The sequence below is a fragment of the Salmo trutta genome, chromosome 16, assembly GCF_901001165.1.
Source record: "Salmo trutta chromosome 16, fSalTru1.1, whole genome shotgun sequence".
Classification (NCBI taxonomy): domain Eukaryota; kingdom Metazoa; phylum Chordata; class Actinopteri; order Salmoniformes; family Salmonidae; genus Salmo; species Salmo trutta.
The window spans coordinates 58,621,824-58,910,181 of NC_042972.1; the positions used below are offsets into that span (position 1 = coordinate 58,621,824).

The following is a 288,358-nucleotide window of genomic DNA, read 5'->3' on the forward strand; positions in this document are numbered from 1 at the left end:
GCAAGCAATGCATGTGAAAGAAGCACGGGGGCTAGGAAAAACTCCCTAGGAAAAACTCCCTAGAAAGGCAAAAAACCTAGGAAGAAACCTAGAGAGGAACGAGGCTATGAGGGGTGGCCAGTCCTCTTCTGGCTGTGCCGGGTGGATATTATAACAGAACATGGTCAAGATGTTAAAATGTTCATAAATGACCAGCATGGTCAAATAATAATAATCATAGTAGTTGTCGAGGGTGCAACAAGCACGTCCGGTGAACAGGTCAGGGTTCCATAGCCGCAGGCAGAACAGTTGAAACTGGAGCAGCAGCATGGCCAGGTGGACTGGGGACAGCAAGGAGTCATCATGCCAGGTAGTCCTGAGGCATGGTCCTAGGGCTCAGGTCCTCCGAGAGAAAGAAAGAAAGAGAGAATTAGAGAGAGCATATATAAATTCACATAGGACACCGGATAAGACAAGAGAAATACTCCAGATGTAACAGACTGACCCTAGCCCCCCGACACATAAACTACTGCAGCATAAATACTGGAGGCTGAGACAGGAAGGATCAGAAGACACTGTGGCACCATCCGATGATACCCCCGGACAGGGCCAAACAGGCAGGATATAACCCCACCCACTTTGCCAAAGCACAGCCCCCACACCACTAGAGGGATGTCTACAACCACCAACTTACTGTCCTAAGACAAGGCCGAGTATAGCCCACAAAGATCTCCGCCATGGCACAACCCAAGGGGGGGGGGCGCCAACCCAGACAGGAAGACCACGTCAGTGACTCAACCCACTCAAGTGACGCACCCCTCCCATGGACGGCATGGAAGAACACCAGTAAGCCAGTGACTCAGCCCCTGTAATAGGGTTAGAGGCAGAGAATCCCAGTGGAAAGAGGGGAACCAGCAAGGCAGAGACAGCAAGGGCGGTTCGTTGCTCCAGCCTTTCCGTTCACCTTCACACTCCTGGGCCAGACTATACTTAATCATAGGACCTACTGAAGAGATAAGTCTTCAGTAAAGACTTAAAGGTTGAGACTGAGTCTGTGTCTCTCACATGGGTAGGCAGACCATTCCATAAAAATGGAGCTCTATAGGAGAAAGCCCTACCTCCAGCCGTTTGCTTAGAAATTCTAGGGACAATTAGGAGGCCTGCGTCTTGTGACCGTAGCGTACGTGTAGGTATGTACGGCAGGACCAAATCGGAAAGATAGGTAGGAGCAAGCCCATGTAATGCTTTGTAGGTTAGCAGTAAAACCTTGAAATCAGCCCTTGCCTTAACAGGAAGCCAGTGTAGGGAGGCTAGCACTGGAGTAATATGATCAAATATTTTGGTTCTAGTCAGGATTCTAGCAGCCGTATTTAGCACTAACTGAAGTTTGTTTAGTGCTTTATCCGGGTAGCCGGAAAGTAGAGCATTGCAGTAGTCCAGCCTAGAAGTAACAAAAGCATGGATTAATTTTTCTGCGTCATTTTTGGACAGAAAGTTTCTGATTTTTGCAATGTTACGTAGATGGAAAAAAGCTGTCCTTGAAACAGTCTTGATATGTTCTTCAAAAGAGAGATCAGGGTCCAGAGTAACGCCGAGGTCCTTCACAGTTTTATTTGAGATGACTGTACAACCATCCAGATTAATTGTCAGATTCAACAGAAGATCTCTTTGTTTCTTGGGACCTAGAACAAGCATCTCTGTTTTGTCCGAGTTTAAAAGTAGAAAGTTTGCAGCCATCCACTTCCTTATGTCTGAAACACAGGCTTCTAGCGAGGGCAATTTTGGGGCTTCAGCATGTTTCATTGAAATGTACAGCTGTGTGTCGTCCGCATAGCAGTGAAATTTAACATTATGTTTTCGAATGACATCCCCAAGAGGTAAAATATATAGTGAAAACAATAGTGGTCCTAAAATGGAACCATGAGGAACACCGAAATTTACAATTGATTTGTCAGAGGACAAACCATTCACAGAGACAAACTGATATCTTTCCGACAGATAAGATCTAAACCAGGCCAGAACTTGTCCATGTAGACCAATTTGGGTTTCCAATCTCTCCAAAAGAATGTGGTGATCGATGGTATCAAAGCGGCACTAAGATCTAGGAGCACGAGGACAGATGCAGAGCCTCGGTCTGACGTCATTAGAAGGTAATTTACCACCTTCACAAGTGCAGTCTCAGTGCTATGATGGGGTCTAAAACCAGACTGAAGCATTTCGTATACATTGTTTGTCTTCAGGAAGGCAGTGAGTTGCTGTGCAACAGCTTTTTCTAAAATTTTTGAGAGGAATGGAAGATTCGATATAGGCCAATAGTTTTTTATAATTTCTGGGTCAAGATTCGGCTTTTTCAAGAGAGGCTTTATTACTGCCACTTTTAGTGAGCTTGGTACACATCCGGTGGATAGAGAGCCGTTTATTATGTTCAACATAGGAGGGCCAAGCACAGGAAGCAGCTCTTTCAGTAGTTTAGTTGGAATAGGGTCCAGTATGCTGCTTGAGGGTTTGGAGGCCATGATTATTTTCATCATTGTGTCAAGAGATATAGTACTAAAACACTTTAGTATCTCCCTTGATCCTAGGTCCTGGCAGAGTTGTGCAGACTCAGGACAATGGAGCTTTGGAGGAATACCCAGATTTAAAGAGGAGTCCGTAATTTGCTTTCTAATGATCATGATCTTTTCCTCAAAGAAGTTCATAAATTTATTACTGCTGAAGTGAAAGCCATCCTGTTCTTATTTTCCTCAATTAAGTTGGAAAAATAGGATGATCGAGCAGCAGTGAGGGCTCTTCGATACTGCACGGTACTGTCTTTCCAAGCTAGTCGGAAGACTTCCAGTTTGGTGTGGCGCCATTTCCGTTCCAATTTTCTGGAAGCTTGCTTCAGAGCTCGTGTATTTTCTGTATACCAGGGAGCTAGTTTCTTATGACAGATGTTTTTAATTTTTAGGGGTGCAACTGCATCTAGGGTATTGCGCAAGGTTAAATTGAGTTCCTCGGTTAGGTGGTTAACTGATTTTTGTCCTCTGACGTCCTTGGGTAGGCAGAGGGAGTCTGGAAGGGCATCAAGGAATCTTTGGGTTGTCTGAGAATTTATAGCACGACTTTTAATGCTCCTTGGTTGGGGTCTGAGCAGATTATTTGTTGCAATTGCAAACAAAATAAAATGGTGGTTCGATAATCCAGGATTATGAGGAAAAACATTAAGATCCACAACATTTATTCCATGGGACAAAACTAGGTCCAGAGTATGACTGTGGCAGTGAGTAGGTCCAGAGACATGTTGGACAAAACCCACTGAGTCGATGATGGCTCCGAAAGCCTTTTGGAGTGGGTCTGTGGACTTTTCCATGTGAATGTTAAAGTCACCAAAAATTTGAATATTATCTGCTATGACTACAAGATCTGATAGGAATTCAGGGAACTCAGTGAGGAACACTGCATATGGCCCAGGAGGCCTGTAAACAGTAGCTATATAAAGTGAGTGAGTAGGCTGCATAGATTTCATGACTAGAAGCTCAAAAGACGAAAACGTCATTGTTTTTTTTTTTGTAAATTGAAATTTGCTATAGTAAATGTTAGCAACACCTCCGCCTTTGCCGGAAGCACGGGGGGTATGGTCACTAGTGTAACCAGGGGGTGAGGCCTCATTTAACACAGTAAATTCATCAGGCTTAAGCCATGTTTCAGTCAGGCCAATCACATCAAGATTATGATCAGTGATTAGTTCATTGACTATAACTGCCTTGGAAGTGAGGGATCTAACATTAAGTAACCCAATTTTGAGATGTGAAGCATCACAATCTCTTTCAATAATGGCAGGAATGGAGGAGGTCTTTATACTAGTGAGATTACTAAAGCGAACACCGCCATTTTTAATTTTGCCCAACCTAGATCGAGGCACAGACACGGTCTCAATGGGGAAAGCTGAGCTGACTACGCTGACTGTGCTAGTGGCAGACTCCACTAAGCTGGCAGGCTGGCTAACAGCCTGCTGCCTGGCCTGCACCCTATTTCATTGTGGAGCTAGAGGAGTTAGAGCCCTGTCTCCTCAACAGTCCGTCACTCCTCAACAGGCCAGGCTTGGTCCTGTTTGTGGGTGAGTCCCAGAAAGAGGGCCAATTATCTACAAATTCTATCTTTTGGGAGGGGCAGAACACAGTTTTCAACCAGTGATTGAGTTGTGAGACTGCTGTAGAGCTCATCCTATCCCAACTCCCTCCATTGCCGCTTCCTGATGTCTTTAGTACTGACATGCTCAACCACCTTGTGCAGCTCCAGGTTTCAGTCTAGGATGACCGACCGACCGTAAGCTCCCGGGTAATGTCATGCACCCTGGCTCCACGGAATCAGAAAGTCTTTGCCCTCACAACCACCACATTCCGGACAATGGAACACCCGACGATGGCTACCGAGGAAGAAGGGGGTCATGGATTCCCAGGTTGCACGGAGTTAGAGACCCTGGTTTCCTGAGGTAGCCTAGGCTATGTGAGAGGTTGTAGATCTACAGTCAGTATCCAGATTTCAGTTAGGTTAAGTGGAATAGTAGCCTATCTGAACTCCGACATTGTCCTTTTTGTTTCAGTGGATCGACGTTAACTTCTTCTGCCCAAGTTCCCAAAAGCATTTGGCGAGTGTCATGTATTTGGCGCTCACAGTTACAGTATGCCCTGAAGTTTAGGCTTACGCACTAATTGAGAAAAACCTCAATGTAGCCTATACATATAAAGGGGAAAACACAAAACCTTAGATCGGTGACTAGGGGCAACTTCACGTTAGTCTACTCCATTGGACATTTATTGATATGATTGGAGTTGCTACTCACTTGAGGCCTTTCTGTAAGGCCTGGAAGATACTGTCCACCTGCTCAGGTTGCTGTCCCCAAAAACTGACGCCCATCCGACTGGGAAGGGATGGAACATAGGAGATTTCCCTGACAGGGCCTTGGATCTGAGAGAGTTCCGCACAGAGGAGACCCTGTATGGAGGCGAGGATGAAGAAGGCAAGAATTTACACACAGTGATGGTTGTGTGCCACATGCACCCTATTCCCCATATGGGGCACTACTTTTAACCAGGGCCTATATTCCCTATATAGTGTACTACTTTTGACCAGAGCCCTATGGGCCCTGGTTTAAAGTAGTGCATCATATAGCGAATAGGGTGCCATTTGGGACGCACACAATGTCTTCTAATTACTGAAGTATTTATGATATGTCCATGTACTGTATGTTATAGCTTAGTTTACACATCCTGGTTGACAAAAATCAACATATATACCGTTAAGTTAGACATGCAGAGGGTTGGGAATGAGACTGGTGGACACTTTAACGATCCCTAAAGTGCCCACCAGTCACAAGATTCTGTCTAAATGACATAATCTGCTGTATTTTTCTCTCACTCTTCTTCATTGGTCTCTGTTGTCATATCACCATGAAAGCTTTATAATGAGAATGTTTGAGGGCCACCATCAGACGCTGTTTGTCCGAGGACAATTAACATACTGGGGCCATCAATACAAAAATGTATGCACTCGCTACTGTATGTCACTTTGGATAAAAGCATCTGGCATATATTCAATTTTTTATTTTGTTACCTTATGTTTGGTCCCATATTCATGACATTAAAGTGAAACTAACTTGTCTTTATTAAGTAATCAGTTCACTGAAATAAGAGCTAGTTATGTCACACAAAGGTAAACTTAGAATGAAGTGTAGCCTGTGTTGTGTTAACATAAGGGCCATGTCCCATGTGCTGTGTTTGTATAATTGTTCAGTAAATCTAACACTGTAAGATTGTTCACTTAAACCTAAAGGCACAGTGGGCCATAACCTACAGTGTCACAAGAAAATCTCCCCTCTCCAACTTGCAGCTGTGTCTTACCCTAGTGATATGATACACACAGTGCATAGCAAACTAAGGGCTTTGGGTTGGAATCAATCTTTATTAAGACTGCATTTTTTTCTGCTGGCTCACCTCTTGAGTTCTTCTTGTCTCACTATTCTGTATTGATAACGTAAGTAAGTCTAGCATAAGTCAAGCATTGGGGTAATGTCCTAGATAGACAGATATAAATACTTAATTAAGCAAGTCAGTCACACAGACACCATATTTATATCTGTATCTTTCTATCTAGAATATGAGATGGTTGATTGGCAGGCAAGACTGAGATAGTGGGAGGGGATTGACTGTCTCTTATACTGGATAGTGATTGACTATCTCTAACACTGCTCAAGTGTAGTGATTGGCAGTCTTGCAGAGTAACATTTATTCCTGAGGCAATCCACTTTGTCAGCGGAGACATCCATACACAGTAATGGAGAGTGAGTGTGTGGGGATTGATAGGGTGGTTATGTATTTTAGCCTGCAGGGAACAAGCTCCTGTTGAGCTGGTCTGGATTATCATGGTTCCATAGCCTTCTGAAATTTCAGTTGATTGGACCATGGTGTGTGACCATGTTATATGTGACCAATGACCATATTATATGATAGTTGTTTATCACCCTAGTGGTCAGCTAAGGACGTCACTCACCGGCGGCGTCCTCTCACGGTGCTGAAGCCCGTGAAGGAGCGGCTCCACTGGACCGCGTGGTCCGCCTGACACTCGAACCGCAGCTTCAACGACATCCCCCGCTGCCTGCCACACACACACACACATTGATTTAGAAACATAGTCTACAGTGAACAGATTGTGGACCTTATTCTAAAAAAATTGTAATCAGGTTTTTCTAGGATTCCAGATTTTCTAAGATCCCTATTGCACTGTGAGAAAGAATGTTAAAATGTATTTATTTAGTTGAATAGTTTTGTTTCCAACAGTAAACATTGTTACATTGATAATGAAATCAAATGCCCAACCTCAGAATATTGACACTAACTTGATTATTGACACTAACCTGATTAAATAAAAATGGTTTTGGCCTGAAAACCTGGTTACTTGTTATGGCAGAGGACTTTTCTCCAATCCAGATAAACAGGATAGGGAGCATGTTTTCTACCATAACATAAAAACAGTATCACCGCTTTCCCCCCCATCCATCCCCCCTTCACGCACGCTCTTGTGAAGCCACAAAGACACAGAGGTCATCATCAAAGCGTTCCTCCCTTCTCACCCCTCACTCTAAACTAGGGACGCAGTGACGTTCTGTGTGGTGAAGAATGGCTTCCGTTTTGTCCTTTTCTTTATTATATGTCTCAGTTTTTTGTCATCCACTTCATTTGTATATTCTTGCAGTGTCAGATGGCTTCTTACTCTCTCTCCCAGCCCACCAACGTCCTCTCTGTCTCTGTGTTAGTTAGTCTCAGAGGGCCACTGCTGTTAACAGTGAAGCCGATCTAGGTGAGGGCCATGGAGAGATACTGAGATTGAGAACCAAGACCCTCACATCCTCCCTCAGGTTGTAACTCATAGAAATTTGCATAGAGCTAAGCAATAGTTTGGACAGGCAAACCATTTTGGCTGCTCCTCACTAATAAAAGCAACTTAATGCAACCAGACATATAGTATGCCAACTCTTTGAACAACAGGACACAACTTCTAAAATATATTGTAATTGTCCTTGAAGACAGCGTATTCTCCAACAGCCCTAGAGAGGAATTCAATTTGAAGAGGTAAACATCTAAACATTCTGTGTTCCCTGTGTTTGATGTGGGTAAGAGCATCTACATCTAAAACTAAAAAGTATGCACTTGAGAGGCCATTAGTACAACGCTTTATGAAAACTGCTGAGTGACGATTAAAGAGTCTTTCTAAATGTATCTACTCAATGATGCAATGCAATGTTATCCAGTTTACGGATAGTCCTTTCTGCTTTGCTTGATAATGCTTTATGAATAAAGTGAGTCGAGGCAAAGAGGGAAATCAGAATATTATACTACTTTATGTCTTTGTCATAGGTGTTTGCATGTTTAATCTAACAATCATTTATATTTGCTAATTGACTGGTCATGTGCCGTCCACAGGAAGTGAACGCAGTCCGGAGGCATAGTGGATCCTTAGGAGAATCTGAATTGCATACTCTCGGCTCTCTCCTCGCCTCCTTTTCAAAACCCATTGGAGGCCAGAGGGGAGGACCTCAAATCAAAATCATACACATCAAACACTAGAAGAAATTGAGGATTCCATAGATCAAAATGATTTCTGGGCTTGAACAAGCGCTACCTCATTACCATGCTAAGGACTCTGGGACTTATCACCTCCCTCTGTAACTGGATCCTGGACTTCCTGACTGGCCGCCCCAAGGTGGTAAGGGTAGGTAACAACATGTCTGCCATGCTGATCCTCAACACTGGGGCCCCTCAAGGGTGTGTACTTAGTCCCCTCCTGTACTCCCTGTTCACCCACGACTGCGTGGCCAAACATGATTCCAACGCCATCATTAGGTTTGCTGACGACACAACAGTGGTAGGCCTGATCACCGACAACGAAGAGACAGCCTATAGGGAGGAGGTCAGAGAACTGGCAGTGTGGTGCCAGGACAACAACCTCTCCTTCAATGTGAGCAAGACAAAGGAGCTGATCGTGGACTACAAGAAAAGGCGGGCTGAACAGGCCCCAATTAACATTAATGGAGCTGTAGTTGAGCGGATCGAGAGTTTCAAGTTCCTTGGTGTCGACATCACCAACAATCTATTATGGTCCAAACACACCAAGACAGCTGTGAAGAGGGCACGACAAAACCTTTTCCACCTCAGGAGACTGAAAAGATTTGGAATGGGTCCCCAGATTCTCAAAAAGTTCTACAGCTGCATCATCAAGAGCATCCTGACCAGTTGCATCACCGCCTGGTATGGCAACTGCTCGGCATCTGGCCGTAAGGCGGTACAGAGCGCAGTGTGTACGGCCCAGTACATCACTGGGGCCAAGCTTCCTGCCATCCAGGACCAACAGTTGAAGACGGAAGTTTACATACACCTTAGCCAAATACATTTAAACTCAGTTTTTCACAATTTCTGATATTTAATCCTAGTAAAAAGTCCTGTCTTAGGTCAGTCAGGATCACCACTTTATTTTAAGAATGTAAAATGTCAGAATAATAGTAGAGAGAATGATTTATTTCAGCATTTATTTCTTTCAACACATTCCCAGTGGGTCAGAAGTTTACATACACTAAATTAGTATTTGGTAGCATTGCCATTAAATTGTTTAACTTGGGTCAAACGTTTCGGGTAGCCTTCCACAAGCTTCCCACAATAAGTTGGGTGAATTTTGGCCCATTCCTCCTTACAGAGCTGGTGTAACTGAGTCAAGTTTGTAGGCCTCCTTGCTCGCAGAAGCTTTTTCAGTTCTGCCCACAAATTTTCTATGGGATTGAGGCCTTTGTGATGGCCACTCCAATACCTTAACTTTGTTGTCCTTAAGCCATTTGGCCACAATTTTGGAAGTATGCTCGGGGTCACTGTCCATTTGGAAGACAGATTTGCGACCAAGCTTTAACTTCCTGACTGATGTCTTGAGATGATGCTTCAATATATCCACATACATTTCCTGCCTCATGATGCCATCTATTTTGTGAAGTGCACCAGTCCCTTTTGCAGCAAAGCACCCCCACAACATGATACTGCCAACCCTGTGCTTCACGGTTGGGATGGTGTTCTTCGGCTTGCAAGCATCCCCCTTTTTCTGGCAAACAAAACGATGGTCATTATGGCCAAACAGTTCTATTTTTGTTTCATCAGACCAGATGACATTTCTCCAAAAAGTACGATCTTTGTCCCCATGTGCAGTTGCAAACCGTAGTCTGGCTTTTTTATGGCGGTTTTGGAGCAGCGGCTTCTTCCTTGCTGAGCGGCCCTTCAGGTTATGTCGATATAAGACTCGTTTAACTGTGGACATAGATACTTTTTTTTTTACCTGTTTCCTCCAGCATCTTCACAAGGTCCTTTGCTGTTGTTCTGGGATTGATTTGCACTTTTCGCACCAAAGTACGTTCATCTCTAGGAGACAGAACGCGTCTCCTTCCTGAGCGGTATGACGGCTGTGTGGTCCCATGGTGTTTATACTTGCGTACTATTGTTTGTACAGATGAACGTGGTACCTTCAGGGTTTTGGAAATTGCTCCCAAGGATGAACCAAACTTGTGGAGGTCTACAATTTTTTTTCTGAGGTCTTGGCTGATTTCTTTTGATGTTGTCACGCCCTGACCTGAGAGAACCATTTTTCTCTGTTTAGTTAGGTCAGGGTGTGATATGGGGTGGGCATTCTATGTATTTTATTTCTATGTTTTGGCCGGGTATGGTTTCCAATCAGAGGCAGCTGTCTATCGTTGTCTCTGATTGGGAGCCATACTTAGGCAGCCTTTTCCCACCTGGGGTTTTGTGGGTAGTTATTTTCTGTTTTGTTATTCTGTGACCTGACGGAACTGTTTGGCTGTTTTTGGTTTGTTTCTTTGTTATAGTGTTTTCATTTCGACAGCCGTAACAGAACTACTCACCAGAACTACTCACCACCAACAGCTCAACCACAAGTGGTAGGCCGCACAAGCTCACAGAATGGGGAAAATCGTCTGGCCTCGTTTGCAACACTCACTATCGAGTTCCAAACTGCCTTTGGAAGCAATGTCAGCACAAGAACTGTTCATCTGGAGCTTCATGAAATAGGTTTCCATGGCCGAACAGCCGCACACAAGCCTAAGATCACCATGCACAATGCCAAGCATTGGCCGGAGTGGTGTAAAGCTCGCCGTTACTGGACTCTGGAGCAGTGGCAACGTGTTCTCTGGAGGGATGAATAACGCTTCACCATTTGGCAGTCCGTCGGATGAATCTGGGTTTGCGCACATCTGTGTGTGCGTATGTGTGTGCAGAGTGCAAGTGTGCAGAGCACAGAGGGAATACATTCTAATTGACTATCCTGATGATTCTGTGAGTTGAGTGCACACAAACCTGGAAAAGATGTCTGACTCTGTTATGCGTTGCTTGGATACATTGCTTGGCTTTGCATAGGGAGAGAGAGGCAGTGGGACTATGTCTGGCTATTCACTAGCCAGCAGGTAGGACATTGTAGAAACAGATGATTGTCTTCAATATTTTATATGAAGAAAGGTTTATGTGCATTTTGACTTCATATTCACGTCTTTACAATGCATCATTCTCCATGATCACCATATTGTTTAAAAACCACTGTTGTTGTCCCAAAGAATGTGCCAATGACAAGTGGAGTGAGGAGACTGGCTGAAGAGTCAATATTTCAGGAAAAGAAACAATTGTTTTTAATAATTCCCTTGAGAAAACAAAGAGGGTCACATGCACTCACACATGATTAAAATACAATTTCCACAGTGTCAACAAAAACAAAGGCTGGGGTTTTTGGTTCAAACTGAGCACAAACTCTCTTCCCTTTGGTATTTGAGGAGAACCACTTGAAAGCCCGAGAGGGGACAGTGCAGACAGAGACAGAACCACAAGTAGTTCAATGAAGGCTTCTTTCAAGTTAATATTTTTTCTGTTTTTTTTTGTTTTAATGGATCCCGTAGCTACTGATGCCCAGCATCCTGTTTGTGTGGAATGCCATATGGGTTGTAGTAGAACTGAGTCCCAAATTGCACCCTATATGTGCAGTAGATTTGACCTGGAGCCCTAGGCTCCCGAGTGGCGCAGCGGTCTAAGGTACTGCATCTCAGTGCTAGAGGCGTCACTACAGACACCCTGGTTTGATTCCAGGCTGTATCACAACCGGCTGTGATTGGGAGTCATAGGGCGGCGCACAATTGGCCCAGCGTCGTCCGGGTTTGGCCGGTGTAGGCCGTCATTGTAAATAAGAATTTGTTCTTAACTGACTTGCCTAGATAAATAAAGGTATAATAATTAAAAGTAGTGCACGACTTACTGAATAGGCCATTTTGGACGCTGCCTTGATTTGAGGGTTGTCGTCTGCTATGGGAGGCCATGGGAATGCCTGCTACAGCACAACAAGCTTCCCACCATGACACCCCATGACAAGGCTCCTGGGATCATGGCTCATGTACGGTGGCCCTGTCGGGACATTTCACAACTGGGCCTTATTTGCTTTACACTGTAATGGATCCAACAGAGGACACAATGGACAGTACATACTGTACAGTACGTGTTTTTTTAGCTTGCTCACTGTCCGAATCTTTCTCTTTGTTTCTTTCTTTTTTCTTTCTCTCTCTCTTTTGCTCTATCTCTCAATATCTCTCCTCTCTCTTTCTCCACACACCTCTGTCAGAGATGTTGGCTCTAGTTTTAAATGCAAAACACTCACAGGCCTGCATCTCACCTTCCATCCTTCATTTATGACTCAATCACCTGTTTCATTACCTCCCCTATATCTGTCTGTTCCCCAGCTCTGTTCCCCGGCTTCAGCATATTTTTTGTTTGCCGTTTTGTTACCCGGTTCTGACGCTGTTCCTGTCCTGTTCCATGTCTGTGCAAAATTAAATGTTCACATTCCGTACCTGCTTCTCTCCTTCAGCATCAGTCCTTACAGAATGGTGAAGCCATCAAATGAAGCATCGGGGAGTGCTGGCTTTTCAGTTGGTGGTGACGTCGGGTCCAGGGGCCGCCGCTGATGGAACCGGGGGCGCCTCAGCTGGCTTGTTGGGCTTCCACATCCTAGCTGGCTCGAGAGGTTTCCTTTGCCCGGTTGGCTCGGCAGGCGCCCATCCCACGTCAGGCCTCAGCAGGATTGTCAGGTTTTAGGTCTCAAACGGCTTGCCAGGCGTCTAGGCCTCAGCCGGCTCATCAGGCTCCCACGTCCAAGTGGGATCATCAGGCCGTCATGCCTCAACCGGATCGTCAGGCTCCTATGCTGAAGCCGGTTTGCCAGGCTCCTACGCCTCTGCCGGTTCATCGTGCTTCTATGCCCCAGCCGGCTGGTCCAGCACCCATGCCTTGGCCGGCACGTCAGGCTCGTCCAGGTGGGACGCCAGGTGGTGCCCCTAGAGGGGGTGGTACTGTCACGCCTGCTCCCGCTCTCCCTCCCTGGCACTCGAGGGCGCCAGGCTGCCCAGCACTACGCACTCCTGCCACCATCATTACGCACACCTGCTTCCCTCGTCACACGCATCAGTGATCCATTACACTCACCTGGACTCAATCACCTGTGTCATTACCGCCCCTATATTTGTCTGTTCCCCAGCTCTGTTCCCCGGCTTTAGCATAATTGTCGGTTCAAACGCGGTTCCTGTCCTGTTCCATGACTGTGCAAAATTAAATGTTCACTCTCAGTACTTGCTTCTCTACTCCAGCGTTGGTCCTTACACCCAAATGGGACAGTTTTTTCTCTACATTTAAAGACTCAATCATGGACACTCTTACTGACACTTATGGCTGCTTCACATGATGTATTGTTGTCTCTAACTTTTTGCCCTTCGTGCTGTTGTCTGTGCCGAACAATGTTTGTACCATGTTTGTGCTGCTACCATGTTGTGCTGCTGCCATGTTTTGTTGCTGCCATGCTGTGTTGTTGTCTTAGGTCTCTCTTTATGTAGTGTTGTGGTGTCTCTCTTGTCTGGATGTATGTTATGTCCTACATTTTATTTTTAATCCCAGCCCCTGTCCCCGCAGGAGGCCTTTTGCATCTTGGTAGGCCGTCATTGTAAATAAGAACGTGTTCTTAATTTACTTGCCTAGTTAAATCAAGGTAAATCATACATATATATATATAATTCTGACTGGCTGCCAATGCCTCCATACAATACTAATTTAAACTGTCATCTGGAAAGTGAACCCTGATATCTGACTGCAGCGGATGTGTTGTTGCATCGAATTTTCCTGTGTGTGCCATGGCATAGTTCCACAAATACCTCCCTGTAGCAGATGTCATTGCTCTCCAAAGCAAAATAAAGTGACACAACCTTAATAATGGACATAGATGACATCAGCTTCTCCCATTCTGTCTCTGTCAATCTCATCCCATATCTTTATGGGGTATGGACAGCCTAACTCTATCAATGTGCAGTTCATCATTGTAACTCAGTAGGCCTACTGTAAAAAGGGAGAATGTTTCTAAAGTCTCTCTTTGCTCTTCAGAGTTACACATTTTTCCTCTTATCAATGGACATCACCATGAAACTTTAACTTCTCTGTCTCAAGATACTTAAAACTTTAATGCAGAGCAAGCCTATAGGTTGTCTTTGGCAAAGACATGATGACAATGACCAAGCTTCTATATTGTACCAATTACTGTAATGTGAAGTACACCACTGACCCATTTCAGAACCTGGTTTGAGTTTAGCTTATAATCAAGTGGGGAATTCAATGCGATGCATGTGGGTGCGTCCCAAATGGCACCCTATCCCCTATATAGTGCACTACTTTTTACCAGAGCACTATGGGCTCTATGAGTAGTCTGTGCATCTGCTATCTCAGAGAAACAAGCTAGGAGGCTCCCTCCCTGTGTGTTGAGGAGGGCACGTGGGGATACAAAGGCCAAATGTCAGTCTGGGCTCTGCAGCCAGCCAATCAATACCAGATGGGAGTTCAACAAGGGAAATACTTGGCGAACTTTAGCTAACATTAGCTAACACACTCCAGTTGTTTTGTGTTAGGCGTGATCATTTTATACCAAGTGTACTAATCAATATAACTTCACATGCCCTTCTTATATGAGCTATTATCTAATAGGTAATTCATTTATTATTAATAGCTATCTTTTTCTCAGTAAATCAATACAGTTCTGTACAGTAGGGACTACTCCATGTCATAAAGAGGAATATAAAGATGATTTACAAAGAAAAATATTTTACTATTTATTACCTAATTGAACAACCATTTGGTGTTGTTTCTTTCCGGATGGTTAATTTCTTTACATAAGATATCTGATTTGTTTGGGATTGAAATTAAAATAGCCATTTTGGAATATGGCTAGCTGCCAAAGAGTTTATTATATGTCAAACAGAGATATCTTAAATTCAGTTAGGTGCATTTTATGCAGAAAACTAAATAATTAGGAGATTGTTCAGTTACATGGTGTGGTATCTGACACTTTGGTATATATACACTACCGGTCGAAAGTTTGGGGTCACTTAGAAATGTCCTTGTTAAAATAACATCAAATTGATCAGAAATACATACAGACATTGTTAATATTGTAAATGACTATTGCAGCTGGAAACGGCTGATTTTTTATGGAATATCTACATAGGCATACAGAGGTCCATTATGAGCAACCATCACTCCTGTGTTCAAATGGCACATTGTGTTAGCTAATCCAAGTTTATCATTTTAAAAGGCTAATTGATCATTTGAAAACCCTTTTGCAATTATGTTAGCACAGCTGAAAACTGTTGTTTTAATTAAAGAAGCAATAAAACTGGCCTTCTTTAGACTAGTTGAGTATCTGAAGCATCAGAATTTGTGGGTTCGATTACAGGCTCAAAATAGCCAGAAACAAAAAACGTTCTTCTGAAACTCATCAGTCTACTCTTGTTCTGAAAAATTAAAGCTATTCCATGCGAGAAATTGCCAAGAAACTGAATATCTCGTACAACGCTGTCTACTACGCCCTTCACAGAACAGCGCAAACTGGCTCTAACCAGAATAGCAAGAGGATTGGGAGGCCCCGGTGCACAACTGAGAAAGAGCACAAGTACATTAGAGTGTCTAGTTTGAGAAACAGGCGCCTCACGTCCTCAACTGGAAGCTTCATTAAATAGTACCCGCAAAACACCAGTCTCAACGTCAACAGCGAAGAGGCGACTCCGGGATGCTGGCCTTCTAGGCAGAGTTCCTCTGTCCAGTGTCTGTGTTCTTTTGTCCATCTTAATCTTTTATTTTTATTGACCAGTCTGAGATATGGCTTTTTCTTTGCCACACATTATGCATTACACGTCACCCACTCTACTAGAAGACACTACTGCAGTTCATCACATATCACTGGGTCTACTAGAAGACACTACTGCAGTTCATCACATATCACTGAGTCTACTAGAAGCCCCTACTGCAGTTCATTACATATCACTGGGTCTACTAGAAGCCCCTACTACAGTTCATTACATATCACTGGGTCTACTAGAAGACACTACTGCAGTTCATCACATATCACTGGGTCTACTAGAAGACACTACAGCAGTTCATCACATATCACTGGGTCTACTAGAAGACTACTGCAGTTCATCACATATCACTGGGTCTACTAGAAGACACTACAGCAGTTCATCACATATCACTGGGTCTACTAGAAGACACTACAGCAGTTCATCACATATCACTGGGTCTACTAGAAGAAACTACTGCAGTTCATTACATATCACTTAGTCTACTAGAAGACACTACTGCAGTTCATTACATTATGCATTTGGGTCCCAAGATTTTTATATGGCCTATCATATCGAGTGGTTCCAATGACGAATTTGACGCGAGCCACCCGTCCCTGGTGACTTTCTACAGCAAAGATGGCTGACAAAAGCAAATGTAAGTCATTATAATGTCATAACGAGTCAAGCAAAAAAAATTACAATTGAGAGGAATATGTTAGTTAAACGATTGTGCATATTTTTTTGTCATAAAGTTAATTTACGAAAATTGCTATTTAGCAAGTTAGCTGGCTAGCTAACATTAGCCAGCTAGCTAGCTGGTGTTATGACAAGAGTATGACATTGTAATTAATGTTGTTTAATGTTTTAGGGACTCCTGAGAAAACCAGCAAACCAGGCTGTTGTCTTGGGAAACAGTGGATTATAGAATCTAGCTAGCTAAAGCATTTACTGCAAATTGAATGTACAATTAAGTAAGCTGGCCTTGCCGTGCAATGCAGCTGAAGTAACATAGCTAGCTAATTATTTACTTGCTTATTGTGTAGTGGAGGATAAAATGACTGTATGCCTATGGATGTATAGCTAGCTACAGTATGTAGCCAATCTGTTTATGGACCCTAAAACGTTAGGTTCTGAACTAATATTCATACCAATCGATGAACCTCAGCTATCATAATTGTTGTATCAACTTCAACTCTGAATGGCATCCTATGGATTAAGTTGATATAATAACTTTATTGTGCCAAGGATGCAAGTCCTATATACATGTACTGTAGCAATTACCACAAATTATTACCCCACATTGTAGCCTGTACATTGATCATGTACTCTTCCTTGGCAAATAAAGGTACGGTTCAGGTATGAATCTCTGTGAGACATTCTTTTTCAGTCATATCCAATACCAGGTGTATCAAACTCCATTCCTTGAATGATGCTGTGTCTGCATGTATGTATTACAATAATACACTTCAACAGTGTTTACCACTCCTGTTCCTGGGACATCAATGATCACACATTGTAACTATGCAATAGACTAGAAACATGATTGAAGTACAGGCTGATTTGTAACTCATCTATATAGAAATACACCTATGCATATCTAACTCCCTTCATTTGCATTGATCTGAGGACACAGGATAGGTGTAATATTTCAATGAGGTACTTAATTTCAACCAGTGGAGAATGTGAAACGCTTTATTGAAAGTTCATTATCCAGGTGTTATAAATACATAATATAATACATGCATTATAAATATTATAATTGTAATATTATATCATAAATACAAGTTCAATCTGTACTTCAATGCACATATGGTGTGCATTATAAAAAAAGAGGAAGAAAGAGGAGATGGGGAGAGAGGTGGAAAAGACAGAAAAGGACGAGGTAAAAACAAAGGAGCAGGGAAGACGCATATGATTAATGAATTACAGTGCTACCCTAATATTCTCTCAGTTCATCACAATTGCATAGTGTCTCTGAGGCAAAAACAAAAATGTGCACCCCTTTGAGTCCCCAGGACCAGGACTGAGAACCGCTGCTCTTCATTGGGACCTCTTAATCTGCAGACAGGCTTTCACAGCTCTCTGTATCTGAGGACAGAAAACCCCACAAGAAATAGACTACACAAAAGTACCTGTCTATCCAGAATAGCATACTCTCTCACTGGGCCTGCTATCCTTTCACCCGCCTCCAAAAAATACAAATGTTTGCCATCATCAAGAGTGGTTATCAGCTGACATCTTAAGGGTTTTTTGATTAGTAATTAAGACAGGTTCCATGTACAACAAGACAGGCAGAGAGGAAGTGACAAAAAGAACACAGTACAATTTAATTACCTCTGGTTATGGACACTATTGCCAGCGATAAAGCTTCCACGGCCTGTTCCTCGGACAGTGAACATACATCTGGCAATATCTACATTTTCGACCCCTTGATCAGCTCGCACTCTGAAAGTAAAGAAATAGCTTATTTTTTGTAGATATGAAAACAATAACTGAGATATGACCGTTCAATCTAAAGCAGCAGATGTCATTTTCAGGATACGTCAATACAGCACAGAAGCTTAACACCAGACTGGTATTGTGGTTGTTCATTAGGTGATGGGAAATATGCAATACGCATACAAAATAATATACAGTGGGAGCAGGTACAGAGTATTTTTGCTGAGCAATGCAACAAAGAGGGACCATTCTGGCAATGATACCTGCACCATCTACACGCTGCAAAGACTCCCTAACTCTTTGCCATTGTCACAGAAATTGTCGTGTTGAAGGGAGGACCAATACGCAGCAGGAATGTGGATGCTCATATTTTAATTAGATAAAAAGCAGCATACACAAAAAAACAAGAAAGAACAACGAATGACAGTTTCGCAGGCTATAACTAACAGTGCAAAATACAACTGCCCACAAAACACAAAGACAAACACACCCTATTATATAGGACTCCCAATCAAAGGCAACTCAACACACCTGCCTTCAATCGGGAGTCCAACCCCAATTAACTATACATAGAAAAACAAACCTAGAACCTATACCAACAACTAACACCCCACTACACCACACACAAAACCCCAAAAAACAAAACAAATATACCTCTGCCACGTCCTGACCAAAATATAATACAAATAATACCTAAATATTGGTCAGGACGTGACAGCCATTGTACACGATGGCCCATTGCTTGGAGACTTCCTTTGACCATTCTAAAGCCCGCATGGGTCAACCTTGCCTTAATGGCCCAGACTTTCTGGTCTAACTCTTCATCTGACATATCAGAATAGCATTCCCTGACAGACATATTGTATTCTTTCATCCTTCTGTAAAAAAAGCTAACCGTTACACTGTCATGAAATATGATTATATATCGACTATGAAACAAATAGGACATGGCCTGCTTATGAGTTGCCATGAAAGAAAGTTAGATGAATTCAACTGAAAATGGCGAGAACAAAGTTCGTAGCTAAATGTTTTTGGTTAGCTTGAGAATAATAATTGCATTATTTATCATTCTACGGTATGTATGTATAATATAGTAGAATGTTATGAACCAACACTGAATCGTAGGAGCTAACTACAAGGTCCTAAAGCGCCTTATGGCCAGAGGACAAGCAGTTGCCATACCAGGCGGTGATGCAACCTGTCATGATGCTCTCGATGGTGTAGCTGTAGAACTTTTGACGATCTGGGAACCCATGCCATATCTTTTCAGTCTCCTGAGGGGAAAAGGTTTTGTCGTGCCCTATTCACAACTATCTTGGTTTGTTTGGACCATGATAGATTGTTGGTGACGTGGACACCAAGGAACTTGAAACTCTCGACCCGCTTCACTGCAGCCCCGCTGATGTTAATGACAATCTCCTTTGTCTTGATCACGTTGAGGGAAAGGTTGTTGTCTTGGCACCACATGGCCAGGTCTCTGACCTCCTCCCTATAGGCTGTCTCTTCGTTGTCGGTGATCAGACTGTTATGTCATCAGCAAACTTAATGATGGTGTTGGAGCCGTGCCTGGCCGTGCAGTCATGAGTGAACAGGGAGCACCGGAGGGGACTGAGCACGCACCTCTGAGGGGCCACTGTGTTGAGGATCAGCATGACGGATGTGTTGTTACCTACCCTTACCACCTGGGGTCGGCCAGTCAGGAAGTCCAGGATCCAGTTGCAGAAGGAGGTGTTTAGTCCCAGGATCCTTAGCTTATTGATGAGCATTGAGGGCGCTGTGGTGTTGAACGCTGAGCTGTAGTCAGTGAATAGCATTCGCACATAGGTGTTCCTTTTTCCAAGGTGGGAACGGGCAGCGTGGAGTGCAATAGAGATTGCATCATGTGTGGATCTGTTGGGGCGGTATGCAAATTGGAGTGGGTCTAGGGTTTCTGGGATAATGGTGTTGATGTGAGCCATGACCAGACTTTCAAAGCACTTCATGGCTACAGACGTGAGTGCTACGGGTCGGTAGTCATTTAGGCAGGTTACCTTAGTGTTCTTGGGGACAGGCACTATGGTGGTCTGCTTAAAACATGTTGGTATTACAGACTTGGACAAGGAGAGGTTGAAAATGTCAGTGAAGACATTTGCCAGTTGGTCAGCGCATGCTCGCAGTGCATGTCCTGGTAATCTATCTGGCACTGCGGCCTTGTGAATGTTGACCTGTTTAAAGGTCTTACTCACATCGGCTGCGGAGAGGGTGATCACACAGTCGTCCGGAACAGCTGGTGCTCTCATGCATGTTTCAGTGTTATTTGCCTCGAAGCAAGGATAGAAGTAGTTTAGTTTGTCTGGTAGGCTCATATCACTGGGCAGCTCTTGACTGTGCTTCCCTTTGTTGTCTGTAATCCTTTGCAAGCCCTGCCACATACAACGATCATCAGAGCCGGTGTAGCACGATTCGATCTTAGTCCTGCATTGATGCTTTGCCTGTTTGATGGTTTGTCGGAGGGCATAGCAGGATTTTTTATTAGCTTCTGGGTTAGAGTCCCGCTCCTTGAAAGCGGCAGCTCAAGCCTTTAGCTCAGTGCGGGTGTTGCCTGGAATCCATGGCTTCTGGTTGGGGTATGTATGTACGGTCACTGTGTAGACAAAGTCATCGATGCACTTATTGATGAAGCCAATGACTGATGTGGTGTACTCCTCAATGCAATCGGAGGAATCCCGGAACATATTCCAGTCTGTGCTAACAAAACAGTCCTGTACAACAGCATCTGCTTCATCTGACCAGTTTTTTATTGATCTAGTGACTGGTGCTTCCTGCTTTAATTTTTGCTTGTTAGCAGGAATCAGGAGGATAGAATTATGGTCAGATTTGCCAAATGGACGGAGAGGGAGAGCTTTGTATGCGTCTCTGTGTGTGGAGTAAATGTGGTCCAGAGTTTTTTTTCCCTCTGGTTGCACTTTTAACATGCTGATAGAAATTTGGTAAAACAGATTAAAGTTTCCCTGCATTGAAGTCCCCGGCTACTAGGACCACCGCCTCTGGGTGAGCGTTTCCTTGTTTGCTTATGGTGGAATACAGCTCATTCAATGCTGTCTTAGTGCCAGCCTCAGTCTGTAAACAGCTACGAAAAATACAGATGAAAACTCTCTAGGTAGATAGTGTGGTCTTCAGCTTATCATGAGATACTCTACCTCAAGCGAGCAATAGCTCGAGACTTCCTTCGATATCGTGCACCACCTGTTATTTACAAAAATACATAGTCCGCTGCCCCTTGTCTTACCAGACGCCGCTGTTCTATCCTGCCGGTACAGCGTATAACTAGCCAGCTGTATGTTGATAGTATCGTCGTTCAGCCACGACTCCGTGAAGCATAAGAAATTATCGTTTTTAATGTCCCATTGGAAGTTTAATCTTCCGCGTAGGTCATCGATTTTTTTCTCCAAAGATTGCATGTTTGCTAGCAGAATGGAAGGAAGTGGTGGTTTATTCGATCGTCTACGAATTCTCAGAAGGCAGCCTGCCTTCTGGCCCCTTTTTCTCCGCTTCCTCTTCACGCAAATGACAGGGACCTGGGCCTGTTCCCGAGAAAGCAATATATCAATTGAGTCTGGGCCATCAGATCTTTTAAAAGAAAAAAAGGAATCTGCCAGTCCATGGTGAGTAATCGCAGACCTGATGTCCAGAAGTTCTTTTAAGAGACGGTAGCAGCAACATTATGTACAAAATAAGTTACAACAACGCAAATAAACGAAGAAAAAACCCACAATCGGTTGGGGACAAATAAAACGTCAGCCTTCTTCTCCGGCGCCATTATACAAAAAAACGTTGACGCTCCAGAAAGCAATACTGGGTGATTTGAAAAGTTATAGTCAATCGATCAATAGTATTATAATACTTTTAGCAAAAATGCTTATCTTAAATTTGCAATCTGTAGAAACTATGAGAATAGAAAGATTCAGAACTTTTGTGAAGCATCACAGCACAGTTGAAAAATATATGGCAAATAGAAATCCAATATGGATGGTGTTAAAACCTGTTGGGGATAGGGGGCAGTATTTGCACGGCCGGATAAAAAACGTACCCGATTTAATCTGGTTACTACTCCTGCCCAGTAACTAGAATATGCATATAATTGTTTGATTTGGATAGAAAACACCCTAAAGTTTCTAAAACTGTTTGAATGGTGTCTGTGAGTATAACAGAACTCATATGGCAGGCCAAAACCTGAGAAGATTCCATACAGGAACTGCCCTGTCTGACAATTTGTTGTCCTTCTGTTGCATCTCTATCGACATTACAGCATCTGTGCTGTAACGTGACACTTTCTAAGGCTTCCATTGGCTCTCTAAAGCTGCCAGAAAGTGGAATGGGGTGTCTGCTGTCTCTGGGCAAAGCACAGCAGGAGAGCTTGTAAGTGGTCAGCCTGGGGACAGTGAGACTGGAGATGCGCATGCACGAGACTTCTCCATTTTTTTCCTGTGGCGCGTTATTCAAATACCTTAGAAATGCTATTACTTCAATTTCTCAAACATATGACTATTTTACAGCATTTTAAAGACAAGACTGTCGTTAATCTAACCACACTGTCCGATTTCAAAAAGGTTTTACAACGAAAGCAAAACATTAGATTATGTCAGCAGAGTACCCAGCCAGAAATAATCAGACACCCATTTTTCAAGCTAGCATATAATGTCACAAAAACCCAGAAGACAGCTAAATGCAGCACTAACCTTTGATGATCTTCATCAGATGACAACCCTAGGACATTATGTTATACAATACATACATGTTTTGTTCAATCAAGTTCATATTTATATCAAAAAACAGCTTTTTACATTAGCATGTGACGTTCAGAACTAGCATACCCCCCGCAAACTTCCGGCGAATTTACTAACAATTTACTAAATTACTCACGATAAACGTTCACAAAAAGCATAACAATTATTTTAAGAATTATAGATACAGAACTCCTCTATGCACTCGATATGTCCGATTTTAAAATAGCTTTTTGGTGAAAGCACATTTTGCAATATCCTCAGTAGATAGCCCGGCATCACAGGGCTAGCTATTTAGACACCCAGCAAGTTTAGCCTTCATCAAACTCCGATTTACTATTAGAAAAGTTTGATTACCTTTGTTGTTCTTCATCAGAATGCACTCCCAGGACTTCTACTTCAATAACAAATGTTGGTTTGGTCCCAAATAATCCATAGTTATGGCGTTTTGTTTGTGCGTTCAAGACACTATCCGAATGGTAAATAAGGGTCACGCGCAAGGCGCATTTCGTGACAAAAGATTTCTAAATATTTCATTACCGTACTTCGAACCATGTCAACCCCTGTTTAAAATCAATTTTTATGCCATTTTTCTCGTAAAAAAGCGATAATATTCCGACCGGGAATCTGCAATTAGGTAAACAGACGAAAGAAAATAAAGCATGGGGTCGACTCGGGCACGCGCCTAAGCCCTTTGTCCTCTGATCGGCCACTTGTCAAAGGCGATAATGTGTTTCAGCCAGAGGCTGCCTCGATATCGTTCAGCTTTTTCCCGGGCTCTGAGAGCCTATGGGAGCCGTAGGAAGTGTCACGTTACAGCAAAGATCCTCAGTCTTCAATTAACAGAGGCAAGAAGAACAACACCTTGTCAGACAGGCCACTTCCTGTATGGAATCTTCTCAGGTTTTGGCCTGCCATATGAGTTCTGTTATACTCACAGACACCATTCAAACAGTTTTAGAAACTTTAGGGTGTTTTCTATCCAAAGCCAATAATTATATGCATATTCTATTTACTGGGCAGGAGTAGTAACCAGATTAAATCGGGTACGTTTTTTATCCGGCCGTGTAAATACTGCCCCCTAGCCCTAACAGGTTATTAAGAGATAGATGGGAGGGGTTGAATGGAGCTAAAGGGTGGGACTAATAACATCAAGATAACTAATGTAAAATATACTGTGTCTGTAAATGGATTTAGGTTCAGAACTTTTGTGAAATAGCACAGTTAAAAATATATGGCAAATAGAAATCAAACTGGATGGACATCAGAAATAGAGGAAGGCCAGGACTAAAAGCAAACAAAATAATACTATTCTAAAATATATTGTGTCTGTAAAATCTATATAGTATGTATAAGCTGGAAGTAGAAGTCCAAGTGTTATTGTTTATTACTTAAGTCCAATTAGGGGAGGGGTGGTAGAGATTGCAGGAAATAATAAAGAAAAATATATTTTAAAAAGATAGGTATATAAAGTCAGAAAAAAAAGAAATGTCCTCTCACTGTCAACTGCGTTTATTTTCAACAAACTTAATGTGTAAATATTTGTATGAAGGTAACAAGATTCAACAACTGAACAAGTTCCACAGACTAACAGAAATGGAATAATGTGTCCCTGAACAAAGGGGTCAAAATCAAAAGTAACATTCAGTATCTGGTGTGGCCACCAGCTGCATCCTTTCTGGCGCAGGCGTTCCACTAGCGACCCACCTCGAACACATCCGGTGAAATTGCAGAGCGCCAAATTCAAAATACAGAAATAGTCATAATAAACATTAATAAAAAATACAAGTGTTATACATCGGCTTAAAGATTAACTTCTTGTTAATCCAGCCGCTTTGTCAAATTTCAAAAAGGCTTTACGGCGAAAGCATACCATGTGATTATCTGAGGATAACATCCCTCTTGCAAAAGCATACAAACATTTTACAACCAAGTAGAGGAGTCATGAAAGTCAGAAATAGCGCTAAAATTTATGACTTACCTTTGAAGATCTTCATATGGTTGCAGTCACAAGAGTCCCAGCTACACAATAAATGTTTATTTTGTTCGATCAAGTCCCTCTTTATATCCCAAAAACTCAGTTTGTTGGTGCGTTTTTTTCAGTAATCCACTGGCTCAAAGACGGTCAAAACATGCAGACGAATACATCCTAATAGTACCGGTAAAGTTTGCCGAAACATGTCAAACGATGTTTATAATTAATCCTGGATGGATTTTCCTCAGGTTTTTGCCCGCCATATCAGTTCTGTTATACTCACAGACATTATTTTAACAGTTTTGGAAACTTTAGAGTGTGTTCTATCCACATCTACCAATTATATGCATATCCTTGCTTCTGAGCCTGAGTAACAGGCAGTTTACTTTGGGCACACTTCTCATCCAGATGTTGAAATGTTGCCCCCAAGCCAAAATAAGTTTTAAGAACTGCAGTGCATCTCCTCCTCATGGGCTGCACCAGATTTGCCAGTTCTTGCTGTGAGACGTTACCCCACTCTTCCACCAGGCACCTGCAAGTTCCCGGACATTTCTGGGGGGAATTGCCCTAGCCCTCACCCTCCAATCCAACAGGTCCCAGACGTGCTCAATGGGATTGAGGTCCGGAATCTTCGCTGGCCATGGCAGAACACTGACATTCCGGTCTTGCAGGAAATCACGCACAGAACAAGGCAGAATGGCTTGTGGCTTTGTCATGCTGGAGGGTCAGGTCAGGAGGAGCCTGCAGGAAGGGTACCACATGAGGGAGGAGGATGTCTTCCCTTTAACTCACAGCGTTGAGATTGCCTGCAATGACAACAAGCTCAGTCCGATGATGTTGTGACACACCGCCCCAGACCATGACGGACCCTCCCCCTCCAAATCGATCCCGCTCCAGAGTACAGACCTCGGTGTAATGCTCATTCCTTCAACAATAAACCTGAATCCAACCATCACCCCCGGTGAGACAAAACCGCGACTCATCAGTGAAGAACACTTTTCGCCAGTCCTGTCTGGTCCCGCAACGATGGGTTTGTGCCCATAGGCGACGTTGTTGCCGGTGATGTCTGGTGAGGACCTGTCTTACAACAGGCCTACAAGCCCTCAGTCCAGCCTATTGCGGACAGTCTGAGCACTGATGGAGGGATTGTGCGTTTCTGGTGTAACTCGGGCAGTTGTTGTTGCCATCCTGCACCTGTCCCGCAGGTGTGATGTTCAGATGTACCAATCCTGTGCAGGTGTTGGTACACGTGGTTTGCCACTGCGAGGAAGATCAGCTGTCCGTCCTGTCTCCCTGTAGTGCTGTCTTAGGCGTCTCACAGTGCGGACATTGCAATTTATTGCCCTGGCCACATCTGCAGTACTCATGCCCCCTTGCAGCATGCCTAAGGCACGTTCACGCAGATGAGCAGGGACCCTGGGCATCTTTCTTTTGGTGTTTTTCAGAGTCAGTAGAAAGGCCTCTTTTAGTGTCCTAAGTTTTCATAACTGTGACCTTAATTGCCTACTGTCTGTAAGCTGTTAGTGTCTTAATGACCATTCCACAGCTGCATGTTCATTACTTGTTTATGGTTCATTGAACAAGCATGGGAAACAGTGTTTAAACCCTTTACAATGAAGATCTGTGAAGTTATTTGGATTTTTTACGAATTATCTTTGAAAGACAGGGTCTTGAAAAACGGACGTTTCATTTTTTGCTGAATTTATTTGTGGGTATGTGTATGTACATATGTATAAATATATATATTTACCATAAAAATATATGGGGGATTGGAAATTATTCCATATGTGTTATTTCATAGTTTTGATGTCTTCACTATTATTCTACAATGTAGAAAATAGTAAAAATAAAGATAAACTCTTGAATGAGTAGGTGTTCTAAAACTTTTGACCGGTAGTGTATATATTTCAAATGCTGTTAATATTAAGAAAAACATTTTTCGAAAAGTTGGGTTGTCCCGACTTTCAGGAATCCCTGAGTATCATCACAGAGATAGGCTCACACTATGAGAGAACATTTTTGGCACTGTGAGTACTGTACACAAAAGGAAAATTCACAACAATCTCATGTTAATAGCTTTTCTGTGTAACGTAATAGATCCTGACAGGGGTATGATGGAGTGGACGAGGGGGGAGGAGATGGGGAGTTATGATGACAGTACACTACTAAGTGGGATTGTACCAATGGAAACATGTCAAAGGCATAGTTCAGCCATTTTTTGTAATTTAGTCATATTTTAGTCCCTGTCACCCAACGCTTTAAGCCTGCATGGGATCTGTCTGACTCTTCCTTGGATGCTGCTTTCGATTAGCGCATGTCAAAGCTCTTCGTTAGGCATCCAAATGCATGTTTTACTTAAAAAAATACGTAATCTGCTTTTCAACCTCTGGGAGAAACCCCAAGCTAAGAGCACCCTCGTGTACAATAAACATAGCCACAAGTTCTATACAACCTCCCTGCAATGTCACTGCAACATTATACAGTATTTAACTCTAAGCTAGAGGTTCCCCCACCTGTGGGAAGCACAGCTTGAAAGACCTCTGTCCCCTCCCGTTTCCCAATCAGATCGATTTTCCATAAGCATGAGCAAGAGTTTAAAAAATAAACACAGAGGCTGCAGACTTGTGAGAAGGCCTGAGGCTTACTTGTTTTAAAATATGTAAAATCCTGCTCCAGACCCACTGACTCACTGAGTAGGAGTGAGGACAAGCCTCATTGTTTATGTTTGATCTGGCAAGCAACAGCATAAGGGGTTCATGAGAAACTATGGCCAAGATGACACTGTAAACAACTTTATCAACTGTATAGGCACTCAGCAAATGCATACATGCATTTGTGCTAAAAGTATCCTTTTCATCCCCTGAAAACACAATTGCATGTATGTCATCTTGATGAGCAATTGCCTTGGAATGTAAACGCGGACACTGAATGAACACAGCCCAAGCAAAGAGGCAGGAAGTACAGTAGTAGTGGTACTGACATCAAATGTTTGACCTTACCACACTCCTATCCCAGGGTGACTGTGTATCCGACTGCCTCTTGAAGTGCCTTTGTGCTGCTCCTCTCCAGCGCTGTTGGAGTGTGTGTGTGTGTGTGTGTGTGTGTGTGTGTGTGTGTGTGTGTGTGTGTGTGTGTGTGTGTGTGTGTGTGTGTGTGTGTGTGTGTGTGTGTGTGTGTGTGTGTGTGTGTGTGTACATGTGACAGTAGGCTGGGCAGCTGCCTGCTAACTCCTGATAGCGGAGAGATGGCTCAGCTGAGAGGCTCCAGGAGGTAGAAGTGACACTTAATTCCAAGAAGTTGCTTAGAAGAGAGGCTAGACACATCAAATACTACTCACACTCAGCAAACTCTCTCTCACTCTCTCTGCTCCCACTCTCTCCTCTGTAACTCCTCTCTCTCTCCTGCTCCGTTTCATTCCCCCTCGTACTCCATCTCACATCCAAGTTATTGGTCTCCCCTGCACTCTCTCTTTTCCCAAACCCCATATGCTTTATTGCTCTATCTCTCTTCCCCTCTCCCACTGTTTTCAGTGTCATTTCTCTTCTTTGTCTTGCTGGCCCAGAGTTAACACAAATACTGCCCCCATCAAAGCAAGCGATCATACATTCAGCTGTACTGATATCTTGTTCTGTATGTAGCCAGTGATCTGGATATGACCTGTCTGTGCATTTGGCTATTGTGACATAATAGCTCCCTCTGTTGTTAAATGTGTAACTTGCTAAATAAATTAGACATCTCTCCATTGCAGTACCCCAGAGATCCCGCCAAACCTTACGTTGACTGATAGTACATCAGCTTTGATCTTTCAGAGGGGTCTGATTGTGTTATCATTTGATTCCTACTGTGACATGCACGTTAAACTTTCTCATCTGCAGGGTTTGGTAATCTTCAAATGTATTTATAACACTGTCTTTTGTGTGTATATGTATTTCTGTAACATTTTATGTACATGCTGCTATTTCTCTGTTTTGCCTTCTTGCCAGGTCACCCTCGCAAAACAGGTTTCAAACAATGGGTCTTACCTGGATAAATAATGGTTAAATGAATAAAAATATATACTTATGTTCCATGGATGAGGCAAGATAGTATGATTGACATGCAATAGCACATTAGCCATACTGCGTATCTGTTGGGGTAAAGATGCATGACATTCACACAGGGATGTACTGGGACCAGAAATCGGCACAGCATTTCTAACAGACTGGCCCATTTTTTTCCCTTGAAAAAAGTTTAAGGTCTAAATCTTAGGGGGAAAAATATTGGACTTTCCAGCTCTCTCTGGGCTGAGGGCCAAGCGAATGAGGAGAGGAGTGAGGAGGGGCAGCACAGGGAAACCAGACGAGTGCCAGGGATTGCAGGGGTGCATGGAACATATGGCTAACTCCTTTAACCCTTAAGGAACCAAAGTCGCACGCCCAAGTCGCATTTTCTACCTGAAACATTGTAGCAACTTGCATTAAAGCTTTCAGTCCCAATTTGCACAAACTATACACTTAAAGAAGCTTTTTCAAAACTAAGGCTTAACTAAATGCTAAAGAAACCATTCAATAACTAATGTCATGCTATTTAAATGGTGGCAAAATGATTTGTGAACTATTGATACGAGTGCTTGTGAAGACTTTATGAATGCCCTATCAAATTATAGCTGTTTAATAACATCCTGACCAAGAAGAAGCACTGGTTAAGAGTGTCCAAAGTTTTCAATGCAACATTTTTTCAACATGAAAAATATGAAATGTTTTTGTAACATTGTTACCAGTTGTTTAACAAAGCTTATTGTGACATGATGAAAAGTGATAACAACGTTACAATAATAATGCATCGAACTTGGCCTTCCTTAGCCAATACAAAGTGTCGTGATAAGCATTACTCATTGGCTTAATCTATCAACCAATGACTTCATATAACACCTTCCCCACGTGTCGTGTGCATCTCTGTCGTATCGGTCCTACGTCTTGATAATAAAGGGTTTGTGTTTGTAACTTTTATTGGTGTTGTTTTCCCCACAAGCATTTTACACGTTGACCACAGATTTTAAGGGTGTAGTCTTTCTTCTTCTCGGTGAAACCATTAGCTAGCTAGCTATGTTCTTTGCTAATTAGCTAGCTGGAAGGTACGGCCTGTTGTTTCTCCTTTAAGGCCAGAGGGAATTGCTTACACTAGATAGCACAGCCACAAAGTCAAAATTGGCTATATCATAAAAATGGATGAAAACAAAAATGTGCTATTTGGTCTTAATTTAAGATTTAGACATAAGGATATCAGTGTGGTTAAGGTTAGGGTTAGGTTTAGATTTGCTGTGTGCGCAATAGCCTGGGTACGACGTTACACCAAGAAACACTTACCTTGATCAATTCAAATTGTATTTGTCACATGCACCGACTAGACCTTACAGTGAAATGCTTACTTACAAGCCTTTAACCAGCAATGCAGTTTTAAGAAAAAAAAGTGTTAAGGAAAAAATAGAGTAAAACATTAAAATAAAAAATAATTAAAGAGCAGCAGTAAAATAACAGTAGCGAGGAGTCAATGTGCGGGGGCACCGGTTAGTCGAGGTAATTGAGGTAATATGTACACTACCGTTCAAAAGTTTGGGTTCACTTAGAAATGTCCTTGTTTTTGAAAGAAAATCACAATTTTTGTCCATTAAAATAAAATAAAATTGACCAGAAATACAGTGTAGACATTGTTAATGTTGTAAATGACTATTGTAGCTGGAAACGGCAGATTTCTTATGGAATAAAAAAACAGAATAGAAAGAGGAGTGGGAGGCCCCGGTGCACAACTGAGCAAGAAGACAAGTACATTAGAGTGTCTAGTTTGAGAAACGCCTCACAAGTCCTCAACTGGCAGCTTCATTAAATAGTACCCGCAAAACACCAGTCTCAACGTCAACAGTGAAGAGGCGAATCCAGGCGATTCCATCTAGGCCAGCATCACCCTGACCAAGGCCCTTCTCCCCCGATTTCTCAGTTTGATCGGCCGGCCAGCTCTAGGCAGAGTCTTGGTGTATCCAAAGTTCTTCCATTTAAGAATGATGGAGGTCATTGTGTTCTTGGGGACCTTCAATGCTGCAGACATTTTTTGGTACCCTCCGAGGTAGGAGCTCTACGTACAATTCGTTCGACCTCATGGCTTGGTTTTTAATCTGACATGCACTGTCAACTGTGGGACCTTTCATAGACAGGTGTGTGCCTTTCCAAATCATGTCCAATTGAATTTACCACAGGTGGACCAATCAAGTTGGAGAACCTCAAGGATGATCAATCTCAAGGGTGAACAATGGAAACAGGATGCACCTGAGCCCAATTTCGAGTCTCATAGCAAAGGGTCTGAATACTTATGTAAATAAGCAATTTTATTTTTTATTTTTAATACATTTGCAAAAATTTCTAAAAGCCTGTTTTCGCTTTGTCATTATGGGCATTGTGTGTAGATTGATGTGGAAAAAAGTATTGAACCCATTTTAGAATAAGGCTGTAACGTAAGAAAGTGTGGAAAAAGGGAAGCAGTCTGAATACTTTCCGAATGCACTGTATGCTGCAGCTACTCATATTACTTCAATTAACTCAAGTACCCCTGCACATTGACTTGGTACTGATACTCCTTGTATATAGCCTCCTTATTGTTATTTTATTGTGTTACTATTGCCCTTATTTTATTTAGCAAATGTTTTCTTTATATACAGGGCTCATAAGTAAGCATTTCATGGTAAAGTCTGCACCTGTTGTATTCAGCACATTCATAACACATCCAAAAAGACTCTATATCGCATGACGCTGTACTTACTTAAAAGTAAGAGCCCTTTGGTAATTTATAACACATACATAAATACCTTGTATCTTATGATGCTGTACTTACTATAAAGTCAGACACTTTTGGCCATTCAAAAGCTTAGACACATCAACTCATTCCTGTTTTTTTTTGTACAATATTATACATTGAGGAATAATAGTGAAGACATCAAAACTATGAAATAACACATATGGAATCATGTAGAAACCAAAACAGTCTTAAGTTAGGGACAGACGTTCAGCTAGCGGAACGCCTCACCAATATCCAATGGTATAGCGTGGCGCGAAATACCTCAAAAATGCTATAACTTCAATTTCTCAAACATATGACTATTTTACACCATTTTAAAGACATTCATCAGACCAGAGAATCTTGTTTCTCATGGTCTGAGAGTCCTTTAGGTGCCTTTTGGCAAACTCCAAACGGGCTGTCATGTGCCTTTAACTGAGGAGTGGCTTCTGTCTGGTCACTCCACCATAAAGGCCTGATTGGTGGTGTGCTGCAGAGATGGTTCCCATCTCAACAGAGGAACTGGAGCTCTGTCAGAGTGACCATTGGGATATTGGTCACCTCCCTGAACAAGGCCCTTCTTCCCCGAATGCTAAGTTTGGCCTGGTGGCCAGCTCTAGGAAGAGTCTTGGTGGTTCCAAATGTATTCCTTTAAAAATGATGGAGGCCACTGTGATCTTGGTGTCCTTTAATGCTGCAGAAATGTTTTGGTACCCTTCCCCAGATCTGTGCCTCGACACAATCCTGTCTCAGAACATCCTCGTGGCTTGGTTTTTGCTCTAACATGCACTGCCAATGTAACAGCATAGCTTCCGTCCCTCTCCTTGCCCCAACCTGGGCTTGAACCAGGGAATCTCTGCGCACATCAACAACTGACACCCACGAAGCATCGTTACCCATTGAAACGCTTTTAGCGCGCACCACCGCTAACTAATTAGCCATTTCACATCAGTTACACTCACTTTGACCTCCTCCTTTTTCCGCAGCAACCAATGATCTGGGTCAACAGCATCAATGTAACAATATAGCTTCCGTCCCTCTCCTCGCCCCAACCTGGGCTTGAACCAGGGACCCTCTGCGCACATCAACAACTGACACCCACGAAGCATCGTTACCCATTGCACCACAAAAGCCACGGCCCTTGCAGCGCAAAGTGAACAACTAAAGGTCGCAGAGCGAGTGATGTCACCACCGCTAACTAACTAGCCATTTCACATCGGTTACACCAACTGTGGGACCTTATATAGTGTGTGCATTTCCGAATCATGTCCAATCAATAGAATTTACCATAGGTGGACTCCAATCAAGTTGTAGAAACATCTCAAAGATGATCAGTGGATGCAGGATACACCTGAGCTCAATTTCGAGTATCATAGCAAAGGGTTTGAATACTTATTTAATAAGGTATTTCTGTTTTTTATGTTTAATACATTTGCAGAAATGTCTAAAAACCTGTTTTCACTTTGTCATTTTGGGATATTGTGTGTAGATTGATGAGGAAAAAAAGTAATTTATTCCAGTTTAGAATAAGGCTGTAACGTAACAAAATGTGGGAAAATCAAGGGGTCTGACTACTTTCAAATGCACTGTATACTGTACCTAAGAAAGTAATACTAAGTGTACATTGTGTAGTAAGCTGTTAGAAGTTGGTGGTGCACATGTAGCTTATAGCCTGTTTTAGAGAAATGTAATCATTGAATATTGTAAGAGCTTTCATTGTCTTCTTATATGCCCCCTTTATTTATCCTAGTTATGTACAGTGTACAGGGAGAATACTGTAAGAATGGCCCATGGTCTGAATTCTGTTGCTGTCAATTTCAAAAGTGCTGAACAAATAGTTATATTGACTACTTCAGTCCTAGCTCCCTCATTAATGTTTCAATCGAAATTTTGGATGGCCTCTTATCCACTCATCGTCCAATTATGCCATAGTTTGTATATCTCAATTGTCAGTTGAAACTACATTGGTTTAAGCAAGTCAGCCGTATCAGCAATGTTTTTTTTAAAGGCAGAAATTGAGGCTGAATGAACCGTTTTGCTGCAAGACAAGGCTCCGGATAGCCGGGTGTAGCAGTGGTAAGGATTCACAGCTTTATGTCAGCCCTAACAGTTTGTGGGCACCGTTATAGTCCAATTAATGTATTGTTTAGTGTTGTTTTGTGTTGGAGTTTTACATTTTAAAAACGCCACTGCTCTACCAGTGCCTTGGCATAACCTTAACGTTTTGAATTGAGGAACCACTGTATCTCTAAATGTAGTAATAGTATGTAAAAAATTTCAAGATATGTTAAAATTCTGACTAACGTATCTCTAAAAAATGTTAGATAGTATGTCAAAAATGTGAGATACTATCTAAAAAATGCAGAGATACGTTAGTCAGAATTTCAAGATAGTATGAATAGAATTTGAGACACTATCTAAAAAAATGTCAAGATACTATCTTGAAATTGTGACCAACATATCTCAACATTTTTAGATAGTACTGATTTTAATTTATTTATTGTGTGGCAGGAATGGGCTTCCATATAAAAGTCATCAGGATTGGAAGATGCAAGTGTAACCTGTGTGAAATGGCTAGCTAGTTAGCAGGGTGCGCGCTAATAGCGTTTCAATCTGTGACGTCACTCGCTCTGAGACCTTGAAGTAGTTGTTCCCCTTGCTCTGCATCGGCCGCGGTTTTGTGGAGCGATGTGTAACGATCTCTATGTGTGCAGAGGGTCCCTGGTTCGAGCCCAGGTAGGGGAAAAGAGGAGAGAGACGGAAGCTATACTGTTACACAAGGAAGAAGAAATATAAAACCACTAGATCTGTACAGAATTGAGACCAAGAATAAAACAAATGCGTATTAAACTACACGGCCAAAGAGCAAAACCGAGGAACTCTCATGACCGAAAAATTAGGTTTTCGTGCGGTTTTATGGTAAGCAAAGTAGTAGGATACAACCAATCACAATAAGGTTCACATCAACGATAACTAAATGTGCCCAATGGTGTTTGCAATATGTAGCTCTCAGACAAACTTAGAACGGCACTCCTTGTTTGACAGCTGGAGGACCAATGGAAATATCCATCGACCCAGCTGCACTATGGTGCAGCCAATGAAAAATAGAATGTTACGGGTCCAATATTTTTGGCTGTTGTAGCAGGCGGCCAGCGCTAAACTTCACCAAATAATAGCTGTTTGTATTTTGTCTGCTGCAGTAGCCATTTTAGGTAAGTAGGTATTTTAACTGTTTTTATTCTGTGTTGTATTGCAGGGTCCTGTGTTGTGGTGCGGTGGTTGGTGAGTCTCAAACTTGTGCATCCCTCATGAATGAACTCATCTGCTCTTGTGCTTTATGAGGATTAAGACATTGCACGGAGGCCCCCTCCCCATCTCACACCCCGTCTAATTTTTTGTAATGCATTTTTCTAAACTGTCATGGCGTTTTTGTGTCCTTGGAAATAAATGCAGGGAGAAAGCGCAGTGTTCGGCAACTGATGCTCTGACCGGTGAGTGTTGCCCAGGTAGGTGAAGCCATATTGAGGGGTAGCGGCGATGTCTCTGCGAGGATTTTAAGGGGGTGTTCACACGTGTAAGGACTGGAATATATAACATCATTGCAGTGACATTAGTTAGCAGGTTGGCTAGCTCGATACCTTGCTAATATAAATAGGACACGGTGCCGCCGACGTAACGATTAGTGTTGTTTTTGGTAGCTGAATTGATAACGCGTTCTTAATCATATAAGTTAGCTAAGAACTTCAATTTGCCAGGCAACTTGTAGCAGTTAAGTTCTACAGTCCACTAGCTACTTCATGATAGCCAGCTCAAGTCTTTGCCATGAAACTAAGACACGTTCCCGCAGGTAGGTCGATTATTCCTATGGAATTTTGGTGGAGCCAATATGCCGCACAGCTACAGCAGGTCTAACAGAAAAGACCCTGGTCGCACAGGTAATATAGGCAACTCCCCAAGCCACCTGCAGTTTATTTGGATCCATATTAGCTGTTGCATAAGTCACAGCTATTTTTCCTGGGGTCCGCAAAAATAAAAGCACAAATGATACACTACAAAATAAACATAATAAAAGTGAATACAACAAACAATTACATATTATACAAATCCAAAACCACCCGAGGTTCGTTTGTAAACAAACAATGTGTCCCAAATTAAGTTTGCTATGAAAGAACACCTTCGTGTCTGATTTTGTTGGCTAAACAATGGTGCATTTAGGGGTGAGTTTAGTCTGTAACAGGAGACACAGGAAGGAGTAGGCTAGTTTTGCTCATCACTTTCAAGGTAACTTGCAAATGTCTAACTTTTAAGTTGCACATTTTGTTTTATTTCACATATAGCTGAGACTAATTGTCACCTGACAATCATAAGTGCCGTAGATACATTGTAATTGCTCATGGTGCTTAATCATGTAGGCCTAGATGGAATGTGTCATAAAAGAGCCTTGGTTTATTGTAACAATTCTATCAATGGAGAAAGGTGACTAACCAATTATCTCCTGATTTTTTTTATTTTTTTAATTTTTTTAACTAGTAACTCTTTCCCCCCTTGCAAATAATTTGACCAGGTCCTACTGAGGTTAGTGTATTTTTTTTTTAAATTTCTTACTTCAATAAAATTATTTATTTCTGTGTCATAGATGCAGTGACGGTGAAGAGAAATATGAAAATACAAAAGAAGGACAAACAGGTTTGTATCTTTTTGACTTGCATGCTTGTCTACGTACATGCACTACCACTCAAAAGTTTGGGGTCACTTAGAAATGTCCTTGTTTTTGAAAGATTTTTTTTTTTTTTGTACATTTAAAATTACATCAAATTGATCAGAAATGCAGTGTAGCCATTGTTCATGTTGTAAATGACTATTGTAGCTGGAAACGGCAAATTTATGGAATATCTACATAGATATGATGATCAAAATGATCAATTTTGCTTAGCTAACACAATGTGCCATTGGAACACAGGAGTGATGTTTGTTGATAATGAGCCTCTGTACGCCTATGTAGATATTCCATAAATTAGCAGTTTCCAGCTACAATAGTAATTTACAACATTAACAATGTCTACACTATATTTCTGACCAATTTGTTATTTTAATGGACAAAAACAAGGGAATTTCTAAGTGACCCCAAACTTTTGAACGGTAGTGTGCATGCATGCATATTAGAACAGAATACATTGTTAACAAATGTCTTCAGCAACCTTGAAATATGAAAGTAGATAAGTAAATCAAGAGTAACACTGTCACTCATCCTTGAGTTGCCGAGGTGTGTGGCTTTATATTTATGATCCCGAGTTCCATTGCAAATGGAATTGAATGATGAGTCAGACCTATGATTCTGACTCATCACACATGTTACCCATACAATAAGAGCACAGTCTCTCTGCTCATCTTTTGTTGAGTTGATGTTGAACGCAGGCCATACACATGACTCTGTAAGTCTTGGAGTCCTCTTGGAGTGCTGGTTCGTGAGATTCTTGTTAATGGCAGTATTTCATTCTAAACCACTGTGATAGGCTTAATTTTGAAGGCTCATTCTGTAATGACTAAAGTTATTTGTGTAAAAGCCACTGTTTGCAGGATTTCCTGTTCAATGGTCATTATAATTAATGATATACACATAGTTTCTTGAATGATAACTTAACTCTTACTCCTACCCAAAAAGGTTGCATTTAATTACAAACCTGATTGCACTCAATTGTTTTTTTTCTTCATTTGAGTCTTTCTAAACCAACTTTGAATAGCTTTAATTTATGCTTAAATTAAAGTTATTCAATGTTTGTTTAGACTCAAATGACAAAAAAACAAACAATGGAGTGCAATCAGGTTAGAGAAGGCTTAAGAGCTCTTTGGCCACACACCAGTGGTGATTTTGGTGTCAATTAAAAACATACACAAAAGCTTAATTCTCTAATCTTGTGCACAAATTTGTTTACATCGCTGTTAGTGATCATTTTTCCTTTGCCAAAATATGCCACACCTGTTAGGTGGCTGGATTATCAAGAAGTTGATTTAAACTGGATGATCATTACACGGGTGCACCTTATGTTGGGGACAATAAAGGCCTCTCTAAAATGTGCAGTTTTGTCACAAATGTCAAGTTTTGAAGAAGTGTGCAATTGGCGTACCAACATCAGGAATGTCCACCAGAGCTGTTGGTAGAGAAATTGCCAGAAAATGTAATGTTAATGTCGTTTTACGTCAACTGGCCTTGCAACCGCAGACCACGTGTAACCACGCCAGCCCAGGACCTCCATATCCGGCTTCTTCCCCTGCAGGATTGTCTGATACCAGCCACCCGGACAGCTGAAACTGTGTTTGCACAACCGAAGAACTTCTGCACAAACTGTCAGAAACCGTCTCAGGGAAGCTCATCTGCGTGCTCGTCGTCGTTACCAGAGTCTTGACCTGACTGCAGTTCGGCGTCGTAACCGACTTCAATTGGCAAATGCTCACCTTCAATGGCCACCAGGCACACGGATGAATCCCGGTTTCAACTGTACTGGGAAGATTGCAGACAGCGTGTGGGCGAGTGGTTTTCTGCTGTCAATGTTGTGAAGACTGAATCGTGGGGTTATGGTATGGGCAAGCATAAGCTATGGATAACTAACATAAATGCATTTTATCGATGGCAATTTGAATGCACAGCAATACCGTGATGAGATCCTGAGGCCCATTGTCGTGGCATTCATCCACCGCCACATGTTTCAGCATGATAATGCACGGCACAAGGATCTGTACTCAATTCCACGGCCTGCATACTCACCAGACATGTCACCCATTGAGCATGTTTGGGATGATCTAGATCGACGTGCACAACAGCGCGTTCCAGTTCCCGCCAATATCCAGCAACTTCGCACAGCCATTGAAGAGTGGGACAACATTCCACAGGCCCCAATCAACAGCCTGATCAAGGAAATGTTGAAGGCGATGTCGCACTGTATGAGGCAGATGGTGGTTTCCAGATACTGACTGGTTTTCTGGCTGTCATTTCTTATTTTAAGGTATCTGTGTCTGTGTGTGTGTAGTCTTTTGAATTTGTTGCATGTTTCCTTTTTTAATATTTTTGTTCAGTGTAGCATAAAATATAATTTCCCAAAATTTGAGCATGCAGTATAGCTCAGTATTTTAATGATACATTTTTGCTCATCTTTTTCAAGTGTGTCAATGTTAGTACCCGCTGTATGTGTAGTATACTTTTTGTAATATTAGGCTACATTTATTTATTTTACCTTTACTTAACTAGGCAAGTCAGTTAAGAACAAATTCTTATTTTCAGTGACGGCCTAGGAACAGTGGGTTAACTGCCTTGTTCAGGGGCAGAACGACAGATTTGTACCTTGTCAGCTCAGGGATTCGATCTTGCAACCTTTCGGTTACTAGTCCACACTAACCACTAGGCTACGCTACATCCCGATTTCCCCACCCTTTTCCAAAAGTGTGCACTTGCATGTTCCCTGTTATGGGTTAGGATTGTTTTTAATCATGGCTGAAGTGTATTTCCACTATTGAAAAATCATTGCAGGAAAGACCCAATCACAAATGGACTTGTAAACCATACGCCATATGCATTTGTGGAGATCTGAGATGATTTGACAGGTGTAAGCAATAGTGGTAATAGTGCCACCCTGCCCACTGAGGCTAGGTGGAAGTTTCTCCATATTGCTTATACCTGTCAAATCCTCTCAGATCTCCACAAGTGCATAGGGCAGGGTTTCCCAAACTCTGTCCTCAGGACCCCAAGGGGTGCATGTTTTGGTTTTTGCCCTAGCACTGCATAGCTGATTCAAATAATCAACTAATTGTCCAGCTTTGAAAACTTGAATCAGCCGTGTAGTGTTAGGGCAAAAACAAAATTGTGCCCCCCCCCCGGTCCCGAGGATCAGTTTGGGTAACCCTTGCGTAGGGCTTAGTGCTCCATTTGGGATTGGGCAGAAGTCTGCAAGTACACATTTCTTCCCTTCAAGGTGTGTTTTAGGGCCTCATTCATACTAAAAATATGTCTATGACAACATTAAAAATAGCAAAAGCTAGGGATGCACGATATATCGGAATCAGCCGATATTAGTTAAAAATGCCAACATCGGTATCGGCCTACTGTCTAGTTTAACACCGATGTGAAAAACCGATGTCATAGCTGAAGTGCATACCTAATAGGACGTAATGACGCCACGTAAAATTTTGTGCTACACGTGCAACACAGCATTCCTAACCAGCCCACAATGTCTGCTGTGTGTCTCGAGCAGTCATTTGAAAGCATAAGAACATTTCAGTGAGACAACTCAAAGGCGAAATCCATTAATGCCAAGATAATGGAATTCATTGCCCTTGACAATCAACCGTTCTCTGTCGTGGGTGATGTTGGCTTTTGCGACTGGTCGAGCACCGGTACACACTAACGTAACCAAGTGCGCCATTCAGATGTTGCACAGTAATAGCTTCACGCCATACTATGGAATGCAGTTTGGATCTTTGCGTGTCAAAGATACACGTCAAATAACATGGTTCTATTATAGAATGTTGTGTGTTCTGAATTTGCACGTGCAAGCCAAGCGCCACCTACTATCAGTAGCACTGTCAAAGCTGTACAAAAAAATCTGCAAACACCAGCCACGAACGATGCGTTTACAATTCTGCGTTGGTAATAAAGCATTTTGTTCAACCGCATCTTCTGGGGTTAGCTTGGTACCAAGATAGCACCAATACAACCAGCCTGAAAACACTGACCAGTAGAAACTGCAGTCATTTTCACTATTAGCAATGATTTAGGAATTCTTGTAAGTATTAGTTAGGTAGCGACTTGTTGTTCGCCTATTGAAATTGAACTTCAGTTCATGAAAATAAATAGCTAGCCAGCTACTTAATCCTGTTGCCCATAGCTAACGTTATAAGCAGCCAGCTAGCTTCATCTGGCTAGTGAGGCTCGACCTGACCGGGTTATGCGTTGTGTAGCTTGCCACAATAAGTATTAGGCACAATAGTGGAATTTGCGGTTTGCCTTCAAAATAAAGTACCTCTTTGAAAGTGATGCAGGTTACAATTGGTGGAATCATGCCATATTTAGACTAGATAATGTTAAACAAGGTTGAAATGTGAAGCAATGAAATGGGGTATCAGTCTACTTGGTGACACCCACAGAACACAACTGTGAAGAGTTTACGCAAATATTAGCGTTGTAGCTCTTATCGCGGGACTGTGAATGTGACATCCCCTCCCCAGTCAGCGTATTGACATTCATATTGCACTGTACAGCTTTACCTAAGTATTGGGGATCAATGAAATGGGCTAACGGTCTACTCAATACCAATATTTTTTTCCCCGAACGTCCTCCTCAGAGTTATCAGACTCCAAAACATCCAGAGTATTGTTCTTCCTATGGAATAGTGTTCAATACATACAGGTTGACAATAAAAGTAGCTCAATTCAGTTGTTTGAGTCCCACAATAAGAGCTACGATGCTAATGTTCTCTGGGTGTCACTGAGTAGACTGATGCCCCATGTCATTGATCCACAAGCCATAGGTAAGGCTGTACAGTGAAATAAGTATGCCCCCAATGCAATTCTAAAGTATAATACATCCAGTGTGATTTCAACAGATTTTTGTCAAATTAACAATTTGTCTTTTGTTGATTTAAAAAAAAATATATATATACTGCTCAAAAAAATAAAGGGAACACTAAAATAACACATCCTAGATCTGAATGAATGAAATAATCTTATTAAATACTTTTTTCTTTACATAGTTGAATGTGCTGACAACAAAATCACACAAATAATCAATGGAAATCCAATTTATCAACCCATGGAGGTCTAGATTTGGAGTCACACTCAAATTAAAGTGGAAAACCACACTACAGGCTGATCCAACTTTGATGTAATGTCCTTAAAACAAGTCAAAATGAGGCTCAGTAGTGTGTGTGGCCTCCCTACAACGCCTGGGCATGCTCCTGATGAGGTGGCGGATGGTCTCCTGAGGGATCTCCTCCCAGACCTGGACTAAAGCATCCGCCAACTCCTGGACAGTCTGTGGTGCAACGTGGCGTTGGTGGATGGAGCGAGACATGATGTCCCAGATGTGCTCAATTGGATTCAGGTCTGGGGAACGGGCAGGCCAGTCCATAGCATCAATGCCTTCCTCTTGCAGGAACTGCTGACACACTCCAGCCACATGAGGTCTAGCATTGTCTTGCATTAGGAGGAACCCAGGGCCAACCGCACCAGCATATGGTCTCACAAGGGGTCTGAGGATCTCATCTCGGTACCTAATGGCAGTCAGGCTACCTCTGGAGAGCACATGGAGGGCTGTGCGGCCCCCCCAAAGAAATGCCACCCCACACCATGACTGACCCACCGCCAAACCGGTCATGCTGGAGGATGTTGCAGGCAGCAGAACGTTCTCCACGGCGTCTCCAGACTCTGTCACGTCTGTCACGTGCTCAGTGTGAACCTGCTTTCATCTGTGAAGAGCACAGGGCGCCAGTGGCGAATTTGCCAATCTTGGTGTTCTCTGGCAAATGCCAAACGTCCTGCACGGTGTTGGGCTGTAAGCACAACCCCCACCTGTGGACGTCGGGCCCTCATACCACCCTCATGGAGTCTGTTTCTGACTGTTTGAGCAGACACATGCACATTTGTGGCCTGCTGGAGGTCATTTTGCAGGGCTCTGGCAGTGCTCCTCCTTGCACAAAGGCAGAGGTAGCGGTCCTGCTGCTGGGTTGTTGCCCTCCTACGGCCTCCTCCACGTCTCCTGATGTACTGGCCTGTCTCCTGGTAGCGCCTCCATGCTCTGGACACTACGCTGACAGACACAGCAAACCTTCTTGCCACAGCTCGCATTGATGTGCCATCCTGGATGAGCTGCACTACCTGAGCCACTTGTGTGGGTTGTAGACTCCGTCTCATGCTACCACTAGAGTGAAAGCACTGCCAGCATTCAAAAGTGACCAAAACATCAGCCAGGAAGCATAGGAACTGAGAAGTGGTCTGTGGTCCCCACCTGCAGAACCACTCCTTTATTGGGGGTGTCTATAATTTCCACCTGTTATCTATTTCATTTGCACAACAGCATGTGAAATGTATTGTCAATCAGTGTTGCTTCCTAAGTGGACAGTTTGATTTCACAGAAGTGTGATTGACTTGGAGTTACATTGTGTTGTTTAAGTGTTCCCTTTTATTTTTTTTGAGCAGTGTATGTATCCAATTTTATTTGTCACATACACATGGTTAGCAGATGTTAATGCGAATGTAGCAAAATGCTTGTGCTTCTAGTTCCGACCATGCACTAATATCTAACAAGTAACCTAACCATTTCACAACAACTACCTTATACACAGAGGTGTAAAGGAATGAATAAGACTATATACATACAAATATAGGAATGAGTGATGGCTGAACGGCATAGGCAAGATGCAGTAGATAGTATAGAGTACAGTATATAGATATGAGATGAGTAATGTAGGGTATGTAAACATTATATAAAGTGGCATTGTTTAAAGTGGCTAGTGATACATTTATTACATCAATTTTTCCATTTATTAAAGTGGCTAGAGTTGAGTCAGTATGTTGGCAGCAGCCACTCAATGTTAGTGATGGCTGTTTAACAGTCTGATGGCCTTGAGATTGAAAAACAGCTTCTGTCTCTCGGTCCCCGCTTTGATGCACCTGTTCTGACCTCGCCTTCTGGATGATAGCGGGGTGAACAGGCAGTGGCTCGGGTAGTTGTTGTCCTTGATGATCTTTTTGGCCTTCCTGTGACATGTGACATTGGGTGGTGTATGTGTCCTGGAGGGCAGGTAGTTTGCCCCCGGCGATGCGTTGTGCAGACCTCACTACCCTCTGGAGAGCCTTACGGTTGTGGGTGGAGCAGTTTCTGTACCAGGCGGTGATACAGCCCGACAGGATGCTCTCGATTGTGACAAGCCTTCTTCACCACACGGTCTGTGTGGGTGGACCATTTCAGTTTGTCCGTGATGTGTACGCCGAGGAACTTAACTTTCCACCTTCTCCACTATTGTCCCGTCTATGTGGATAAGGGGCTGCTCCCTCTGCTGTTTCCTGAAGTCCACGATTATCTCCTTTGTTTTGTTGACGTTGAGTGTGAGGTTATTTTCCTGACAACACACATCGAGGGCCCTCACCTCCAACCTGTAGGCTGTCTCGTCGTTGTTGTTGGTAATCAAGCCTACCACTGTAGTTTCGTCTGCAAACTTGATGATTGAGTTGGAGGCGTGCATGGCCACGCAGTCATGGGTGAACAGGGAGTACAGGAGAGGGCTGAGAACGCACCCTTGTGGGGCCCCAGTGTTGAGGATCAGTGGGGTGGAGATGTTGTTGCCTACCCTCATCACCTGGGGGCGGCCCATCAGGAAGTCCAGGACCCAGTTGCACAGGGGGCGGGGTCGAGACCCAGGGTCTCGAGCTTAATGACGAGTTTGGAGGGTACTATGGTGTTAAATGCTGAGCTGTAGTCAATGAACAGCATTCTTACGTAGGTACTCCTCTTGTCCAGATGGGTTAGGGCAGTGTGCAGTGTGATTGCGTCGTCTGTGGACCTATTGGGGCGGTAAGCAAATTGGAGTGGGTCTAGGGTGTCGGGTAGGGTGGAGGTGATATGATCCTTGACTAGTCTCTCAAAGCACTACATGATGATGGAAGTGAGTGCTACGGGGCGGTAGTCATTTAGCTCAGTTACCTTAGCTTTCTTGGGAACAGGAACAATGGTGGCCCTCTTGAAGCATGTGGGAACAGCAGACTGGGATAAGGATTGATTATGTCTGTAAACGTGTGTGTGTGTGTGTGTGTGTGTGTGTGTGTGTGTGTGTGTGTGTGTGTTTACGGACATAATCAATCAATCAATCAATCAATCAATCAATCAATCCTTATCCCAGTCTGCTGTTCCCACATGCTTATACGTTCCATGTACGTTCCAACCTTGTTTAGCATGATCTATTAGAATATGGCATAATTCTACTATTTGTATTCATTCATTGTCACTGTCAATGACATACATTTTATTTTGAAGGCTAACCGCAGTGTCTACTATTGTGGCTAATCCTTGTGGCTAGCTTCACATAGATGGCTCCTACCACCATTAATCAAATAAGAACTGTCTCATAATTTAGGGTTATTTTAGATGACACCTAGCTGTATAGTTAGCTAGCTAATGGTCGTTTTGATGGTCGTTTTGCTATGTTTTTGGGGAAGAACATTGTTTGCATCCATGAGCTAGCTACCTTTTAAAAAAAAGTTGACCAGGACTGTAGGTGCACGAAACTACTTTACCAGCATCATAGCATATGTATTGATGAATCATTGTGACATGAAATACGAGTGGCAGTCTAATCAATGTGTAATAGCTACGTAAATTAATGATCACGTAAAATTATGTGACGTGCATTCATATTCAGGTCCTGATTGGTCAACAAGCTTATTTGATATGTCAAATAGTGTTATTTAATGCTTATCTCTTTTGACATGCAAAGACCCAAATGGCGTTCCATAGAAATCCTAGTTAAGAATGAAACGACTGAACAAATGAACAACGAAACATTACTGCAAGTGAAAGAAATAGGTTTTGACTGTTTTACTGGTAATGGGGACTTTTTTTTAAAAAATTTTTTTAAAAAATCTTTATTTTAACAGGGAAAACAGACTGAGACCTGGATCTCTTTTACGGCTGTGCCCTGTGTAAACATGTTGACATGTACAGTTTTAGGCATACAGACAAGAACATTTCAAACATACAAAACAAAGACACAATTCAACAGAAACAATCACAGATAACATCATATTGATCCTCCATAACATTTTTAAAATGGGCAAGGGACACCAGAGTGTCTAACTTAAGTTGGATCTGCAGTTTGTTCCATAAATAAGGCGCAAAGGAACTAAAGGCAGTCCTACCCAACTCTGTGGAGACCGCACGAGTCTCTAATGTAATCCACATCTGTGATCTGGTTTTAAAATTTGTATATCTAGTGGAAATTAATGATGATATATATATGGAGGTAGTTTTAAAAGAAGCGCTTTATAAATAAACAAGAGCATGTTGCTCTCGCCTCACAGATAGAGAGGCCCAAACCACATGTTGATAAAGGATACAGTGATGAGTTTTGTAACTATCACCTGTGATAAACCTGCGTGCACAATGGTAAATAGCATTCAGTGGTTTTAATGTGTTTGCCGATGCATGCATATAGATAATATCACCATAATCTAAAACGGACATAAAAGTAGCCTGCACAATTTGTTTTCTATTTACAAAGGACAGACAAGCACTGTTTCTATAAAGGAACCCTATCTTGAATTTGAGCTTTTTTCCCAATTCAGTAACATGTTTTTTAAAAGAAAGCCTATCATCTAACCATACCCCTAAATATTTATGCAGAGACCTGTTTGATTTGAGTACCATCCAAGCTAGTGATTACAAAAGTGTTTCTAACTGAGAGTTTAGACCTAGAAAAAAACATGACATTTGTTTTCTTAGCGTTTAAAACAAGTTTAAGCTGTAAAAGAGACCCCTGTAGTATCCTAAAATCAGACTCCAACTGCATTAAAGCTTGGTCCGCTGTTGGAGCAATAGAGTGCGTACATACACACCAAAAAGTAATTTTGTTGGCGTGTGTGTAACCTTTATTTAACTAAGCAAGTCAGTTAAGAACAAATTCTTATTTACATTAACCGCCTACCTGCACGACGCTGGGCCAATTGTGCGCAGCCCTATGGGACTGACGTGATACAGCCTGGATTTGAACCATGGACTGTAGTTACGCCTCTTGCACTGAGATGCAGTTCCTTAGACCCCTGTGTGTGTAACTATTTAACAATACTAAAATACTTAAGGCCGCTAAAATGTTAAATATCGATATCGTTTATTATTTTTTGCAAGGAAAATATCGTTATGGGCCAGAAATGTCATTGGTACACTACCTGAAGCGAAAAACACTGTCGGTAAGCGACTACAGCCAAGTTTAAGTGCAAAAATCATGTCAAGTTGTGTCCCTTTTTAAAGACACATAACCTTTGCCTCAGGGGGCCAAAAGCAGTCCCCTAAATGGACTAACATTGCCCAGAAATGACCTCCCTCTGAAATGTATCAGATGCATTGGTATTGTTAGCCTGTGTATGAACCATACAAGTAACACTTAAGCTTTGTGTACATGGAACATCTGCAGTTTCAACTGTGTTTCACTTGTCCATCTCACTTAGTCTCTTTTGTTTCTCATGTATTTCTTGCTCAGAAACTGCCTCAACCCATGCCCACCACTTTATGCCCTCCCCTTTCACATGAGAAGAAAAATGTTGCTCTCCCATGAGCTTGAATTCCTTCTGGCACTCCTCTCTGGATTTCCCTACCCAAACCACCCTGCGGCCCCATGCTTTTCCTGAGAGGTTACATTTGAATGAAGCCCAGTCCCGAAGCGTCCTGTGGCAGTAGCCTTACCATTTCTGCTGGATAGGTGTCAGTGTTTTTAGGGAGAAGGCACAGGGAAGCATTGACCTGACTGCATCTGTGGTGTTCAGCAGCTCGGAAGGCTGTATTGATTCATAGGGAATTTGATTGCAGGCAGCTTGTTTGTGGTTGACCGAGGTGGCTGGATAGCGTGTACACTGCAGCACGTCACTGGGCGCTGTGCGTGCAGTCGCAAATGAAGGTGCATGGGAAATGTAGAGCCATGAAGCCTCAGGACAATGTGCCAGCAGCTCTGTGGTTCTGGAGATGGGAACCTGGATGAGGGTTACACTGTGGACTACTACACTAGGATTTGACAGGGATGGTGACAGACAGAAGGCATGAAAGGAGGCGGTATGGATCAAGGTGAGAAGGAATGTTCCTGTGATTTTGGAGTAAGACATGTCCATGGCTTTTCTTATCTTATTCAATCTTTGCGCTACCAGTTTGTCTGTTTGCAGCCTTGTCCTGTCCATTGTTTGCAAGCTGGTGAACGTTGTATGAGTGTGTTAGGTCGGTTCACTTGGAGAGGTGTTGTTTACATCATACATACCGTGGTCTGTTTTTATGTTCTATTCATGTAAAAAACAAAAGCATTCTTTCTATAGGCAAGATGAATGCTGAACTTGTTTAAGGTCACAAACCTAATTAAGAGCTCTATTTGTGAGAGACTGACTGTCATATTTTGTGGTTGACCTTCTCCCTTTTGATTGTTCATCCCAGCCTGAAGACTGGGGAAAGCAGCTGTTGACCAAAGCAGGGGGGCAGGCTATAGGTAGCATCTGTCTGATCAAGTGCAAAATGGATGGCAACGAAAGGGTTACCATAGAGACGGCGTGTTTACGTTGCTGCTTGATACAGAGCCTGTTTCCATGGCGATGGCCCTGATTCCCGGCGCTGGGAGTCTGATTCATTGACATTATCCTCCTGTGCATGAGATGTCCCATATACCCCTCCACATGTCCTCAGCCTTGGTTTATAAATAACATGTTGCTCAAAATGGGCCTGCACCAATATAGCCCTTATCACATGAAGTGTGCCATATCTGCTTTTACACATAATTCTCTACTGGGATGTGATACGCTGCTAATTCTCATGGATACAATTAGTGTTGCTATATTAAATCAAGGGCTTTTCTCGAACAGTAGGTGTTTACATATATATATTTTTTTTAATGCTTTCTGGGACTACTTTTGTCTTTGTTACTGTGTAGCTGTAAGTGTACATCTTAGAATGAGTCTTGATTATGGTTACATGATGTGCTTATCATTTTGTAGCACAATATGAACACAAAAGCATAGAGGAACAGATTGGGTCAGACTCAGACATCCTGGCGATGGATGCCAAGCTTTTCTGTGTATGACCTTCACTAATGGCTTGATTTAGCTCTTGTTTATACTTGCGTAAAAATGTCATGGCTCAAATAATGGCCCACCCATCAGAATTAAAATATACATCTGGGCCCCAAACCTTTACCACAATACATACCTTGACAGTTTAACAAACCTGGTCCTTGTCACGCACTAAGTATCTGCGAGCACAAGTTCTACTACTACACATTAATTCATGCCGGTCAATTTGATAATCCAGACAACCAAATGATTAGCCTACACAACTCATTACAGTATAGTTGCCAATGGAGTTTAACCAGCATTCCCTCAATATCAAGCCTATAGTCCAGTGGTTCCCAAACCTTTTATAGTTCCATACCCCTTCAAACATTTAACCTTCGGCTGCGTACCACCTCTAGCACCAGGGTCAGCGCACTCTCAATTTTTTTTTTGTTTTTTTGCCATTGTAAGCCTGCCACACACACTATATTTCTTAAACATAAGAATTGACTGTGAGTTTGTCACAACAGGGCACAAATAGGACCAGGGCGCAAATAATAATAATCACAAATTTTACTCTTTATTTAGCCATCTTACATAGAAAACTTTATTTGTTCATTGAAAATTGTGAATAACTCACCACAGAGAAGGGTGTGCTTGAAAGGATGCACATAACTCTGCAATGTTGTATTGGAGAGAGTCTCGGACTTAAATCATTTCCCACACACAGTCTGTGCCTGTATTTAGTTTTCATGCTAGTGAGGGCCGAGAATCCACTCACATAGGTACGTGGTTGCAAAGGGCTTCAGTGTCTTAACAGCGTGATTTGCCAAGGCAGGATACTCTGAGCGCAGCCCAATCTAAATCTCGCAGTGGCTTCTGTTTTTAAATACAATTTTCACAGAACCGCTTGTTGCCATTTTGATGAGGCTCTCTTGTTCAGATATCGGTAAGTGGATTGGAGGCAGGGCATGAAAGGGATAACGAATCCAGTTGTTTGTGTCATCCGTTTTGGAATGTAACTGCGTAATTCACCACCCAACTCACTCACGTGCTTCGCTATATCATATTTGACATTGTCCATAAGCTAGAGTTCATTTGCAAACAAAAAAATCATACAATGATAGAAAGACCTGTGTGTTGTCCTTGTTAATGCAGACAGAGAAGAGCTCCAACTTAATCAATTTTGTCCCGCACATTGAATATAGTTGCTGAGAGTCCCTGCAATCCTAGATTCAGATCATTCAGGTGAGAAAAAACATCATCCACACAGGCCAGTTGTGTGAGAAACTCATCATTATGCATGTGGTCAGACAAGTGATAATTATGGTGAGTAAAGAACTTTAAGCTCATCTCTCAATAAAAATGTTTTTAAATGTCAATACTTTGCTCCTTGATAACCAGCGCACTTCTGTATGTTGTAAAAGCGTTACATGGTCGCTGCCCATATTGCATAGTGCTGAAAACACACGAGAATTCAGGGGCCATGCTTTAACAAAGTTAACCATTTTCACTATAGTGTCCAAAATGTCTTAAAAGCTGTCAGGCATTCCCTTGGCAGCAAGAGCCTCTCGGTGGATGCTGCAGTGTACCCAAGTGGCGTAAGGAGCAACTGCTTGCACGCGCGTCACCACTCCACTAAGTCTCCCTGTCATGGCTTTTGCGCCATCAGTACAGATACCAACACATCTTGACCACCAAAGTACATTTGATGTCACAAAGCTGTCCAGTACTTTAAAAATATCCTCTCCTGGTTTCCAGTGGTTTGCAGAAGATGTCTTCCTTAATTGACCCATTGTAAAAGTAATGGACATATACCAGGAGCTGTGCCAGGCCCGCCACGTCTGTTGACTCATCCAGCTGTAACGCATAGAATTCACTGGCTTGTATGCAAAGCAGTAATTGTTTCAAAAATCTCCTGCCATGTCACTGATGCATCATAAAACAGTGTTGTTTGATGAAGGCATTGTCCTGTACATTTTTTACATTTTTTTTTTTTAATAAAAAAATAATAAAAAGACTGTGGGGCCTTTTCCCCCTGCCATATCTGCGGCAGCAGGAAGAATTAATTCCTCCACAATAGCATGCCTGTCCTAGCCACTCGGTAGCTCACCATATAAGACACTTCTAGCCCCTTATTAATGGTATCTGTTGCTTTTATACATGTATTACTACTCGAAAGTCGTCTTAATTCTCTATTAAACTCTAGTGGCTTATTTTTTAAATTAACATGTTTTTTGTTTCTAAATGTCTGCGCAAGAGTGAAGGTTTCATCGAGTTGTGAGTACTTTTGCACATAAACTCAGCAAAAAAGAAACGGCCCTTTTTTCAGGACCCAGTCTTTCAAAGATAATTTGTAAAAATCCAAATAACTTCTCAGATCTTCATTGTAAAGGGTTTATACAGTTTCCCATGCTTGTTCAATGAACAATAAACAATTCATGAACATGCACCTGTAGAACGGTTGTTAAGACACTAACAGCTTCCAGACGGTAGGCAATTAAGGTCACAGTTATGAAAACTTAGGACACTAAAGAGGCCTTTCTACTGACTCAGGAAAGATGCCCAGGGTTCCTGCTCATCTGCTTGAACGTGCCTTAGGCATGCTGCAAGGAGGCATGAGGACTGCAGATGTGGCCAGGGCAAGAAATTGCAATGTCCGTACTGTGAGACGCCTACGACGGCTCTACAGGACAGACAGCTGATCGTTCTCACAGTGGCAGACCACGTGTACCAACACCTGCACAGGATCGGTACATCCGAACATCACACCTGCGGGACAGGTACAAGATGGCAACAACAACTGCCCGAGTTACACCAGGAATGCACAATCCCTCCATCAGTGCTCAGACTGTCCGCAATAGGCTGAGAGAGGCTGGACTGAGGGCTTGTAGGCCTGTTGTAAGACAGGTCCTCACCAGACATCACCGGCAACAACGTTGCCTATGGGCACAAACCCACTGTCGCTGGACCAGACAGGACTGGCAAGAAGTGCTCTTCACTGACGAGTCGTATTTTTTTTGTCTCACCAGGGGTGATGGTTGGATTTGCGTTTATCATCGAAGAAATGAGCGTTACACCAAGGCCTGTACTCTTGACCATTTTCAAGCAAATGGAATGAGCAGCAGCTACGTTTGGCTACATACGGAATTCCCGTGAGAGAGTAACGGTCGATGTGATTGGATGTTAATTATTTGACTAGGCTACCTGTTTTTGACATTGTTATTTCACTGAACACTAGATGGTTTAATGTTATTTTTGGCAGTGAAACTAGGCTACTTTTTAAAAAAATGTATGTGGAGTACCCTGACGGCATTGCGTTGGTACGCTTACCCCAGTTTGGGAATACCTGATGTAGTCAACTTCAGATCATCGAGTAGGTTCTTTGACACATGCTCAGAAATATGAGTGAATGACACACTGCTTAGCACACACAGCCAATTTTTCATAAACCCTACCATATTTTGGTATAAACCGACAGCTCTTAGAATATCATGTTCATTACATGCGATTTAGGGGTTAGGGCCAAAGTTACCATAAACATACCAGAGTTCAAATACATGCGTACTTAAAGGGTTGCTTCGGAATTTTGTCAATGAGACCATTTATCTACTTCCCCAGAGTCTGACGAACTGCCATTTTTATGTCTCTGTCCAGTTTGAATGAAGAGGTAGTTTCGCGAGCCAATGCTTACTAGCGTTACCCGTAGACTTCGTCATTGCGCTATCTGCTAGATTGCTTCCTTAAGTATTTGTATTTTAAATGGGCGTACTTATTTTTGGAGATTTTCAAATTGTGTGGCCAAATCAACTACTTCTATGTGAAACTATTTTCAAATACTAGTTTCCAAATGCGTAATTTCAAATAACCCTAGGACCAAACAGACCTGGGTTCTAATGCATGGAGTATTTAAATGTGTTTTGAAACTACACTGGTCTATTAGTATTTTGAAATGCATGCCAATATGTTTCGAAGACGAGATATCCAAATAATGTTATTGAAATGTCCTAAATAGTATTTGAGTGTAAAATTAATTAGATCACTATTATTTCACAATAGTTGCTGGTTCAGTGTTTACCCTACATTGATTTTGGCAGCGGGAGCCTTTTTAAAAAATATGCTTTCAAAAAAATCTAATATTTGCTTAAATATATATTTCTGCCAAGATGCGCTTTTGAAGGGATGGTGTGAAATGTCATCAGTTAACGCCCTAGAGTCGGCGTCTACTGACGCCTCTAGGATGCCCACAAGACTTGTCTGAAGGTAGCCCAAGACCAGTAAAAAAAAAAAAAAATGAATGGAAGTGTATATATGGAGTTAGTTCCAATTTTTTTTATTTAATGTGGGTAAAAAATATAGGAAAGGTCCTGAACTTTCATATCGCTCAGATATAGGACTGAGACTTCCTTATGATACATAATTTCTATGGGCTAATAGCAGTAAGGACAAATTCAATGTTTCATCAAATATATATATATATATTTTTTTTACCTAAAAAGAGGTCCTAAAATTCTAAATCAAAAAGCTAAATGATCCTTGGTATGACTCTTAAACAATTCCATATGTTAGCTTAGTAGAACCCCCAGCCCTTTTTCTACTTTACTCATGGATACCGTTTTTATGTCTATGCATGCAGTTTGAAGTGCAATTGCTTACTGCCGTTAGCGCAATGACTGAAAGTCTATTGGAACAGCTACATGACCTTTTTTCAGCAAGTTTTGCATTGTTGGAGTCTTGTTCCTCAAGTGATCACATGAAAGAATAATATAATAGACCAATAACACAATTTCAAATGTCTCTGCCAACTTGTTTTCAGCTTAGAGATCTCTCATTTTGCACTGATTTGATGCAACATGCTCCACAGTGTGGATTGGGTATTAATATTCCATTGTAACTATTGGGCCGGTCCCCTCCCCCGCTCTGCGTCTTAGGCCACTCCCAGACAGACCTGGCAAAATGCTTGCTTGAGAAATTGGGGGGGTGGGCGATTTAAAAAAAAAAAAAAAAAAGATATAATAATAATAATTTAAATTTGAGTAATTTTACCATTTGGATCTTTTTTTATTTATCGTTACCCAGAAATGATTTATGGATTTCAAAACAGCTGTATGGGGACTTTAATTCATATTTCTAGATTATAATCTTCATTTATGCCCAGTTTGCCATGCTAATAAAATCGGTTTCATACAGACTTTCATCCTCCACCTAACTGCGTCTTTTTTTTAACCAAACTGCACTCACTTGATTACAAAATATGTCAGATGGAAACTTACCGTTCAAATGATGCATCCTCACCGAAATCTATAATTTTGTTGTCACTGTTGGGAGAGGTCTAGACCTATTGCACTGCTCTCATCAGGTGTAGGTTCTGGGGTCCTATGAATCTGCATTGGCTTATTAGTATTGTGCACAACTTCGCTGTATCGGTAAACCAGCACATGCCCTCTTTGACTGCTTGCATTTCAAGGAGTGGTCATAATGCGTCATGGGGAAGTTTTATTGTGGAGTTGGTTTCTCCATATAATTAACTGCATTATGACAGCCCAGCTGTGCATTTTGAGGAAGGGATCGAGGACATGGAGACCCTTAATGGAATTCTGAGCATGCTGTTAAATATCGGAGGATTTGCAGGCTTTGGGTTTACCCTCTAATTTGACGCGGAAAGATTTGTCACTATATTAGGGTCTCTGAATATGTGGAGAATTTTACTGAGACTTCACTCAAAGAAAGCCCAAGTTTTGTTGCCATTGTGTAATGTGATTCTGAACACTTGCAAACATTGTTTACATTTGCAGAAGTACGCCCTGTGACGACCATTCACTCTCATTATGACTGCAAGATAGAGGCATGACCTGTATTTTTTTTCTATCCCTTTATCTTTCTGTATCATCATTGCACCACTCTTGTTCTTTTCCAGATGTCCACCACCCACTTACAAAAGTACACTCCAGCTACAGCAGCCTCTAATGCAACTGCCCAAAATGCACAAACTCCATTTCCCAGGGGAACCCTGGGCTCTAAGGACCAGATCAGGGACCTTGGTGGTGGTCAGACCAATCACTGCATGGCCAACTCCAAGCACCCCAGGATGGGCGAGGCGGGCACCAGCTCGGCCAGCCTCAGCCCCTGCGCCCCCGCATCACCCCTCAACAGCGAGGAGGATGATGGAGGGGGCGGGCGGTGGGCGAAGAAGAAACAAAAGAAAAAAGACAAGAGGGGTGAGCCTGGCAGTGCCTGGCAGCACAAGGGCTTGGAGAGAGACATGAAACCAAATAAAAAGAGGGAGCAGAAAGAAGGGAAGGAGCTGCTACTGCGCAGTTTCAAGGAGCCCAGGAAGGTGAAGGCACCAAAAGAGGTGAAGAGAGGGAGAAAACCCAAGGTGCAGGCCCTGCCCCATCCTCCTTCAGAATGCAAGAGCGCCCCCTCTCCTCCCAGACAGAGGGGCCGCAAACCCAGGTGAGGGGCTTTTGATCAATAGTGCATTCACTGTTTTTCGAATGGTGTGTCGCAACCAGGTTCTCTTGGGCGGTTAGCGGGTGAAATCTTGGTTGTATTTAGAGACATGGTTGTGTTTGTCTAGTGCGGAATAATACCATGAAATTAATTTAGGTGGGCTACAAGTCAGAACCCCTGCTGTTACTCTGCTTTAACTCTTCTCCTTAGGCCCAACAAAGTTGATTTTACTGTTTAATGGATCCCCGCTTCACATTTCTCATAGCCTGGTTCCTCTCTGGGTTTCTTCCTAGGTTTTTGCCTTTCTAGGGAGTTTTTCCTAGGGAGTTTTTCCTAGCCACCGTGCTTCTTTCACATGCATTGCTTGCTGTTTGGGGTTTTAGGCTGGGTTTCTGTACAGCACTTTGAGATATCAGCTGATGTACGAAGGGCTATATAAATAAATTTGATTTGATTTCTCCCCATCATTTCGAATAAAAAATACATAATCAGTGATTCATATGAAACTATTTTTAAACAAAATTAATGATTCATTGTAGTAGTTGGAATTTGGTTCAATCATGATGAATAGAATCATGTGACTCAAATCATTTGTAAATCTCAAATGTAAGTTTTATTTTTTTCTATACCCTTTTGGATTATGTAGCTGCAAAACTTGTTTTGTAGATATTTCAAGTTGATTTGGGTATTGAATTTGTGGGACATTGCAACTCCATATGACTAAACTAGGAAAAGTACATTTCCTGAAGAAAATGTGTGTGCTTGCTTAATCTGTCTAAAAATATTTTTATTTAACTAGGTAAGTCAGTTAAGAACAAATTCTTATTTACAATGGCGGCCTACCCCAGCCAAAACCGGACAACGCTGGGGCAATTGTGCGCCACCCTACTCCCAATCACAGCCGGATGTGATGCAGCCTGGATTCAAACCAGGTACTGCAGTGACGCCTCTTGCACTGAGATGCAGTGTCTTAGACCACTGTGCCACTTTACCAACAAAACAGACGCGTGCGCAACTATGGGGCAAAACAGACTTTGTTTATAGTTTACATGTCAACAATGTTTATTAAGAACATATACATTTTATACAATGAGCACTTGTCTCTCAAATACATTGTTAGTTGTTGGTTAACTAGCTAGTGAATTTTAGCCATATTAGCATTGACATGAAATCTGCCAAAACACAAAACAAGACATGGTATCAAGAACAAGATGAAACTATCTGAAACGAGTCATTTACGATTCCTCACATGGCAGTTGTAGACATGTACGAGTACACAGGTGTGATGATTTTACAGTGGTCCCTACAGCGTATGCGCAAACCGGTCTGATTAGAATGTCTATTTATGATCGACACAACAGTCAGTTGTACGCAGTTTATTTTTGGATGCAGATGTTAAGACTTTCGTAGTAGTAGTAGTAGTAGTAGTAGTAGTAGTATGTAGGCTACGTTAGTGCTAACTGAGGAATGGGTGAGCTAACACAAACGGTCATATTTGGCTACCTGTCGGCTGACAGAAACCATAATAGCAATTACTATACGAAACAAAAATATAAACGCAACTATTTCAACAATTTTCATATAAGAAAATCAGTCAATTAAAATTCATTAGGCCCTAATCCATGGATTTCACATGACTGGGCAGGGGCGCAGTCATGGGGAGCCATGCCCAGCCACTCAGAACGATTTTCTTTCCCCACAGAAGGGCTTTATTACAGACAAATACTCCTCCGTTTCATCAGCTGCACCGGTGGCTGGTCTCAGATGATCCCGCAGGTGAAGAATCCAGGTGTGAAGGTCCTGGGCTGGCGTGGTTACACGGGTTCTGAGGCCGGTTGGACGTACTGCCAAATTCTCTAAAATGACTGGTGGCTGCTTATGAACATAAAATGTTCTGGCAACAGCTCTGGTGAACATTCACACAGTCAGCATGCCAATTGCACGCTCCTTCAACTTGAGATATCTGTGGCATTGTGTTGTGACAACTGCACAATTAAGAGTGGCCTTTTTAGGGCCCCCAGCACAAAGTGCACCTCTGTAATGATCATGCTGTTTAATCAGCTTCTTGATATGCCACACCTGTCAGGTGTGGCATAAAAGTTGCGAGCTTACACCGTGGATTATCGTGGCAAAGGAGAAATTCTCACTTACTGGGATGTGAAGAATGTGTAGATGGCGCCGACAGAGGGCTGCCTCATTTCTAGTTCTTAGGAAACTTTGCAGTATTTCGTTTTTTTATGTATTTCTTACATTGTTAGCCCAGAAATTTGTACAGTGTTTCCTCCTTTAAAAGTTGCGAGCTTACACCGCGGGACTTAGAGGTGGGGCGGCAGGTAGTCGAGTGGTTAGAGCTTTGGGCTAGTAACCGAAAGGTTGCAAAATCGAATCCCTGAGCTGACAAGGTAAAAATCTGTCGTTCTGCCCCTGAACAAGGCAGTTAACCCACTGTTCCTAGGCCGTCATTGGAAAATAAGAATTTGTTCTTAACTCACTTACCTAGTTAACCTCTCTAGGGCCGGCGGGACGAAATCGTCCCACCTACGTAACAGCCAGTGGAATCCTGTGGCGCGTTATTCAAATACCTTAGAAATGCTATTACTTCAATTTCTCAAACGTATGACTATTTTACAGCATTTTAAAGACAAGACTCTCGTTAATCTAACCACACTGTCCGATTTCAAAAAGGCTTTACAACGAAAGCAAAACATTAGATTATGTCAGCAGAGTACCCAGCCAGAAATAATCAGACACCCATTTTTCAAGCTAGCATATAATGTCACATAAACCCAGAAGACAGCTAAATGCAGCACTAACCTTTGATGATCTTCATCAGATGACAACCCTAGGACATTATGTTATACAATACATGCATGTTTTGTTCAATCAAGTTCATATTTATATCAAAAACCAGCTTTTTACATTAGCATGTGACGTTCAGAACTAGCATACCCCCCGCAAACTTCCGGCGAATTTACTAACAATTTACTAAATTACTCACGATAAACGTTCACAAAAAACATAACAATTATTTTAAGAATTATAGATACAGAACTCCTCTATGCACTCGATATGTCCGATTTTAAAATAGCTTTTTGGTGAAAGCACATTTTGCAATATTCTAAGTAGATAGCCCGGCATCACAGGGCTAGCTATTTAGACACCCAGCAAGTTTAGCCTTCACCAAACTCCGATTTACTATTAGAAAAGTTTGATTACCTTTGGTGTTCTTCGTCAGAATGCACTCCCAGGACTTCTACTTCAATAACAAATGTTGGTTTGGTCCCAAATAATCCATAGTTATGTTCAAACAGCGGCGTTTTGTTCGTGCGTTCAAGACACTATCCGAATGGTAAATAAGGGTTACGCGCACGGCGCATTTCGTGACAAAAAAATTCTAAATATTCCATTACCGTACTTCGAAGCATGTCAACCGCTGTTTAAAATCAATTTTTATGCCTTTTTCTTTTAAAAAAGCGATAATATTCCGACCGGCAATCTGCAATTAGGTAAACAGACGAAAGAAAATAAAGCATGGGGTCGACTCGGGCACGCGCCTAAGCCCATTGTCCTCTGATTGGCCACTTGTCAAAGGCGATAATGTGTTTCAGCCAGAGGCTGCCTCGATATCGTTCAGCTTTTTCCCGGGCTCTGAGAGCCTATGGGAGCCGTAGGAAGTGTCACGTTACAGCAAAGATCCTCAGTCTTCAATTAACAGAGGCAAGAAGAACAACACCTTGTCAGACAGGCCACTTCCTGCATGAAATCTTCTCAGGTTTTTGCCTGCCATATGAGTTCTGTTATACTCACAGACACCATTCAAACAGTTTTAGAAACTTTAGGGTGTTTTCTATCCAAAGCCAATAATTATATGCATATTCTAGTTACTGGGCAGGAGTAGTAACCAGATTAAATCAGGTACGTTTTTTTATCCGGCCGTGTAAATACTGCCCCCTAGCCCTAACAGGTTAAATAAAGGTAAAAGAAATACCCAGCGTCACGGCGTCATTGCTCCAGACCACCACAAGGGGGAGTTGGAGTACTCATTATGCATTTAGGTCCCAAGGTTTTTATATGACCGATCATATTGAGTGGTTCCAATGACGAATTTGACGTGAGCCACCCGTCCCTAGTGACGTTCTTCAGCAAAGATGGCTGACAAAATATTACGGGGGAAGTAAATGTACAGCTGGGCCTGCTATCTATCCTTTCACCCTCCTCCAAAAAATACAAATGTTTGCCATTATCAACAGTGGCACTGGTGCTAAAACAATATCCTACATAGTGTGGAAGGACTGCACCTGAAAAGGCTGGAGACTCATAACTACACTCGTAACTAATTGAAGAGCATGTGTATGTCCTGACCAAAAGATGAGCAGTCAGTGGTAGGGCTCATTTGACGTTGCAGCACAGCAAGATTCTCAGTAGACAGGGGGCATGGGATGTCAGGAACAATGACCCCATTATCAGTGATTCCAGATTCCAGATTATCCTCCTGATAAAGCAGGTCCTCCACCTGCTGAATCTGGAATGCTCAAAAGAAACAAATCTGTATTAGTGACGATACATTTGGCAGCGCCAGGTGCTTGATAGTCCAGTGAAAATGGCTGAGTGTTTGTGGTGTAAATCTTTAAATTAGCAGCTGACATCTTAAGGGTTTTACTAATAATTAAGACAGGTTCCATGTACAACAAGACAGGCAGAGAGGAAGAGAGAAAAAGAACACAGAACAATTTAATTACCTCTGGTTATGGACACTATTGCCAGCGATAAAATCTAATACCTGAATCATCTACATGCTGCAAAGACTCCTAACTCTTCTCATTGTACACGATGGCCCATTGCTTGGAGACTTCCTTTGACCATTCTTAAGCCCACATGGGGCAACCTTTCCTTATGGCCCAGACTTTCTGGTCTAACTCTTCATCTGACATATCAGAATAGCATTCCCTGACAGACATATTGTATTCTTTCATCCTTCTGTAAATAAAGCTAACCGTTACACTGTCATGGAAGGTGATTATATATCGACTATGAAACAAATAGGACATGGCCTGCTTATGAGTTGCCATGAAAGAAGGTTAGATGAATTCAACTGAAAATGGCGAGCACAGGCGTTCGTAGCTAAATGTTTTTGGTTTGCTTGAGAATAATAATTGCATGATTTATTCTTCTACGGTATGTGTGTGTGTAATAGTAGAATGTTATGAACCGACACTGAATCGTAGGAGCTAAATACTAGGTCCTAAAATACTAGGTCCTTACGGCCAGATGACGAGCAGTTGCCATACCAGGCGTTGATGCAACCAGTCAGGATGCTCTCGATGGTGCAGCTGTAGAACTTTTTGACGATCTGGGGACCCATGCCAAATCTAGGAGCTAACTACTAGCAATGTAGAAATTGGATGGAAGAACGCCCAGTGCTGCTTACCTGAGATGCCATCATCACGCAGTCCTTCGTAGGTGTCTGCTATGACTTCCTTTGTGTCGGAATGAATGGGCAATATACACTGCTCAAAAAAATAAAGGGAACACTTAAACAACACAATGTAACTCTAAGTCAATCACACTTCTGTGAAATCAAACTGTCCACTTAGGAAGCAACACTGATAGACAATAAATTTCACATGCTGTTGTGCAAATGGAATAGACGACAGGTGGAAATTATAGGCAATTAGCAAGACGCCCCCAATAAAGGAGTGGTTCTGCAGGTGGGGACCACAGACCACTTCTCAGTTCCTATGCTTCCTGGCTGATGTTTTGGTCACTTTTGAATGCTGGCGGTGCTTTCACTCTAGTGGTAGCATGAGACGGAGTCTACAACCCACACAAGTGGCTCACAAGTGGCTCAGGTAGTGCAGCTTATCCAGGATGGCACATCAATGCGAGCTGTGGCAAGAAGGTTTGCTGTGTCTGTCAGCGTAGTGTCCAGAGCATGGAGGCGCTACCAGGAGACAGGCCAGTACATCAGGAGACGTGGAGGAGGCCGTAAGAGGGCAACAACCCAGCAGCAGGACCGCTACCTCCGCCTTTGTGCAAGGAGGAGCAGGAGGAGCACTGCCAGAGCCCTGCAAAATGACCTCCAGCAGGCCACAAATGTGCATGTGTCTGCTCAAACGGTCAGAAACAGACTCCATGAGACTCCAATCTGTTTCAGCCTGAGGCCGCCTCGCCTGGCCGGTGTCATTAAATGTCGGCAAAAAAGCGTAACTTAAATTGTTTCCAACAGCACAGTTAGTCACCAACGCTCTGGTTAACACAACTGCCTAACCAGCTCTGCTAGAGCGAGTAAAATGGTCAGTGGTCTCATTTGTGTCTGGAAGTAGCTAGCCAACGTTAGCTTGGGTGCTTGACTGCCATTGTAAGGCCAGAACGCTCAAATCAACCCTACTCCTCGGCCGAACGTCCAGTGTGCACTCAGAGCGAAACAGTCTGAATTTAGCCAGAGAGTTTTTCAAGGAATAGAAAGACCATAATATTAATCAAATTAATTAATCAAGTACCAGTCAAATGTTTGGACACACTCATTCCAGGATTTTCTATATTTTTACTCTTTTCTACATTGTATAATAATAGTGAAGACATCACAACTATGAAATATCACAACTATGAAATAACACATATGGAATCAGTTAAGAACAAATTCTTATTTACAAGGACAGCCTACTCCTTCTTCCCCGTCGGGGAATTGAAACCCGGTCTCCCGCCTACCCTCCCTACCTCTGGTAATAACAATATAGAGGACTATCAAATGCTTCTCAAATATGCCCTATGGTGGTCAGACTAGTACTGACTTGTATTAACCAAAAAAAATGTCTGACAATTAATTAAATTACGTGCCATAGAATGCTGCGGCAGCCCGCAAGGTGTGCCACAGTATGATGCAACTTTTAAAGGAGGAACCACTGTATGTGTTATTACATACAGCCGGGAAGAACTGTTGGATATCAGAGTGGCGGTAACTCACCATTACTACCAGCATTATGACTAGGAAGACTTTCCCGAAGTGGATCCTTTCTTTGCACCACCCAGGGAAATTTAACTGATTCCAGAGGCCGACCCAAAACAACGCCGGCAGATAAGGGGTACTCGAAGCGGTCTTCTAGTCCGACTTAGGAGACCCACTGCTTCAGCTATCTGTATTCTCAGTTCATCGCGCCGACAGGAATAAACATCTCTCCGGTGAAGAAGGGCAGGGGTGTACGTTTCATGATTTAACGACTCATGGTGTAATTGTGATAACATACAGGAACTAAAGGAACTTCACTGGACTTAATGCAAACTGGAAACCATATATCCTGAGGCTGCATTTATTGTAGCTGGGGATTTTAACAAAGGAAATTTGAGGAAAAGGCTGCTTAAATTCTATCAGCATATTGACAGTAGTACTCACACTGCTAAAACACTAGACCTCTGTTACTCCAACTTCTGGGATGCATACAAGGCCCTCGCCCACCCTCCTTTCGGAAAATCTGACCATGACTCTATTTTGCTCCTCCCTTCCAATAGGCAGAAACTCAAACAGGAAGTATACATGCTAAGGACTGTTCAATGCTGGTCTGACCAATCGGAATCCAAGCTTCAAGATTGTTTTGATTACTCGGACTGGGATATGTTCCTGGTAGCTTCCGAGAATAATATTCACTAAAACGGTAACGGAGTTCACCAGGAAGTGTATAGGAGATGTTATACCCACTGTGACTATTAAAACCTACCCTAACCAGAAACCGTGGATAGATGGCAGCATTTGCACAACAAAGTGCGAACCACTGCATTTAAAAATGGTAAGGTGACCTGGGAATATGGAAGAATACAGAGTAGTCATTCCCTCCAAGGCAATCAAACAGGCAAAACGTCAGTATAGAGACATTGGAGTCGCAATTCAATGGCTCAGACACGACGTATGTGGCAGGCTCTACAGACGATCACTGACTACAAAAGGAAAACCAGTCGTGTCGCTGGACACTGACTTCTTGCTTCCGGATAAGCTTAACACGTTCTTTGCCCGCTTTGAGGATAACATCGCCACCGACGCAGCTTGTACCAAGGACTGTGGGCTCTCCTTCTCTGTGGCTGACGTGAGTAAGACATTTAAATGTGTTAACCCTCGCAAGGCTGCCAGCCCAGATGGCATCCCTAGCTGCATCCTCAGAACATGTGCAGACCAGCTGGCTGGTGTGTTTAGACATATTCAATCTCTCCCTATCCCAGTCTGCTGTCCCAGAAATGCTTCAAGATGGCCTCCATTGTTCCTGTACGCAAGAATGCAAAGGTAACGGAACTAAATGACTATTGCCTCGTAGCACTCACCTCTGTCATCATGAAGTGCTTTGAGACTAGTCAAGGATCATATTGCCTTCACCTTACCGGTCATCCTAGACCCACTTCAATTTGCTTACCGCCCCAATAGGTCCACAGACGATGCAATCGCCATCACACTGCATACTGCCCTATGTAAGAATGCTGTTCATTGACTACAGCTCAGCATTCAACACCATTGTACCCTCAACTCATCATTAAGCTTGAGACCCTGGGTCTTGACCCTGGACTTCCTGACGGGCCGCCCCCAGGTGGTGAAGGTAGGAAACATCTCCACTCCGCTGATCCTCAGCACTGGAGCCCCACAAGGGTGCGTTGTCAGCCCCCTCTACTCCTTGTTCACCCACGACTGCATGGCCATGCACGCCTCCAACTCAATCATCAAGTTTGCAGACGACACAACAGTGGTAGGCTTTATTACCAACAACGACAAGACAGCCATAGGGAGGAGGTGATGGCCCTCGAGTGTGGTGTCAGGAAAATAACCTCTCACTCAATGTCAGCAAAACAGAGATGATTGTGGACTTCAGGAAACTGCAAAGAGAGCACCCCCTATCCACATCGATGGGACAGAAGTGGAGAAGGTGGAAAGTTTTATTTTTTAATTTTATTAGAATTTAAGTTCCTCGGTGTACATATCACCGACAAACTGAAATGTTCCACCCACACAGACAGTGTGGTGAAGGCACAACAGCGCCTCTTCAACCTCAGAAGGCTGAAAAAATGTGGCTTGTCACTGAAAACCCTCACTAACTTTTACAGGTGTACAATCAAGCGCATCCTGTCGGGCTATATCACCGCCTGGTACGGCAACTGCTCCGCCCACAACCGTAAGGCTCTCCAGAGGGTAGTGAGGTCTGCACAACGCATCACCGGGGGCAAACTACCTGCCCTCCAGGACACCTACACCACCCGATGTCACAGGAAGGCCAAAAAGATCATCAAGGACAACAACCACCCGAGCCACTGCCTGTTCACCCCGCTATCATCCAGAAGGCGAGGTCAGTACAGGTGCATCAAAGCTGGACCGAGAGACTGAAAAACAGCTTCTATCTCAAGGCCATCAGATTTGATCAACAGCCATCACTAGCACAGAGGCGGCTGCCTACCTACAAACTTGATATCATTGACCACTTTAATAAATGGAACACTAGTTACTTTAATAATGCCACTTTAATAATGCCCCTTTAATGTTTACATGTCTCGCATTACTTCTCATGTATATACTGTAACCTACACTATCTATTGCGTCTTTGCCTCTCTGTCACTGCTCATCCATATTTATATATTCTTATCCCATTCCTTTACTAGATTGTGTGTATTAGGTTTTGTGGAATTGTTAGATACTGCTCCGCTGTTGGATCTAGAAGAATAAGCATTTCGCTACACTCGCAATAACCTCTGCTAACCATGTGTATGTGACCAATAAAATTTGATTTGAAGACCTGGTACAGGTGCATCAAAGCTGGGACAAAGACTGAAACTGCTATCTCAAGGCCATCACTGTTAAAAGAGGTTAAATAGCCATCACTAGCATGAGAGGCTGCTGCCTATATACAGACTTGAAATCATTGGTCACTTTAATAATATTTACATGTCTTCCATTACTCAGCTCGTGTATATACTATTCTACTGTATCTTAGTCTATGCCGCTCTTCCATTGCTTGTCTATATATTATTATTTCCATTCTTTACTTAGATTTGTGTTTTATTGGGTATATGTGAAATTGTTAGATATTGCTGCACTGTCGGAACTTGAAGCACAAGCATTTTGCTACACTCACAATAACATCTGCTAAACACGTATGTGACTAACAAAATGTGATTTGTGCACAAAATTTGAGAACCTTTTGTGCCAATGGAACATTTTTGGGATCTTTTATTTCAGCTCATGAAACATGGGATCAACATTTTACATGTTGCATTTTTGTTCAGTGTAGATAATTAGCAAGTAGCGTTCCTTGGTTTGAGGGCAACGCTGGTTAACTGTCCTATTGTGTAATAATACAGTTTTGGAACAGTGAGCATATTGCACGCATAAAAAAAAACTCTTGCTGGGTGGACTGTTACATTTTTGAAACTCACACGTGAGAAGGTTAAACGTAGAATTCAAGCTAAATTTAATATATATACTACTATATGTAGACTACAATCAATTATAAATAATGGCAGATCTATGCCTCTGATTTAATGAACTGTGCCTAAAAGTCAGCTGGGACAGGCTTTCAAAGGTGCTAATGACCCTGACCAGGACTCAAACTGTGGTCCCTGTGACTGCCATTCTAAAATGTCTTGGTAAAGTCAGTACAAAACCTTGCAAGGTTGGGGTTCAAAAAATAAATAAATTGCTCACTCGCCTCACTTTTCAAAAAATGAAATCTTTTAAACAAGTAAATCAACTTTGTATGGCTTTAGTTAGAGATGTTTAGATTTCCCCCAAAGGTGAGATTTCCCAAGTTGCACCATGTCATTGAGCCTTTTGTTATGGGATCAAGGGAGATATTCGTTCGGTGCTAATATCTAGCAAAATTCTGTGGTCTATTTGGCATTTCCATAGCGGATTGGAAGGCATTTTTCTAATCGCTCTGCAGAACAGGTGGATTTGAGATGAAAACTGTGGGGAACCTTTTTAAACCTCTGCGTTCCCAAAAAATGGACGTTAGAAAATTAACATTGCCATGAAAAAAAAACATTGCCCACTTACAGTGCATTTGGAAAGTATTCAGACCTTGACTTTTTCCACATTTTGTTACGTGACAGCCTTATTCTAAAATGGGTTTAAAAAAATTCTCATCAATTTACACAATTTTTGCAAATGTATTAAATAAACCTTATTTATATAAGTATTCAGATCCTTTGCTATGAGACTCGAAATTGAGCTCAGGTGCATCCTGTTTCCATTGATCATCCTTGGTTTCTACAACTTGATTGGAGTTCACCTCTGGTAAATTCAATTGATTGGACATGATTTAGAAAGGCACACCTGTCTATATAAGGTCCCACATTTGACCGTGCATGTCAGAGCAAAAACCAAGCCAAGAGATCGAAGGAAATGTCCGTAGTCCTCCAAGACCGGACTGTGTTTCAGCACAGATCTGGGGAAATTTACAAAAACATTTATGTAGTATTGACGGTCCCCAAAAACAGTGGCCTCCATCATTCTTAAGTGGAAGTTTGGAACCACCAAGACTCTTCCTAGAGCTGGCTGCCCAATGGTCACTCTGACAGAGCTCCAGAGTCCCTCTGTGGTGATGGTTGTCCTTCTGGAAGTTTCTGGTTGTCCTTCTGGAAGCCCCATCTCTGCAGCACTCCACCAATCAGGCCTTTATGGTAGTGGCCAGAAGGAAGCCACTCTTCAGTAAAAGGTACATGATAGCCCACTTGGAGTTTTCCAAAAGGCACCTAAAGGACTCCCAGACTATGAGAAATAAGATTCTCTGGTCTGATGAAACCAAGCTTCAACTCTTTGGCCTGAATGTCAAGTGTCATGTCTGGAGGAAACCTGGCACCACACCTATGGTGAAGCATGATGGTGGCAGGATCATGCTGTGGGGATGTTCTTCAGGGACTGGGAGACCAGTCAGGATCGGGGGAAAGATGAACAAAGCAAAGTACAGAGAGATCATTGATAACCTGCCCCAGAGCGCTCCGGACCTCAGACTGGGTAGAAGGTTCAACTTCCAACAGGGCAACCCTAAGCACACAGCCAAGACAACGCAGGAGTGGCTTCAGGTCAAGTCTCTGAATGTCCTTGAGTGGCCCAGCCCGGATACTTAGTGCATTTACATAAGTATTCTGACTAAGTTTATTTTTAATACATTTGCAAAAATGTCAACCAGTTTTTGCTTTGTCATTATAGGGTATTGTGTGTAGCTGGGGGGGGACAAACCAATAATACATTATTTTTATTTATATATATATATATATACACACACACACACACACAAGGCTGTAACGTAACAATGTGGAAAAAGTCAAGGGGTCTGAATACTTTCCGAATGCACTGTATCTAGCTTTTGTATTCTCTGCTAGTATACCTGCCAAGATGTGAGGTGGCAAGGCGATAAACGCACAATGCCGCCATGTGAACCCTCTGGTCAGTTGAGTGCAGATTACGAACACTCCCTGGTGGACTTCTGTTTTTATAGTGCCAACCCTGCTGTGTTTCTACAGAGCGCAAGTCTTCCAAGGGCCGGTCCCAGCGGAGAAGAAGAAAAAGGGCAAGCGGAAAAGCGAGGCAGTTCTCCAGGAGGCTGGGGGGAGAGAGAATGTGGCCTTCCTGTCCACGCTGGCCATCGGGGGAGAGGAGAGCCTCGATCCCCTCGACAACACGGTGAGGAACTGACTGACAGGTTGGGGCAAGAGCAGACTGAGTGACATTTGCTTCTCTAAAGCCTCCTTGCAGTCTTTTGATTACATTTTTTATCGCTTTGTATTTCATGAAACTAACTCAGTATTTTTCGCACTTATTTCCCTGAGCCTCTTTTTGCCATTGAAATGCTCAGTCTGATCTTGTGGGCATGGTGATACAAATTTGAAATATATTTCCATACACAGCCCTGATTGGCAGATAGGGTTGTCTAGACTCTAGCATATCAAAGTATTAGCCGTCCCAGCCCATGGTTTGTTGACAAATATATATTTTTTGCCTATTTTTGTTTATTGTATTTTAGTTTAGTTACTATTGCCATTTTCTGTATTTATATGTAAATTGTACTCACAATTCTGCATGTTGTTTCAATTTGTACAATGTTTTGTAAAAAAATACATTCTCCCTCTCAAAGTGGGGGTGGCAGGTAGCCTAGTGGTTAGAGCGTTGGACTAGTAACTGAAAGGTTGCAAGATCGAATCCCCGAGCTGACAAGGTAAAAATCTGCTGTTCTGCCCCTGAACCACTGTTCTTAGGCCGTCATTGAAAATAAGAATTTGTTGCCTCGTTAAATAAAGGTAAAAAAAAACATATAGGATACATATGCAAGAAAAATGACTGGTTATTGGTCAGAATAATCAGATTCTGATGTCATGCTCTGGGCCAAATACTGTCTCACCTGAAAAATATGAAATTCCAGGCAAAGAACAAAAAAAGAAGCAATGTTTATAATTTTCACAATTCCAGTGTTGGTTCAAGCTCCTAGTGTGGAAACACCATTACAAAACAGGAAATCACGATTTTGACCCCACTAATCAGGGGTTCAGCGGTGACGCTGGTGAAACCCTATTTGTTGCCGTTCATTATTACTCCAGTTCTGCCAATTTGGTTAACAAAAATGCATGTTTGTGTGCGCAGTACCAGTCAAAAGTTTGGACACCTGCTCATTCAAGGGTTTTTATTTTATTTTTACTATTTTCTGCATTGTAGAATAATAGTGAAGACATCAACTATGAACTAACACACATGGAATCATGTAATAACCAAAAAAGTGTTAAACATCTATGTTTTCTTAAAAGTAGCCACCCTTTGCCTTGATGACAGCTTTTGCACACTCATGGCATTCTCTCAACCAGCTTCACCTGGAATGATTTTCCATAAGTCTTGAAGGAGTTCCCACATATGCTGAGCATTTGTTGGCTTCTTTTTCTTCACTCTGCAGTCCAACTCATCCAAAACCATCTCAATTGGGTTGAGATCGGGTGATTGTGGAGGCCAAGTCATTTGATGCAGCACTCCATCACTCTCCTTCCTGGTCAAATAGCTCTTACACTGCCTGGAGGTGAGTTGGGTCATTGTCCTGTTGAAAAACAAATGATAGTCCCACTAAGCGCAAACCAGATGCGACGGTGTATTGCTGCAGTAGTGTAACTGATGTAAAAATGGCTAGCTAGCTAATAGCGTTTCAATCGGTGACGTCACTCACTCTGAGACCTTGAAGTAGTTGTTCCCCTTGCTCAGCAAGGGCCGCGGCTTTTGTGGAGCGATGGGTAACGATGCTTCGAGGGTGGCTGTCATCGATGTGTGCAGAGGGTCCCTGGTTCGAGCCCAGGTAGGGGCGAGGAGAGAGACGGAAGCTAAACTGTTACAGTAGCCATGCTGGTTAAGTGGATGGCATATCGTGGTAGCTATGCTGTGTAAGTACCACACATGCGGAGACCATCTGTTCACCTACTCTGCGTCTCACAAAGACATGGCGGTTGGAACCAAAAATCTCACATTTGGACTCATCAGACCAAAAGACAATTTCCACCAGTTTAATGTCTGTTGCTCGTGTTTCTTGGACCAAGCAAGTCTCTTCTTGTTTGTGTCCATTAGTAGTGGTTTCTTTACAACAATTTGACCATGAAGGCCTGATTCACGCAGTCTCCTCTGAACAGTTGATGTTGATGTCTGTTACTTGATCTTTGTAGCATTTATTTGGGCTGCAATTTCTGAGGCTGGGAACTCTAATGAACTTATCTTCTGCAGCAGAGGTAACGCTGGGTCTTCCTTTCCTGTGGTTGTCCTCATGAAAGCCAATTTAATCATAGCGCTTGATGGGTTTTTGCGACTGCACTTAAAGAAACTTTCGAAGTTCTTGAACTTTTCCACACTAAGTGACTTTCATGTCTTAAAGTAATGATGGACTGTCATTTTTCTTTGCTTAGTTGAGCTGTTCTTGCCATAATATAGACTTGGTATTTTACCAAATAGGGCTATATTCTGTATACCAACCCTACCTTGTCACCACACAACTGATTGGCTCAAAGAAAAACTCAAAGAAAAACCATTGAGCGCTATGATGAAACTGGCTCTCATGAGGACCACCACAGGAAGGAAAACCACATTTTTTTTGGTTACTGCATGGTTCCATATGTGTTATTTCATAGTTTTTATTTCTTCACTGTTATTCTACAATGTAGAAAATAAAGAAAAACCCTTGAATGAGTAGGTGTTGACTGGTACTCTTATGTGCAGTAGCTAATGCTTGACATGAAGGCACTTAGTGTAAACTCTCTCTCATAGAAGCGTCGCTCGGGGCGACAGGTGAAGCGCAGGAAGTACAATGAGGACCTGGACTTCAAGGTGGTGGATGACGACGGGGAGACTATTGCCGTGCTGGGGACAGGCCGTATCCCTGCCCTCAACGCTGCCACTCTCACCTGGCAGGCTGAGGTAACCATCTCGTTCTTTTATCTTTGGCCATGTCTGAATATTCATACTAATAGCTCTGCGATAGTAGAATGTTTTATTTGGAGGGTTCCGGGTTTTATGTAGAGGCCGGGTTAACATGTGGGAATAACGTGAGGTAGCTTCTGTACTTTCACTACTAGTAGTATTTACTTTTTCTAACGTCGAACGCAACTTCTTACTCAAATGGCTCACAAACTGCGTCCCAAAGACAGTCTGAACGAAAACTCTCTGCTGGCAATGACTAAGATGGCGCCACCTTTGGCGGAGATGACTAAGATGGCTGACAACCCCGCACCAGGCCTACCTGCCGACTTGGACAAACTACACATCATGATGGTCTCAGAACTCAAAGGGACAATAGACACTGCTTTGGTCCTGATATCAGCTACTCTAGATGGCGTTCGCAAGACCATCGACGGCCATGGCCAACGGATCATGAATGGTGAACAGCATCTGTCGGGCTACAATGACAGAATTGTTGCACTGGAGGAATGGTACACCATTGCTTGGGAACAAAAACAAGTTCCTCACCAACACCATAGACAAGTCTCCAAATTTCTCGCTGTTCAAATATTTACAGTTCATAAATATTGAAGACCGATCTAATGTCGTTAAATTCATGTCTACAATTTTCAGAGGTCCTGGGGCAAGAAGTTGTCCTCACCAGTTTTGGACCGGGTACATTGCATTGGCAAAGTATGTAATAGCCTGATGGCTAAGCCAAGGTCGACAATTGTTAATTTCCACTACTATCAAGAATGTTTATATAATGACTAAATCAGTCAGCTGTTATTATTATTTTTTTATTTTTACCCCCATGTCCCGCCAAACCGTGCTTCTTAACACCTGCTAGCTTAACCCAGAAACCAGCTGCACTGTGTCGGAAGAAGCACCGTTCAACTGACAACCGACGTGAGCTCGCATGCGCCCGGCCCGCCACAAGGAGTTGTTAGAGCGTGTGGAGCCAAGTAAACCCTCCCCTAACCTGGACGGCGCTGGGAGAATTGTGCAGCACCCTATGGGACTGGGATAGTACCCCAGGCTGTAGTGACGCTGCAACACTGCGATGCAGTGCCCTAGACCGCTGCGCCACTCTGGAAGCTTTTTAAAGGCCGTGCTTTCAATTAAGATTACATTACAGGACATTAAACACCAAGTAATTCTTACGTTAGAATAAGTGATCACTTCAACGTATTTTTTTTTACCCTCTAGTATAATTTTTTTAAGCCAAAAACACATCTTATTATCCTTTTGATCGCGCTACCATGTTGATTCTCTACACTTTCTAATATTCCTCTTCCTACAGTGCATTCGGAAAGTATTCAGACCCCTTGGCTTTTTCCACATTTTGTTACATTACAGCCTTAATCTAAAATGGATTAAATAAAACATTTTCCTCATCAGTCTACACACAATGCCCCATAATATCAAAGCAAATAGGTCTCGATTTTTTTGCAAATGTATTTAATAAAATAAATACCTTATTTACATAAGTATTCAGACTCGAAATTGAGCTCAGGTGCATCCTGTTTCCATTGATCATTCTTGATGTTTCTACAACTTGATTGGAGTCCACCTGTGGTAAATTCAATTGACTGGACATGAGTTGGAAAAGGCACACACCTGTCTATAATGTTCCACAGTTGAAAAAAATCAGGCCATGAGGTCGAAGGAATTGCACAAAGAGCTCTGAGACGACAAGATTGTCGAGGCACAGATCTGGGGAAAGGTACCAAAACATTTCTGCAGCGTTGAAGGTCCCCAAAAACACATTGACCTCCATCATTCTTAAATGAAAGAAGCTTGGAACCACCAATACTCTTCCTAGAGCTGGCCACCTGGCCAAACAGAGCAATCGGGGGAGAAGGGCCTTGATCAGGGAGGAGACCAAAACCCCGATGGTCACTCTGCGCTCCAGAGTTCCTCTGGAGATGAAGAACCTTCCAGAAGGACTACCATCTCTGCAGCACTCCACCAATCAGGCCTTTATGGTAGAGTGGCTAGACGGAAGCCACTCCTCAGTAAAAGGCAGGACAGCCCGTTTTGAGTTTGCCAAAAGACCTGAAAATAACTGTGCAGCAACGCTCCTCATCCAACCTGACAGAGCTTGAGAGGATCTGGAGAGAAAAATGGGAGAAACTCCCCAAATACAGGTGTGCCAAGCTTGTAGCGTCATACCCAAGAAGACTCAATGCTGTAATCCCTGCCAAAGGTTCTTCAACAATGTACTGAGTAAAGCATCTGAATACGTATGTGTTTTTTTTTAATACATTTACAATAGCTAAAAACTTCGTCATTATGGAGTATTGTGTATAGATTAATGAGGGAAAAAAATATTGAAATTCTACAGGTGAATGTCTGGCCATCTGTCAGTGAGCTGAAGTGCAGCTGGGTCATGCAGCAAGAAAATGATCCAAAACACAAAATCGAGTCTACATGAAAGTGGTTAAAATTAAATACATTTGTAGTTTTGTAATGGAATTGAAACGAGCAGTTCATGCTTGAAAACACATTTTGCTGAGTTAAAGCGTTTCTGCATGCAAGAGGGGGAAAAAATTCCTCAATGGTGATGTGAGAGACTGATCAACAACTACAGGAAGCATTTGGTTGCAGTCATTGCAGCTCAAGGAGGCACAACGAGTTGAGTGTAAGGGGGCAATTACTTTTTCATAAAGGGGAATTGGGTGTTGTAACTTTTTGTTAATTAATAAAATAACTATCCTTTTTTTATTTGTAAACACCGGTTCCCTTTAACCTCTCTAGGGGGTGTGGGACACTACCGTCCCACCTGGCCAACATCCAGTGAAATTGCAGAGCGCCAAATTCAAAAATAGAAATACTCATTATAAAAATTTAAGAAACATACAAGTGTTATACATCGGTTTAAAGATGAACTTCTTGTTAATCCAACTACGGTGTCAGCTTTCAAAAAGGCTTTACGGCAAAAGCATACCATGCGATTATCTGAGAACAGTGCCCAGTAGACAAATCATTACAAACAGTTACCAGCCAAGTAGAGGAGTTACACAAGTCAGAAATAGTGATAAAATGAATCACTTACCTTTGAACTTCATATGGTTGCACTCACAAGACTCCCATTTACTCAATAAATGTTCGATAAATTCCCTCTTTTTATATCCAAAAACCTTTTGTTCAGTAATCCACAGGCTTAAAGGCAGTCACAACAGACAAACGAAAAATCCGAAAAGTATCAGTAAAGTTCGTAGAAACATGTCAAACGATGTTTATAATCAATCCTAGGGTTGTTTTTAGTCATAATAATCAATAACATTTCAACCGGACAAAAGCTTTGTCAATATAAAAGGAAAACAAGAAAGGCATGCTCTCGGTCGTGCGCATGAAAAACCTCTGACACTGCAGGGTCCACTCATTCAGACTGGTCTTACTCCCTCATTTTTCAGAATACATGATCATGAGAACGGTGAGGAATCAGCCCAGAACTACACAAGACGATCTTGTCAATGATCTCAAGGCAGCTGGGACCATAGTCACCAAGAAAACACACTACGCCGTGAAGGACTGAAATCCTGCAGCGCCCGCAAGGTCCCCCTGCTCAAGAAAGCACATATACATGCCCGTCTGAAGTTTGCCAATGAACATCTGAATGATTTAGAGGACAACTGGGTGAAAGTGTTGTGGTCAGATGAGACCAAAATGGAGCTCTTTGGCATCAACTCAACTCGCCGTGTTTGGAGGAGGAGGAATGCTGCCTATGACCCCAAGAACACCATGCCCACCGTCAAACATGGAGGTGGAAACATTATGCTTTGTGGGTGTTTTTCTGCTAAGGGGACAGGACAACTTCACCGCATCAAAGGGACGATGGACGGGGCCATGTACCGTCAAATCTTGGGTGAGAACCTCCTTCCCTCAGCCAGGTCATAGAAAATGGGTCGTGGATGGGTATTCCAGCATGACAATGACCGAAAACACACGGCCAAGGCAACAAAGGAGTGGCTCAAGAAGAAGCACATTAAGGTCCTGGAGTGGCCTAGCCAGTCTCCAGACCTTAATCCCGTAGAACATCTGTGGAGGGAGCTGAAGGTTCGAGTTGCCAAACGTCAGCCTCGAAACCTTAATGACTTGGAGAAGATCTGCAAAGAGGAGTGGGACAAAATCCCTCCTGAGATGTGTGCAAACCTGGTGACCAACTACAAGAAACGTCTGACCTCTGTGATTGCCAACAAGGGTTTTGCCACCAAGTACTAAGTCATGTTTTGCAGAGGGGGTCAAATACTTATTTCCCTCATTAAAATGCAAATCAATTTGTAACATTTTTGACATGCGTTTTTCTGGATTTTTTGTTGTTGTTATTCTGTCTCACTGTTCAAATAAACCTACCATTAAAATTATAGACTGATAATTTCTTTGTCAGTGGGCAAACGTACAAAATCAGCAGGGGATCAAATACTTTTTTTCCCTCACTGTATTGGAGAGCTCTATATTTGTCTACACTCATTCAGCATTGTTCACTCCCTCTTAAGCCAGCCCAACCCATCTCTTTAAGGATTCAAATGTGAAGTCATGTGCTAACAGTGAGAAGTGTAGGGAAGATTAAGACTAAAAGTGGTAAAAGTAGTAGCCTAGAGTAGGGAAAATGTCCAAATGTAAAGATACTTAAGTCATTTTCTATTAAGGTAAAAGTCACCCAGTATAATACTACTTGAGTAAAAGTATTTTGTTTTAAAAATACTTAAGTAAATGGAATTGTACTTGAGTATCAAAAGTATAAATCATTTCAAATTCCTTAAAACAGACGGCCCCATTTTTTTTTTTTTTTGATGGATAGCCAGGGGCACACTCCAACACTGACATAATTTACAAACGAAGCATTTGGGTTTAGTGAGTCTGTAGTATGTCACAAAATCATGTTACGACCACACAGATCAATATTAATTTTATATGCAGTTGTATTCGGTTGTCTACATACACCTTAGCCAAAAATAACATTTCAACTCAGTTTTTAACAATTCCGGACATTTAATCCCAGTAAAAATTCCCTGTTTTAGGTCAGTTAGGATCACCACTTTATTTTAAGAATGTGAAATTTCAGAATAATAGCAGAGTGATTTATTTAATCTTTTATTTCTTTCATCACATTCCCAGTGGGTTAGATGTTTACATACACTCAATTAGTATTTGGTAGCATTGCCTTTAAATTGTTTAACTTGGGTCAAACGTTTCGGGTAGCCTTCCACAAGCTCCCCACAAAAAGTTGGGTGAATTTTGGCCCATTCCTCCTTACAGAGCTGGTGTAACTGAGTCAGGTCTGTAGGCGTCCTTGCTCACACACGCTTTTTCAGTTCTGCCCACAAATTTTCTGTAGGATTGAGGTCAGGGCTTTGTGATGGCCATTCCAATACCTTGACTTTGTTGTCCTTAAGCCATTTTGCCACAACTTTGGAAGTATGCTTGGGGTCATTGTCCATTTGGAAGACCCATTTGTGACCAAGCTTTAACTTCCTGACTGATGTGTTGAGATGTTGCTTCAATATATCCACATAATTGTCCTTCCTCATGATGCCATGTATTTTGTGAAGTGCACCAGTCCCTCCTGCAGCAAAGCATCCCCACAACATGATGCTGCCACCCCCGTGCTTCACGGTTGGGATGGTGTTCTTTGGCTTGCAAGCCTCCCCCTTTTTCCTCCAAACATAATGATGGTCATTATGGCCAAACAGTTCTATTTTTGTTTTATCAGACCAGAGGACATTTCTCCAAAAAGTACGATCTTGGTCCCCATGTGCAGCTGCAAACCGTAGTCTGGCTTTTTTTATTGTGGTTTTGGAGCAGTGGCTTTTTCCTTGCTGAGCGGCCTTTTCAGGTTTTGTTGATATAGGACTCGTTTTACTGTGTATATAGATACTTTTGTACCTGTTTCCTCCAGCATCTTCACAAGGTCCTTTGCTGTTGTTCTGGGATTGATTTGCACTTTTCGCACCAAAGTACGTTCATCTCAAGGAGACAGAACGCGTCTCCTTCCTGAGCAGTATGATGACTGCTTGGTCTCATAATGTTTGTACTTGGTTACTATTCTTTGTACAGATGAATGTGGTACCTTCAGGCGTTTGGAAATTGCTCCCAAGGATGAGCCAGACTTGTGGAGGTCTACAATTTATTTCTGAGGTCTTGGTTGATTTCTTTTGATTTCCCATGATGTCAAGCAAAGAGGCACTGAGTTTGAAGGTAGTCCTTCAAATACTTCCACAGGTACACCTCCAATTGACTCAAATTATGTCAATTAGCCTATCAGAAGCTTTTAAAGCCATGACATCATTTTCTGGAATTTTCCAAGCTGTTTAAAGACACAATCAACTTAGTGTATGTAAACTTCTGACCCACTGGAATTGTGATACAGTGAATTTTAAGTGAAATTATCTGTAAACAATTGTTGGAAAAATTACTTGTCATGCACAAAGTAGATATCCTGACTTGCCAATACATATAGTTTGTTAACAAGAAATGTGTGGAGTGGTTGAAAAACGATTTTTAATGACTCCAACCTAAGTCTTGCTAAGTGATTGGGTCTCTACAGAAGGTGTAAACAGTACAGACAAATGGTTACTTGCATAGTAGCAATATCAGATGTGGTGTCAATATAAATAAAATATACAGTATGTACAGTATCAATAACGATAGTGAAAGACGTTGTAGTTATATACATACAGTCAATAATACAGTATATATTATATTGTATGTTTGTTTATTCCATATGTATGTGTCGAACTGCTTTGCTTTATCTTGGCCAGGTCGCAGTTGTAAATGAGAACTTGTTCTCAACTGGCCTACCTGGTTAAATAAAGGTAAAATAAATAAAAACAATCAGGGGTGAAGTGGCTGAGCAGCAGGATAAATAAAATAAAAAAAATAGTAGCAGCAATGTATGGGGTGTGTGTTTGTTAAGAGAGAATCATTTCTGCATAGAGGCAGTGCATGGAGTGCTGATGACTGGTCAGTCCGAACCACGCTTGAACAAGTGAATTTGTGTTCGGAGAGCCTGTTTCTGTGCTGCCCTTGATTTTGGTGCAGGGCATGTGAAGTCCATAGCCTCTTTGGTGCAAAACTCCCTGATCTTCTCAAAAATATGAGTTTGTTTAGCTGTGTCCAGTCCGGGTGGCGCTTGTACAGGCAGACCATCTATGGGAGGAGGGATGTCAGCGTTGCGCAGCAGCTGAAACCTGGTCCTGACTGAGTCTGAACGCTCCTTGGCGACAACACCAGGCTCCAGAGCATTGAAACTGTAAAACAGGAAATAACAACACAAATATTGAAGACATTACAACCTTGCACAAAATCAATTCACCTCCCACGTTTAGATAAGAAGACTAACCTCATACAATGCAATTAAAATGATATTCACCTGAAGTGCTGTTACTGCTTGATGAGGCCGAAGCACCAGTCGGGGGCAAACTTGGTGTGGTCTGTGATCAGAATGGGAAGGTCCAGACTGTGGTGGAGCTTGTGCATGGTCCACCAGGCACAATACCAGAGTGCAAACTTGTTCTTGTTTTGGCCACTGCCGTTATCACAATTAAGGTCCACACGTGTTTCCCCAACTCCATATTTGCTGAAGAAATGGCGCATGTAGTTGACTGCGCTGCTGCCTTTGCTGGATGACAGACCTTCATCAATCAAGTAGTTGACTTGTGGTATTCCTTCACAGCAGACACCAAATAAGCCAAACTTGCGAGAAGTTAAAAAGTAGATTTGACCTGGCTGCATAGGGTCAGAAGGATAGTGTACCTGCAAACAACAAAAGAACATTAAGATAAATTACAATTAATTGTCTCACCCTTGTCAATCTGCCTTTACACTGCTCAGTGAAAAGTATTTGCCTGCCTCCCGTATAAAATATATATATATTTGTGTGTATATAAACTCAGCAAAACAAGAAACGTCCCTTTTTTCAGGACCCTGTCTTTCAAAGATCTTTCGTAAAAATCCATGTAACTTCACAGATCTTCATTGTGAAGGGTTTAAACACTGTTACCCATAAACAATTCATGAACATGCACCTGTGGAACGGTCGTTAAGACACTAACAGCTTCCAGACGGTAGGCAATTAAGGTCACAGTTATGAAAACTTAGGACACTAAAGAGGCCTTTCTACTGACTCTGAAAAACACCAGAAGAAGATGCCCAGGTCCCTGCTCATCTGCGTGAATGTGCTTTAGGCATGCTGCAAGGAGACATGAGGACTGCAGATGTGGCCAGGGCAATAAATTGCAATGTCCGTACTGTGAGACGCCTAAGACAGCACTACAGGGCGAGAGGACGGACAGTTGATCGTCCTCGCATTGGCAGACCACGTGTAACACCTGCACAGGATCGGTACATCCGAACATCACACCTGCGGGACAGGTACAAGATGGCAACAACAACTGAGGAGGAGATGCACTGCAGTACTTAGTATCTGGTGTGGCCACCAGCTGCATTGACTGTTACTTTTGATTTTGCCCCCCCCCCCCTTTTTGTTCAGGGACACATTATTCCATTTCTGTTAATCACATGTCTGTGGAACTTGTTCAGTTTGTCTCAGTTGTTGAATCTTGTTATGTTAATACAAATATTTACACATGTTAAGTTTGCTGAAAATCAACCCAGGTGAGAGGACGTTTCTTTTTTTGCTGAGTTTATCTATCCATCTTTCTATGTCCTTCATCAGTATAAAGGAGGAAATGTTTTTGACTTGTTGAGTAAAATCAAAGCTGTAATGCATCCTGATGTCTTTGCTTGCTGGTTCAGTGTCCCCCTCAGTAAGCCCAAGCACACTATTTTTTTTTTTACCTTGTGTGAGTTTTTTTACCTTGTGCCCCTCTCCCCCCTGCCGCAGGAGCCCCCTGAAGATGAGGCAAACATTATTGAGAAAATCCTGTCGGTTCGAACTGTGAAGAAAGAGGTATGCCGCCTGACATAAACACACACACACACAGACACTAGCAACAAGGTGTGCATGGATTAGATTATTTGATGGGTTTTTTTGTCCTCTTCTTTTGAGGCGTCCCCCGAGGATACAACTGAGGAGTCGGAGGAGTTCTATGTCAAGTACAGAAATTTGTAAGTGTGCTTACAGTAGCTAGGTGGAAGACCCCAGTAACATTGGTGTCTTTGATAAAAGATGATCTGTCAACAGACGGTCTGTTTTTTTTGGTGTATGACACATGTTAGAGCGCTCAAGGTTTTCATAGCTGCACCCTTCAAAATGAGCATTTTCTCATGTTTAGCTATGTTCAATGTATTTCTATGTTCTTAAATCCGCCACTTGATGTTTTTATACTGTGGGATTGCTTTTTAACCCCTAAGAGTCTATACTGTGGACAGGGGGGTCTACTAAGCTAACATATGGATTGTTTTAAGATAGTCATTCCGTGGATAATTTTTCTATTTGATTTTGAAATGTAGGACCCATGTAGGTATAAAAAAAAGACCTACAAATTATTTGATGAAACATTGAATTTGGCCTTACTGCAATTAGCCCATATAAACGCATTGAAGATTGCATTCATACATGGGAAAACGGATAGTAAAAAAAATCTAAAGGAAGTATGTTTTGAAGTGTCTGTCATACTGTATATCTGAGAGATATAAGAAAGCTCAGGAAATGTATACAGTACAGTCAAAAATTTGGACACCTACTCCAGGGTTTTTCTTGATTTTTACTATTTTCTACATTGTAGAATAATAGTGAAGATATGGACTTGATATTTTACCAAATAGGGCTATCTTCTGTATACCATCCCTACCTTGTCACAACACAAATGACGTTCAAACGCATTAATAAGGAAAGAAATTCCACAAATTAACTTGTAACAAGGCACACCTGTTAATTGAAATGCATTCCAGGTGACTACCTCATGAAGCTGATTGAGAGAATGTCAAGAGTGTGCAAAGCTGTCATCAAGGCAAAGTGTGGCTACTTTTGAAAAATCTTGTTTAACACTTTTTTTGGTTACTACATGATTCCATGTGTATTATTTCATAGTTGTGATGTCTACACTTTTAATCTACAATGTACAAAATATTAAAAATAAAGAAAAACCCTTGAATGAGTAGGTGTCCCCAAACTGCTTTTGCACCCTTTTGCCTAATTACTCTCATTTCAATAAAGTGGAAGGTCAGTGTACCCTTGACTATTTTAATTGAACCGTCCTACCAATTTTGCTCACAGCTCCTACCTGCATTGTAAATGGGCGACATTGGAGGAGTTGGAGAAGGACCCTCGCATCCAGCAAAAAATCAAGCGCTTCAGGACTAAGCATGCCCAAATGAAGCACATATTCGTTGAGGTGAGGCTACTCTTACGTTCTTCTGACATAATTTCATGATATTATGAATATAAAAATTATTTGTTTTTATGTCATGAAAATGTACTGTATGGCTAAGCTGCAACAGTGGATTTTATTTGTAGTGGTGTACATCTGTATTTAGCATCAAACATATATTTCGTTTTCTGCGAAGTACAAATGTACACCAATACAAATAAAAAAAACTGTCCCAGTGTAGCCATTCAATACATTTTCATATGACATAAAAAAAGATACATATCACATGAAAAGGATGATATTGATTGTCTACTCCATGTAGCCGAATGAAGACCTCTTTAACCCTGACTACATAGAAGTGGATAGAGTTCTGGAGGTGGCCATCACTACAGACACAGAGACAGGAGAGGTGAGACGGGGAAAGCCAGTTGCTCACCACCAGTGAGGGGCGTTTGTATGTTCGGACCCACGTGCATCTGACTGACTCACTGGCTAATTCTGTGTGTCTGACTCATTGACTGTCACTATGTCTCGCTGTGCGTGCGTGCATGTGTGTGTGTTTTACAGGAAGTGACACACTACCTGGTGAAGTGGTGCTCCCTGTCCTATGAGGAGGCTACATGGGAGCTTCAGGAAGATGTGGACCCGGTGAAGATTCGGGAGTTTGAGGAGATCAAGAGAATCCCTGAATTCAAATTTGTGGTGAGTGGGAAAGAGTAACTCCTTCCCCTGTAATTTACAACATTTGTTCCTTTGTTTAAAGATGAAATTAACAATCAGCAATGTGTCTGAATTGGGTGTTCTGTTTTTGAAGAGTAGCTTCTGTGTGTGATTATGAGAGTTGGTCAGGTATTCTGTGCATTTGTGGACGTGCGCAGTCCAGTCGACCTCAATGTGTGTGTGATGCTGTTATTTGAGATTGCCAATCTGTGTGTGTGTGTGTGTGTGTGCGTGCGTGTGCACTCTGAGTAGGAAAGACCTCAGCCAGACAAGTGGCAGAAGCTGGACAAATCCAAAGACTATCGAAACGGGAACCAGCTGAGAGAGTACCAGCTGGAGGGCATGAACTGGCTGCTCTTCAACTGGTACAACAGGTAGGAAACCTGCCACTCCTCCTCCCCCAAATCTATACATAGTCCCCCCCACGAATAGTAGACTTACTGCTCAGGTAGTAATCCACCACTAAACACTTCTTGTAGATAAACAATCTGAAACAAACATGAGCACACCAGCTGTTCTGAAAGACTGTGATCACGCTCTTCGCAGCCAATGTGATTAAGACCTTTAAACAGGTCAACATTCACAAGGCCGCAGGGCCAGACGGATTCCCAGGACATGTACTGCGAGCATGCGCTGACCAACTGGCAAGTGTCTTCACTGACATTTTCAACCTCTCCCTGTCCGAGTCTGTAATACCAACATGTTTTAAGCAAACCACCATAGTGCCTGTGCCCAAGAACACTAAGGTAACCTGCTTAAATGACTACCGAACCGTAGCACTCACATCTAGCCATGAAGTGCTTTGAAAGGTTGGTCATGGCTCACAACACCATCATCCCAGAAACCCTAGACCCACTCCAATTTGTCCACAACAGATCCACAGATCAAATCAAATCAAATTTATTTATATAGCCCTTCGTATATCAGCTGAAATCTCAAAGTGCTGTACAGAAACCCAGCCTAAAACCCCAAACAGCAAGCAATGCATGTGAAAGAGGCACGGTGGCTAGGAAAAACTCCCTAGGAAAAACTCCCTAGAAAGGCCAAAAACCTAGGAAGAAACCTAGAGAGGAACCAGGCTATGAGGGGTGGCCAGTCCTCTTCTGGCTGTGCCGGGTGGATATTATAACAGAACATGGTCAAGATGTTAAAATGTTCATAAATGACCAGCATGGTCAAATAATAATAATCATTGTAGTTGTCGAGGGTGCAACAAGCACGTCCGGTGAACAGGTCAGGGTTCCGTAGCCGCAGGCAGAACAGTTGAAACCGGAGCAGCAGCATGGCCAGGTGGACTGGGGACAGCAAGGAGTCATCATGCCAGGTAGTCCCGAGGCATGGTCCTAGGGCTCAGGTCCTCCGAGAGAAAGAAAGAAAGAGAGAATTAGAGAGAGCATATTTAAATTCACACAGGACACCGGATAAGACGAGAATACTCCAGATGAAACAGACTGACCCTAGCCCCCCGGCACATAAACTACTGCAGCATAAATACTGGAGGCTGAGACAGGAGGGATCAGAAGACACTGTGGCCCCATCCGATGATACCCCCGGACAGGGCCAAACAGGCAGGATATAACCCCACCCACTTTGCCAAAGCACAGCCCCCACACCACTAGAGGGATGTCTACAACCACCAACTTACCGTCCGAAGACAAGGCCGAGTATAGCCCACAAAAATCTCCGCCATGGCACAACCCAAGGGGGGGGCGCCAACCCAGACAGGAAGACCACGTCAGTGACTCAACCCACTCAAGTGACGCACTCCTCCCATGGACGGCATGGAAGAACACCAGTAAGTCAGTGACTCAGCCCCTGTAATAGGGTTAGAGGCAGAGAATCCCAGTGGAAAGAGGGGAACCGGCAAGGCAGAGACAGCAAGGGCGGTTCGTTGCTCCAGCCTTTCCGTTCACCTTCACACTCCTGGGCCAGACTACACTTAATCATAGGACCTACTGAAGAGAGAAGTCTTCAGTAAAGACTTAAAGGTTGAGACTGAGTCTGCGTCTCTCACATGGGTAGGCAGACTATTCCATAAAAATGGAGCTCTATAGGAGAAAGCCCTACCTCCAGCCGTTTGCTTAGAAATTCTAGGGACAATTAGGAGGCCTGTGTCTTGTGACCGTAGCGTACGTGTAGGTATGTACGGCAGGACCAAATCGGAAAGATAGGTAGGAGCAAGCCCATGTAATGCTTTGTAGGTTAGCAGTAAAACCTTGAAATCAGCCCTTGCCTTAACAGGAAGCCAGTGTAGGGAGGCTAGCACTGGAGTAATATGATAAAATATGATGCAATCTCTATTGCACTCCACACTGCCCTTTCTCACCTGGACAAAAGGAACACATGTGGGAATGCTATTAATTGACTACAGCTCAGCGTTTAACACCATAGTGCCCTCAAAGCTCATCAATAAGCTAAGGACCCTGGGACTAAACACCTCCCTCTGCAACTGACTGACTTCCTGACGGGCCTCCCCCAGGTGGTAAGGGTAGATAACAACACATCCGCCACGCTGATCCTCAACACGGGCCCCTCAGGGATGTGTGCTCAGTCCCCTCCTGTACTCCCTGTTCACTCATGACTGCACGGCCATGCACGACTCCAACACCATCGTTACGTTTGCAGATGACACAACAGTGGTAGGCCTGATCAACGACGAGACCGCCTATAGGGAGGTCAGAGACCTGGTCGTGTGGTGCCAGGACAACAACCTCTCCCTCAACGTGATCAAGACAAAGGAGATGATTGTGGACTACAGGAAAAAGAGGACCGAGCCCGCCCCCATTGTCATCGACGGGGCTCCAGTGGAGCAGGTTGAGAGCTTCAAGTTCCTTGGTGTCCACATCACCAACAAATTAACATGGTCCAAGCACACCAAGACAGTTGTGAATAGGGCACAACCAAACCTATTCCCCCTCAGGATTTGGCATGGGTCCTCAGATCCTCAAAAGGTTCTACAGCTGCACCATCGAGAGCATTATGACTGGTTGCACCACTGCCTGGTATAGCAACTGCTCGGCCTCCGACCGCAAGACACTACAGAGGGTAGTGCGAACGGCCCAGTACATCACTGGAGCCAAGCTTCCTGCCATCCAGGACCTCTATACCAGGTGGTGTCAGAGGTAGGCCCTAAAAATTGTCAGACTCCAGCCACCCTAGTCATAGACTGTCCTCTCTCCTACCACACGGCAAGCTGTACCGGTGCGCCAAGTCTAGGTGCAAAAGGCTTCTAAACGGCTTCTATCCCCAAGCCAAAAGACTCCTGAACATCTAGTCAAATGGCTGCCCAGACTATTTGCATTGCCCCCCCCCCCCTTTTTACACCACTGCTACTCTCTGTTGCAATCTATGCATAGTCACTTTAATAACTCTACCTACATGTACATACTACCTCAACTAACCGGTGCCGCCACACATCGACTCTGTACCGATACCCCCCCAGTATATAGTCTCGCTATTGTTATTTTACTGCTGCTCTTTAATTACATGTTACTTTTATCTCTTCTTATCCATATATTTTTTTAACTGCATTGTTGGTTAGGGGCTCGTAAGTAAGCATTTCACTGTAAGGTCTGTTGTATTCGTCGCGTGTGACTAACAAAATTTGATGTGTGAGGTACTGTACTGGCCCTGAAATACGTATTTCTAAGGTTTTGATCAGTCACTATGGTCAAATAGTTTGCCATGGTGGACTGTGAATTTGGGGCCAGATAGCACTGCAATTTTCTTTGTGGTTGTGTTTCCCAATAGGTAATGTAGTTTTGTTTTGACTTTGTTGTATTTTGGTATATTTTGATTGATTGGCTTTTCTGGTCCTGAGGCTTCAGTGTGTTCGTTGAACAGGTTTGTGAACTCAGCCCCAGGACCAGCTGGATGAGTGGACTCTTGTCTTTGCTCAGATCTTGCATTGCAGGGCTTGGTAATGATATGAGAGTGGATCACTGTATTTTTTGCATTTTTTATTACTAGTGGATATTGGTCTAAATTTCCTCTGGACATGTAGGACAATCTTATAGAACTCTGCATGCATACTCCATCATGTGAAATCTTGTTTTGCAAGTGAACCCCACAACTCACTGCCATAACGTGCAATTGGTTCATTGACACATTCAATTTGTTTTAGCCAAATTTTAATTCATTTTTAATGGTGTATCATTCACCTCATTTAGGCGTCCAGTTGAGTTTATTTTTAAACCGAAGTAATTGTAGTGTGTGCAATACTTTATATATTTGTAGCAATTGAGATCTTTGGTCTAATTCCCTGAGATCTGGATCTTCTCTGGAAAATCAATATTTTACTGCCAAGGTCCAGGTCTGGCAGTACTGCTCTAGCAGGTCCAGGCTCTGCTATAGGCCATGTGCTGTGGCTGACAGCAGGCACAGGTTATCTGCAAAGAGCAGGCATTTAACCTCTGAATTGTGGAGGCAAACACAGGGGCTGAGGATTTTTCTAGAATAGTGGCCAATTCTTTGATGTAAATATTGAGGAGCGTGGTACTCAACCCTGTCGAAGGCCCCGACCCTGGTTAAAGAATTCTGTCATTTTCTTGCCAATTTTGATGCTGCACGTATTGCCAGTACACTTTGATTCAATTATGTCATATGTTTTACCCCCTAAACCACTTTAAATAAATTTGTAGAACAGTCTTCTATGCCAAATAGAATCAAATGCTTTTTGGAAGTCGATAAAGAAAGCGTATATTTTTGTGGAGTTCTTTATCTATCAGGCTATGTAGGGTGTAAATATGATCGATCGTGCAATGTTTTTGGTACAAATCCAATTTGGCTTTTACTCACTGCATTGTGCTTACTAACCTTTTCACGTGTGAGTTCCAAATAGCTCTAACAGTTGCCCCAGTCTGAGTTATTGTTTTATGCGCATGATATCAGAATACACTCACTGTTCCAAAATGTGATTGTTACGCAACAGGACAGTTAACATGCGCTGCCCTCAAACCAAGACACACGCTACCTGCTAATTATCTCTAGACTATATTTCAACTTGTGTGTTCCGCCTCATTAATTCACATGTAGCCAATTTCACTGTTTGCGGATAATTTGTTTGAGGCTTTACTGGACCAGACAAACTTCCCTCTTCAATGAGAGCCCAAGCACCTCCCCATTGTTACCCCAGATCAAGTATGCAGATATTTGCACGGTCTAGCACAAACTTTTTTCCCCCTGGCACATTTTCTGGTTGGCACCTGCATTGCCTTGATTGCTGTTTTCCTTACAAATAATAACATTGGACATGTGTGAGTTCCAATCAAAGTGCCTTATTTTCTGTATATCGTGTTGTCGTTTCTGTTGTAGCATACCGTATGTATGGAGCATAATGTATTTACTGTTTTATTTACACAATTTCAAGTACTGGTGACAAATTATGCATTCTGATTCTTGCATAGTTTGTAATGGACATGTGTGTAAAATACTTTTTTGAATGTTGAAGTTTAGAACTCTTACATTATAATACTATTAAAATTGAATCTGTCAAATTTGAGATGGGGGGGGGGGGATGATATCTTCTGGTGAGGTGGTGGATTAACTTTGCACTGCTAACCTGTGAAATATTTGCATCCAAAACATCAGATACCTCCATGACATGTTGTCAATCTGTGCAGCCTGGATTGTAAACAGGTGGGCTTCTTGGGAAGGTGCTGGGGACTGGCTTTGGCAGAGGCTTCATGACAGTTGGTACTTATTTGTTACTTCTGTTCAGTACAGATTTGAAAACCTCAGCCCCCCAAAATCAAACCGAGTTGGCTGGCAGGCACACATGAGATTTGGTTCTAGGTTCGGGGATTAGCTCTGCTCTCCCTCAGCAGGCCACTGATTGTCACCCCTCACCTCCTTTTTGTTTTCTTTGATGAAAATATTTTTGTGTGTTTGACATCACCATGTTTTCCCGACTCTTCCTATACAGGAAGAACTGCATCCTGGCTGACGAGATGGGCCTGGGGAAGACCATCCAGTCCATCACCTTCCTCTTTGAGATGTTTTCCATGGGCCTGCGGGGACCCTTCCTCATCATCGCCCCCCTTTCCACCATCACCAACTGGGAGAGGGAGTTCCGCACCTGGACTGAGATCAACGTCATTGTCTACCACGGCAGCCAGATCAGCCGCCAGATGATCCACCAGTATGAGATGTACCACAAGGACCAGCAGGTGAGCCAACATGGTCTGTGTGTGTGAAACAGTAGGCAGCTGCGAGATGTAGCACAAGGCCCAGCAGGTGAGACAATGGTGGGTGCATGTGTGAGGGTATGTGTGGATGTGAGACTATGCTGAGCAGATGCAGTGTATGCATGCATACTAAAATGCAAAGGTTCCTGAGGTGAGCCATTGAATGTGTATGTATGAAATTGCACCACTGTGTACGTGTGTTTGAATCTACACAAGATATGCAGATGTAATGTGTGTTTTTTTTCCTATGAGTCGAACAGAAGCTGTGTATGTATGAATCTTCAGAAGACAAAAGGGTGAGCCATTGCTTGTCTGCTGGATGTACAGTGCCTTTGGAAAGTATTCATACCCCTTGACTTTTTGCAAATTTTGTTACGTTACAGCCTTATTCTAGAATGGACCATTTTTTTTATTTTTTTCCCCTCATCAGTTCTACACACAATACCCCACAATGACAAAAAATAAAACATGCAAATGTTTTACAAATAAACATATATCACATTTACATAAGTATTCAGACCCTTTACTCAGTACTTTGTTGAAGCACCTTTGGCTGCGATTACAGCCTCGAGTCTTGGGTATGATGCTACAAGCTTGGCACACCTGTATTTGGGGAGTTTATCCCATACTTTTCTGCAGATCCTCTCAAGCTCTGTCAGGTTGGATGGGGAGCGTCTCTGCACAGCTATTTTCAGGTCTCTCAAGAGATGTTCGATTGGGTTCAAGTCCAGGCTTTGGCTGGGCCACTCAAGGACATTCAGAGATTTGTCCAGAAGCAGGGTCATTGTCCTGTTGGAAGGTGAACCTTCGCCCCAGTCTGAGGTCCTTGGCGCTCTGGAGCAGGTTTTCATCAAGGATCTCTGTACTTTGCTCCATTGATCTTTCCCTCGATCCTGACTAGTCTCCCAGTCCCCGCCGCCGAAAAACATCCCCACAGCATGATGCTGCCACTACCATGCTTCACCGTAGGGATGGTGCCAGGTTTAATCCAGACATGACGCTTGGCATCAGGCCAAAGAGTCTTGTTTCTCATGGCAAACTCCAAGCGGGCTGTCATGTGCCTTTTACTGAGGAGTGGCTTCAGTCTGGCCACTCTAATGGCCTGATAGGTGGAGTGCTGCAGAGATGGTTGTCGTTCTGGAAGGATCTCCCATCTCCACAGAGGAACTCTGGAGCTCTGTCAGTGACCATAGGGTTCTTCGTCACCTCCCTGACCAATGCCCTCCTCTGATTGCTCAGTTTGGCTAGAACTATGTTCTTGGGGACCTTGAATGCCGCAGACATTTTCTTGGTACCCTTCCTCAGATCTGTGCCTCGACACAATCCTGTCTCGGTGTTCTACGGACGATTCCTTCGACGTCATGGCTCGGTTTTTGCTCTGACATGCACTGTCAAGCTGTGGGACCTTATATAGACAGGTGTGTGCCTTTTTTCCAAATCTTGTCCAATCAATTGAATTTACCACAGGTGGGACTCCAAGTTGTAGAAACATCTCAAGGATGATCAATGGAAACAGGAGGCACCTGAGCTCAGTTTTGAGTCTCATAGCAAAGGGTCGGAGTATTTATGCAATAAAATCTGTTTTCACTTCGTCGTTATGGGGTATTTTGTGTAGATTGAGGGGGGAAAAATTGATTTAATCCATTTTATAATGTAATTTCTATTTTACCTTTTAACTAGGCAAGTCAGTTAAGAACAAATTCTTATTTGCAATGACAGCCTAGGAACAGTGGGTTAACTTCCTTGTTCGGGCAGAATGACAGATTTTTACTTTGTCAGCTCGGATATTCGATCTTGCAACCTTACGGTTACTAGTCCACCGCTCTAACGCTCTAAACAAAATGTGGGAAAAGTCGAGGGGTCTGAATACTTTCTGAATGCGCTGTACTTCCGTTCATTTCTTAAACTGGTATGGGGACCTTCAGGCTTGTGGGCATCCTAGAGCAAAACAACCAACTTGTTCGTGCAAGACTTACCTTTCCGCAGAGGTGTCATATTACTGTATAGCCCAAACTGTTCGGACGCTACAGATCGGCTGTACTGACTTCAGACGAGTCCCAAGACGCTTGTGGGGGTCGTAGCACAAAATGGAGAACACCATCTTGTTTATGAGAGTCTCATCTTTGGTTTGTGGACCAATGTTCAGACACTAAAGAAGTTTGTGAGAAGACCGATTTTCGGGATGTCTCATGGTCTGACAAACACCGCTCCTAGCTCTGCCACCTTTCACCGCAGATGCACAAGTGCGGCATTGGCTGATGCGGTAGATTGAGAAGCATCCAATGCAAGCAAATACATATCTCTAGCTTAAACTGACTGATTTTGATGGGGATTCTTTTATTATGCTAAGTAGATTCCCGTGGGGCCGCGGACATCGACTAGGGGTTTAAACCCAGACTTGGACCACACACCCTCTCTACCAAATAGCTGTCAGGAGAAGTCAAATATTGATTGCTTTGCAACTCTCGCAGTTAGTAACTGATTCCTTCCATACCACTCATTCGTCTTGTTGTGTAATGTTCATTTCCAATGGCCGACGAACACGTTTGATCTATAATTTCTCTTCATATGACAAGGATTGAAAATTATTTTCTAGTAGATTGTCGACATGAATTGTAAGGTTGCACATTTTGGGGATTATTCAGAGGTGGAATATATGAGAATTAACGGGAATATATGCAATTAATATTAATACCATTTAAATGTACATGATTTTTGCATTTGATATATTTACCATATCACATGGAGACAAACCTTTTACCTTATCATAAGTAGACATAATTGCAAATTATTAAATCCTTCCAATAGAAATAAAATAAACTATTTAGTTATGAATTGAACTTTAAATGAGTTGACTCTTTTCATGGGATGATTTCACTGAACAACAAAAGGGTATATTGAATGATCCCCAATGATCCATCACATCTCCCAAAAATGTTTTCAACATACATCTGTAACTAAGGCTTAGGTTGTCTTTCTCTCAGGCTTCCATGTCTTCTCCCTGGACCTCCTCAATGTCCATCTCTTGAACATCAGACTGAGGCCTCATCTTCACTGTCACTTTCCAACCTCGTTGAGGATGGCTCATTGTCAGGCTCAAATTTGCCCTGATGGCCACCAATTTTTCAACCCTTGTATTGGTCCGCCTGTTGCGTGCTTTGGTGTATGTGTGTGTGTTCCCAAACAAGGACTAGGCAAGGTGCAGTAGATGGTGTAAAATACAGGATATACATGTGATATGAGTAATGTAAGATATGTAAACATTATTAAAGTGGCATTGTTTAAAGTGACTAGTGATCCATTTATTAAAGTGTCCAGTGATGTGGGTCTCAATGTAGGCAGCAGCCTCTCTGAGTTAGTGATTATGGCCTTGAGATAGAAGCTGTTTCTCAATCTCTAGGTGTCATGGAGGGCAGGTAGTTTGCCCCCGGTGATGCGTTGTGCAGACCGCACCACCCTCTGGAGAGCCTTGCGGTTGAGGGCGGTGCAGTTGCCGTATCAGGCCTGACAGGATTCTCTTGACTGTGCATCTGTAAAAGTTTGTCAGGGTTTTGGGTGACAAGCCAAATTTCTTCAGCCTCCTGAGGTTGAAGAGGCGCTGTTGCGCCTTCTTCACCACACTGTCTGTGTGGGTGGACCATTTCAGCTTGTCTGTGATGTGTACGCCCAGGAACTTAAAACATTCCACCTTCTCCTCTGCTGTCCCTTCGGTGTAGATAAGGGGGTGCTCCACTGTTATTAGCCAACTTTTTTATAATGAATTTAAGCAAAATTCCCGGGCTTAACTTCCCATGGAATATTTCCAAACCTTTGCAACCCTAATGATTTGTGATGATGGCTGCTTGTCTAGCTAAGATTTTGAAGTATGATGTTGACATGCTCAGTACAATCAAAGCTACGGTAGATATAACGTGATTTGACGTCATTTTATCTGTGGCCAATGACCTTGAGCCTTCTTGGACAGGCATTTTTACGGTAAATCTATGGCCGCACCCAAAGGGGCTTGAACTGCTTAGCTCTCCCTATAGTTTCTACAGTGATGTAGTGTCCCAATGAGTGACAGAAAGCACTGAGCTAGGCTGAAACACCTGCTTTTTGGAGCTGCCTTACTCAAAGAGACGATGTTTGCATGTGACTTCATTATTACGATTTTTTTTTGTTCATACATTGTTTGCAAATAGATATGTGACACGAATTAATGCCAGAATAATATGGAAAACAGGCTATTTATTTTTATATATATAAAAAAATCTCTATTTTTTAAATGTTTTAGCTAAACAGGTGTGCCCTGAATGATGGGTCGCCGCTGGTCAAATTGACAATAAAGGCAACTATAGTGGTACTTTGTCCTCGTGTTTCTTGGCCAGTTATATCATTTTATTCACATGCTAGGTTGTTTTTCAATGTTTGAGTTTGCTGCAACTGTCTGCTGCTAGGAAGACATCACAGTTGGAGATTTTCTTCATCATAGACCAGCGAATGCCCAAGTTACCACGGTAATGGCCCGTCCCTTAAGGGGGCAACCGAAAAAACCTAATGATTGTGCTTGATTTGAGCATGGATCACTCCTAAAAACGTATATTCATTAACTTTTAGTCATCATCATTTAAACCCTAATACTTCAATTCTTCTCCTTATTTCTAGGCTTCATTTCTACTTGTAATCCTTGTATAAAAAATGTCAGAGTAGAGCCCTGAACTATAATAAATAAGCCTTATCACTCAGCCTTTTGTGGCAGGGTAGGAATTTTGTTGATTCTTGATGTTCAGTTGTAGAACTGTTTGCGTTTTTACTACTGTATCTAAATTATTTATTTTAACATACATTGGTTAAAAGACGCAGGTCACAAAAATGAAATGAAATTAAGCAATTACTTCTTGTTTTAGAAAAACAAAGCCTGCTCATCCGTATTTGTTTTTTGGGAGGTGTAATTATGTCGCAAAAATATTTGGGCTGGTAGATTTTTTTTTTTTTTTTTAAATCTACCTGCCACAGTGGCTGGAGGACCAAAAAGTGAATTTTCCACCCTGATTAGAGAGCGTAGCAGAACCTGGCTACTAGTATCTCGATATGTGTTTCCATGGTACTGACAATATCTGCACTCCATGCCTCTAAAGTGCTTTTAACAAACTCATGTTAAGGAAGTAGTCTCCAGGTAAGGTGTTTGAAGTAATGGAGGAGAGCTTTAATGGATGAGCAATGTCCGTGACCCACTTCTAGTTCAGGCCCGACGAAATCTTACCTGAATGTTTTGCTGCGGTGAAGGGGACACAGAGTGCCGTGAGGCAGCAAACACAATTGCAGGTTTGATTACTGTCTTCTAATGTTACAAGATGGAACAACTTCACAGAGGACGCCTGGCATTATGGAATGCACTTCGGAATGACAAATATTATGCATTTGGTTATTTGATCAGGGAGGACCGCAATGTGTTGCCACTGCAATTGTCTTGATTTTACCATGGTAGGATTACACTTATTTAGGGCCAGAACTGTTCTTGCTTCTGCCTTCCTGGAGGACAAATTCACGGCATTCATCGGTTTTAAAGCAGTGTTTAAATAATTGCTCAAAAAATAAATGTTTCCCCCCCAATCTTTCCTTTTCTTCCACCTTTTTGTCTTTCTCTGTATATAGGGAAATGTAGTGTTGGGCGGGTACAAGTTCCACGGAGTGATCACCACCTTTGAGATGATCATGGCCGACTGCCCGGAGCTGAAGAAGATCCACTGGCGCTGCGTGGTCATCGATGAGGCCCACCGCCTCAAGAACCGCAACTGTAAACTCCTGGAGGGCCTCAAGCTCATGAACCTGGTGAGGGGGTAGCTAGCTAACTCTCTTGACCATCTGCGTTGTTCTTTGTAGTCAATTCAGTTCAGCCAAGGCTGATAGTAGCATGGATGCCCTCCCTTGGTCAAGAGGGAAGTACAGCAGAAAAAGAAAAATTGTAATCAGCCAAAGTAGGATCTCTGAGTTGGATGATGCATACCAAGTTGTCTTTGAGTATCATGAAAAAAAACTATAAACCCTAACTCCTGTAGGAACACAAGGTCCTCCTGACAGGCACCCCCCTGCAGAACTCAGTGGAGGAGCTCTTTAGTCTGCTCAACTTCCTGGAGCCCCTACAGTTCCCCTCAGAGAGCCTCTTCTTGGAGGAGTTTGGAGATCTGAAGACTGAGGAACAGGTGATATTCTCAGGGGTACCCTTTTAGGGGGGGAAAACTGTGGGGAAAAGTGGCTAACTTTCCTTGGGAATTTACAGGAATGTATAGGAAACTTGCCATTGGAATATATAGGATTCTATGGGAATGTTGATTTTTTTCTCATAGATACCCCTCAGCAATTTCCTTTTAAGCATTGTATCCTACACTTAATGACAGCTAAAATGCTACGGAACAAAACAGAAAGTCTGCACTTTACATCATCAAGCAGTTGTTGAATCCGTGTTATCAAATTGTTGCTTCTGCAGATAATTTAAACATATTGTTATGAGTAGCACCACTAAGTTATTATTGTGTCTACGGCAATTTTATACATTCATTCTAATAATTTAGCAGACTGCCTTATCCAAAGGGACTTACAGGAGCAATTAAGGTTAAGTGCCTGGCTCAAGGGCATATCGACAGATTTTTCACCTAGTTCGCTCGGGAATTCGAACCAGCAACCTTTTCGGTTACTTGCCCAACGCTCTTAACTGCTAGGCTACTTGCCGCTTGGTTGTCCAGCCCAGACTAAACAGACAATTGTTTTGTTAAGTCTAAACTTAACATAGTCTGCAGTATGAGACTTAGCAATATCAGATCCTGACCACCTCTGTCCTCTTCCTCCAGGGTCGGGGTCAATTTTAATTTAATTCAGTCAATTTATGTACATCCAGAATTGACTGAATTGGTAATGGAATTTACACCAACCCTGCTCTCATCTTCCTCCAGGTGAAGAAGCTTCAGGCCATCCTGAAGCCCATGATGCTGCGGCGGCTGAAGGATGACGTGGAGAAGAACCTGGCGCCCAAGGAGGAGACCATCATCGAGGTGGAGCTCACCAACATGCAGAAGAAGTACTACCGGGCCATCCTGGAAAAGAACTTCACCTTCCTGGCCAAGGGGGCCAACCAGCACAACATGCCCAACCTCATCAACACCATGATGGAGCTGCGCAAGTGCTGCAACCACCCCTACCTGATCAAAGGTGACGTGTGGACACACACATGAAAGCACGCATCACACGTACACACACACGCTCTACAAATGTTCATAGTTCATAATAAAATGTTAATTATAAAATGAGTCGACGGCTGAACGAATCTGTTAACACCTGACCTGTATTCCTTCTAGCATCCATAGTCCTGTAGAGTCCTTTATATATGGACTTTATAAGCAGCATTATGGAAATGGCTTCGTACCGATTTTTTTTTCTTCTGATCTTCACAAGGCTCTCTACAATGCATTTTAAGTAGACCTTTTTTCTCCCTTATCTTCTCTGGACATGTCCAGGTGCGGAGGAGAAGATCCTGGATAGCTTCAGGAAAACGCACAGCCCTGATGCTTGGGACTTCCAGCTCCAGGCCATGATTCAGGCAGCGGGGAAGCTGGTGCTTATTGACAAGCTGCTGCCGAAGCTGATTGCTGGCGGCCACAAGGTGCTGGTCTTCTCCCAGATGGTGCGCTGCCTGGACATCCTGGAGGACTACCTCATCCAGAGGAGGTTAGGTTGGGGCTGAGGATAGAGTTGAGAGCGTGGCTGGGGATGGGTCTGGGGCTGCTGGACTGGGCTCAAGCTCTGCTCTGTGTGCGCACATCACAATCCCTCTCACCCTCTGCTCTAGTCTAAAAAGAGTCGGACCAAGACTGCAATTGTGTTGAGTTTATCAAGTAGGGACAAATATATGATTTTGCTGGACAGTTCCAAGAACAACAGGAAAGGCGCATGTGTATAACATATTAATGGCTGTAACTTTATGACATGATACATCTGTGTTAGACACACATTTTTACAGGATATTTATGATCCATAGGGGATTTTATATTTATTAACTGGAATATATAGTGTATATTGATATATGGTGACCAAGCATTTTAATTGGAGATACAATATGAACAACAAAAAAATCTAAATGAAAACACAGTATGAATGAATGTTTGAATACATAATATGTACTGTGTGTATTGTAGCGAATTCGGGGGTAACCCGACCAGTACTTAAACCTGGGTCCAGCGACTGTCAGTCCAACACCTTCACCGTTACGCCAAGGGATGCGATCCTCTTGACGAGGTCGTTCGGTTGAGGTTGCTACAGTATGTTCATAAGTTATATGTGTGGTTCTAGGTACACCTATGAGCGCATCGACGGCAGAGTGCGGGGTAACCTGCGCCAGGCAGCGATCGACAGGTTCTGTAAGGTGGACTCGGACCGCTTTGTGTTCCTGCTGTGTACCCGTGCTGGGGGCCTGGGCATCAACCTGACCGCTGCAGACACCTGCATCATCTTCGACTCGGACTGGAACCCCCAGAACGACCTACAGGTTAGTCAACACAAAGTTCAGCACCACTTTCCGGACCTTGACTAAACCTAGTCCTGGACTAAAAACCTAGTACTGGACTAAGAAGTGTTATACTCATTTCCTGATTTCATGCTTTCATGTTGTCCTGTGTGGCTCAGTTGATAGTGCATGGCGCTTGCAATGTCAGGATTGTTGGTTTGATTCCCTCTGGGGACACCACTGTATGTGTATGCACTCGCACTCACACTGTATGAAATGGTATAATAGCTATTTCATGTGGGCATGCAGTATGAAATGGTATATAGGAAAAAGATTACTCACACAATGTTCATATTTTTATTCTACGTTATTTGTTGTTGTACTACATTGATATTGATTACTGCGTTGTTGGATTTAGTGCTTGCAAGAAAGGCATTCCACTGTACTTGTGCACGTGACTTTAAAACTTGAAACTTTGAATGCCAGTGTAAAATAACAACTGTTTCAAGCCGTGTGTGTGAAACTGCTCTGTTTGTGTCCCTGCCAGGCCCAAGCTCGCTGCCACCGCATCGGCCAGAGTAAAGCAGTGAAAGTGTACAGGCTGATCACCAGGAACTCCTATGAGAGGGAGATGTTTGATAAAGCCAGTTTGAAGCTGGGTCTAGACAAGGCTGTGCTGCAGGACATTAATCGAAAGGGCAGCCTCAATGGGGTGAGTGACTGCTATGATCGCCTGGTCCCATATCTGTTTGTGCTGTCTTGCCAACTCCTATTGCCATCGTCCCATCGTCATGCCAGCACAAACAGATCTAGGACTAGGTTATACTATGAAGGATGATTTCTGGATTTTCTTTGTATACAGTGAGCTCCAAAAGTATTGGGACAGCGACACATTTTTTGTTGTTGCTTTGGCTCTGTACTCCAGCACATCGGATTTTAAAATGATACGTTTTTTTAATTTGAGGGTGAACCGTTGAGAAATTACAGAACTTTTTGTACATAGTCCCCCCAAATTAGGGGACCAAAAGTATTGCGACAAATTCACGTACATTGCATTTACTTTTTCCACATTTTGTTACGTCACAGCCTTATTTTCTAAAATTGCTACATTGTATGAAACATCACATTTATATAAGTACTCGGTACTTTGTTAAAGCACCTTTGACAGTGATTACAGCATTGAGTCTTCTTGGGTATGACGCTATTAGTTTGGCACACCTGTATTTGGGGAGTTTCTCCCATTCTTCTCTACAGATCCTCCCAAGGTCTGTCAGGTTGGATGGGGGGCGTCGCTGCACTGCTACTTTCAAGTCTCTCCAGAGATGTTCGATCTGGTTCAAGTCCGGGCTCTGGTTGGGCCACTCAAGACCATTCCGAGAAATGTCCCGAAGCCACTCCTGCGTTGTCTTGGCTGTGTGCTTAGGGTTGTTGTCCTGAGCACTCCGGAGCAGGTTTTCATCAAGGATCTCTCTGTACTTTGCTCCGTTCATCTTTCCCTTGATCCTGACTAGTCTCCCAGTCCCTGCCACTGAAAAACATTGCCAAAGCATGATGTTGCAATCACCATCCTTCACCATAGGGATGGTGCCAGGTTTCCTCCAGATGTGATGCTTGGCATTCAGGCCAAAGTGTTGAAGGTTGGTTTCATCAGACGAGAGAATCTTGTTTCTCATGGTCTGTGTCTCTTTAGGTGCCTTTTGGCAAAGTCAAGCGGGCTGTCATGTGCCTTTTACTGAGGAGCTGCTTCCGTCTGGCCACTCTACCATAAAGACCTGATTGGTGGAGTGCTGCAGAGATTGTTGTCCTTCTGGAAGGTTCTCCCATCTCCACAGAGAAACTCTGGAGCTCTGCCAGAGTGACCATCGGTTTCTCGGTCACCTCCCTGACCAAGGCTCTTCTCCCCCGATTGCTCAGTTTGGCCGGGCGGCCATCTCTAGGAAGAGTCTTGGTAGTTCCAAATAGAGGTCGACCGATTAATCGGAATGGCCGATTTAATTAGGGCCGATTTCAAGTTTTCATAACAATTTTTTTATATATATAAATATTTTTTAACTAGGCAAGTCAGTTAAGAACACATTCTTATTTTCAATGACGGCCTAGGAACGGTGGGTTAACCTCTATGGGCTAGGTGGGACGCTTGCCACCTACGCAACAGTCAGTGTAATCCCGTGGCGCGATATTCAAATACCTTAGAAATGCTATTACTTCAATTTCTCAAACATATGACTATTTTACACCATTTTAAAGACAAGACTCTCGTTAATCTAACCACACTGTCCGATTCAAAAAGGCTTTACAACGAAAACAAAACATTAGATTATGTCAGCAGAATACCCAGCCAGAAATAATCAGACACCCATTTTTCAAGCTAGCATATAATGTCACAAACCCAAACCACAGCTAAATGCAGCACTAACCTTTGATCTTCATCAGATGACAATCCTAGGACATTGTTATACAATACATGCATGTTTTGTTCAATCAAGTTCATATTTATATCAAAAACCAGCTTTTTACATTAGCATGTGACTAGCATTCCCACCGAACACTTCCGGTGAATTTACTAAATTACTCACGATAAACGTTCACAAAAAACATAACAATTATTTTAAGAATTATAGATACAGAACTCCTTTATGCACTCGCTATGTCCGGTATGCCAGGTGTACTCTGCCTGAAAGAGATCAATTATGCCAACAAAGGGTATCATGGTCTGCTGGCACATTGAACAGATGTCCACAGGCAGAAAGTGTGCAGTGTAGCTCAAAGATATTGCTTTTGTTGTGTTGAACTTGACAGTAACACTTGTGAGGGGGGATTATTCAATTTTTTTACTCAGTGAACTTTACTTTTGCACACATGTAGCCTTGTGCACTTGAGCGATGTCTACTATAGTGGCCACTATAATAGAGCAAAAATGGGATGCTTGTTTGTTTGTGCAATTTTTAGATGTGTGTGTGGTCACACACGTTCTATTATAAAGGCTGTCATGGCTAACTGCAATATTAGTGTGTTGTTTTTTTTTCTCAAGACTTGAGTGTCATTTGCAGTAAAGTCTAGGCAACAAATAACATTGGATTCCTTTGTTTACATGTTTTAGCTGTGTGGTAGGTTCACATTAACCACTTTATTTTACACACAGAGACTGATCATGTACAGTCGTGGCCAAAAGTTTTGAGAGTGACATATTCATTTTCACAAAGTTTGCTGCCTCACTGTCTTCAGATATTTGTCAGATGTTACTATGGAATACTGAAGTATAATTGCAAGCATTTCATGAGTGTCAAAGGCTTTAATTGACAATTACATGAAGTTGATGCAAAGAGTCAATATTTGCAGTGTTGACCTTTCTTTTTCAAGACCTCTGCATTCCGCCCTGGCATGCTGTCAATTAACTTCTGGGCCACATCCTGATTGATGGCAGCCCATTCTTGCATAATCAATGCTTGGAGTTTGTCAGAATTTGTAGGTTTTTGTTTGTCCACCCGCCTCTTGAGGATTGACCACAAGTTCTCAATGGAATTAAGGTCTGGGGAGTTTCCTGGCCATGGACCCAAAATATCGATGTTTTGTTCCCCGAACCACTTAGTTATCACTTTTGCCTTATGGCAAGGTGTTCCATCATGCTGGAAAAGTTTGTCACCAAACTGTTCCTGATGGTTGGGATAATTTGCTCTCGGAGGATGTGTTGGTACCATTCTTTATTCATGGCTGTGTTCTTAGGCAAAATTGTGAATGAACCCACTCCCTTGGCTGAGAAGCAACCCCACACATGAATGGTCTCAGGATGCTTTACTGTTGGTATGACACAGGACTGATGGTAGCGCTCACCTTGTCTTCTCCGGACAAGCTTTTTTCCGGATGCCCCAAACAATCGGAAAGGGGATTCATCAGAGAAAATGACTTTACCCCTTTCCTCAGCAGTCCAATCCCTGTACCTTTTGCAGAATATCAGTCTGTCCCTGATGTTTTTCCTGGAGAGAAGTGGCTTCTTTGCTGCCCTTCTTGACACCAGGCCATCCTCAAAGTCTTCACCTCACTGTGCGTGCAGATGCACTCTCACCTGCCTGCTGCCATTCCTGAGCAAGCTCTGTACTGGTGGTGCCCCGATCCCGCAGCTGAATCAACTTTAGGAGACAGTCCTGGCGCTTGCTGGACTTTCTTGGGCACCCTGAAGTCTTCTTCGCAACAATTGAACCACTCTCCTTGAAGTTGTTGATGATCCGATAAATGGTTGATTTAGGTGCAATCTTAACTGGCAGCAATATCCTTGCCTGTGATGCGCGTTTTGTGCAAAGCAATGATGACGGCACGTGTTTCCTTGTAGGTAACCATGATTGACAGAGGAAGAACAATGATTCCAAGCACCACCATCCTTTTGAAGCTTCCAGTCTGTTATTCGAACTCAAATCAGCATGACGGAGTGATCTCCAGCCTTGTCCTCGTCAACACTCACACCTGTGTTAACGAGAGAATCACTGACATGATGTCAGCTGGTCCTTTTGTGGCAGGGCTGAAATGAAGTGGAAATGTTTTCTGGGGATTCAGTTCATTTGCATGGCAAAGAGGGACTTTGCAATTAATTGCAATTCATCTGATCACTCTTCATAACATTCTGGAGTATATGCAAATTGCCATCATACAAACTGAGGCAGCAGACTGTGAAAATTAATATTTGTGTTATTCTCAAAACTTTTGGCCACGACTGTAGATCATATTCTTTGTTGTTTAATTAGTTAACCTGCATTTCCCCCTAGCAGAGATTGTTGCATGTTTCAGTGCAACAACAAAAAAGTATCAACTTTTTGGGCCCTCACCAGTTTGCATCCCTGAACAAAATGTGGAAATAGTTAAGTGGTCTGAATACTTTCCGAATGCGCTGTATGTGTATTAAACAGTGGTGTAAAAATACTTTAAAGTACTAAAGTAGTTTTTTTGGGTATCTGTACTTTACTTTACTATTTATATTTTTGACAACTTTTATTTCACTACATTCCTAAATGTAGTGTACTTTTTACTCCATACGTTTTCCCTGACACCCAAAAGTACTCGTTACATTTCGAATGCTTTGCAGGACAGGAAAATTGTCCAATTCACACACATCGAGAACATCCCGTGGTCATCCCTATTGCCTCTTATCTGGCAGACTCACTAAGCACAAATGCTTCATTTGTAAATAATGTTTGAGTGTTGGAGTGTGCCCCTGGCTATCCGTAAATTAAAAAAACAAGAAAATCTGGTTTGTTTAATATAAGGAATGTGAAATTATTAATATTTTTACTTTTGATACTTAAGTCAATTTTAGCAATTAACAGTACTTAAGTATATTTAAAACCAAATACTTTTAGACTTTTACTCAAGTAGTATTTTTCTGGGTGACTTTTACTTTTCTATTAAGTAATTTTTTACTTAAGTATGACAATTGGGTACTTTTTCCACCACTGGTATTAAAGTAGTACAAAGTTAAGTAAATTTGTTGGATGCATTTGCTGTTTGTTTTTGTTGTTTCAGGTTATTTTGTTGTTTCAGGTTATTTTGTGCCCAATATAGAGTAATGGTAAATCATTTGTCATTTTGGAGTCACTTTTATTGTAAATAAAATTAATGTTTCTAAACACTTCTACATTCATGTGGATGCTACCATGATTACGGATAATCCTGAATGAATGTAGAATAATAATGAGTGAGAAAGTTAGATGCACAAATATCATACCCCCAAGACGTGCTAACCTCTCACTATTACAATTAGACTTGTATTTTTATTTTTTTCAGGGTGATATGTGGGTCAAACTTTTTCACTCATCATTATTCACGATGTATTCAGGATTATCTGTAATCATGGTAGCATCCACATTCATGTAGAAGTGTATAGAGATTGTATTATTTATAAATAAAAATGTGTAGCTCACTTGTGTACTACCTTCACATAGTTATCTTTGAGATTTCTATGGCCATTCACACTCAGCACTGCAATCCCTTTCAATGCTTTTCTTGCCTGTTTTGCAGTACAACACAAACGGTTGTCAGTGGTCATGCTAAATATATCCCTTTGAACTATCCTGGTTTTGTACACCTACACACTTTTTTTATTAAACTTTTAACTTTCTAATTTAGGAAATAAATTAAGTATTCTATTCAAGGACTAAACTGAAAGTACCAGTTCCTATTCAACTTTTTGTAATTGAAAAGCATTAAGGAGTATTTGAGTTTAGTTCAGATAAATGACTGAATTGAAATGGAATTGACCCCAACCCTGATCTGTAATTGGGTCCAGCTGATCTGAGAGCTGTTGCTATGGCTGTCTAACTAACGAGGGGTCATGGTGTCCTAAAGGCGCAGCAGATGACCAAGATTGAGGTGGAGGACCTGCTGAGGAAGGGGGCGTATGGCGCACTGATGGATGAGGAGGACGAGGGCTCCAAGTTTTGCGAGGAAGACATCGACCAGATCTTGAAGCGCCGCACCCAAACTATCACCATCGAGACAGAGGGCAAGGGCTCCACCTTCGCCAAGGTTAACACTGATCCTTATATCCCTGACTTCTAACCCCTGACCCTAATATCCAGACTGTCAATATCAAGATGGTAGGCAAGGGCTTCGCCAAGGTAAACCCCAACCTTTATACCTCTTACCTCTAAACCCTGACTAATACCCAGAACATGTCCATCCAGACAGAGGGCAAGGGCTCCACCTTCCCCAAGGTAAACCCTTATACATCAGACCATTAACCCCTGACCCATGTCTTGACCATCACCATCCTGACAGAGCTCCACATTTGCCAAGGGTAACTCAATTATAAACCTTACCCTTCAACCTTAGTCTTTTACTTTGCTGGATGGTGATGCTTTGAGATTTGATTACATTGTGCTTAACTACAATGAGGAAATTCAAGTTTGAGTGTCAAGGGCTTTACCTTTGCCAAGGTAAACTCTACCCCTCCCTTATAGATTAAACCTTAATCCTAAAACTATCACAATCCAAGAAGTCTGTAACTATCGGAAGAATGACATGTTAGCCAGTCACCACAAGTTTCAGTTTCCCCTGCTTTACACTCCGAGTGGGTGGTGAAAGGGAGATGCAACTCTCACCAATGTCTGATTTCACACCTTATCAGCACATCTCAGTGTATGTTACTCGCATAGATCCAGTCAGGTTGATGTGTGTGCACGCTTTTGTTTTCCTTGTCATTTCCAGGCCAGCTTTGTGTCTTCTGGAAATAGAACTGACATTTCCCTGGACGATCCCAACTTCTGGCAGAAATGGGCCAAAATAACCGAGCTGGAGATTGACTCCAAAGCAGAGAAGGTAAGGGGAAGGGAGGGGAACTAGGGAAGGGCACTATGGGGCTACCGGTTATCCCTGACCAGGGTGTAGCCGCTCCATGGTGTTGGAGGGACTCCAGAAAAAGCCGGTCCCCCATGTCCCTGCAGATCACTTCGAATGCGGGCTAGAAAAGAAGAGGCCTTGCGAAACAGTTTAAATATCTGGCATTCGTCACTCTGTTGAACAGATGTTGCATTAATGAGTGAGGAAAAAACGGCATGCGAAGCAGAGGGAGGAGGAGAGGCTGCAGTTGAATTAATTCTTTGTGGTGTGTATTACAGCTTGCTGTATGCGTGCGTGTGTGTTAGTGTGCTGCGTATGTATTTTGTGCCCCAGAGAGGTGTGTGTGTGTGTACAGTTGACGTCGGAAGTTTACGTACACCTTAGCCAAATACATTTTAAACTGTTTTTCACAATTCCTGACATTTAATCCTAGTAAAAATTCCCTGTTTTAGGTCAGTTAGGATCACCACTTTATTTTAAGAATGTGAAATGTCAGAATAATAGTAGAGAATTATTTTCTTTCATTTTTTCTTTCATCACATTCCCAGTGGGTCAGAAGTTTACATACACTCAATTAGTATTTGGTAGCATTTCCTTTAAATTGTTTAACTTGGGTCAAATGTTTTGGGTAGCTTTCCACAAGCTTCCCACTGTCACGTCCTGGCCAGTATATAAGGTTAATTGTTTTGTAGTTTGGTCAGGGCGTGGCAGAGGGTATTCGTTTTATGTGGTTCAGGGTGGTGTGTTTTGGTGAAGGGTCATTTGGTTTAAGTATTCCGGGGTTTTTGGGCACTGTTTGGTTTTCAGTTATTCTATGTCTAGTCTAGTATGTCTTTCTATGTCTGGTTAATTGGGGTTGGGACTCTCAGTTGAAGGCAGGTGTTGTCTATCTGCCTTTGATTGAGAGTCTCATATATGAGGGTGTGTTTGCGTTTGTTATTTGTGGGTGATTGTTCTGTGTTCAGCCCTAGGCTTTACCAGACTGTTTGTAGTTGTTTGTTCGTTTCGTTTTGTTATTTTGTATGTTCATTTTTGTAGTTAAATAAAAATCAAGATGAGCATACACGTACCTGCTGCGTATTGGTCCTCCTTCACCGACGACAACCGTGACAGAATCACCCACCACCAAAGGACCAAGCAGCAGAGGAAGGAGCAGACGGCGTTCGAGTTGGACTGGCGGGAGAAGTGGACTTGGGAGGAAATTCTGGACGGGGCCGGACCTTGGCATCAGGCTGGGGATTATCAGCGCCCGCAGTGGGAAATTGAGGCAGCCAAGGCGGAGAGGCGATGGTACGAGGCCAGAGACGCGCTGAGGGAGAAGCACGAGCGGCACCCCCAAGAATTTTTTTTGGGGGGGCACACGGGTAGTTTGGCTAGGCGAAGGAAGAGCCGGAAGCTAGCTACCCGTGGTTATATGGAGGAGCGTATGGGGTGGAGAGCGCTATGTTTCGCTGAGAAGCGCACTCTCACCCATACGCACGCACAGTCCGGTGCGAGTTATTCCAGCCCCTCGCAGGTGCCGTGCTAGAGCGGGCATCCAGCCTGGTAGGAGGATGCCTGCGCAGCACATCTGGTCGCCGGTATGCCTCCGAGGACCAGGCTACCCAACTCCCGCTCTACGCACGGCTACCATCAGGCCCCTGCACAGCCCAGTCTGCCCTGTACGAGCACCCCGCTCGTACAGGGCTACTAGTTCCATCCAGCCAAGGCGGGTTGTGCAGGAGGTAAGATCTAGACCGGCTGTGCGCCTCCATAGCCCTGGGTTTCCAGCTCCTGTCTCTCGTGCGGACCCGGAAGTGCGTCCACCCAGTCCGACTCGTCCTGTTCCCGCTCCCCGCACTAAACTGCAAGTGCGTAAACCCAGCCTCGCCAGTCAACAGTCGTCAGAGCTGCCCGCCAGTCAACAGTCGTCGGAGCTGCCCGCCAGTCAACAGTCGTCGGAGCTGCCCGCCAGTCAACAGTCGTCGGAGCTGCCCGCCAGTCAACAGTCGTCGGAGCTGCCCGCCAGTCAACAGTCGCCGGAGCTGCCCGCCAGTCAACAGTCGCCGGAGCTGCCCGCCAGTCAACAGTCGCCGGAGCGGCCGGACTGCCCTGAACTGCCGGAGCGGCCGGACTGCCCTGAACTGCCGGAGCGGCCGGACTGCCCTGAACTGCCGGAGCGGCCGGACTGCCCTGAACTGCCGGAGCGGCCGGACTGCCCTGAACTGCCGGACTGCCAGACTGCCCGGAGCGGCCGGACTGCCCAGACTGCCCGGAGCGGCCGGACTGCCCAGACTGCCCGGAGCGGCCGGACTGCCCAGACTGCCCGGAGCGGCCGGACTGCCCAGACTGCCCGGAGCGGCCGGACTGCCCAGACTGCCCGGAGCGGCCGGACTGCCCAGACTGCCCGGAGCGGCCGGACTGCCCAGACTGCCCGGAGCGGCCGGACTGCCCAGACTGCCCGGAGCGGCCGGACTGCCCAGAGCGGCCGGACTGCCCGGACTGCCCAGAGCGGCCGGACTGCCCGGACTGCCCAGACTGCCCAGACTGCCCGGAGCGGCCGGACTGCCCAGACTGCCCGGAGCGGCCGGACTGCCCAGACTGCCCGGAGCGGCCGGACTGCCCAGACTGCCCGGAGCGGCCGGACTGCCCAGACTGCCCGGAGCGGCCGGACTGCCCAGACTGCCCGGAGCGGCCGGACTGCCCAGACTGCCCGGAGCGGCCGGACTGCCCAGACTGCCCGGAGCGGCCGGACTGCCCAGACTGCCCGGAGCGGCCGGACTGCCCAGACTGCCCGGAGCGGCCGGACTGCCCAGACTGCCCGGAGCGGCCGGACTGCCCAGACTGCCCGGAGCGGCCAGACTGCCCAGACTGCCCGGAGCGGCCGGACTGCCCAGACTGCCCGGAGCGGCCGGACTGCCCAGACTGCCCGAGCGGCCGGACTGCCCAGACTGCCCGGAGCGGCCGGACTGCCCAGACTGCCCGGAGCGGCCGGACTGCCCAGACTGTCCCGAGCGGCCGGACTGTCCCGAGCGGCCAGAGCGCCCGGACTGTCCCGAGCGGCCAGACTGCCCGGACTGTCCCGAGCGGCCAGACTGCCCGGACTGTCCCGAGCGGCCAGACTGCCCGGACTGTCCCGAGCGGCCAGACTGCCCGGACTGTCCCGAGCGGCCAGACTGCCCGGACTGTCCCGAGCGGCCAGACTGCCCAGACTGTCCCGAGCGGCCAGACTGCCCAGACTGTCCCGAGCGGCCAGACTGCCCAGACTGTCCCGAGCGGCCAGACTGCCCAGACTGTCCCGAGCGGCCAGACTGCCCAGACTGTCCGAGCGGCCAGACTGCCCAGACTGTCCCGAGCGGCCAGACTGCCCAGACTGTCCCGAGCGGCCAGACTGCCCAGACTGTCCCGAGCGGCCAGACTGCCCCGACTGTCCCGAGCGGCCAGACTGCCCCGACTGTCCCGAGCGGCCAGACTGTCCCGAGCGGCCAGACTGTCCCGAGCGGCCAGACTGTCCCGAGCGGCCAGACTGCCCCGACTGTCCCGAGCGGCCAGACTGCCCCGACTGTCCCGAGCGGCCAGACTGTCCCGAGCGGCCAGACTGCCCCGAGCGGCCAGACTGCCCCGAGCGGCCAGACTGCCCAGACTGTCCCGAGCGGCCAGACTGCCCAGACTGTCCCGAGCCGCCAGACTGCCCAGACTGTCCCGAGCGGCCAGACTGCCCAGACTGTCCCGAGCGGCCAGACTGCCCCGACTGTCCCGAGCGGCCAGACTGCCCCGACTGTCCCGAGCGGCCAGACTGTCCCGAGCGGCCAGACTGCCCCGACTGTCCCGAGCGGCCAGACTGCCCCGACTGTCCCGAGCGGCCAGACTGCCCCGAGCGGCCAGACTGCCCCGAGCGGCCAGACTGCCCCGAGCGGCCAGACTGCCCCGAGCGGCCAGACTGCCCCGAGCGGCCAGACTGCCCCGAGCGGCCAGACTGCCCCGAGCGGCCAGACTGCCCAGACTGTCCCGAGCGGCCAGACTGCCCAGACTGTCCCGAGCGGCCAGACTGCCCAGACTGTCCCGAGCGGCCAGACTGCCCAGACTGTCCCGAGCGGCCAGACTGCCCAGACTGTCCCGAGCGGCCAGACTGCCCAGACTGTCCCGAGCGGCCAGACTGCCCAGACTGTCCCGAGCGGCCAGACTGCCCAGACAGCCTGGAACGGCCTGAGCCGGAGCCACCTCCAAAAATAGGTGGGTTGGGGAGGGGGGGTGTAGCACAGTGCCATCGTTGACGGCAGCCACCCTCCCTTCCCTCCCTTTAGTAAGGGGGAATTTTTCTTTTGGGTATTGTTTGGGGTTATTTTTTTTGTTAAGGTGCTTCCGGGGTAGCACCTTTAAGGGGGGGGTACTGTCACGTCCTGGCCAGTATATAAGGTTAATTGTTTTGTAGTTTGGTCAGGGCGTGGCAGAGGGTATTCGTTTTATGTGGTTCAGGGTGGTGTGTTTTGGTGAAGGGTCATTTGGTTTAAGTATTCCGGGGTTTTTGGGCACTGTTTGGTTTTCAGTTATTCTATGTCTAGTCTAGTATGTCTTTCTATGTCTGGTTAATTGGGGTTGGGACTCTCAGTTGAAGGCAGGTGTTGTCTATCTGCCTTTGATTGAGAGTCCCATATATGAGGGTGTGTTTGCGTTTGTTATTTGTGGGTGATTGTTCTGTGTTCAGCCCTAGGCTTTGCCAGACTGTTTGTGGTTGTTCGCTCGTTCTCGTGTTTTTTTGTTATTTTTTGTACGTTCATTGTTGATAGTTAAATAAAAGTCAAAATGAGCATACACGTACCTGCTGCGTATTGGTCCTCTTTCACCGACGACAACCGTGACACCCACAATAAGTTGGCCCATTCCTCCTGACAGAGCTGGTATAACTGAGTCAGGTTTGTAGCCCGCCTTGCTCGCAACCGCTTTTTAAGTTCTGCCCACAAATTGTCTTTAGGATTGAGGTCAGGGCTTTGTGATTGCCACTCCAATACCTTGACTTTGTTGTCCTTAAGCCATTTTGCCACAACTTTGGAGGTATGCTTGTGGTCATTGTCAATTTGGAAGACCCATTTGCGGCCAAGTTTTAACTTCCTGACTGTCTTGAGATGTTGCTTCAATATATCCACATAATTTTCTATTTTGTGAAGTGCACCAGTCCCTCCTGCAGCAAGGCACCCCCGCAATATGATGCTGCCACCCATGTTCTTCGGCTTGCAAGCATCTCCCTTTTTCCTCCTTTTTCCCTTTTCCTCCAGATGGTTATTATGGCCAAACAGTTCTACTTTTGTTTCATCAGACCAGAGGACATTTCTCCAAAAAGTACGATCTTTGTCCCCATGTGCAGTTGCAAACCGTAGTCTGGCTTTTTTATGGCGGTTTTGGAGCAGTGGCTTCTTCCTTGCTGAGCGGCCTTTCAGGTTATGTTGATATAGGACTTGTTTTACTGTGGCTATAGATACTTTTGTTCTTGTTTCCTCCAGCATCTTCACAAGGTCCTTTGCTGTTGTTCTGGGATTGATTTGCACTTTTTGCACCAAAGTACGTTCATCTCTAGGAGACAGAACGCGTCTCCTTCCTGAGCGGTATGACGGCTGCGTGGTCTCATGGTGTTTATACATGCATACTGTTGTTTGTACAGATGAACATGGTACCTTCAGGCGTTTGGAAATTGCTCCCAAGGATGAGCCAGACTTGTGGAGGTCTACAATTGTTTTTCTGATGTCTTGCTGATTTCTTTTCATTTTCCCATGATGTCAAGCAAAGAGGCACTGAGTTTGAAGGTTGGCCCTGAAACACATCCACAGGTACACCTCCAATTGACTCAAATGATGTCAATTAGCCTATCAGAAGCTTCTAAAGCCATGACATCCATTTTCTGGAATATTCCAAGCTGTTTAAAGGCACAGTCAACTTAGTGTATGTAAACTTCTCACCCACTGGAATTGTGATACAGTGAATGATCTGTCTGTAAACAATTGTTGGAAAAATTACTTGTCATCCACAAAGTAGACTTCCTAACCGACTTGCCAAAACTATAGTTTGTTAACCTCGCTAGGGGAGGTGGGACGAAATCGTCCCACACTATTCAACAGCCAGTGACAAATCAGAGCGCCAAATTTAAAACCACAAAATGTCATAATTCAAAGTTCTCAAACATAGGACTATTTTACACCATTTTATAGATACACTTCTCCTGAATCGAACCACGTTGTCTGATTTCCAAAACCAACATTTTAGATTATGTTAGGAGAGTACATAGACACACATAATCACACAGCCATTTTCCAAGCAAGCATATATGTCACATAAACCCAAACCACAGCTAAATGCAGCACTAAATTTTGATGATCTTCATCAGATGACACTCCTAGGACATTATGTTATACAATACATGCATGTTTTGTTCAATCAAGTTCATATTTATATCAAAACCAGCTTTTTACATTAGCATGTGAACTTCAGAACTAGCATACCCACCGAACACTTCCGGTGAATTTACTAAATTACTCACGATAAACGTTCACAAAATACATAACAATTATTTTAAGAATTATAGATAGAGAACTCCTTTATGCAATCGCTATGTCTGATTTTAAAATAGCTTTTCGGGCGAAAGCACATTTTGCAATATTCTGAGTACATAGCTCGGCCATCACGGCTAGCTAATTTGACACCCACCAAGTTTGGGACAACCTAAACTCAGAATTACTATTCGAAAAATTGGATTACCTTTGCTGTTCTTTGTCAGAATGCACTCCCAGGACTTCTACTTCAACAACAAATGTTGTTTTGGTTCCAAATAATCAATAGTTATATCCAAATATCGCCGTTTTGTTCGTGCGTTCAGGTCACTATCCGAAGGGTAACGCGCGAGCGCATTTCGTGACAAGAATTTTCTAAATATTCCATCTATTTTTATGCTACTTTTCTCGTAAAATAGTGATAATATTCCAACCGGGCAACGTTGTATTCATTCAAAGGCTGAAAGAAAAAAATGGAGAAGTCTCGTGAACGCGCATCTCCAGTCTCACTGTCCCCAGGCTGACCACTTACAAACTCTGCTGCGGTACTTTGTCCAGAGACAGCAGACACCCCATTCCACTTTCTGGCGGCTTTAGAGAGCCAATGGAAGCCTTAGTAAGTGTCACATTACAGCACAGATGCTGTAATGTCGATAGAGATGCAACAGAAGGACAACAAATTGTCAGACAGGGCACTTCCTGTATAGAATCTTCTCAGGTTTTGGCCTGCCATATGAGTTCTGTTATACTCACAGACACCATTCAAACAGTTTTAGAAACTATAGAGGGTTTTCTATCCAAATCTACTAATTACATGCATATTCTAGTTTCTAGGCAGGAGTAGTAACCAGATTAAATCGGGTACGTTTTTTTATCCGGCCATGAAAATACTGCCCCCTATACCACAACAGGTTAACAAGAAATTTGTGGAGTGGTTGAAAAACGAGTTTTAATGACTCCAACCTAAGTGTATGTAATCTTCCGATTTCAACTGTATGGGTTACACTGCACTGTATGTTAGTAATATACGTTTTTTGGGGCCTGAGTATGTGGTGTTAGCAGTGCGTGTACACTTATGTATAGGCCTACATCTTGACTTTTCTGCTCATGGTTTTGTTTGGCATCGTTACACAGTATGGCATGTGTTTGGGGTGTGTGTGCTGTGCATGGGTTCGTATAATGTCTGTATGGTTAGATGAACTGTGTGTCCATAAAACCTGCAGTAAAGCCTGAATATGAACTACCACCCCCTCTCCCTCACAGGAGAGCCTGGTGATTGATACGCCTCGTGTGAGGAAGCAGACGCGTCACTACAACTCGTTCGAAGACGACGAGCTGATGGAGTTCTCTGAGCTGGACAGCGACTCAGAAGAGAGGCCCTGTCGCACCCGCCGCTTCAGCGAGAGGAACAGACGCTACCTCCGCGCCGAATGCTTCCGCGTCGAGAAGAACCTGCTCATATTCGGGTCATTTTATCACATCTAACATTCCCCAGTCACACTTTCATTGTGTCTTACTGTAATAATTATTGTGAAATGTAAGTGCTCTCTCACTGGCTTAAGTACCCTCAAATTGTACCTTAGTAAGCACTTTTACTGGCTACTGCGGAGTTAGTGGGCCAGTGTTTCCCAATCATCTCCTTGAGTAACCCTCAGTCAGTACCATTTATTTGACATATTCCGGGACTAGCACAACTGATTCAATTGGTCAACTAATCACCAAGCCCCTCATTAGTTGAATCAGGCGTGCTAGTTGTGGAATACATCAAATACAGTCCCTGCCAAATATATTGGCACCCCTGCACTTTTTTTTAAAGGCCCAGTGCAGTCAAAAATGTGATTTTCATGTGTTTTATCTGTTTTTCCAGCTCTTTTATTGTAAGAGCTGTTAGTTAGAAAAGACCACCTGAATTTCAGCCTGTTTTGGTGGGATGGAGTTTTGACCAATAGAAAAGAGGGTTCCAAACCACTCTGCCAATAACGGGTCGTTTTAATGTTTTCCCCTCCCCACTCAGACCACATCTATTTCTTCTAAAATAAGTTGAAAAAACGTTTGGTCTCCACACCTTGTTAGGGGATTTTAAACGTCGCAGAAACAATTGTATTTTAATTTACCTTAAGTTTAAAAAAGATATATATATTTAGAAAAATAAAGATATGGGAAAAATTATTGGCACCCTGAAGCTAGTACACAGCCTTTGCCCAAGATATTTGCAAACAAACACTTCTTGTAGCCATCAATGAGTGTGCTGCAATTTGGCCCACTCTTTGGCATCAAACTGCTGTAATTCTTCTATGTTTGAGGGGTTCCCTCCACCAACTGCTGTTTTCAGATCTGTCCATAGCATTGGTGGTCGGTGCTGTTTAAGATGAGGGAGGACGATTATTATTTTTAATGAGAATGGCCTTATTTCTATTACAACATATTGGATGACTGTCATTCATATTCCATTCACCAAGCTCAATGTAACATCAACAGGTTTAGGCTACTACAGGATACTGAAATTGTCCCTATACCCATTATGAGGTTGCTACAACCTAGCCTATGAATGAAAGTTTAGAACATAGGTGCAAATGTCAAAATGTGTGAAATTAAGTTGACAGAAAGTGACACATTCAATAACACCTTGCACACTCTTGCCTGTGTCGTGTCTTTGGGTACCATTAAACTGAAGACATGTTTATCATTTAACTCCCTGTAATTATTATCACGCGATTAATCGTTTAATTGTAATTAACTAGGAGATCGGGGCACCAAGAAAAATATTCAGATTACAAAGTTATAATTTTCCTAATATAACTTTCCTATATTATAATATAGGCCGATTATCTTCTGGTTTAAATGGTGTATTTTACCTCGAGTCCAGTCTCATTCCAAACGTCGTAAATTGTTGTATCTGCACGAACCCAGTCTTTACTAAAATCATCCATACATCAATTGTCTTAAAATAATTTATTTACTACACTAAGTAATTAACAGAAAACATACAAACAGTAATTATCGTCACAAAGTATTGGTATAGTAATGTGCCCTAATGGGCTAACAGGCAGGTCGGCCTGTTGAACAATGGATCATAAAACTCAGCTGAGGATGCACACCTACAGAGTTCATTAATATTACAATTGACAATTGAACGCTCACTCATTCGGGAACAATTGCAATCAATATATATTTACGCTCAGTGTCGTCGGGATCCTTGTTGAAGAGTTCTGTTCTGATGGAGAGTTTTCTCTCTCTCTCTCTCTCTCTCTGGGTTAGAATGGATCTTTCAAAGCGACATTCATTAATGTCGTTATAGAATGGATGTTTCGTTGGTCTTCGCGTTTGATATAATTTACTTAGCTGCAAACTAATAATTAATATCAAAGACTTGTTCTTATTCTGTCGATCTCGATAGTCTAAAAGTTAACCACGTGGTGTAGTTCACTTTCAGTAGAGGAATTGGATGGTAAAACCTACTGGCCATGGAGTGCAGGCCTGGTCTTAAGAAAGTAAATCAGGGTGGGTTTTTTTATAGGTGACCCTGGAACAGGCTTGTCAAATGACGCCTGGTCCTGTATGTGTCCCTGGGGGCGTGCCTATGACTGAGTTAGACTTGGTTACAGAAATACAATTCTATCACATTTTATACAACCATTATGATGCAAGTCTCATCGCTGAGGCTATTATATAAACAGTTTTATGGTAATATGGCTATATTGTCTCTTCTGAGTATCACAAAATTGTACCAAGCGGACCAGTTCGTAGCTGGACTCTTCACCAATCTTCCATACCTTCTCCAGAACATAAAATGTCGTTCGGTTTTCCAATTCTATGAGTTAGAGAGACAAAGGAAATTCTTCCATGAAACGTGGTAGGAGATTCTCCTCTTAGAATTTTTACAACCCTTTCACACAGGGCCTGGGTGGGGGTGCAAGGTTGGGGGATGGTACAAAGGGGAGGGGGTCAACTGTCCTCCCTGTACTCAGAGGCCAACGTCATGACACCTGCATATAGCTGATCTAGGGCGTAATCATTAGTCCAATAGTTGCAAACGAGTTTCTATTGGACAAATTCAGGTATGTTTTTACCCGCTTCGTTCCGTTTGCTTCTGTTTTAAGAAACATTTTTAAACAGAATCGGTGGAATGAATACACCTCGGATCACACGCAAACTTTCATAGCAGTCATACAAACAGCATGATCACTTTGATCGTTGTAGCTATAATTCCTTCTCGCGTCTACGAGTTCTCCTCTCACCTTTTTCCCTTCACTTGCGGACTTCAGTGCACATCAACGGTCTGTGGCCAGGCGAAAATACCATTCCAAGCCAAACCTTCATATCATAACCGCTAACCACTACACACAGCCTACATAGTTGTCACCATAGTCTACATAGCTACTAGAACTAACGCGTTAGTAAACCCTCTGCAATCTTGCAGTACACTCAGCAAGCAGTTTAGCAGTTACACCTGCAGGCCCCCAAGCTTACCTTGGAAGAGTTCCTGTGTTGGAAAGCCAGCTAGCTAACATAGCATCCCTCTCTGTTTGAGCCGGATGCTTGAGTAGACTAAACTAGCTGCTTTCGCTAGCTAAGTGAAAGTAAAATAAGAAATACAATGAAATATAGCTGCTGCTCTCTTGCTTCATTTTTTAAGAAATTAATTTGTTCAAAACTGTTCAACTATTGTCTTTTGAGTCAACTCCTCACCAGCATTATCAAACCTCCCCATGTTTGATTGTAGGGAGAGGGTGTTATTTTCATTGAATGCTTCATTTGGTCATCGACAGCTGATCTGTATTGCCAAAGAGCTCTAATTATGTTTCATTGGTCCAAATAAATTTTTTCCCCTGGATTTAGGCTTGTTTAGGTGTGTTTTGAGAAGTTCAATCAGGATTTATTTTCTCCTTTATTTGTGGGTTCTTCCTATAACCAACAACCAAATTTAAGCTTTCAAAGAAATGAACACCCTCCCTACAATCAAACATGGGGAAGTTCGATAATGCTGTGGGGTTGCTTTGCTGCTTCTCGTACTGGGGGCCTTGAACGTCTGCAAGACCTCATGATATCTGCAGATTATAAATGTTTTTTGGAGTGCAATGTTCAGCCCAGTGTCCAAAAACTAGGTCTCTGTTCAAGGTTGGTCTTCCAGCAGGACAAAACAAACTAAACACACATCAGAAGCACCCTTGAATGGTTCAAGATGAACCAGCGAAGAGTCCAGATCTGAATCACATCCATAACCTATGGCAAGAGCTGAAAACAGCAGTTGGAGGGCACCCCTCAAACATTGACGAATTAGAGCAGTTTGCTGCTTAAAAGTGGGCCAAAAACGCAGGCTCTGCAGCCAAGTACTAGCTCCGTGGTGCCAGTAATTTTGTCCATTTGTCTTTATTTTCAAAAGTAAAATTGTAAGCAATTTTTTACAACTTTTTTTAGAAGAAATATGGAATTCTTTAAGAAAAGTGCAAGGGTGCCAGTATGTTTGGCTGCAACTGTATGTGGCACTGGCTGGGGGTATTCAAGGAGTTTTACTGTATCCCGGCGACTCTGACACTTTTTTGTGGTGTATCTGTGCTCATGCCACCCGCTCCATCTCTCTGCGTGTGTCCACACAGCTGGGGTCGCTGGAAGGACATCCTGACCCACGGGCGCTTCAAGTGGCAACTGGCTGAGCGTGACATGGAGGTGCTGTGCCGGGCACTGCTGGTCTACTGCGTGCGTCACTACATGGGCGATGACAAGATCAAGAGCTTTATCTGGGACCTCATCACACCTGCCAAGGATGGCCATAAACAAGACCTGCAGAACCATTCTGGTGAGAGATTCACTTACATCACCTACAAACAAGCTGCCATTCACTCATATGTCCGTGGGAGGAAAGAGGACTGGCAAAATGGTTATGTTGACAACACTCAAATGAATAAACAAGGTCTGAAAAGCAACTTGTAGTGCCAGAGTTTCTCATAGTGGTCTATAAAGCAGATTCCAGACTAAATGGCCCCTGGGGGCTTGAATCCTTGCTCAGCATCTTGTACTACTCGTACTACATCTTGTATCGACTCTTATCTATCCCTTAAGCAATCCTCACCTTTTTGTTAATTTGAGTTATTTGATGACTCCAAATAACTGTAGCCATAGCTCCAACTCTGATCCCCAAATATGTGCTTTAATGTGGACTGGTGTGCTACTGATGATTGCTTGATGTAAGATGATTGCTTGGTATTGCTCAAACCCTACCTTTCCTCAAGCAGGCCTGTCGGCCCCAGTGCCCAGGGGACGCAAGGGTAAGAAGCTAAAGAACCAGCTGAGCGTGCCCGAGATGAAGCATGCAGACTGGCTTGTCAACTGCAACCCAGAGGTAGTGCTACAGGATGACAGCTACAAGAAACACCTCAAGCAGCACTGCAACAAGTGAGTCCCCCATTTCTCACAATTCACCTTCAGCTGTTGGTGAACCTCGTCATGTTCTCCTCTGACTAATAGGATTCCTAAGGTTGCTAAATCTACAAAGTCTAGCTTGAAAAGAAACATACAAAATCGAGATTTGTTTGAAATTATAATTTGAAGTGCTGAAGCCAAGGGAGTTTTATGCTGATTTACTTTTTGTGCTAGATTTACTTAGCATTTGCTCCTTTTTTAAGTTTTATGTTTTAGCTTTGTATGTTTTACCTCTTCCTGAAAAAACGTGTGCAAACTTTGCAACTGGTAAAAAAGTTGCTGTGTCCATTAACAGAACGATGAGTGGTCCATGTGTTATGTTATGTGTCATGTTGTGCCAAGGGTACTTCTGAGGGTGAGGATGCTGTACTACCTCAAGGCTGAGGTCCTGGGAGAAACTGCTGCTCAGTCCCTGGAGGGCATCCCTGCCAGGTACTGAGTGGGCACCATGAGGGCACCCATTAATCATGCCACTTACTATATACACTGATGAACTTGTTGATACATGAAGGGCTAGTTCCTTGAACCCAGATGATGCCTATTCCTGTACTCAAAAGCACTTTCATTGCAGATTCTCCATTGAGCATGCTTTTTAATCCAGAAGTAGGACAATCTTGTCCGGGAAACCAGCCCAAAGTATATGGCTGATTTCTTTGTGTGTGTAATCTGTGCAGTAAACTGGAGGTGGCACTGCCTGATATTGACTACATCGAGATCCCAGCAGGCTGGTGGGATGCAGAGGCGGATAAGTCTCTCCTCTTAGGAGTGCACAAACACGGTAATCCTTTAGTCTAGTGTCTCCTGCTTATCAAGGCCCTAATTTTGTCAATTTCAAAGGATCTTATGTCAACCTTGGTCCTAGAGAATTTCAGGGTGTGCAAGTTTGGATCCAGCACTAAAACACCTGAATCAACTAATCTAAGTCCTGATGATCAGTCGATTAGCTGAGTCAGGTTTTAAGCCTGTAGCTCGCTCTGTAAATCTTGGATCAGGATTGGTAATTACTGGCCTACCGTATATCAGTTATTGGTCATTGATTAATTGATTATACATTTGAAATTGATAGTACATTTAAGTCTAAAGCCACTTCCATCATCACCATCTGCGCACAGTAACCCTGGCTCCTGGTGTGTGTGTCCTCAGGATATGAGCGATACAATGCCATGCGGGCCGACTCAGAGCTATGCTTCTTGGAGCGGGTGGGCATGCCTGACGTCACGGCACTGTCAGCCGAGCAGAGTGGAGGAGAGGTGGTGGCTGACCTCACAGACAGGCAAGAAACCACCCCCACCTTACCGTAGGGCACAAGTCTGATTTTAAAGGATTGATCCCAAAAAACAGCATACAGTAATATGAACATCCACAGTACCAAATCTCAGGTGCTGTGTACAAATATGAATGTCAACCAATGCCTTTAAGCCCCAAAATTGAATGTATCAGCAATACCTCGATCTAGTTCCCCTAAATATATTAATAAATCCTGGGTGGTCATGCTGAGTCTGGTGATGGAGAAAGTGATTTAACTTTGTGGTCTTTATCTTGATTGTTAATGTTCAGTGCTTGCAAAAGTGATGATGTGAAAGACGATCCTGAATGCAATCCGGAGGAGGGAGGAGTGGAAAAGGTTGATAATAAGGTATGGACTCTCGAGTGACTCGGCTAAATGAAAATGAAGGATTCAATTATTTAATATCTAAAAAGGTTGAGTTGTGATGATGTATCGTCTATTTTTGCTCCAAAAGGATGAAACCAGCTCCAGTAATGATGCAATGGATAAGCATGACAGTGTTGATCAGGGTGAGTGTTCATCTGCTTTTCAACTTGCATTTTTGCATAAAACACCTTACAAACTGGAGAATCTGTGAGTGCATATAGATTATAGTGGTTTTACCAACTAAGTTCCACCTAGTTCATTTTCTGCAAGTGTTCTTGTGGGTTATTCTACCAGGTAGGTAATGTAATTTTGTCAAAAATATATTTTTCACCTAATTGTAAGAATTTGTCATAAAAAGCATATGATTGACAAGCATAGATCTGATGCTGTTACTTTGCAGACACACTCTCAGTGGAGATGGTCCAGGAGAGCTTTGGCCAGGAGGGCATGGAGCTAAAGGGTCGCCCTCTGTGGCCGGCCGGCCCTGCCCTTACGGCCAGGCTACGTCGCCTCATCACGGCCTACCAGCGCTTCATGCGGCGCGAGCCGCTGCGCCATGACTTCCTGCTACCTGAAGGGTTAGGGGCAGGCCTGGGGACGATGTCCTGGCAGCTGGGGGAGGAGATTAGGCGTTGCACGGTGGCCGCCGCCGAACCTGACCCTCTCTTCCTGGAGTGGCAGAGAAGGTGGGTGATGTCAGAGCAAAGGTGGGTGATGTCATTGATCCCCTACGTTATGTGCTGCTCGGTCCCGTTCCCTTTCGGTTCCTAGCTCCTTACCCCCCTCTATGTTCACCGATATGTAAGGCATGGTTATATCAATACGAGGATGTCTCCTGCTAGCTCTCCAATAAGCTAGGTGGAACTATCACTATTTACCTTTCACCAAACATATCCTTCAAGATCTGTGAACACCTGCTAGGCTAGAGGAAGAATTTGACTGGTTCATTATCTATGCCCCTAAAAGATGGTGCATTTCAAAGACCTAATGTAAAATTATTTGGATTAAGACATTTGACTTCAATGGGGAAATGTCTTACTGGAACCAGACTGCTTTTGTGTATGATACCCACAACTGACTTGTGGCTTCCGTGTACTGCAGTCACATGTCAGTGCATGCTCCCCTGATCAAAGATTAATGGTAGGCCTGTGTTTTTGTGAGCAGGTGGACACGGCGTGAGCAAGCAGATTTCTACCGCACCGTGTCGTCGTTCGGTGTGGTGTACGACCCGGAGAAGAAAACATTCGACTGGATTCCTTTCCGCTCCTTTGCCCGGTTGGAGAGGAAGACCGACGAGAGCCTGGAGAGATACTTCAGTAGCTTTGTGTCCATGTGCCGCACCGCCTGCAGATTGCCCCCCAGGAAGGACGAAGGTAACGACTCAACAGGAAGCAAAGCAAGAGAGCTTGCCCTTAAAGGTGCAAAAAGAAGGGAATAACCGGAAATCAGGAATCCTCCAACCAGGATTTCTGGATAACCTCAGAATTTTTGGAAAGTTACCAGAATTTTCCACCCTAGGGAATGCCATAATTTACACTGAACAAAAATATAAACGCAAAATGTAAAGTGCTGGTCCAACATGTAAAGTGCTGAGGAGTATTTCTGTTTGTAATAAAAGTATTTTCTGGGGAAAAACTCAATTCTGATTGGCTGGGACTGGTTCCCCAGTGGGTGGGCCTGCCTCCCAAGTGGATGATCACATATTATAAACAAATAATCTGAACTAAAAACTCCACACTTTGGAATTTCTGTGCGTCCTTGACAATCGCTAATCAATATCCAGAAACTACACACATTTTCTCTTTTGTGGCATCAAAGTGAGGGTTTATGTTGTTGCAGTAGTCTAGTGTGTGGTGTGGCGATAAGTGTACCTGGTCTGTTGGGTTCGCACTGCACAAAAAATTAAGCAAACTGAAAATTGGCTTTTTTAAACCTTTTATTTAACTAGGCAAGCCAGTTAAGAACAAATACTTATTTTACAATGATTGCCTATCCTGGCCAAACCCAAACCGGACGACGCAGGGCTAATTGTGCACCGCCCTATGGGACTCCCAATCACGGCCGGTTGTGATACAGCCTGGAATCGAACCAGGGTCTGTAGTGACCCCTCTAGCACTGAGATGCAATGCCTTAGACCACTGCACCACTCGGGCTGAAAGGGACCAATTTTCACGATAATTGTTTGGCCCAAATCTAGCATGGAAATATTGGATTTGTAGTGCAATGCTGATGTTGCCTCCCTTCCGTGGCACGTGTTGCTTGGCAACCACCCTGCACTTACCGCTTGCTCCCTCTTTGACTAAAGCCAGTGAGAAACTTGCTTGCATACTTTTGTGCTATGAAACTAAATAAATACTGCACTCTGAACCACAAAACGTATTTGCTACATTCAAAATAGTGTAGTTAGACAAAGCAAGGAAAGTAATTACGTGATGTAGTTTTATTGGGATTTGCAGCTGTTGTTGGTTAGTAATGCGTCCTGCAACCTTCTAAAACGACTTACTCAACCTTTAACAATAGTCTCTGCCAAAGGAATGTGTCTTAAAGGGATAGTTCACTATTTAGCTTATTTTAGCTGTGCTTTGAAAAGCATGGTGGTAGATTTGACATGATTAGTATTATTTATACTGTAGTAGTGACATTGCAATGGTGTGATTTTAATTATACAGTTTATACGAAAGTAAGCCCTCTCCGTCTGTCTGTCAGGGCCTCTGGACCACAACCTGTTTGTGGAGCCCATCACAGAGGAGCGAGCAGCACGCACCCTCTACCGCATCGAGCTGCTGCGCAAGGTCAGGGAGCAGGTGCTGCGCCACCCACTGCTGGGCCCGCGGCTGCAGCTGTGTCGGCCCAGCCTCTACCTGCCTGTGTGGTGGGAGTGTGGCAAGCACGACCGCGACCTCCTGATTGGAGCGGCCCGCCACGGCCTCAGCCGCACTGACTACTACATCCTCAACGACCCGCAGCTATCTTTCCTGGAGGCCCACCGCAACTACGTCCAGAAGGAGAATCACCAAGGCTACCAACCCAGTGTGCACCACGCAGGCATGGCCCCCTCACCGCACCACCACCCCTGCTGCATCTATGACACGGGCCTCGGCCAATGCCACTCTCCCCAGCCGCCGGAGTACGGTCCCCCAGCCATCCCCTCCTCGGCGATCCACTTCCATTCTCACCCGAACGTCCACGGTCACCCGCCAGAGATAGTGGGCACGGGCCCCGGTGGCAGCCTAGGTATGGTGTCTGGGCCAAGGGAGGGCTTCCTGGTTTGCCCCCCTCTGGATGAGTCATTGGAACTGGCATCACTGCAGCATGAGGGCCTGGCCTCAGATTCCCTCCATGGCAAGTCTGCCAAGGAGGCCTTCAACGGGTTCCCCTTCAACTCAGCGCAGGGCGGCCAGAGCATGCTCAACTCGTATGGTGTGCAGGGGGAGCTGACCAGCGAGCAGTCGGCCGACATGGACCCGATCATCTCAGGCAAGCTGCGCAGTGACGTGCTGGTGGGCTCCTCAGAAGAGAATGGCCTTATGGCCCCCTTGCTGGAGCTGGAACAGGAGCTGCAGGTGCCCTGGGAGAGCACGGACCACACAGGCACAGCAGACGTCGTGGGCATGTTCAACGAGGCTGACCCCATCCTGGGGGCACCAGCCCTTGATACAGAGTTCCTGGACACAGAGGAACTGCCGGGAGACGGGGGAAGGGAGGATGGAGCAGGGGGAGTGCTTGACGACTGCCTAGGTATACCCTCATCCCAGAGCGACCCAGGGGAGCCGCTGCCCTCCAGTTTCATGCTGTTCAAGAACATTGACGTGAGCGAGGAGGAGCCTGCTGCAGAGCACACAAACCTCTCCGCCAGCCCCCTTCCTTCCTACATCCCCCCTCCGCACCTGTCACTGTCCCATATGACCTTGCACCCCCACCACCACAACCAGGGTGATGTCGAGCAGCCAGAGGAGAAGTTGAGTGACTCGGACACTGTCGCCCACGTGCCCAGCCCCAACGAGGGGGAGGCAGAGAGGGATGTGTCCTTTAAGTTTGACAAAGAGGAGATGTCTGTGGACAGTCCGAGTCTGGTGGGGCTGGAGCAGGGCCTGGACACCTCATGTAAACCATGCGAGGACACTCTCCAAGAGGAGCCCTGCTATGGGATGGGAATGGGCTCTCCAGTGGAGTCATGTCAGGTGGCTCTAGAGAGGCCAGGAGAAGAGACTTTAGAAAGGGACACGCCCTTAGGGCCAGTGGAGGAGGGGCTTCTAGAGGAGCAGGTTGAAGAACCCTTGGAGATATCGCCCATGGATTCCCAGGAGGAGGAACCAGTGGATGGGCCTCTGGAAGACTTCTGTAAAGACAAGGCACCAGAAGGACCATTCACAGGGCCGTTGGATCAGTATGACGTAGAACCAGAAGCGGCCTTCGAGGGGCCTGCCGAAGCAGAGAGCACTTTAAGCGAACACACACTCCCCACTGTTGATGCAACAGACACTCTGCCCCCATCCTCCTCAGTCCCCAGGCCCCAGCCTGAGCCACCACTGTCCCCAGGTGTGGCGGGAGTGGCACAGATCAAACTTGAGTTCCCTCTGGACTCTGAGAGCCAATCAGACATACTGGAGCCCGACAGCACTGTCCTCACGCCCAAACTGGAGCAGACAGAGGTGCTGCTGGAAGTGAAGGACAAGATCAAGGAGGAGAGGCCCCAAACTCCAGGTAATGAAGGTAGTTTTACATGCATCCAAAATAGTAATATGAGCTGGACAAAAATAAGGTTCTGTGTGTGTGTGTGTGTGTGTGTACGCGCACAGTACCAGTCAAAAGTTTGGACACACCTACTCATTCAAGGGATTTTCTTAATTTTTTTTACTATTTTCTACATTGTAGAATAGTGTTGAAGACATAAACTATGAAATAACACATAAGGAATTATGTAGTAACCAAAAAAGTGTTAAACAAATCAAATGTATTTTAGTTTCTTCAAAGAAGCTACCCTTTGCCTTGATGACAGCTTTGCACATTCTTGGCATTCTCTCAACCAGCATGGCTACCACAGCATTCTGCAGCGATACACCATCCCATCTGGTTTGCGCTTAGTGGGACTATCATTTGTTTTTCAACAGGACAATGACCCAGCACACCTCCCAGGCTGTGTAAGGGCTTTTTGACCAAGAAGGAGAGTAATGAAGTGCTGCATCAATGACCTGGCCTCCACAATCACCCGACCTCAAACCAATTGAGATGGTTTGGGATGAGTTGGACCGCAGAGTTAAGGAAAAGCAGCCAACAAGTGCACAGCATATGTGGGAACTCCTTCAAGACTGTTGGAAAAGCATTTTCCAACAGTCTTGAAGGAGTTTCCACATTACTCTCCTTCTTGGTCTAAAAGCCTTTACACAGCCTGGAGGTGTGCTGGGTCATTGTCCTGTTGAAAACAAATGATAGTCCCACTAAGCGCAAACCATGGGATGGTGTATCGCTGCAGAATGCTGTGGTAGCCATGCTGGTTGTGTGCCTTGAATTCTAAACACACCATCACACTACCACCTCCATGCTTCACGGTGGGAACCACATGTGCGTCTCACAAAGATGCGGCGGTTGGAACCAAAAATATCAAATTTGGACTCATCATACCAAAGGACAGATTTCCACTTGTCTAATGCCCTTTGCTCATGTTTCTTGGCCGAAGCAAGTCTCTTCTTATTGGTGTCGTTTAGTAGAGATTTCTTTGCAGCACATCGACCATGAAGGCCTAATTGGGCTGCAATCTGAGGTGCTGTAATTCTAATGAACATATCCTGTCCTGTGGTGGTCCTCATGAGAGCCAGTTTTATCATAGCGCTTTTTGGTTTTTGGGACTGCACTTGAAGAAACTTTAAAAGTTCTTGAAATTTTCCGCATTGACTGACCTTCATGTCTTAAAGTAATGATGGACTGTTTCTCTTTTGCTTATTTGAGCTGTTCTTGCCATAATATGGACTTAGTATTTAACCAAATAGGGTTATCTTCTGTATACCACCCCTACCTTGTCACAACACAAATGATGCTCAAACACGTTAATTTGTGGAATTTCTTTCCTTCTTAACTTTTAACAAGGCACACCTGTTAATTGAAATGCATTCCAGGTGACTACCTCATGAAGCTGGTTGAGATAATACCAAGAGTATGCAAATCTGTCATCAAGGCAAAGGGTGGCTGCTTTGAAGAATCTCAAATATATTTTTATTTGTTTCACTTTTTTGGTTACTACATGATTCCATTTGTGTTATTTCATAGTTGATGTCTGCAATGTAGAAAATAGTAAAGAGAACCCCTGGAATGAGTAGGTGTGTCCAGACTTTTGACTGGTACTGTATGTATATGGGAAAAGCTCTAGGTAGCCTACAGCTGTTAAGATGGACTCATATAACAGAAACAAAATAGCTGTGGCTTTTGGTTTTAGCGGGCTTCAAACATGTAGCATTGAAAATGACCGTTTTACCACCTTCTCTAGATTTCCTGTTGTTGAGATCTTGTGTTGTGCACTGAATCACTGTCTCTCTCCACAGCCTCTGTAGTGGACAGCTATGTGGAGGTGGCACAGTTTGCAGTCCCCATGTCCATGTGTGAGATGCCTGACAGTCTGCAGGACGCGCGGGAGCCCACCATCGCCCAGCTGCTTCAGGAAAAAGCCCTCTACTCCTTCTCCGAGTGGCCAAAGGTATGGTACATGGGGAGTTGACCTGCCAACTGCCTTGAAAAGTTTCCATTTCATGTTAGCCCAGGGGAATTGGTTGACACTATCAGATTAGGGTATAACAATTTCTCTCCCAAAAATCAGATTTTCAAACATATTTCCATAACTTATGTTTAATTAAGACCAAAAGCTGAGACCCCTTCAAATTCGTAGATTTGGCTATTTCGGCCACACCGTTGTTGACAGGTGTATAAAATCGAGCACACAGCCACACAATCTCCATTGACAAACATTGGCAGAATAATGGCACAGTCATCGGAAGCCACCTTTCCAACAATCAGTTTGTCAAATTTCTTCCCTGCTAGAGCCACACAAGCTCACAGAACCGGACCGCCGAGTGCTGAAGCGCGTAGCGTGTAAAAATTGTCTGTCCTGGGTTGCAACACTCACTAACGAGTTCCTAACTGCCTCTGGAAGCAACATCAGCACAAGAACTGTTCGTCGGGTGCTTCATGAAATGGGTTTCCATGGCCAAGCGCAATTCCATGCATCGGCTGGAGTGGTGTAAAACTCGCCGCCGTTAGACTCTGGAGCAGTTGAAAAGCATTCTCTGGAGTGATGACTCTCACTTCATCATCTGGCAGTCTGATGGACGAATCTGGGTTTGGTGGATGCCTGGAGAATGCAACCTGCCCAAATGTATAGTGCCAACTGTAAAGTTTGGTGGAGGAGGAATAATGGTCTGGAGCTGTTTTTCATGGTTTGGGCTAGGCCCCTTCGTTCCAGTGAAGGGAAATCTTAACGCTACATCATGCAATGACATTCTAGACAATTCTGTGCATCCAGCTTTGTGGCAACAGTTTAGGGAAGGCCCTTTCCTGTTTCAGCATGACAATGCCCCCTTGCCCAAACCAAGGTCCATACATAAATGGTTTGTCGAGATCCTTTGGGATGAATTGGAACGCCGACTGTGAGCCAGGCCTAATCACTCAACATCAGTTCCCGACCTAACTAATGCTTCCATTCAGCCACAAGAGCAAGTCCCTGCAGCAATGCTCCAACATCTAGTGGAAAGCCTTCCCAGAAGAGTGGAGGCTGTTATAGCAGCAAAGTGGGGACCGCCTCCATGTTAATGCCCATGGTTTTGGAATGAGACGTTCGATGAGCATGTGTCCACATACCTATGATAATGTTGTGTACATTTTCACGATATAGCCAATTTTGACTTTGCAGCTAGGCCATATACTGGGAAACAGGGGAATAATGCGTGGGACTTTTTTGTGCTCCTTTGCGTTGCAGGATCGGGTGATCATCAACCGCCTGGACAGCATCTGTCACGCCATCTTGAAGGGGAAGTGGCCCTCTTCCAGCCAGCAGTATGACTCCCCTAGCTCTCTGGCAAACACCTGTGTGCCCAACATTGTGCACCAGAGGGCTAGCTTCATTTCAGCCAGGGTACAGCCATCCCAGAGCCTTAACTTCAACATCCCAGCCCCTCCTGTCACCCACCTTCCCAAGGTGACTAGCTCATGTTCATCTTCTGTCCCTCCATAACCATTGTTGTTGAAATCCTTCTTTTGTGACGTTTTTGTGGATATTCGCCAGTCTATTGTCGGTATTCATTAATGTTTTTCCGTTCTTCCATTTCCATCCTGTTCAGTACAAGTCAAGAGATGCCGGGGAATGCAGCCAGGGAGGCTGGAGGTTGACATCCTTGCCTCTCTTGCAGGAGAGGCTGGTGGCGCCGCCCTATTTGCCTGAACTAAAGCGGGGTAGGCGTGCGTTTGAATACAAGGCAGAGGTGCTCAGTAAGCAGTGCCACACAGGGGAGAAGATGCCTGTAACCGTGTCGAACAGAGGCGGGGCGCTGTTGCTCAACGGCTGGCAGGAGGCGGCCATGGACCTCTCCAAGGCCGGGGATCTGGGCATTGGGGGCGACGCGGCAGCCACTGTAGGCCACATGAGTCACCAGGTCCACCCCGGTGCCCGAAAACTGCCCGCCATGCAGGGTTCAGTGGGAAACGACAAGGCCGGGATCCTGCAGGCAGGTCTCATCCACCCCGTCACCGGTCAAATTGTCAACGGCAACCTGAGGTGTGACGACGCAATCATGCGCCGGAGGAGAGGCAGACGGAGAAACGTGGAGGCGGTTGACATTGGGCCTGTCAAGAGCAGAGGAATGCATGTGCAGGAAAAACAGGTTTGTCAAGTCAAAACTCTTTTTTTGGTTTTGTGAACAGAATAAGAGCCAGCTTAATGGTGCTAGTTTTCTGCACCACCTGGTTTTGATGATAATTACTGTGGACCTGTCCCCCTACCGAGTTCAGGGGGAAGGACAATACAGTTGACTCTTGTGGTTTGGTGCTTGGAGGCAATTAATTTGCAATAAAGGTTGTACGATAGCGTATCACTAGTAATGTTGTCACGATACCAGGTTTAGTATCACGAAACTCAATACCATCACAATACTTGATACCAAAACGATACCATGGCAAAAAAGGCGTGTTAGCCATAGTCACAGACTGGCATTTGATCCAGACAGATAAACTCAGCTATTGCGCTGTTCAATCGTTGGGCATCTTTTGAGTTTCGAAATTTCACTTCTGACACCAATGTAATGAAACAGGTAGGGAATCCGGCACGAACCCTCAACATTCTTGCCGGTAACCCTGCGGAAATCGACTGTGCCACAAAAGCATGCTCCAGTGGCAGAGTCGATATCCGCGCTTATAAGTCAGGGTTGCTACAGTATCTTTGGACGTGAGGGTGAGACCATTGTGAATTCATTACGTTTTTGTTGACAACAAGCTTTGAAATCAGCATATTTTTTTATATCACAAAGTAATAGGATTGTGAATTGATGTCAGTTCAGCTGTGACTTGCATAGAAAGTTATTCTACAAAGCTGGAAGCTACTGGTATCTTTTAGTTTCAAAATTATTCAAGTGTGTTAACTTCTGTGCAGCTTGAGTGGAAAGCTAACATGTTGCTACCTAGACACTCTGCTCTAGCAATGAGTAAGTGGAGCAGGCATGAGGCACAGTACGCTTGCGTTATTTGGGACATCAGCTACAATGATAGACAGACTTGATCCTCTCAATCAGTATATGACGTGAGACACATTTGACAAAGTACTGAAAGTAACAAAAATTATAGTACCAAACAGTTTTTCATGTTCTAGTATCGAAAAAGTACAGAGTTTCGTTATACTGTGCAACACTAATCACAAGCACTTCATACTACAGTTGAGTTGGGAATCAAACACATCTATTTGTTTCCCTGTGTTTTTTTCCTCTACAGGGCAGGGTAGAAGTCACCAGCCATTCTGCAGTGTCGTCCACCTCCTCCCCACCAGAGCACCCCCCGGGAACCTCCACCCCCACCCTGTCAGAGGTGGTGGCCATCGACAGAGAGGCTGCCAACAATGGCTTGATGGAATGGCTGCGACAGAATCCCAACTGTAGCATGGAGGTGCCCACTTTCGCACCGGTGAGTTGATCCTCCATGCACATTCATCTTATCCATTCTTCAAATTTCCTTTACTTTTGTGAAATCCCAGTTGGAGGATTCCCTGTCCGTTGGAGGATTCCTGGAATCAAGAGGGAATAAGCAGGAGGAAACTGGGATTTCTGAAAAACTTGTCAACTTTGAGAATGTTTCTATTACGAGGGTTCAACTCACCAGCTGTTTTTATAGTAAGGTTTTATAGTACGTTTTAAAGTAAGTGAATATCATTTGGAGTAGTGTGCTTTTCTTGCCAAATCTGGGGTTTCAGTCTCCTGGCTCAGCGATTCTGCACAGCTTTGTGGAGCGGCCCAAGCAGCGGCGGCATCGCTGTAAAGACCCCACCAAGCTGGATGTCAACTCCCTAACAGGGGAGGAGAGGGTGCCAGTGGTTCACAGGAGCACTGGCCGCAGGGTAACTATTTTGACTCAAACGCACACACCGAACACTGATGCACAAGCACGCATAACATCACTGACATTAACCATGTTTCCATCCCACCATTTTGAGAGTACTGTACCTGATGGAAACAGCAAATTGTGGGGAAACTTTTCTATTTTTTGTAAACAAAATACGTTCGATTGGTGGATAATGTTTTGGGTCGGTGAAGTAGATACAGTACCAGTCAAAAGTTTGGACACGCCTACTGATTCAAGGGTTTTTCCTTTATTTTGACTATTTTCTACATTGTAGAATAATAGTAAAGACATCCAAACTATGAAATAACACATATGGAATCATGTAGTAACCAAAAAAGTGTTAAACAAATCAAAATATATTTTAGATTTTTCAAAGTAGCCACCCTTTGCATTGATGACAGCTTTACACACTTTTGGTATTTCTCTCAACCATCTTCACTTGGAATGCTTTTCCAACAGTCGTGAAGGTGTTCCCACATATGCTGAGCACTTGGCTTCTTTTCCTTCACTCTGCGGTCCACCTCATCCCAAACCATCTCAATTGTGTTGAGTTCGGGTGATTGTGCATGCCAGGTCATCTGATGCAGCACTCCATCACTCTCCTCCTTGGTCAATTAGCCCTTACACAGCCTGGAGGTGTGTAAGGACATTGTCCTGTTGAAAAACAAATGATAGTCCCACTAAGCGCAAACCAGATGAGATGGTGTATCGCTGCAGAATGCGGTGGTAGCCATGCTGGTTAACTGTGCCTTGAATTCTAAACTAATCGCTGATGGTGTTACCAGCAAAGCACCATCACACCTCCTCTTCCATGCTTCACGGTGGGAACCACACATGTGGAGTTCACCTACTCTACGTCAGAAAGACACTGTAGTTGGAACCAAAAATCTCAAATTTGGACTCATCAGACCAAAGGACATTTCCACTGATCTAATGTACATTGCTCGTGTTTCTTGGCCCAAGCAAGTCTCTTCTTATTATTGGTGTCCTTTAGTAGTGGTTTCTTTGCAGCAATTCGACCATGAATACCAGTTGACAAATAAATATCTCGTTCTTATCAATAATGTCACCTACTGTACCCTGTCTGTGAGTTGTTGGCTACACCATGCCCGAGTGGGTATTTGCTGTTTATCCCAATCATTTTTGTAACAAAAGCATTGAGAGGTAAAAATGGGATGGAAACGCATGGAAGTTCTATTTTTTTTATTGGGTAAATGAAAAGTTATTCGACAGTGTTTTTTATTTGTACTTACAAATACAATATTGGCTAAAATCTTTCGCCAAATGTTTTTAAACCTAGCTACTGGCATTTCTTTGCCCGTGGTTAACAGGTGAATGAAGATGCTTCTCCCCACCCAACTGTGCTCCTTCACATTGATTGAATACGCTTCTTTAATAAGACATAGTCTAACGAAATGTGCATTAAATGTAATGTTTGCCTGAATTATACACAAATGCATAATTTATGCTATGTGTGTGTACAAGAACTCATTGAGGGCTGTATTCTTCTGTGCTGTAGCTTGGGGGTGCTATGGCTCCAGCAATCAAGGAGCTTTCACGATGGCTGGATGCAAATACTGAGTACTGCGTGGCACCTGACTGGGCAGATGTAGTGAAACACTCTGTGAGTAGCATGGCGTTTTCACTCTCTCATATCCACATGAATGCCCCATCAAATAGTTTCATTAGAATGCTTCCATTTTTAATTAAGCATTTACTCATCTTGAATAGTGCAGTTGTCAGAAACTACTGCCTCACAGATTACAGATGTCTTTCAAAACCATCCCTGCATTTTCCTTAAGCTAATGCCTTGTGTTTCCAGGGCTTTCTTCCCGAGGGCAAGTTCACCCGCATCCTCACTGAGCCCGTGTGCCGCGAGCAGGGGCCCCGCCGCCGGGGCCGTCGTCCCCGCAGCGAGATGCCCAAGCCCCTCCTCTCCGAGTCTACCATGGGCCCGCTCTGTATGAACAGCGGCCTGATTGGCAGCATGGACCTGGTCAGCCTCCAGAACCTCCGCAATGTCCAGGGCATCCCACTCACAGGCTTGATGAGATTCCCCCATGGCTTTGCTGTTTCCGCCGGCGAAGACGCAAAGAATGGTCTGAGCATGCTGCCTATGATGCTCCACGGCATGCATGGCGCCCCCCACATGTTCAGCGTTCAGGGGCTGATGGGGTTGCCGCCCACCTGCTCTGCTTCCACCTCCTCCTCCACGGCTGCAGTTACCACCACTGCGGCCTCCTCCTCAGCGGCCAGTAGCCCCTCTCGAGGCCCCGGCCAGGCATCTTCAAGCACAGGGGCCGAGGGCTCCGGCATTCAGTCTGGCACAGAGAGAAAGAGGGAGGGAAAGCAGCAAGGTGCGATGGGTAGCCACAGCATTGCGGCCATCACCACCACCACAGCGACCAGCAGCAGCAGTGGCAGCCACCAGGCCTTCAACCCTTTCCTCATTCCAGGGATGTCCCATGGACTGCTGTACCCGCACATGTTCCTCCCGCACGGGGGCGTCATGGCGCTGCCAGGCATGCCGCCTGCAGACTCCTCCAGCAGCCCAAAGACGAAGAAGAAAAGAACAAGGGAGGAAGGGGTGGTGGTGGTGGTGGAGGCAGGCAGCCACTTACAGACTGATAGTGGGCCTCCGAAAAAACACAGTGATGGCCAGACTGGGGAGAGCACTGCTGACCAGGCTAGGCCGGAGGACAGGGAGCAGATGGAGGACAACATTCAGGAGGAGGGTACACGACACGACTCCCATGATCCTCCAGAGGTAAACCCCAAGAAGAGCGTTGAAGAGGAGAGTGGAATGATGGAGATTAGCTTGATGGAGGAGGAAAAACTGCCTGAGGAGGAGAGCGTGTCAAGGGGGGCAGAGTAGACTTCACAATATACTTATTCTCCCACCTCTTTCTTACTGTGCAACAGTTTTAAGTTTGTGGTGTGTAAGTACCTTCATTTTTATGTAAATACTTTTATTATCCACTTATTTTTTTATAGCTTTGCCCTGTAGCAAATTTGTGATTATCTTATACTATATATCCCCACACATGCTCCATTCAAGAACTTCATGCAAGAGACGCAAACACACGTGCATGCAAACACACACTTGTGAAGGGAGGAATTGCTCAACGATGTTACATGGTTATAACAATTCAAGCATCCTTGACGGTCTGCTACATCATTTAGATGCCTGGTATGTCCTGGTTGCAAAAAGGTAAAGCCGGGAGCCTTTTTGACTGAAGAGGATAAAGATTGTGGGTTGTGTTCATTAGGGCATGCAATGGAGAACATTGTCAAACAGTTTCAATGGAAAATGAAAATGTGTTTCTTATCAAGAAGTCCCACCCTTTTTCAGTCAGTTTTTTTTATCCATTTGGTGCCTAATGATCACAACCAAGAACGATGTAGCCGTCAAGTGATTACTGTCCCCTCAGTTTCCTTGATGGTGTTAAGGAATGTGAATATCCAATTTAAAGTTGTTTAATGTCCCGAAAGCCTAAAACTAATAGCAATTTTATTTGAAGGTCCTTTAAAATGTGTTGAATATAATACTTTTTATATCAATGCATGCAAGGTAACTTGCAGTCCCAAGTTTGAGTAGTAGCATAACTGCTGCTAAGAAGTTCTCAATAGGACAGCTTTTGTCCATCCCTATATTGTTTGTCTTGTTACTGCTATGTACATTTTTTTTTAAAGGAAAATAGACAAACAAAAGTGTTTTATAACAGATTTAGAGTAAACAATGATGCTACTAATACCAATCTAGAGAACACGTATTCAGTAAGACAGCTACTCAAGACTAATCCTGAGTTTTGATAATGCTTTAAAATATATAATCTCACAAAGTCACTTTGGGACGTGATCAGCTGTGTCAGTGTGGGAGCAGTGAAGAGGTACCATTGACAAGTCTGTCACAGAGAGCTCTGTTGAGAGCGCCAGTGCCTCACCGGTGAGGGACAAGCACACAGAGGGTACTTCACTAAGGGAGAGGGGTGGTGGGGGATGTGCACAATATAAAAATAATATGTCCATTCCCATCCGCCTTTCCAGTGTTAGGGAAAAGTTAGTCGTTTGATCAGAGATACTGTATGTGAAGCAGTGGCAGAGTGCCTCGTTGTTTTAAAGGCTTCGTGGTCTTCTTTTCTTCCCTTAAAAGCATTTTAAACTCCTGTAGACTAGGTCATACTCAGAATGTTAAAAAATGTAAATCTATTTAGCTGTATATTGCTGTTCCTTTTGTTTACATGCACACCACATTTTTGGTTTTCTCCGTTATGTCCCTTGACATTGGGGGGAAATGGCAAAATCAGTACCAGTGTTTATTGTATTTAACATAATGTACTACACTAAATGGATGCAAAAGCTGATTTTATTCTCAATTTTACAACAGGGTCTGTTTTTTGGGGTATATGTTTTAGACTTAGCTTCTAAGCGTAACAACTTGACTTCTCTTTTTGTTTGTGAAAAAATAGTTTTCATATTAGAAAAGTTTCCGTTTGGTGAATGTTTACCAGTATTCTGTCTAAGCTTTTATTTGTGTATGTGTACATGCATGCGCACACTTGCACAACCTGTCCCATGGGTGACATTTTGTTCGAGAGCTGTATCTCTTGCTCTAGTGTCATCTTTCTTTGTTGGAAGACATGTTATTATTGCCTTGTCACAACTTGTGACTATATAATTCATTTGTTTTGCCAAACTTTCACCAAATATGACATTTTTCTTTAAACTTAGTTGATTATATTAAAAGTAAAATGCCTTATTTAGCTAGTGTTTTTTATTTATATATATATATATATATATATATATATACTGCTCAAAAAAATAAAGGGAACACTAAAATAACACATCCTAGATCTGAATGAATGAAATAATCTTATTAAATACTTTGTTTTTACATAGTTGAATGTGCTGACAACAAAATCACACAAAAATAATCAATGGAAATCCAATTTATCAACCCATGGAGGTCTGGATTTGGAGTCACACTCAAAATTAAAGTGGAAAACCACACTACAGGCTGATCCAACTTTGATGTAATGTCCTTAAAACAAGTCAAAATGAGGCTCAGTAGTGTGTGTGGCCTCCCTACAACGCCTGGGCATGCTCCTGATGAGGTGGCGGATGGTCTCCTGAGGGATCTCCTCCCAGACCTAGACTAAAGCATCCGCCAACTCCTGGACAGTCTGTAGTGCAACGTGGCGTTGGTGAATGGAGCGAGACGTGATGTCCCAGATGTGCTCAATTGGATTCAGGTCTGGGGAACGGGCGGGCCAGTCCATAGCATCAATGCCTTCCTCTTGCAGGAACTGATGACACACTCCAGCCACATAAGGTCTAGCATTGTCTTGCATTAGGAGGAACCCAGGGCCAACCGTACCAGCATATGGTCTCACAAGGGGTCTGAGGATCTCATCTCGATACCTAATGGCAGTCAGGCTACCTCTGGCGTGCACATGGAGGGCTGTGCGGCCCCCCAAAGAAATGCCAACCCACACCATGACTGACCCACCGCCAAACCGGTCATGCTGGAGGATGTTGCAGGCAGCAGAACGTTCTCCACGGCGTCTCCAGACTCTGTCACGTCTGTCACATGAGCTCAGTGTGAACCTGCTTTCATCTGTGAAGAGCACAGGGCGCCAGTGGCGAATTTGCCAATCTTGGTGTTCTTTGGAAAATGCCAAACCTCCTGCACAGTGTTGGGCTGTAAGCACAACCCCCACCTGTGGACGTCGGGCCCTCATACCACCCTCATGGAGTCTGTTTCTGACCATTTGAGCAGACACATGCACATCTGTGGCCTGATGGAGGTCATTTTGCAGGGCTCTGGCAGTGCTCCTCCTTGCACGAAGGGGTTGTTGCCCTCCTACGGCCTCCTCCACGTCTCCTGATGTACTGGCCTGTCTCCTGGTAGCGCCTCCATGCTCTGAACACTACGCTGACAGACACAGCAAACCTTCTTGCCACAGCTCGCATTGATGTGACATCCTGGATGAGCTGCACTACCTGAGCCACTTGTGTGGGTTGTAGACTCCATCTCATGCTACCACTAGAGTGAAAGCACCGCCAGCATTCAAAAGTGACCAAAACATCAGCCAGGAAGCATAGGAACTGAGAAGTGGTCTGTGGTCCCCACCTGCAGAACCACTCCTTTATTGGGGGTGTCTTACTAATTGCCTATAATTTCCACCTGTTGTCTATTCCATTTGCACAACAGCATGTGAAATTTATTGTCAATCAGTGTTGCTTCCTAAGTGGACAGTTTGATTTCACAGAAGTGTGATTGACTTGGAGTTACATTGTGTTGTTTAAGTGTTCCCTTTATTTTTTTGAGCAGTATATATATATATATAGATAGATGTTTTGTTACATCTCCATATTGGAAGTTATATATCAAAAGTATTTTGTTTAGTTTGTTTTAAATTCCCCTTCAGTTGTATGCGTACATACCTTGGTAATGTGCAAAACCAGTATTTGGACATTTGCTGGTGTCAGTCACTGCTGTGATAGTAGATAATCTTTCAAACTTATCTTTATGCTCCAATTCACTTTCTCCATGAAGTAACTCAAACAATCTTCCAAAGCACAATGGAGAACAATTAATTATTACTTTTTTCTCATCAGTGCCTCTGAGATTTGGTTTGATATTTTTTCCATTTTGTCAAACTTCCGATGATTTACATAATTTATTACATCTAGACTGAAGCGCTAGTGCAGAAACATCCCTGAACCTATTCCAATCTTATCTAATGTAATCAATGTGAAGGGTTCCATGCAATTCCTGATTAGTCATGTTTGAGGGTCCCCTTGTTTCACTCAAACAACAAGCTTTTCACATGCTTATATTCACTTAACAGGCTTTCAGTTTTCGTAAAGACATCAACGGTGCACGGTATGTATACAACTGAAGTGGATGTGATGTTAAAACCAATGCTCATCCAATTGTAGACCTATTCTGCATGTTGGATCCAATATTCCACTACCATTGGCTGAGTAATGTGTCTTCAGATAGACAACCTGTTTTTGGGAATATAAAGTAGATTATTAGATCTCAAGACACCAGCCCACACCAATTTTCTATTACTTTGCTTGTATGTGAAAACTTGAAAAACAACTAATTGATGCAGTATGTAACTACAGTTGAAGGTCAATTCATATTTATTCAGTCTTCATGTCATGAAATCATTTTACTGTGTTTTCTTTTCATTTAGTCTTTGGTAATTTATGGAACGGTCAGATTGATTTCAAATCATGTATCTCATATGTATTTATTGTACAAGTCTTGTCTAAGCGTTTTCATGTTTATGCCTGGTGTGTAACGTTAAAGGGTTCAGAGGGACAACAGTCACGCTTCTAAGGCTTGCTGGCTCTTTTCACATTTTAGAATGTTTGTTGTATCTTTTTTGCTATCGCCTGTGGCAAGAATAGTTTAAAATACATAAATGTTATAACTTTTCCTGAAAAAGTGTAACGCACTTAACATGTGCCATAGATTGTGGGTCATTGGGATGGGGTCAATTGTATCTGTGTGAACTTTGGACTGAATTGTACTATAACCTATTTCTGCAGTCAGGCCAGACACTAGGCGCCAGGCCCAATTCATCAATTCTGTTATGTATTTGCATGTCAGAGGAAAGATGCAGGCTCTGGCTTTCCAATGCCATGCTATGTGTGTTGTGATTGCATGCCTGGACATGCTGGTTATATAGGCCCTGAAAATTGCCACAATCCAAGTTGCAGAGATGGCAGACCACTCGGTGTGTGTGTGTGTGTGTGTGTGTGTGTGTGTGTGTGTGTGTGTGTGTGTGTGTGTCTGCATGCATGCTTCAAGTTTCTGTTCAACAGCTGCTTGCATAAGGACCATTGGCAGATTAGGACCTTCGTTTTCAGCTCATACAGTCAAAGCCAGTGTTCACTAAATGGGTTTACTGTAAAGCTACATTGAACGAAGTGCACCGTGGGTGGGAACATCATGCTTCAAAAGAAAAGTACTGGCTGACGTAAGCTACATTAACAGAGTTGTGGATAAAAAAAATTATTGTTGAACTAGCTCCAATATTCCCTTGTGGACCAATCACATAACTCAGAACATGGTATGTGATCTTTTATTGTACAATAAAAGATGACTTTCAACTTTCACCAAGTGAAGGGGTATTCATTTCTCAACATACTGCTAGCAGAAGCTAGTTTAAGCGAGAAGCTCGGGAGTAGGCATTGCCCATATGATCAACCATCTGCTAGCTAAACCAGAGTTAAACCAGAGAGGAAAAGTTGATGCAAGAGGTTTTACTCAGTCCAAAAATCTGTCCACAAAAATAAGCTGACGTGAGGAATTTTTCTTTGGTGGTCGGTGTTGAATTTGGTGATAAAAAAAAAAATGTAATGGCTAATTTGCCATGTGAGGCTTATTTTATCAAATGGAAGTTTCATAATGGTTAGGTTACGAATGCACTGATATGTGGACACAAGTGGCATTTTGGCAACAACATTTTAGTTGTGCCTGTAATCAGAGAAAAATCAGGGATGGGAACCTTTGGGTGTGGGAACCAAACAATCTGGACTCATCATGGGGGGGGCCACAGTGGCTTGCAGGTTTGCGTACCTACATCCATACCCACACGTAGTCAGAGCCGGCCCTAGCCTTTTGGGGGCACTAAGTGAAATTTGCGTTCACTCACCTTGCGAGCAAAAGATTTTAGCAGTCCCCATCTTGGCAGCGGAGGGTTATTTTGAGTTAATTTCCTGCAATTCTACACATTTTTCCATAGGATGGAGAGAAATGTTTTGAAGTTTATCTGAGTGAGCATTACTAACTAAATCAATGGGGCCCCCAGTCGGTAATTCGACAATGATAATGACAAGTTTAGATATCTTGCCGCTATACTAATTTACCAATCAAAACAATTTGGAAATTGATAGAGGACTCATCATGGCTATAAACTGGTGAGGTCTAAAAATATGGGGGGAAAAATTCCAAGGAAAAAATCTGACAACTGCAAGAATATTTGCCTAATTTCAGACTGATACCAGGTCAAATATCACGATACCGAGCGGTCTCGTGATACCACGGGGTTTGCACCGCCGAAGGACGCCTGTTTCCGTTTTCTATGTTCTGATATTCACACCTGTACTCAATACAACACATCTAACACACCTCACAGCAAAACATTTCAGTGGCCAGCCTCTTTATGGAGGAGAGAAAATGTTTTAAAGTTAATTTCCTATAATTCAAAAATAAAAAAGTATATTGTTGTAGTTTTAAAGGCCCAGTGCAATCAGAAACCAAATGTATCTGTGTTTTATATATACACTGCTCAAAAAAATAAAGGGAACACTAAAATAACACATCCTAGATCTGAATGAATGAAATAATCTTATTAAATACTTTGTTGTTTACATAGTTGAATGTGCTGACAACAAAATCACACAAAAATAATCAATGGAAATCCAATTTATCAACCCATGGAGGTCTGGATTTGGAGTCACTCAAAATTAAAGTGGAAAACCACACTACAGGCTGATCCAACTTTGATGTAATGTCCTTAAAACAAGTCAAAATGAGGCTCAGTAGTGTGTGTGGCCTCCCTACAACGCCTGGGCATGCTCCTGATGAGGTGGCGGATGGTCTCCTGAGGGATCTCCTCCCAGACCTAGACTAAAGCATCCGCCAACTCCTGGACAGTCTGTGGTGCAACGTGGTGTTGGTGGATGGAGCGAGACATGATGTCCCAAATGTGCTCAATTGGATTCAGGTCTGGGGAATGGGTGGGCCAGTCCATAGCATCAATGCCTTCCTCTTGCAGGAACTGCTGACACACTCCAGCCACATGAGGTCTAGCATTGTCTTGCATTAGGAGGAACCCAGGGCCAACCGCACCAGCATATGGTCTCACAAGGGGTCTGAGGATCTCATCTCGGTACCTAATGGCAGTCAGGCTACCTCTGGCGAACACATGGAGGGCTGTGCGGCCCCCCAAAGAAATGCCACACCATGACTGACCCCCCGCCAAACCGGTCATGCTGGAGGATGTTGCAGGCAGCAGAACGTTCTCCACGGCATCTCCAGACTGTCACGTCTATGACATGTGCTCAGTGTGAACCTGCTTTCATCTGTGAAGAGCACAGGGCGCCAGTGGCGAATTTGCCAATCTTGGTGTTCTCTGGCAAATGCCAAACGGTGTTGGGCTGTAAGCACAACCCCCACCTGTGGACGTCGGGCCCTCATACCACCCTCATGGAGTCTGTTTCTGATCGTTTGAGCAGACACATGCACATTTGTGGCCTGCTGGAGGTCATTTTGCAGGGCTCTAGCAGTGCTCCTCCTGCTCCTCCTTGCACAAAGGCGGAGGTAGCCGTCCTGCTGCTGGGTTGTTGCCCTCCTACGGCCTCCTCCACATCTCCTGATGTACTGGCCTGTCTCCTGGTAGCGTCTCCATGCTCTGGACACTACGCTGACAGACACAGCAAACCTTCTTGCCACAGCTCGCATTGATGTGCCATCCTGGATGAGCTGCACTACCTGAGCCACTTGTGTGGGTTGTAGACTCCGTCTCATGCTACCACTAGAGTGAAAGCACCGCCAGCATTCAAAAGTGACCAAAACATCAGCCAGGAAGCATAGGAACTGAGAAGTGGTCTGTGGTCACCACCTGCCGAACCACTCCTTTATTGGGGGTGTCTTGCTAATTGCCTATAATTTCCACCTGTTGTCTATTCCATTTGCACAACAGCATGTAAAATTTGTCAATCAGTGTTGCTTCCTAAGTGGACAGTTTGATTTCACAGAAGTGTGATTGACTTGGATTTACATTGTGTTGTTTAAGTGTTCCCTTTATTTTTTGAGCAGTATATTTCCACACTTAGGTTGGAATTATACTGTGAAAATGATGATAATGCCGTTTTAATGTACAGTAAGAGCTGTTATAGTCAATTCGTTAATAGACCAATAAGAAAGAGTTCCAAACCTCTCTGCCAATAACAGCACATTTCCAGTTTTTCCCTCCCCACCACTTCCAGACAGTCCTAGCAAAATTGTTGCTTGAGAAATTGCTCTTGCAAAGCTATTTTGTTTCTTTTTGACCATTTTAATTGAAAACAATCACAGTAAACTACTTTTTTTTACCCTTTGCTAATCTCCGCTCCTGAACAGTGATTGTCCAATCAAAGCTTAGCAACCGTAACCCACCACTTGAACACTTCACAAAAAATCCTCATGGACGACAGGCAGAGATACTTTTCCTTTGTCTGCTACAAGTGAACAGGAAATGGTAAAACAGTGTTCCTAGGACACGTAACTGACAGTCTGTACCTGGAGAAATTAGCGAAGCTGTTCCTGAACTAGGGGTCGCGGCAACATGAGTCGCAGGAGAATTTACAAAATCCTGAAAAAAATGTATACAAAAAATATATTGGCTTTATCTCAATCGTTATGTGGTTAACCTTAAAAATCGAAATTATAGTTATTCAAATCTGAAAGATCAAATTCAACCAGCCATACCCTTAGATCACGGGAAAAGGCGTCACTTGACCGGTGCACTGGAATCATTCCCACTGTGAATGGCTAGGCCCGCTACGCTATGAAACATATAGCCTATAGCAGAGATAGATATTACCAGCTGTAATTGATATGGTGAAAACAATGTGTGGGGAGGAAGAGGCACAGAAACTCACATCAATAACCTTTGTCAGATAACACTGTTAAACTGATTTATGCTATTGCTAGCAATCAAAAGGAAACTGACTGAAGGACTCAAACTTCCCAGCTATGCTCTCCAAATGGACCTTAGCTGTGAGGGCCGAGATGCCCGTGCATTGACTTTTATTTGCTATACAGTGCATTCGGAAAGTATTCAGACACCTTCCCTTTATGCACATTTTCTTACATTACAGCCTTATTCTCAAATTGATTAAATAAAAAACACAACACTCCATAATGACAAGGCGAAAACTGAAATGAAAAACATACCTTACATATACAGTACAAGTCAAAGTTTGGACACATACAGTTGAAGTCGGAAGTTTACATACACTTAGGTTGGAGTCATTAAAACTCGTTTTTCAACCACTCCACACATTTCTTGTTAACAAACTATAGTTTTAGCAAGTCGGTTAGGACATCTACTTTGTGCATGACACAAGTAATTTTTCCAACAATTGTTTACAGACAGATTATTTCACTTATAATTAATTCACTATCACAATTCCAGTGGGTCAGAAGTTTACACACTGTACACTAAATTGACTGTGCCTTTAAACAGCTTGGAAAATTCCAGAAAATGATGTCATGGCTTTAGAAGCTTCTGATAGGCATATTGACATCATTTGAGTCAATTGGAGGTGTACCTGTGGATGTATTTCAAGGCCTACCTTCAAACTCAGTGCCTCTCTACTTGATATCATGGGACATCAAAAGAAATCAGCCAAGACCTCAGAAAAAAATTGTAGACCTCCACAAGTCTGGTTCATCCTTGGGAGCAATTTCCAAATGCCTGAAGGTTCATCTGTACAAACAATAGTACGCAAGTATAAACACCATGGGACCACGCAGCCGTCATACTGCTCAGGAAGGAGACGCGTTGGTGCGAAAAGTGCAAATCAATCCCAGAACAGCAGCAAAGGACCTTGTGAAGATGTTGGAGAAAATGGTACAAATATATCTATATCCACAGTAAAATGAGTCCTATATCGACATAACCTGAAAGGCCGCTCAACAAGGAAGAAGCCACTGCTCCAAAACCGCCATAAAAAGCCAGACTACGGTTTTCAACTGCACATGGGGACAAAGATCGTACTTTTTGGATTAAATGTCCTCTGGTCTGATGAAATGAAAATAGAACTGTTTGGCCATAATGACCATCGTTATGTTTGGAGGAAAAAGGGGGGATGCTTGCAAGCCGAATAACACCATCCCAACCGTGAAGCACGGGGGTGGCAGCAGCATGTTGTGGGGGTGCTTTGCTGCAGGAGGGACTGGTGCACTTCATAAAATAGATGGCCTCATGAGGGAGGAAAATGATGTGGATATATTGAAGCAACATCTCAAGACATCAGTCAGGAAGTGAAATGGGTCTTCCAAATGGACAATGACCCCAAGCATACTTCCAAAGTTGTGGCAAAATGGCTTAAGGACAACAGAGTCAAGGTATTGGAGTGGCCATCACAAAGCCCTGACCTCAATCCTATAGAAGATTTGTGAGCAGAACTGAAAAAGCGTGTGCGAGCAAGGAGCCCTACAAACCTGACTCATTTACACCAGCTCTGTCAGGAGGAAAGGGCCAAAATTCACCCAACTTATTGACCCAAGTTAAACAATTTAAAGGCAATGCTACCAAATACTAATTGAATGTATGTAAACTTCTGACCCACTGGGAATGTGATGAAAGAAATAAAAATATATTTTAGATTTTTCAAAGTAGCCACCCTTTGCTGTGATGACAGCTTTACACACTTGGTATTCTCTCAACCAGCTTCATAAGGTAGTCACCTGGAATGCATTTCAATTAAGTGTGCCTTGTTAGTTTGTGGAATTTCCTTCCTTCCTTAATGCATTTGAGCCAATCAGTTGTGTTGTGGTATATTTTATTTAACTAGGCAAGTCAGTTAAGAACAATTTGACCGATTTTTACCTTGTCAGCTCGGGGATTCGATCTACCTTTCGGTTACTGGCCCAACGGAATACAGAAGATAGCCCTATTTGGTAAAAGACATGAAGGTCAGTCAATGTGGAAAATGTCAAGAACTTTGAAAGTTTCTTCAAGTGCAGTTGCAAAAACCATCAAGCACTATGATGAAACTGGCCCACCACGGGAAGACCCAGAGTTACCGCTGCTAAAGAGGAAAAGTTCATTAGAGTGACCAGTCTCAGAAATTGCAGCCCAAATAAATGTTTCACAGAGTTCAAGTAAGACACATCTCAACATCATCTGTTCAGAGGAGACTGCGTGAATCAGGCCTTCATGCTGCAAAGAAACCACTACTAAAGGACACCAGTAACAAGAAGAGTTGCTTTTGCCAAGAAACACGAGCAATCAACATTAGTCCGTCCTTTAGTAAAAATTTGAGATTTTTGCTTCCAAACACCATGTCCTTTTCAGACGCAGAGTAGGTAAGCGGATGATCTCCGCATGTGTGGTTCCCACCGTGAAGCAGGAGGAGATGTTATGGTGTGGGGTTGCTTGCTGGTGACACTGTCAGTGATTTATTTAGAATTCAAGGCACACTTGCATTCTGCAGCGATACGCCATCCCATCTGGTTTGTGATTAGTGGGACTATCATTTGTTTTCAACAGGACAATGACCCAACTCACCTCCAGGTTGTGTAAGGGCTATTTGACCAAGGAGGAGGTTGATGGAGTGCTGCATCAGATGACCTGGCCTCAACACCCGACCTCAACCCAAATGAGATGGTTTGGTTTGAGTTGGACTGCAGAGTGAAGGAAAAGCAGCCAACATGTGCTCGGCATATGTGGGAACTCCTTCAAGGCTGTTGGTAAAGCATTCCAGGTGAAGCTGGTTGAGAGAATGCCAAGAGTATGCAAAGCTGTCATCAAGGCAAAGGGTGGCTACTTTGAAGAATCTAAAATATATATTTTGATTTGTTTCACGCTTTATTTTGGTTACTGTGTGACTCAATATGTTATTTCATAGTTTTACATTTTAGTCATTTAGCAGACGCTCTTATCCAGAGCGACTTACAGTAGCGAATGGATACATTTCAAACATTTCATACATTTTTTTCTCCGTACTGGTCCCCCGTGGGAATCGAACCCACAACCCTGGCGTTGCAAACACCATGCTCTACCAACTGAGCCACACGGGACTCAGTTGGTGTCTTAACTATTATTCTGCAATGTAGAAAATAGTCAAAATAAAGATAAACCCTTGAATGAGTAGGTGTTTCGAAACATTTGACTGGTACAGTACATCACCAGTATATGTATTTATTATGGATCAAAAGCAGCAGCTACTTTTCCTTATACAGTTAAAACGTTACAGTACATTCACAGATTTCACAACACACTGTGTGCCCTCAGGCCCCTACTCCACCACTACCACATATCTACAGTACTAAATCCATGTGTATGTATCGTGTGTGTGTGCGTGCATGTGTCTGTGCCAATGTTTGTTTCTTCACAGTCCCCGCTGTTCCATAAGGCATTTTTTTTTCTTCTGTTTTTTTAAAATTTAATTTTACTGCTTGCGTCAGTTACTTGATGTGAACACAGTTCCATGTAGTCATGGCTCTATGTGTGCATCCCGTAGTCTTTTCTGGACTTGGGGACTGTGAAGAGATCTCTTGTGGCATGTCTTGTGGGGTATGCGTGGGTGTCCGAGCTGTGTGCCAGTAGTTTAGACAGACAGCTCGGTGCGTTCAACATGTCAATACCTCTCATAAATAAAAGTAGTGATGAAGTCAATCTCTCCTCCACTTTCAGCCAGGAGAGATTGACATGCATATTATTAATATTTGCTCTCTGTGTACATCCAAGGGCCAGCCGTTCTGCCCTGTTGTGAGCCAATTGCAAATTTCATACGTCCTTTTTTGTGGCACCAGACCACACGACTGAACAGTAGTCAATGTGCGAAAAAACTAGGGCCTGTAGGGACCTGCCTTGTTGATAGTGTTGTTAAGAAGGCAGAGCATCGCTTTATTATAGACAGACTTCAACTCATCTTAACTACTACTGCATTAATATGTTTTGACCATGACAGTTTACAGTCTAGGGTTACTCCAAGCAGTTTAATCATCTCAACTTGTTCAATTTCCACATTATTTATTACAAGATTTAGTTGAAGTTTAGGGTTTAGTTAGTGTTTTATTCCAAATACAATGCTTTTAGTTTTATAAATATTTAGGGCTAACTTATTCCTTGCCACCCACTCTAAAACTAACTGCAGCTCTTTGTTGAGTGTCGCTGTAGTAGCTGACGTGTATAGTGTTGAGTCATCCGCATACATAGAAACTCTGGCTTTACTCAAAGTCAGTCGCATGTCATTAGTAAAGATTTTAAAAAGTAAGGGACCTAGACAGCTGCCCTGGGAAATTCCTGATTCTAACTGGATTATATTTGAGAGGCTTCCATTAAAGAACACCCTCTGTGTTCTGTTAGACCAGTAACTCTTTATCCACATTATAGCAGGGGGTGTAAAGCCATAACACAAGTTTTTCCAGCAGCAGACTATGATCGATAATGTCAAAAGCTACACTGAAATTTAAGAAGACAGCCCCCACAATAATTGTATCATCAATTTCTCTCAGCCAATCATCAGTCATTTGTGTAAGTGCTGTGCTTGTTGAGTGTCCTTCTCTATAAGCATGCTGAAATCTGTTAATTTTTTTACTGTGAAATAGCATTGTATCCGGTCAAACACTATTTTTTCCAGAAGTTTACTAAGGGTTGGTAACAGGCTGATTGGTCAGCTATGTGGCAGTGTCTACAGTCAATCACGGACTACAAAAAGAAAACCAGCCCCGTCATGGACGCCGATGTCTTGCTCCCAGACAAATTAAACAACTTCTTTGCTCGCTTTGAGGACAATACAGTACCACCGACATGGCCCACTACCAAAACCTGCGGACTCTCCTTCACTGCAGCCAATGTGAGTAAAACATTTAAACATGTTAACCCTCACAAGGCTGCCGGCCCAGACGGCATCCCTAGCTGCGTCCTCAGAGAATGCGCAGACCAGCTGGCTGGTGTGTTTACGGACATATTCAATCAATCCCTATCCCAGTCTGCTGTTCCCACATGCTTCAAGAGGGCCACCATTGTTCCTGTTCACAAAAAAGCTAAGGTAACTGAGCTAAATGACTATCGCCCCGTAGCACTCACTTCCATCATCATGTAGTGCTTTGAGAGACTAGTCAAGGATCATATCACCTCCACCCTACCTGACACATTAGACCCACTCCAATATGCTTACCGCCCCAATAGGTCCACAGATGACGCAATCACACTGCACACTGCCCTAACCCATCTGGACAAGAGGAATACCTATGTAAGAATGCTGTTCATCGACTACAGCTCAACATTTAACACCATAGTACACTCCAAACTCGTCATTAAGCTCGAGACCCTGGGTCTCGACCCTGCCCTGTGCAACTGGGTCCTGGACTTTCTGACGACGCCCCCAGGTGGCGAGGGTAGGAAACATCTCCACCCCGCTGATCCGCAACACTAGGGCCCCACAAGGGTGCATTCTCAGCACTCTCCTGTACTCCCTGTTCACCCATGACTGCGTGGCCATGCACACCTCCAACTCAATCATCAAGTTTGCAGATGACACTACAGTGGTAGGCTTGATTACCAACAATGACGAGATGGCCTACAAGTTGGAGGTGAGTGCCGTCGATGTGTGGTGTCAGGAAAATAACCTCACACTCAACGTCAACAAAACAAAGGAGGTGATCGTGGACTTCAGGAAACAGCAGAGGGAGAACCCCCCCTATCCACATCGACGGGACAGTAGTGGAGAAAGAGGAAAATTAAGTTCCTCGGCATACACATCACGGACAAATTGAAATGGTCCACCCACACAGACAGCGAGGTGAAGACGGCTTGTCACCAAAAACACTCACAAACTTTTACAGATGCACAATCGAGAGCATCCTGTCGGGCTGTATCACCACCTGGTACGGCAACTGCTCCGCCCACAACCGTAAGGCTCTCCAGAGGGTAGTGAGGTCTGCACAACGCATCACCGGGGGCAAACTACCTGCCCTCCAGGACACCTACACCACCCGATGTCACAGGAAGGCCAAAAAGATCATAAAGGACAACAACCACCCGAGCCACTGCCTGTCCACCCCGCTATCATCCAGAAGGCGAGGTCAGTACAGGTGCATCAAAGCTGGGACCGAGAGACAGAAAAACAGCTTCTATCTCAAGGCCATCAGACTGTTAAACAGCCATCACTAACAGTGAGTGGCTGCTGCCAACATACTGACTGAAATCTGTAGCCACTTTAATAATAAAAAAATGGATGTAATAAATGTATCACTAGTCACTTTAAACAAGGCCACTTTATATAATGTTTACATACCCTACATTACTCATCTCATATGTATATACTGTACTCGTTACCATCTACTGCTTCTTGCCTATGCCGTTCAGCCATCACTCATCCATATATTTATATGTACATATTCTTATTCATTCCTTTACACTTGTGTGTAAAAGGTAGTTGTTGTGAAATTGTTCGACTACTTGTTAGATATTACTGCATGGTCGGAACTAGAAGCACAAGCATTTTGCTACATTCGCATTAACATCTGCTAACCATGTGTATGTGACCAATTAAAATTTGATTTGATTTGAGCAAGTAAAGGGGGCTTTACTATTCTTGGGTAGCGGAATGACTTTAGCATCCCTCCAGGCCTGAGGTCACACGCTCTCTAATAGGCTTAAATTGAAGATGTGGCAAATAGGTGTAATAGGCAGTAATTTTCCATCCAGATTCTCAGACCCCGGTAGCTTGTCATTGTTGATAGACACATTTCTTTTCACCTCTTCCACACTGACTTTACGGAATTCAAAAGTACAATTCTTGTCTTTCTTATTTTGGTCTGATATACTTGGATGTGTAGTTTCAGCATTTGTTGCTGGCATGGCCTCCCTGAGTTTGCTTATCTAGCCAATGAAAAAGTCATTAAAGTAGTTTGCAATATCAGTGGGCTTTGTGATGAACGGGCCATCTGATTCAATGAATGAATTTTTCCCCAAAAATGTCATTTAAAGTGCCCCAAAGCTTTTTACTGTCATTCTTTATATAATTTCTTTGTTTCATTGTGTAGTTTCTTTTTATTTAGTTTAGTCACATGATTTTTTAATTTGCAGTACGTTTGCCGATCAGTTGGGCTGCCAGACGTAATTGCCAAACCTTTTGCCTTGTCCCTCTCAACCATACCATTTTTCAATTCCTCATCAATCCAAGGGGATTTAACCGTTTTTACAGTCTTTTTCTTAACGGGCGAGTGCTTATTAGTAACTGGAATAAGTAGTTTCATAAATACATCAAGTGTAGCGTCTGGTTGCTCCTTATTACACACCACAGACCAGAAAATATTCTTTACATCAACATATAAATCACTACACAACTTCTGCTATGACCTCTTATACACTATATTAGGCCCAGTCTTTGGAACTTTGGTTTTTCTAGAGAGCCAGGCCTAATCACCCAACATCAGTGCCCAACCTCACTAATGCTCATGGCTGAATGGAAGCAAGTCCTGCAGCAATGCTCCAACATCTAGTGGAAAGCCTACCCTAGGGGTACGCGCAATGCCGTCGGGGGTACGCCAAATAAAAATTTGATTAACATTTTCAAACAGTACATTTTATATTTTCCAATGGGGTTATACATTTGGGTGAGGTTTTTTTTCTTGCCTGAGTAGCCTCGTTTCACTGCCAAAAATAAAATTAAACCATCTAGTGTTTAGCGAAATAATAACACAATGTCAAATACAGGTAGCCTAGTCAAATAATTAACATCCAATCACATTAACCGTTACCCTCTCGCTTGAAACCTTCACTCTTGTGGAGGTTTCAGAGGACAGACAATTTGAAAAATAAGTCACAGGCGTTTTTTTGAGCTAGAATAAGGACAACTTTCGAGTAGTAAGACGTATAAAAGTAACAGATACCATTAATAAGAAGAGGCTAGAAGCATCTTATATGGTGAGCTACCGAGTGGCTAGGACAGGCAAGCCCCATACTATTGTGGAGGACTTAATACTTCCTGCTGCCGCGGATATAGCAAGGACAATGCTGGGGGAAAGGCCAAAAAAACTATACAGACAATGACTTCATCAAACAACACTGTTTCACGATGCATCAGTGACATGGCAGGAGATGTTTTGAAACAATTACTGCTTTGCATACAAGCCAGTGAATTATGTGTTACAATGGGGGTTCAAATAAGGAAGATCTGCAAACCACTGGAAACCAGGACAACATGAGAGGATATTTGTAAAGTACTGGAAAGCTTTGTGACATCAAATGGACTTTGGTGGTCAAGATATGTTGGTATCTGTACTGATGGCACAAAAACCATGACAGGGAGACATAGTGGAGTGGTAACGCGTGTGCAAGCAGTTGCTCCTGACGCGACTTGGGTACACTGCTGCATCCACCAAGAGACTCTTGCTGCCAAGGGAATGCCTGACAGCTTGAAAGATGTTTTGGACATTACAGTGAAAATGGTTAACTTTGTTAAAGTAAGGCCCCTGAACTCGTGTATTCTGCATTATGCAATGATATGGGCAGCAACCATGTAACGCTTTCACAACATACAGAGGTACGCTGGTTATCAAGGGGCAAAGTATTGACATGTATTTTTTAATCGAGAGATGAGCTTAAAGTTCTTTACTCACCATAATTATCACTTGTTTGACCGCTTGCATGATGACAAGTTTCTCACATGACTGGCCTATCTGGGTGATGTTTTTTCTCGCCTGAATGATCTGAATCTAGGATTACAGGGACTCTCCACAACTATATTCAATGTGCGGGACAAAATGGAGACTATGATTTAGGAGTTGGCGCTCTTTTTTGTCTACATTAACAAGGACAACACACAGGTCTTTCCATCATTGTATGATTTTTTTGTGTGCAATTGAACTCAAGCTTACGGACAAAGTCAAATGTGATATAGCGAAGCACCTGAGTGAGCTGGCTGCGCAATTACGCAGGTACTTTCCCGAAACGGACGATACAAACAACTGCATTCGTTATCCCTTTCATGCCCTGCCTCCAGTCCACTTACCGTTACGGATATCTGAACAAGACAGCCTCATCCAAATTGCAATAAGCGGTTCTGTGAAATTTGAATTTAATCAGAAGCCACTGCCAGATTTCTGGATCGGGCTGCGCTCAGAGTTTCTAGCCTTGGCAAATTGCGCCGTTAAGAGAGAGAGTGGATTCTTGGCCCTCACTAGCATGAAAGCTAAATACAGGCACAGACTGTGTGTGGAAATTTATTTTTAGACTGAGACTCTCTCCAATACAACATTGCAGAGTTATGTGCATCTTTTCAAGTACACCCTTCTCATTAACCTGTGGTGAGTTATTCACCATTTTTGATGAATGAATAAGGTTTTACATGTAAGATGGCTAAATAAAGAGCAAAATTATTGATTATTATTTGTGCCCTGGTCCTGTAAGAGCTCTTTGTCACTTCCCACGAGCCAGATTGTGACACACACTCACACTCATTTTTATGTTTAAGAAATGTATCGTATAGTGTGTGTGTGTGTGTGTGGCAGGCTTACAATAATGGCAAAAAACATTTGAGAGTGCGCTGACCCTGGTGCTATAGGGGGTACGCAGCTGGAGATTGAATGTTTGAAGGGGTGCGGGACTATAAAAAAACTTGGGAACCCCTGATCTAGTGGAAAGCCTTTCCAGAAGAATGGAGGGGCTGTTTTAGCAGAAAATTGAGAACCAACTCTATATTAATGCACATCATTTTGGAATGAGATGTTCAACGAGCATGTCTCCACAAACTTTTTGTCATGTAGTGTATGCTACACTTGTGAGAAACAAGTTTGTTTATTTCATTACATTTGAGTTTCGTCAATTTATTCATAGTCTTTTGTTTGAAATGTTCCTGTCAATGTTGAGTAAGGAAGAATGGATGAGTAAACATCTGATTACGCGTATAGAAGTAGGACTAGTCTACCTGGCCTGCATGCAAATGTAGGACTATAAATGTGCCCATTTGGGGATGTCTGATAATCAGAAATACTATCTTAACTCACTTCCACTAATGAGCTGTGGAGCTTCTCAAAGTACTTTTCTTCACTTTGAACAACAAGTAAACAAAATCTGTTTTTAGAATCAATTGAGAATGGCAATAGTTCTTCAATGAATTTGAATAATATTTCCAGGTCTCTCCCTTTCGATAATGCTCTGATCCAATGAAAACATCATAAAATACCTGATTCCTTCTTATCCCTTGCACAAATAGCATACAGCTGTGTCTGTCCAAAGCTCACTGGCATGGAATATTTCATACAATGTTTCAAGTTTGCTAGCTCGGGTTTTGTGGCGACCCAGTTGATATATTGCTTCAAGATCATTGCAGACAAGCCATGTGTAGCCAGTCTGATTTATTTAGGATATTTATTTTTATCAGGATATTTTCTACCTGCAGGCTGCAATGTTTTTGTGTTTGTAGTTTATTATTACATAGTTGGCAATTAGATAGAATGTAGATTAACCACAGACAATGATTGAGATACAAAAGCTATTATAAATTAAAAGAAACTCTGCATATGGAAATCATAACTGGCATGCAGATTGGCAGAAATGGTAAGATAAATTTGCATGCCAAATGGAAAAGGTTGCCGACCGCTTGTGTAGCCTATTACCGGCAGCTTCAGGAGCATTACAGCAGAATCTGCGAGGGTCAGCAGCGGGAGGAGGGTCGGGAACAGGTTTTTGTCTTCTGATTAGAATATCTTGATCTCTGGCTCCCTCTTGAGTCATTTGTGTCTACATTATTTAATCAAATAGTGCGCTTAAAGCATCAGACAAGTTCAGTACAGTGTTGGATAGCCAGCTAGTTAAAATAGCATCCCTCTCTGTTTGAGTCAGGTGTTTGAGAAGGCTGAACTAGCTAGCTGCATTGGCTAAGTGAAAGTGGAAATAAAATATGAAGTACAGCTATCTCTCTCTCTTGCTTCTCCTTCATTTTTGAAAAACATTATTTGTTCAAAACTGTTAAACAATTGTCTTTCTCTCTTTGAGTCAACCACTCACCACATTATTATGCACTGGAGTGCTAGCTAGCTGTAGCTTATACTTTCAGTGCTGGATTCATTCTCTGATCCTTTGATTGGGTGGAAAACGTATCAGTTCATGCTGCAAGAGCTCTGATAGGTTGGAGGGCATCCTCTGGAAGTTGTCATAATTACTGTCTAAGTCTGTGGAAGGGGGTGAGAACCACAAGCCTCCTAGGTTTTGTATTGAAGTCAATGTACCCAGAGGAGGAGGGAAACTAGCTCTCCTCCGGCTACTTGTTTTCATAAGAGGTGTTGCCAAGCTGAAGGTACCGAGCTGTCTGTTTTAAGATACTAGCACACAGCTCGGACACCCATGCATACCCCACAAGACATGCCACCAGAGGTCTCTTCACAGTCCCCAAGTCCAGAACAGACTATGGGAGGGGCACAGTACTACATAGAGCCATGACTACATGAAACTCGATTCCACATTAGGTATCTGATGCAAGCAGGAGAATCAGATTTTAAAAAGCAGGTAAAAATACACCTTATGGAACAGCAGGGACTGTGAAGTTCCCATCCTGACAGACACCTAGTTAAGTTCGCTGATGACACTACCTTGATCAGCCTGTTGCATGATGACGAGGAACACCATGCATGGCCTGGTCTTAAATTACTTTGTAGAGTGGTGTGATGAATCACACTTGGTCCTTAATACCAACAGGAAGCGAACAACACCTACCTCAGCAACATTTATGACTCACCACCTGGATTCGGTCTTAAGTGGCAAAATTTGAAATGGTGTTTTTTACATTGGATAAAGGTAGACTAAGAGCTACAAAATGGTATATCATACACTGTATTTTTGAGGAACAATGGGAAAGTTATTCTGCTTTGAAAGTTAAAAACTTGTAAACTCACTATTGAGAAAATGTCCTTGAAAGTTTGGTATCTACTGTAGTAAAGAGCTCTTCTTTGTGTACACCCATTCAACATCGTTCACACCCTCTTAAGCTTTAGCCCCACCCATCTCATTTTGCTCTCGGAGTGTTCAGAGCGCACAGTTGACGCTCTGGCCAAAGATTTGTTTACCTCTGGATAACATGAAAACAGTGTTACCAGCTCTGCTGGCTAACATTAGGCTCTAACTAGCAAAGCAAACAGGCTCTGGGATACGTATAATGTCAGCTAGGGAGCCAGCCTGCTAACTCTAGCCAGCTAGCTAGCTAACAGTACACTTTAGCTTAAGACATGTAGCTAGCTAGCTAGGTAAACAATTAACCTAGTTAGGTAAACAATGTGTAATATCACACATGTAACGTTAGCTAACAAGCCAGCCAGCTAACGTTAGCTATGGGGTGATTAGTCATTTAGTTCAGTTATCTTTGCTTTCTTGGGTACAGGAACAATGGTGGACATCTTGAAGCAAATGGGGACAGCAGACTGGGATAGGGAGAGATTGATGATGTCCGTAAACAATCCAGCCAGCTGACTTGAGCATTCTCTGAGGACGCGGCTAGAGATGCCATCTTGGCTGGCAGCCTTGCAAGGGTTAACACGCTTAAATGTCTCACTCACGTTGGCCACGGAAAACGAGAGCCCACAGTCCTTGGGAGCAGTCTGCTTCGGTGACACTGTGTTATCCTCAAAGCAGGCGAAGAAGGTGTTTCACTTGTCCGGGAGCAAGACGTCGGTGTCCGCGACGTGGCTGTTTTTTCCCCTTTGTAATCTGTTATTGTCTGTAGTCCCTGCCACATACGTCTAGTGTCTGAGCCGTCTGTACTGACGTTTTTGCCTGTTTGATTACCTTACGGAGGGAATAACTACACTGTTTCTATTTGGTCATATTCTCAGTCACCTTGCCATGGTTAACCTCTCATTGGTGCGTGATGTTCAGAAAATGTTTGCCTCACAAAACTACCGGTGAATGTGCACATTAATTTACAGAAATACTTAATATGTTGACAAAATATATAACAATTATTTAAAGAATTATAGATGTACTACTTCTTAATTCAACCGCTGTGTCAGATTTCAAAATAACTTTACGGAGAAAGCACATTGTTCAATATTCTGAGTACAGAGTTCAGCCATCAATGCAAGCTATACAGTTACCCGCCAAGATCTGGCATCAACAAAACACTGAATTAGTGTTATAAATCTTTCCTTACCTTTGCTGATTCTCGGTGGAATGCATTCGCAGGACTCCCACTTCCACAAGAAATGTTCATTTGTTCGATAAAGTCCATCATTTATGTCCAAATACCTCCGTTTTGTTGGCGCGTCCAGAGCACTATTCCAAAGGCACGAGGCGGGGGCGCAAGTCAATAGACGAAAAGCTCAAAAGTTCCATTACCGTTTGTAGAAACATGTCAAACGATGTTTACAATCAAACCTTAGGGTGCTTTTAACATAAATAACCGATAATTTTCCAACCGGGCAATAGCGTATTCATTACAGAAAAAAAATAAATGCTAGCCATGCGTGAACGCGCATGAAGTAACTACGTGACCTCAGACAGTCCACTGCTTGAACCGGCTGTTATTCCCTCAAAATTCACCATAGACGCCTCAAACAACTTTCTAAAGACTGTTGACATCTAGTGGAAGCCTTTGGAAGTGCAAAATGACCCCTAAGTCACTGTAGTTTGGAAAGGGAATTAATTTTAAAAAACTACAGCCTAGATTTTCAACTTCCTGGTTGGATTTGTCTCAGGTTTTTGCCTGCCATATGAGTTCTGTTATACTCACAGACATCGTTCAAACTGTTTTAGAAACGTAAGAGTGTTTTCTATCTAAATCTACTAATAATATGCATATTCTAGTTTTTAGGCCCGAGTAGTAGGCAGTTTAATTTGGGTACATTTTTCATCCGGCCATGAAAGTAACTGCCCCCTACCCAAGAGAGGTTAAGTGCGGTGGTTCAAATCAAATCAAATTGTATTAGTCACATGCGCCGAATACAACCTTACAGTGAATTGCTTACTTACGAGCCCCTAACCTACAATGTATTTTTTTAAGTGGAAAAATTAACAAGTAATTAAAGAGCAGCAGTAAAATAACAACAGCGAGACTATATACTGGGGGGTATACAGAGTCAATGTGCGGGGGCACCGGTTAGTTAGTAGGTAGAGTTATTAAAGTGACTATGCATAGATGACAACAGAGAGTAGCAGTGGTGTAAGGGGGGGGGGGGCAATGCAAATAGTCTGGGTAGCCATTTGACTAGATGTTCAGGAGTCTTTTGGCTTGGGGGTAGAAGCTGTTTAGAAGCCTCTTGGACCTAGACTTGGCTCTCTGGTACCACTTGCCGTGCGGTAGTAGAGAGCACAGTCTATGACTAGGGTGGCTGGAGTCTTTGACAATTTTTAGGGCCTTCCTCTGACACCGCCTGGTATAGAGGTCCTGGATGGCAGAAAGCTTGGCCCCAGTGATGGGTCGGAGGCTGAGCAGTTACCATACCAGGCAGTGATACAACCAGTCATAATGCTCTCGATGGTGCAGCTGTAGAACCTTTTCGGATCTGAAGACCCATGCCAAATCTTTTCAGTCTCCTGAGGGGGAATAGGTTTTATCGTGCCATCTTCATGACTGTCTTGGTGTGCTTGGACCATGTTAGTTTGTTGGTAATGTGGTCACCAAGGAACTTGAAGCTCTCAACCTGCTCCACTGGAGCCCTGTCGATGAGAATGGGGGTGTGCTCGGTTGTCTTTTTCCTGTAGTCCACAATCATCTCCTTTGTCTTGATCACGTTGAAGGAGAGATTGTTGTCCTGGAACCACATGGCCATGTCTCTGACCTCCTCCATATAGGCTGTCTCGTCGTTTTCGGTGATCAGGCCTACCACTGTTGTGTCATTGGCAAATTTAATTATGGTGTTGGAGTTGTGCCTGGCTGTGCAGTCATGAGTGAACAGGGAGTACAGGAGGGGTCTGAGCACGCACCCCTGAGGGGCCCCTGTGTTGAGGATAAGCGTGGGGGAGATGTGTTGTTACCTACCCTTACCAGCTGGGGATGGACCGTCAGGAAGTCCAGGATCCAGTTGCAGAGGGAGGTGTTTAGTCCCAGAGTCCTTAGCTTATTGATGAGCTTTGAGGGCACTATGGTGTTGAACGCTGAGCTGTAGTCAGTGAATAGCATTCTCACATAGGTGTTCCTTTTGTCCAGGTGGGAAAAGTCAGTATGGAGTGCAATAGAGATTGCATTTGTGGATCTGTTGGGGCGGTATGCAAATTGGAGTGGGTCTAGGGTTTCTGGGATGATGGTGTTGATGTGGTCTATGACAAGACTTTCAAACACTTCGTGGCTACAGATGTGAGTGCTACAGGTCGGGAGTCATTTAGGCAGGATACCTTAGTGTTTTTGGGCACAGGCACTATGGTGGTCTGCTTAAAACATGTTGGTATTACAGACTCGGACAGGGAGAGGTTGAAAATGTCAGTGAAGACACTTGCAGTTGGTCAGTGCATGCTCGGAGTACACGTCCTGGTGAATTCATCTGGCCCTGCGGCTTTGTGAATGTTGAGCTGTTTAAAGGTCTTACATCGGTTGCGGAGAGCGTAATCACACAATCTTCTGGAACAGCTGGTGCTCTCATGCGTGTTTGAGTGTTATTTGCCTCGAAGCGAGCATAGTAGTAGTTTAGCTCGCCTGGTAGGCTCGTGTCACTGGGCAGCTCTCGACTGTGCTTCCCTTTGTGGTCTGTAATGGTTTGCAAGCCCTGCCACATCCGATGAGCGTCAAAGCCGGTGGAGTACGATTCGATCTTACTCCTGTATTGACGCTTGCCGGTTTGATGGTTTGTCAGAGGGCATAGCAGGATTTCTTATAAGCTTCCGGGTTAGAGTCCCGCTCCTTGAAAGCAGCAGCTCTAGCCTTTAGATCAGTGAGGATGCTGCCTGTAATCCATGGTTGCTGGTTTGGGTATGTACATACGGTCACTGTGGGTATGACGTTATTGATGCACTTATTGATGAAGCCAGCAGGAATCAGGAGGGTAGAATTATGGTCAGATTTACCAAATGGAGAGCGAGGGAGAGCTTTGTATGCGTCTCTGTGTGTGGAGTATATGTGGTCCAGAGTTCTTTTTCTTCTTATTGAATATTTAACATACTGATAGAAATTTGTTAAAACAGATTTAAGTTTCCCTACATGAAAAGTCCCCGGCTACTAAGACCGCCACCTCTGGGTGAGCGTTTTCTTGTTTACTTATGGCGGAACCCTACTCATTCAATGCTGTCTTAGTGCCAGCGTCTGACTGTGGTGGTATGTAAACAGCTACGAAGAATACAGATAAATACTCTCTCGGTAGGTAGTGTGGTCTACAGCTTATCATGAGATACTACTCTACCTCAGGCGAGCAATAGCTCGAGACTTGTCGTGCACCAGCTGTTATTTACATAAATACATAGTCCGCCGCCCCTTGTCTTACCAGACGCCGCTGTTCTATCCTGCCGGAACATCGTATAACCATCCAGCTGATGTTTATATTGCCATCGTTCAGCCACGACTCTGTGAAGCATAAGTTGTTACAGTTTTTATTTCCCTTTGGTAGTTTAATTTTATGCGTAACTCGTCGATTTTATTCTCCAAGGATTGCACGTTTGCTAGCAGAATGGAGAGAATTGGGGGTTTATTCGATCGCCTACAAATTCTCCCCCTCTTCACGCAGATCATGGGGATTTGGGCCTGTTCCCGAGGAAGCAGTACATCCTTTGCGTCGGGCTCATCAGAGTCGTGAAAGGAAAAAAAGGATTCTGCTAGTCCGTGGTGAGTAATCATAGTCCTGATGTCTAGAAATTATTTTCAGGCATAAGATACGGTAGCGGCAAATAAACGAACGAAAAAACACAATCGGCTGGGGGCAAGTGAAATGTCTGCCTTCTTCTCCGGCTCCATCTTACATAAGAACGAGAGTCCACAGTCCTTAGGAGCGGTCTGCTTCTGTGACATGCTTTCAGTTTTGCGCGAATGCTGCCATCTATCCACGGTTTCTGGTTTGGGTAGGTTTTACTAGTCACAGTGGGAACAACATCCACTATAAACTTCCTGACGATCTCAGTCACCGTGTCTGCATATACATCAATGTTATTCTCAGAGACAACCCGGAACATTTCCCATTCCGCGTGATCGAAACAATCTTGAAGCATGGATTCCGATTGGTCAGAACAGCTTTGAATAGACCTTAGCTCGGCTACTTCCTGTTTGAGTTTCTGCCTATAGGAAGGGAGGAGCAGAATGGAATAGCGATCTGATTTGCTGAAATGTGGGTGGGGGAGGGCCTTGTAGTCATCCCAGAAGGGGGAGTAACAGTTTATTGTGTATTAAAACTTAACAAAAGACTCCAGTATGCAAGTATCCATTTCAATAGAACATCACTGCAACAACTGTTTCAGATTACTCTCTTCTGTGTACAGAGGGCAGAATTTCTGATCAATTTACAAACGCTCAACTCCGGTTGAATATGGCCGGTGTCATTAAATGTCGGCAAAAAAGCGTAATTGTTGCCAGGAGCGCAGTTAGTCATCAACGCTCCGGATAACATGAAAACAGCCTAACCAGCTCTGCTGGGGCAAGTACTATGGTCAGAGTTTGGGTGGGGGCTAAAGCTTAAGATTTTTCTTATGGCATTGCACACGGTCAGTGTGAACCAGAGTGACTTGACACAACAACAATGGGCCACACAAGCTCTACATACAGAACAGAAAGGACACAGGACATCTTATTTAATGAAATAAAATCTGCAGTCTGCCGTGAAGCTTTTATCCATGTATACGGGTAAGAGTATAGTTCCAGTTTGATATTATACGTTTCTAATTTTGTCAAAGCTGTTTTCATTGCAAGTTAAAGCTTGTTGATGGCTAGCTAGCTGAAGTTCGATGGCTGGCTTGCTAGCTAACATTGAGCCTATTTGCTTAACTTTAGCTAGCTATGACAATCGGTTTGTATTGCTAGTACTCAATGGTTTGGGATTTATGGTTTGGGATTATGGTTAATTGTTTAGCTGGCTAGCTAGCTAGCTACATGTCTAAACAAAAGATCCCAAGTTAAAGCTTGCTGTTAGTTAGCTAGCTGAAGTTAGATGGCTGGCTTGCTAGCTAACGTAAACTCACCCCATTCCGTACAAATGTGCGCAACCGCGACATTCAAATGAGGCTGCAAAGAAAACTAATGGGACTGTAGCGACTTTGTTGACTTCAAAATCTGGGGTGTACACTACATTTCTATTTAAGCATTGATCGACATGGTAATGGCTTTATAGTATTGGAGAAAAGTTGAAAAAACTGACCCTCCGTTACATCATGACGTGTCATGCCGTAACGTACAGCACGCATAAAGCAATTATTTCTGTCTTACAATCTCTCTCCACCAGGTGCGTTCGTGCTTGCTTGCGCGTTGGAGTGTGTGTGTGCAGTGTGCACATTGTATCTACTTTATGTCAATTACCTAATGTCAGCTGCCACAAAAGAGCGACGCCAAACTGAGTCGTGATATTGAAAGTTACTTTTCCCGTTTTTCCCGTTCACTTCTCTCATCGTTTAAAAACAAGAAATAGACAGTGACGGGGGTAAGGGTGGGATACCTAGTCATTTTTTGCGGCATCACTGTAAGCGATCATGACTCTCAAAGCTGCTGTTTACTTCTGAAGATCACTTTAGCACCGCCCCAAAAACCCGATTCAAATTCGACACAAACCTTCAAATAGTTATGTAATGACAAAATATATAAACTCTTTATAGTGTTTTATTTACATTTTAGAGGCGATAAGGTGATAAGTTGGACAGATCGAGTGAAAAAAAGCAGTTTTACCACACACATCTCTCCTTCTCACTACCACGCATTAGTTTCGCTTCCCCACCCGCCATTTAAAAAAAAAACCTGACGGAGCTCGTTGCCTTCTTGAATCATGCACAAACGGGAAGCGTTGAGTTCATGTAATTGATTCTGTTGGAAAGGGGAGAAATTGTACTTTATAATGGTATTGATATTACAGGTGATCTGGGAGTATTACGTTTTTTGGGCGCTAAAATAAGGTCAATTGTACAGACCAAGGCGATGTACAGAAGTGAGTGAGTTTACGTTAACATTATGTGAATGAACTGTGTGTAGTGATATCTCAGAATGCCATTTCGCATCTATTGTATAATAATGCTAAAATACACTGCTCAAAAAAATAAAGGGAACACTTATTAACTCCAAGTCAATCACACTTCTGTGAAATCAAACTGTCCACTTAGGAAGCAACACTGATTGACAATAAATTTCACATGCTGTTGTGCAAATGGAATAGACAACAGGTGGAAATTATAGGCAATTAGCAAGACACCCCCAATAAAGGAGTGGTTCGGCAGGTGGTGATCACAGACCACTTCTCAGTTCCTATGCTTCCTGGCTGATGTTTTGGTCACTTCTGAATGCTGGCGGTGCTTTCACTCTAGTGGTAGCATGAGACGGAGTCTACAACCCACACAAGTGGCTCAGGTAGTGCAGCTCATCCAGGATGGCACATCAATGCGAGCTGTGGCAAGAAGGTTTGCTGTGTCTGTCAGCGTAGTGTCCAGAGCATGGAGGCGCTACCAGGAGACAGGCCAGTACATCAGGAAACGTGGAGGAGGCCATAGGAGGGCAACAACCCAGCAGCAGGACCGCTACCTCCGCCTTTGTGCAAGGAGGAGCAGGAGAAGCACTGCCAGAGCCCTGCAAAATGACCTCCAGCAGGCCACAAATGTGCATGTGTCTGCTCAAACGATCAGAAACAGACTCCATGAGAGTGGTATGAGGGCCCGACGTCCACAGGTGGGGGTTGTGCTTACAGCCCAACACCGTTTGGCATTTGCCAGAGAACACCAAGATTGGCAAATTCGCCACTGGCGCCCTGTGCTCTTCACAGATGAAAGCAGGTTCACACTGAGCACATGTCACAGACGTGACAGTCTGGAGACGCCGTGGAGAACGTTCTGCTGCCTGCAACATCCTCCAGCATGACCGGTTTGGCGGGGGGTCAGTCATGGTGTGGGGTGGCATTTCTTTGGGGGGCTGCACAGCCCTCCATGTGTTCGCCAGAGGTAGCCTGACTGCCATTAGGTACCGAGATGAGATCCTCAGACCCCTTGTGAGACCATATGCTGGTGCGGTTGGCCCTGGGTTCCTCCTAATGCTAGACCTCATGTGGCTGGAGTGTGTCAGCAGTTCCTGCAAGAGGAAGGCATTGATGCTATGGACTGGCCCGCCCGTTCCCCAGACCTGAATCCAATTCAGCACATCTGGGACATCATGTCTCCCTCCATCCACCAACGCCAAGTTGCACCACAGACTGTCCAGGAGTTGGCAGATGCTTTAGTCCAGGTCTGGGAGGAGATCCCTCAGGAGACCATCCGCCACCTCATCAGGAGCATGCCCAGGCGTTGTAGGGAGGTCATACAGGCACGTGGAGGCCACACACACTACTGAGCCTCATTTTGACTTGTTTTAAGGACATTACATCAAAGTTGGATCAGCCTGTACTGTGGTTGATACATTTTTCTCAGCAAGTCATTAACATTTCCTCCTTTATACTGATTGAGGACATAGATGTGTGTATGTATGTGTATATATATATATATATATATATATATATATATATATATACTCCAAAAAGGGGTGAGACAATTGTAATTTATCTTACTGTTCTTTTGTTGTTCGTAGTCATGTCCCATCTACTTTTTAACTCCTAGGCAAGTGTGGCTTGTTTGGTGTCTGCTGTGAAGGAATACCACAACACTGGTGTAAAGGCATTTGGGCAGTGGAGCACTTCATAAAAAATGCGTTAAAGTACTACTTAAGTATTTTGGGGGGGTATCTGCACATTGCTATTGTTGGGTTCTGAGAATATGAAAACATACTTATTCATGTCACTGATGGAGTGCTAAGGTTTAGAGGGTCCAGACCAGAAGTTAACCTCCCTGGGCAAGGTGGGACGTTTGCGTAAAATAGTCATATGTTTGAGAAATTGAAGTTATAGCATTTTTGAGGTATTTGTATTTCGCGCCACACGATTCCACTGGCTGTTGACTAGGTGGGACGCAAGCGTCCCGCCTTGCCCAGGGAGGTTAAAGATCAGTGATACTATCAAGAGCAGTGTGAGGTTTCCTTTTTCCTTCATCTTGTTCAACTGTTACCATGCACCTGCAAAAAAGATTGCTCAGATGTGCGAGTGCCTTTTGAATTTTGAGGTATTCTAGGTTGGGTGAACAAAAGGACTTGAGTTTCTGTACATTATCACAATCACACCATGAGTAGTTAATCATGAAACATACACCATCGCCTTTCTTCTTCCTGGAGAGGTCTTTATTCCTGTCTGCGCGATGTTCTGAGAACCCAGCTGGCTGTATGGACGGAGACAGTATATCCGGAGAGAGCCATGATTCCGTGAAACAGAATATGTTACAGTCCCTGATGTGTCTCTGTAAGGAGATCCTTGTCCTGAGCTCATCTACTTTATTGTCCAGAGACTCAACATTAGCGAGAATATATTCGGTGGATGGTGTGCACTTCTCCTGAGTCGGCCTACAAGTCCACTCTGAATATCTCTTTGCCACCGGCGGCGTCTTGAAGCAGCCTCTGGAATAAGTTCAATTGCCCAAGGGAACAAAGGATCCTATTTGGGAAAGTTGTATTCCTGGTCGTAATGCTGGTGAGTTAACGCCGCTCTAATATCCAAAAGATATTTCCGGCTGAATGCCCACTTTTTGGAAGGGATCCACTCAATTTCGTCTCTACGTTATATCGGCATCTAACATGTCACCCTCCCTAGGGGAGTGGGTGACCCCGACAATGTATTGTTTAAATGAGAGGCTGCCTGGATCTTTAATTTGATCTGAAGCCATTCTTCTGATCATTGTGATTTTTCTATTCATTGTAAATGTTTGGAGGTCTATGTAGCCAAATTGTATCTATGATCGTATGCTATCCATGTTTTTTGTATGTTCTGTTTATATCTGAGAATTAACTAATGATATCAGGTCACATCCGGCCATGATTACAGACACCTGTGTGTGTTCTTTGACACTATATAAACTAGTGAACTGCAGTGTTTGTCATTAAACCCTGATGAAGACAGCTTGTCTGTCGAAACATTGGTTAATAAGTTATTAACCTCTTGTCAAGGGTGTGTACGGGAGGCAAAGTCAGGTGCAGGAGAGCAGAGTGTAGGGAACAGGTGCACTTTAATTCCGTTCCACAAAATACAGCACATAAAAACAATAACGTGCCAAAAACACGGAACATGGCAAAAGTAAAGTGCCCGACATTAATCCACATCACCAAAAAATAATTACACACAAAGACATGGAGGGGCGATGGCTAGAAAGCCGGTGATGTGGATCGCCGAATGCCACTCGAACAAGGAGAGGAGCCGACTTCGGTGGAAGTCGTGACACTGCTACGGGATCCGTGTCCCTATACCAGGACAGTTGAGCTAACGTGCGCTAATGTGATTAGCATGACAGTTGTAAGTAACAGCAAACTTTCCATGACATAAACATGTCTTATATGGGCAGAAAGCTTAAATTCTTGTTAATTTAACTCCACTGTCCAATTTACAGTAGGTATTACAGTGAAAAAATACCATGCTATTGTTTGAGGAGAGTGCACAACAACAAAAAACTTAGCACGGCATCTGGTTTGATATATTCACCGACGAAGGTAAATGCTGTACTTACATTCAGTAAGGACTGGCAAAAAGTGCTCTTCACTGACGAGTCGCGGTTTTGTCTCACCAGGGGTGATGGTCGGATTCGCGTTTATTGTCAAAGGAATGAGTGTTACACCGAGGCCTGTACTCTCGAGCGGGATCGATTTGGAGGTGGAGGGTCCGTCATGGTCTTGGGCGGTGTGTCAGAGCATCATCGGACTGAGCTTGTTGTCATTGCAGGCAATCTCAATGCTGTGCGTTACAGGGAAGACATCCTCCTCCCTCGTGGTATCCTTCCTGCAGGCTCATCCTGACATGACCCTCCAGCATGACAATGCCACCAGCCATACTGCTCATTCTGTGCGTGATTTCCTGCAAGACAGGAATGTCAGTGTTCTGCCATGGCCAGAAAGAGCCCGGATCTCAATCCCATTGAGCACATCTGGGACCTGTTGGATTACTTAGTTTGTCTGCACCAATGAGATTATATTTATCAGCTCACTAGCAAATCAAGTAGACTTGCCTCAAGAGGTAGTGCAGGGTGTCTCCAACCTGTGTAGCTTAGTTAATGCTAAAATTGAAATTGCCCCATCAATTGTTGTTGATGAGTTGGTTGGCAAAATTGTGATTGTGTCAGAACAACACCTTCGACAGCTGATTTGAAATGGATCTGCCTGTACCTTGCATCACCAAACTGCTTGGCATCTCAACACAAACTGTCCAACGCAGAATGCAGGAATACAGTATCGCGGTGAGGGAACATAGAGCCAAATGACAGACAAGGAGCTGGACATTTTTGTGGCCACATACAAGACAAGTTGAATGTGGGTCATCGAGTCCAGTGGACCTGAGTGTGGGACTCAATGCATCGTGTCGATGCTGCAGGAATACAGGAAAGAATGGCATGATTTGGATGAGTTGTCAGAAGAACATACTCTGTTCGGGGTCTTCTTTCCCTAATTCATGTGGACACCAACCACAAATTGATCAGGTAAGCTTAGACCCCCTTCAGCTCGGGTGTACACATTTAGTTATATAACTCATAGCCCGTACAATGCTGCATCTGTTAAGTTTCACTGCAAGATGATTGATTTGGAAAGTATGCAAAACTGTTTTCAACAGATATGGCTTTGTAATATTCTCAAGAAAGGTAATCTCCCATGGTATTTGAACTGTTTGACTGACTCAATGGGGGTAATCCAATGTTTCCTATTCAAAAGGGGTTTGAATTATACAACAGCCCAGCTGTTTTTGTATACATTTTTTTTGTATTACACAATCAATGTCATAATTGATACCTCGGTGCAACAACCAATAACAAAGCATCAACTGCACTTGGTTTCTTTCTGGAGTCTGTAGAGAAGAATGCTTTCCATTAATGTAACAGCATCATTCCATCAGTAGTGCTGTGTGGAATCAGGCATTTGTTCGTGTATAGACCCCGTTGGTTGCTTTGTATATGGTCTCGAATCAGACCATATGCCAGGTCTGCCTGAGGCCTTGTCTATTAAGAGAAATCTATATTTATGTTGACCAAGTTTCATACACCACATGGAGAAGAGTGATTGAATTACACCTTGAATTATGATGAACAGTTGTCTTGATTATAATCCTAGTGTCTTTCTGTGTGTCAACAACTAGGGTGAGAGCGGACCAAGGCGTGGCGAATATGGACATCGCAGATGCTTGTTTCATGTCCGAGGTTGTGGCGGGGGAAGCTTTATCTCTGGCAAAAGTGTTCACAATCAACGGTAATTTCCACCAATATTTGTGAGTTTGCTGAGTACAAATTTGACCTGTACTATATTTTCTTAGGCAGGTGGCCTGAGTTGAAAATGCATTGGATTTTGTGTACACTACGTCATCACGCACTGATTTTGTATCTTCAACAAGTTAGTTTGGTGGAAATGCCACTGATGGGAAAATGTGCATATTTTCTTTATGCAGACTTGAGAATATTCACATGAAAATCTGTCGGCAATTGGATGGAAATCTATGTTAATTAAATTTCTCACATGCATTGAAGAAAACTGTGTAGAAACAGTTAAATTCAACAGGAGACGGTAAAGTAGAAAGGCAAAGTGCCTTTCACCAATTACATCTCCTTATGCTCAGACATGTTAAAATAATAGTAATGAGTTGTAGGACAGAGGACTGGGTATGATGTTGAATTATGTTGCTTCAAATGTTCTATCTGATATGCTTTCAGGATTGAACGGTTATGGCGGGACGTGTGGATGGCCGTGTCACATCTTTTACGATGTCCTACATAGTTTTGAAGGTGAGGGCTCCCTTGACCCGTCAAACAGCCTTCATCTATACACCTTTATCAATTGATGGTATAACCATTCCCTGCGCACCGAGAAAAACCTGACCCCCAAAGAGAAATGGAAAATGGGACATGCACAGAATCCTGTCACCTTCCCTGGCAATGTGCTGTTGAGCTATAGATTTAAAGGAGCCACTTTAAAAATGTAATTAGTCTTATCTGAAAAACGGTGGTTGTTTGTAAATTCAACATGACTTTCCATGTTTAGGATTTAAACAACTTAGACGGGTACGATGCCTGCCTCTCGGAGGAGCATGGCCAGGGAATTGTGGTCCCACCGGTGGAGTGCCCGCTGACAGTGCAGGATATGACACAGTTCAGAGCAGCCATCAACCCAACCTCACCATCTCGAGACTATGGGCAAGATATTTATGCATCTGTTTTGAACTATGTGCTGCTACTTACTTGTCGCAAGGAATATCTGTCTAGTCCAGTAATTTTAAATTGCTCAGCAAAATTAGACAAATTGGCTGATTTTAATTGGTCACTATGGACAAAAGAATCACTGTTTATTTAAATGACTAAAATATAGTCTAGAATGGAAGTGTTTGAATACAAAATAGCTGCAGTCATTCATTAAATGTGAAAACTTTACATTTTTCTTCACATTGTTTTACTATATGGGAAAAAGTGATCATTTTGACAGAAAATAAACCTTCAGCTAGAAACAATCGACACTCTCTTAATGTCATGTGATACAATATGTAACGTAGACTTGAGGTGCTCTCCTCTAGAGGATTTGTTCTGTGTTACAGAAGGCTGAGGCAGTGGCCAGACACCAGTCCCACTTCAATGGAGGACACTTGAATCAGGTTGGTTACATTTGATATGGTCAAAATAATATCTGTCCTAGAATTTGTCTTGTCTGAATCTGCCATGTCAGTAACTTTTACATGGCACGAGAGTAACAATTCCAGCCAGAATAACCTGTTTTTTGGCAAACTCCAAAGTCCTCTGATAATACAAGTCCAGTGCGAATCGGCATCCCCGTGTTTTGAGTTTGACAGGTGTTGCTCGCGGTTTGAGCAAGAAAACAATAACTGATTTGATAAATTGAACGAAGTGCTGCACATAGCCTATATTTGAAAGGCATACATGTATCAACTTTTAGAGTGAATGCTTTTGTTTATACTGTACGTTGTGAATGAATTGAACATCGCCAAATGCATGAAATAAATAATATTGCGCAAATTTAATGCAACCCTTGCTGTTAAAATAATTGTTATGTTTTTTGTGAACGTTTATCGTGAGTAATTTAGTAAATTCACCGGAAGTTTGCGGTGGGTATGCTAGTTCTGAACGTCACATGCTAATGTAAAAAGCTGTTTTTTGATATAAATATGAACTTGATTGAACAAAACATGCATGTATTGTATAACATAATGTCCTAGGATTGTCATCTGATGAAGATCAAAGGTTAGTGCTGCATTTAGCTGTGTTTTGGGTTTATGTGACATTATATGCTAGCTTGAAAAATGGGTGTCTGATTATTTCTGGCTGGGTACTCTGCTGACATAATCTAATGTTTTACTTTCGCTGTAAAGCCTTTTTGAAATCGGACAGTGTGGTTAGATTAACGAGAGTCTTGTCTTTAAAATGCTGTAAAATAGTCATATGTTTGAAAAATGGAAGTTTTCGGATTTCGTCCCACCTACCCTAGAGAGGTTAACAGTCTGATGGCCTTGAGATAGAAGCTGGTTTTAAGTCTCTCGTTCCCAGATTTGATGCACCTGTACTGATCTCGCCTTCTGGATTAAAACATGGTGAACAGGCAGTGGCTCGGGTGGTTGTTGCCCTTGATTATGTTTTTGGCCTTCCTGTGACATCGGGTGCTGTATGTATCCTGGTAGTTTACCCCTGATGATGCGTTGGGTCAACCGCACCACCCTGCCATGACATGGCCCTTTCTGGATAGAGATCGTGGCATCCCCCTCTCTCTCTCCTACACCCAGGTTCTGTTATCTCAGGTCATACATTCCTGGAGGAGACTCTCTCCCCCTGGCCATGCAGAACGAGACACATAGAGAGAACAAAGGATTTCACATGGCGAACTCCTAAATCCCCAAAATGAGGATTTGATACAAAATGTCCACTTGTTGTGAGAAGGCGGGAATGGTCCGTGGACACTTAAATACTTTTATCTTTACATAGTTGAATGTGCTGACAACAAAATCACACAAAAATAATCAATTGAATCCAATTTATCAACCCATGGAGGACTGGATTTGGAGTCACACTCAAAATTATAGTGGAAAACCACACTACAGGCTGATCCAACTTTGATATAATGTCCTTAAAACAAGTTAAAATGAGGCTCAGTAGTGTGTGTGGCCTCCACATGCCTGTATGACCTCCCTACAATGTCTGGGCATGCTCCTGATGAGGTGACGGATGGTCTCCTGAGGGATCTCCTCCCAGACCTGGACTAAAGCATCCGCCAACTCCTGGACAGTCTGTGGTGCAACGTGGCGTTGGTGGATGGAGCGAGACATGATGTCCCAGATGTGCTGAATTGGATTCAGGTCTGGGGAACGGGTGGGCCAGTCCATAGCATCAATGCCTTCCTCTTGCAGGAACTGCTGACACACTCCAGCCACATGAGGTCTAGCATTGTCTTGCATTAGGAGGAACCCAGGGCCAACCGCACCAGCATATGGTCTCACAAGGGGTCTGAGGATCTCATCTCAGTACCTAATGGCAGTCAGGCTACCTCTGGTGAGCACATGGAGGGCTGTGCGGCCCCCCAAAGAAATGTCACCCCACACCATGACTGACCCACCACCAAACCGGTCATGCTGGAGGATGTTGCAGGCAGCAGAACGTTCTCCACGGCGTCTCCAGACTGTCACGTCTGTGACGTGCTCAGTGTGAACCTGCTTTCATCTGTGAAGAGCACAGGGCGCCAGTGGCGAATTTGCCAATCTTGGTGTTCTCTGGCAAATGCCAAACGTCCTGCACGGTGTTGGGCTGTAAGCACAACCCCCACCTGTGGACGTTGGGCCCTCATACCACCCTCATGGAGTCTGTTTCTCACCGTTTGAGCAGACACATGCACATTTTTGGCCTGCTGGAGGTCATTTTGCAGGGCTCTGGCAGTGGTCCTCCTGCTCCTCCTTGCACAAAGGCGGAGGTAGCGGTCCTGCTGCTGGGTTGTTGCCCTCCTACGGCCTCCTCCACATCTCCTGATGTACTGGCCTGTCTCCTGGTAGCGTCTCCATGCTCTGGACACTACGCTGACAGACACAGCAAACCTTCTTGCCACAGCTCGCATTGATGTGCCATCCTGGATGAGCTGCACTACCTGAGCCACTTGTGTGGGTTGTAGACTCCGTCTCATGCTACCACTAGAGTGAAAGCACCGCCAGCATTCAAAAGTGACCAAAACATCAGCCAGGAAGCATAGGAACTGAGAAGTGGTCTGTGGTTACCACCTGCAGAACCACTCCTTTATTGGGGGTGTCTTGCTAATTGCCTATAATTTCCACCTGTTGTCTATTCCATTTGCACAAGAGCATGTGAAATTTATTGTCAATCAGTGTTGCTTCCTAAGGGGACAGTTTGATTTCACAGAAGTGTGATTGACTTGGAGTTACATTGTGTTGTTTAAGTGTTCCCTTTATTTTTTTGAGCAGTATATTTTCAAATATGCTGTTAACCTGTCTTGGGTAGAGGGCAGTATTTTGACGTCCGAATGAAAAGCGTGCCCAAAGTAAACTGCCTGTTACTCAGGCCCAAAAGCTAGGATATGCATATAATTGGTAGATTTGGATGGAAATCACCCTAACGTTTCTAAAATTGTTAATGTCTGTGAGTATAACAGAACTGATATGGCAGGCAAAACCCCGAGGACAAACCATCCCCCCAAAAAATTGTTCAAACTACCACTATTTTCAATGGCTGTCACTTTTATTATAAGGCAAAATCCTCCCAGATTGCAGTTCCTAGGGCTTCCACTAGATGTCAACAGACTTTAGAAAGAGTTTCAGGCTGGTTTTTGGAAAAATTAGCCAGAAATTGTAGTTTTTCTAGGCGGCTCCCATTTTGGTTGTAATGTTTCCAAGCGTGTGGAAGAGAGCGTGTTCTTTGGTATTTTTCTCCGGTAAAGACAATAACGATTCTCCGTCTTAAATTTGATCATTTATTTACGTATTAGGGTACCTAAGGTTTGATTATAAACGTTGTTTGACTTGTTTGGAAAAGTTTATTAGTAACGTTCATTTAGTATGCATTTTGATGGCGGGAAACTGGGTGGATTATTGACTGAAGTGCGCCAGCTAAACTGAGTTTTTATGGATATAAAGAAGGACATTATCAAACAAAAGGAGCATTTGTGATGTATCTGGGACCTTTTGGAGTGCCAACAGAAGAAGATCATCAAAGGTAAGGCATGTTTTATATCGCTATTTCTGACTTTCGTGGCGCACCTGCCTGGTTGAAATATGTTTTTCATGCTTTTTTTATGTATGCGGGGTGCTGTCCTCAGATAATCTCATGGTGTGCTTTCGCTGTAAAGCCTTTTTGAAATCTGACACAGCGGCTGGATTAACAAGAAGTTAAGCTTTATTTTGATGTATTACACTTGTGATTTTATGAAAGTTAAATATTTATTATTCTGTAGTTTGAATTTCGCGCTCTGCAGTTTCACCGGAAGTTGGCCAGGTGGGACGCTACCGTCCCACCTGCCCATAAGAAGTCAAATAAATAGAACTAGTGTAAATATCTAAAACCCTGTATGAATATAACAATAGTCTAGGGGAGGAATTTGTGATGTAACACATGTATAATGGTTTACTAGAGATAAAGTAACATAATATTGAGTATAATGGTTTATTATGATGATTTGATGAAGTAAGAATAGAAAACAAATAATAATAACATATAACTAGCACACCCACACGAAGCCGTATTTGAGAGGTGATAAGATATTCTGAGGAATGTTCAGAGTGGTCCCTTTTGGATCATTTGTTTGATAAGAGTTAAAGCATTGTACAGGACTTGACTTACCCCTAACCAATACAACTATAAACGCTTAGAAGATTTCCTTCACCCTGGTAATGCATTTCGAAACAAGCCCATACCCTGTTAAATAGAACCAATGAATGTTGAATATGATTTTCTGTTAATAAAACTTAAAAGGCTACAATTCATTGTACTCCCGATGGAGTTTTCGTTGATATCCCAAATGATGACATTCTAAACCAATTTGTGAGTAAGCAAAATGGAGACTGCATCTTTTCCCTGTTTGTGCTGTCTCAGGTGCCAGACTTATTGTGGGCTGAGTGCGACATCTACTGGGGAATGAGACGGTGCAACCCAGTTAATACATATTGATCCCTCCAAAGCATTACATACGAATCTTAAAATAATAGACATTTTATAAATATTGAAGCAGAAAGTGAATATCCAACAGAGATTAGTAATAGAAATATACTGTAATCCTTGCAATAGGGGAAAGTAGAACATTGTTTGAGAGTGGTCCGTGTGTTTTAGGAGTAGTGATTGATTATCTTTTTTTTCTACTGGAAAGAGTAGAAGGGTTTTAGTCGGAGGAAACAGATTATGGAGATTAGTGAAAGTAACAAAGTGAATGATAACAATGAGAGAGCAATCCAATAATGAAATATTTTGGTAATTTGAAGGAGTAAAACAGAGAGATTGAGCATTGGGACTGATATTAAATTAGAGGCTGCTCACTCTTCAAGGCCTGATCCACTGCTCTCGTGTTTAAGTCGTCTGTTGTTTGGATTAGAGATAACCTTCCTGTGGAACAATAGATAGCCGCCAGCACACACTGAACTCAAACAGGCTGTGAGAGACACAGTGGGGAAATTTGGGACAGTTTGTACATAATTGTATGTCAATGCAACAGGTCAAAAAGATTAAGATTACAAGAGTTGTTTACTTTAGAATGTGCCCAATTCAGCTATACACTGTATTATCTGATATCTATGCAGTATAAATGTGTCTGAAGTATAATTATGTATACGCATGTGTTTATGAAGACTTCCTGCCCAAGATGTAGTAAACCTGACTAATGATTAAGAATTTTTAGGACTGATTAAAATGTAGCATAGTGAAAACTAAGTACATGTTTATTTTCTTTCTTCCACGACTGATGGAATGTCCGCTACCAAGTTTTTTTTCATGTTCATAAATGATTCTGATTCTGGTGGTATTACCATCCACTGTGAATTTGTTCGGTCTCTTTTACTGTGTTTTCTCTAACCCTAGAGTCTTACTGGGAGGAAGGTAGGAGGCGGGACTGAGACAGGTAATGGCGGACTGAACGAAGTTATGTAGAGCACCTCAAGATAAAAACGTAATATTCAATATCGGCAAGTTATGCTAAATATTAGCACTACACAATCTGGTGGGTGATAACCTTCAATCTGGATAATAACACAAAACAAATCTTAAGACTAGAGACATTTATTGACAAATATTACGAAAACAAGCAACACCCAAACATGACGGCGAGTAAGACAGGGGAACCGATTTCTAAACAAAAACGTGACTCTTCTACAGACAGACAATTTAATATTTTCACCACCAGGAATGGTAAAGGTCAAAACCGATCTGTTAAAATCAATAAACAACAAACTGGGTATACTTGAATTAGTCAGTAAGGATATAAAAGAGTTGAAGGCAAGCCTTGAGATGAGTGATGAAAAAGCTGCGACATTGGAGAAGGAAACACAAGCTAAAAGGGACAGTCAATAAGATTGAAACTGAAGTGAATTAACTTAAAAAGGAGAACACCGTTCTGAGAAAAGCCTTACTTGACATACAGACTAGATCCATGAGAGGGAATCTGATACTTACAGGTATCCAAGAGAAAGAAGGAGAAGTTCCTGAATCTGTAGTTAGAGAGTTCCTCCTTACAGCACTTCAGATTCCACACGAAGCTATTGGCAAAGACAGAGAGGGCAAAGATATGAACACCCAATCGTTGCCAAATCTGCTTCCTTTATAGATAAAATAATGGTTAAAAGCCTGGGATAAAGACTTGCTGGGACCAAAATTGCCATGAATGATCAGTTCCCGAAGGAAATTGCAGAACGGCATAAGGTTCTGTATCCAATTTTCAAAGAAAATAGAGTAAAAGGGAAACGAGTAGCTCTCGTCGTCAATAAACTATATATTGATAACCAGTTGTTCAGAGACACAAAGACTACTCCATGGTTATTTTAAACATTACAAAGTTCTCATAGACGAGGAAAATAATGAAACACAATTTTAGCCCGTTTATGGATTGTTTTATTTTTTTATTTTATTTGTTATGTTTGGAAAAGTGTGGCGTTGAGTGAGAAATGAAATGGTTGCATATCCCAGAACCAATGTATTGCTGTGAGCGGGGGTGTGAGAGAGCTTTCAATGTTGTTCAGATGATGGATATACTTTTTTATAATGAATTATACGTCTTATTTATTTATTTATTGTTTTATCATGGTGGAACAGTTTTAAAATAAATTATACATTTAATTTATTTATTGTCCTATCATGGGGAACTACATTTTTAAAATAAATTATATCTAATTTAGTTATTTATGATCCTATATTGATGGAACGGTCCACAACCCTTTACCCTAGACACCCACCCGAATGACCCAGATACTAAGGAGAAGTCCCTAACTGTTTTATGGGCCTGCTGTAAGTGGTCTGTATGCAGCCAAAATGCAGTCAGAGACCTAGAACAGCACTGCCCCCTCAAGATTCTGAGCCTGCTTGGCAGGGTTGGTCCTGCAAAGCCAAAGCCCCCTAAAGGGAGAGCACACTATACAAGGAAATTCTCAAAGCTGCTAATGAGAACTTTGACGACCTTGTACCTAGCCGGTGGGGATTCCGGTGGGGTGCCCCCACCCAGGCAGTGGCAGTGCTGGCAACACTTGCTGCAGTAACCCATGGGGAGGGGGTCACGCTCAGACATTCAGAGAGGGGGTATATGATTGTGGCCCTGGTGGCACAAAATCAAAAGTCTGACTGCATGGAGATGCTTGGGAATATGGTCAATACGGGGGACTGTGTTGTGGGTGTTTCAGGGAAAAGGTGTACATTTGACCTCCATCATCTAGGACGTGACAATGGTTAATAAAATCTCTCAATTTCTGCCCATTTTTTGCACGGTCTTGCAGGCCTTCTCATACAGCTGCAACTGTAAATGCATTTGCAAATCAAGACCTTTCTTGGGTTGTGCTCTGGGATGGTGCAACTGTTGAGAATGTGAGCTTATGGTTGTGTGTGGGGAAAGGGTTGTGTGTGTATGAGTGTGTGGGTGTATGTGTGTATCCCACAACTGCTGTGAAGGAGTAAAAGATGTTAGGGACAGTAGAGGATGATTCACAACAACTGTTTGCTAATATAATAATTGCTTGTAATAATGTAATTTTGATAACGGCGAGACTGGTGAGAGGTAAAATCCTTTTCATAAATTGCCTACATTACTACAAATATTAATAGCTAATTATGGAAAATAAGAAACAGGATTCTTAAAAGATATATATATATATTGATGGCTATATATAATACAAATTGAGGTGAGTGTGATGGAAATGCATTTGGCAGTTGATCTACTTCTGTTCTGTAAATGGCACTGTGTGCTCTTTTCGAAGGATGGATCCCAGTCTTTTCAGGGCTATGGGATATGGGGGGTCTGGGGTGGTCTGCCGGGCATTGGGATGACAACCCAACTTGGGATGAGGAGGGCTTTTAGAGGGTGGAATAGTGGGGACCAATTGGAGGTTTACTTAGTAGCAATGCAAATATCATGGTACAGCTATATAGACACTCAATCATCTTGTTACTTTTTAATGGTACGTTTATAAACATATATTTTGATAAATAGAATTGAAAGTTGTCTCATTGTGGTAAGTGGTAAAGTAAGTATAGCCAGTTACAATTGTAATGGCCTAGCAGATAATAAGAAAAGGCGATCAATATTTACCTGGCTAAAAGAGAAGGAATAAAATATCTATTGTTTACAGGAAACCCATTCAAAAATTTTAGATGAGGTTTTGTGGAAAAAGTACTGGGGGGTGAAATATATTTCTCCCATGGGCAAAGAAATTCAAAAGGGGTGATGGTTTTAATTAACAGTAATTTTGATCCAGATGTGCAAATTGTCCAAACAGATCATCAAGGTAGATGGATTATTTTAAATATGTTATTGGACAATAAACAGATATGGCCTATTAACCTATACGGTCCAAATAATGATGATCCAAGCTTCTTTGAAAGTATATATAAGAATTTATCAACTCTACAAGCAACACTAGACTCTATTATGTTGGGAGATTTTAATATGGTCTTAAATACCTCTATGGACCGGAAAGGAAATCATACTACAAACCCTCAGGAAAGGAAATCATACTATCACCCTCAGGCACTTAAGGAATCATGAATGTCATGGATATATTGGAATTGGTGGATATATGGAGACTTAAATACCCTGATCTAGTGAGATATACAGTGGATATAAAAAGTCTACACACCCCTGTTAAAATGCCAGGTTTTTGTGATGTAAAAGAATGAGACAAAGATAAATCATGTCCAAACTTTTTCTTCTGTTAATGTGACCTATAATGTGAACAATTCAATTGAAAAACAAACTGAAATCTTTGAGGGGGAAAAATGAAAAATAAAAACCTTAGAATAACCTGGTTGCATACATTTACATTTAAGTCATTTAGCATTCAAACTCATGTTAAATAGAAGTCATTACACACCTGCCATCATTTACATTAAAAAAAAATGTTTTAGTCATTTAGAAGACGCTCTTATCCAGAGTGACTTACTGTAGTGAATGCATACATTTCATAAAAAAAATTTCCCGTACTGGTCCCCCGTGGGAATTGAACCCACAACCCTGGCGTTGCAAACACCATGCTCTACAAACTGAGCCTCACAAGTGACTCTGATTAATCACAAATAAAGTTCAGCTGTTCTAGTAGGATTTTCCTGACATTTTCTTAGTTGCATCTCAGAGCAAAAGCCATGGTCCGCAGAGAGCTTTCAAAGCATCAGAGGGATCTTATTGTTGAAAGATATCAGTCAGGAGAACGGTACAAAAGAATTTCCAAAGCATTACATATACCATGGAACACAGTGAAGACAGTCATCATCAAGTGGAGAAAATATGGCACCACAGAGACATTACCAAGAACTGGACGTCCCTCCAAAATGTATGAAAAGACGAGAAGAAAACTGGTCAGGGAGGCTTCCAAGAGGTCTACAGCAACATTAAAGGAACCAGCAGGAATTTCTGGCAAGTACTGGCTGTGTGCTACATGTGACAACAATCTCCCGTATTCTTCATATGAATGGGCAATGGGGTAGGGTGGCAAGACGGAAGCCTTTTCTTACAATGAAAAACATCCAAGCCCGGCTGAAGTTTGTAAAAACAAACATCAAGTCCCCCAAAAGCACGGAAAATGTGTTATGGTCTGATGAAACCAAGGTTGAACTTTTTGGCCATAAATCCAAAAGGTATGTTTGGCGCAAAAACAACACTGCACATCACCCAAAGAACACCATACCCACAGTGAAGCACGGTGGTGGCAGCATCATGCTTTGGGACTGTTTTTCTTCAGCTGGAACCGGGGCCTTAGTCAGGGTGGAGGGAATTATGAACAGTTCCAAATACCAGGCAATTTTGCCACAAAACCTTCAGGCGTCCGTTAGAAAGCTGAAGAGGAAGTTCACCTTTCAGCACGACAACGACCCAAAGCACACATCCAAATCCACGAAAGCATGGCTTCACCAGAAGAAAATGAATGTTTTGGAATGGCCCAGCCAGAGCCCAGACCTGAATCCAATTGAACATTTCTGGGGTGATCTGAAGAGGGCTGTGCACAGGAGATGTCTTTGCAATCTGACAGATTTGGAGCGCTTTTGCAAAGAAGAGTGGGCAAATATTGCCACATCAAGATGTGCCATGCTAATAGACTCTTACCCAAAAAGACTGAGTGCTGTAATAAAATCAAAAGGTGCTTCAACAAAGTATTAGTTTAAGGGTGTGCACACTTATGCAACCAGGTTATTGTGAGTTTTTAATTTTTCCCCCTCAAAGATTTCAGTTTGTTTTTCAATTGAATTGTTCACGTTATAGGTCACATTAAAGGTGGAAAAAGTTCTGACATGATTTATCTTTGTCTCATTCTTTTACATCACAAAAACATGGCATTTTAACAGGGGTGTGTAGACTTTTTAAATCCACTGTACATGGCGGAGGCTTAATCAAGCTAGTCGTCTTGACTACTTTCTTATGCCGTTGTCTCGGGCACCAAAAGTTTAAAAAGTGTTGATAGGGGACAGAATGCGGAAGGATCATCACATAATTGGCATACATATTACTCTTACAGAATTTCCACGTGGGCGAGGATATTGGAAATGTAATCAAAGCCTACTAGATGATAAATCGTTTAGAACTGGGACAGAAGAATTTATAACTGACTTTTTCAGACATAACATAGGTACAGCAGATCCCCTTATTGTATGGGACACTTTTAAGAGTGCTTTTAGAGGCCATGCAATTCAGTACTCATCTATAAAACAAAAGCAATTTAGATCAAGATTCCATATTAATAAAGGAAATTGAAGGACTAACAATACAGTTAGATAGCAATAAAAACTGTACCATAGAGGCACAGAATAAGTTAGAGGAAAAACAAAAAGAAATGGAGGAACTTATTCAAGAAAGCTCCGGTGTAATATATTATAAAAATAAAGCTAACTGGATGGAATATGGGGAAAAATGCACCACTTTTTTTCAATCTTCAATATAGAAATGCTACCAAAATTGTTGTATTAAAACTTGTTACAAATGATGGAGTCACGCATGATTCACCAAATGATATTTTGAAAGAGGAAGTAAAGTACTTCAAGAATATGTTTTCGTTTCAGTCTCCTCCATCTCCACTAACTGAAACTAATTGTATGGATTTTTTTCCTAATACTAATGTAAAATTAACATCTCTACAGAAAGACTCATGTGAAGGCCAATTTACAGAGGAGGAACTTCTTGATGCAATTGGGGCCTTTAAGGGTGGGAAAACTCCAGGGCTGGATGGCATACCAGTGGAAGTATACAGGATCATTATTAGCATGTTTTATCCACTCATATATAAATGGTAGATTATCAGACACGCAACAAGAAGGTCTGATATCATTATTACTGAAACAGGACCCAAATAGTATATATAAAGATCCAGTCCATAAAAAAAATTGGAGACCTCTTACACTTCAGTGTTGTGATGCAAAATGCTTGGCACATAGAATTAAAAAAGTATTGTCAGATATTATTCATCCTAATCAGACAGGTTTTTTTTACATGGACGATACATTGGAGATAATATAAGTACTGGAAACAATATAATACTATAAAATATCGGGGACACCAGGCCTGGTTTTCATAGCTGATTTTGAAAAGGCTTTTGATAAAGTACGACTGGGGTTTATATATAAATGCCTAGAGTATTTTAATTTTGGGGAATCTCTTACAAAATGCATTAAAATTATGTATAACTCTAGGTGTAAAATAGTAAATAATGGCTACATCTCAGAAAGTTTTAAACTATCTAGAGGAGTAAAACAAGGTTGTCCACTATCGGCATATCTATTTATTATTGCCATCGAAATGTTAGCTGTTAAAATTAGATCAAACAATAATATTAAGGGATTAGAAATCCGTGGCTTAAAAACTAAGGTGTCACTGTACGCTGATAAATTCATGTTTTCTTTTAAAACCACAATTAGAATCTCTACACGGCCTCATAGAGGATCTAGATACTTTTGCTATCCTCTCTGGATTAAAACCAAATTAGGATAAGTGTACTATATAACATATTGGATCACAAAAAAATGCTAATTTTACCAACCATGTAGTTTACCAATTAAATGGTCTGACGGAGATGTGGACATACTCGGTATACAAATCCCAAAAGAAAGAAATTATCTCACTCCTATACATTTTTATAGAAAGTTAGAAAGCAAAAATAGATCAGATCTTGCTACCATGGAAAGGAAAATACCTGTCTATCTGTGGAAAAATCACCCTGATTAACTCTTTAGTCATATCACAGTTGACCTATTTGCTTATGGTTTTGCCTACACCTAGTGACCTGCTTTTTAAATTATATGAACAAAAAATGTTCAAATTTATTTGGAACGGCAAGCCAGACAAAATTAATAGGGCCTATTTATATAACAAATATGAATTCGGAGGGCAGAAATAATTAAATATTAAAGCATTAGACCTCTCACTAAAGGCATCAGTCATACAAAAGTTATACTTAAATCCAAACTGGTTCTCTAGTAAATTGGTAAGAATGTCTCATCCCATGTTCAAGAAGGGCCTTTTTCCCTTTATTCAGATTAAACCTGCTCACTTTCGGTTTAAATAATCTCCAAAATATTGAATTTTTTAAACAAGCCTTAGAAAGTTGGTTGCATTTTCAGCTTAATCCACCCAAAAAGACAGAACAAATAATACAACAAATATTGTGGTTAAACTGAAATATACAAATTGATTAAAAAAATTGCGTATTTGTCGAAGACATTTTTTAAAAAGCGATAATTTTTGTGAATGATATCATAAATAGGACTGGTGGAGTTATGTCACACATACAGCTAACACTGACCTATGGAAATGTCTGCTCTACCCAAAATTACAACCAATTAATATACTAATTTCATTTAAGGAACAAAAAACTGACAGCTGTGCCATATAAATTGCTAAATAGTTGGGAAGAGATTTCCAATGTACACATTCCATGGCACATGGTTTATGAATTGATACACAAGACAACGCCGGATTCATAACTTCAAATTTTTCTATTTAAATTACAATACAAAATTCTTGCAACCAATAGAATGTTATATATATGGAGGATACAATCTTCCCAGCTCTGTAGATTCTGCTGTGAGGAGGCAGAGTCATTAGATAATTAATTTTGGTATTGTCCATATGCAGCTTGTTTTTGGTCACAGGTCCAGGAATGGCTGAAGAATTGCAACATTTGCCTAGAACTAATGCTGCAGATAGCAATACTGGGTGATTTGAAAAGCCATAGTCAATCAATCAATAATATAATAATTATTTTAGCAAACAAATGTATTTTTAATTTACAATCTGTAGAAGCTATGAGAATAGAAAGGTTCAATACTTTTGTGAAGCATCACTGCACAGTTGAAAAATATATGGCAAACAGAAATCCAAAATGGATGATGTTGAGAGATAGATGGGAGGGGTTGAATGGAGCTGAAGGGTGGGACTAATATTAAATTAAGCAAGGCCTGGCCATTTTGTTTGTGTTTACCTATAATTTTTTCCACACACATGCCAGCACCCACACACAACCCACCTGTTAATGAATATTTGTTAGTGGTTAATACTCTGTTTGATTTAGAAGTGTGGGGTATATTTATTTGGTTTTTCACAGGTTAGAAATTATGCTGTACACAAATGAAAGTTTCTATTGTCAGAGTTTTAGTTGCGCACATGTACATTCTCTTGATTAGAAGAAATATACTGAAAAACCCAATGTAAACCTGATACACAAAATGTTTGAAATGTTTGAAATATCTTTAAATTATGTCTGAGGTACAGGAAAAACAAACACTCACTTAATAGGGTAGACTGACCTCTGTTCTGACTTCCTGGGGAGGCCTGATCACCCTTACTAGGAAGACAGGAGACGTAGATTTTTATTGTCTATGTAAAATAAAAAAAATGTAGTTTAGAGTTTATCAATAGTCCTATGTGTGATTCGGACCACGAGAAGGACAGAGAGAGAGAGCTGTCTCTAGTCTATTTTACCATTACCTTATGGGATACAATTATTTCCTTACGGAGTTATCAAGATAATTTGATTTTATTTATTCTAATTTGTTTATTTTTGATTTAACAGACAGTGTTGTTTTTTTGTACACATGAATCACGGTGTGAGTCATGTGTCCAAAGGGGAATTCCCGGTCCCCTGGTAAATATGCAAATTATTTTTTTCACATGACTGCCTGTAAAAGAGAAAAATAGATGTTGGTAATGGATGACAGTTACTTCAAATGAATTGAAGTTTTCCCCACCTCGAGTGATAGTTGTATTGCTGTTGTTGTTTTCTTTTCATTGTTTTTGTCCTGCTTCAATAACAAATCTCACCCGATTAGGTCTGCTGGATTAGCCCTCTGACTCCCTGACCTGTAACGCCACAGTGAGATCGCCAAGACGATAGGGTAGTATAAGCCAATTTTTTTGGGGGGGGGGCTCAACTGTGTGTTGTTTTTCGCATGGCGAGAGATCCAGTCCAAACTTCTCTCATACTGCTGGTGTACTGGTAGGCAAATGGACAAAAACGTAATGACTGTAAAGGACAGTGGCGACTCAGGTGAGAGACATTATTAAGGGCCATCCACATTGAACATGAGCCATTAAAAGGACAAACTGAAACACTATCTGAAGAGGAACATGAGACGCCAGGAGGAAGAATGAGTGCCGTGAAGTAGGGCGGTGAACCGTGCTCGTAATTTATTCAGGCTTGTCCAAAATTGTTTATGTGCAGAATCAGGTTGATTGTGGAGGTCTGCACACTGTAAACTTTAGTAATTTAGACTAATGCATTGAGATACCAATCTGTCATTACCACAAATGATGAGAAACGTGAGAGTCTTAAATTAAATTGTTAGAACCAACGTGAAGCACTAAGGACTGTCTTTCTAAATTTGGATGGATAATTTTCAATAATTATAATTATGATTTGGAAAGGCAAGGCTTCTAGAGACAGATGTGCCCTAAAAACATGAGGAGAGACACTGGATTTTAGCTGGGGCTAACCTTGAAACAATCTCATTCTTAGCAAGTTTGGTGTGAAACTATTATAACGTGTTCTCTATCTCTTCACTGTGAAATGTTATTAACATGCTTTATGGCGAAGTGCCTCTCTGGCTGAAAAGATTTCAGTAGCTATCTTATTTTCTACTCCTCCAGAGGATGGTGAAACAGTTAAATGCCAACTTCGGATGAGCTCCCATTTCCCCTTTTGTTTTCCTTTAACAAGTTGAGGGTAAGGTAATCTAAACCCTTAACCTGTTTACATTATGTGGAACACTGAGCTGATGAGCAAGTTAAACAACTTGGTGTTATATTTTGACTATGTGGATGTCCCAGGGGCAGTTAGTGAAAACATAGGCCAAGTGTGGTAAGAAATATGGAAACAATGGTTAACATCGAGAGATTTATTAATCTCTGTATCTACAGATCCGTTGTGTATTTTTTATACTCACTCACATTAATAAAGAATAACCTTTATTATGATTATAGTATTAATATACTAAGTGGATTGTACAACCCAGAATGAAGGGATTGAAATTATGAAGTATCTTTTTTTTCTGTGTTGATTTCTCTTACTTTAATAGGAGTTTAAAATATTTTGATATAGAAGTTAAAATCTAAGTGCTTACATTAAAATGTAATGATTATTATCACACACAGAGATAAGAGAATGGAATGGAATGGGAATTTTAATGTTTGTTAGTTTTGAATTCAAGTGAGACATTAACATGTCAGTTGGCTAGCTACCTCAAAGCCACTAGCTGAACACAGTCATTAATATCATCAACAACCTGAGGGAAGCTAGCTAGCCACAAAAAGGATTAGCCACAATAGTGGAATTTGCGATTCGCCTTCAAAATAAAAGTCAGCCATTGAAACGGATACAAATAGTGAAATTATGACATATTTGGAATAGACAGGACCGACTCTAACGTTTGGGGGGCTGTCATGCTAAATAATGTACCCCGGGCCAAATAGTGTCCCCCTCTACGTCACAATGGGATTCGATAAACCATTCGCGTTCGTTGTTATATCAATGGTGTGATGACCTAATGATTAGAATTTTGGAGATCATTACAGCCTAAATTAAGTTATTTTCATCATTGCTATGCAAACAAGGCTGATTTCCACGACAGTTTTGCTGTTTAAATGTCACGACTTCTACTGAAGTTGATGCCCCTCCTTGTTCGGGTGGTGTTCGGCGGTCGACGTCACCGGCCTTCTAGCCACCATTGATCAGTTTTTCATTTTCCATTGGTTTTGTCTGGTCTCTTTACACACCTGTTTCATACCCCAGTAATTATATGTTGTGTATTTAACCCTCTGATTCCCCTCATTTCTCTGTCGGTGATTGTTTGTTTGTTATGTACGTGTTGTGTCTATATCGGTGTGCGACGGGTTATTGTTTTACCCGGATTCTTTTCTACGTTGGTTTTGGAAATAAATATTCCATTTTTTAAACCACTCTGTTTTCTCCTGCGCCTGACTTCCCTGCCACCTACATACACAGACTATGACAGAATCACCGACCAATTTTTTGAAGTCAGCAGGAGAAGAGATCCCGGACAGGGAGGTGGAGGAGCGCATCCAGAAGAATGCAGAGAGACTATTACATCTATGCGCTGCTATGGATCGTGCTGTTCAGCTGATGGACCGCTTAGAGAGACGGGAGATTCAGCCAGCGCCTCCACCAGCCCAACCGGGGTCGATCCAAAACACCCCTTGTCAACCTGAACTGGGTGGTATCCGTCTAGCCATGCCTCGGGGTTACGACGGAAGTACTGCCAACTGCCGGGGTTTCCTGCTCCAATTAGAACTTTCTCTGGCCACGGTCCACCCAGTACCATCAGACCGAGAGAAGATTTTCGCCCTCGTCTCGTGCCTCACCGGGAGAGCCCTGGAATGGGCCAGCGCTATGGTTGAAGGAGGAGATACGGCGTTGGACCGATATGAGGAGTTCATCCGCCGTTTCCGGGCAGTCTTCGACCATCCACCTGAGGGCAGAGCGGTGGGTGAGCGCCTCTACCATCTGAGGCAGGAGACGAGGAGCGCCCAGGATTTCGCATTGGAGTTCAGGACCCTGGCAGCCGGTGCAGGATGGAATCACGGGGCCCTGATAGATCATTATCGCTGCAGTCTGCGGGAGGACGTCCGTCGGGAGCTGGCCTGTAGAGACACCTACCCAGGGGTAAGTTACAACCCTTACCCATTCCACAGCGGCCGTGGTCGCACTTGTCGGTGGATTTTATAACCGATCTTCCACGATCACAAGGTAACACCACGATCCTGGTCGTTGTGGATCGCTTTTCCAAGTCCTGTCGTCTCCTCCCTTTGCCCGGTCTCCCTACCGCCCTACAGACGGCGGAGGCTCTGTTTACACACGTCTTCCGGCACTACGGGGTGCCTGAGGATATAGTGTCTGATCGAGGACCCCAGTTCAAGTCAAAGGTTTTGGAAGGCGTTCATGGAACGTCTGGGGGTCTCGGTTAGCCTTACCTCGGGTTTTCACCCCGAAAGTAACGGGCAGGTGGAGAGAGTTAATCAGGATGTGGGTAGGTTTCTGAGGTCTTATTGCCAGGATCGGCCGGGGGAGTGGGCGGAGTTTGTGCCCTGGGCAGAGATGGCTCAGAACTCGCTCCGCCACTCCTCCACTAACCTCACTCCATTTCAGTGTGTGTTAGGTTATCAGCCGGTTCTGGCCCCTTGGCATCAGAGCCAGACCGAGGCTCCTGCGGTGGACCACTGGTTCCGGCGTGCGGAGGAGACCTGGGATGCAGCTCACGTCCGCCTTCAGCGTGCCGTACGACGTCAAAAAGCTGGTGCAGACCGTCACCGCAGTGAGGCCCCGGTGTTTGCACCGGGGGACAGGGTCTGGCTCTCGACCCGAAACCTGCCCCTCCGCCTGCCCTGCCGGAAGCTGAGTCCGCGGTTTGTGGGGCCGTTTAAAGTCCTGAGGAGATTGAACGAGGTATGTTATAGGTTAAAGCTTCCCCCCAATTACCGCATTAACCCCTCGTTCCATGTGTCTCTCCTCAGGCCGGTGGTGGCTGGCCCGCTCCAGGAGGCCGAGGTGCGGGAGGTTCCTCCGCCCCCTCTGGACATTGAGGGGGCCCCGGCGTACTCCGTTCGATCCATCCTGCATTCGAGACGTTGGGCGAGGGTTCTTCAGTACCTCGTGGACTGGGAGGGGTACGGTCCGGAGGAGAGATGCTGGGTTCCGGTGGAGGACGTGTTAGATCCTTCCATGCTGAGCGAGTTCCATCGTCTCCATCCGGATCGCCCGGCGCCTCGCCCTCCGGGTCGTCCCCGAGGCCGGTGTCGACGCACTGCTGGAGCCGCGCGTCAGGGGGGATACTGTCACGACTTCTACTGAAGTTGATGCCCCTCCTTGTTTGGGTGGTGTTCGGCGGTCGACGTCACCGGCCTTCTAGCCACCATTGATCAGTTTTTCATTTTCCATTGGTTTTGTCTGGTCTCTTTACACACCTGTTTCATACCCCAGTAATTATATGTTGTGTATTTAACCCTCTGATTCCCCTCATTTCTCTGTCGGTGATTGTTTGTTTGTTATGTACGTGTTGTGTCTATATCGGTGTGCGACGGTTTATTGTTTTACCCGGATTCTTTTCTACGTTGGTTTTGGAAATAAATATTCCATTTTTTTAAACCACTCTGTTCTCTCCTGCGCCTGACTTCCCTGCCACCTACATACACGGACTATGACATTAAAGAAGTTTTTTTTAGATAATAAAATGAAAATAATAATTTGGACTACTGTTTGTGTACCTTGTTAATATTACAACATGAAGTACATTTCTTAAACATTGCTACGTTTCGGAAATGGCAAATAAAACGTGTAACATACTTGACACATTAAAGTTACTTACCTTAGAGATCACGAAGTCAGCTAATTTGCACTCCATTTATTTGCAAATCTGTTTGATTCATACACTGGCTTGTCTGGCTGTCATGTTTTTATTTGAAGCCTACAAATCTGATTCAGTTACACCAGCTCTCTCAGGAGGAATGGGCCAAAATTCACACAACTTATCGCGGGAAACTTGTGGAAGGCCACCCGAAAAGTTTGACCCAAGTTAAACAATTTAAAGGCAATAATACCAAATACTAATTGAGAGAATGTAAACGTCTGACCCACTGGGAATGTGATGAAAAAATTTAAAGCTGAAATAAATCATTCTTTCTACTATTATTCTGACATTTCACATTCTTAAAATAAAGTGGTGATCCTAACTGACCTAAGACAGGGAATTGGTGGTAACTGACCTAAGACAGGGAATTTTTACTCAGATTAAATGTCAGGAATTGTGAAAAACTGAGTTTAAATGTATTTGGCTAAGGTGTATGTAAACTTCTGACTTCAACTGTATATGTATTTTATTATTTTATTTTAGATTTTACTTTATTTAAAAAACGTGAAATGTCAGAATGTTTTATTTATTTTATTTCACCTTTATTTAACCAGGTAGAATAGTTGAGAACAAGTTCTCATTTGCAACTGTGACCTGGCCAACATAAAGCATAGCAGTTCGACATATACAACAACAAAGTTACACATGGAATAAACAAAAAATACAGTCAATAACACAGTACAAAAAAAGAAAACGAAGTCTATATACAGTGAGTGCAAATGAGGTAGGATAACTGAGTTAAGGCAATAAATAGGCCATGGTGGTGAAGTAAATACAATATAGCAATTAAACACTGGAATGGTAGATGTGCAGAAGATGAATGTGCAAGTAGAGATACTGGAGTGCAAAGGAGCAAGATAAATAAATAAATACAGTATGGGGATGAGGTAGTTGGATGGGCTGTTTACAGATTGGCTATGTACAGGTGCAGTGATCTGTGAGCTGCTCTGACAGCTGGTGTTTAAAGCTAGTGAGGGAGATATGAGTCTCCAGCTTCAGTGATTTGTGCAGTTCCTTCCAGTCATTGGCAGCAGAGAACTGGAAGGAAAGGCGACCAAAGGATGAATTGGCTTTGGGGGTGACCAGTGAGATATATAGTGAGGGGAAACACATATTTGATGCCCTGCTGATTTTGTACGTTTGCCCACTGACAAAGAAATGATCAGTCTATAATTTTAATGGTAAGTTTATTTAAAGACTGAGAGACAGAATAACAACAAAAAAATCCAGAAAAATGCATGTCAAAACTGTTAGAAATTGATTAGCATTTTAACGAGGGAAATAAGTATTTGACCCCCTCTCAATCAGAAAGATATCTGGCTCCCAGGTGTCTTTTATACAGGTAACGAGCTGAGATTAGGAGCACACTCTGAAAGGGAGTGCTCCTAACCTCAGTTTGTTACCTGTTTAAAAGACACCTGTCCACAGAAGCAATCAATCAATCAGATTCCAAACTCTCCACAATGGCCAAGACGAAAGAGCTCTCCAAGGATGTCAGGGACAAGATTGTAGACCTACACAAGGCTGGAATGGGCTACAAGACCATTGCCAAGCAGCTTGGTGAGAAGGTGACAACAGTTGGTGCGACTATTCGCAAATGGAAGAAACACAAAAGCACTGTCAATCTCCCTCGGCCTGGGGCTCCATGCAAGATCTCACCTCGTGGAGTTGCAATGATCATGAGAATGGTGAGGAATCAGCTCTGAACTACACGGGAGGATCTTGTCAATGATCTCAAGGCAGCTAGGACCATAGTCACCAAGAAAACAATTGGTAACACACTACGCCATGAAGGACTGAAATCCTGCAGCGCCCGCAAGGTCCCCTGCTCAAGAAAGCACATATACATGCCCGTCTGAAGTTTGCCAATGAACATCTGAATGATTCAGAGGACAACTGGGTGAAAGTGTTGTGGTCAGATGAGACCAAAATGGAGCTCTTTGCATCAACTCAACTCACCGTGTTTGGAGGAGGAGGAATGCTGCCTATGACCCCAAGAACATCATCCCCACTGTCAAACATGGAGGTGGATACATTATGCTTTGGTGGTGTTTTTCTGCTAAGGGGACAGGACAACTTCACCGCATCAAAGGGACGATGGACGGGGCCATGTACCGTCAAATCTTGGGTGAGAACCTCCTTCCCTCAGCCAGGCCATTGAAAATGGGTCGTGGATGGGTATTCCAGCATGACAATGACCCAAAACACACGGCCAAGGCAACAAAGGAGTGGCTCAAGAAGAAGCACATTAAGGTCCTGGAGTGGCCTAGCCAGTCTCCAGACCTTAATCCCATAGACAATCTGTGGAGGGAGCTGAAGGTTCGAGTTGCCAAACGTTAGCCTCAAAACCTTAATGACTTGGAGAAGATCTGCAAAGAGGAGTGGGACAAAATCCCTCCTGAGATGTGTGCAAACCTGGTGGCCAACTACCAGAAACGTCTGACCTCTATGATTGCCAACAAGGGTTTTGCCACCAAGTACTAAGTCATGTTTTGCAGAGGGGTCAAATACTTATTTCCCTCATTAAAATGCAAATCAATGTATAATATTTTTGACATGCGTTTTTCTGGATTTTTTGTTGTTGTTATTCTGTCTCTCACTGTTCAAATAAACCTACCATTAAAATTATAGACTGATCATTTCTTTGTCAGTGGGCAAACGTACAAAATCAGCAGGGGAGCAAATACTTTTTTCTCTCACTGTACCTGCTGGAGTGCGTGCTACGAGTGGGTGCTGCTATGGTGACCAGTCAGCTGAGATAAGGCGGGGCTTTACCTAGCAGAGACTTGTAGATGACCTGGAGCCAGTCGTTTTGGCGATGAGAGTGAAGCGAGGGCTGGCCAACGAAAACATACAGGTCGCAGTGGTTGGTAGTATATGGGGCTTTGGTGACAAAACGAATGGCACTGTGATAGACTGCATCCAATTTGGTGAGTAAAGTGTTAGAGGCTATTTTGTAAATGACACCGCCAGGATGGTCAGTTTTACGAGGGTATGTTTGGCAGCATGAGTGAAAGATGCTTTGTTGTGAAGTAGGAAGCCGATTCTAGATTTAATTTTGGATTGGAGATGCTTAATGTGAGTCTGGAAGGAGAGTTTATAGTCTAACCAGACACTTAGGTATTTGTAGTTATCCACATATTCTAAGTCAGAGCCATCCAGAGTAGTGATGCTGGACGGGTGAGCAGGTGCGGGCAGTGATCGGTTGAAGAGCATGCATTTAGTTTTACTTGCATTTAAGAGCAGTTAGAAGCCACGGAAGGAGAGTTGTATGGCAGTGAAGCTCGTCTGGAGGTTAGTTAACCTGTTGTGGTATAGGGGGCAGTATTTTCACGTCCGGATAAAAAACGTACCCAATTTAATCTGGTTACTACTCCTGCCCAGAAACTAGAATATGCATGTAATTAGTAGATTTGAATAGACAACACTCTAAAGTTTCTAAAACTGTTTGAATGGTGTCTGTGAGTTTAACAGAACTCATATGGCAGGCCAAAACCTGAGAAGATTCCATACAGGAACTGCCCTGTCTGACAATTTGTTGTCATTCTGTTGCATCTCTATCGAAAATACAGCATCTGTGCTGTAACATGACATTCTCTAAGGCTTCCATTGGCTCTCTAAAGCCGCCAAAAAGTGGAATGGGTTGTCTGCTGTCTCTGGGCAAAGTACAGCAGCTCTGTTTGTGAATGGTCAGCCTGGAGACAGTGAGACTGAGATGCGCGTTCACAAGACTTCTCCATTTTTTTCTTTCAGCCTTTGAATGAATACAACGTTGCCCGGTTGGAATATTATCGCTATTTTACGAAAAAAGTAGCAGAAAAATAGATTTTAAACAGCGTTTGACATGCTTCTAAGTACGGTAATGGAATATTTTGAATTTTTTGTCACGAAATGCGCTCGCGCGCCACCGTTTGGATAGTTACCTGAACGCATGAACAAAACGGCGGTATTTGGATATAACTATGGATTATTTGGAACCAAAACAACATTTGTTGTTGAAGTAGAAGCCCTGGGAGTGCATTCTGATGAGGAACAGCAAAGGTAATCCAATTTTTCTAATAGTAATTCTGAGTTTAAGTTGTCCCAAACTTGGTGGGTGTCAAATTAGCTAGCCGTGATGGCCGAGCTATGTACTCAGAATATTGCAAAATGTGCTTTCGCCAAAAAGCTATTTTAAAATCGGACATAGCGATTGCATAAAGGAGTTCTGTATCTATAATTCTTTAAATAATTATGTATTTTGTCAACGTTTATCGTGAGTAATTTAGTAAATTCACCGGAAGTTTTCGGTGGGTATGCTAGTTCTGAACATCACATGCTAATGTAAAAGCTGGTTTTTGATATAAATATGAACTTGATTGAACAAAACATGCATGTATTGTATAACATAATGTCCTAGGAGTGTCATCTGATGAAGATCATCAAAGGTTAGTGCTGCATTTAGCTGTGTTTTGGGTATTTGTGATGCATGCTAGTTGCTTGGAAATGGCTGTGTGTTTTTTGTGTCTATGTACTCTCCTAACATAATCTAATGTTTTGCTTTCGCTGTAAAGCCTTTTGGAAATCAAACAATGTGGTTCGATTCAGGAGAAGTGTATCTATAAAATGGTGTAAAATAGTCATATGTTTGAGAACTTTGAATTATGACATTTTGTGGTTTTAAATTTGGCGCTCTGATTTGTCACTGGTTGTTGAATAGTGTGGGACGATTTCGTCCCACCTCCTAGAGAGGTCAACACAGTGTCCAACGAAGGGCCAGAAGTATACAGAATGGTGTCGTCTAAGTAGAGGCCGATCAGAGAATCATCAGCAGCAAGAGCGACATCATTCATGAAGAAGAGAGTCAGCCCGAGAATTGAACCCTGTGGCACCCCCATAGAGACTGCCAGACGTCCAGACAACAGGCCCTCCGATTTGACACACTGAACTCTATCAGAGAAGTAGTTGGTAAACCAGGCGACACAATCATTTGAGAAACCAAGGCTGTTGAGTCTGCCAATAAGTATGTGGTGATTGACAGAGTTGAAAGCCTTGGCCACGTTGATGAATACGGCTGCACAGTAATGTCTCTTATCGATGGCGGTTATGATATCATTTAGGACCTTGTGCGTGGCTGAGGTGCACCCATGACCAACTCTGAAACCAGATTGCCGGTAATCTGTTTGTTAACTTGGCTTTCAAAGACCATAGAAAGGCAGGGTAGGATAGATATAGGTCTGTAGCAGTTTGGGTCTAGAGTGTCACCCCCTTTGAAGAGGGGGATGACGCGCAGCAGCTTTCCAATCTTTGGGAATCTCAGACGATACGAAAGAGAGTTTGAACAGGCTAGTGATAGGGGTTGCAAAACTTTCGGCAGATAATTTTAGAAAGAGGGTCCAGATTGTCTAGCCCGGCTGATTTGTAAGGGTCCAGATTTTGCAGCTCTTTCAGAACATCAGCTATCTGGATTTGGGTGAAGGAGAAATTTTGGAGGCTTGGGCGAGTTGCTGTGGGGAGTGCAGGGCAGTTGACCGGGGTAGGGGTAGCCAGGTGGAAAGCATGGCCAGCCGTAGGGAATGCTTATGAAATTCTCAATTATAGTGGATTTATCGGTGGTGATAGTGTTTCCTAGCCTCAGTGCAGTGGGCAGCTGGGCGGAGGTGCTCTTATTCTCCATGGGCTTTACGGTGTCCCAGAACTCTTTTGAGTTTGTGCTACAGGATGCACATTTCTGCTTGAAAAAGCTAGCCTTAGTTTTCCTAACTGCCTGTGTATATTGGTTCCTAACGTCCCTGAAAAGTTGTATATCACGGGGGCTATTTGATGCTAATGAAGAACACCAAAGGATGTTTTTGTGCTGGTCAAGGGCAGTCAGTTCTGGAGAGAACCAAGGCTATATCTGTTCCTTGTTCAACATTTTTTGAAAGGGGCAAGCATATTTAAGATGGTGAGGAAGGCATTTTTAAAGAATGACCAGGCATCCTCTACTGACGGGATGAGGTCAATATCCTTCCAGGATACCCGGACCAGTTCGATTAGAAAGGCCTGCTCGCTGAAGTGTTTTAGGTAGCGTTTGACAGTGGTGAGGAGTGGTCGTTTGACCGCGTACTCATTACGGATGCAGGCAGTGATCGCTGAGATCTTGGTTGAAAACAGCAGAGTTGTATTTGGAGGGCAAGTTGGTTAGGATGATATCTATGAGGGTGCCCGTGTTTATAGATATAGGGTTGTACCTGGTAGGCTTAGATGGTAGGATGGCCGGGGTGTTAACCTCTCTAGGGTAGGTGGCACCAAATCGTCCCACCTACGTAACAGCCAGTGGAATCTTGTGGCGCGTTATTCAAATACCTTAGAAATGCTATTACTTCAATTTCTCAAACATATGACTATTTTACAGCTATTTAAAGACAAGACTCTCGTTAATCTAACCACACTGTCCGATTTCAAAAAGGCTTTACAACGAAAGCAAAACATTAGATTATGTCAGCAGAGTACCCAGCCAGAAATAATCAGACACCCATTTTTCAAGCTAGCATATAATGTCACGAAAACCCAGAAGACAGCTAAATGCAGCACTAACCTTTGATGATCTTCATCAGATGACAACCCTAGGACATTATGTTATACAATACATGCATGTTTTGTTCAATCAAGTTCATATTTATATCAAAAACCAGCTTTTTACATTAGCATGTGACGTTCAGAACTAGCATACCCCCCGCAAACTTCCGGCGAATTTACTAACAATTTACTAAATTACTCACGATAAACGTTCACAAAAAGCATTACAATTATTTTAAGAATTATAGATACAGAACTCCTCTATGCACTCGATATGTCCGATTTTAAAATAGCTTTTTGGTGAAAGCACATTTTGCAATATTCTAAGTAGATAGCCCGGCATCACAGGGCTAGCTATTTAGACACCCAGCAAGTTTAGCCTTCACCAAACTCCAATTTACTATTAGAAAAGTTTGATTACCTTTGGTGTTCTTCATCAGAATGCACTCCCAGGACTTCTACTTCAATAACAAATGTTGGTTTGGTCCCAAATAATCCATAGTTATGTTCAAACAGCGGCGTTTTGTTCGTGCGTTCAAGACACTATCCGAATGGTAAATAAGGGTTACGAGCACGGCGCATTTCGTGACAAAAAAATTCTAAATATTCCATTACCGTACTTCGAAGCATGTCAACCGCTGTTTAAAATCAATTTTTATGCAATTTTTCTCGTAAAAAAGCGATAATATTCCGACCGGGAATCTGCAATTAGGTAAATAGACGAAAGAAAATAAAGCACAGGATAGACTCGTGCACGCGCCTAAGCCCATTATCCTCTTATCGACCACTTGCCAAAAGCGCAAATGTGTTTCAGCCTGGGGCTAGAATGACATCATTCAGCTTTTTCCCGGGCTCTGAGAGCCTATGGGAGCCGTAGGAAGTGTCACGTTACAGCAAAGATCCTCAGTCTTCAATAAACAGAGACAAGAAAAACAAGATCTTGTCAGACAGGCCACTTCCTGTTCAGAATCTTCTCAGGTTTTTGCCTGCCATATGAGTTCTGTTATACACAGACACCATTCAAACAGTTTTAAAACTTTAGGGTGTTTTCTATCCAAAGCCAATGATTATATGCATATTCTAGTTACTGGGTAGGAGTAGTAACCAGATTAAATCGGGTACGTTTTTTATCCGGCCGTGTAAATACTGCCCCCTAGCCCTAACAGGTTAAGCATGTCCCAGTTTAGGTCACCTAGCAGCACGAGCTCTGAAGATAGATGGGGGGAGATCAGTTCACATATGGTGTCCAGGGCACAGCTGGGGGCAGAGGGTGGCCTATAGCAAGCGGCAATGGTGAGAGACTTGTTTCTGGAAAGGTGGATTTTTAAAAGTAGAAGCTCGAAATGTTTGGGTACAGACCTGGATGGTAAGACAGAACTCTGCAGGCTATCTCTGCAGTAGATTGCAACTCCGCCCCCTTTGGCAGTTCTGTCTTGTCGGAAAATGTTATAGTTAGGGATGGAAATTTCAGGGGTTTTGGTAGTCTTCCTGAGCCAGGATTCAGACACGGCTAGGCAGAATAATGGTAGAGAGAATTAATTATTTCAGCTTTTGTTTCTTTCATCACATTCCTTGTGGGTCAGAAGTTTACATACACTCAATTAGTATTAAGGAGCATTGCCTTTAAATTGTTTAACTTGGGTCAAACATTTTGGTTAGCCTTCCACAAGCCTCCCACAATAACTGAATTTTGGCCCATTCCTCCTGACAGCTGGTGTAACTGAGTCAGGTTTGTAGCTGTCCTTGCTCACACATGCTTTTTCAGCTCTGCCCACAAATTTTCTATGGGATTGAGGTCAGGGCTTTCCAATACCTTGACTTTGTTGTCCTTAAGCCATTTTGCCACAACTTTGGAAGTATGCTTTTGGTCATTGTCCATTTGGAAGACCCATTTGCGACCAAGCTTTAACTTCCTGACTGATATCTTGAGATGTTGCTTCAATATATCCACATAATTTTCCACCCTCATGATGCCATCTATTTTGTGAAGTGCAGCAGTCCCTCCTGCAGAAAAGCACCCGCACAACATGATGCTGCCACATCCATGCTTCACGGTTGGGATGATGTTCTTCGGCTTGCAAGCCTCCCCTTTTTTCCTCCAAACATAATGATGGTCATTATGGCCAAACAGTTCAATTTTTGTTTCACCAGTCCAGAGGACATTTCTCCAAAAAGTATGATCTTCGTCCCCATGTGCAGTTGCAAACCGTAGTCTGCCTTTTTTTTGCCGGTTTTGGAGCAGTGGCTTCTTCCTTGCTGAGCGGCCTTTCAGGTAATGTCGATATAGGACTCTTTTAACTGTGGCTATAGATACTTTTGAACCTGTTTCCTCCAGCATCTTCACAAGGTCCTTTGCTGTTATTCTGGGATTGATTCGCACTTTTTGCACCAAAGTAAGTTAATCTCTAGGAAACAGAACACGTCTCCTTCCTGACTGGTATGACGAATGCGTGGTCCCATGGTGTTTATACCTGAAGCGTTTGGATACCTTAATGCGTTTGGAAATTGCTCCTACGGATGAACCAGACTTGTGGAGGTCTACAATTTTTTTTCTGAGGTCTTAGCTGATTTTTTTTGATTTTCCCATGATGTCAAGCAAAGAGGCACTGCGTTTGAAGGTAGGCCTTGAAATACATCCACAGGTACACCTCCAATTGACTCAAATTATGTCAATTAGCCTATCAGAAGCTTCTAAAGCCATGACATAATTTCATGGAATTTTCCAAGCTGTTTAAAGGCACAGTCAATTTAGTGTATGTAAACTTCTCACCCACTGGAATTGTGATACAGTGAATTTTAAGTGAAATAATCTGTCTGTAAATAATTGTTGGAAAAATTCCTTGTCATGCACAAAGTAGATGTCCTAACCGACTTGCCAAAACTGTAGTTTGTTAACAAGAAATGTGTGGAGTGGTTGAAAAATGAGTTTAATGACTCCAACCTAAGTGTATGTAAACTTCCGACTTCAACAGTATGTATTGTAGGTCCTAGGATACAACAATGAATAATGTGGAACAAATTAATACCATCAAAGGATACCTTACAACAATAATGAACACCTTGTGAAACAGCTGTGAAAACCAACATGGCAATATTTAAGATTTTAATACATAAACATTGATAGTTTTTGGTAGTTGTGTCATTAATTTATTTTCAAATTTTTTTGCACTCACATGGCGGTCATAGACTAAAATACTGAATTCTGGTGTGTGGAATTCTGCCTGTCACTTGTTCTCAAAAGGCAACTGGTCTCAGAACTGGGACTTGAAGAGGGAGACTGCAAAGTCCTGGCACTGCTGCTCTCTTTGTTCTGAGTGTTTGCAGTGCTAGTGTTTTTAGTTAATTGGTTTATCTCACATATTATGTGCCCAGTATGATAGAGCAAGAAAACTTTCTCAGCAGATTATGACAACATGATAACAACAGTAGCTGTAGATGATGTAATGAAAAGTTGGAGGGTGGTTGGTAATGGAGGACATCATGTGGATCAACGTCTGGGTGTTGGGCAGAACCCCCTAGCTCCTAGAGAACAGGAGCAGAGTTAAAAGGAAAAAGGTCGGAGACCTAGACGCAAACAAGGAAGCACACAGGTTACACTTTACTGTGAGAAAATTTTATGGATTAGTGCAGTGTTATAAAATAAATTAACAGCGGGCAATCATTTTTACCTGGTCTTAAAACCTCCACATCATTCCCAGTCCATGCCTGAAGGTAGTACACAAAGGCGTTCTGATCTGGTTTGGCAACTTCCACCACATCAGGTGGGGTTTCAGTGATCTGAAAGTACTTTATACAAAAATAGCAACAGACAAACAACAACTCCAAGTCAATCACAAATTTGAAAGATTACAGTATATGCAATAATTGTAGTTACAATTGCATTGTTTACCTCAATCAACAGCTGCGGCTCCCGTCCATACTCGGCCTGGATGCTGCTGTTGTGTGCAAATAGAATTACCTTCAGGTTGTTCTACCACCCTTCCTGTTACCAATCAAGGAACTTGCCCATGGCAGTCTTGAGGGTCTGGTTGGTCCATTCACCAAACCTGGAGGAGGGGGTAGGAAAGCGATATCTATTGACAATGTAAGATATTGAAATACGTCTGATTATGTACCATGGAAAAACAAAAACAAATTGTAAAAAATTTATAAAACCGACCATGTGGTGACAGAATATACATAACATATATAACCTATAACATCCGTACCTTGTTCCAGCGTTCATGACCTCGGTCACTCAAGATGAACTCAGGAAAACCGTGGGTGTTGATGATGTTCATCATCGCCTTGGAGGTGGCCTCCAAGGGGATGATGGGTATCATACAAAACAAAAAAATGTATTTTTGGTTCCAAGCACTATTTTTAATGGGTTACAGAAGGGAATTTAAAGTTATCTTCTTATGGGCAGGTGAGACAGTAGCGTCCCACCTGGCCAACATCCGGTGAAATTGCAGAGCGTGAAATTCAAACTACAGTATTATAAATATTTCACTTTCATAAAATCACAAGTCTAAAACATCAAACACAGAGGCTGTTAATCCAGCCTCTGTGTCAGATTTCAAAAAGGCTTTACGGCGAAAGCATACTATGCGATTATCTGACAGCGCCCCACATAAAAACACATAAACATATTTCAACCAGGCAGGTGCGACACGAAAGTCAGAAATAGCGATATAAAAAAATGCCTTACCTTTGATGATCTTCTTCTGTTGGCACTCAAAAAGGTCCCAGTTACATCACAAATGGTCCTTTTGTTCGATAATGTCCTTTATATCCATAAAAACTCAGTTTAGCTGGCGTGCTTCAGTCAATAATCCACCCAATTTCTCTCCATCAAAATGCATACAAAATGAATCCCAAACGTTACTAGTAAACTTTTCCAAACAAGTCAAACAACGTTTATAATCAAACCTTAGGTACCCTAATATGTAAATAAACGATCAAATTTAAGACGGAGAATTGTTATTGTCTTTACCGTAGGAAAATACCAAAGAATGCGCTCTCTTCCACACGCTTGGAAACACTACAGCCAAAATGAGAGCCAGCTAGAAAAACGACAATTTCTGGCAAATTTTTCCAAAACACAGCCTGAAACTCTTTCTAAAGACTGTTGACATCTAGTAGAAGCCCTAGGAACTGCAATCTGGGAGGACTTGGCCTTGTAATAAAAGTGAAAGCCATTGAAAATAGTGGTAAGCTGAATTTGTTTTTTTTGGGATGGTTTGTCCTCGGGGTTTTGCCTGCCATATCAGTTCTGTTATACTCAGACATACTTTTAACAGTTTTAAAACTTTAGAGTGTTTTCTATCCATCCTGAATTTCGTGAAGGGTCCGATGAGGTCCACCCCTAACATTTAAAGTGTTAGAGAGAAGATTACTTTATTCTTACCTGTAACTGTGTCATACAGTATGCAGCTTTTTCATATTTGTAAGGATACTGACATACACACACACACACACACACACACACACACACACACACACACACACACACACACACACACACACACACATTCTATAATATGGAACTCGGATGTGGTCAGATAAAGTTACCATTACAAAACAACTTATCAGGGCAAAATTTGAATTGGGACACTTACCGATCATGTGCAATGGTGAAACAACTTTGATTGGCTCTGGCAGGCTAGACAGAGTACTGACCTTTAAGCAAAAAGTGACACATTGAAACGTTGTGTGCTCTCTGATATGACATTAATTGAAATCATAATACTTTCAGATATAATAGAATGTGATTGATAAACAAAAGGTTATTTCACTTGCCCAGCTGTCCACCTCTGACAATTCCCCGTTAGAAGAAGCGTAGGTTGATTTTGGCATTCGTGCACTTCACTCTGAAATGGCCAGCATGCATCTCGGTCAGCATGGCCTCCTCCTCCTTAGTAAAAATCACCCTCCTGTGTGGCTGGCCATCCTTCCCCCATAGGTAGATATGATTGCCTAACAAGTTGGAAGAGAAGAGTTGTTGAAACACTCAAGTCTAAGTATACTGAACTGCTGTCTTTCTCTCTCTGTTTCTCTCTCTCCATCTCTCTCTGTCTGTTTTCCACTCTCTTCCCACCTCTCTCTCACTTTCATCCTTTCTTTCTCACTTTCTCCCCCCTCTCTCTGTGTCTGTCTAGCGAAGACACCTAGTTTACACCTATCCATTTGAATGATCAGGTTTAACTTATAGCTAGACACCTCAATATGACAGACATATAACTATATCAATGGAGGCAATTAACCTGTTGAGGATCTTATCCCGATCTTATCCCGGTATTGGGATTCATTGTCATGTGACCATGGCGGGGAATTCAAAACTGCAAGAGTAATCATTTCAAAAAATCAAATAATCAACTATTTTCCTCCATTTGAAAGATATATCTCCTAAATCTAACCACGCTGTCCGATTTTCAGAGGCATTACGGAGAATGCATAAAGTTAGGTTATGTGAGGAGAGTACATTGACAATAGCTGCGTGTAATGTTTAGCCAATTCAAAGAAGGGCATCAACAGACAGAAAACTAGCTAGAATTATGCACTTACCTTTGACAATCTGCATCAGATGACACTCATAGGACATTATGTTATACAATACATGCATTTTTAGTTCCATCAAGTTCATATTTATATCCAAAAACAGCATTTACAGTCGCGGTGAAATTCAGAATTTTTTTCGGCTCGAATGCACCCAGTGAATCCAGCATTACAAATCACGGAATTACTATTCGAAAACATTGGTAAATTATAATATTGTCATTCAAAGAATAATATATTATCATCTCGTAATTGCTACCGAATGGCCAGATCTCAAAATAACTTTACTGGGAAATCACATTTTGCATAAACTGGGTACTATGCTAACAACAATAAGCTATATGCTAAGCTAAGCTAAGCTATACCGTTAGCATTAGCATCATCTAATATCGATAATAACATTCTAAATATCCCCTTACCTTTGATTATCTCCATCAGAAGGCGCTGCCAGAGATCCCAGGTCCAGAACAAATGTGGTTTCTTTTGACAAAGTTCATAATTTATGTCCAAATAGTTAGCGTTCAGTAGGCTCCCACAAAATGAGGTGGGCAGTGTAAAGTCACGTCGAAAAGCTAAAGAAAACCTAGTAAATAACCTATTTACGTTTGTTTAAACATGTCAAACGTTGTTTAGCACTAATCTTTTGTTCCATTTTTAACGTGAAACATCAGTAAACATCAGTAATATTTTCACACAACCTATCAAGTGTCTAGAATAAACGATAATGACAAAGGCACTCTTCTCAGATTCATGCGCAGGCGCAAAAAATGAAGTGATGACGTGTCAACTTGTAAGCATTCTAATTCGGTCTGTATTCATGACAGATGCTTCCAACAACTTTCTAAAGATCGTTGACATCTAGTGGAAGCAGTAGGAGTTGCGAACTGAATCCTTTCTCACTGTGGTATCTTTAAAACAATGACACTAAATAGTACAGTCACAAAATTCTCATTTTTTTAATCTATTTTTCACAGGTTTGTGCCTGCAATATGAGTTTTGTTATACTTACAGACACCATTCAAACTGTTTTAGAAAATTCAGAGTGTTTTCTATCCGAATGTGTTAATAATATGCATATCCTAGCTTCTGAGTTGGTGTAGGAGGCAGTTAAAAATGGGCACATATTTCTTTCAAAATTCTCAATACTGCCCCCGTGGCCCGTAGAGGTTAAGGGGACGATGGCTCATAATAATGGCTGGAATGGAGTCAATTGAATGGTATCAACCACATGGAAACCACGTGTTTGATACCATTCCATTGACTCCATTCCAGACATTATTATGAGCCGTGCTTCCCTCCGTAGCCTCCACTGAACTATTTTTATAGCTAGCAACTAGCTAATGTTGGATGGAAAATGGTTGTTGAAAAATGGTTGTACAAAGCTGTTTAATGTTACCATGAATTGTGAATTTCTCTGAATGTTGCGCCTCTTGTCGAGATCAGTGGTGTCTTCATAGTACTTTGCCTGGTTGGAAAGATAAAAGAAAATCTCCTCGAGGGATGCCATTGAAGTGCAAACTACATACAAACAGAAACCTGCAATAACAGTTACAGTAGCTTGCTTGCTAGCTAAGGTTAGCTAAATAAAACTGTCTAGCTGACTAGGCAGGCTGAGGTATATAAGTACAGTAGCTAGCAACATCAATCTATAAAAACAGCTTAAACTATTTATTCCTATTTAAGAATATGTACTTAAGACAAATACATGGTAAAGAAAGTGCTATCTTTCCAGTATTTTTGGTCCTCTGAAACAGCATGTTGTCACTGTCAAAAACACCGTCCTTGGAGAGCAATTCTGAGGTAATAATATTGCACGGACTGAGCGAGCGTTTATGTGGTGAAATAGAACTAGAATTGCCCTCATCTCCCTCCAAGGTAAAATAGAGCCAAGCAACCAGCATAGCAACGGACGCTTTGGTTCATTACGTAATCAGGTTAGAATGTTACAAATTCTAGCAACAGCCCTAGCAACAGAAGCTAGAACTCATCTAATCCCATTGCGACGTAGAGGGAGACACTATTTGGCCGGGGACACTATTTGGCCTGACAGGGCCCTAAACGAGATTTGGTTGAGGGTCCCCCCACCTTGCGGCAAAACATTTGAGTGGCCCCTCTCTTGATGTCAGAGAGAAAAAAATTAAGATTTGAAGTTAATTTCCTGCAATTCTACACATTTTGCAATGGGGCGAAGAGAAAACGGAGTAATTTTATAATACATTTTATGAAATTCTACTCATTTTGCCATGGGGCTGAGAGAACAAAATATGCCCATGATATATTTGGTCTAAGGATTATTATGGTTACGGTTATCGGTCAATGGGTTACTTTGCATCATTTAGTGGAATTAAATTGGCGTGTGTATTTTCATTAGAGACTGGCTGTTTTTTTGGTTGACTGATATCACCGATATTAGCCTTTTATGGATGTATTTGTATCTGTGTTTAATCCACTCAAAACAGGCCTGGGCAAAGGCCGGCCCAGGGGCCGTATGCAGCCCCCGACCTGATTCAGTACAGGCCGCGGAATCATGCTCAGATCACATAAAGAATTTGCGATGGTAAAGTTTAGAAAAACGTATTTGTTATTCAAATTAAAAGCCCAATGAATGCTCGTCATTGTGGAATGATTTAACTCCCACTGTGGGACATTTATTTTGAAGGCACGTATAAGTAACAACTGCACGAGGACAGACAATGACTGACAGGCTGACACACGTCACAGTTACAAATAGTAGCTAGCTAGGAAAAAAAGAGTGTTTCAAAGAAAAGTAAAGTAGACAATGAATGTAGTGTGTTCAAGCAAGAATGGACATCAAAATATTTCCCTATTGATGTATCAGGGAAAACTGTGTGCAAAGAGAGCATCACTGTCTTGAAAGACTACAATTTGTCCCGACACTTACATTTTACATTTTAGTCATTTAGCAGACGCTCTTATCCAGAGCGACTTACAGTAGTGAATGCATACATTTCATACTTTATTTATTTATTTATTTATTTTTTTCCCCATACTGGCAGCCTGTGGGAATCGAACCCACAACCCTGGCGTTGCAAACACCATGCTCTACCAACTGAGCCACTTCCAGATGAAGCATGCAGAGAAATATAGGAATATGTCTTCGGTGCAGAGGGCAAGTGCATCGAAATAGTTGCTTTCTCAGTTGCAAAAGCAGCAAGGACTTTTCACAAAACTGCATTCAGCAAACGATGGAATTGTGAGAGCTAGCTACTGTATGTACTGCCCCACAACATTGTTCATCATAGCAAGCCATTCGCTGAGGGCGAATTCATTAAAAAATGTTTCATTGACACTGCAGCAATACTTTTCACCGACAAGAAAGAGTTGTTTGAAAATGTCCCTGTCAAGACGAACAGTGACACGGCATGTTGAGGACATTGCAGAGAATATGTAACAACAGTTGAAAGACAAAGTAAAGGATTTCACCTATTTCTCCTTGCCCCTGTATGAGAGCAGTGATGCACGTGACACGGCACAGTTGTTGATATTCTTACGAGGCATAACCCCAGACTTTGAAATTACAGAGGAGCTTGCTTCAGTGTAGTCAATGAAGAGCACAACCACAGGGAAGTATTTATTGAAGGAGGTTAAAAAGTGTGAGGCAAAGCTGGGACTGAGTTTTGAAAAGTTATCCAGTGTGACCACTGATGGGTGCCCAAACTTGACAGGAAAAAAGGTTTCCCAGATCGGATTTTTTCCCTGAATTGCCTTAATCATCAGGAGGTGCTCTGTAAATGTGTTCTGAAAATGAGCCATGTTCTGGATACAGTCACTAAAGTGGTAAACTTCATAAGAACAAAATCTTTAAACCACAGGCAGTTTGTCTCACTGTTGGATGAGACAGAGTCGGGTCATGCAGATCTCCCCTACCACACAAACGTGAGATGGCGGAGTTTGGGGAAGGTGTTTAAAAGGGTGTGGGACCTGAAGTCAGAGATTGCTGTGTTTTTGCAAATTAAAGGCAAATAATGGTTGGTTGATTTTGCCTTCACCGTGGACATCATGGCCCTCATGAATGAACTGAATTCCAAACTACAAGGGAAGGGCCTTTTTTCACATCAGATGTACAGCCTTGTCAAAGCCTTCAAGGGAAAATTACTCCTCCTGACCAGCCAAGTAGAAACCAACAATCTCACCCACCTTCCGACACTACTAGTCTGTTCCCTATCAGATGACCAGCGGGAGAAGTATACATCGCTGCTGCATGCTTTGAATGGTGAGTTTTCTTGTCGTTTAGAGGATTTCAAAGTGTTTGAAAATGACATGCTGTTGGTCTCCTCTTCTTTCACCTTCAATGTGGATAACACTCCCACTGACCTGCAACTTGAGCTTATCGATCTTCAGTCTGATGCAGTGATTGGAGAACTATTCAAAACAATGTCACTGACGAGGTTCTATGCATCTCTTGATGAACAAAACTTCCAAAGATTAGGAGTCATGCGCAGAAGATGTTTGTACTGTTTGGGTCAATTTATGTATGTGAACAGACATTTTCAGTGATGAAATATAACAAGTCAAGGCACAGATCATCTCTTACTGACTCTCACCTATCAGCAATCCTGCGTATAGCGACGTCAGAAACTATACCTGACTTCACTGCTCTAGTCAATGCCCATCAGAGACTTCACTCCTCACACTGATTGAGTAGTTTAAATGTAATGTTGAGCTCTCTCTCTTGTGTTTTTGTGCATACCCGTTAACAAGAGTTCTGTCCGTGGTGCTGAATGCACAGTGTACTTTTCCCTCCGTGTAGTTCATTGCATGTTTAATAATGAAAATACCTACCAAAAGAGAACATGGATGTGGTTTATTTCTGTGCATGTTAAAAAAGTAAAATAAGTAGCATATCTGGACGTGATTTACTGTAGATATGTCTCTCAACACAGTCATACACATGATGTATATTCCTGTAATATGATTCTGGCCCGCAATGGCAAAATTATATTCTAATGTGGCCCTCCATGGACAATAATTTTCCAGGCCTTACCGAAAAGGACCAATTAGAATAGATGGATAGAATTTTACTTTTTTTTGCATTTCATTATTTGTCCTGAAGAGGGTGGTCCTTTGGCGTGCTACAGCAACACTGGACATTATATCACCTAATGCAACTACACCAGTTGGAGAAAATAGTGAATTCTGTGAACTGTTACTGCTTCTAAGGAGTGTGCTGAGTAGATACAAGCTTGCCAGGTCAATAATGTGCCAAACATTGCGCACTGGCCATATACTGTTATGTGAAGTGTCATGATTGGGTGTCGTGACAAACAATGGATGCTACATTCAACTCTTTGGTAACGTTACAGTTACAGCCCTTTAGTGAAGCCTGCGAATCTGGTGTGTTCTTGTGAAGTGTATTCTTCAAGCGCTGTCATTCAAATGTTTTCAGAGACACTAAAAAAACATAGCAGGTTACAAAGTAGCGCTTTATAGCTACGTTTTGATGTATGGGTTGTCACTTGTTAGGGACAGGTCCAAATTCACGTTTCGCTACCCCCATTTCCATGTGTGAGAGTACTTGACGTCGTTCACTCAGGGTTAGTGCTATCCAGGATGCTTGGGACATCCCTATGTTTAACCCTACCCTAACCATAACCCTTACCTATGACCAGAAACAAGCTACATAGGAGCAATACCAAAATACACTACACTGCCAAAGGTATGTGGACACCTCTTCAAATTAGTGGGTTCGGCTATTTCAGCCACACCCGTTGCTGACAGCTGTATATAATCGTCAAGCACACAGCCGTCCAATCTCCACAGACAAACATTGGCAGTAGAATGGCCTTACTGAAGAGCTCAGTGACTTTCAACCTGGCCCCGTCATAGGATGCCACCTTTACAAAAAGGCTGTTCGTCAAATTTCTGCCCTGCTAGAGCTGCCCCAGTCAACTGTAAGTGCTGTTATTGTGAAGTGGAAACGTCTAGGAGCAACAACGGTTCAGCCGCGAAGTGGTAGGCCACAGAAGGTCACAGAACGGGACTGCCGAGTGCTGAAGCACGTAGCTCGTAAAAATAGTCTGTCCTCAGTTGCAACACTCACTGCCGAGATCCAAACTGTCTAGGCCCCTTTGTTCCAGTGAACGGAAATCTTAACGTTACAGCATACAATGACATTGTAAACGATTCAGTGCTTCCAACTTTGTGGTAACAGTTTGGGGAAGGCCCTTTCCTGTTCCAGCGTGACAATGCCACTGTGCACAAAGCGAGGTAAATACAGAAATGGTTTGTCAAGATCGGTGTGGAATAATTTGACTGGCCTGCACAGAGCCCTGACTTCAACCCCATCGACCACCTTTGGGATGAATTGGAACGTCGACTGCGAGCCAGGCCTAATCGCCCAACATCAGTGCCCGACCTCACTAACACATTTTTGCTGAATGGGAGCAAGTCCCCACAGCAATGTTCTAACATCTAGTGGAAAGCATTCCCAGAAGAGTGCAGGCTGTTATAGCAGCAAAGGGGGGACCAACTCCATATTAATGCCCTTGCTTTTGGAATGAGATGTTGCTAGCAAGATCCAACATACTTTTGGCCATGTAAGTGATCTAATGCTTCTGTCTCTTTGTAGGAAAATATGCAGAGCTGAGATAGTTGTATGCCCCATATACATAACATTCTGTTTATTGCAAGAATTCTGTCTAATAATTTAAATTGAAAATGTAAGTTTTGAATCAAGCATTGTTTTGCATATCATTTCATAAAACGTGCCACGGAATCGGCACATCGAAAATGTCTTTCCAACTATTTTGGAACCTGAACTGTATGGCGCCTGATAGAGCAAACATTTCCATATTTCTGTTAACTGCACATGTGACATTCCTATTCATAACGTAATTAACAAAGATAAACCATAAAAATACATGAAGAAGATATATTTTTTTTTTATCAATTAGTATATTTGAATTTAACCATAATATTTGTTGTGTCTTTTCTGGAGGTTGAATCTGGATTTGCAACCAGCTATGTATTGCTTGTTTCAGTAAAGGCGATATTTTGAAAAAGGTTGAATAAAGGGAGATTTTTCGACAAGGGGTGAGCCATTCTTACTAATCTAATGCAGAACCAGTTGTGGTTTAAGTATAACTTTTGTATGACTGATGCTTTTAGTAAGAGGTTTAATGCTTTAATATTTAATAATTTAGCCCCCCGCACTCATATTCATTATATAAAAAGAACGTTTAATTTTGTCATAGTTCGGTTGTAATCCAGAGAGGTTAGAAAAATGATCTAGATCCTCTGAGGCTGTGCATGGATACAGATTGGGAATATAAGAGGAAACTTGAGTCATCAGTGTACAATGAAACCTTTGTTTTTAAGCCCTGGATTTCTAGCCCCTCTATATTATTGTTGGATCTGATTTTAATAGCGAACATTTCGATGGCCATAATAAATAGATATGCCGATTGTTTTACTCCTCTTGACAGTTTATTATGTTCTGAGAAGTAGCCCTTGTTAATTTTTTTTACACCTGGAGGTTACTATACATAACTTTAACCCATTGTATAAGAGATTCTCCAAAATGTATATATTCCAGGCATTTATATATAAATTCTAGTCATACTTTATCAAAAGCCTTTTCAAAATCTGCAATGAATACCAGACTTGGTTTCCTAGATTTTTCATGGTGTTCTAATGTTTCAAGTACTTGTCTTAGAGACAATATAATGTATCATCCATGAAAAAAACCTGTTTGGTCAGGATTAATACTATCCAACAATTCTTTTTGTTATGCCAATGCATTTTGCTAGGGTTTTTGCATCACAATACTGAAGTGTAAGGGGCCTCCAGTCTTCATACTTACTCAATGGGTCCTGTTTCAGTAATAGTGAAATCAGACCTTCTTGGGGAGTACCTGATAGTTTCTTTATAGGAGTGTTTAAAACACACTAATAGTGGATCTTTGGGTAGATCAAAAAAGGTTTCATATACCTAGCATGCCATCCTGCCGTAGAGTTTTCCCTTGTATCAAGAAGTTCCTCCCCTGCAATTTGGCCTTTTTGTATAGCTGTTCATTTTACACAATTATTAGGAAAACATTCCTTATAGTTATCTTCAGTTAGTGGAAATGTAGGAGACTGAAAAGAGAACATATGCTTAAAGTATTTTGCATCCTCTTTCAAAATATAATTTGATGATTCATGGATGACTCAGTCATTTGGACCAAGTTTCTGTACATTATTTTTGGTAGCATTTCTATGTTTGTTTGTTTGGTGCATTTTTCAAAATTGTCCAGCCAATTGGATTAAAAAATAAATATATATTATACTTGATTGTTCCTCCATTTATTTTTGTTTTTCCTCTAACTTATTACAGGGCCTTGCAAAAGTATTCACCCCCTTGGCGGTTTTTCCTATTTTGTTGTATTACAACCTGCAATTTAAATTGATTTTTATTTGGATTTCATGTAATGGACATACACAATAGTTCAAATTGGTGAAGTGAAATTTCAAAAAATGTTAAACAATAAAAAAAACTGGAAAAGTGGTGCGTGCATATGTATTCACCCCCTTTGCTATGAAGCCCCTAAATAAGATCTGGTGCAACCAATTACCTTCAGAAGTCCATAATTAGTTAAATAAAGTCCACCTGTGCGCAATCTAAGTGTCACAGGATCTCAGTATATATACACCTGTTCTGAAAGACCCCAGAGTCTGCAACACCACTAAACAAGGGGCACCACCAAGCAAGCGGCACTATGAAGACCACGGAGCTCTCCAAACAGGTCAGGGATAAAGTTGTGGAGAAGTACGGATCAGGGTTGGGTTATAAAAAATATCTGAAACTTTGAACATCCCACGGAGCACCATTAAATCCATTATTAAAAAATGGAAAGAATATGGCACCACAACAAACCTGCCAAGAGAGGGCCGCCCACCAAAACTCACAGACCAGGCAAGGAAGCCATTAATCAGAGAGGCCACAATGTGACCAAAGAAAACCCTGAAGGAGCTGCAAAGCACCACAGCGGAGATTGGAGCCTCTGTCCATAGGACCACTTTAAGCTGTACACTCCACAGAGCTGGGCTTTACGGAAAAGTAGCCAGAAAAAAATAAGCAAACATGTTTGGTGTTCGCCAAAAGGCATGTGGGAGACTACCCAAACATATGGAAGAAGGTACTCTGGTCAGATGAGACTAAAATGTAGCTTTTGGCCATCAAGGAAAACACTATGTCTGGCGCAAACCTAACACCTCTCATCACCCCGAGAACCCTATCCCCACAGTGAAGCATGGTGGTGACAGAATCATGCTGTGGGGATGTTTTTCATCGACAGGGACTGGGAAACTGGTCAGAATTGAAGGAATGATGGATGGTGTTAAATACAGGGAAATTCTTGAGGGAAACCTGTTTCAGTCTTCCAGAGATTTGAGACTGGGACGGAGGTTCACCTTCCAGCAGGACAATGACCCTACGCATACTGCTAAAGCAACACTCAAGTGGTTTAAGGGGAAACATTTACATTTCTTGGAATGGCCTAGTCAAAGCCCAGACCTCAATCCAATTGAGAATCTGTGGTATGACTTAAAGATTGCTGTACACCAGCGGAACCCATCCAACTTGAAGGAGCTGGAGCAGTATTGCCTTGAAGAATGGACAAAAATCCCAGTGGCTAGATGTGCCAAGCTTATAGAAACATACCCCAAGAGACTTGCAGCTGTAATTGCTTCAAAAGGTGGCTCTACAAAGTATTGACTTTGGGGAGGTGAATAGTTATTCCGTTTTTTTGTTTGTTTGTTTTGTTTCCCCCAAAAATATATTTTGCATCTTCAAAGTGGTAGGCATATTGTGTAAATCAAATGATACAAACCCCCTGAAAATCAATTTTAATTCCAGGTTTTAAGGCAACAAAATAGGAAAAATGCCAAGGGGGTGAGTACTTTCGCAGGCCACTGTATGTGTTCTTGGGTACCTTCAGTTTTTTATATTTAATACATTTGCATTTTCTAACAACCTGTTTTCGCATTGTCATTTTTGGGGTATTGTGTGATGAGGATTTTTATTTATTCAATCAATTTTGAACAAGGCTGTAATGTAACAAAATTTTGAAAAAGGGAATGGATCTGAATACTTTCCGAATGCACTGTAGATAGTTACATTTATAAACCATATGGCTTTAAATTGATAAAAAAAAATCCTCACCCATCTACACACGGAACCACATAACCCCATAATGACAAAGTGAAAACATGTTTTTAGACATTTTAGCAAATGTATTGAAACTAAAAATCTTAAATAAACAGATATCTCATTTACATAAGTATTCACCCCCCTGAGTCAATACATTGTAGAAGCTCCTTTGGCAGCGATTACAGCTGTGATTCTTTCTTGGTAAATCTATAAAGCTGTGTTCACATTGACAGTTTGAAGTCGGATACAAATCTGATTCCTGGCCATGTGACTTGTGTCTGAACAGTCAAATCAGATTTATTTGCCCTCAAGTGGTTTTTATATTGTTATTTGACACATTGTTTCTTGCTAGCTACTTTTAAAAGAACATGTGGTAGCTTGTTAATTGAAAGTTGGATCATCTTGTACTTTGAGACTTTAAAGGTGTTCTTTCCCTATGATTTTGAACATTCAAAGCAACTGGGAAAAGTCCATGGCTGGCATTGTCACCTTGCTACATAACTTCTGAGTGATAGGAACCACCACCAATCAGCCTACATCACTGCACACACACACGTCGTTACAATGACAACTAGCATAGCCTTGTCATTAAATGGCTGTTGTCTGAACACACACATCCGATTTGGACAGTCAGTTGTCCAAAACGGATTTGAGCATTAAGGCTTGCAGTGTGAACAAGGCTTAAGAGCTTTCCACACCTGGATTGTGCAACATTTGCCCATTTTATTATTTTCAAAGTTCTTCAAGCTCTGTCAAATTGGTTGTTGATCATTGCTAGACAACAATTTTCAAGTCTTACCATAGATTTTCAATTAGATTTAAGTCAGAACTATAACTTGGCCTTTTAGGTTATTGTCCTGCTGAAAGGTAAATTCATATCGCAATGTCTGGTGGAAAGCAGACTTAATCAGGTTTTCCTCTAGGAGTTTGCCTGTGCTAGCTCCATTCCGTTTCTTTTTTATCCTGAAAAACTCCCCAGTCCTTAACAATTACAAGCATACCCAGAACATGATGCAGCCAAAACTATGCTTGAAAATATTTAATGTGTTGTGTTGGATTCCAGCTTGAAATATACTTATTCAAGTTACAATACTAGAACTTCTTGATTACTTTACACATATAAGGCTATGTTGGGGTCAATGAAGGGTGGATAGTAACGTGGTGTATGGAAAGTTACTGAGAGACAAGGGGGAGTGCAGAAAGTTTACATTCAAGGCTCCTAAGGAGGGAGGCAAAGGAAAACGGACTGGTTTCAGTCACTGATAAGGTAGGAAAGTCGCAGATTAGAGAGGAGCGAGGAATTCGGTCCGAGGTCAGGTCAGTTGAAGTGAGAAGAAACAGTCCTATTTCATACACATATACTTCACGCCCACAAAGGTTCTAGCATCAGGCAGGGCTGTGACTACACCAGTGAGAGGAACCAATGGAGGTCCTGACTAGCAACATAGATTTATTGGTTGTCCAGATAGGAGGGTAATAAATATATGTATAAATATATGTGCTTGTGTAATCGTACTTTGTCTTTGCAGCTGTTTGACCCAGTGGGTGAATAAACTTGGTTTGAGCTTTTTTCATTCGTCCGAGTTTTTACTCTTTTTGTTCATATCCTAACAGTTGTATTGAATTTGCCCCAAACATAACACTTTGTATTCAGGACAAAAAGTGAATTGCTTTGCCACTTTTTTTTGCCATATTACTTTAGTGCCTTGTTACAAACAGGAGGCATTTAAAAAAAAAAGCTTATTCTGCATTAATATCAACATTAAATGCTTATTCTGCTTTCTTCTTTTCACTCTGTCAATTAGGTTAGTATGGTGGAGTAGCTATAATGTTGATCCATCCTCAGTTTTCTCCTATCACAGCCATTAAACTCTGTAATGCTTTTATAGTCACCATTGACCTCATGGTGAAATCTTTGAGCGGTTTCCTTCCTCCAGCAACAGGGTTAGGAAGGACACCTGTATCTTTGTAGTGACTGAGTGTATTGCTAAATCATCCAAAGTGTAATTAATCTGCTTAACAGAAAAAAAGTGATCGACCAATAGGTTCCCTTCTTTGCTTTTCTTTTCTTCCCTGTGTCTCACCCTGATCTGTTTTCACCTATCTTTGTGATTATCCCGTGTTTATTTATACCTGTGTTCTCTGTTTCTGTTGCCAGTTCGTCTTCTTTGTCAAGTTAACCAGTGGCTTTGTGTCAACTACTGCTTTCCCCCAGTCTCTCTTTTCTCGTCCTCCTGGTTTTTGACCCTTGCCTGTCCTGACTCTGTACCCACCCAACTGACCACTCTGCCTGCCCCTGACCCTGAGCCTGCCTGCTGTCCTGTACCTTTGCCCCGCCTCTGGATTACCGACCTCTGCCTGACCTGACCCCGAGCCTGTCTGCAGTCCTGTACCTTTGCCCCTGTTGCTGTAATAAACATTGTTACTTCAACACGGTCTGCATCTGGGTCTTACCATGATACCTGATACCCTGGTCTTTGTGGTTGAATCTGTGTTTGAAATTCACTGCTCAACTGAGGGACCTTACAGATAATTATAAGTCTGGGATACAGAGATGAGGTAGTTATTCAAATCAAATTGTATTGGTCACATACACATATTTAGCAGATGATATTGCATGTGTAGTGAAATGCTTGTGTTCCTAGCTCCATCAGTGCAGAAGTATCTAACAATTCACAACAATACACACATCTAAAAGTAAAAGAATGGAATTAAGTCACCAGTGATTCCATGTCTATGTACATGGGGCAGCAGCCTCTATGGTGCAGGGTTCAGTAACCGGGTGGTAGCCGGCTAGTGATGGCTATTTAACAGTATGATGGCCTTGAGATGGAAGCTGTTTTTCAGTCTCTCGGTCACAGCTTTGATGCACCTGTACTGACCTCGCCTTCTAGATGATAGCGGGGTGAACAGCCGTGGCTTGGGTTGTTGATGTCCTTGATGATCTTTTTGGCCTTCCTGTGACATCTGGTGATGTAGGTGTCCTGGGGGACAGACAGTGTGCCCCCGGTGATGAGTTCTGCAGACCGCACCACCCTCTGGAGAGCCCTGCGGTTGCGGGCGGTTCAGTTGCCGTACCAGGTGGTGATACAGCCCGACAGGGATACTTTCAATTATGCGTCTGTAAAATTTTGTGAGGGTCTTAGGGGCCCAGACAAATTTCTTCAGCCTCCTGAGGTTGAAGCGGCGCTGTTGCGCCTTCTTCACCACAATGTCTGTGTGGTTGGACCATTTCAGATTGTCAGTGATGTGTACTCTGAGGAACTTGAAGCTTTTCACCCTCTCCACTGTGTTCCCGTCAATGTGGATAGGAGCGTGCTCCCTCTGCTGTCTCTTGAAGTCCACGATCAGCTCCTTAATTTTGTTGACATGCGCTTAAGAAACATGTTGAACACTATTATTGCACACATATTGTGTCCATGAAACTTATGTGACTTTCTAAGCACATTTTTACACCTGAACATATTTAGATTTGTCATGACAAATGGGTTGAATACTTATTGACTCAAGACATTTCAGCTTTTCATTTTTAATTTGTACAAATGTTGAAAAACAAAATTCCACTTTGACATCAAGGGGTATTGTGTGTAGGCCAGTGACAATAAAATCTAAATTTAATATAGATATTTTTTCAGGCTGTAGGCCGTCATTGTAAATAACAAATTGTTCTTAACTGACTTGCCTAGTTAAATAAAGGTTAAAAGAATACACTTTTTTTATGTGGGAAAAGTCAAGGAGTGTGAATACTTTTTGAAGGCACTGTATCTCACCATCTCAGCAAACTAACTGAACAGATGTTTTTTCCTTGATTATTCATGAAATGCAAATTTTTCTGACTTAAATTACAAAGTTTGCTAATTTCCTTGTCTGTGTTGGCCGCCCCTTTGCTAATGTCAACTCGCTAACTAATCTTTTTGTAAAAAATAGCTATTCCACTCTCAGGCTGTTTACCATTAACATTTAATTCGCTAATCAAAATCCCCTATCACTTTAAGTAGCTTAAACAGAGGGAAAGGTGATGATACCTAGTCATTTGCACAACTGAATGCATTCAACCGTAATGTGTTTTAACACATTTAACCCAATCCCTCTGAATCAGCTGCCTTAATCGACGTCCACGTCATTGCCACCTGGGGAGCAGTTGTTGTTGGGGGTTAACTGCCTTGCTCACGGCAGAACAGCAGATTGTTCCACCTTGCCGGCTCAGGGATTTGAACCAACTACCTTTCGGTTACTGGCCCAACACTCTTAACCGCTAGGCTACCTGCCGACCCTGACATACGACTCTTATGACTTCCAAAGGAAATAAAACCTTGTTCTGTTGTGTGTGTGTGTGTGTGTGTGTGTGTGTGTGTGTGTGTGTGTGTGTGTGTGTGTGTACGGAAGCGCTCCCTGGCCCCCTCCACTCCTCTGCCTGGGAGGCACTACCTGAAGGAGAAGGAGCTGCTGATGACCCCCATGTCCTTGGCCAGACAAGGTGTCAGCTAACTCCAGAGCATGGTTTCAGGCCTGCGCAGAGCCCCCAGTGAGGCCCTCATGAAAATATTAAAGTGAGCTCACATCCACTGCCTCAAATGTCCATTCATGTATGGGGCCATTTTCACAGACCCAGATCTGGATTAAAAATCTCTCTCTATGGCGACTCTCCATTAAAAGTGTGTTTTAGCCCGGATTTGGGCTTTTAACTGGGGTCTGAAAAACCGTCCCTACATGTCAAATAGTTTGTTAAACTGGGCATGTTCATTTCTTTTCTCAGATTTTGCAGAGAACAGGATAAACCTAGCTGAAATCCTGTATCACAAGATCCTCGAGAGTGTCATGGCCCAGGAGACGAGGAGGCTACACAGCAAAGACATGGCTGTAAGTTGCACTGGGTTGTGTTCATTAGGGCACATTGTAGATGAAATGAAAAACTGAAAAAGGTCAGATGGTACAGTACCTCCACGTTTCAGACCGTTTTCTTCTGTTTCACGCTACGGCACATATCCATATGGTAACTAACTCCTACAATAAAGCTAAGGTGTGATTAGTGTAAAATAAGTTGTAATGGTGCATTGTGTCAATGATTGAAATCTAAATAAAATGTATCCTATTCATTTAGGTGCTGTTGCAGCAGGTCATATACCACTGCTCCTTGATGGCCTGCTGTCTGGAGGAAGTGTTGTTTGCCTACAGCTCCCAGCGCACCTACCCTTGGATTATCACCATCTTCAAACTACGACCATTCTACTTCTTCAAGGCAAGTGGCTGCTGCATTGCTGAACTCGCACACAAAAACTCACCCACTCATTTACTCAAAGTAGATTGAAATGGTCATGTCAACCCCTACACAAAGATGCCTACTGGTACACACACAACCTGACGTCGACCTACAATGTGTACATGTCTACACACAGAGTCTGACCCCCTGCGTCTCCTGCAGGTGATTGAAGTGTTCATCCGCTCGGAGGAGGGTCTGTCCACGGGACATGGTGAAGCACCTGAACTCCATCGAGGAGCAGGTGCTGGTGTGCCGGCAGACTTTGTGCTGTGGGAGGACCTCGAGCAGGCACACAACAAGGCCCCCACTGTGGAGGAGGTGAGCACCCAGAAACATTACAACAATAAACAGCACATGGGAATCTACTGTACATCAGAAAATAAATTTTATACTGTTGTGTTAGCGTGGTGAATAAGTGATAATAGAATATATAATACTGAATGCGTTGCTTTGGAATGTGTTGAGCTAGAGCATGCCTCGCCAAGTTTTTATCTGACATAGTTTTTGTTTGTGGGCAACTGTGCCTAGTGCATTTTTGCATTTAAACCCTACAAATCACAATAATGCAAGTCATATAATAGTAAAAGTGCATGTCCTAGCTAACATGGACCAAAGTGAATTTCCATAAGGCGGGGGTCACAGTTAAGACTTGCTATATTTGTTAAATGGTTAACTCTTCCTAACTGGTCCTCCCCCTCCCCTCTATGGTATCCAGGTGAATTTCCCCAGTAGTTTTGACACGGGGAACAACAGCAGCGGCGGTCCCTCCCACCTCCCCTTGGTTGCCCTCTCCCCCATCATCCACCCCCGCATCCGGGAGTTTAGGACAGGCCTGGGCAGCGCACGCAAAGGTAAGGCTTTATCTCAATTAGTCTTACCACAATTCCTCGCGTCCTATCTCCTCGCCACCTTCTCAAACGTATCGGAGGAGAAAGTACAAGGTCCCTCCCCTCTGACTTTGTTCTCAAATATGTCTTCAGGAGGCGAGTAATGAGGATGCAAGGAATGGAGAAAAGATTAATTGAGAAAGAGATAATATGTCAGCATTTCTTTTTCTTTTGTTCATTTTCATTTTAGTAATTTAGCAGACACTCTTATCCAGAGTGACTTATAGTTCATCAATGCATTCATCTTAAGATGGCTAGGTGGGACAACCGCATGTCATAGGAAGTATATTATTCTTCAATAAACTATCTATCAGCAAAGTCAGAGCTAATAAGGGGGAAAAAAGTGAAGTGCGAGAGTTAGTTCACGAAGTCATTGTGGGATTATTTAAGATACTATTTGAAGATGTAGGGTTTCAGATGTTTTTGGAAGATGGGCAGGGACTCTGTTCCCCCATTGGGGTGCCAGGACAGAGAAGAGCTTTGACTGGGTGTAGGGATGGGAGGGCCAAGAGACCAGAGGTGGCAGAACGGAGTTCTCGGGTTGGGGTGTAGGGTTTGAGCATAGCTTGAATGTAGGGGGGGGGGCAGTTCCTCTGGCTGCTCCGTAGGCAAGTACCATGGTCTTGTAGTGGATGCTACCTTTGACTGGAAGCCAGTGGAGTATGCGGAGGAGTGGGGTGACATGGGAGAACTTGGGAAGATTGAACACCAGGTGGGCTGCAGCGTTGTGGATAAGTTGCGGGGGTTTGACAGCAGAAACGAAAAGTCCAGCCAACAGGCAATTGCAGTAGTCCTGACAGGAGATGACAAGTGCCTAGATTTCCGGTGTGAGGGTCGTACTCTACGGATGTTGTAGAACATGAACCTGCAGGAGTGAGTCACTGCTTTGATGTTTGCAGAGAATGACAGGGTGTTGTCGAGGTTCAGCTTGAGGTGGTGGGCCAACATCCAAGCTGAGCTATCTGCCAGGCACACAGAGATGGGAATTGCCACTTGGGTGTCAGAAGGGGGGAAGATCAGTAGTTGAGTGTCATCCGCATAGCAATGATAGGAGAGACTATATAAGGATTTGACGGAGCCGAGTGACTTGTTGTATAGAGAGAAGAGGGAGAGGGCTATGAACCAAGCCCTGTGCTGCAGACACAGATCCTCTCCATGTCACCTGGTATGAGCAGCCTACCAGGTAGAATGCAACCCAAGAGTGTGCAGAGCCTGAGACGCCTAGCCCTAAGATGGAGGGTGGAGAGGAAAATCGGATAGTTCACAGTGTCGAAGGCAGAGGATAGATCTATGGAGGATGAGAACAGAGGAGAGAGCATCAGCTTTGGCAGTGCGGATAGACTCTGTGACACAGAGAAGAGCAGTCTTGGTTGAGTGATCCTTCTTGAAACCTGACTGGTTAGAGTTGGTCAGAGACAGCACAGTCAAGTATTTTGGAAAGAATAGAAAGAAGGGATACTTGTCTGTTGTTTTTGACGTTAGTGGAGTCGAGTGTTTGTTTCAGGAGGAAGGGAGCAACTCTGCCATTTTGAAATGAAGGAGTTGATGAGGAATGGGAGAAGGTCTCCAGGGAGGGTCTGGGGAAGGGGGGAGGGAGTGGGGTCAAACGGACAGGTTGTCGGGCATCCAGACCTCACAAGTGGCAGGATTTAATCTGGAGAGAGGGGAAAAAGAGCTCCTTTTGTGTATGTCATTATTTTTATGTCACAGTGTCTGTTCCTCATTCAGCCACTAGAGGAAGTTTGTGGAGTACATGGAGTAGTGTGACTAATGTCCCTTTTGATAACAGTAGGCTGTACATCCATATTGTCTTCAAAATATCATGAAAGCTCTCTTGAACTCTGTGCCAATCATTTTTCGAAACCTATGGCTTATGAAATAACGGCAGGTCATTTTGACTCTCTCGTACTGATTTAAATTTGATCTATTAGCCCAGTCTCATTATATTATCTAAACTATCATCTAAATTGTTTGATGTGCTTGTTACGTATTAAACTCCACAAATGTAGTTGCCTCAGGAAAAACAATGCTCTTTCAAGTCAAACAAACTAAACCTCTGTCCTTTTCCCAGATGTCCCTCCGTCGCCCTTATCTGTCCACGACTGCTGTAGCTCCCCGATGGCGGGGAGTGCCAAGCGGTGTCTGTTTGGGGACGACTGCAGCAGCCAGAAGCTCACGCTCACCCCCGGGGGGACGCTGAAGATCGACACGGCCACCATACTCAATATGACCCCAGCCAACGGCTCAGCATCCCACTGCATGGTACAGCCTCCATGATAAGACTTATAACACGACAATATTTTCTCACATTTTTGGTGAGTTGAATTATTTACCCATCTTGTGGCTGAATTTTTTTATTTTTTATTATGCAGTGGGCCTTTAAAGAGTGATGTATACCACTACATTTATGGAGGATAGTGGTGTTCTCAGTTTTCTTTTGTCCTTATCCTATAGAAGAATCTCTGATAAATGGCTAAGTAGAAAAGTTTGTTGGACTTTTTAGACGTGAGGAAAAGGCAGATGTACTCTGCACACTCTATCTAACAAATAAACTAATATATAATGTATCAAGTTATTCCAGAATAAAGAAAAGTGAATAAAATCATGGTCCATTTAGTACAATCAAACACAGAACAAAATGTTGGTCATTTCATTGATATAAAATTGTGCAACGCCCTCGATAAACCAGTCGTCCCTGCGTGTTCCAAGTACAAATTATACGTATGACCCCCAGGTATGAAGAATGATATAGGAGGCATCACACTGATCCAGGTGCAACACAAGAGAACCTGGGAGCCCCATTACAGCCCAAGTCCTCCTGACAGCCTCCCGCAGCCGGCCTAGCCCACCCAACCAGGCCCAGCCAGACCCCCCAAGAAAGCCGGCCCGACACACAGGCTCCTTGGTCCTGTTCTTCAGGAAGGTGAGACAGAGGAGGACACACACAGTTTGTGTCCCAAACGCCACCCTATTTTTTATATATGGTGAGTCAGGTGAGCTAGTTCAGGGCTAAAACAAAATTGTGGGCCCATATGAGCCCTGGTCAAAAGTAGTGTACTATATAGGGATTAGAGTGGCATTTGGGATGTAACCACAGTCAGATCACAGCAGACGGTCATTATCTAAAGGGGCCTTTAAAAAATATATATATTTAACACAAATGATGAATAATGTTGCAGCATATGCTCATCACTAGCTGCTACAAATAATTCAAATATTTCACTCTTGGAGTTGTTTCCTTGGTGCATTGGACATCTTCAGCCCACTGAGATACATTCTCTATCTTTCTCTCTCTATAGATAAACATGTATATATCTTTCTCTATATCTCTCTCTATATATACATTATTGGTCAAAAGTTTTAGAACACCTACTCATTCAAGGGTTTTTCTTAACTTTTAACTATTTTATACATTGTAGAATAATAGTGAAGACATCAAAACCATGAAATAACACATATGGAATCATGTAGTAACCAAAAAGTGTCAAACAAATCAAAATATATTTTATATTTGAGATTCTTCAAATAGCCACCCTTTGACAGCTTTGCAGACTCTTGGAATTCTTTCAACCAGCTTCATAAGGTAGTCACCCGGAATGCATTTCAATTAACAGGTGTGCCTTCTTAAAAGTTAATTTGTGGAATTTCTTTCCTTCTTAATGCATTTGAGCCAATCAGTTGTGTTGTGACAAGGTAGAAGATAGATAGCCCTATACAGAAGATAGCCCTACTTGGTAAAATACCAAGTCCATATTATGGCAAGAACAGCTCAAATAAGCAAAGAGAAACAACAGTCCATCATTACTTTACGACATGAAGATCAGTCAATATGGAACATTTCAAGAACTTTTAAAGTTTCTTCAAGTGCAGTCGCAAAATCCATCAAGCGCTATGATGAAACTGGCTCTCATGAGGACCACCACAGGAATGAGAGACCCAGTTACCTCTGCTGCAGAGGATAAGCTCATTAGAGTTACCAGCCTCAGAAATTTCAGCCCAAATATATGCTTCACAGACTTTAAGTAACAGACACATCTCAACATCAACTGTTCAGAGGAGACTGTGTGAATCAGGCCTTCATGGTCAAATTGCTGGAAAGAAACCAGTCCTAAAAGGACACCAATGAGAAGAAGAGACTTGCTTGGGCCAAGAAACACGAGCAATGGACATTAGACCGGTGGAAATGTGTCCTTTGGTTTGGAGTCCAAATTGGAGATTTTTGGTTCCAACCACCGTGTCTTTGTGAGATGAGGTATGGGTGAACGGATGATCTCCGCATGTGTATTTAACACCGTAAAGCATGGAGGAGGAGGTGTTATGGTGTGGGGGGGCTTTGCTGGTGACACTGTGTGTGATTTATTTAGAATTCAAGGCACACTTAACCAGCATGGCTACCACAGCATTCTGCAGCGGTACGCCATCCCATCTGGTTTGGGCTTAGTGGGACAATCATTTGTTTTCAACAGGACAATGACCCAACACATCTCCAGGCTGTGTAAGGGCTATTTTACCAAAAAGGAGAGTGCTGGAGTGCTGCATCAGATGACCTGGCCTCCACAATCCCCCAACGTCAACAAAGTTGAGATGGTTTGGGATGAGTCGGACTGCAGAGTGAAGGAAAAGCAGCCAACATGCGCTCACCATATATGGGAACTCCTTCAAGACTGTTGGTGCAGAGGCCCATTATCAGCAACCATCATTCCCGTGTTCCAATGGCACGTTGTGTTAGCTAATCCAAGTTTATAATTTTAAAAGGCTAATTGATCATTAGAAAACCCTTTTGCAATAATGTTAGCACAGCTGAAAACTGTTGTTCTGAATAAAGAAGCAATAAAACTGGCCTTCTTTAGACTAGTTGAGTATCTGGAGCATCAGCATTTGTGGGTTCGATTGCAGGCTCAAAATGGCCAAAAACAAATTACTTTCTTCTGAAACTCGTCCGTCTATTCTTGTTCTGAGAAGTGAAGGCTATTCAATGCAAGAAATTGCCAAGAAACTGAAGATCTTGTACAACACTGTGTACTACTCCCTTCACAGAACAGAGTAAACTGGCTCTAACCAGAATAGAAAGAGGAGTGGGAAGCCCCGGTGCACATCTGAGCAAGAGGACAAGTACATTAGTGTCCAGTTTGAGAAACAGAAGCCTCTCAAATCCTCAACTGGCAGCTTCCAGTCTCAACGTCAACAGTGAAGCGGCGACTCCGGGATGCTGGCCTTTCAGCTATTTCAGCCACACCCGTTGCTGACAGGTGTATAAAATCGAGCACACAGCCATGCAATCTCCATAGCATTGGCATTGGCATTAGAATGACCTTACTGAAGAGCTCAGTGACTTTCAAAGTCGCACCGTCATAGGATGCCACTTTTCAAACAAGTCAGTTCATCACATTTCTGCCCTGCTTAAGTTGCCCTGGTCAAATGTAAGTGCTGTTATTGTGAAGTGGAAACGTATAGGAGCAACAACTGCTCAGCGTCGAAGTGGTAGGCCACACAAACCCACAGAATGGGACCGGTGAGTGCTGAAGCACGTAGCGTTTAAAAAATGTCTGTCCTCGGTTACAACACTCACTACCGAGTTCCAAACTGCCTCTGGAAGCAACGTCAGCACAATACCTGTTCGTCAGGAGCTTCATGAAATGGGGTCCCATGGCCGAGCAGCCGCACACAAGCCTAAGATCACGATGCGCAATGCCAAGTGTCGGCTGGAGTGGTATAAAGCTCACTGCCTTTGGACTCTAGAGCAGTGGAAAAGTGTTCTCTGGAGTGATGAATCATGTTACACCATCTGGAGGTCCGACCGACGAATCTGGGTTTGGCGGATGCCAGGAGAACTTTACTTTCCCGAATGCAAAGTTTGATGGAGAAGGAATAATGGTCTGGGGCTGTTTTTCATAGTTCGGGCTAGGCACCTTAGTTTCAGTGAAGGGAAATATTAGGGAAATATTAACGCTACAGCATACAATGACATTCTAGACGGTTCAGTGTTTCCAACTTTGTGGCAACAGTTTGGGGAAAGCCATTTCCTGTTTCAGCATGATAATCTCCCTGTGCACAAAGCAAGGTCCATACAGAAATGATTTGTCAAGATCGGTGTGGAAGAACTTGACTGGAGTCACTTTTATTCTATTCACTTCTATATTGACGTGGATGCTACCATGATTACAGATAATCAAGAATGAATCGTGAATAATGATGAATGAGAATGTTATAGACGCACAAATATCATAATGCCTAAAAATGCTAACCTCCCCTGTTATTGTAATGGTGAGAGGTTAGCATGTCTTAGGGGTATGATATCCTCCCGTTATTGTGATGGTGAGCGGTTAGCATGTCTTGGGGGTATATATCATCCACATTAATATAGAAGTGTTTAGAAACATGTTCTATTCTATTGCTATCTCTGTAGGTGTATCACCTGGCCAGTGTGCGTCTGAGGGAGCTGTGCGTGAGGCTTGATATCTCGTCGGAGCTGCTGGGCAAGATCTGGACATGATTTGAGCACTCCATCATCCAGTGTCTGGAGCTGATGAAGAGCACACACCTGGACTAGCTCCTCCTTTGTGCCATCTACATAATTTCTAAAGTACTAAAGCACTGAGAAGACGGTTTTACTTGCAAAGATTTTGATTTGTGATTTTACCTACTTTAGTTGAATGCCTTGATAATGTTCGCGATAGGAGCGTCTAAGTTTATGTCACTGTGTTTCTGGATTCATTGGAATGGTTTGAGCGATATTCTGCTGGTCTTGAACAAACCGAAGGATGGACATATTAAAGATGATGACTTGATTAGTATCCGTTAGGAAATAATTTATGTGTCATACGTAGTACTTAGTATGAGACTTTCTTGTTTTTATTTCTTCTCAGGTGACCCATAACATTGAATAAAATAAATGTATTTTTTTATACTTAATCGTTCTTATTTTTTCAATTCATAAAATAATGGATACTTTTACATTCCCTATAAAAACACAGAATACTCTTTGTATTCAAATTTGACAAATACATTCCATTGTTTCAAAATGTTGAATTTCCTCCTACGCACCAACAAATCTGTCTGAGAAATGTTTTTATTAGTTATTTTGCATTCATTATTTTATTAAAGAACCACATGTGTTTCTGTGGATTTGAGGAACTGCTGAACACTGATTTTGATGGATCTAGATGCAATACTACTGCCTCCTAGTAGTACTGCATTTGGGCAACAGGTGTTCTAGTGATTGACCTGAGGTATGTCTAGCAATCACCTCTGAAGCACACAGCACATCTCTCTGTTTTCAAATCCCAACCCCACACTGAGAACACCCTGTTATGTGTTCTCAAATTTCAGCCTCAATGCTATTTCTCTCCGTTCTGTCCATTTTCTGTCTGCTTGTCTGTCCGTCTGTCTGTTCAATCAAAAATACAAAAGAGCGGTAGTTTCCAGACAGATCCAGGCTCCTTGGTGCATCACACCACGGATCGCTTGACTTAGCCGGCCAGTTCAGTGCCCTTGATCCACGGTACTATAGACTCCCGGTCTGGAGCTCTTGGAGAACAGCTTGGCACAGATCTTACTGTGTTTCTCCCAGCGGCTGGGGTCAAAGCACATGCCGCATTACTCGATTGCACAGCTCAGGCAAGACTGTACATCAGGCACTCTAAAGGCACTTTACATACAATTTAAAAAATACATACAATAAACTATATGATATACAAATAGGCCTGCATATGATCACACCACTAAACTAGATCAGCAACAGTCTAATTTACCTCTCCATCCTTTTTTTCCATCCTCCTCATCCACATTCTTCTTAACTTGGACCCTCTCCTTGCTCACATATGTCCAGGCTTCTGTCTGCTTTGGGTTACTTGCCATGCTGCCCTCTCAGAGATTTTCTACCATCATAATCCTCGGGCCGGCAGCCTAAGTGTTTTTTGTAGTTGCCTAAGTCCAAACAGTAAAAATTCTAATATATATACATATATACGTTTTTTAGGTTAAACACTTTGTGTAAACGTAAATGACTCAATTGTGATATATAGTATGTAGAAAAGATAATGGACCTGCAGTGCCTTCAGAAAGTATTCATACACATTTTGTTCCACATTTTGTTGTGTTAGTCTGAATTCAAAATTGATTAAATAGCTTTTTTTCCCTTACCCATCTACACACTAACCCATTATGATAAAGTGAAAAAATGTTTTTACAAATGTTTACAAATGTTTTGAAAATAAATACAGAAATGTCTAATTTATATAAGTATTCACACCCTTGAGTCAATACTTTGTTGATGCACCTTTGGCAGCGATTACAGCTGAGTCTTTCGGGGTATCTCTCTAAGAGCTTTACACACCTGGACTGAGCAACATTTGCCCATTATTCTTTTCAAAATTCTTCAAGCTCTGTCAAATTGGTTGTTGATCATTGCTAGACAACCATTTTCACGTCTTGCCATAGATTTTCAGGTATATTTATGTCAAAACTGTAACTCGGCCACTCTTGGTAAGAAACTCCAGCGTAGATTTGGCCTTGTGTTTTAGGTTAATGTCCTGCTGAAAGGTGAATTCATCTCCCAGTGTCTGGTGGAAAGAAGACTGAACCAGATTTTCCTCTAGGATTTTGTCTATGCTTAGCTCCATTCTGTTTATTTTTTATCCTGAAAAATTCCCCATTAAATCAAATCAAACTTGATTTGTCACATGCACCGAATAAAACATGTGTAGACCTCAACGTGAAATGCTTACTTACAAGCCCTTAACCAACAGTGCAGTTCAAGAAAGAGTTAAGAGTTAAAATATTTACCAAATTAACTGAAGTAAAAAATAATAAAAAGTAACACAATAAAATAACAACAACGAGGCTATATACAGGGGGTACCGGTACCGAGTCAATGTGTGGAGGTACAGGTTATTGGAGGTAATTTGTACATGTAGGTATGGCTGAAGTGACTATGCATAGATAATAAACAGCTTAATGATTGTACTTAATGATTACAAGCATACCCATAACATGATGCAGCCACCACAATGCTTCAAAAGATGGATAGTGGTACTCAGTAATGTGTTGTATTGTATTTGCCCCAAATATAACACATTATATTCAGGACAAAAAGTGAATTGCTTGACACATTTTTTGCACTATTACTTTAGCGCTTTGTTGCATCTTTTGGAACATTGTTATTCAGTAGAGGCTTCCTTCTTTTCACTCTGCCAATTAGGCTACTAACTAAAATGTTGTTGATCCATCCTCAGTTTTCTCCTGTCAAAACTATTCAACTCTAACTGTTTTAAAGTCACCATTGGCCTCATGGTGAAATTCCTAAGCGGTTCCCTTCCTATGCGGCAACTGAGTTAGGCAGGATATCTGTATCTTTGTAGTGACTGGTGTATTGATACACCATCCAAAGTGTAATTAATAACTTGACCAAGCTCAAAGGGATATTAAATGTAAATGTAAGCTAGCCTACCTGGATAAATAAAGGTACATTTTTTTTTCTTTCTTTTTTTAATATTTGACCATCTAGCAATAGGTGCCCTTCTTTGCAAGGCAATGGACAATCTCCCTGGTCTTTGTGGTTGAATCTGTCTTTGAAATCCACTGCTTTGAGGGATAATTGTTTGTGTGGGGTACAGAAATGAGGTAGTCATTCAAAAATCATGTTAAACACTATTATTGCACACAGTGAGCCCATGCAACTTATTATGTGACTTGTTAAGCACATTTCTACTCTTAAACATGTTTAGGCTTGCCATAACAAAGGGATTGAACACTTATTGACTCAAGACATTTCAGCATTTACATTTTTATTAATTTAGAAAAACATACTTCCAGTCTGACATGAGGCATTGTGCCGATGTCAGTAAGACCTTTAACAGGTCAACATTCACAAGGCCACAGGGCCCGACGGATTACCAGGACGTGTACTGTGAGCATTCGCTGACCAACTGGCAAGTGTCTTCACTGACATTTTCAACCTCTCCCTGTCCGAGTTCGTAATACCAACATGTTTTAAGCAGACCACCATAGTGCCTGTGCCCAAGAACACTAAAGTAACCTGCCTAAATAACTACCGACCCGTAGCACTCACGTCTGTAGCCATGAAGTGCTTTGAAAGGCTGGCCATGGCTCACATCAACACCATCATCCCAGAAACCCTAGACCCACTCCTATTTGCATACCGCCCCAACAGATCCATAGATGATGCAATCTCCATTGCAGTCCATACTGCCCTTTCCCACCTGGACAAAAGGAACACCTATGTGAGGATGCTATTCATTGACTACAGCACAGCGTTCAACACCATAGTGCCCTCAAAGCTCATCAATAATTTAAGGTCTCTGGGACTAAACACCTCCCTCTGCAACTGGATCCTGGACTTCCTGACGGGCCGCCCGCAGGTGGTAAGGGTAGGTAACAACACATCCCCCACGCTGATCCTCAACACAGGGGCCCCTCAGGGGTGCGTGCTCAGTCCCCTCCTGTACTCCCTGTTCACTCATGACTGCATGGCCAGGCACAACTCCAGGTAGGCCTGATCATCGACAATGACGAGACAGCCTATAGGGAGGAGGTCAGAGACCTGGCCGTGTGGTTCCAGGACAACAATCTCTCCCTCAACGTGATCAAGACAAAGGAGATGATTGTGGACTACAGGAAAAAGAGGACCAAGCACGTCCCCATTGTCATCGATGGGGCTCCAGTGGAGCAGGTTGAGAGCTTCAAGTTCCTTGGTGTCCACATCACCAACAAACTAACATGGTCCAAGCACACCAAGACAGTTGTGAAGAGGGCACAACAAAACCTATTCTCCCTCAGGAGACAGAAAAGATTTGGCATGGGTCCTGAGATCCTCAAAAGGCTCTACAGCTGCAACATCGAGAGCATCCTGTCTGGTTGCATCACTGCCTGGTATGGCAACTGCTCGGCCTCCGACCGCAAGGCACTACAGAGGGTAGTGCGAACAGCCCAGTACATCACTGGGGCCAAGCTTCCTGCCATCCAGGACCTCTATACCAGGCGGTGTCAGAGGAAGGCTCTAAAAATTGTTGAAGACTCCAGCCACCCTAGTCATAGACTGTTCGCTCTGATACCGCACGGCAACCGGTACCGGAGTGCCAAGTCTAGGTCCAAGAGGCTTCTAAACAGCTTCTACCCCCAAGCCATAAGACTCCTGAACATCTAGTCAAATGGCTACACAGACTATTTGCAGTGCCCCCCCCCACTCACCCCTCTTTACACCACTGCTACTCTCTGTTGTCATCTATGCATAGTCACTTTAATAACTCTACCTACAGTACATGTACATACTACCTCAAATAACCGGTGCCCCCGCACATTGACTCTGTATCGGTACCTCCCTGTATATAGTCTCGCTATTGTTATTTCACTGCTGCTCTTTAATTACTTGTTACTTTTATCTCTTATTCTTATCTGAATTTGTTTTTTAACTGCATTGTTGGTTAGGGGCTCGTAAGAAAGCATTTCACTGCAAGGTTGTATATGGTTGTACCTGTTGTATTCAGCGCATGTGACTAATACAATTCGATTTGATTTGTCTAGGTCAGTGACAATAAAATGTCAATTTAATCCATTTTAAATTCAGGCTGTAAACAAACAAATTGTGGAAAAAGTCAAAGGGTGTGAATACTTTATGAAGGCACTGTATATACTTTTGGTCATGTAGTGTATGTGGACACCTGCTCGTCGATCATTTTATTCCAAAATCATGGGCATTAATATGGAGTTGGTCCCCCTTTTGCTGCCATAACACTTTCCACTCTTCTGGGAAGGCTTTCCACTAGATGTTGGAACATTGCTGTGGGAACTTGCTTCCATTCAGCCACAAGCTTAGTGAGGTCGGGCACTGATGTTGGGCGATTAACCTTGGCTGGCGTTCCAATTCATTTCAAAGGTGTTGGATGATGTTGAGGTCAGGGCTCTGTGCAGGCCAGTCAAACCCAGATTCGTCCATTGGATGGTGAAGCATGATTCATCACTCCAGAGAACATGTTTCCACTGCTCTAGAGTCCAATGGCGGTGAGCTTTACAGCACTCCAGCCGACGCTTGGCATTGCGCATGATGATCTTAGGCTTGTGTGTGGCTGCTCGGCCATAGAAACCCGTTTCCTGAAGCTTCCGACGAACAGTTCTTGTGCTGACCTTGTTTCCAGAGGCAGTTTGGAACTCGGTAGTGATAGTTGCAACTGAGGACAATTTTTTCTTCTTCAGGAGATTGGCTTAAAAATGATATGTCTCCAACCCCCAAGGTGGGGGCATCTAAAATGTTCTCTCAAATGTAGCCACTCCGACGGGCCGACCACGCTCATTTCCATGTCCCCTGCCACCTAAGCCCCTTTTTGGTACAGAAAAAACCCTGCCTGTTCTCTTCGGTTTTTCATCCTTCATTATCTCTTATCATCTCCCTTCATCAGGCAGATCTCCTGGATGTACTTCTCCACCTTTTCTCTGAACTGTTCCTTTGCTGTCTTCTACTCCAAAGCCTGACTGTCTATCTTGGCCCCACTCTTCATCAGGTTCAGTTCCTGGGTGACACTAATAAGCTTGGCCTTCAGATTTTCTGGTCAGCCTCCGAGTAGAAGACATCCCATTCCAACTCATCAGGGCATGGCAGCAAATGCTGTACAGTTAGGATCTGAGTCTTGAACTGAACGTGTTTCATTAAAACCTGCTTTCTGAACTTTGAAGCAGGACGTGGGTTGCCCTCTGGTCTCACTGACCGGAATAGCTTTTTGTTGGCATCATTGTTATGCACAGTGGCTGTAACGGGAGGCAGCGGCATGTTGGTAGCCATTTTGGCTCCATCCCCCTCTTCAAAGGGGGAGACACTCTAGACCCAAACTGTTAGACCTATATCCATCCTGCCCTGACTTTCTAAAGTCTTCGAAAGCCAAGTGAACAAACAGATCACCGACCATCTCGAATCCCACCGTACCTTCTCCACTATGCAATCCGATTTCCGAGCTGGTCACAGGTGTACCTCAGCCACGCTCAAGGTCCTAAACGATATCATAACCACCATCGATAAACAGTACTGTGCAGCCGTCTTCATCGACCTGGCCAAGGCTTTCGACTTTGTCAATCACCGTATTCTTATCGGCAGACTCAACAGCCTTGGTTTCTCTAATGACTGCCTCGCCTGGTTCACTAACTACTTCTCAGAGTTCAGTGTGTCAAATCAGAGGGCCTGTTGTCTGGAACTCTGGCAGTCTCTATGGGGGGGCCACAGGGTTCAATTCTTGGGCCGACTCTTTTCTCTGTATATATCAATGATGTCGCTCTTGCTGCGGGTGATTCTTTGATCCACCTCTACGCAGACGACAGCATTCTGTATACATCTGGCCCTTCTTTGGACACTGTGTTAACAAACCTCCAAACGAGCTTCGATGCCATACAACACTCCTTTCGTGGCCTCCAACTGCTCTTAAGTATTTTAATTGTGCTCCTAAATTTGTGTGCGCCTACATTTTTCAACATAGGCCCAGACGTGCTCCTTGTAAAAAAGGTCAATGTAGAGCCCTGTTTAGCATCATATATTACATTTATCAGAGCACGTCTGGGCTCTTTTAAATGTTTGACTCTAAAACGGATTACTAATTTGGGTGTGTTTAGACAGGCAGCCCAATTCAGCACAATTGGGCTTTTGACCAATAAGGTTAGCTCTTTAAAAAAATCTGATGTGCAACATTCTGATGTGACTGGTCAAAAGGACAATGAATGGAAAAAAGATCAGAATTAGGCTGCCTGTGTAAACACAGCCATTGTCACCTAATTGACGCTTGCCAATTGACGTCTACTGCCAGTCTAATTCATACCCTACAGTCACATATGATGGTGCTATGACAAGCTAAATCAGGTAAAATAAACTATGTCCATATAAAATGTACTCAATATGCAAAGATGAATGATGGATGTAGCTTGACGTTATCATCATACTACTGTAGTACAGCTTAGCTACCCAGCGCTCACAATCTTTGTGTCAGTTTGAGTGTCTGCATGTAGACATCACGGCCAAACGATGTGGACAACATGGTGGGGTTGATTGATTATTGTCATTGGCATACCGGTATTCTAGTGGACATTTAGCACATTGATGAAAATAAAATTACAAATACCTCTGCTTATGGACATTTTTTACCTGCAATGACGCTGACACTACCAGTTCCTTGTACAGCAAGCATTTTTTTACATTTTTTTTTATTTCACCTTTATTTAACCAGGTAGGCAAGTTGAGAACAAGTTCTCATTTACAATTGCGACCTGGCCAAGATAAAGCAAAGCAGTTCGACAACATACAACAACACAGAGTTACACATGGAGTAAACAACATACAGTCAATAATACAGTAGAAAAAAAATAAGACTATATACAATGTGAGCAAATGATGTAAGATAAGGGAGGTAAAAGCAAAAAAATGACATGGTGGCAAAGTAAATAAAGTATAGCAAGAAAAACACTGGAATGGTAGATTTGTAGTTTGAAGAAAGTTCAAAGTTCAAATATAAATAATATGGTGCAAAGGAGCAAAATAAATAAATACAGTAGGGGAAGAGGTAGTAGTTTGGGCTAAATTATAGATGGGCTATGTACAGGTGCAGTGATCTGTGAGCTGCTCTGACAGCTGGTGCTTAAAGCTAGTGAGGGAGATAAGTGTTTCCAATTTCAGAGATTTTTGTAGTTCGTTCCAGTCGTTGGCAGCAGAGAACTGGAAAGAGAGACGACCAAAGGAGGAGTTGGCTTTAGGGGTGACCAGAGAGATATACCTGCTGGAGCGCGTGCTACAGGTGGGTGCTGCTATGGTGACCAGTGAGCGGAGATAAGGGGGGACTTTACCTAGCAGGGCCTTGTAGATGACCTGGAGCCAATGTGTTTGGCGACGATTATGAAGTGAAGGCCAGCCAACGAGAGCATACAGATCGCAGTGGTGGGTTGTATATGGGGCTTTGGTGACAAAACGGATGGCACTGTGATAGACTGCATCCAGCTTGTTGAGTAGGGTATTGGAGGCTATTTTGTAAATGACATCGCCGAAGTCGAGGATTGGTAGGATGGTCAGTTTTACGAGGGTATGTTTGGCAGCATGAGTGAAGGATGCTTTGTTGCGAAATAGGAAGCCAATTCTAGATTTCACTTTGGATTGGAGATGATTGATGTGAGTCTGGAAGGAGAGTTTACAGTCTAACCAGACACCTAGGTATTTGTAGTTGTCCACAAATTCTAAGTTAGAACCGTCCAGAGAAGTTATGCTGGATGGGCGGGCAGGTGCAGGCAGCGATCGGTTGAAGAGCATGCATTTAGTTTTACTTGTGTTTAGGAGCAGTTGGAGACCACGGAAGGAGAGTTGAATGGCATTGAAGCTCGTCTGGAGGGTTGTTAACACAGTGTCCAAAGAAGGGCCAGAAGTATACAGAATGGTGTCGTCTGCGTAGAGGTGGATCAGAGATTCACCAGCAGCAAGAGCGACATCATTTATGTATACAGAGAAAAGAGTTGGCCCAAGAATTGAACCCTGTGGTACCCCCATAGAGACTGCCAGAGGTCCAGACAGTAGGCCCTCCGATTTGACACACTGAACTCTGTCAGAGAAGTAGTTGGTGAACCAGGCGACGCAATCGTTTGAGAAACCAAGGCTACTAAGTCTGCCGATGAGGATGTGGTGATTAACAGAGTCAAAAGCTTTGGCCAGGTCAATGAATACGGCAGCACAGTATTGTTTCTTATCGATGGCGGTTACGATGTCGTTTAGGACCTTGAGCGTGGCTGAGGTGCACCCATGACCAGCTCTGAAACCAGATTGCATAGCGGAGAGGGTGCGGTGGGATTCGAAATAGTCGGTAATCTGTTTGTTGACTTGGCTTTCGAAGACCTTAGAAAGGCAGGGTAGGATGGATATAGGTCTGTAGCAATTTGGGTCAAGAGTGTCACCTCCTTTGAAGAGGGGGATGACAGCAGCTGCTTTCCAATCTATGGGAATCTCAGACGACACGAAAGAGAGGTTGAACAGGCTAGTAATAGGGGTTGCAATAATTTCGGCACATAATTTTAGAAAGAAAGGGTCCAGATTGTCAAGCCCAGCTGATTTGTGGGGGTCCAGATTTTGCAGCTCTTTCAGAACATCAGCTGAATGGATTTGGGAGAAGGAGAAATGGGGGAGGTTTGGGCGAGTAGCTGTGGGGGGTGCAGTGCTGTTGAATGCAGTAGGGGTAGTTAGGTGGAAAGCATGGCCAGCCGTAGAAAAATGCTTATTGAAATTCTCAATTATAGTGGGCTTATCGGTGGTGACAGAGTTTCCTATCCTCAGTGCAGTGGGCAGTTGGGAGGAGGTGTTCTTATTCTCCATGGACTTTACAATGTCCCAGAACTTTTTAGAGTTGGAGTTGCACGAAGCAAATTTTTGTTTGAAAAAGCTAGCCTTGGCGTTTCTAACTGCCTGTGTGTATTGGTTTCTAACTTCCCTAAAAAGTTGCATATCGCGGGGGCAGTTTGATGCTAATGCAGAACGCCACAGGATATTTTGTGAACGCCACAGGATATTTTTGTATTGATTAAGGGCAGTCAGGTCTGGGGTACGGCTAAAAGGGTACGGCTAAAAGGGTACGGCTAAAAGCTATAAGAATTGGTCGTCTGTGACGTCCAGAATAGAGAGAAAAAGGAGCAGGTTTCTGGGGGCAATAAAATAGCTTCAAGGTATAATGTACAGACAAAGGTATGGTGGGATGTGAGTACAGAGGAGGTAAACCTAGGCATTTAGGTTTTTTTCATTTAGCATGCAATGAGCAATGTCCACGTTCTCCACTCTTTGGTCACCGCGTACTGTGACACAGACAGTAATCAGTTACCTGTTTTAAGCATCTTTCATCATTCAATTTAATTATTTGGACAAAAATGTATCATATCCAATATCCTTGGATACCAAAACTTAATAAAGTTTATCCATACATTCTTGCAATCCTGGACTGCTGGTACAACGTTTTTAAAATATAAGCTCTAGTTGAGAGACAGAGCAGGGGCTGGGTAGCAGAGAATAAAATCACAACCCCAGATAAAGCATTCCATATGGGAAATATAGTATTTTATTGTTGGCCACCCTAAGAAAATCATTCTTTACCTTGATAGCCATCCAGATCTGGTGACTCCCTCCAATAAAAAATAAAATGCAGTTGCAGTGTTGTTGTTGGCAGCAGTGTTGAGATACAGGACCTAGACAAAAAGAAGCAATTAGGTTTGGTTGACAACAGATTACTTATACTTACCCTCCTAGAGAAACCATTGATTCCCCCGAATATAACACTGTTGAATCTAAGGAGAGAAAAAGCTAATACAAGTTTAAGTTGAGAAACAAGATTTAGCCTATGGTGAATCTGTGAGGGACGAAATGAGAGTTGAGGGGGGCCTCAACTCATCCGTTTATGGTTGGTGTCTATGGCAGCGTTTTTCCACTAATTGGCCTTTTGTCCAATCACATCTGATCTTTTCACGTCAGATTTTTTTCAGTGTTAATCTGATTGGTCAAAAGACCAATTAGAATAAGTTCTGCGAGCAACACAACCGAGGTGGATCATCCTTGACAAAAATTCCATCTCCATCCTCCCGATGCATGGATGATTTCACTCGATGGCGTTACACAGGGTGACCCATTGATAGAATATGGACTTTTCACCAATCTGTACCCAGCATAGGGCATCCTGGCTTTGATGGACCTCACACGCTGATCAAGCACCTCATCTGACATTTGTGATTGGAGTGATCAGACAGAGAGGTTGTGTTCTTCCATTTGTCTGTAAAGTGTTCTCCTTGAAACTCCTTGGAGCTAGGATAGACATCTTATGGGCAGTGATGTGCCTAGAAAACTCTGTCATGGTCCATTTCGAGGCGTGGCCGCCCATGATGACCCCAAATGACTGTTTAGCATTGGTATTGCTATCATTTTATTATACGGATTTAAATTGAAAATAAGTGATACAAAATTGTATCACATTACATTTTTTGTCATCTTTGAATATGTTTTAGTTATTTATCTGAAGGATGTGGAGGATTTCCTATCATCTGTAAGCCAGAAATAAATTCCAAAGGAATGTCGACATGGTCTGTAGCTGCTCTTGCCAATGTAAGATCTTGCGAACAAACAAGATGCAAGTACTCAAGGTCCACTGGCTCGTTCTTGACTACAGTGCTCAGCCTTGTTCTCATTCTCTCCAATAGCTGTTGTCTTATTTGTCCCTGCAGGAGAGAACATTGCTGAGTGTTTTCATGGGCGCTAAGTAGGCACAAAGATTTCTATGAACACTGAAATAATAAAAAAAATAGCTAGAATGTTATTGTCATGGAATGTTTGATCTCTCTGGCTCTCTCTCTCTTTCACGCACGCACAAACGCACGCACGCACACACACACACACACACACACACACACACACACACACACACACACACACACACTCTCTCTTATGGCTCATACTAGCCTTAGCTAGTTCTTAATTATCCTGGCCAGCTTGCACACCAGCTATCATCAAATCTTGTCCTATCATAAGTGTAAAATGTATATTAATACAAAAAACATTACACTCTTAAAAGTGTGTTTGTAGCATCATACCCAAGAAGACTCGAGGCTGTAATCACTGCCAAAGGTGATCAACAAAGTACTGAGTAAAGGGTAGGAATACTTATGTAAATGCGATATCAGTTTTTTATATTTAATACATTTGCAAACAATTCTAAAACCCTTTTTGCTTTGTCATTATGGGGTATTGTGTGTAGATGTTTCTATCATACCTGAGGCCTCAAAGAGTCATGTTATACCTATGGTGCTCTCCGTCAATGCAGTACTCGCATGTACAGTGCATTCGGAAGTATTCAGACCCCTTGACTTTTTCCACATTTTGTTACATTACAGCCTTATTAAAAAATGTATTTAAAAAGATGTTTCCTAATCAATCTACACAAGGAAGGGTCTTTTTTTAATAATTGTTTTATTAACCCATCCACCACCTCCCCCTCTTCGGAGGACACATATATTTTTGGGGTTTTACAGCTTTTCTGCTACACATACATTTTACATACAAATTTGACATACGTGGTTATTTTATATACAGCAGGATGAGTCTTGGTGGTTCCAAACTTCTTCTATTTAAGAATGATGGGGGCCAATCTGTTATTGGGGACCTTCAAACCTGCAGAAATATTTTGGTACCCTTCCCCAGATCTGTGCCTCGACACAATCCTGTCTCGGAGCTTTATGGACAATTCCTTTGACCTCATGGCTTGGTTTTTGCTCTGACATGTACTGTCAACTGCGGGACCTTATATAGACAGGTGCCTTTCCAAATCATGTCCATTCAATTGAATTTACTACAGGGGGACTCCAATCAAGTTGTAGAAACATCTCAAGGATGATCAATGGAAACAGGATGCACCTGAGCTTAATTTCGAGTCTCATAGCAAAGGGTCTGTTTTTTTATTTTTAATACATTTTTAATACAACATTTATAAAACCTGTTTTCACTTTGCCATTATGGTGTATTGTGTGCAGATTGACAATGATTTTTTTGTTGTTGTCCATTTTAGAATAAGGCTGTAACATAACAAAATATGTAAAAAGGGAAGGGATCTGAATACTTTCAGAATGCACTGTAGGGCCTTCGGAGAAGATGTAAACAAACTTGATCATTAGATTAGGGTGAACTGTCACAACCGGTTGACCAATGGAGACGCATTATATCCGCCTGTCTCTAAACCCTGCCCACACGGCATGAATGTGGAAAAAACGTGCAACCTCAAAAACAGGCAACAAAAGCAAACATTACGGTAATATAACCAAAGATAGAAAAGTCACAGTGACAGGTGCAAGCTTCAAGAGTGTTATAGCTTACAGCAGTGGTAAGACAATTTCATAAGATTGCTAGCGATATAATAAGTTGGGGATTTCTTGTAAAAGATTTCTGTTGAATGTTTAATTGTATTTCTTTATTTAGTAATCAAAGAAGAAAATGTCTGAAAGTGTTATGATGGAGTAAGGCGACGTTAGGTATGCTAATATTAGCTAGCTAGCTATCTATTTTGAGTCTGTCACGTTGCGCCAATTCGAATCTGGTATTAGGATATAAACAAACCATGCAACTTAGTTTTGCAATGATTATTTAATTCATAAATAGAATGATAGTACAAATGGAAAATATGATGTTCGTATATACATATACGGTCTCGCTGCGACCCCACGCAGGGCAGACAGAGAAGAGAACGTCACATCCTATTGTTCTCTCTTATATACTCTGACAGAGATAGTTCCCGCTCAATGCTGGCCTGTCAGAGGGAGGAGGAGCGTGGTTTAAACTTGCTCATCCTATCGTCGGCATGCAGGCTGGTCCCAGCCTCATGACGCACTTCCTGTCGCCGGGTGTAGTTTTTGTCTTCAGCAGTTGATTTATCCGTAGTTTATATACTTAATATTGTAGCATAGCTTCCCCAGTATATTATATAGGTTATGCATACAAATAGCCAGTTCAACCCTAACAATCCCCCTTTTCACACCCCTTGGGGTGTGAACATACTCCAATAAGAAATTTCAGAGAAATTTAGGATTCCCCCTTTTGACACCCCCTAGGGTGTCACTCAACACAATTTGTGTATCTTCATTTTATTGATTATATAATTATTTATAAACCCTCACATCCTTCCGGCTGCACCTAACTTGTACTAGGTTGACTACCAGTCACCCAGGAACTTCAAACCCTCACATTAGGAAAGACAAATAGTATACAGGATAAATTCAGAACATATTAATTAAAAAAACTTATAGAAAGAAGACCTTCTTGCGACAGTGGCTACACCTAACATGTGTGGGACAGACACTTTGTCCCAGAACTTAAAACCTTCTCATCCACCTGCCACTACATTCAATACATATGAATTTATTGTGTATACGCCTTATTCAACCACTTCCTCAACAGCAAAACAAGGATCGTCCTCTGACAGATCCATCTTTTGCCCAGAGCTGGATTTAGTATTCTCCGGGGTCAATTCCTTCAAAGGCATCATTCCGGTTGCTCTGACAACTTCTGTAAGAGACTTTCTTAAGCAAGGGATTATACAGGCAGCATAACATATCAATAATAGGAACACAAGTACTAGGGTCAGAATTCCAGTAACCAGCATAGATGTGTACTTGCCAAAAAGATATTCATCCAATTCCCCTCGTCTATCCCTGCTACACCCTTCATCTCAGCAGATTGCTTGTCAAGTCTCAATAGGGCTTAAAATCATATCATTTCCATTATAATCCACCCTTTTTGCTAGATATTTCACATACATTATAACACATCTATTTTTATTGGATTCAGAAATTTCACACAAATTCAAACTAATTCATGAATCCCAATAGATGGTCTCATCTAACATGTGCTCTTCATATTTGAATGAATCCTCCACCTGGCTCGGCGGTAGGTACTTGTCGTCCCATTGGTCTGAACTTTGACTCGGTCCGTATCTCACCATCTGCTCCGTTATCCATCTCTCTAGAGTTCTGGTGATTAAACCTCATACAGGTGAAAGCAGCCCATAATACAGTTCCTACAACACTTTTTCATTTCCCAAACATGAGCTGTGTTATCTGGAATGTACGTACAGCAATGAACCTAATCATTCTACCTACACCATCCTCTTTTCCAGTAACATATCGAGAGTCAGTCTATTTTACCAGGTCATGAGGGAGGTGGCGGCTAATTGGTCAGAGAACCTCTTTACTGCATCCCCGTTTTCATTCATGAATCTCTGTTGATTATAAAAGATGTCATTAATCCAATCCACATTTCTATTTATTGTCAACTACTAAAATAATGTAGTGTTAAAACCTTCACATATTTGATTCATAGCTTTGTATTCATCTGGCACTTTCCTGAGGATGCCAATAGCATCCATCTAGACAAAGCTACTCCCATCCTGGTCAAAACTCCTCCTGTGCCTACTTTAGCCTCCTATAACTGGTCTCTGATAACTCATTTGTACTGGTTGGACCAATAACCCCAGGGCGCAAGTTCCTAACCACCCTTTGTGGTATTTTCTGTCGTATGCGTCCTTTGCTGGTACTAGCCCACCCTACATCAGTTATAGGTGCTGTGAGGTTAAGAATTTTCTATTCATCTTTCAAACCTAAGTCAGTCACATTAACAATTACTTTCCAGCTATTAAAATCATCCAAGTTCTCGGTGCCATTCTTGTATCTATAACACTGGTGCTCCTCAGGAATTTAAGTGAACCTAGGTGGGTTGGCTGAGTATTTCAATCTGGCCCACCCAGTCCCTGTACAGTTGTCTGCTTTCCCAGGAAGTTGTTTAATGTTTACCTTAAATTCTACATCTTGATCTTCTTTGACTCCTTATTCTGTAAGTCACTCATCAGTGTATTATATAGTTTATCTTTTTTACTTCTTCTCAATGTCAACGGTATCGTATGATTAGTATCAGTAGGTGGTGGATCTGAATGTATCAGAAAGATTAGACTATGATGCAGCTCAGAGTTTCTACTATTCCCAAAAACCGCCAACCCTCTCCTGCCCTTAGTCTCTCTGCTTGGTACCACCCTATACTCACACCTCTAGGAGCACACACAGTGATGAACGGTCGGGATGGGAGATCTTCGTTAAGGAGGTATCCCCCAGACCCTGTAGGTACTAGGTTCTTCTCCTAACTCTGTGTATGATCAGCAGTGCTCATATGTGTACATACCTTCTTGCAGTGGATAACGTGGACCCAAGTGACTCTCTCAGCTTTTCTAATGGCAAAGGCAATGGTTTAACAGCACCTGGTATGGGCCTTCCCAACGGGACTGCTTCCAGTTTTTTTCTCCTCAGGGACTGGATCCACACCCAGTCTCCTGGTTGGATTGAGTGAATCACCTTCTCCTGTAATTCACCTGCTGGACACAAAATCTTGGACATACGGGTTTGGTTAACAGTCTTCTCATGTGCTCTGCTAGTATTTCTTCAACTTCTATGTCTACCTGTTCTGGTATCTCTATTCTCCCTAACTCTGGCATTCTATAGGCTCTACCTGATTAGCTAAAATGTCATCCATCATTTAAAGAGATAGATCCCAGTAACCCAACTCTAGGGATAGTATCTTGTCCTAATATTCTAGCTACCATAATCATGTCCACCAAGTAAATTGGTAACGCTTCTACCCATTTGCTATACTTATCTGTTATTGTTAAACACCCCTTCTTCCCCTCCATTCAGAATAGTTCAATAAGTCAATTTCCAAATGTTGGAATGGAAATTCTACAAAAAATGTTTTTGTTCAAGTAACATCCTATCCGGTTCTATCGTCTGCTCTACCATACTCCCCCTATTTATACATGGCTCAAGCCATGTATCAATTTTACTGCATATCTAAACAATGTCTTTGGTAAGATCAGTAAATGATCCTTATGTCAGCCCTTCTCTTTTAGGATTGCCCCCTTTCATTTTCCACATGTCTAACTCTCCCTGGGGCATTCATCCTTAGTTACCCTGTAACAATTCTCTGTCAAGTGTCTTAAGATTTATCTGTGCTGCTTTGTATGGTTTTAAATGCCTATGTGCTTGTCTGTGTAAATAATAATATCTCTCCTTAGAGAATTTACCAAACATAAACTTAAAATCAAAACTAAATTACATACCAATGGAGCTGTTAGTCTCTCCATGTATTAATATCCTAACTAAACAAACCTAACTAAATTTTCCTTCTATCTTCTATTTTTTTGTCTTTTTTGTCTCTCCCAGTGTTATTTCTGTCCTCGCCTGTTTATAATTTAACTATGCTGGTCGTCACTCACTAACCGTTATCTAATTCTTCTGTGTCACTTTTATCTTCTCTTCCTGGCTTATACTCTCCTCCTTCTACTTCCAACCCATCAAGGTCTCAGCAGTGCAGGGGAGTACTAAATGTCGCATTGTCTTATTACATAGCTACTTAAATTTATCTCGTTACCCTCAATGATCCTGGATAGTTCCCGCTCAATGCTGGCCTGTCAGAGGGAGGAGGAGGATGCTTTAAACTTGCTCATCCTATCGTCGGCGTGCAGGCTGGTCCCAGCCTCATGACGCACTTCCTGTCGCCGGGTGTAGTTCTTGTCTTCAGCAGTTGATTTATCCGTAGTTTATATAGTTAATATTGTAGCATAGCTTCCCCAGTATATTATATAGGTTATGCATACAAATAGCCAGTTCAACCCTAACAAGTCTAATTCAATTTAGCCATACTACAGCTAGCACTGTCAAGGTACCGGTAAGCATGACTAGCTAGCTGACACCATATGTCAGTTACCCAGTTTAAGTTAGCAGGGTTGGGGAGTAACGAATTATATGTAATCCGTTAGATGTAACGGATGACAAAAAAAACTGTAACTGTAATCCATTATGTTACCAGATAAAATATTGCAATCAGATTACATATACATTTCAAAAACTAGATGAATATTTATAGGATTACTTTTAAATTCAGAAAGGTTGTTTTCTCAATGATATTCAGATCAGCATTGAAAAAATAAGCAAGTTTATGTTTGCTACCCTGAGCGAGTCTGACCACAAGTCAGACACCACTGTGATGACACACCAAATGTGTTTAATGGATCACGGGAAAAGAGCAGGAATAGGCTTTTGTATGCTACCAAGTTTGGTCTTCTAATGGTCTTCCAATGGTGTGACTACTGTCGGCATTTAGCCAGCAGCATACCACCCTGCATCCCACTACTGGCTTGCTTCTGAAGCTAAGCAGGGTTGGTCCTGGTCAGTCCCTGGATGGGAGACCAAATGCTGCTGGAAGTGGTGTTGGAGTGCCAGTAGGAGGCACTCTTTCCTCTGGTCTAAAAAATTTAATATCCCAGGGCAGTGATTGGGGACATTGCCCTGTGTAGGGTGCTGTCTTTCGGATGGGATGTTAAACGGGTGTCCTGACTCTCTGAGGTCATTAAAGATCACATGTCACTTATCGTAAGAGTAGGGGTGTTAACCCTGGTGTCCTGGCTAAATTCCCAATCTGGCCCTGAAACCATCATGGTCACCTAATAATACCCAGTTTCCAATTGGCTCATTCATCCCCCTCCTGTAACTATTCCCCAGGTTGTTGCTGCAAATGAGAATGTGTTCTCAGTCAATTTACCTGGTAAAATAACAGATAAATAAGAAAATAAACATTATCCAACTCGAATAAATGCTTCGAGGTAAGGATGACAGCATTGGTGTAGCCTACGGGTGATATGGATATCACCTATTATTGATATCTAGGCTACATAGCATCGCTGTGCTCTCATTTAGCTACAATGAGCTCCAAAAGTATTGGGACAGTGACACATTTTTGTTGTTGTTTTGGAGCTCTACTGAAATGAGTGGTAAATAATGTACTGTCATTTTGGAGTCCCCTATTGCACATAAGAATGTTTCTAAATATTTCTACATTCATGTGGATGCGTCTATGATTACAGATAGTCCTGAATAATGATGAGTGAAAAAGGTAGCATCCTCAATTATGTGGAAGTGTTTAGAAACATATTATATTCTTATTTACAAGAAGTGACTCAAAAATATCACAATATATTATTTACCATTCATTTCTATTGGGCACAAAATAATCTGAAAAACAACCAAAATAAACAGTGAAGGCATCCAACAAGTTTGCATTCCATAGAATGAGTTGGTGTTTGTGACCCGAGATAGAGATAGTTTTGAGGAGCACATAACTCACAAGATGAACCCAAGATCGCTTGTGATACCCCGAGCTGCAGGGGAGGAACCAACTATGACTAAGTTGTCACGAGCCGGCTCAAAGCCCGTAACAAAAAGGGAGACAACGTGGAGATAACAAAATATATTTATTAACTGAAGTAAAGTAAATACAATTAACAATGGTGTGTGTTTAGTCAGTAGTGAAAGTGAGTGGTCGCGTGTATACATGTGATAATGAGGGGTGTTGAAAGTGCCAACGCAAACAAACCAAATAGCCACAAAAATGCCACAACCATAATCTGTCTGTGTCTGCATGGAGAAAGTCTCCTCAATGAATGGGGAAGAGGTGCATTTATCCTGGGACACACCTGAGCCCAGGTGTGTCCCATTTCGCGGACGACCCTCCCAGCCCCGCCCACCAACATCCTATTAAGAAAAACAAGGGCAAAGAGAAAGAATTCGGCAGACAGAGTGGGAGGGTCGTCACAAAAGTATTTTCAGGTCTACTTTATAAGAACTCTGTATTCTCTTGTAAGGTTGTGTGGCGTACAGCAGGTCAGCCACCAGTGGGAGACTCGTTGAGGCCTGGTGACAGATGGAGTATACATCACGAGGCGATGGCTCCATCTGCTAGACGTGCCAGGTCTCGACGGGCTCTCCGGCCAAGATTAATTGGGGCTGATTGGGGATTGGTGAGTAATCAAGGGCTGATTGCTCACCAGCTGTGCAAGTCCCATAAAGCTGCCAGAAGGGCAGCACACAAGAGAGAGATTGGGGAGAAGGAAAGGACTTCTGTATAGTTGGGGACGGTACCAGAGGTAACAGGAGGGAGCAAGACCCGGAGCCCAGAAGACGGTATCCCGGAGAGGGTCTCTTGGGGAGAGAGACCTATTCCTTTCTTTTGGACTATTATTTTAATAAATACCTTTGAAACTGAGCTAATCCTACTCTGTCCGTGTCTGATCTGTGTAAACGTTTTGACCCAACCCCTTGGTCTGCCACAGTTGAGCTCTCAGTCCCACACTTTAGAGTGTGTGACCGACCAGCTTCATTATTGCAATTCTTAAAACCTCTTACATCTAGACGTTCCGCTAGCGGAACACCTGCTCCAATATCCAATGATAGGCGTGGCGCGAATTACAAATTCCTCAAAAATACAAAAACTTCAATTTTTCAAACATATGACTATTTTACAGCATTTTAAAGACAAGACTCTCCTTTATCTAACCACACTGTCCGATTTCAAAAAGGCTTTACAGCGAAAGCAAAACATTAGATTATGTCAGCAGAGTACCCAGCCAGAAAAAATCAGACACCCATTTTTCAAGCTAGCATATAATGTCACAAAAAACAAAACCACAGCTAAATGCAGCACTAACCTTTGATGATCTTCATCAGATGACACTCCTAGGACATTATGTTATACAATACATGCATGTTTTGTTCAATCAAGTTCATATTTATATCAAAAACCAGCTTTTTACATTAGCATGTGACGTTCAGAACTGGCATTCCCACCGAACACTTCCGGTGAATTTACTCAATTACTCACGATAAACGTTCACAAAAAAGATAACAATTATTTTAAGAATTATAGATACAGAACTCCTCTATGCACTCGCTATGTCCGATTTTAAAATAGCTTTTCGGTGAAAGCACATTTTGCAATATTCTAAGTAGATAGCCCGGCATCACAGGGCTAGCCATTTAGACACCCACCAAGTTTAGCCCTCACCAAGTCAGATTTACTATAAGAAAAATGTTATTACCTTTGCTGTTCTTCGTCAGAATGCACTCCCAGGACTTCTACTTCAATAACAAATGTTGGTTTGGTTCAAAATAATCCATAGTTATGTTCAAATATCCTCTGTTTTGTTTGTGCGTTCAAGACACTATCCGAAGGGTAAAGAAGGGTGACGCGCCCGACGCGTTTCGTGACAAAAAAAATCTAAATATTCCATTACCGTACTTCGAAGCATGTCAACCGCTGTTTAAAATACATTTTTATGCCATTTTTCTCGTAAAAAAGCGATAATATTCCGACCGGGAAACCTGAGTTCATTTATACTCACAGACACCGTTCAAACAGTTTTAGAAACTTTAGGGTGTTTTCTATCCAAAGCCAATAATTATATGCATATTCTAGTTTCTGGGCAGTAGTAATAACCAGATTAAATCGGTACGTTTTTTTATCCGGCTGTGCAAATACTGCCCCCTACCCCCAACAGGATAAAGGGAGGGTGACAAAAGTCTATGGCGGCTCAAATGCAGTCCACATAACCTTAACTTCCAGCATAGGAGGCGGCTCCGGTTCTGGGCGTACTCCCTGCTCCACCCGCTGATCCTTCTGCTTTAATACCACCTGACCGTGGATCGTCGTCGAAGGAACCGGACTGTAGATCATTGCTGGAGGTTCTGGGCTGCGGGCCGCCGCTGAAGACTCCGGGCTGCGGGCCGCCGCTTGATCCAATCATGGTGGGTAGTTCTGTAACGTGGGTCGTATAAAGGGGACCAAGGCGCGGCATGTGAAGTGCTCATATTTCCTTTTTAATGAATACACTTAAAACAGAAAACAACAAAACAACCAAACAGTTGTGTCAGGTGACATACACTAAACAGAAAACAACTACCCACAAAACCCAGGAAGAAAAAGCCCTACTTAAATATGATCTCTAATCAGAGGCAACGAGGATCAGCAGCCTCCAATTAGAGATCAACCCAAACAATCCCAAAATAGAAATAGAAAAACTTAAACATAGAAATAGAAAACATAGAACAACCCAAAACACGCCCTGACCTACTCTAGAAAATGACATCTTACTAGGATCAGGACGTGACACCTAGTACAGCAGTTCCATCTGATCGAAAGCATTACCTGCTGCCCGATATTGATCCTTTCCCAGATAGAAAGCCGTTTAGCATGAATCAGAATAATAATCATCAGAGATGTCATGATCCATTTCTTCTCCGCCATCTGAGTCGTTTTCATTCAGATCTTGTAGCAACGCTATCTCATCATTCATCTTGGTCTTGCCATTGATAATTACACACGCTCTCACTGTGTAGCCATGCTCTCACTACTCCAAGTAAGCCTACAGTAGACTAATAAGACTTCATGCATTCGGTGGACTGATATAGGGTAATTAGAATAGATGAATACAATAGAATGGCCCGTCCTGTTTTTCATTCACAAATGGTGATTACATAATTATTCATCCTTTGTTTCTTCTCACTCAACAGCCAATATCCCCTTTTCTCTCCCATCACAATATACTTCAATTATTTCATCTGTTGTTATATGTGTGAATTTTGTTTTGGTATAGTTTAGGTTCAGTTTTGAGGCAATTATTGAGGTGAATATCAACTGGGCATGGCACATTCAACTATCGGAGAAGGAGTGGAGCCGGGGAAACCATAAAAAAAATGACATGCCCTCCTAAAACTGGTTATAACTCCAGTTATGGTTGAGATAATAAGATTCTAACATCTACAGTGTGTTAAGTAGAGTTATTTAGGAAAAGTCAAGGACGAGGCGGGAATAACTTTTAAAATGGCAGTAATTAAACATTTAAATTAGTTTTGTCATTATGATGCTCTCTGCCTTTCTAGTGTTGATACACACAATCATAAATAAATCCATTAATATTTCATTTAGGAAGCTCATAAAAAACATGATATAAGGCAATGTATTTATTTATCTGTGCTTAGTAGCCAAGGCTATGGCTGTGCCATGCCAATCTTTGGCTGCACCATGCCAATAAAATCAACTTGTTCGTTTAGCAGACATCACAGGCCCTGCCCTACCACAGTCAACACACATACATTTTACAGTAAGACTATAACGGAATATCCAACATGGCTATTGCTGATTGTCACCGGTAGCTTACTCACATGAAGAATGTACTGAGCCATGGTTATTCTATAAAAAAAGTTCTATTTTGAAACAATCACCATCCATGCAATTTGTACAGTTGTTTGGTACAAAATGGGTTCATTAGAAACCTTGGAATCTGCTCTTACTGATAGGGTATTGCATTCAAAACATATGGCCTGCATGGACCTCTGTAGGATAATATGGAAGAAGTGCTAGTTGGTAAGCTCCGCATGTCTTTGTCAATGCACGCTGTCAGTGCACACTGTGCAGGTTGTCAGTCTCTTCATTCTCTGATAATATTGTCACCCATCAGACTATTGTCAATTTAATCTTGTCTTTAGGCCACATTTATTATTATTATTAATATTATATGTGTGAAATTAGTTTCAAAATAGTTTAGGTGTAGTTTGGATGGGCCAGTAGGGCAGGCAACTGTTGTCTTACAGTCAGAAAATACACTACCATCTTACATTTACATTTTAGTCATTTAGCAGACGCTCTTATCCAGAGCGACTTACAGTAGTGAATGCATACATTTCATTTTTTTTTTCTCCGTACTGGCCCCCCGTGGGAATCGAACCCACAACCCTGGCGTTGCAAACACCATGCTCTACCAACTGAGCCACACAGGACTGTGTATTTACAGTCTATGCGCTTCTGGATTAATCAATACATTTTCTCACTGATTACAATTTGCATTTGGTGCTTTGAGGTTTCTCATTACCTATTTTAACATAACAAATACAGTAATTTAGGAAATGTATTATTTATTATGGAGTACTTATCAACGGTCAGAATGACAATCATGGCCATTCTAGTAGTTATGGAATACTGTCTGAGTGTTAAAGTGTTTTGGGTTATACATTTTAATTTATTGATTATCTTCAAAATTATTTGACATGTTTTCAGCCCTGATTACACATTATTACATACAAACTGTTTCCAGGTAACAAACCATGGACAAGTTGGGATATTTAAAGGATATACGTAAGTGTATAACTAAAGGTAATGATGCATTTTCCAGCACACATTTTCCAGCATAGAAACTATCATCTTTGTTTCCAGGTAACAAATAATGGGCTAGTTGGGATGTCAGGAAAAGATTGGGAGAAAACAACATGGTAACTTTTACTTGTAACTAATGGCAATTACTACCTCATTACTACGTAAATATATAGTTTTTTCCATCTTATTACCTGGTTATTAGCTAGCTGGAATGTAAAGTAGGACGCAAATTTGTCACTGAAAAGTGATAGAAAAGTAATCATCTGGCAAACCTTGACTTTCCCTTGGAGCCATCAAGTCATCTCTTCAGGACCAACGCCATGCACTCTTCTCATTTTAAAACCTTGACTTTCCCTTGGAGCCATCAAGTCATCTCTTCAGGATAAACGCCATGCACTCTTCTTGTTTTCCATCTGGTATAGCTGTGTCTTTAACATTCCCTCTGTGACTTAGACCAGCTTTTTTTAATGTCCCAAAAATTGGCATCTGATTTAAAACGAGCGAAATTGGTTCAGTTAGGAAAAGTATATTAATTAATTTGTTTAGGGCATAACATGAAACTGGGTGCCCCTCTATCCGCTAAAAAACTTTAAAAATTAAGCCAAAATGCTATAAAAGCACGAAGAATTCCCCCCTTAAACTTAGCACTCTCATTCAGCATATCAGGAAGGCTCAAGGTACTAATTTAAGAGGACATTTAATAGAATTTTTACATATGAGCCTATGAATCATGCTGCATTTTTCTGCCCCTGTCCTCCTGCTAAGTACTAATGCAAGGACACGGTTGATGTCGGTTGATGTGAGGCATTCTGTCAGTGTGATGTAAATGCATGCTCATAACAAAACCTTTCAAGATCTGCCCGCTGTCCTTGGAGATTTGACACAAGTGTTTGCTTTCAAATGAAAATCATGGAAGGTGGGAGTCTCTAAGCCCCTATCACACCTGATTATTTCCCTCCCACCTCTCATTTGCAGTGTATAATTATATAATATTATATCCAGAATTAATCCTCAAGGTACACCTATGGTTTTATTATTAAGACCATTGAAATATAAGCCATTTATAGATTATACACAAACAAACAAATACACGGAGACACACACACACACACACACACACCACACACACACACACACACACACACACACACACAGAGAAATGCATGCATACTGTGCAGAGATTATTTAATGTTTCTGTTTACATAGGCTACTTAAATTCTTCAATTGAAAGCTTGTTTTTCCTCGGAGCATGGCCAGATTTCTTGAAGGGCCTCTCAAGAACTTTTGCTAGCCCTCTTTCCCACAGTAAACCCTCTGGCGCAGAGGCTTCATGCCCATAGGGGGCACAGGGCCACATGCCCTCTCAGATCTGTCCTGTTAGAAAAAAAAAAAAAATATATATATATATATATACTGTATACGTACATCACCCGGTCCGATCAGCAACGTCCACCTGCACCTCCCAAAGCAGTTTTACGACACCCCAGCTCATTGTAGGGGGTTTCCCCTGCAGTGTGACCTCCACCTTGCCCCCAAGGTGGCCTTGATGATATTGGTGCTGACAGGCAGGGCTCTGGAGTGGGAGCACGCCGTCTGGGAGAGGGATGGTCCAGAAGTGCAGTCCTATGAGCACTTCACCCAACTCTTTCGTGCCGTTTTCGACCACCCTAAAGAGGGCCGAGAGGGAGGTGAGCACCTCACTTCGTCTACGCCAGGGGTCCAGGACAGTGTCGGAGTACCCTCTGGATTTACGGACGGTGGCTGCGTCCACTGGCTGGAACGACCAGGCCCTGTTGATGGTTTTCCGCAGCGGGCTACAGGCGGACATCCAGACCGAGCTGGTCTGTCGTGATGAGGACCTCACGCTGGATCAGCGTGAGGTCATACACCTGCATAATCTCCTGTGTGCCCGTCGTCGCACATCCTGGTGGTTCGGGTCCCTCCCTTCCCCCTGAGGAACGTCAATGCCGCCGTCAAAAGGGTCTCTGCTCCTACTGCGGGGAGTCAGACCACCTCTGGAACACCTGTCCCAGAAGGAGAACCAGGCGAGGAAGTGACAGTCCGAGGAGCGCTCGTGCACCTTCCCAGGTAGGCATGGACAGAGAGGCACATTAAATTGTAATTATTTTGCCACTATGGTCTATTTATTGCCTTACCTCCCTAACCTTACTACATTTCCACACACAGTACATAGATTTGTCTATTGTGTTTTTGACTGTACGTTTGTTTATCCCATGTGTAACTTTGTGTTGTTTTTGTCGCACTGCTTTGCTTTCTCTTGGCCAGGTCGCAGTTGTAAATGAGAACTTATTCTCAACTGGCCTACCTGGATGGTTGGATGGTTGGCCAGTTGGATGGATAGGGGGCAGTATTTTCATGGCCGGATAAAAAACGTACCCGATTTAATCTGGTTATTACTCCTGCCCAGAAACTAGAATATGCATATAATTAGTAGCTTTGGATAGAAAACACTCCAAAGTTTCTAAAACTGTTTGAATGGTGTCTGTGAGTATAACAGAACTCAAATGGCAGGCCAAAACCTGAGAAGATTCTGTACAGGAAGTACCCTGTCTGACCATTTCTTGGCCTTCTTTGTCATCTCTATCCAAAACAAAGGATCTCTGCTGTAACGTTACACTTTATAAGGCTCCCATAGGCTCTCAGAAGGCGCCAGAACGTTGAATGATGACTCTGCTGTCCATGGCTGAAAAACAGTAGCGCATTTGGTAAGTGGTCGATCTGAGAACAATGAGACGGGCGCGCGCGTAAGCGTGAAGAGTCCATTTTAGATTTTGAGTCTTTGAACGGAAAGGACGTCTCCCGGTCGGAATATTATTGCTTTTTTTACGAGAAAAATTGCATAAAAATGGATTTTAAACAGCGTTTGACATGCTTCGAAGTACGGTAATGGAATATTTTGATTTTTTTTTTCACGATAGTAAATCTGAGTTTGGTGAGTACCAAACTTGGTGGGTGTCAAATTAGCTAGCCCGTGATGGCGAGCTATCTACTCAGAATATTGCAAAATGTGCTTTCACCGAAAAGCTATTTTAAAATCGGACACCGCGATTGCATAAAGGAGTTCTGTATCTATAATTCTTAAAATAATTGTTATGTTTTTTGTGAACGTTTATCGTGAGTAATTTAGTAAATTCACCGGAAGTGTTCGGTGGGAATGCTAGTTCTGAACGTCACATGCTAATGTAAAAAGCTGTTTTTTTATATAAATATGAACTTGATTGAACAAAACATGCATGTATTGTATAACATAATGTCCTAGGAGTGTCATCTGATGAAGATCATCAAAGGTTAGTGCTGCATTTAGCTGTGGTTTTGGTTTTTGTGACATTATATGCTAGCTTGAAAAATGGGTGTCTGATTATTTCTGGCTGGGTACTCTGCTGACATAATCTAATGTTTTGCTTTCGTTGTAAAGCCTTTTTGAAATCGGACAGTGTGGTTAGATAAAGGAGAGTCTTGTCTTTAAAATGGTGTAAAATAGTCAGATGTTTGAAAAATGGAAGTTTTCGGATTTTCGAGGAGTTTGTATTTCGCGCCACGCCTTATCATTGGATATTGGAGTGGTGTTCCGCTAGCGGAACGTCTAGATGTAAGAGGTTTTAAATAAAGATGAAATAAAAAAGAATGGAAGACCGCCTTCAGCGTCAGCACCGGGCACTATGAATACAGGGTAGTGCCCTACAGACTTACAAAGGTACCCACGGCGTTTCAATCCTTCATTAACTAGCTAGCTACCGATAACAGCCACTGTGGTGTGAATGCTAATTGATTAGCAAGCAAATCAAACACCATGTTATATTATAGGGACACATACTAAGTTGGCTGGCTAGCTAGCCATGATGACATGAGACTAAATAGCTAGATTTCGCATTTTCAACTAGCTGGCTAGACAGACAAATCTAATTTACATCTAGCTAGCTGGTAATTATGAAGCTGAACTTTTGCTAAATCTAGCTAGTTATCTTGTGTCTGCATTGCCATTGTTGGGCTGGAAGCAGGTTAAGTGTGTACAGGTCATTTTATTAAATCTATATCAGTTCACGGTCAAGCTATAGTTAACCTATTTTTGTGGAATTTGTCTTTCTGCATGAACCTGCTCTCCGCCACTAGCACAAGGAGATGATTGAGGGTGAACAAGGAACCCTTCAGGTATTTTAAGTTCATTGCTTGAACTTGGGGGTCAATTAATGTTATTGCTGGCATACAGTGCATTCGGAAAGTATTCAGACCCCTTGATTTTTTTCCACTTTTTGTTATGTTACAACCTTAATCTAAAATGTATATAAAAAATAAATCCCTAATCAATCTACATAATCTACCCCATAATGACAAATCAAAAACAGGTTTTTAGACTTTTTTGCAAATGTATTAAAAATCATAAATATCACATTTACATAAGCATTCAGACCATTTACTCTGTACTTTGTTGGAGCACCTTTGGCAGTGATTACAGCCTTGAGTCTTCTTGTGTATGACGCTACAAGCTTATCACACCTGTATTTGGGTAATATACATTATTCTCTGCAGATCATCTCAAGCTCTGTCAGGTTGGATGGGGAGCGTCGCTGCACAGCTATTTTCAGGGTTCGATCGGGTTCAAGTCTGGGATCTGGCTGGGCCACTCAAGGACATTCAGAGACTTGTCCTGAAACCACTCCTGCATTGTCTTGGCTATGTGCTTAGTGTCCTTGTCCTGTTGGAAGGTGAACCTTCGCCCCAGTCTGAGGTCCTGAGTGCTCTGGAGCAGGTTTTCATCAAGGATCTCTCTGTACTTTACTCTGTTCATCTTCTCTCGATCCTGACTAGTCTCCCAGTCCCTGCCGCTGAAAAAATCCCTACATTATGATGCTGCCACCACCATGCTTCACCGTAGGGATGGTGCCAGGTTTCCTCCAGACGTGACACGGCGTTCAGGCCAAAGAGTTCAATCTTGGTTTCATCAGACCAGAGAATCTTGTTTCCTTTTGGCAAATTCCAAGTGGGATGTCGTGTGTCTTTTTCTGAGGAGTGGCTTCCGTCTGGCCACTCTACCATAAATGCCTGATTGGTGGAGTGCTGCAAAGATGGTTGTCCTTCTGAAAGATTCTCCCATCTCCACAGAGGAACTCTGGAACTCTGTCAAAGTGACCATCAGGTTCTTGGTCACCTCCCTGACCAAGGCCCTTCTCCCCCGATTCCTTAGTTTGGCCGGGCAGCCAGCTCTAGGAAGAGTCTTGGTGGTTCCAAACTTCTTCCATTTAAGAATGATGGAGGCCACTGTGTTCTTGGGGACTTTCAATGCTGCAGAAATTTTTGAGTCCCCTTCCGCGGTTCTGTGCCTCGACATAATCCTGTCTCTGAGCTCTACGGAATATTCCTTTGACCTCATGGCTTGGTTTTTGCTCTGACATGCACTGTCAAATGTGGGACATTATGTAGACTGTTGTGTGCCGTTCCAAATCATGTCCAATCAATTGAATTTACCACAGGTGGACTCCAATCAAGTTGTAGAAACATCTCAAGGATGATCACTGGGAACAGGATATTCTGTATTTTCCATCTGTATATGCTCTAAAGATAGCCATACAATCAACAAACTACACTACATGACCAAAAGAATGTGGACATCTGCTCGTCGAACATCTCATTCCAAAATCATGGGCATTAATATTGAGTTGGTCCCCCCTTTGCTGCTATAACACTCTTCTGGGATGTTTTTCCACTCAATGTTTGAACATTGCTGTGGGGACTTGCTTTCATTCAGCCACAAGAGCATTAGTGAGGTCAGGCACTGATGTTGGGTGATTAGGCATGGCTCACAGTCTGCGTTCCAATTCATCCCGAAGGTGTTTGATGGGGTTGAGGTCAGGGCTCTGTGCAGGCCAGTCAAGTTCTTCCACACAAACCATTTCTGTATGAACCTCGCTTTGTGCACGGGGGCATTGTCATGCTGAATCAGGAAAAGGCCTTCCCCAAATTGCTGCCACAAAGTTAGAAGCACAGAATTGTCTTGAATGTCATTGTATGCTGTTGCGTTAAGATTTCCCATCACTGGAACTAAAGGGCCTAGCCCAAACCATGAAAAACAGCCCCAGATCAGTATTCCTCCTCCACCAAACTTTATAGTTAGCACTATGCATTCGGGAAGGTAACGCTCTCCTGGCATCCGCCAAACCCAAATTCGTCCGTCAGACTGCCAGATGGTGAAGCGTGATTCATCACTCCAGAGAACGTGTTTCTACTGCTACTACCGTTTACTGCTACTACCGAAAACTCGTTTCTTCTTTCTACTACCATTTCTACTGCTGAGTCCAATGGCAGCGAGCTTCACAGAACTCCAGCCGACACTTGGCATTGCACATGGTGATATTAGGCTTGTGTGTGGCTGCTTGGCCATGGAAACCCATTTCATGAAGCTCCCGATGAACAGTTCTTGTGCTGACGTTGCTTAAAGGGGCAGTTTGGAACTCTGTAGTGAGTGTTGCAACCGAGGACAGATGATTTTTATGCACTACGCGCATCAGCTCTCAGCAGTCCCATTCTCTGAGTTACTGTGCCATACCGCTTTGCGGCTGAGCCGTTGTTGCTCCTAGACATTTCCACTTCACAATAACAGCACTTACAGTTGACCGGGGCAGCTCTAGCAGGGCAGAAATGTGACAAACTGACTTGTTACAAAGGTGGCATCATATGATGGTGCCACGTTGAAAGTCACTGAGCTCTTCAGTAAGGGGTGTCCACATACAATATATATATATATATATATATATATACAAAAGTATCTGCTGATGTGCAACCATCTGCTAGGATTAGGGTTAGAATAAGGGTTAGGTTTAAGTTTAGGGTTATAGCAGTGTTATTATGTTACTTCATTGTAATATTGTTTTTTTGCTATATCCTGATATTGTATTCTAATTTACTAATAATTCCTCTTTATTCTGTACTTTCAGAAACCACACACAAACATTTTATTGTGTTATAGCCTGAATTTAAAATGAGTTTATTTTACATGTTGTGTCACTGGCTTACACACAATACCCCATAATGTCAAAGTGGAATTATCCTTATAAAAATATTAACAAATGAATTAAAATGTCTAAAATGTCTTGATTCAATAAGTATTCAACCCCTTTGTTATGGCAAGCCTAAATAAGTTCTGGAATAAAAATTTTACATGATTTTTCAATGACTACCTCATCTCTGCACCCCACACATACAATTAGCTGTAAGGTCCCTCAGTCGAGCAGTGCACTTCAAACATAGATTCAACCACAACGTCCAGGGAGGTTTTTCAATACGTCGCAAAGAAGGGCACCAAAGCAGACATTGAATATCCCTTTGAGCATGTTATTAATTTTGACTGACCGGCTCAATTCGGTCTTATGTAGAAAAACTTGAAATTGTGTTTTTTACATTGGATAAAAGTAGAGACTCAGAGATACAAAATGGTATATCATACACTTTAGTTGAGGAACAATGGGTAAGTAATTTTGCTTTGAAAGTTGATAAACTTGTAACCTCAATTTTGAGAAAATGGTCCTTGAATATTTTTGGTACCTACTGGAGAGCTCTTCTTTGTCTACACCCATTCAGCATCGTTCACACCCTCTTAAGTTTTAGCCCCACCCATCTCTTTAAGGATTCACATGTGAGGCTATGTACTAAATAAACAAAGATGTCAAGGCTGGCTGTACTACGTGTGTGTTTGTAAAAACTTTCTGTCAGTGCCATAGTGTGCTCTGGGCATTCGTAAAGATTGTCCGTTTGTAAATTCAGAGGGTTTTGCTCTCTGAGCTTTCAGAGTGCACACTGGATGCTCTGGCCATGTAGTAGGGTTGATCTGAGCGTTCTAACCTAACAACAGCAGTCAACCACCCAAGCTAACTGGCTAACATTGGCTAGATTGCTAGCTTTTTATTTATTCAACCTTCATTTAACTATGCAAGTCAGTTAAGAACAAATTCATATTTACAATGACGGCCTACCACAGCCAAACCCTAACCCAGACGACGCTGGGCCAATTGTGTGCCGCCGTATGGGACTCCCAATCACAGCCGGTTTTGACACAGCCTGGAATCGAAGCAGGGTCCGTAGTGACGCCTCTAGCACTGAGATGCAGTGCCTTAGACCGCTGCGCCACTCGGGAGTCTAGTTTTCTGAAATGAGTCACAATTGCACTTTGGATGGTGTATCAATACACTCAGTCACTACAAAGATACAGGCATCCTTCCTAACTCAGTTGCTGGAGAGGAAATAAACCGCTCGGGATCTGTTTTAAAGCCAATGGTGACTTTAAAACAGTTACTGAGGATAATGGCTGTGACAGGAAAAAACTGAGGATGGATCAACAACATTGTTGTTAATCCACAATACTAGCCTAAATGACAGAGTGAAAATACGGGAGCCTGTACAGAAGAAAAAATATTCCAAAACATGCATCGGTTCGCAATAAGGCACTAAAGTAAAACGTAAAAAAATGTTGGAAAGAAATAAACTTTATATTCTGAATATAAAGCGTTATGTTTGGGTCAAGTCCAACACAACACATCACTGAGTACCACTGTCCATATGTTCTATCATGGTGGTGGCTGCATCATATTTTGGGTATGCTTATCATCGGCAAGGACTACGGAGTTTTAAGGGGGATAAAAATAAACGGAATAGAGCTATGCACAGGCAATATCCTAGAGCAAAACCTGGTTCAGTCTGCTTTACAACAGATGATAGGAGACAAATTCAGCAAGACAATTACCTAAAACACAAGGCCAAATATACACTGGAGTTGCTTACCGGGATGACACAGAATGTTCCTGAGTGGCATAGCTACAGCTTTGACTTAAATAATCTTGAACATCTATGGCAAAACTTGAAAATGGCTGTCTAGCAATGATAAACAACCAACTTGACAGAGCTTGAAGACATTTTTTAAGAATAATGGGCAAATATTGCACAATCCAGGTGTGCAAAGCTCCTAGAAACGTACCCAGAAAGACTCACAGGTCTAATTGCTGACAATGGTGATTCTAACATGTATTGACTCAGGGGGTTGAATACTTACCTATTCAAGATATATAAGTGTTTTATTTCCATTAATAAAGCAAAAGTTAGATTTTTTCTTACACTTTGACATTACTGAGTATTTTGTGTAGATCGTTGACAAAAAATGACAATTAAATCCATTTCATTCCCACTTTGTAACACACAAAAAAAGGTCAAGGGGTGTTAATACTTTCTGAAGGTACAGTACATATTGAGGTCCCAAATTATTCACACCCTTGATTAAGATAAGCAATAATGACTGTATTAAAATTAATAATTAAAATACTGAGCTGTAGTGTATGCTCCAACAAATTGGGAATTTTATATTAACAAAGATATTCCTCTGGTGGATTTTACTGGAGGGGGGAAAAGAGTCCCCCTTTTCCTGTAACTTACAACAGGGTGCGAACTGTCAAACCGGCCCAGTTCCCTCCTCACCTCTTCTGTGGCTGAGAGAAGGTATGGTTATTGTCAACCATTGCCAAGCTGATCTGACCCATTGTGATCCTCACAGGACAGGCATGACACTATTAACATTACCAATTAGCTTGGTTAGCTCGGACTCATCAACCATAATAGTTGTTGCCTATTTAGGCCTATTAGATATTTATTGAATCTTTATTTTTTGAGGTTGTTGTCTCTCATCCTCATTGGATCTTTGCTAGCTAACTACAAGGCAATGATTTGATTAGCATAACAATATCGAATGAGTAGGGTCAAACATGAGATTTTTTTAAATGAAAGGCCAGCTTGGGTAGCAACTTCAGAATGTAAAAACAAGTGCAAAATACAATTGTTTATGAGAAAATGTCATTGATATTTGTAGAAATATGTTGGCAACCATTTTATAAAAGCAATAATGCCATCGAACCTGGAAATGATTGTGTGACAACTCCTTCCGAGGGCTCTATCCTTAGAACAGCCGTTGTCGGGAGTTGTCACACGATAATTCCCGGGTTCGAGAGCAGTATTGCTTAAGCATAGCAGACTTAATAAATTAATGAAAAAATTACGCTCACACACACTACACATCTAGACATGGAATTTGGCAAATCATAATACTATTCTTAACATATTGAATGACTCCACAAAGTATTTAGCTCAGAACAGTCGTAATTAATTCATGGATTATTCTAAATGCTTTACTACTGTATTGTCATATACTATTTTCCAACATTACATAATTAAAAATGACATTTGAATCCTATAAGATAACCTTGAAAATTAAATCCACAACAGTGGCATTGCACAAATCAGTGGCATTATTACATGTAAAAAAATCACCTTCAGTGGGGGGGGGAGAGATATCTTTCTTGTTGTTTTCGTGGGAGGCAGTAGGGGGCGTTTTGGCTTGTGGCAGGCATTGGGCCTATAGTTGGAGTCGGTAGCCAAGTTTCTGTCTCTGTCAGGAGTCTTTCTTATCCAGGAGAGATTAACCCCAAACACTGGACTGACACAACACATTTGTCTGCACAACAAGGTTACATAGAACCACCAAGACAATGGAGACAGATGAGCTAGCTGGCTGGATCCAGATGGAAAAGTAAATAAAGCATCAACATGATCCCTTAGAACAGATTCGTTTTTAGGGTATATACTGGTGTCCTTTAAGGTCGGACTGTCACTCAAGGTCGGATGTCTGTGGCCAAAACAGGTTTTCTATTATGTCCCATAATAGATTCCATACTCACTGTTTGTTCACTTCATTCCTCACTACATCAAAAAATGAATTCTGGCTGTGTGGGATTGGTCTCATAAGGGACCTCTGAATGGCTGGTATGATGATTTTTCTTCACAGAGTTGATGGCTAGAGTGAAGTGGTTCACTTTAATAGACTTTCAATTGGATTGAAACCAATCACACTATTTATGCTGCAATAGTTTACGTGTCGGGGGCTAGGGTCAGTCTGTTATATCTGGAGTATTTCTCCGGTCTTATCTGGTGTCCTGTGTGAATTTAAGTACATTTGCTTAATTGTAATTACTTCGCTACTATGGCCTATTTATTGCCTCATCTCCTTACTCCATTTGCACACACTGTATATAGATTTTTCTATTGTGTTATTGACTGTACTTTTGTTTATCCTATGTGTAACTCTGTGTTGTTTTTTTGTCGCAGTGCTTTGCTTTATCTTGGCCAGGTCGCAGTTGTAAATGAGAACTTGTTCTCAACTGGCCTACCTGGTTAAATAAAGGTGAAATAAGATAAAAAATAAAAAGTGTGCTCCCTCTAATTCTCTCTCCCTCCCTCCCCTCCATGAGGACCTAAGCCCTGGGACCATACCTCAGGACTACCTGGCTTGATGACTCCTTGCTGTCCCCAGTCCACCTGGTCGTGCTGCTGCTCCAGTTTCAACTGTTCTGTCTGCGGCTACGGAAGCCTGACCTGTTCACCACACGTGCTACCTTGTCCCGGACCTGCTGTTTTCGACTCTCTCTTTCTACCGCACCTGCTGTGTCTCTAACTCTGAATGCTCGGCTATGAAAAGCCAACTGACATTTACTCATGAGGTGCTGACCTGTTGCACCATCTACACAACCACTGTGATTATTATTGTTATTTAACCCTTCTGGTCATCTATGAACCTTTGAACATCTTGGCCATGTACTGTTATAATCTCAACCTGGCACAGCCAAAGGAGGACTGGCCACCTCTCAGAGCCTGGTTCCTCTCTAGGTTTCATCCTAGGTTCCTGCCTTTCTATGGAGTTTTTCCTAGCCCACCGTGCTTCTACATCTGCATTGCTTGCTGTTTGGAGTTTTAGGCTGGGTTTATGTATATCACTTTGTGACATCGGCTGACGTAAAAAGGGCATTATAAATACATTTATTTGACTGGTAATGGAAGATTTTTCTGCTGTTGAGACAGCTACCAAAGCGATGTATGTTTCTATTTCACAAAGCTATTCTTAACACAGTTCTCTAAATGGCAGGTTATCATTAGCCTGGGGATAACTGGGGAATAAGGTCTGTTTGATAAATGCCCTTTCAGCTATTACATGAGAACAATTGTTCGATTGTCTCTCAGAGTCCAATGGCATACCGAGCAATGTATTACACGGAAAAGACACTGCACTTAACAATGTTTCTGATGTACCTGGCTAGTAAAGTGCTGAGTATTGATCTTTAATGGCGTTTCAAAAGTGTACTCACACATACAAGTCACCAAGTATTGGATGCGTCGGGGATTGATAGGTTACAGACTCATGCCATGTACTTATCTGTACTTAACAATCAATTATCTTTGCACATAATAACCATTGAAAATGTGGTTCTCATATTATTTAAGCTAAAAAACAAGACTTCAAGCTGATGTCATCAAATTCTGTCTTAATCAAGGACGGTGCTTCATTAGGCATATTTAATAAGGTGTAAAGTATTTTCCTTATTCGTGGTGAGCCAGCTGTCATCGAAAGCTGTGAGTGACAAGGGTCAAGGGAGTGGGGAACTGAGATAGAAGACACGGGCCCATTGTCATTGCATGGGAAAAGACGAGGTCCTTTATGACGCAGGCACCAATGACTCAAAGCAAATTCATATGACAAACCGTCCGAACAAATGAGACTGCATCACACGATATTGTAACAACTTTAGCTAAAAACAGTGTTATTGTAAACAGTCTGCAATTCAATATGGGACATAGGGGAAACTGGTCACACAGTACAAAGTCACCCTACATGAACTATTCATATGAAACCATGTAAAGCGGGGTAGTTTTATACTGGTTACCAAAGTAGTTGCCCCCAAAAAAATCTTTACATGTGTTTGTTCATAAATAATATATTTACGTTTTTATTACCATAGGCAAACTATTTACAAGATAAGCTCAACTGTATAACTATATATTCAATGAAGTTTCTTGCTAATGAGGAACTAAGTATGCTGAGTGATGGTCAGTGATAAATTATTAATCAACTGTAGATTCTGACGGTAAAGGTCTGTTTAGTGCCTAAATTAATATTATCATATTAAATATTTAATCCCATAAAGATCCAAAGTGCTTCACTCCACTCTCCAGTGAAATTGGGCAGAATCCTAGGCCCTAGCCTCATCGCTACATTTTGGTCCATCTTGAGTGGAATTGGCTTATCTATTTTTAATGAGCACCTAATACAGCATTCAAAATCTGTTTGCTCAAACCCTAAATATGTTTTACTAATGCTCATCCTTCTAGCAACATGCAGTAAAATGTTCTGATATTTTGGTGCCAACAACAACATAAAATCCACAGCTAAGAACAGAAACACTAAAGGCTGTGGCACACTCCTGAATCTACACCCTTAAAGGGCAACTGCACTTCCTGATTTGGCATTCACTTTTCATCAATGATCGTTTTTAAGAAATGGTAGCGGCCATGACTATATCCAAACAAGAGATGTCTTGGGGGTGTGGCTTGATGTGAATGTTTCTTGGGTGTGTCTTTGCCTCTCAATCACAACAAACAAGGGCAGTAGTGAGTAAGCTAAGTTAGCTTTGCTATGGAGAGAACAAAGTTTTGAAGTTCAGGACTTCTCCCCTTCTGACTGACTCACCATCTCAAGATGGTCAGCTAATTCAGTTACATGTGTAGGCTAAAGCCTGCGCTGACCTTGTGTTTAGCCAAGCTGACAGCAGCTAAATAAAATAAATGTGTATTTGTCACATGAGCCGAATACAACAGTTATAGGTAGACCTTACCTTGAAATGCTTACTTACAAGCCCTTAACCAACAATGCAATTAAGAAAATAAGAGTTTTAAGAAAATATTTACTAAATAAACTAAATAAAATCAACAACCAGCTCATCAATATAGATGTAAAAAAATTGTGAAATTGAATGGTCTTCTTACTCAAGGAATGACCCACCCCGAATGGCTGCCAATGTGAGGATGGTTACTCATGTGCAGGACATAAAGTATTTTTTTGAACTGTTCATCCCAGACAACATCCAGAAAATCATTCTGGGCTGCACTAATTTGGAGGGAAGGCGTGTTTTTGAAGAGAGATGGAAGTGTCACGACTCCCGCCGAAGTCGGTCCCTCTCCTTGTTCGGGCGGCGTTCGACGTCACCGATCTTCTAGCCATCGCCGCTCCACCTTTCATTTTCCATTTGTTTTGTCTTGTTTTCCCACACACCTGGTTTACATCCCCTCATTACTCTATGTGTATATTACCCTCTGTTCCCCCCATGTCTGTGTGTGGTATTGTTGGTTACATGTGTGACGCTACAGGCTGGTTGTGCGCCGGGTAGTGTTGTACCCGTGGTTCTGTATTTTGTTCCATTTTGTGTATTTGTGCGCTATCGCTTTTTCCCTTGGACCAGAGTGTTGAGACGCAGTTGTGTCCGGCTGTTTTTCCTCTGCCTGAATAAAGTGTGCCTGTTCACTCATCTCTGCTCTCCTGTACCTGACTTCCTTCGACCAGTTGCGCCCACTGTGACAGAATACCACACCTGTTATGGAGTCAGCAGAAGCAGGTACCCCTGTTGTAGGGGTCGAGGAACGTGTCCGAGAGCACGCGGCGATGCTCCACCATCTCGGGGCCATGAAGGACCGCGTCATTCAGACTATGGACCACTGGGAGAGACAGGGAGTCCCTCCAGCGCCTCCACCAGCACAACAGGGGTCGCCACTACTCGCCCCTCCAGCACCCGGTCCCAGTGGGATTCGTCTCGCCCTTCCCGGGGAGTATGATGGGACGGCGGCACACTGCCAGGGTTTCCTGCTGCAGCTGGACCTGTACCTGGCGACCGTCTACCCGGCTCCTTCGGGACATGAGAGGGTGTCTCGTGCCTCTCGGGTAAAGCCTTGGAGTGGGCTAATGCTGTGTGGGTAGAAGGAGACGCGGTGCTGGACCACTTCGAGGAGTTCACCTGCCGCTTCCGGGCAGTCTTCGACCACCCGCCCGAGGGTAGAGCGGCGGGTGAACGCCTCTTCCACCTGAGGCAGGGGACGAGGAGTGCCCAGGATTTTGCCCTGGACATTCGGACCCTGGCCGCCGGAGCGGGATGGACGACAGGGCCCTTATCGACCACTATCGCTGCAGCCTGTGTGAGGATGTCCGTCGGGAGTTGGCCTGCAGGGATACCACCCTCACCTTCGACCAGCTGGTGGACCTGACTATTCGGCTGGATAAACTGCTGGCCACCCGCGGACGTTCAGAGAGGGCTCTGTTGGTTCCCTCTCTCAGCACCACCGCTCCAGTGCCTATGGAGCTGGGAGGGGCTGCGCTCAGGGAGGCCGGAGGAGGGGCCTTCATGTGCACCATCTGTGGCTGCAGAGGTCACACTGCCAGTCGGTGTCGGGTTGGTTCCTCTGGGGGTCGAGGCAGCAGGCAGGGCACTCTGGCGTCACCCCAGGTGAGCCTGCACCATTCTCATCCAGAGCCTTCTGTTGTACACCTGTTTTTGCATGTTAACTTTCCTGAATTTTCCCCGCATTCCCAGCATAAGGCACTCGTTGATTCAGGCGCAGCTGGGAATTTTATCGGCAGAGCATTCACCCATAGTTTAGGGATTCCTATTCTTTCAGTGGTTAGGCCCTTCCCAGTTCATGCTCTGGACAGTCGACCATTAGGGTCCGGGTTGATTAGGGAGGCCACCACTCCCCTGGGCATGGTGACGCAGGGGGATCACGAGGAGAGAATCAGTCTCTTCCTCATTGCCTGCATTTCCCATGGTGCTAGGCCTTCCCTGGTTAGCTTGTCATGACCTCACTATTTCATGGCAATAGAGGGCTCTCACAGGGTGGTTGTGAGAGTGCTCGGGGAGGTGTTTAGGGGTTTCCCTTGGTGCTACTACGGTGGAAAGTCCAGACCAGGTCTCCACCGTGCGCACTCCACCCGAGTATTCCGATTTGGCTCTCTCCTTCTCTAAGAAGAGGGCGACTCAATTACCACCCCATCGTCAGGGGGATTGTGCGATAAACCTCCAGGTAGACGCTGCACTTCCCAGGAGTCACGTGTATCCCCTGTCACAGGCGGAGACAGCAGCTATGGAAACATATGTCTCCGAATCTCCGCGTCAGGGGTACGTTTGGTCCTCCACTTCACCCGCCTCCTTGAGTTTATTTTTTGTGAAGAAGAAGGAGGGAGGTCTGCGCCCGTGTATTGAATATCAAGCCCTAAACCAGATCACTGTGAAGTACAGTTACCCGCTACCTCTCATAGCCACAGCGATTGAGTCAATGCACGGGGCATGCTTCTTCACCAAACTAGATCTCAGGAGCGCTTACAACCTGGTGCGTATCCGGGAAGGAGACGAGTGGAAGACGGCGTTCAGTACTACCTCAGGGCATTATGAGTACCTCGTCACGCCGTACGGGTTGATGAATGCTCCGTCAGTCTTCCAAGCCTTTGTATACGAGATTTTTAGGGACCTGCACGGGCACGGTGTAGTGGTGTATATTGATGACATTCTGATATACTCTGCTGCACTCACCGAGCATGTGTCCCTGGTGCGCAGGGTGCTTGGTTGACTGTTGGAGCATGACCTGTACATCAAGGCTGAGAAATGCCTGTTCTTCCAGCAGTCCGTCTCCTTCCTAGGGTATCACATTTCCACGTCAGGGGTGGAGAGTGACTGCATTTCAGCCGTGCGTAATTTGCCGACTCCCACCACGGTAAAGGAGGTGCAGTGGTTTCTAGGGTTTGCCAATTACTACCAGAGGTTTATCCGGGGTTTTGGTCAGGTAGCAGCTCCCATTACCTCACTGCTGAAGGGGGACACAGTACGTTTGCAGTGGTCGGCTGAGGCGGACAGGGCTTTTGGTCACCTAAGGGCTCTGTTTACTTCGGCTCCCGTGCTGGTGCATCCAGATCCCTCTTTGGCGTTCACAGTGGAGGTGGATGGGTCCAAGGCTGGGATAGGAGCCGTGCTCTCTCAGCGCTCGGGTACGCCACCAAAGCGCCGCCCCTGTACCTTCTTCTCGAGGAAGCTCAGCCCGGCGGAGCGAAACTATGATGTGGGGGACCAGGAGTTGTTGGCTGTTGACAAGGCGTTGAAGGCGTGGAGACATTGGCTTGAGGGGGCTAAACACCCCTTTCTCATCTGGACTGACCACTGTAACCTGGAGTACATCCGGGCATTGAGGAGACTGAATCCTCGTCAGGCAAGGTGGGCCATGTTTTTTACCCGTTTTGTTTTCACCCTTTCCTACAGACCAGGTTCCCAGAATGTGAAGGCAGTGTCCCGGCTGTATGACACAGAGGAGCAGCCCATGGATCCTACCCCCGTACTCCCGGCCTCCTGCCTGGTGGCGCCGGTAGTATGGGAGCTGGACGCGGACATTGAGCAGGTGTTACGTGCAGAGCCCACTCCCCTTCCGTACGTTCTGTCTGCTGTCCGTGACCGGTTGATCTATTGGGTCCACACGTCACCCTCCTCTGGTCATCCAGGCATCAGTCGGACGGTGCGCTGTCTGAGTGGGAAGAACCGGTGGCCTACCTTGGACAAGGACATGAGGGTTTGTGTTTCCTCCTGCTCGGTGTGCGCCCAGTGTAAGGCTCCTAGGCACCTGCCCAGAGGTAAGCTACACCCCTTACCTGTTCCGCAATGGCCATGGTTGCACATGTTGGTCGATTTCATCACCGATCTCCCCTCCTCACAGGGAAACACCATGATCCTGGTCGTTGTGGATTGTTTCTGCCATCTTCTCCCTCTGCCCGGTCTCCCTACAGCCCTACAGACTGCGGAGGCCATGTTAACGCACGTCTTCTGGCACTACGGGGTGCCTGAGGATATAGTGTCTGATCGGGCTCCCCAGTTGACGTCGAGAGTCTGGAGGGCATTCATGGAACGTCTGGGGGTCTCGATCAGCGGGATTTCTGGTTTTCACCCCGAGAGTAATGGGCAGGTGGAGAGAGTGAACGAGGATGTGGGTAGGTTTCTGCGGTCTTATTGCCAGGACCGGCCGGGGGTCTGGGCGGCGTTCGTGACCTGGGCAGAGATGGCTCAGAACTCGCTCCCCACTCCTCCACTAACCTCTCCCCCTTCCAGTGCGTACTGGGGTACCAGCCGGTTCTGGCGCCTTGGCATTAGAGTCAGATCGAGGCTCCTGCAGTGGATGACTGGTTCAGGCGCGCGGAGGAGACATGGGATGCCGCCCATGTTCACTTCCAGCGGGCCGTGCTGTTCCAGAAAGCTAACGCAGACCGTCACCGCAGTGAGGCCCAGGTGTTCGCACCGGGGGACCGGGTCTGGCTCTCGACCCGAAACCTGCCCCTTCGCCTGCCCTGCCGGAAGCTGGGGCCGTGGTTTGTGGGGCCATTTAAAGTCCTGAGGAGACTGAACGAGGTTAGTTACAGGTTACAGCTTCCCCCTGATTACTGTATTAACCCCTCGTTCCATGTGTCTCTCCTCAAGCCGGTGGTGGCTGGCCCGCTCCAGGAGTCTGAGGACCGGGAGGTTCCTCCGCCCCCTCTGGACATCGAGGGGGCCCCGGCGTATTCCGTTCGCTCCACACTGGATTCGAGGCGTCGGGCAAGGGGCCTTCAGTACCTCGTGGAGTGGGAGGGGTATGGTCCAGAGGAGAGATGCTGGGTTCCGGTGGAGGACATGTTGGACCCTTCACTGCTGCAGGAGTTCCACCGTCGCTGTCCGGATTGCCCTGCACCTCGCCCTCCGGGTCATCCCCGAGGCCGGTGTCGGTGCGCAGCTGGAGCCACGTGTCAAGGGGGGTTACTGTCACGGCCGAAGTCGGTCCCTCTCCTTGTTCTGGCGTCGTTCGGCGGTCGGCGTCACCGGTCTTCTAGCCATCGCCGCTCCACCTTTCATTTTCCATTTGTTTTGTCTTGTTTTCCCGCACACCTGGTTTACATCCCCTCATTACTCTATGTGTATATTACCCTCTGTTCCCCCCATGTCTGTGTGTGGTATTGTTGGTTGGTTACCTGTGTGACGCTACAGGCTGGTTGTGCGCCGGGTAGTGTTGTACCCGTGGTTCTGTATTTTGTACCATTTTGTGTATTTGTGCGCTATCGCTTTTTCCCTTGGACCGGAGTGTTGAGACGCAGTTGCGTCCGGTTGTTTTTCCTCTGTCTGAATAAAGTGTGCCTGTTCACTCGTCTCTGCTCTCCTGCACCTGACTTCCTTCGACCAGTTGTGCCCACTGTGACAGGAAGGAGATGGACCGAACTCATTTCCATGCATACTTTGGGGTTCTTACCCTTGCTGGTGTTTTCAGATCCAATGGGGAATCCACAGAGAACTTTTCCGTGCAAAAATGTCTCTGGAAAATTCCACATCATTTCCAGGATTTTCCGCTTCGATAACCAAGACACCAGACCAGCTCGGCGGCAGAGAGATAAGTTAGCTGCAATTAGGTCAGTGTGGGACAAGTGGTTAGACCGCCTTCCCCTGTTTTACAATCTTGGGCCAAACGTTACTGTTGATGAGCAGCTTATGCTATTTCGGGGCCGCTGCCCCTTCAGGCAGTACATACTGTCTAAACCTGCAAAAGATGGAGTCAAGATCTAAGCTCCCTGTGATAATGCTTCATCATATGTTTGGAACTTGCAAGTGTTTAAAGGGAAGCCAGATGGAGAAGCCCCTGAGAAGAACTAAAGGATGCAGGTTGTCCTGGATGTGACACGGGGACTCCGTGGCCACAACATCACATGCAATTACTTTTTTACTTCGCACAAGCTGGGACAGGAGCTCCTCAAGAGGAAGCTGACGATGGTAGGAAAAGTGGTGGCTTTCCCTTAAAGAACACCCTCTGTATTTTGTTAGACAGGTAACTCTCAATCCACAATATAGCAGCGGATGTAAAACCATAACACATATGCTTTTTCCAGCAGCAGATTATGATAGATAATGTTTTAAGCTGAACTGAAGTCTAAAAATAATAATCAATTCCTCTCAACCAATCATCAGTCATTATTTGTGTACATGTGTACATGCCTGTCTCTAGGAGACAGAACGTGTCTCCTTCCTGAGCGGTATGACGTCTGCGTGGTACCATGGTGTTTAAACTTGCGTACTATTGTTTGTTCAGATGAACGTGGTACCTTCAGGCGTTTGGAAATTGCTCCCAAGGATGTACCAGACTTGGAGGTCTACAATAATTTTGGTCTTGGCTGATTTGAAGGTCTTGGCTGATTTCTTTTGATTTTCCCATGATGTCAAGCAAAGAGGCACTGCGTTTGAAGGTAGGCCTTGAAATACATCACAGGTACACCTCCAATGTCACGACTTCTACCGAAGGTGGCTCCTCTTCCTGTTCGGGCGGCACTCGGCGGTCGTCGTCACCGGTCTACTAGCTGCCACCGATCCATTTTCCTTTTTGTTTGGTTTGGTCTGTCTTGTGTTTCACCTGTTTTTTGTTGAGGTTCATTAGTGGGGTGTTTGGGTTTGTGCAGGATTGTTTTGTTTTCCCTGTCGTGGTTTTGGGTAGCGTTTTATGTCTTTGGCTCATTTAGACAGGTGTATTTTCTGGACTGCGTTCCGGACCATTTGTGTGGACTGCTGATTCTGGTCCTGTGCCTGTTTATTTTGAAGGACTCTGGAATAAACGCTTTCTCTGTATATTTAGTCTCCTGCGCCTGACTTCACCCTCCCCACCTCTCCTAGGGAGATTTGACATCCAATTGTCTAATATGACTGTCAATTAGCCTATCAGAAGCTTCTAAAGCCATGACATCATTTTCTGTAATTTTCCAAACTGTTTAAAGGCACAGTCAATTTAGTGTATGTAAACTTCTGACCCACTGGAATTGTGATACAGCGAATTATAAGTGAAATAATCTGTCTGTAAACAATTGTTGGAAAAATTACTTGTGTCATGCACAAAGTAGATGTCCTAACCAACTTGCCAAAACAGTAGTTAACAATAAATTTGTGGAGTGGTTGAAAAACGAGTTTTAATGATTCCAACCTAAGTGTATGTAAACTTCTGACTTCAACTGTAGGTGTTCCTTTTGTCCAAGTGTGAAAGGGCAGTGTGGAGTGTAATAGAGATTGTATAATCTGTGGATCTGTTGGGGTGGTATGCAAATTGGAGTCAGTCTAGGGTTTCTATGATAATGGTGTTGATGTGAGCCATGACCAGCCTTTCAAAGTATTTCATGGCTACAGACATGAGTGCTACGGGTCGGTAGTCATTTAGGCAGGTGACCTTAGTAATTTTGGGCACAGGGACTATGGTGGTCTGTATGAAACATGTTGGTATTACAGACTCAGACAGGGAGAGGTTGAAAATGTGAGTGAAGACACTTGCCAGTTGGTCAGCGCATGCTCGGAGTACATGTCCTGATAATCCGTCTGGCCCTGCGGCCTTGTGAATGTCAACCTGTTTAAAGGACTTACTGACATCGGCTGCGGAGAGCATGAACACACAGATGTCTGGAACAGCTGATGCTCTCATGCATGTTTCAGTGTTACTTTCCTCGAAGCGAGCAGATAAGTTATTTAGCTCGTCTGGTAGGCTCGTGTCACTGGGTATCTCTCAGATGTACTTCCCTTTGTAGTCTGTAATAGTTTGCAAGTCCTGCCACATCCGACGAGCATTGCAGCCGGTGTAGAACTCATCACGAATGAGTTACAGACCCAGGATGTACCGGGCAGGCACCCACGCTCGCTCCTTGGGCCATAGCCCTCCCAGTCCACCACGTACTGCGGGTGCCTCGGACCCGACAAGCCTCCAACAGACGCCTGACATTGTAGGCTGGGCAACCATCGATAAGTCGAGGGGGCGAAGAGAAGGGATTGGTCCTTACCAGCTTGAGATGGGAGACATGGAAGGATGGACAGACCCTCATAGACCTGTGAAGCTGGAGGTGATAGGTGACCAGGTTGATATGACTCAGGATCTTGAATGGTCCGATGTAGCATGGAGCGAGCTTCTGCGAGTCAACATTTAAGTTACGATAACAGGTGGAAAGCCACACTCGTTGACCCGGTCAGAGAAGCCGAAGAGGCCTTAGGTGCTGGTTTGCCTGGTGTTGGTGTCGGGCAGATGAGTGGAGCAAGGAAGATCGTGCTCTGAAACCAGGTGCAGCGACATCGTTGAATGAATGCCTCGGCAGATGGCACCCCCACTTTGGTTTGTTGTTCAAGAAACAGGAAGGGGGGAACCCAAAATTTGCTCCAGTTGCTGGCCTGGGTGGAGACGAAACAGCAGAGGAACTTCTCCAGCTCCTTGTTGGCCCGCTCCGGTTGCCCCTTCGACTGTGGGTGGAACCCCAAGGAGAGACTCACCGATGCCCCAATACCGTGCGACAAACTGGGGCCCACGATCCGAGACAATGTCCTGGGGAAGTTTGTGTAGTTGAAAGACATGGGTAATCAGGAATCAACGGTCTCCTTTCCTGAGGGCAACTTGGGTAAGGCAAAGGAAATGGGCTGCCTTGGAGAACCGATCAATGATAGTGGTAAGCCCTTGGGATGGAGGTAACCCTGTGATAAAGTCTATGGACAGGTAGGACCAGGGCCGGCTGGGGATGGCAGAGGTTGAAGCAACCCAGCCGGTCACTGTTGTGGGGACTTGCTTTGGGCACAGGTGGACCAGACTGCAACAAAGGATCTCACATCCTCAATCATGTTGGGCCAGCAGAATTTCTGCCTCAGGAACTCGTGTCCCTGGATACACAGTTAATTTGAATGTCCCCATTGTAGCACTCGAGAATGGGCTGATCGCGGAACATAAAGTCAGTTAGTGGGACTCCAGGTTCTTGGGTCTGGGCTTGTCGTACCATGGTCTCTATACTCCATAACATAGGAGCCACAATGCGGGAGCTGGGGATGATGGGCTCGGACTCCATCTCCTCATTAGACACCGTGTTGGCGGGACAGGGCATCTGCTTTCTGATTCTTGGATACCGGGGGCGATAGGCTAGAGTGAAGTTGAACCTGTTAAAAAACAGAGCCCACCTAGCCTGGCTAGTGTTCAACCTCCTGGCTTCTTGAATGGAGACCAAGTTCTTATGGTCCGTCCAGTTCACGAAAGGTTGAGGTGCCCCCTCCAACCAGTGTCTCCACCCCTCAAGGGCCCACTTGACTGCCAAGAGTTTCCGGCTACCTACATCGTAGTTACGTTCTGCTGGCAAGAACCGTTTGGAAAGAAAGGCACATGGGTGCATTCTCTTGTCCCCCTCGTTCTACTGTGAAAGGACTGCCCCGCTCCGGTATCCAGACCACAAAGGGACGAGTAGCATTGGGATGAACGAGGATGGGTCCAGCAGTGAAATGTCCCATGAGCTCCATGAATGCCCTGTCAGCCTAAGGGGTCCAGCCAAAACAGGTCTGGGATTTGCGGGTTAGGGCCGTGAGAGGCGCTGCCGCCGCACCAAAGTTCCATATAAAACACCTGTAAAAATTGGCAAACCCGAGGTACCGTTGGACTTGTTTGAGTGAGGCGGGACAGGGTCATTCAAAGACCTCCCTAACCTTAACAGGGTCCATTTGGATGCCGGCGGTAGAGATAATGTGGCCCAGGAAAGAGACTTGGGATACACTTCTCAATCTTGACGTAGAGTTGACTCTGCAGGAGTCATCTCAGGACTTGGCGGATGTGCATGATGTGTTCCGGAAAGGTATTGGAGAAGATCGGGATGTGGTCGAGGTAAACAAAGACTAACCAATTCAACATATCTCTAAGAGTGTCATTGACTAATGCTTAGAAGACTGCCGGTGAGTTTGATAATCCGAATGGCATGAGTAAAAACTTTCCATTCATCTCATTCCCTGATTCTCATCAGATTGTAAGCGTTGTGGAGGTCCAGTTTGGTGAAGAATTGGGCCCACTGGGCCAGCTCCAAGGCGGCGGACATCAGGGGTAGGGAGTAACAGTTCTTTATCGTGATCCTGTTCAGCCCTTGGTAGTCGATGCAGTGACATAGATCTCCATCCTTCTTTCTCATGAAGAGGAACCTGCACCGGCTGGGGATGTTGAGGAGCAAATTAAACCTGCCTCCAGTGACTCCCAAATGTAATTGTCCATGATTGCAGCTTCAGGAATCGAGAGAGAATAAAGACACCCCTGGGGAGGGGTGGAGCCGGGTAGGAGTTCTATGGCACAGTCGTATGGACGATGCCTCTTACTGAAGGCCTCCCGGAGGTCGAATTATTCATGAGGGAGAGCAGATAATTCTTCGTATTCAATGGAGGCAGGGGGACGCGGCGAGGCTGTAGGTGGGGGTCTTAGACATTTAGTCTGGCAGTTCTTACCCCAGTCTAGTATGTGTCCCGTGGACCAGGAGAGTAGTGGGTAACCTAGTATAAGGGGGTTCTTGGGAGCCGTGACCAAAATAAACTAAGAGTCTCTGAGTGATTCACCCCAACCTGCAGTAGAATGGTCTTGGTCTGATATTCCACCTGGCTGGAGCCATCGAGGGCTTGAATCTGCAGAGGGATGAGACATTTCACACAGGGGATTTGTAATTCTCTGGCGAAGTCTTCAGCAATGAAATTATCTGCGGCCCTGGATTCCACGAAGGCTTGAATCTGGTGCTGGCGGTTGTCCCAGTGGAGGGTTGCAGGTAGTGACAGACGGTGACTGGGTAGCCAGGGGGTAACTACACAGCTCGTCAGGGTCTCCGCTTGTCCTGGCAAGCCCTGTTGTTTCCCGTAAGCTCTGGGCATGTAGCACGGAGATGGCAGAGACCTCCACAGTAGAAGCAATGTCTCTAGGACGGTCTCTGCTGCACTCTGGTGACAGGTGGAACCATGACAGAAGGGGTGTCTACAATTTTGTATATATAGTGTATCATGATTGCTCTGCCAATGTGAATTCAAATTCAATGTGTGTCATATGTGGCTCAATGTTTATGCTATTTGTTGTTTTGTTTGATCCTGTAAAGCATCAGCTTTACAGACATCTACGTGCGTTGGCCTGGCCGTGCATATGATGCAAGAGTATTGGCCAACTCTGATATTTACCGGTTGGCCGAAGGCAGAGGTGGCTACCTTTTCCCCAGAGGTATTACTACTCTAGTGACCGAATTGACGACAGTACGAGACATACCTCACTGTTTTAATGTGAAACCTTTTATTGATTACTTTTTATTATTCCATAGAAATCAAGGATTGTGAATGGAGTATAGGTTCTAGTCCACCTTATTGGAGACCCTGCATACCCCCTGAAGATGTGGCTGCTGAAAGGATTCACCAACCATCATGACCCAACTGATGAACAAAAAAATGTCAACAAATGTTTGAGTTCCGCACATGTGGTGGTGGAGAATGGCTTTGGACGTCTCAAGGGATGCTGGAGATGCCTGATGAAGCGTAATGATGTGGACATTCACATTATTTCTGACATTTTTGTGGCCTGCTGCATCCTGCATAATGTGTGTGAGCTGAACAAAGAGCAGTTCCTGCCAGAGTGAGGAGTTCAACGTCAATTAGTAGCAGACGCTGATCGGTGGCTGACAATGATGAGGCAAAAAATGATGATGCACATGCAGTGCATGCAGCCATCTTGTCAACTTTGTAAATTGAGGGTGAGCTGTTCCCTGATGCATTTTCCCTTACATAGACTAAACTAATTATGATTGATGGTTATTTGATGTTTTTTATACACATCTTTTAACAATGAATATGGTGTGACATTTGCTTGTCTAGGTTCATGTCAATTACTGTGTATACCCATAGATTAAGAATTAGTACCAATACATACTTCGAGCCGAGTACAACCGTCTTATTCTAACAGGACCCCAAAATATATATTTTTAATGATTAAGTTCTGTCGCATATTACTGGTGATCTGTATCTTTTCATGTCATGTTCACATAGGCTGTACCATTCTGTAAAATTTGAATCTAAAACTTCTGTTGTATGTATTGCCCTATGGTACGACATTACCCTTTATTGCAGTAAGAATGAAAATATCTGGTTTAGAAGATTTTAAAAAGTTATCAATAGAACTCTGTAGTAATAAAGTAAACAATAATCAAAAAGTAAATTTTGCATGAAATTGTAAAGGAAATCAAAAAGTGTTCACAGAAAAAACATGTGTGCAATAAAAGTAACGTAGATTAGAAAAAGTTAATTGTGCATTCAACATTTTTTTTTTACATTCAAGATACAGTCGAAGTAATAAGAACTTTGTAAATAATGCGCGATACGGTCCTCAACTATCTCCGGCTACTGTTACTACAAGTTCTAATATGTGGATGGGGGAGTGAAGGCCAAGTCCTGCTCCAAGTTGGGCCTAGATATGCTGTATGGCAAAGTGTAGCTGCCAAGCATTGCACCCGAAGGGGACTGTCCGTGGTAATTGTGCCAACTGCTGTAGGCTGGCTGTACAAAAGGCTGCTGCCACATTTGGTTGACAAGGTCGTGGAACATTCTCTCCTATGAGGCTTGCAATGCCCTCTGCCAGGTGTGATTATCTGCCTGGGCCTCTTTTTTTGCCAACAGAGCCTTCTCCTGTAGCTTTTCCGGTAGGCCTGTTCCATGGACTCCATGCGGGCTGGAAATGTTTCCGCCATCACCTCAGGGGCCACCTCGATTATAGTCGTTGCCCTCTTTTTGGAGCATGTACTATTAGCAGTGTCTGGTGTGATTGTGTTAATGTATACACTGACTCAGTGACTGGGTTCATTAGGACTTGCATAGACGATGTTCCCCTGTGGCGATTAAAATAAAAAAACGTGGATAGATGGCTGCATTCGCCCCCAAAACTGAAAGTGCGAACCATCGTATTTCACCATGGCAAGGTGACTGGATACATGGACGTGTACAAACAGACTAGCTACGACCTCCGTAAGGCAATCAGATGAAAACGACAGTACAGGGATAAAGTGGACTCGCAATTCAATGGCTCAGACACGAGACGTATGTGGCAGGGACTCCAGACAATGACGGATTATGAAGAGAAAGCCAGCCACCGATGCCTCACTCCCTGACAAACTAAACACTTTCTTCACTTTTCTTTGAGGAAAACAACATTGAGCCGCCGAGACGGGCTCCCACGCTCACGGTGACATTGTGTTCTCGTTCTCCGTGGCCGACGTGAGAAAGTCATGCAAACATGTTAACCCCTGCAAGGCTGCCAGCTGCCAGTACTTTATATTTTGCACTTTGGGTTCGCCCTGTGTCTTTTTGTTTATGAATATATATTTTTAGCACAACAGAGTTTGGGTTTTGTCCCGCTTTGATCTATGGTAAATTCAGTAGTTCTATACCTACAACTGCCTTCTGCCTACTACGAAACCCAAACGCTCTTGTGCTCAAAACATATCTTCATAAACAAAAAGGCACAGGGCGAACACAAAGTGCAAAATATAAAGTATGCAGGAAATAGTAGGAGAGATTCCAGGAAGGAGACCGCCTGCTGAAAGAAAAGGCACTTCTCCGCCTTGGCGTACAGGTGATGCCCTATCAGCCTCTCCAAAACGGACCTGACATGAGAGATATGTTGCTTGCGTGTAGTGGAGTACACCAAGATGTCGTCCATGTACACCACTACACAGCGACCCAACATGTCTCTAAACACCTCGTTAATGAAGGATTGAAACGTCGAGGGTGCCTTTGTAAGTCTGTAGGGCATTACCCTGTATTCATAGTGCCCGGTGCTGATGCTGAAGGTGGTCTTTCATTCTTTTTTATTTCACCTTTATTTAAGTTGAGAACAAGTTCTCATTTACAACTGCGACCTGGCCAAGATAAAGCAAAGCAGTGCGACAAAAACAACACAGAGTTACACATGGGATAAACAAACGTACAGTCAAAAACACAATAGACAAATCTATGTACGGTGTGTGGAAATGTAGTAAGGTTAGGGAGGTAAGGCAATAAATAGACCATAGTGGCAAAATAATAACAATTTAGCAATAACACAGGAGTGATGGATGTGCCTCTCTGTCCACGCCTACCTGGGAAGGTGCAGGAGCGCTCCAGTAATCCAATTTTTCTTATAGTAAATCTGAATTTGGTGAGGGCCAAACTTGGTGGGTGTCAAATTAGCTAGCCGTGATGGCCGGGCTATCTACTCAGAATATTGCAAAATGTGCTTTCGCCGAGAAGGTATTTTAAAATCTGACACCGCGATTGCATAAAGGAGGTCTGTATCTATAATTCTTAAATAATTGTTATGTATTTTGTAAACGTTTATCGTGAGTAATTTAGTAAATTCCCCCGAAGTTTGCGGTGGGTATGCTAGTTCTGAACATCACATGCTAATGTAAAAAGATGGTTTTTGATATAAATATGAACTTGATTGAACAAAACATGCATGTATTGTATAACATAATGTCCTAGAAGTGTCATCTGATGAAGATCATCAAAGGTTAGTGCTGCATTTAGCTGTGGTTTTGTTTTTTTGAGACATATATGTATGCTTTGAAAATGGCTGTGTGATTATTTTTGGCAGGGTTCTCTCCTGACATAATCTAATGTTTTGCTTTCGCTGTAAAGCCTTTTTGAAATCGGACAGTGTGGTTAGATTAACGAGAGTCTTGTCTTTAAAATGGTGTAAAATAGTCATATGTTTGAGAAACTGAAGTTATAGCATTTATGAGGTATTTGTATTTCGCGCCACACGATTCCACTGGCTGTTGAGTAGGTGGGACGATTTCGTCCCACATACCCTAGAGAGGCAAACATCCCACCTTGCCCAGGGAGGTTAACAAGAAGACAGTGAATGTTCCTGAGTTGCTGAGTTACAGTTTTCACTTAAATCTACTTGAAAATCTGTGGCAAGACCTGCAAATAGTTGTCTCGCAATGATCAACAATCAATTTGACAGAGCTTGAAGAATTTTGAAAAGAATAATGGGCAAATGTTGCACAATCCAGGTGCGGAAAGCTCATAGAGACTTACCTAGAAAGACTCACTTCTGTAATCACTACCAAAGGTGTTTCTACAATGTATTGACTCAGGGGTGTGGTGAATACTTATGTAAATTTGATAATTCTGTATATCTTTCTAGGTAAGTCTCTATGAGCTTTCTGCAAAAACCTCTACACACATGTTTTCACTCTGTCATAATGGGTATTGTGTGTAGATTGGTGAGGAAAATAAATACATTTAAAACTCTGATTACATTGTCAATGGTGGTTAGATGAATTCCAGGACATAGTATGTTGACCATTGACCAGATCAAATGTGACCAACCTGATTCAAGTGTCCTCCATTAATCTGAAGTGGGGTGTCTGGCCACTGCCTCAGCCCTCTGTAACAGCTCCTGATATGGTAGGGGGGTTCCCACAATGCTGCTGAACAAAAAATCCACCAGATTTTGTACGTTGCATGTGAATGAAATAAAATATAAATCACTCAAACATATATAGAGAAAAATGACTTTCTCTGGTTTGAAAGTAATTTATATGCTAATAGAGGGACAGTAACTACAGAATAGATTCAGGCCAGTGACGCTGACGCCGTTACTATGCAACCAGCTGTGTACCTTGCTGAATTATTATACCTTTATTTCAACAAGGAACACAGACTGAGACCAAGGTCTCTTTTACAGCTGGGCCCTATGTATACATGTTTACACATACAGTTTAGGTACAATGATTATGAAACTACACAAGACAAACAAAACGATCACAGATAAAACAAAGAAATACAGCAGCAGATTGTTACATTTACACACAGGTTATTCCCCTAACAGCACAAGAACTTGCATTACCCGAAGCAGTTACAAGCAACACCAAAATAAAAATCCTCCAATAAATGTTTAAAATGGGCAAGGGGGACAAGAGTCTCAAGTTTAAGTGTAGTCTGCAGACTATTCCATAAGCAAGGAGCGTAACAGGAAAAGGCAGCCATACCCAAGTCTGTGGAGATCGCATGGGCTTCAAGTGTAATCCATGCTTGAGACCTGGTTTTAGGAATTCTAATTCTAATGTTGATGAGTGATGATAAATAAGAAGGTTGTTTATTCAGAAGTGCTTTATAGACAAACACGAGAGCATGTTGTTCTCATCTCATGGACAGCGAAGTCCAACCCACATTTTGATATAAAACATAGTGGTGAGTTCTGTAGCTAGCACCTGTAATTAACTTAAGTGCGCAATGATAAGTAGCATCCAGCGATATGTGTTGATGCCGTAGCATGCATGTAGATAATATCCCCATAATCTATAACAGAAATAAAAGTAGCTTGCACAATTTTTCTTCTATTTGTAGAGGACAAACATGTCCTGTTTCTATAGAGGAAGCTTAGCTTCATTTTTAGCCGTTTACATAGTTCGTCACTGTGCATTTTAAAGACAGTTTATCATCTAAGAAACCCCCTAAGTATTTATATGCAGAGACCTGATTAATTTGAGAGCCAACCAATGGTTCCGGCCGTCGACTCTAACAGCCCGACTTCTATCCTTTAGATAGTTGTGAAACCAACGACAGGCATCCAATCCCAGTCCTATTAAAGCCAGCTTACCCAAAAGTATCGCATGGTCTTCAGTGTCAAAAGCTTTAGACAAATCTATGAACAAGGCGGCACAGTACTTTCTATTATCTAGGGCATTAGTAATATAATTTACAACAAGTACAGTAGCCCTAGTGAAGCCAGATTGATTGCTAGAAAGAGTATTGTTAACAGTTAAAAATGATTGTAGTTGCCTATTCACCAATGACTGTAGAATTTTAGTCAAACAGGAGAGCTTAGAAATGGGCCAATAATTATCCAATTCACTACCATCACCTCCCTTGAGGAGTGGTAAAAGAAAAGCTGTTTTCCAAGCTTTAGGAATCTTTCCTACAACTAATGTTTGATTAAAGATGTGTCACTGCACTAGCGATGATAGGTGCCGCACACTTGAGTAAATATGGATCACGATTGTCAGCGCCTAATGATTTCTTAGAATCTATAGCAGATAGTGCAGATAAGAATGCTTGCTGATATGAGCCATAGCTATATTTGAAGTAGACAAGTACCATCCTTTATTTATTTTTGCCCTAGAAAATACACAATAAACTTTTATGAAAAGAGGCATGTTGTTTTGGGTTAGCAGACGAAGCCCCTGAATACTAGCTAGCTAGCTTCCTAACTTGCAAATCCAGGTTAGTTATAATATCTTTGTCCGAGTTGAAATTAGTTGGTTACTGTTGACTAACCCCATTCCGTACAAATTTGCGCAACCGCGGCATTCAAACGAGGCTGCTATAAAAACGAATGGGACTGTAGCGACTGTGTTAGCATCAAAATCTGGGGTGTGAACTACGTTTCTATTCAAGCGTTTATTGACATGGTAATGGCCCGATATTATTGGAGAAAAGTTTAAAAACTGACCCCTCTGATGCTGTACGTTAAATTGTGTCGTGTCATGACGTAACGTACAGCATGCATGATGCAACTAATTCTGTGTCGTACAGCCTCTCTCCACCAGGTGTAGTGCTTCTTTCGCAGATTAAAAACAAGAAAGGGACAGGGTAAGGGGGGATACCTAGTCAATTGTACAACTGAATGCATTCATTTTTTGCGTCACCACTGCAAGCCATCATGACTCTCAAAAGCCGCGACAGCTGCTATTTACTTCTGAAGATAACTTTAGCGGTGCCCTAAAAACCCGATACAAATTTTACACAAGCCTTCAAATAGGTATGTAATGACACGTATTATAAACTCTTTATAGTGTGTTATTTAGATTTTAGAGGTGATCAGTTGGACAGATCGGGTTAAAAAAGCAGTTTCCCCACATGGCTTATCTCCCCCTTTACCTACCATGCACCCCTATCCCCACCCGCAATTGAAAAAAAAGACCCGACAGACCTCATTGCCTTCTTCAATCATGCAGAGGCGGGCATCATGAAGGTCTTGTCATTGATTTTGCTGGAAAGGTGGAGAAATTGTGCTTTACAGTGGTATTCATATTACAGTTGACCTGGAAGTATTATGTTTTTTGGGTGCTAAAATAAGGTCAATTGCACGTTACAGCACGATGAACAGAAGTGCATTAGCTAACAATAGCTAGTTAACGGTAGCTAGCCAGTTCGAGTTTAAACATTATTGAAAGCAAGCTGGCTACATCCTATGATTAGCTAGCAAGCTAGTATCCAAGTGCCAATGGGTTACAGTTAGCTGTTGTTAGCAAGGTAGCTAGTTAACATGAGCTATGCACAGCTTCCTATGACATGCTACACTAGTATCATTCCCCTTTCATCTGTGGTATCATAGCTAACCTGGCTCGCTAGCATTATCAAATAATGTTGTATAACCAAAAGTAACAGCTATCTACTTGGCTAACGTACTCACCAACACCAGTGGTTTGACGATAGACAGGAAGCAGAAGTGACCGTGTCGCATGTATTGTCCTACTTGCTGAGCTGAAGGTGCTTGCGTTGCACCCAAATACATTCTTGACAACAAATGTCCACATGGCAGCTGGGGGAGGACCACGGCGTGTTGTCTCTGGGCAATTGGGCATCATTGGCAAAAGAGCACATAAGTAATCCATACACAACCCTCCAGTAAATTGTGACAAACTCATTTACAAAACTGTTTTGGACGAGACTGACTTTATGACCAAAATTACCTTATTTACACTTTGTAGTCAATGTTGACACAATAATTAATGTTTCTGACTCATATCGATGCCACATAGGCTGTTTAAAACCAGAGAAGAGGTTCTAAGGGGCAGTTGACTTTTAAGAAGTTAAATCACTCCTCTGGCTTAATAAATGGGTTAGACTAGAGCATGTGGCACTATGTGATTACACAATGAATAAGCTTCCCTTTATGAATAGAAGCCCACAGCTTTTTAGTAAATCAATAATGCCACAGATACCAACAAGGGCAATGTCCAGGACAAATGAGCTCACTTCTACTTTTGTGAATGTTGTATTACTTTTCATGTGGGTGTCAATTCCACAGCAATGACAAACAATAATTTCAGGCCAAATTACACCTCTAATTTTAGTGGTGGCAACTCAGTTGCCGGAGAGGAAAGCGAGCCCTGGCTTTAATGAAAGGAGGTGTTCAGAACAAAGCAACACAGACGGGAAGTTAATAAAGCATTAACATATGAAAGTAGTCCTGTGGGACTTAGGTGGCTTTTCATAAATAATCTTAGGTATAAAGAAAATGGAAAAAATTACAACTGGCCTATCAGATATCCACAAGTGTTTTAGGAGTAAGAGATAGGGGTTGACATTCAGGGTTAGAATGGTGTGCTAGGGCATCAACCAAAGTTAGTGTTGAAGCTTAATGGTTAAGACAACTGACTGTGTCTGCCTGCCTGTCTGCCATAATATTTAACCTTATTCAAGTGTTTTTTCAAAGTAGCAATAGTCTCTAATTTGCAGCTTTGTAAGGTGTTCTGCATACAGTCTGGGATGTCTACATTCCATGCTGAGCTTGGAGAGCACAAACTTCTGCTGCCCCCAGTCCCCTGCCTGTCTCCAGAGGACCTCATCCTCAGCCCTCGCATGACTGGAGATTGTAATTGTAACTTCTGACCTCACAAAGCATGTCTTACTTTTAGAGAGTTTAACTACATTTGTAAGGGTCCTGTGTGGAGCTGGTGTAGATAGTCAGGTGCAGGACAACAGATATGAGTAATCAACGTTTTTTACTCAAAAAGACAAATATACAACGTAACATAACGAGCCCACAAAGACGGACCGAATTACAATAAGCAATCACTCACAAACACAACATGGGAAATGGAGGGTTAAATAATAAACAAATAATTGGTTGAGTGAAGCCAGGTGTGTAAGACAAAGACAGAGCAAATTGGAAATGAAAAGTGGATCGGGGGTGGCTACGAAGCCGGTGACGCCGCCCGAACAAGGAGGGGGACCGACTTCGGTAGAAGTCGTGACAGTACCCCCCCCCCCCTTGCCGACACCGACCTCGGGGACAACTCGGAGGATGAGGCGCAGGGCGATCCGGATGGAGACGGTGGAAATCCCACAGCAACGAAGGGTCCAGGACGTCCTCCACCGGCACCCAGCATCTCTCTTCCGGACCGTACCCCTCCCACTCCACGAGGTACTGAAGGCCCCTCGCCCGATGCCTCGAGTCCAGGAGGGCTCGAACAGCATACGCCGGGGCCCCCTTGATGTCCAGAGGGGGCAGAGGAACCTCCCACACCTCAGCTTCCTGGAATGGACCAGTCACCACCGGCCTGAGGAGAGACACATGGAATGAGGGATTAATACGATAATCTGGGGGAAGCTGTAATCTGTAGCATACCTCGTTCAGTCTCCTCAGGACTTTAAATGTCCCCACACACCGCGGACCCAGCTTCCAGCAGGGCAGGTGGAGGGGCAGGTTTCGGGTCGAGAGCCAGACCCGATCCCCCGGTGCGAACACCGGGGCCTCGCTGCGGTGGCGATCGGCGCTCGCTTTTTGCTGCCTCACGGCCGTTGTAGGTGCACATGGGCGGCGTCCCAGGTCTCCTCCGAGCGCTTAACCTCTCTGGGCTAGGAGGGATGCTTGCGTCCCACCTACTCAACAGTCAGTTGAATCCCGTGGCGCGTTATTCAAATACCTTAGAAATGCTATTACTTCAATTTCTCAAACATATGACTATTTTACAGCATTTTAAAGGCAAGACTCTTGTTAATCTAACCACACTGTCCGATTTCAAAAAGGCTTTACAACGAAAGCAAAACATTAGATTATGTCAGCAGAGTGCCCAGCCAGAAATAATCAGACACCCATTTTTCAAGCTAGCATATAATGTCACATAAACCCAAACCACAGCTAAATGCAGCACTAACCTTTGATGATCTTCATCAGATGACAATCTTAGGACATTATGTTATACAATACATGCATGTCTGTTCAATCAAGTTCATATTTATATCAAAAACCAGCTTTTTACATTAGCAGGTGACTAGCATGTGACTAGCATTCCCACCGAACACTTCCGGTGAATTTACTAAATTACTCACGATAAACGTTCACAAAAAACATAACAATTATTTTAAGAATTATAGATACAGAACTCCTCTATGCACTCGATATGTCCGATTTTAAAATAGCTTTTCGGTGAAAGCACATTTTGCAATATTCTAAGTAGATAGCCCAGCATCACAGGGCTAGCTATTTAGACACCCAGCAAGTTTAGCATTCACCAAAGTCAGATTTACTATAAGAAACTTTTTATTACCTTTGCTGTCTTCGTCAGAATGCACTCCCAGGACTTCTACTTCAATAACAAATGTTGGTTTGGTCCCAAATAATCCATTGTTATATCCAAATAGCGGCGTTTTGTTCGTGCATTCAAGACACTATCCGAAAGGGTAAATAAGGGTTACGAGCATGGCTCATTTCGTGACAAAAAAATTCTAAATATTCCATTACCGTACTTCGAAGCATGTCAACCACTGTTTAAAATCAATTTTTATGCCACTTTTCTCGTAAAAAAGCGATAATATTCCGACCGGCAAAGCCTGTTTACATTCAACGAGAGAGAAAGTAAAAGCATGCTATCCCCTCATGCACGAGCCTCAGTCTAAATGCCCTCTGATAGAGCACATGTCAAACGCGCTAGTGTGTTTCAGCCTGGGCCTTGAATTATGTCATTCAGCTTTTTCCCGGGTTCTGAGAGCCTATGGGAGCCGTAGGAAGTGTCACGTTACAGCAAAGATCCTCAGTCTTCAATAAAAAGAGTCAAGATTAACAAGAACTTGTCAGACAGGCCACTTCCTGGTCAGAATCTTCTCAGGTTTTTGCCTGCCATATGAGTTCTGTTATACTCACAGACACCATTCAAACAGTTTTAGAAACTTTAGGGTGTGTTCTATCCAAAGCCAATAATTATATGCATATTCTAGTTACTGGGCAGGAGTAGTAACCAGATTAAATCGGGTACGTTTTTTATCCGGCCGTGTAAATACTGCCCCCTAGCCCTAACAGGTTAAACCATTTGTCCACCGCAGGAGCTTCGATCTGGCTCTGATGCCAAGGTGCCAGAACCGGCTGATACCCCAGTACGCACTGGAAAGGAGAGAGGTTAGTGGAGGAGTGGCGGAGTGAGTTTTGAGCCATCTCTGCCCAGGGGATGAACGCCGCCCACTCCCCTGGCCGGTCCTGGCAATATGACCGCAGAAACCTACCCACATCCTGGTTTACACTCTCCACCTGCCCGTTACTCTCGGGATGAAAACCTGAGGTGAGGCTGACCGAGATCCCCAGACGTTCCATGAACGCTCTCCAGACCCTGGACGTGAACTGGGGACCCCGATCAGAAACAGTGTCCTCAGGCACCCCGTAGTGCCAGAAGACGTGTGTGAACAGGGCCTCCGCAGTCTGTAGGGCCGGAGGGGGACGATGGAAAAGGGAGGAGACAGCAGGACTTAGAAAACCGATCCACAATGACCAGGATCATGGTGTTGCACTGTGAGGGAGGAATATCTGTCAAGAAGTCCACCGACAGGTGCGACCACGGCCATTGTGGAACGGGCAGGGGTTGTAATTTCCCTCTGGGCAGGTGCCTGGGAGCCTTACACTGGGCACACACCCAGCAGGAGGAAACATAAACCCTCACGTCCTTGGCCAAGGTGGGCCACTAGTAATTCCCACTAAGGCAACACACCGTGTGACCGATCCTCTGTGTCATACATCCGGGACAGTGCATGTGCCTTAGCGTTCTGGGAACCTGGTCTGTATGATAGAGTGAAAACAAAATGGGTAAAGAACATATCCCACCTTGCCTGGCGAGGGTTCAGTCTCCTCGCTGCCCGGATGTACTCCAGATTGCGGTGGTCAGTCCAGATGAGAAAAGGGTGTTTTGCCCCCTCAAGCCAATGTCTCCACGCCTTCAGAGCCTTGACAACAGCCAACAGCTCCCGGTCCCCCACATCATAGTTTTGCTCCACCGGGCTGAGCTTCTTCGAAAAGAAAGCACAGGGGCGGAGCTTTGGTGGCGTGCCCGAGCGCTGAGCTAGCACGGCTCCTATCCCAGCCTCGGACGTGTCCACCTCCACTATGAACGCCAAAGAGGGATCCGGATGAGCCAGCACGGGAGCCGAGGTAAACAGAGCCTTCAGGTGACCAAAAGCCCTGTCCACCTCAGCCGATCACTGCAGCCGCACCGGTCCCCCCTTCAGCAGTGAAGTAATGGGAGCTGCTACCTGACCAAAACCCCGGATAACCCCAGGTAGTAGTTGGCAAACCCCAGAAACCGTTGCACTTCCTTTACCGTGGTGGGAGTCGGCCAATTACGCACAGCTGAAATGCGGTCACTCTCCAACTCCACCCCTGACGTGGAAATGCAGTACCCTAGGAAGGAGATGGACTGTTGGAAGAACAGACATTTCTCAGCCTTGACGTACAGGTCATGCTCCAACAGTCGACCAAGCACCCTGCGCACCAGGGACACATGCTCGGCGCGTGTAGCAGAGTATATCAGAATGTCGTCGATATACACCACTACACCCTGCCCGTGCAGGTCCCGGAAAATCTCGTCAGCAAAGGCCTGGAAGACTGATGGAGCATTCATCAACCCGTACGGCATGACGAGGTACTCGTAGTGCCCTGAAGTGGTACTAAATGCCATCTTCCACTCGTCCCCCTCCCGGATACGCACCAGGTTGTAAGCTCTCCTGGATCCAACTTTGTGATGAAGCGCGCTCCGTGCATTGACTCGATCGCACTGGCTATGAGAGGCAGCGGGTAGCGGTACCTCACAGTGATCGGATTGATACCTCGATAGTCAATACACGGGCGCAGACCCCAATCCTTCTTCTTCACAAAAATGAAACTCGAGGAGGCAGGTGAAATGGAGGGCCGAATGTATCCCTGCCCCAGGGATTCGGAGACATATGTTTCCATAGCCACCATCTCCTCCTGTGACAGAGGATACAGGTGGCTCCTGGGAAGTGCCGTGTCTACCAGGAGATTTATCGCGCAATCCCCCAGTTGATAAGGTGGTAATTTAGTCGCCCTCTTCTTACAGAAGGCGAGAGCCAAATCGACATATTCTGAGGGGATGCGCACGGTGGAGACCTGGTCTGGACTTTCCACCCTAGTCACACCGACGGAAACCCCCACACACCTCCCTAAGCACTCTCGTGACCACCCCTTGAGAGCCCTCTGTTCCCACGAAATAGTGGGGTCATGACAGGCCAACCAGGGTAAGCCCAGCACCACGGGAAACGCAGGAGAATCAATAAGGAAGAGACTGATTCTCTACTTATGACCCTCCTGCGTAACCATGTCTAGTGGAGCGGTGGCCTCCCTAATCAGCCCTGACCCTAATGGTCGACTATCTATGGCATGCACAGGGAAGGGCATATCCACAGGAACAAGGGGGTCCCTAAACTATGGGCAAATGAACGGTCAATAAAATTCCCAGCTGCTCCAAGAATCTACTAGCGCCTTATGCTGGGAATGTAGGGAAAACTCAGGAAATGAAATAAACACATACATGTGAGCAACAGTGGGCTCTGGGTGAGCCTGGTGCCAACTCAACTGGGGTGACACGATAGTGCCCTGCCTGCTGCCTCGACTCCCTGAGGAACCCCCCCAGCACTGACCAGTAGTGTGCCCTCTGCGGCCAGAGATGGTGCAGGGAATGGCCCCTCCTCCGTTCGCCCTAAGTGCAGCACCTCCCAGCTCCATGGGCATCGGAGCGGAGGTGCTGGGGGATGGAACTGACAGGCCCCTATCCGGACGTCCGCGGGCAGTCAGCAGGTTGTCCAGCCGGATGGACAGGTCCACCAGCTGGTCCAATGTGAGGGTGGTGTCTCGGCAGGCCAGCTCCCGACGGACATCCTCGCGCAGACTGCACCGGTAGTGATTGATCAGGGCCCTGTCGTTCCATCCTGCGCTGGCGGCCAGGGTCCGGAAGTCCAAGGCAAAATCCTGCGCGCTCCTCGTCCCCTGCCTCAGGTGGAACATACATTCACCCGCCGCTCAACCCTCAGGCGGGTGGTCGAACACTGCCCGAAAGCGGCAGGTGAACTCTGCGTAATGGTCCAACGCCGCGTCTCCTTCACTCCATACAGCGTTGGCCCACTCCAGGGCTTTGCGTGAGAGGCAGGAGACGAGGGAGGACACACTCTCACACCCCGAAGGAGCCGGGTGGACGGTTGCCAGGTAGAGCTCCAGCTGGAGTAGAAACCCCTGGCATCCGGTAGCCGTCCCATCATACTCCCTCGGGAGCGCGAGTCGAATCCCGCTGGGACCGGGTGAAGGAGGGGTGGACAGTGGGACCTGCTGTAGTGGGGCTGGTGGAGGCACTGGGAAACCTCCTCCTCTCTCCCAACGATCCATTGTCTGCAGCACGCGATCCATGGCGGTGCCCAGACGTTGAAACATGGTCGCGTGCTGCTGAACGTGCTCCTCCACTGTAACAGGGAGGACGTCTGCTCCTGCTGACTCCATTCTTCGGGTGAGTGATTCTGTAAGGGTCCTGTGTGGAGCTGGTGTAGATAGTCAGGCGCAGGACAGCAGATATGAGTAATCAACGTTTTTTACTCAAAAAGACAAATATACAATGTAACATAACGAGCCCACAAAGACGGACCGAATTACAATAAATAATCACTCACAAACACAACATGGGAAACAGAGGGTTAAATAATAAACAAGTAATTGGTTGAGTGAAGCCAGGTGTGTAAGACAGACAGAACAAATGGAAAATGAAAAGTGGATCGGCGGTGGCTACGAAACCGATGACGTCGAGCGCCGAACGCCGCCCGAACAAGGAGAGGGACCGACTTCGGCGGAAGTCGTGACAACATCACTTTATTCATTATGCATGGCAAGGCCAGAAAAGCCCAGTTACCCATTCAAGAACTACATACTGTATTTCTCTTTCTCCTAACTTCTTTTGAAATGTTTTACTCTTAATTGGACATTAAGTTGTATTTATTTACACACAGTATAAACAAAGTATAAAATGAAAGTAGAACACAGTCAATGTGAAGGTCAATACACCAAATAATTTGATGTTGCTTTCATTGTATTTTTTCTCCCTAGCAGAGCTTTGAGATAACCCAAATGAAATGTATTGTTATTGTGACATGGACTCATCCTGCATGGTACAGGCTGGTGGCGGTGGTGTACTGGTGTGGGGACTGTTTTCCTGGCACACGTTAGGTCCCTTGATACCAATTGAGCAACAAACGTTTTCCAGACACCTTGTAGAATCCATGCCCTGGAGAATTCAGGCTGTTCTGGAGGCAAAGGGGGGTCTGACCCAGTACTAGATGGGTGTACCTAATAAACTGAGTGTAGGTCCCGCTAACATGGTGGTGCTATGAAGCATACATGTTTATATATCTTGTTCTGTTTGACTCAGAGTGATGAAATTTGGCACACATGCTCAAGGATATAAGTCTAGCTAACTTGCAAAATATAGTTGAGGTTGGCCACATTGTGGAGCTGTTGGCCAGGAAAAACCATTCAAACAAGTTCATTGGCTCATAGCGACCATAATATTTCAGTGAGAGTTTTGGAAAATAGTGCATTTGAAGATATGCATTCATACAGTAGATGCCATATAGCCATACTAACATCCTGTATACTACATACTTAATGAGTATATACTACATACTATATACTATTAGTTCATTTTAGTATAATCTAAATGAACGGTATCCTTTCAGATGAGCGTACTCGAGCTTCACCTATCTACTGGAAGTTGATGCTGTTGACGCTCTGAATTTACAAACAGACAATCTGACAACACCCGCTGGCTCTCCAGATTGAATTTAAGAACACACTCGAAGTCGTAAAAAGTCTAGCTAGTAATTACTTTATTACATTCTTCAACATTTTCTTAAAACCTGTTGGGGATAGGGGGCAGTATTTGTACGGACGGATAAAAAACATACCCGATTTAAACTGTTTACTACACTTGCCCAGAAACGAGAATATGCATATAATTAGATTTGGATAGAAAACACTCTAAAGTTTCTAAAACTGTTTGAATGGTGTCTGTGAGTATAACAGAACTCATATGGCAGTCAAAACCCTGAGACAAATCCTAACAGGAAGTGGAAATCTGATTTGTGGAATCACTTCAAACCTTTGCCATTGAAACACACAGTGAGTTAGGATTCATTTTTCACTTCCCAAGGCTTCCACTATATGTCAACAGTCTTTACAAAGTGGTTTGAGTGTTCTCCTGTAAAAACTGACCAAACGAGAGGCCTGGAAATGTGGTCATAGGCGGATGGTCATGTCTACTATGACGCGCATGCGTGTGGGGACCCTTTCTTTCCGAAACGTTTTATAAGACAATGCAATCGTCCGCCTTGAATATTATTGAAGTTCTGATTGAAAAAGGCCCTAAATACTTATGCTATACAACGTTTGACATGTTTGAACGAACGTAAATATATTTCTTTGCTCTTTCGTGGCGACAAGTCCCGCGGGCTTCGGTACATTTTGAGTAGCCTACAGAACGCGCTAACAAGAAGGAGCTATTGGGACATAAATTATTAACTTTTTCGAACAAAACTACATTTGTTGCGGACCTGGGACTCCTGGAAGTGCCTTCTGATAAAGATAATCAAAGGTAAGTGAATATTTACAATAGTATATTTGATTTTAGATGGTTCCAAGATGGCGCTAACATGTATCGCCTAGCCTATTTTTCTTAGCATAGCATCTCATTTATTGCAAAGTGTGATTTCCCAGTAAAGTTATTTTGAAATCTGGCAATGCGGTTGCATTCACGAGATGTTAATCTATAATTCTTTGAATGACAATATTATAATTTACCAATGTTTTCGAATAGTAATTTTGTAAATTCACCGGCAGCATTTGAGGGAAAATATTTTCTGAATTTCACCGCCACTGTAAAATGCTATTTTTGGATATAAATATGAACTTGATAGAACAAAAAATGCATGTATTGTCTAACATAATGTCCTAGGAGTGTCATCTGATGAAGATTGTCAAAGGTTAGTGCATCATTTTAGCTGGTTTTCTGCTTTTGGTGACGCCTGTCTTTGCATTGACAAAACATTACACACAGCTTTTTTCAATGTACTGTCCTAACATAATCTAACGTTATGCTTTCGCCGTAAAGCCTTTTTGAAATCGGACAACGTGGTTAGATTAAGGAGATGTTTATCTTTCAAAGGGTGTATGATAGTTGATTGTTTGAGAAATGTAAATTATTCGATTTATTCTGTTTTGAATTTCCCGCCATTGTATCTTGTCAAGCAATCCCGTTAATGGGATCCGAACGGGAAGGGGTATCCCCAACAGGATCCACCCCCTTTTTAGGAGAATAGGAGAATATAACACATTAGATCTGGTAAAAGTTTGGACTGATCCAATGAACCATTGCATTTCTGTTCAAAATGTTGTATCAAGACTGCCAAAATGTGCCTAATTGGTTTATTAATACATTTTCAAGTTCAAAACTGTGCACTTTCCTCAAACAATAGCATGGTATTGTTTCACTGTGATAGCTACTGTAAATTGGACAGTGCAGTTAGATTAACAGGAATTTAAGCTTTATGCCAATATCAGATATGTCTATGTCCTGGGAAATGTTCTTGTTACTTACAACCTCATGCTAATCACATTAGCCTATGTTAGCTCAACAGTCCCACGGGGACCCATCGATCCTGTAGAGGTTTTAAGAAGAATCCTAGAGTGTCAGCTAAAGACTTACAGAATTTAAAGTTCTCTGGAACATGCTAACATCTGTGTTGACAAGTCTACGACACGTAAAACACGAAACAAGAATGGTGTTCATGGGAGGACACCAAGGAAAAAAAACCATTGTGGCACGTTTGAAGTTCGCAAAAGAGCACCTGGATGTTTCACAGCGCTACTGGCAAAATATTCTGTGGACAGATGAAACTAAAGTTGAGTTGTTTGGAAGGAACACACAACACTATGTGTCGAGAAAAAAAGACATAGCACAGCAACATCAAAACCTCATCCCAACTGTAAAGTATGGCGGAGGGAGCATAATGGTTTGGGCTGCTTTGCTGCATCAGGGCCTGAACTACATGCTATCTTCAACGGAAAAATGAATTCCCATGTTTATCAAGACATTTTGCAGGAGAATGTAAGGCTATATGTCCATCAATTGTAGCTCAACAGAAGTTGGGTGATGCAACAGGACAACGAACCAAAACACAGAAGTAAATCAACAACAGAATGGCTTCAACAGAAGAAAATACGCCTTCTGGACTGGCCCAGTCAGAGTCCTGACCTTAACCTGATTGAGATGCTGTAGCATGACCTTGAGAGTGGTTCACACCAGACATCCCAAGAATATTGCTGAACTGAAACATTTTGTAAACACTAATGGTCCAAAATTCCTCCTGACCGTTGTGCAGGTCTGATCCCCAACTTCAAAAAATGTTTGGTTGAGGTTATTGCTGCCAAAGGAGGGTCAACCAGTTATTAAATCCAAGGGTTCATACTTTTTCTTGTCACTCTAGTGACCAAAATCGTGATAAACATATCAAAATATATTTGAGATCCTTCAAAGTAGCCACCCTTTGTTTTGATGACAGCTTTGCACACGCTTGGCATTCTCTCAACCAGCTTCATGAGGTAGTCACCTGGAATGCATTTGAATTAACAGGTGTGCCTTGTTAAAAGTTAATGTGTGGA

The 288,358-nt window shown here is 43.2% G+C and overlaps 2 protein-coding genes and 1 long non-coding RNA gene across 12 annotated transcripts; 1 reads left to right on the top strand and 2 right to left on the bottom strand.

The window, feature by feature from the left end:
- Positions 1-346: 346 nt before the first annotated feature.
- LOC115149898 (RIPOR family member 3-like) lies at positions 347-27,957 on the bottom strand. The gene is made up of 4 exons (XM_029692693.1): positions 27,874-27,957; positions 6,511-6,615; positions 4,805-4,956; positions 347-382 (listed from the first exon to the last, which is right to left on the bottom strand). The coding sequence occupies exons 2-4, from the start codon at positions 6,603-6,605 to the stop codon at positions 369-371; spliced, it is 261 nt and encodes an 86-aa protein (XP_029548553.1). The 5' UTR covers positions 6,606-6,615; positions 27,874-27,957; the 3' UTR covers positions 347-368.
- Positions 27,958-34,721: 6,764 nt separating this feature from the next.
- Positions 34,722-133,005, top strand: LOC115151114 (chromodomain-helicase-DNA-binding protein 6). Of its 10 annotated transcripts, none has more exons than XM_029695113.1 (39): positions 34,722-34,890; positions 35,132-35,169; positions 36,315-36,364; positions 54,375-54,913; positions 67,400-67,559; positions 70,164-70,313; positions 79,186-79,251; positions 79,351-79,409; positions 80,521-80,638; positions 80,937-81,023; positions 81,182-81,316; positions 81,587-81,708; positions 87,258-87,501; positions 93,154-93,330; positions 93,558-93,701; positions 94,449-94,704; positions 95,010-95,220; positions 95,842-96,037; positions 96,543-96,707; positions 102,329-102,508; positions 103,190-103,300; positions 111,103-111,305; positions 115,437-115,636; positions 116,073-116,232; positions 116,602-116,691; positions 116,934-117,037; positions 117,403-117,532; positions 117,817-117,895; positions 118,002-118,056; positions 118,314-118,620; positions 119,078-119,286; positions 120,620-122,617; positions 124,450-124,601; positions 125,877-126,095; positions 126,238-126,777; positions 127,877-128,065; positions 128,352-128,495; positions 130,020-130,124; positions 130,323-133,005. In XM_029695113.1, the coding sequence occupies exons 3-39, from the start codon at positions 36,338-36,340 to the stop codon at positions 131,373-131,375; spliced, it is 9,084 nt and encodes a 3,027-aa protein (XP_029550973.1). In that variant the 5' UTR covers positions 34,722-34,890; positions 35,132-35,169; positions 36,315-36,337; the 3' UTR covers positions 131,376-133,005. The 10 variants fall into 10 exon arrangements, 9 of the variants coding, with proteins under 9 accessions (XP_029550973.1, XP_029550972.1, XP_029550971.1 ...); XM_029695112.1 differs by having other exon boundaries at positions 34,723-34,890; positions 35,132-35,184; XM_029695114.1 differs by lacking the exon at positions 34,722-34,890 and adding an exon at positions 34,932-34,960.
- A 140,998-nt stretch (positions 133,006-274,003) lies between these two features.
- LOC115151116 (uncharacterized) lies at positions 274,004-277,260 on the bottom strand. The gene is made up of 3 exons (XR_003867217.1): positions 277,070-277,260; positions 276,587-276,646; positions 274,004-274,082 (listed from the first exon to the last, which is right to left on the bottom strand). It is a non-coding gene; the product is annotated as an uncharacterized LOC115151116 (long non-coding RNA).
- Between the last annotated feature and the right edge of the window lie 11,098 nt (positions 277,261-288,358).

Excerpts from the sequence above, each read along its gene's own strand:
- LOC115149898 (XM_029692693.1), bottom strand. The coding sequence starts at position 6,605 with ATGTCGTTGAAGCTGCGGTTCGAGTGTCAGGCGGACCACGCGGTCCAG. Across the intron at positions 4,957-6,510 it reads ACCGTGAGAGGACGCCGCCG|GGTCTCCTCTGTGCGGAACT; the intron begins GTGAGTGACGTC and ends GCCTCCATACAG.
- LOC115151114 (XM_029695106.1), top strand. The coding sequence starts at position 35,079 with ATGCATTTTTCTAAACTGTCATGGCGTTTTTGTGTCCTTGGAAATAAA. Across the intron at positions 54,914-67,399 it reads CAGAGGGGCCGCAAACCCAG|AGCGCAAGTCTTCCAAGGGC; the intron begins GTGAGGGGCTTT and ends GTGTTTCTACAG. Across the intron at positions 96,038-96,542 it reads ACCCCCAGAACGACCTACAG|GCCCAAGCTCGCTGCCACCG; the intron begins GTTAGTCAACAC and ends TGTCCCTGCCAG.